Source organism: Pinus tabuliformis, chromosome Q, assembly GCF_031772625.1.
Source record: "Pinus tabuliformis cultivar Carrire ecotype Pingquan chromosome Q, CPIR1, whole genome shotgun sequence".
NCBI classification, from domain to species: domain Eukaryota; kingdom Viridiplantae; phylum Streptophyta; class Pinopsida; order Pinales; family Pinaceae; genus Pinus; species Pinus tabuliformis.
In genome coordinates, this window is record NC_142296.1 from 44,812,928 (window position 1) to 45,101,285 (window position 288,358).

At 38.0% G+C, this 288,358-nt stretch overlaps 2 protein-coding genes and 1 pseudogene across 3 annotated transcripts; all 3 read right to left on the bottom strand.

Moving 5' to 3' along the window:
* Positions 1-95,909: 95,909 nt before the first annotated feature.
* Positions 95,910-208,276, bottom strand: LOC149218216 (zinc finger CCCH domain-containing protein 17-like). 2 transcript variants are annotated; one of them, XM_089383850.1, is made up of 10 exons: positions 207,925-208,276; positions 206,780-207,362; positions 206,589-206,684; positions 206,372-206,458; positions 206,162-206,263; positions 205,869-206,015; positions 170,917-171,036; positions 170,770-170,829; positions 100,340-100,437; positions 95,910-96,650 (listed from the first exon to the last, which is right to left on the bottom strand). In XM_089383850.1, the coding sequence occupies exons 2-10, from the start codon at positions 207,215-207,217 to the stop codon at positions 96,518-96,520; spliced, it is 1,281 nt and encodes a 426-aa protein (XP_089239976.1). In that variant the 5' UTR covers positions 207,218-207,362; positions 207,925-208,276; the 3' UTR covers positions 95,910-96,517. The 2 variants fall into 2 exon arrangements, with proteins under 2 accessions (XP_089239976.1, XP_089239975.1); XM_089383849.1 differs by having other exon boundaries at positions 206,780-208,276.
* Positions 208,277-210,656: 2,380 nt separating this feature from the next.
* Positions 210,657-211,526, bottom strand: LOC149218217 (UDP-glycosyltransferase 72B1-like). The gene has a single exon (XM_089386511.1). It carries the CDS (start codon positions 211,524-211,526, stop codon positions 210,657-210,659), a length of 870 nt encoding a protein of 289 aa, XP_089242637.1.
* A 42,026-nt stretch (positions 211,527-253,552) lies between these two features.
* LOC149218218 (protein STABILIZED1 pseudogene) lies at positions 253,553-257,684 on the bottom strand (annotated as a pseudogene).
* Positions 257,685-288,358: the final 30,674 nt, after the last annotated feature.

Below are 288,358 nucleotides of genomic sequence, written 5' to 3' on the forward strand. Positions count from 1 at the left end.
GAACCTAGCATTTGCCTTTTGTTTTACTACCTTGCCCTGTGAGTTTCCCTTTAGTAATTGATCTGATCCAGTTAAGCCATCACTCAATTGACTCCATAGCCCAATGGCTTGAAGGCCTTGCTCTGCCCATTTGCTCCCAGAATTCCATCACCCGACCAAAAATCCCTTAAAAGCTTTCATAACTAGCATAATATCTTACAAAACAAAGCTAAATTATAAAGAGAGAGCCCTCTCTGAGTGTAGGATGGCTAGAACCTATACTTAAAAGATTGGTTTATGGTTACCTCGGAGTGTCCCTTATTTTGATAACTTCTAAGGGAAAATCTGAGTGATAACGTAGTGGCGACCATACTGGGGAATGAACAATTCCTCAATTGAAATAAACCTTTAAGAAACTGAAAAAGTTTGATTAAAAGCATCTTATAGGATTTTAGAAGTTATTTTGAAAAAGTTTATATAAGAAAATTCATAAAAATTTGAAATCTGGCTTCAGAAAGGACTCGTTACACTAGGGCTAATCCTGATCCTAATCCACCACCTATGTTTGAGAATCCCAATTTGATCCCCAGAATCCTCAGAAGGCAAGAAAGTTCTGCTAGCCCTCGACCCATATACAGATCTCGTTCATGTCCTATTGAGTGGCTTTTCCTAGAAGACCTTCCCTTTGACGAGTACTTTGAGACCTCTTTGTTTTAGACTTCATCCAACTCTGAATTAATAGACCTAGTCCAAGACCCAGAGTTCATTAGGGAAATCGAAACCCAAAGAGCTAATTTGTTAATTGATAGACACTTACAGAACTCACCTCAATCTGATCTTACCACTGAAGGAACCCCTAATCCTTCTATAGTTACTTCTTTTTCCGCTAGCTCATCTATCCATCATATCTCTCAAAGCCAAATCACTCCACATCTGACTGTAACCCCTAGTTCTCCATCCACACCTCAAACATCCACTATTACCCCAACTCCAGTCTTTGTTTCAACACCACCTACAGCAATGGCTAATAGATATACTCCTCTTGCGCTGCTAGCTAATCTAGGTGCAATGCCTCCTAACTATCAGAGTAAGATCACATCCTTTGATGGCACTGGAGCCTACACAGCCTAGCAACATACTAGGAAAATGACTGATTATTTCGAAATGTATGAAATAGACACTACTGATGTGCAAATGAGAATTTTCGTGCAAAGCCTTACTGGAGATGTTAGAACTTGGTTTAGAGAATTAGCCCCTCAAAGTATAGACATTCTAAGAACCCTTTACCAACAGTTCCTGAACAGATGGGATAAAAGAAAAGACCCCCTTCAGATTTTATCTGAATATGAAAACCTAAGGAGGGGACCACAAGAAACTGTCCAGGACTATTGCACTAGATTTAACAATGTGTATAGTGCCATTCCACTTGATCTTAGGCCTCCACCTGGTTTAGACTTAATCAAATTCCCTAATGGATTTGATTCTGATATGGCTTTCCAGCTGAGAGAATGAAACCCCCCTACTTTGGAAGATATGCCAAGCATAGCAGTAAGTGTCGAAGCTAACCTACTCTCCAAAAGATCCAAAGCTAGGAGTGAAGGAAGGATACCATTAAAAGAAGAAACTGCTCCATCTAATCTAAAAATTACTGAATTAATTAAATAAATGAGAGGATTGGGAAGCAAGTTAGAAGCTATTGAAAGGAAATCTCCTTGGGATAATCAACCAGCTAACACAGGGAGAAATCCTAATTTTAGGAAAAATCAAAACCAAAACACTAGAAAGAATGGCCCTGACCAAAATATTAGGCCCCCTTTCCAGGAGAACTATGCAGAAGCTTCACATTCTGAAGACCCTTAAGAGGATACTCAAATCAATCTAATGGGACTTGATGATGAAGAAGAGGTTTTCTTAAGCCAGGATGACTAGGAAGCCCACATACTTCAACAATTCCAAACTCAATCAGGGGAATCATTCGACTTTAGACAGGGATATGACTCAGCCATTTTTGAGGTACACAAGCAATACAATCTAAGAGGTAGGAAGATCCCTGATGCCCCTGAACCAAACAAGAAGACAGTCCCAAATCAGCCCAAAAAAGGTAAGGCAGTAACCAAACCCCTACAAATTCTTTCTAAACCAAACACTAATCCTCCTAGCCCCATAATTGAAGATATCTCTGACAATCAACCAAACAATGAACAACCTTCCACTTCCCTTCCTTCCAAGAAAACAGTGGAAGAACCTCCAAAGATTGATTTAGGAAAATCAACAAATCATGACCCTAATCCTGAAAGAGAAAAAGACATAGAAAATGCTGTTTCTCAAAACCCAAAAGCCCAAATAGAAAAGCCCTTTAATCTGGAAGCAGAAGTAGGCAAGTTGAAAATTTATGTTCCATTATCTGAATTAGCTAAACATGATGTGTACCGAACTCAAATCAATAGATCACTAAAAATTATTGGAACTGAGTCTAATCTTTTTGATGATCAACCTGAGTTAATCTTTGGCCTTGAAGTGAATGGGAAACCATTGGAAGGAGTAATTCCTCCCTTCTATGTTAGCCTAAATATACATGATAAGATTCTACATAATGCCATGTTTGACTCTAGTGCATCTCATAATCTTATGCCCAAATCTGTCATGGAAAAGCTAGACCTAGACATCACTAGACCATACAAAGATTTGTTTTCCTTCAATTCCAGCCAAGTGAGATGTTTAGGATTAATAAAAGATTTGTGTGTTTCATTGGTTCAATATCCTGCAAAAACAATATTAATGGACATAGTGGTAGCTGATATACCACCCAAATATGGCATGCTATTGTCAAGGTCCTAGGGTGCTAAGCTTCAGGGGTCTCTTCAACTAGATATGTCATATGCCACTATATCGGTTTTTGGACAACCCAAGAAATTATACAGAGAAACATTAATGAAATATGTAGTAAGTAGTTAGGAAAGACCCCAAAATTTCCCTATCTACTCAGTACACTCTGATATGGATTCTTTCATTCTTTACAATGCAGAAACCAGTCCATCAAATACTTTAAATGTTTTAGTAGAAGAACCAAAAGAAATTAGAAATTTAAAAAATTTAGTAGCAGCAGAACCAAAAGAAATTGGAAAAGAAAGATCAACTATACAAATTCAAGAAATATCAGATGACAAAGAAAAATCAAATGATAAAGAATATCCAAATACCTTAGCTAAGAAAGACTACACTACCCCAGATACAAATTATGAACATGAAATACTATGGCACTTAGAGTTTGATGGATCAGTTAACAAACTAGGGGCAGGAGCAGGAGTTTGGGTGTACAGCTTAGAAAATGATCATGTTGAAGGCCATGCCTATAGATTAAATTTTAGATGCACCAATAACATGGCAGAGTATGAAGCCCTCCAGCTAGCCCTCAAGTTAGTTAAAAGATTAGGAGCCATAAGAGTGTCAATAATGGGAGACTCAGAACTGATAGTGAAGCAGATCAAGGGTACTTACATAACCAGAGATCCTAGATTAGGATATTACAGAGGGACAGTCATAGAAATCCTTAACACTTTTTTAGAAACCTAGCTTGCAACTATTCCTAGAAAACATAATATCCAATCCCACAGCCTGGCCATGTTTTCCAGCACCTGCAAATTGCCTTTTCTACCTAATCATTAGTACACTGCTGAGATTAGGCATAGGCCAGCCATCCCTGATAATCTTAAGAACTAGCAGGTTTTTGATAGTGATAAGCAAATTAATAATTTTTAACTTTAGATAAGGAATTTTCTAACCTTAATATAGATGTTGATGCAATTACTAGTTCTAATTAGATGAATGAGTTAGATATTAACAATTTGGAAGAGAATTCAATAAATATGCTTCACCCTACCAAATTCTCACAAACAGAAATTCAAGACCTGAAACAAATGGACCTAGATGAGATAATTGAAGAAGAAACAGAGGTTATAAACCTAAAGGATAATCATTTACCCAAAGGGATTGACTCCTTTGGAGGATTTGTTTGACTCTAATGACATTCCGAAGAAACCTAAAATGGAGCCTTTAAAAGCAGACATTTGTAAGGACTCTGGACACCACATATCTCCACAATGGTATGATATTGTCCACTTTGGGCCTAATCCCTCATGGATTTTCTTTTGGACTTGCCCCCAAAAGGCCTCATACCAATGGAGATATTTGTCCATCCTTATATACCCATGATCCTCCCCACTTCTAGTCAATGTGGGACTTTGGTCGTATACCCAACAATCCTCCCCTCGAACAAAGGACCATCGAGCCTCCCCTCAAATGATTATCCATCTGTCCACTCTCTACCAACCAGGATTCTCTACTCCAATGCGTTGGAAGCACACGCCTTACATGAAGCACCACCTTCCTTGAGAGCTTGCTCTATCCCAGGTCAACTCCTCTTCACCGTGTTGGGACCAGGACACGTCCATGAAGAATCTGGAGCACACCGCCTGTGTAACCGAGCTCATCCATGGATCCCATCATGATATTACCAGGGCCCACCACCTTCGTTCGGCATTCCGAGGATTCATCCACTTGGCTAACTTCGGGGCATGGCTCTGATACCACTTGTTAGAAAATTATATATTACAGAGCAATGGAACACATAAAATATTGCAGAAATATAAACATAGAAAACGCATAAAACAAGAGAGACACAGATATATGTGGTTCACCCAGTTTGGGCTATGTCCACCCCAAACAGCCAGTCCTTCCTTTCTATTATCCAGCAAAATGAGAGACACAACCTACAGCAAATCCGCTGTAATATCCTCTGTTTTCTCTCACAGTCTCGCCTCTCTGTTTCTCGCTCAGAGAATACACATATATATCACAGCCTTAAATACAATACCCTCATACAAAGAGAGGGGTTGCCTTCTAGGGAAAAAAACCCTAAACTAAACATAGTTTCTACCGTCAGATCATCCGCCTAATGAACGGCCCAGATTGACTAGAAATTACTATACTTTTACAAGGCAATTTTACATCTATTTTTAGCTTCGGGGGCGTTGCCCCCAAGCCCCCGCCGAGGGACCGCTGGCCCCTGGACCCCCCAGCTGAGGGGGATCAGCCCCCCCACACCCCCCCGCGTGGAGGGGTGTACAAACTTCCTAGGGTGTACATCCAGCTGAAACAAAGACCTCTAAACAATCATGCTCCACACAAAACAATCTCCCACTTGGAGAATGATTGTAGCAACTCCACCGCTGCTTCATTTGCTGGACAATGACTCCTCTTTAGACCTGGATGTTTCTCATCTTCATCGTCATCCTTGAAGACCGATTAAAACTGAGCATGTTCTCAGTTTCTCCCTGGTTACAACTTTTGTTAGCATATCTGCAGGATTCTGGCTAGTGTGTATCTTTTCCAGCTTCAACTCTCCATCTTCCAACACTAATCGTATGAAATGGTACTTGCGTTGTATGTGTTTAGTCCTATAATGAAATGTTGAGTTTTTCGCAAGATGAATGGCACTTTGGCTATCACTGTATAACATGCCCATATCATGCTCCTTACCCAATTCACCCATAAACCTTTGTAACCAAATCATTTCTTTACTAGCCTCTATAGCAGCAATATACTCTGCTTCTGTTGTTGAAAGTGCAACAACACTTTGGATTTTTGAAACCCAACTGACAGCTATTCCACCAACAGCAAATACATATCCTGTAGTGCTCCTCCTGTTATCTCTGTCACCTGCCATATCTGCATCAACATATCCCTGTAGGGAAATGTTTGAACCACCAAAGCATAATGCTTGATTTGTGGTACCTTTCAAATATTTGAGAATCCATTTCACTGCCATCCAATGTTCCTTTCCTGGATTGTTCATGTACCTGCTTACAACACCCACTGCATGTGCAATATCAGGCCTTATGCAGACCATTGCATACATTAAGCTTCCAACTGTTGATGCATATGGAACTTTAGACATATAATCCATGTCTTCTTGGGTCTTTGGGCACATTTCCTTACTAAGTTTGAAATGGCTAGCAAAAGGTGTACTCACTGGTTTTCCATTGTGCATGTTACATCTTTTCAACACCTTTTGTATGTACTCATTCTGTGACAATGTTAATTTGCGATTTTTCCTGTCTCTAGTTATTCTCATACCAAGGATTTGTTTTGCAGCTCCCAAATCCTTCATTGCAAATGAATTTTCCAATTTTCTTTTGAGCACATTTATTTCCTGCATGTTAGATCCTGCAACAAGCATGTCATCTACATACAATAACAATATAATATAGCTTCCATCATTTTGCTTTTTCAGATAAACACAATGATCAGAGTGACATCTAGTATAACCTTGTTCATACATAAACTTGTCAAATTTTAGATACCACTGCCTTGGAGCCTGTTTTAAGCCATACAAGCTCTTCTTCAACCTACACACTAGTTTCTCCTTCCCTTTCACCTCATATCCTTGTGGCTGCTGCATATATATCTCTTCTTCCAAATCCCCATGGAGAAAGGTTGTCTTTACATCTAACTTCTCAAGATGCAAATCTTCAGCTGCTACTAGAATTAAAATAGTTCTGATTGAAGTCATTTTAACAACAGGAGAAAATATTTCATCAAAATCAATACCTTTCTTCTGTGCAAACCCCTTCACCACAAGTCTAGCTTTGTACCTCTGTTTTCCTCCATCTTCTTCCTTCAGCCTGTAAACCCATTTATTCTTTAATGTAGTTTTTACTGCAGGCAACCTGACTAAGTCCCAAGTCTGGTTATGCATTAAGGAGTCCATCTCTTCTTCCATGGCTACCTCCCACTTCTTCCAATGTGGGACTTTGGTCGTATACCCAACAACATTGAAGAGTATAACTTAGGAACATAGGATAACCCCAAATTAATAAAATTTTCAAAATCTTTACCTCCTGATCAAAAGCTAAAGTATGTTGAACTTATGAGGGAATTCTAGGATGTATTTGCCTGGAGGTACGAATATTTGAAATCCTATGACACCTCTATCATTCAGCACACTATCCCTTTGAAAGAAAATCAAAAGCCCTTTAAGCAAAAACTCAGAAGAATCAATCTTGTGTTATTACCATCAATTGAGAAAGAAATCAAACGCATGTATGAAGCATAAATTATTGCCCCTATTAGATTTTCAGAATGGGTGTCTAACCTAGTACCTACTAGGAAGAAAACGGGGGAAATAAGATTATGTGTTGACCTAAAAAATGTGAACAAAGTCACTCTTAAAGATAACTATCCTTTACCCAAAATGGACCATACACTGCAAAGGGTAGTGGGTTCTTCTAGAATTTCACTTTTAGATGGGTTTTCAGGTTATAACCAAATCTTAGTTCATCCTGATGACCAAGAGAAAACTGCATTCACAACACCATGGGGTACCTTCATGTACATTAAAATGCTCTTTGGACTAAAAATGCAGGAGAAACTTTTCAAAGAGTAATGGACATTGCCTTTGCAAAAGAGATTCATGATTTTCTTGTTATATATCTTGATGATCTCATTGTTTTTTATAAATCAGATCAACAACACTTGGAACACCTCAGGCAAGTTTTTCTGAAATGCAAAAAATATGGTATTTCCTTGAATCCAAAGAAATCTTTATTTGGTTTGGAGGAAGGAAAACTATTAAGTCACATCATTTCTAAAGATGGCATCCGAATTGACCCCTCCAGGATTGAAGCTATTTTACAAATTCCCTATCCCAGAAACATTAAAGAGTTGCAGGCATTTTTAGGAAAAATTAATTTTTTAAGGAGATTCATCTCTAATTTAGTTGAACTCATTAGATCATTAAATAACATGTTGAAGAAGGATTCGACCATTAATTGGACAATAGAGGCAAAACAATCATTTGAAGAAATTAAAATGGCATTAACAAGAACACCTGTCCTCACAAGCCCATAGTTTGACAGAGACTTCATCATTTTTTCTTTTGCATCAGAACACACCATAGCTACAGTTTTACTACAAAAATATGATCAAGGATGTGAAAAACCCATAGCCTTTTTTAGTAAAGCTCTTAGAGATGCATCATTAAAATACAAAATAATGGAGAAACAAGCTTTTGCATTGGTAAAAGCTATTAAAGATTTCAGGGTCTATATTTTGTATTCTCATGTAATAGCTTATGTTCCTAATGCAGTAGTCAAAGACATCCTAACTCAGGATGGAGTTGATGGCAAAAGAGGAAAATGGATAGCTACTATTTTAGAATATGATATAGAGATAAAACCTACCAAGCTAATTAAAGGTCAGGGATTGGCCAAACTCATGGCAGAAACTAATTGCCAAGCCCTAGACATAAATCTTATTGCAGAGCTGGATAACGAACAGGAGATGGCGACTCCACAGATCAACTAGTACTTTTCAGACTCACCTTGGTATGTTGATATTATATATGCGTTACAAAACCTGCAGGCTCCTCTAGGTTATCCAGAACCAAGAATAGGTTTTTGAAAATGAAAACTTCAAAATTTTGCATCTTAGATAATTCTTTGTTTTGGAAACATCATGAAGGAATTTTGTTAAGTTGTTTATTGAAAGAAGAAGCTGACAAGGCCCTCCAAGAATTTCATGTAGGGGACTGTGGTGGACATCTCTATTGGAATTCAACTGCTGATCAAATTCTAAGAGCTGGATTTTATTGGCCAACCTTGTTTGCAGATGTGAAGAAATTTGTAACTTCCTGCCATAAATGCCAAATCTTTGAAGGAAAAAGAAATTTGTTACCTTTACCATTGAAACCTATTTCCACAGAGAAACGTTTTCAACAATGGGGTCTTGACTTCACTGGGGAAATTCATCCACCCTCTTCTGATCAACATAAATGGATACTCACTGCAACTGACTACTTTACTAAATGGATAAAAGTCGTTCCTTCTAGACAAGCCACTGACTCTGTCATCATAGGATTTCTAGAGGCCAATATTCTGTCCAGGTTTGGTTGTCCCAATAAAATTATCACAGACAATGCTGCAGCCTTCAAGTCAAAGAAAATGATCAATTTCTTTCATAAGTATCATATCACATTAGGTCATTCCACAGCCTACTACCCTCAAGGGAATGGACTTGCAGAATCTTCCAACAAAAGCCTAATTAATATTATCAAAAAATTATTGGAAGAAAATAAGAAAACTTGGAAAAAAAAATGACCAATGCTTTGTGGGCAGACAGGCTTACAACTAAGAAATCAATTGGGACCGGTCTTTATGAACTAGTATATGGCATGGAGGCAGTTTTTCCCTCATCTTTAGGGGTTCCTGTCATGAAACTACTTCAAGAATCTAAAGTGGAACCAAATGATATACAAAGGAGAATAAACCAGACCATTCATTTACAGCGAACTAGGGAGGAGGTGTACCAAAGATCCCAAGTACTACAAGAAAAACTCAAGAAAATTTTTGACAGAAGGACCAAAGCAGAAGACTTCTATCTGGGAGACAAAGTATTAAAGTGGCATTCCAGAAGAGAGGACAAAGGAAATCATGGGAAGTTTGACTTCCTGTGGAAAGGACCATACATAATATATGCTTTCAGAGGCAATAATGCATATTTTCTTAAAAGTTGGATGGTACTAAAATTGAAGGAGGACCAGTCAATGGTCGGATGTTGAAGCATTACTTTGATCCTAGTTACTAAACTCACCACATTTCTAACTGTACATACTATATCCTTTATAATGTTCAGTGTTGATTGGATGGTAAACTTGTGAAGTTGAAGCCCGAAGAGAAGGCCCTAAGCTCCAGAAGAACTACTATCATACATACAAATAATGCATCAGGCAAGAGGAAGATTGTAGAGCATGATCAAAGTTTTTCAAAGGCCACTGATCTATTGTTCTTGACTTTCCACCAGGGAAAGCCATCCCGAAGTGGAGCCACTATTATGCCCCTATACCAATAGGTGTAATATATCATGATTGACTTGGTTTAGCTCTGAAATATGTTCATACCTTTGCTTGTTTCAAATGTCTTCCATATTTGTGAAAAATAAAAAATTAAAAGATGTAATGAGGGTATGCACTAAAAGAAAAATCAAAGGGCAAAAAGAATAATGAAAAGGTCAGAAAAAATGAAAGAAAATGAACCCCAAGAAAAATAAAAAGACCATGAAAGTGGGAAAGACCAAATTCCCTTACTATTTTACTTTTTGTACAATAACGATTGTGTGCAACTAGTCACTTATGCCACAATCCATGAATAGTCAAACAGTTCAAGCTTGACTAGTTCATATTTTCAATTTCATGTTTAGAGATAGAGAATAAAATCTGACCAAACAATGTAATCTTGGCAGATAAGTAGATAGGTAGAGTAAATAAAAGGAGCTCAATAGTTTAATCTAAGCCCTTGGATGTAATAAGGTTAGATTAGATAGATACCACTATGTAAAAGAAAATAAGGTTTGAAAAGGGTTTGTCAGTCTAAGTGCACCCTAATAAAGGAGTGAAAATGCTAGAATAAAATAGGTAGGGTAAGTAGATGATGGTTACAAAATAAATGTGTGGTGAATGGTTAAGTTTAATGCTTAAATATTTTGCTTTCATCACTTGGACAAAGCATAATTCACATGGAAGACACATCAAGAAACAAAGTCAAACTAATTAACTTCCTTATCCATTTTCCCCTAAAGTTTCACTAATTCCCCTTAAGTACTAAAGGCACTTACAAAGTTAGAGGGGCTCAAAGCATTTCTCCGACTTTTGGAGGGACCGGGCCCTCGGCCCAATAACTTGAAATACCTAAAGTACTTAAGTCTCCTACATTACCATTTACCCCTCCATAAAATCATTCATCCCCTTGATAAAGCTTTTCCTAAGTAAAATCTTATTTTACTTAGGGAAATATCAAAACCCTCATATAAGCCTAAGTTATGAATGTTATATGATGAACGCTTTCGGAAACATTTTAAACTTAGCACATATTTCATATTCTATAAATTCATATTAACCACTAATGCGTATTATTATTTAAAACCCGAAAATCACCCATTACCCATATTACTATTAAAATCCCAATAAATATATATCCTGCCTCTTGGTTGCGAAATAACCTTAAATAAATTGATTAATGGGACTAATTAGTCAACATGTGACTAATTAAGAACCCCGACCCCCGCCATGCTAAATAAAGGATTAATTAATCATCAGGATTAATTAATAACTTTCGACCAATCGCATCGCCCCCGATGTAATTAAAATTTTTAATTAACATTGAGCCCCCCTCCAATAACCACCAGTCACTTCCACACCCCCGACCACCGTCCAATCAGATCTCTCAGATCCGATGGCTATCGCGCATATCGCGTCGGCCCTTTGATCGGACATTAAACGCACAATATGAGCGGTTTTCCAAATAATGTCGATGCTACATGTCACTCGATAAGTGGAATCGCGCGACCCTCCCTCAATACTGCCAACCTCCCATAAGCGGTGTGATGAAACCCACTTACCGCCTCCCATAAACAACAAAGAACATTCCATCGTCAAGTTGACGCCACCTGTCCTTGTCGCGAAACCCGCCAAAACATTGACTTTGCATAAAAAATAATTGTAATCCATTTCTCGTCCTTTATCCTAAACAATTCATGCATGCACACAGTACGTCGAAAATCAACCAGCTCATCCTCAAACTGTCAACTACCTCAAAAGTTGTCATTTCAACACTACTCCAGTCCACTGTGTGCATCCTGCGAACGTGAACACCATAGTCGTTTCCCAATAACAGGTATTTACCATATTTACTCCCAGAAACCATGTTATATACTGAAAATTCCTCTGAAAATTGCTTTAAAACCCAAAGTTTCAGTATAATTGAGTTGCTAGCTCAGTCCAGAACTTCCCAGGCACCTCTATTTTGAACAATCTCAATGAAAACCCCAGTTTTTTCCTTGAATACACAAGAACCAGGGATGTAAACCCCTGTGGCCCTCAATGTAGCTCCAATAACTACTCCTCACAGGGACTTGGACTACCTTCCCTTAGCAGATAAATACTTCCAAATAAAGGACCTTCAACCAAATAATTATCCCCTGAAAGTATATTGCCGATGTCGAGACAATTACCTGAACAATTTTGATACCATAGGACTTTGGGAATCAAATCTCCCAAAGTACTTATTCCCTATTGTGCATATTTTCCCGGACATTGTCCATCAATGTCATGCCAATTATAATCCTAACCTCAGAGCCGTAATGTCCCCCGACTAGTCAGTCCTGTTTACAATTACCGCTGATTCAATTAATGAAATGTTGCAGCTTTAGCCCGGCCAAAACCTCACCCCCATTTCCGTTGCAGAATTACTGGAAAAGTCCACCAAAATGTCTAAATTTGAACTCAGTTGTATTTGTCATACTTTCCTTGATTAGGATCATATACCCAAAGATCCCCCTCCCTATCTAACATGTTTTTTCTCAGATATAGGCAAAGATATTGTTAATATGGTTGTTTGCATCATGGGTTTCAATACCAGTGAGTATGTAGATGAATTGACCCTAGCTTTTATGGCTATTTACACCCCTGGTCAGCCTCTTGTAGCCAAATATGATTTTTCCACCTTCATTGCAGACAAAATCCATGACCAATTCATGAGATTAGAGAATGAGAGAGTGTTCAAGTATTCTACAGTCCTGTACCACCTTTTCCTTTACTACCAAACCGAAAAATTCCCATTCTCTGTGCCGAAGCTTGATACCAAAGGTAACCCTAGCTCAGTATTTTTTTGGACCTCTATCTTTCACTACTCACCCTCTTCTCCCTATTCATATATATATTCCATTCATCAATTTGTTCATCCAATAACTACCATGCTGACAGGAAGCCCTCCTCCAAGGATCAGTGATGACATTAAGAGAATCCTTCAGTTGTCTAAGCAATATAAGATAGGTGACTGGTACTTGTACCAGAATCACATTGAGATCAGAATTTATGGATGTGAACTCCCTCCCTATAAGTTACCCAAGTATGTCCCCATGAGATTGTTTTCCCTGGAGTACTACAGGCAAATAATCAACTCTGACCAAATCCATTTTATGAAAGCAAAGAAGAAAGCACAGTTGAGGATCAAAGACCACTTAGGCCCATTTGTGCAACAACAGAAATGCAGGGCAGGAAGCAGAAGAAATCATAGAGACAAAGATGCATTTAAAGAAAAGTTTTGTTTGGGCTTATGACCTCATGGATTCATCTGTGATAGGAGAATAAAACATAAGTTGTCAACTTACATCCATCATAGAATCCATGAAATAGAACAATATGCCAATTTGAATGAATGGAGGGAAGGGACATTGGTAGAACAAGATAGTGATAAAGTTGAAGTTGAAAATGTGATGAAAGATTTGGAGAAGAGACTTGACCTGGACTCTTTTGTACAGGTGCCTGCAGAGTCTTCTCAAAGGCCAACACAGGAACCCAGTGCTCCTATAGCCGGACCATCTCATAGACAAACACAGGAAACAAGCGCCCCTACATCAGGGCAACCACAAGCATCAGAAGAGCCACAGAGATCAAAACAGCCTGAAATCTCTATAGAGCTAGCTCCACCACAGCCACATCCAGCTCAAACTAATATGGGAAATCCTCCAGTTTTGCAGACTCCTCTGAATGAGGAAAAGAACTTAAAAGGAGATAGGGAAGTAGCTACCCCCTCTAGCATACCCACAGATCAACCCTTTGCTAAGAGCAAAGGATGAATCCATATTCAGAAGAGGAATTCACTAGGGAGACTACAGAGAGCATGAGGAAGGAAGGGATAGACAGTTTAAAAACATTCCCAACAGGTGGGACACCCTCAAGTTCATAGAGGCAAGAGCTTTAAAGACAACCCAGTACAGAAGTTTCATCCTTCAGGTCTTCTCTGAGAATATTATAGATATAAAGGGGAAGTTTAAGGAGATCAAGATGAAGAATGAGCAGCTAAAGGCCTAAGCCTATGCTCAATACTTAAATATGGCCCCTACAAACCAGACCAGATTGATGTCAGCCTTTGACATCAAAGAAGGCAAAACGCAAATCAGCTTCTTAAAGCCCACAGTGCAGCAACCAAAATCCTTGGCATATTATCTCAAAACAGATTTTGAGGTCTTAGCTAAAGACATCCACCCTATCGACCAAATTGAACTACACAAACAAATGGGTGAGATGGTTTATTCAACATTGACCAGCAAAGCAATGATGGCTCAGAGATTGCAAAATTCATTGAGCAATACTACAGCCCAATTACAGCTGGAGAAAGCCTCCTCACAGGCAAAAGACAATAGGATAAAATCATTGGAAGACTTAGTAATTGAGTTGGGTCATGACCCAAAAGATGTTAAGGCAGCAAAAAGCTTAATCAAGAAAAAGAATGAAGACATAGCTGCACTTAGAAAACAGTTGAAGTTTCCACCACTCATTCACCTTTAGACTGCAGAAGTTATTGAGAAGAAAAATGAAGAAGAACTTATGGACTTGGTCCTTAAGTTGAATGAGCAATTGAAGGAAATAGAGCATGAATTGGAAAAAGCATAACAGTCAGGGCAGAGTGAGTCGACCACCCAGCCCCAGACTGTAGTGCCTGTAGTTTCAACAGCAGTCCCTTCCACAATGGTAGCATCTTTAGCACCAAGCATTCCTTCGACAACAGCCACCTCAGTGGAAGCAACAGGTACAGCACAGGCAGGAACATCAACTCAAAGTATAGAGGACTTAATTAAGTCCATGGAGGAGATGAAGCTCCAAGTCACAGAGCTGCAGAAAGTGAAAGAGAAATTCACTACTTTGGAGCAAAAATATGATATATCAAAAATCAATTATGCAGAAGAGATGAGGAAAAACAAAGGCTTGGCCCAACAAATTAAAGCATTGGAGAAGGACCTTACATTTGAAAAGCCTTTGACATACTTTAGAAAGATATTGTGGACCAATATCATTGATTTGCTCATCCATTCAAATTAGTAACAGATTGATTTAGTAAAGCTTGCTCTTGGAGAAATTGAGAAAACTAGAGAAGAGCTGGGTAGAAAACCTGAGGAAGCTATCAGATTAATCAACTTTCTAAACAGTAAAAGCAAGCAACAGTTGGAGCAATTAGATATTGAGGATAGGACTGCTACCATCCTCGAAATAAAGAAAGTATTGACCAAAAGGAATTTGATGCAAGGCTTGGAACGTAGATCTCAAAGTATGTAGGAAGATATAGATGAGTTCATGAAGAAATTTTACATCTTAAGAATTAAAGGACTCCCAAGTCCTTTAGTCATCAATGATAAGTTAATGGTTCAGATTGATTACATTAATAAATTACATCAGCAGGCTGACAGTTAGGCTAGTTCATCTTCATCCAAGGCATTACCAACAGGAAAAGTGTTGTACGATGGTTTAAAGAACCTCTTTTTCATTGAACATGAAGCAAAGCACTGGGACAACCCAATTTTGTGAAGTATAGAGAGGCAGATGAAATTTACAGGAAGCTGATAAGGACAAGAATACCAAAGGATGATTGGTGGACCAACATGACTGACATCCTATAAATTACCATGGTAAAAAGTGAGGTAAATAGAAATATTTACCACAACTAATTTTGGTAAAAAGGATGAATGCTGGTGAACAGGTAAAAAGTATCAGTTACAGGTGAAAGAGTATCAGTTAAAAAGTTCAAAACAGATGTCCAGCACAGAGTTACTAGAGCAACAGCAAGATGCACATTCGTAGAGCATGCCTCCAGCTCCTTCAACAAAAACAGGGACAACAACACTCAATTCACTATTTGTTTCTATATTCAAGACCATTTGTCTCTATATTTGTGTATAAAGATCTTCTATATTTCTAGAATAAATCTCATTTCGTTATGAGATATTTTGATGTAAATTTTGTATAAATACTTCTATATTCGAAGTATTTGAGGTGGATTCAAAGACATTTCTATAGACATTTTCTTCTAGAATTGAAGTGTTATTGTACCAAGACTTGTATGGCTTGTTGGATCAAGGAATAAAGTAAAGACTGTTCACGAGATACTTGTGTCAAACAGAAATCAAATAAGTATTGTATATCTCATGTGTATTATTGTTTTTCTTATGTTTATTAATAATCATATGTGTTTTCATGAAACCTAAATGATAAACGAGTAATGATTTTTCAGAAATTTCTTTACTGCACTCTGTTTTAAATTGTTTATCTTCTCAATATTTTCTGCTAGACTATCATAGTTAGGGAATTCTTAAATGCTCCCTTACTTCGTAGTTTATCCATATTGCCCAATTAGACAAAGAATTCTTAATTTCCCTTTGTTGATAGGCCTCTTTCGTTCCTCATTTTGACCCTGGTTAAAGGATTCTTCATTGCCCTTTCTCCCTGGTTAAGACCATTTCACCCATTTGAACCTAGCATTTGCCTTTTGTTTTACTACCTTGCCCTGTGAGTTTCCCTTTAGTAATTGATCTGATCCAGTTAAGCCATCACTCAATTGACTCCATAGCCCAATGGCTTGAAGGCCTTGCTCTGTCCATCTGTTCCCAGAATTCCACCACCCAACCAAAAATCCCTTAAAAGCTTTCATAACTAGCATAATATCTTACAAAACAAAGCTAAATTATAAAGAGAGAGCCCTCTCTGAGTGTAGGTTGGCTAGAACCTATACTTAAAATATTGGTTTGTGGTTACCACGGAGTGTCCCTTCTTTTGATAACTTCTAAGGGAAAATCTAAGTGATAACAGGCCCAAGATTTTATTTTTTTTTCAGCCAATTATATACTACCCAGTTAATGTTTAGTTTTAGATTCTTTAAGGTTGTTGGCCTTATCACTCCCCAGAGAGTCTTGTTGGCCAATGATCTTGTGCCACTTGGTTCTTTTCTCTTTGCATGCCACCTATCAGCCTCCTTTGGTCCATGACAACCACAAGTCCTCCAAGCAATAATCCCCCTTCGACCTTGGAATATATGTCCCATGACCTAGTTCTCTCTCTTTTTTGGTCAAATACTTACATTATTTAAAATCCATGAAGGAAATACGTAGGGGGGATTATCACATTTGTAGTGTGTTTTCTTTTATTAGCTAAAATCTAGGTCATGACTAGCATGTTCGGAAACGGTGGAACCAACCAACCCAATTGGGTTGGGGATCGAACTAGTCTGTTTCAAGGCCTGGAACCGGAAGTGGCCGGTTCTGTACCAAACTGAATGATTCTATACAATTTGACCAAAGACATTCCAAATGTAATTAAAAAAAAAAAAAAAATAAAAATAAAAAAACAAGAATTTTTTAGTGGGGCAGTATAATTTTCAAGCCGACGGCTCTTGAATCCTTATCCAATTTATGGTAATGTTCTCCTTTATTTTTTTTATTTTCATCCTTTTACTTAAATTTTTAACGTTAACATGAAATAATTGAGGATGTTTGAGAGTGGTTCCAACTTCATTGGATTTAACATGGAGAAAGCAAATTTTTAGAGCTCACTCAAAATCTAGTAGACTTTACAGTTTCTCAGGGTTCACGGTTGGGGGAATTGCAATGTTTCCATTGGATTTTGTCATGTACAAGGGTATGGAACTAGTAATTAATCAAGATCACCAAACCCTCTATGTACCCTGATGTTAGAGGCATTGATTGTCAAACTCCTCATGACCCTATAAAAAATGTACCCATCACTCAAACAAAACCTTGACTTGACATGCTACATTTTTTCTATCTTATTTTAATGCTTAGAGTGTGATATTGATGATGAAGATCCCAACAAAGGCAATGATTATGATGATATGTATGTATTTTTCGTAGCATGATTCTCTTTTTTTTAATGCTATAGACCGCCATCTAGAGCTTATTTGTTGATGTATTTATGTTTCAGAGATGAATTGCACTCGATGCTATTTTGGTTATGTGCACCCTTACATGCTATATAAATGAGAAGTTTTGCTTGTCTGTGTATAAATGCTTTGGATTCATATGAATGCACATGACTATATATGTTTTTCTTTAAAATTTGAATGCATGTATTTTTGGTCGACCAATTTTCTGGTCCGGTTTTTTAGTGGTCCTGGTCCGGTTTCAACTGGTTCTCGGTTCACCAATTTGGTTCCGATAACATTCGTTGTGACTTTATTACATTATATAGCCCGGCTGATTACATTGACTTACCCTATTACAGGATGGCATTATTTTTGCATGGAAATTTAATTCTCCAGCCAATGCCTTTGAACTTGCAGTTTCCCTCGTAGGGCATACCCTGCCTGTTGTCTCATTGGTCTTAGGGACAGACAGACTCTACTCTGCTTCCATGGACCACACAATAAGGGTATGTTTCTTTGCTTCTCGTCCACTACTTTTATTTGTATTTGTTTACATGGTAAGATAAAAAAAAATGTGGGCTCAATTGGTTAATATAAGCACAAATAAACATTGTTTTCCTTGCAAGCCGTGATGTTTTTCATTCACTTACGGTTTTAGAAAATGAATTATGTACCCAATTCCAGATGAGTTTATATGTGACAGTTGTAAACAAATTCACAGGTTTGGGATGTGGAAAGTTTTCAATGTATACAGACCTTGAGGGATCACAAGTCAGTTGTAACGTCTCTTCTCTGTTGGGATGACTATCTCTTGTCGTGCTCATTAGACAACACAGTGAAGGTAAGGAAGATTTCATCATGTCCATGTGTCATTCAGGAAATAAAATGGTGCACAAACTTCATTGGAATTTCTAACTCATCAAATGCAACGCAGGTATAGACCGCTACATCAAGTGGACCCTTGGAAGTGACTTACACTCACATTGAAAAAAATGTATGTTATCTAATCCTCTCTACCTATAACAATTGCGTACATTTTAAAATTAGATTTTTATCCATGCAACAACCTATTCACTTAGTTTCAGTGCAATGCTATTTTCTGTAAAATTTGTCTTCTTCCAAGTTGCATTGCAACGTGCTTCTATTTGGCATGGTGGTCCTAAGATCTGAAATCAGAGAGGGGTAACCAGTCCGTGGGGATGGCGTGACCTCTTTATTTTTTTAAAGCCAAAGTAACTTCTAGATTATTTATTAATTATTTTAATCAGACATGTTTTCTTCTGCTGCAATTCTTTAGTTAGTTTTATGGTTTATAAGTCTCAGTTGTTGAAGGACCCCAAGGCCTAAGGGCAAGACATTTGTGCATCAGAAATTATTTAGTGGGTTTTATGATTTAAAAGTCTTGGTAGTTGAAGGACCCTAAGGCCCAAAGGCAAGACATGTGTGTATCAGAAACTAGATACCACAGTAAAATCAAATACCACGAGAAAATCTATGATGTGTTCCTTTCATGGTTTCTTAACTTCTTTCAAATTTAAACATCCAGGTTGGGAGCTTTTAATGTATTTATTGGAAAATCAACTACACTTACTACACAAAACCTCTGATATTTTGCAAACTTGAACTTGTCTGTTTTATTATTATCATTGCTATTTTAATGCAGCAAGGCCTTGCATGTAAGTAAACTTTTTTTTTTGTATGGTGTAAGAATCGAGTCAAACAATCCTATTAAGTCACTAGATATTGCAAGGTTTATGTTTCTTTTGTCAGAATTGAGTTGAGTTAATTTATTTTGGTTTTGCTTCTCACAAGGTGTTCTTGCACTATGTGGAATGAATGACGAACAATCCAAGCCTGTCTTGCTTTGTTACTGCAACGATAACAGTGTGCGCCTCTACGACTTGCCATTGTAAGTATAGCTGCTCTCAAGTTCATTATACTAAAATATTGGAAAACGGAAAAGCATTTCTGATCATTCTGAGAATGAAAACAAGTTGGGCTTTGGAATGCCTTTGGGCTATTTCAGGGTCATTTTGTCCTTGTTTTAAAAATATTTAATGGACTAGGAAATTGTTCATGTGCTCATTTATGGAGTTACATGAATGTGCTCATATTGTTTGCTTTTTGGTAAAATAACATTTACGGGTTTTGTCTCAGGTTTAAAGAATGATGTAGACTGTTCTCAAGAAATGAGGTGCGAGTATTCCAGCTTGGATCTGGTGGATTATTTTTCACTGGTGATGGAGAGGGGGGACTTAAAGTATGGAAATGATATACCCGGACTCTATGAGAGGCTGAGACAACCTATAAAAGTTTTTTTGTAATTAACAGTCTCCAGTTGAAATGCTACTGTGGTCACTCCTTATAAAAGTGACCCTTGTTCATATCTCCCACATGTGAAGCTCCTCCTGTACTCTTTTCACTTGGCATACTCTAACTACATCCACGCCGCTATGATCCTATTGGTATGTGGAATAAACTCACATTGACAGAGGTATCTTTAGGTGGCCCTAGGCACAAATTCATTCCCTGGTTTTTGTCGCTAATCATATGCCTTTCACTGAAACACAAGTAAGTCTCCTGCTTTCTTTCTGTAATCACCTGTGTCATGTGTTTTGCTTTATTAAGTAAAATCTAGTTATATGTATGGCATCTTCTGTTTACTGTAGTTGTAAGTGTCCAAAAGTTATAGTTTTCTCCATTTTAATTTTTTCTATAACATTATTTGTTGACAGAGAAGTGGAGGACATTTTCCATCCCATCAGATGTGCATCACGTACAAACTAATTTTGTTTCCACCCACAATCATATACTGGCTTTTGGTAAGATTTGGGACCACATTTATCAATTTATGGTCTTATCAAAGTTTTGTATACTTTTAGTTTCATTTCAGATCCATTTATACTTTTTATGAAATGTGGTAATGCACTTTTAGAAGTTGATGGCATATTTCTCCGAGAGTAGACTTTCATAATTGTATTGTCATTTATCTGCATATTTTGAGAAACACATTTCTTTTGCAGGTGGGTTATGATATTTTTCCATCTCATCATATTTGCATTGTGCAAACTGATTTTCTTTCCTCCCACAGTCATTTACTAGCCTTCAGTAAGGTTTGGGACCATATTTATCAATTTTTGGTGCTATCAGATCTTCCAATACCTTCAATTTCATTTCAGATCCATTTATAATTTTTTATGAATTTTTGTAATGGATTTTTGGAATTAGATGATATATTCTCCTGAGACTAGACTCTCATTGTTGTGTTGTCATTTATCTGCATGTTTTGAGGGACATATTTATTTTGCAGGTGGGCTATGACACTTTCCGTCTCATAAAATGTGCGTGAGATGCAAACTGGATTTTTTTCCATCCACGATCTTTGGGACGATATTTATCAATTTATGGTCTTATCAAAGCTTTCTATGCCTGTTGTTTCTTTTCAGAATCGATCCATTTATACTTTTTACAAAATGTGGTAATGCATTTTTTGAGATTTGATGATATATTCTCATTAGAGTAGACTTTCATGATTGTATTGTCATTTATCTGCATATTTTGAAGGGCATTTATTTTGCAGGTGGTTATTGCTGGAGCTGCTCCGTTGTTGACCAAGTTCCACAAGTTGTGGGCTTTGTTAGTTTAGGATATCCTTTTGGTGCGGCTGCGTCAATAATCTTTGGTTGGCACCACAAATCTACTTTGCAGTCTCCAAAATCAAAGGCAGTATTGCAGCCATTCCCTTCTTGCAAAGCAAAGCCTAGTAGATGCAAAAATAATGGCACGTCCTATGTACTTTGGATGTTGTTCGAAAGGTTTAGATGTAACATACTTGGTTATAAGATACTTGTTGGTGAGGCTGATTAGACTGTGCCACAGTTATCCCATTTCTGAATCAAGAAATATTTGATTCTCTCATTGTTGGACTTGATTTGATTATTTTTTCCCCATTGGTATGGTGTTGATTAAGATACAGGACTGGTTGAATATACTATTACTGATTAGCATTGAGTATGAATATCTCATCTTCTTCTCAATTTCAAGAGTAAACTTATATTTCCTAAATGTTCCTAGTGGAAACTGTTTGAATAATTTGGGTATGCAAATATCTTGTCTTCTTCTCAGTTGCAACTGGAAACTTGTATTTTCAAAATGCACCCGGTGCAAAATGTTTCAATAACTTTGGTGATCTAATAAGTATACGTTGTGCAAACTTACATCTATTCTCACTCATTAGATGGTGCCTAGGCTGCATCGATTTTTGCTCACTATTACACAAACAAACATTCATCCTTGGCATGCGTACAAGCATTGTTCAGCAAGGGGTGGAGCCTATATGGCCTTGGTTTTAGGCTAAAATTGGGGATGCCGGTTAGATGAAAAATATGAGTTGTAGAAGTAAGCTAAGAGTTTATGGAATCAAGTGGCAGTGAGAACTGAATTATAATTGCAATTTGAGTTGTGTGTGTTTGTACTGAATCCGGTCTTCTTTCAAACAAGAAATTGTTGCTGATGCTTGGCTATTCAGTCTAATATATTTAACTATTAAAATTACCTTGCATATCCTCTCATGACAAACTAAAGGAGTGTACAAAGAATCTCTGAAATGTGTAGAAAAGTTATAAGCAAAAGAAAAATGTAGAAGAGGCACCACATATCAATGTGATTGGATAATGTTTCTAATCCTGTCATCCATCAAAGATGATGAAGTTGAGGATAAGGATTATATGTACTCCGTAATGCAGCCTGTTAGCTTTGATGAGGAGTCACCTGTAATACACTCCCTTACCATTCTAACCCAAGGGAGGTGGTTACTAGTTACCCTACTCTCATTTTACAGTTACAAGAATGGGGTAACATCTCCATACCTTTATTTTTTTTTCAGACTGCCAGTAAAATGCTTGAAATATATTTGATGAGACATGCTCTAGTTTGCAACCTATCATTTCTGTTAGCAATGTGATTATATGTCCTACTGACCTAGTACAAATCATAGAGTAAACATGTGATTATATGCCTTACTGACCTAGTACAAATCATAGAGTGAACATTCAATGGCATGGACCTCCAGTCCTATTTAAATTTAGTCAATCTTTAATAAAGCTAGACTCCGTTGGAACATTTTTCATAATCGGGCTAACAGCACTTCACATTAGATAAAAATGTTAAAGTAGACTAGAATGGACTGTACTTACAAATTCAAAGAGTAGGATGTCAGAGTATGCACAGCAAAAACAAAATAAATCATACACACAGCAGAAATCATGACACAACTAATTTAACGTGGTTCCCCCAACCAATCTGGGCTACATCCACCAAACAGAGGCATCGGCAATCTTATTATTCAATAGGAGATTACAACACATTAATTCCTCACACCCTCTCAGCTCAAACAACCTCTACGGGTTTACATTTTATAGCTAGGAGTAGAAAACTGAATCATAAATTCTCTCACAACAAATATAGGAAGCAATAACTCCTCCTCAGGCATAACTGGACCTAACTTAGCAACAAATCCTATTGTTGTCACATACATGAGATTTTTTCCAAAATTAATTAACGGAAAAATCTCAACAATCTCCACCTTGACAACAATTAGCCTGATACCCTGTTCCTTTATTATTTTATCTTTTCTGCAAGCTGAGAGAAGCCAAACACCAACGTAGCTTCTCTAACAAAACGGGTTTCATGAACATGTCTGCACAGTTTTCCTTTGTATGCACTCTTTCAAGAGAGACTCCCCTTTCAGTGATAACCTGTCTTACAAAATGGTACTTGATAAGTATATGCTTTGATTTACTATGATAGGCCGGATTCTTAGCCAAATGAATTGCACTTTGACTATCAAAAAATAACTTGATGTTGTCATGTAACCTACCAAACTCACCAAACAAACCTTTCAACCAAATTGCTTCTTTGCAAGCATGGGAAGCAGCTATGTATTTTGCTTCAGTAGTGGATAAATCAACAATGTTCTGTAGCTTTGACATCCAACTAATAGCTCCACCTGCAAGAGTAAAGACATACCCTGAAGTTGGCCTTCTCTTATCCAAATCACCTGCAAAATCTGAATCAACATATCCGCAAACAAATTCACTACTCCTGTTATAAGTGATACAATAATCACTTGTGCCTCTCAAATACCGAAGCACCCATTTCACTGTTGACCAGTGTTATTTTCCTGGATTTGCCATATACCTGCTAACAACCCCAACTGCATGTGAAATATCTGGTCGAGTACAAACCATCGCATACATCAAACAACTTACTACATTGGCATATGGAATTCGAGACATATATTCTTCTTCTTCATTTGTATTAGGACATAAACTAGAAGAAAGCTTAAAATGGGAAGCTAAAGGGACTGAACCAGGCTTCACATTGTTCATACCAAACCTCAAGAGTATTTTCTCAATATACTTCTGTTGTGATAGCCATATCTTACCATTGCTCCTGTCTCTGAAAATCTCCATGCCCAAAATCTGTCTTGCTGCTCCTAGATCTTTCATATCAAACTTCCTAGCCATCTGAGCCTTTAACCTGTTGATCTTTATTATGCTTTTGCTTGCTAAAAGCACTTCGTCAACATATAACACTAAGATAATGAACATGCCATTACTTAATTTCTTAAAGTAAACACAATGATCATATTCACTTCTTATATGATTTTGACTCATCATGAAAGAATCAAATTTCTTGTACCATTGTCGAGGCGACTGCTTCAGACCATACAATGATTTCTTGAGCCTGCAGACAAATTTCTTGTTGCGATTTTGAACAAACCCTTCCGGTTGTTCCATGTAAATCTCCTCATCTAAATCTCCATGTAAAAATGCAGTTTTAACATCTAGTTGTTGTAATTCTAAATCAAGTAAAGCAACTAATGCTAATACAATTCGAATTGAAACAATTTTTACAACTGGTGAAAATATCTCATGAAAATCAATGCCTGCTTTCTGAGAAAAACCTTTTGCGACTAGCCTTGCTTTGTACCTGTCCTCTGTATCATCAACACCCCTTTTCAATTTGTAAACCCATTTACATCCCACAGTTTTTCTGTCTTTAGGAAGTTCTACCAGATCCCATGTGCCATTCTTGACTAATGCCATCATCTCGTCCTTCATAGCTTCTTTCCACTTTTCACTTTTAGAACCTTCTACAGCTTCCTAATAGCACAAAGGTTCATCATCATTAGCGGTTAAAGCAACTGAAGTAACATAATCATCATACCTTTTAGGAGGACGTTTCATTCTTGTGGACCTCCTTAAAGATGTTTCTGGTACTTCCACAATTTGCTGATTATTATCTGTAGGAACTTCTTCATGATCTACATCTGAAACATGTTCATGATCTACATCTGAAACTTGTTCATGATCTGCATCTGAAACTTGTTCATCTTGACTATCATCAGTATTTGAACTAGTTTCAAACTGAATGTGTTGAAGCTTAGATACATTATCATGTTTCAATTTATCATCTACATCTGGATTTTCAAGTGAAGATTCATTAAATTTAACATCTCTGTTAATGATGATCTTGTGAGTAGTAGGATCCCACAATCTGTATCCCTTAGTCCCATCACCATATCCAACAAAGATATATCTTTTTGATTTAGGATCTAATTTAGAACGCTGATGTTTCGGAACTAGAGCATATGCATCACAACCAAAAACTTTTAGTTTAGAATAATCACAAGGATGACCTTTCCATACCTCTTGAGGAATTTTGCATCCTATTGCAGTTGATGGTGATCGATTTATCAAATAGCAAGCTGTAGAAACCGCTTCTGTCCACAATTCCTTCTGCAAATTGGCATTACTAAGCATACTTCTTGCTCTCTCTAAAAGAGTCATGTTCATGCGTTCAACAACTCCATTTATTGAGGAGTATATAAGGTGGTTTTATGTCTTTCAATCCTAGCGTCCTTGCAATAATTATCAAATTCCTTTGAAGTAAACTCACCACCATTGTCAGTTCTTAAACATTTAATGGTTCTTCCAATGATGTTTTCAACTAATGCTCTAAACTGTTTGAAAACTGTGAATACATCAGACTTCTTCTTTAACATGTAGACCCACACTTTTCTAGAAAAATCATCAATAAAATATACAAAATATGACGATCCTCCATATGAGGTTGTAGGAGATGGACACCAAACATTAGAATGGATATAATCAAGGATTCCCTTACTAGTATGTTTTCCAGTTTTAAACTTCTGCTTGCTTTGTTTCCCAAATAGACAATGTTTGCAGAAATCTAATTTAACAGACTTTAAATTAGGAAGTAACTTACAATCAGATAAAATCTTTAAACCTCTTTCGCTCATGTATGTGACAACAATAGGATTTGTTGCTAATTTAGCTCCAGTTATTCCTGAGGAGGAGTTATTGCTTCCTATATTTGTTGTGAGAGAATTTATGATTCAGTTTTCTACTCCCAGCTATAAAATGTAAGCCCGTAGAGGTTGTTTGAGCTGAGAGGGTGTGAGGAATTAATGTGTTGTAATCTCCTGTTGAATAATAAGATTGTCGATACCTCTGTTTGGTGGATGTAGCCCAGATTGGTTGGGTGAACCACGTTAAATTAGTTGTGTAATGATTTCTGATGTGTGTATGATTTATTTTGTTTATGTTGTGCATACTCTGGCAATTGGTATTAGAGCCTGAGAGGCCAAGTCTACTGAGCGACTACACAATACCGTGGCGTTTGTTGCCCGTTTGTTGCGGAAAGACCAGAGCGTTGAAATTGCGTATGACAGAGACCAGAGCGTTGGAGCTGCGTGTGACAGAGACCAGAGCTTTGGAGCTGCATGTGACAGAGACCAGAGCATTGAACAAGCGTTGAAACTGCCTGCGTGTGACAGAGACCAGAGCGTTGGAACTACGTGTGACAGAGACTAGAGCGTTGGAACTGCATGGCACGGCAATTGCTGGAGGTTGCAATTGCGCTCAGTACGGTGGACTGGAGATTCATAAAAGGAGACCAAACAGGCTTGCGCGAACGCCCATTTATGTATATAAATGTGTAAAGAATACGCTACGTTGATCTCGACCACTGAAAACAGCGTGTAAAGCCGAACAATTCTACATAGGTGTTGGGTTACTACTTTTCAATTTCAATATATTTTAGTGGAATAACATGCCGTGGAACTGTTGACATAAGTTGGAACCTTTTTTGTTTTGAAATTGGTCTTTAAAAAGGACAAAAAACGTTTGTCAAATTGTGGCCTTTTGTACATGAAATTAAAAGGTCGATTTGAAGTCTTTTATAAAGTTGTTATGAAATGTTTTTGTTTTTTACAAAACAAAAGAAACGATTTGGATGGGTTGTATTATATATGATGTTAGATTTATATCATATTTTGGTTTTTTGAAATTGTAATATGCCATGACATGGTATGGCAGAGACATTATAGTATAAGGCGAAGGCAATTTAGTAAATAAAAAATTTCATTTATTAAAAGTTTCAATTGGAGATTTTGTGTGACACAACATGGAAAAAACTCAAAGTGCTCGATTTGAGATCGAGAAGTTCAATGGAAAAAACAATTTCGAGATCTGGAAAGTGAAGATGTATGATCTACTCGTGCAACAAGGCGTGGCGAAGGCATTGTTGGGAAAAGCCAAACAGCCTTACACCATGACAGATGATGAATGGAGTGACTTGGATGAAAGAGCACTGAGCAGCATTCGACTGTGTTTGGCGGATGATGTTTTGTTTAACATCGTGTCAGAGAAAACTCCTGCTGGTTTGTGGACAAAGCTTGAAAAACTGTACATGACAAAATCCTTAACCAATAGGATTCTTCTGAAGCGACAGTTATACAGTTTGCGCATGAAGGAAGGTACATCTATTACTGATCATTTGAATACCTTTAATACTCTCCTGGTGCAGTTAGAAAGTATAGAAGTAAAATTTGAATCAGAAGATAAAGCTATAACTTTATTATGCTCGTTTCCTGAGTCATGGGATCATTTTGTTACTTCTATAAGTCTTAGTTCATCAGAAACCCTTGAATTTGATGATGTTGTTGGAGCTTTGTTGTCCGAAAAAATAAGGAAGAGGTCAAATTCAGAAACTTCTACATCCGAAGCAATGATGGTCAGAGGTCGTTCTAAAGAAAGACGCTTCAGTAAGCACAACAACTCAAGTTCAAAATCGAAAGGGAAGAAGAGTAAGGTAAAATGCTGGTTTTTTGGCAAATCGGGACATTTGAAGAAGGACTGTTGGAATAGACAGCAAACATCCAAAGAAGACTCTTCGACAGAGAAGATAGAAGCAAACACGACAGATATAAGTTCGGCATCCATTTCAGGTATGAGTGATGAAGTGTTATCAGTTAATTTGTCTAATCATGATCAACATTGGTTGTTAGATTCTGGTGCATCAAATCACATGTGCATTCGACTGTGTTTGGTGGATGATGTTTTGTTTAGTGAAATTTTATAGCTGGGAGTAGAAAACTGAATCATAAATTCTCTCACAACAAATATAGGAAGCAATAACTCCTCCTCGGGAATAATTGGAGCTAACTTAGCAACAAATCCTATTGTTGTCATATGGCCCAACCTTTGATGCCATAAATGAATAGAATTATTGTCGCTTTCAGATACTGTAGAAGCATGATTTGACTCTGTTCTTCCTTCTAACTGAAAAAGATTTCCAACTTTCTTTGCTTTCATTACTAGTAAAATTCCTTTATAAACTTTCATTACTCCACTTTGAATAAAAGTTTTATATCCATTAGTGTCTAGTACGCCTAGTGAAATGAGGTTTTTTCTTAGTTCAGGTACATGTCTTACATCAGTTAGAATTTTATTTGTCCCATCAAACATTTTAAGCTGGATGCTTCCAATTCCCACAATGTTACATGTGACATCATTTCCCATGTAAACTACTCCATCATTGATTGATTTATAAGTTTTAAACCATTCTTTATGAATGCACATGTGATTTGATGCACCAGAATCTAACAGCCAATGTTGATCATGATTAGACAAATTAACTGATAACACTTCATCACTCATACCTGAAATGGATGTCAAACCTGTATCTGTCGTGTTTGCTTCTTTCTTCTATGTCGAAGAGTCTTCTTTGGATGTTTGCTGTCTCTTCCAACAGTCCTTCTTCAAATGTCCCGATTTGCCACAAAACCAGCATTTTACCTTACTCTTCTTCCCTTTCGATTTTGAACGCGAGTTGTTGTGCTTACTGAAGCGTCTTTCTTTAGAACGACCTCTGACCATCATTGCTTCTGATGTAGAAGTTTCTGAATTTGACCTCTTCCTTGTTTCTTCGGACAACAAAGCTCCAACAACATCATCAAATTCAAGGGTTTCTGATGAACTAAGACTTATAGAAGTAACAAAATGATCCCATGACTCGGGCAACGAGCATAATAAAGTTATAGCTTTATCTTCTGATTCAAATTTTACTTCTATACTTTCTAACTGCACCAGGAGAGTATTAAAGGTATTCAAATGATCAATAATAGATGTACCTTCCTTCATGCGCAAACTCTACAACTGTCGCTTCAGAAGAATCCTATTGGTTAAGGATTTCGTCATGTACAACTTTTCAAGCTTTGTCCACAAACCAGCAGCAGTTTTCTCTGACACGATGTTAAACAAAACAGCATCCGCACAACACAGTCGAATGCCGCTCAGTGCTCTTTCATCCAAGTCACTCCATTCATCATCTGTCATGGTGTAACGCTGTTTGGCTTTTCCCAATAATGCCTTCGTCACGCCTTGTTGCACGAGTAGATCATACATCTTCACTTTCCAGATTTCGAAATTGTTTTTGCCATTGAACTTCTCGATCTCAAATCGAGCACTTTGAGTTTTTGCCATGTTGTGTCACACAAAATCTCCAATTGAAATTTGTAATAAATGAAATTTTTTATTTACAAAACTACCTTCGCCTTATACTATAATGTCTTTGCCGTACCATGTCATGGCATATTACAATTTTAAAAAACCAAAATATGATATAAAAATAATATCATATATAATACAACCCATCCAAATCGTTTCTTTTGTTTTGTAAAAAAACAAAAACATTTCATAACAACTTTATAAAAGACTTCAAATCCAAAAGGCCACAATTTGACAAACCTTTTTGTCTTTTTTAAAGACCAATTTCAAAACAAAAAAGGTTCCAACTTATGTCAACAGTTCCACGGCATGTTATTCCACTAAAATATATCGAAATTGAAAAGTAGTTACCCAACACCTATGTAGAATTGTTTCGCTTTACACGCTGTTTTCAGTGGTCGAGATCAGCGTAGCGTATTCTTTACACATTTATATGCATAAATGGGCGTTTGTGCAAGCCTGTTTGGTCTCCTTTTATGAATCTCCAGTCCACCGTACTGAGCGCAATTGCAACCTCATGCCACGTAGTTCCAACGCTCTGGTCTCTGTCACACGTTCGCAGTTTCAACGCCTGTTCAACGCTCTGGTCTCTGAGCTCCAACGCTCTGGTCTCTGTCATACGCAGTTTCAACGCTCTGGTCTTTGCGCAGCAGACGGGCAACAAACGCCACGGTATTGTGTAGTCTTTCAGCAGACTTGGCCTCTCAGGCTCTGATACCAATTGTCAGAGTATGCATAGCAGAAACAAAATAAATCATACACATAGCAGAAATCATGACACAATTAATTTAACGTGGTTCACCCAACCAATCTGAGCTACATCCACCAAAAAGAGGCATCGGCAATCTTATTATTCAACAGAAGATTACAACACATTAATCCCTCACACCCTCTCAGCTCAAACAACCTTTACGGGCTTACATTTTATAGCTGGGAGTAGAAAACTGAATCATAAATTCTCTCACAACAAATATAGGAAACAATAACTCCTCCTCAGGAATAACTGGAGCTAACTTAGCAACAAATCCTATTGTTGTCACATACATGAGATTTTTTCCAAAATTAATTAACAGAAAAATCTCAACATAAGATCTGTGACAAGAGCTTTTCATTGCTGTTTATTAAGATACCAAATGCCCTTGCATATTTTATGCACTCATCTCAACATACCTGTGTTCACACTTTATCTGATTGAGTTGTACCATCGAGACTGCTTGGGTGACTTTCATTTGTTTTTCAAAGGATCCTCCATGCAAAACTGCCTTGAGAAGAATCCTGATCCCTTTTGTACACACTTGTGAGAAGGCACAATACCATTTCAACAAGAGATGAACATGAGGACAAAACAAATCCTTGCTGGACCGTACAGTTGAGGACTTGCATTACTCTCTGGAAACAGTCTTCCATGGCTCAGTGCTCAGATAAGGCATCATTGAAAGAGCCACATGACCAAATATCGGACTGTTAAAGCTCTCTAACTGAGGGAGTTTACTTGCTCTCTAAAGTTTTATGGAATGATCTCCAAACACATATGTTCTTTTGTTGTACGTAAGTCATCATGTAACAGTGGTAGAATGATTTTAAAGCTCTCTAACTGAGGGAGTTTATGTAGGAATTTACAGGGTAAGTTCCTCAGAAAGAATACCAAAAGGACACCGCTCACAACCAGATCTCAAATCAATACACCAGTATTTTTGACGTGGTTAAAACCCTCAAAGTGCAAGGAGGGAAACAGTCCACGGCCTGTCCCAACGTGGGTACTACAGGCAATTTATTAATCAAAGAATGAAAATTTACATAAGCTTCTCTCATGCACGGATTACCCGAACAATGACCCTCCATGCGCTTTAAATAGAACTCATGGACCAATCGGGTGTCAAGCCACGGATCAAGTGTCGGTAATACCGAGGTGAGAGTGAACCGTCGGATCACTACATATCGTGACCGTCGGATTGTAAGTTACAAAATGTACAACGGTAAAGAAACACACTTTACCTAACTCTAACCTAACTCTATACTAGACCAAGTTGAACTTAACTATATCCTATGTGTCGGAATATCCTAACATCCCCCCTTAAGAACAACTTGGGATAGGATTGAAGGATTTACAAATATGACACAATAGGAGAAGGAAGGAGGCACTAGAGCCTATCCCCCCTTAGTGACAACTTCCTGAACTCCAAGCATATATCGAAGTTTAGTGAACTTCGCCTCTGTGAGAGCCTTTGTGAAGATGTCTGCAACCTGATCATCTGTTGGACAATATTGCACTTCAAGAACATGGTCATGAATGAGCTTTCTGATGAAGTGCATGTGTAGTTCAATGTGTTTGCTGCGCTGATGCTGAACTGGATCTTTGCATAGCTGAATGGCACTTTGATTATCACACCAAAGTGTGGTTGGATGCTGCTGCTCAAAGCCAAACTCTGATAGGATCTGACGAAGCCACAAGGCTTCCTTACTAGCTTCCACGGCACCACGATACTCTGCTTCTGCTGATGAAAGAGAAATGGCAGCCTGTTTCTTACAAGCCCATGTAATAGGTCCTGAACCAAGAGTGAAGACATAACCGGCAGTAGACTTCCGATCATCAGGGTCACCAGCCCAATCAGAATCAGTGAAACCAACTAACAGAGGAGCTGCTTTGGCACTGTAATGAATCCCAAACTGTACTGTACCTCGAACATAACGAAGTATTCTTTTAGCTGCTTTCCAATGACTTTCACGGGGGTTTTACATAAAACGAGCAACAAGGCCAACAGCAAAGGAAAGATCAGGACGAGTATGGGTTAAATACAAGAGTTTTCCGACAAGTTGACGGTATAAGGTAGCATCAACTTCAGGAGAAGTACAAGAGACTGAAAGTTTGACTCCAGACTGAAAGGGAGAAGGGGCTGGCTTACAGTCTTCCATGTGAAAATGACGAAGAATATCACAAGCATACTTGGACTGGGAAAGGAAAATACCCTCCTGGGATTGCAAGACTTGAAGACCGAGAAAATAGTGTAAGTGTCCTAAGTCTGTCATTTCAAATTTCTTTTTAAGGCTGGTCTTCACATGGTTTATGAGGTTGGGATCACTACCAGTAAGAATAAGATCATCAACATAAAGAACAAGGATGATAAGAGAGTTGCCCACTTTCTTGGTGTAGACAGTATTGTCAGAATGACACCTAGAAAAGCCAGATTCTAAAAGAAAGCTATCCATTTTGGCATACCAAGCCCCAGGAGCTTGCTTGAGGCCATAAAGGGATTTCTTAAGTCGACAAACAAGGCTGGAGTCTGTTTGTATGAAGCCAATGGGTTGTTCCATATAGATTTCTTCCTGCAATTCCCCATGCAAGAAGGCAGATTTAACATCCATCTGATGGACTTCCCATTTTAAAGAGGCAGCAAGGGAAAGAACAAGGCGGATAGAGTTCATTTTGGCAACAGGGGAGAAGGTTTCAGTGTAGTCAATGCCTTCAACCTGTGAAAAGCCCTTAGCAACGAGACGAGCTTTATGTTTATCAACTTTCCCATCTGGTCCATACTTGGTTCTGTAAACCCATTTACATCTAACAAGTTTGCGTCCCTTTGGTAGAGGAACAAGATCCCATGTATCATTTGTCATCAATGAATGATATTCTTCATTCATAGCTGCTTCCCAATGTGGATGGCCTGAAGCTTCTGCAAAAGTGTCAGGATCATGATTTACTGGAGCTTGAGCCAGTAAAGAAGAGGCTCTTTCAAACTGAGAACGTGTACGTCGCTGATCTGTAGGATCTCCGGCAAGATCACCTGCTGCATCCCGAGTAGCACGGACCCATCGTGGAAGTTGAGGATCCTGAGAAGGTGGGGGAGGATTATCATCCTCGCTTTCATCATCTGAAGAAGAAATGTTTTCAAAAGTAGAAGAGATAGGAAGAGGTGGCACATCCGCCGGACTAGGCTCGCAGGCCGATTTATTTTCATCAAACTTTACATCTCTTCTAATGATAACATTTTTGGACTTAAATGGAATAAGTCTATAACCTTTTACATCTTCAGAATATCCAACAAAAGTACATTTCTCACTCTTAGGTTCTAAAGCTTTATGCTTTTCATCTGGAATATGGGCCCATGCTTCACTTCCAAACACACGAAAGTGACTTACATCTGGTTTAATGGAACTCCAAGCTTCTTCTGGAGTGATATTCTCTAGAACCTTAGTAGGAGTGCGATTGATTATATAATTTGCACAATTAATTGCTTCGGCCCAAAAACTAAGACTGAGTCCTTTAGATTGCAGCATACAATTAGCCATTTCCTTTAAGGTGCGATTTTTCCTTTCAGCTACACCATTTTGTTGTGGAGTGTATGGAACAGTATGTTGCATTTGAATTCCATTTTCGGTGCAAAAGTTGATGAATGTGTTTTTAACATATTCTCCACCATTATCAGTTCTTAGCTTAAGAATTTGATGTCCAGATTGTTTTTCAACAAAGGCTTTGAAGGCCAAAAAAGTGTTAAATACTTCGCTCTTGAGTTTTAAGAAGTATACCCAAGTGCGTCTGGAGAAATCATCAATGAAAGTTAAGAAGTACTTGCAGCCAGAGAATGAAGCAACAGGAAGAGGACCACATAAATCACTGTGCACAAGCTGTAAAGGGGCTAAGGCGTGCCAAGAGGCACGTTTGTCAAAACTGTCCCGATGATGTTTTCCGAGTACACATCCAGAACAAACACCATCTCTGCAAGATACCATAGGAAGACCTGTCACCATATTTTCTTTACATAGATGTTGAAGGGAGCGATAGTTTAAGTGACCAAATCGCTCATGCCAAAGTTTGCTCACTTCATCATTATGAGCAACAAATACTGAGGGAAGATTTGATGACCCAAAGTTGTGAAACTTATACAACCTTTTGGAATCATCAGCAAGACCAGTAGCTAGAATCTGTTTAGGATCTTTTAGATCCTTGATTAAAACATCATGAGGTGAAAATTCAACAATTTTACCTTCACCTGAATGAGTTATCTGATAGACAGATAGAAGGTTGCAGGATAAGGTTGGAACACATAATACATCATTAAACTGACCATTGTCTAGATGAACAGTTCCAGTCCCTACAACATTAAGAGATCTATCATCACCAATGTATATATTTTTGGTGTTACAATCATTTAAAGAAGAAAACATGGCTTGGTTTTTGGCCATGTGACAAGAGGCTCCAGAATCAATGAGCCACTCATGAGAATGAGAAGAAGAAGAAGATACATTTAATGCATAACCAGACTGAGATGATTGATAATGACATGCAGAAAGTGCCATTCCGGAAGTTGAAGTTGAAGTAGGCTCCACATGGATGTTATGTTTCTTCATTGCAGCTTCCAAGGCTTCCATCTTCTTAAAGCATTTAGATTCTAAGTGGCCATCTCGATTACAAAAGTTACAATGTCTATCAGTCTTCTTCCATTTGTTTCTATTGGTCTTATCAGTTTGCTGAAATGATCTTTCATTTTGAGGCTGAGATGGTTTAGGACCATTCTTTTGAGGATATGACTTCTTAGGATTCTTTGAATTTGGTTGCTGCTGGGCGGCTAACGCTTTCGTGGAAGAGTTTCCAAGATTAAGAAGACCAAGGTGTAAGAGTTTTTCTTGTTCTCTTATTAAGGAATCACAAAAGGAGTCAAAGGAAGGGGCCTTGTAGTCTTGTCCTTGACAAATGAAAGCTTCTCTTGTAGAATGGAAAGTGGAAACAAATACAGAGTAGGCTGGTCCCAACTTAGTAAGGATGGAATAAATAAGGTTACCATCGTCTTTCTTAACTTTAACACCTTCCAGGAGATATCTAAGGTTCTTGAATTTGGACAAGAAATCTTCAATGCAAGAAAAATTATTAGGATCCAAAGTAAGCAGCTCATTTTCAAGTTGATGGGCTCTAATTTCATTTTTAATCCCAAAAATTTTAGCAAGTTTTTCTAATGCTTCATGAGGAGTCTCAAGTTCTGCAATGTGGAATCTAAGATCAGGAGAAATAGACATCCCTATCAAACCACGTGCTTGATCTTGTCTATTTTCCCATTTTGCCGCCTTGTCTTCATCTTTTGGTTTCTTCTCTTGGTCTGTGGCTATTCTGAAGAGACCTTTACTTCTAAGTAAATCTTCGATGTAGGCTACCCATTGGAAGTAGTTAGTGCTGTCAAGAATGACTTGGCATGGGCTTTCCATTTTTTAAAAAAACTGAAGCTGAAGATGCTGAAAGTAGGTGTTCCAATGGATAGATCTCGAAAAAATAGGCGGTTTAAAAAAAAACGGCTCTGAAAAAGGCTTCCGGATGAAGAAGTTATGGCTTTTTGAAAAATAATTGTTGAAGTTGCCGGCAAAGTGCGCGAATGTGCGGGAATGAAAAAAAAATCCGCCCCCACAAAATGGAGACTTGAACCCAAGACCTCTACTCTCTTAAAATAGCTTTGAACCAATTGATCTATACAAAAAATTTGAGAGAGAGAGAGAAAGAGAGAGAGAGGGGGGGGGGCCTTGGTTTGCGTGCTTGCCTTGAGAAACCTCTTTTTCCCTACAAAACACAAAACACAAAACCCAACACGAATATGCAAAGAAAAACGAACCTTGTGGCTCGAAGTTAGCTTTAGCCAAAAAACTAGAAATTTTATATAAAAAAATCTCAAAGTTAGCTTTAGCCGAAAAACTAAATATTTTTCTCAATGTTTCTGATTTTCCGAGATCACACTAAGGTGCAGGGAAAAGAGCATACGCATGAGAAAAATCCTTCCTTTCTGTTTCTGATTTGCCCAGATCGCACAGAGTCGCAGGGCAAAGAGCATACGCAGAAATGAAAGGTATAGATCCGGTTAAAAAAAAGGCTAAATAAACCGAAACCGAAATAAGCAGAGAGAAAATAACAGTAAACTGCAAAAAAAACACTGTATACCTCCCGATCTGAAAAATGACGCAGCTAGGGCTACCGGAAACCTTTTCGCGTGAAACGAAAGGGGTTCCTCACTGGACCAGATGCTCCGAACGCAACAGAGCAGTCCTCTCGGCCCGAAAGCAGTCAGAAACAGCAGATCTAGGAAACGACAGCCGCATGCAGTTCTACCGGCTTCAGATTTGGATCACCAACGGATGCGGCCCTCAAATAGCTCTGATACCATGTAGGAATTTACAGGGTAAGTTCCTCAGAAAGAATACCAAAAGGACACCGCTCACAACCAGATCTCAAATCAATACACCAGTATTTTTGACGTGGTTAAAACCCTCAAAGTGCAAGGAGGGAAACAGTCCACGGCCTGTCCCAACGTGGGTACTACAGGCAATTTATTAATCAAAGAATGAAAATTTACATAAGCTTCTCTCATGCACGGATTACCCGAACAATGACCCTCCATGCGCTTTAAATAGAACTCATGGACCAATCGGGTGTCAAGCCACGGATCAAGTGTCGGTAATACCGAGGTGAGAGTGAACTGTCGGATCACTACATATCGTGACCGTCGGATTGTAAGTTACAAAATGTACAACGGTAAAGAAACACACTTTACCTAACTCTAACCTAACTCTATACTAGACCAAGTTGAACTTAACTATATCCTATGTGTCGGAATATCCTAACAGTTTACTTGCTCTTTAAAATTCTCTGAAATGATATCCAAACACGACTGTTATTTTGCTTTACTTAAGTCATCATGTAACGGTGGTAGAACGAGTTTAGGAATCCCAGTGAACTTTGTAGCAACACCATCAATAGTAGGTTCTATATTAACTTCAACAATAAACAATAGGTTCTGTAGCATCTTGGAAATCATAATTTCAACAACATTGGGAGAAATATCCTTAAATTCAATATTCTCGTCATCAACACCACCTTCATGTGAAAGGTGGAGGTTCCACCTTACATCTTCCTCCATTCCACTTCTAAGTTGCTCTTCCATAGCCTTGTCTAAGTTCACTTTGGGCATAAGGTGTTATTCCTTTTCCCAAGTAGCAGCCAATTTTTGGTACAATCCCTTGGTCACCCTGTCCTAGCCCAAACTCTTGTTAAATAAAGAAAGCCCTAACCACAAGACATCCTAGATGCACAGCACACAAGCTATCCACTGTAGAGAACCCAAGGTGTTCTTTCTTTTCCCAAGTAGCAGCCAATTTTTGGTGCAATCCCTTGGTCACCCTGTCCTAGCCCAAACTCTTGTTAAATAAAGAAAGCCCTAACCACAAGACATCCTAAATGCACAGCACACAAGCTATCTGTTGGAGTGATGCACAGCTAAATTAAACAACAAATAACACAGCAGAATTAATCATGCACAGTAAACACAGCTTTTAACGTGGTTCACCCAACCAATCTGGGCTACGTCCACACAACATAGGCATCGGCAATTTTATTATTCAAACTGGAGATTACATAATGAAATCCTCACAAAACTCTCACCCTCTCAGCAAACCATCCGAATGGTTGCCTGTTATATAGCATAGAGAATCTAACAACCTCATTAACTCACTCACATCAAATATAGGAGGCATTAACTCCCTCCCAACAACCTGGAGCTAATCTAGGAACTGAATTTCTATTGTTGTCATCAGCTGAGATTTTTCCTATTTTGCTCCAAAACAGAAAATCTCAACAATCTCCACCTTGACAACAATTAGCCTGATGCCCTGTTATTATTATTTTATCTTTTCTGCAAGCCAAGAGAAGCCAAACACCAGCGTAGCTTCTCCAACAAAACTGTTTTCGTGAACATGTCTGCACAGTTCTCCTTTGTATGCACCTTTTCAAGAGAGACTCCCCTTTCAGTGATAACCTGTCTTACAAAATGGTACTTAATTGGAATATGCTTTGATTTACTATGATAGGCCGGATTCTTAGCCAAATGTATTGCACTTTGACTATCACAAAGTAACCTGATGTTGTCCTGTAACCTACCAAACTCACCAAGCAAACCTTTCAACCAAACCGCCTCTTTGCAAGCATGAGAAGCAGCAATGTATTCTGCTTCAGTAGTGGATAAAGCAACAATATTTTGTAGCTTTGACATCCAGCTTATAGCTCCACCTGCAAGAGTAAAGACGTACCCTGAAGTTGATCTTCTCTTATCCAAATCACCTGCAAAATCGGAATCAACATATCCGCAAACAAATTCACTACTCTTATTGTAAGAAATACAATAACTACTTGTGCCTCTCAAGTACCGAAGCACCCATTTCACTGCTGACCAGTGTTCTTTACCCGGATTTTCCATGTACCTGCTGACAACCCCAACTGCATGTGAAATATCTGGTCGAGTACAAACCATCGCATACATTAAACATCCTACTATATTGGCATATGGAATTCGAGACATATAATCCTTTTCTTCATCTGTATTAGGACATAAACTCGAAGAAAGCTTAAAATGGGAAGCTAAAGGGATTGATACAGGCTTCACATTGTTCATACCAAACCTCACAAGTATTTTCTCAACATACTTCTGTTGTGAAAGCCACAGCTTACCATTACTCCTGTCTCTGAAAATCTCCATGCCCAAAATCTGTCTTGCCGCTCCTAGATCTTTCATATCAAACGTCCTTGCCATCTGAGTCTTCAACCTGTTGATTTCTTCAATGCTTTTGCTTGCTAAAAGCATAGCATCAACATACAACACCAAGATAATGAACATGCCATTATTTAACTGCTTAAAGTAAACACAATGATCATATTCACTTCTTACATATTTCTGACTCAACATGAAAGAATCAAACTTCTTATACCACTGTCGAGGCGACTGCTTCAGGCCATATAATGACTTCTTGAGCCTGCAGACAAATTTCTCATTGCGATGGTGAACAAACCCTTCCGGTTGTTCCATATATATTTCCTCATCTAAATCACCATGTAGAAATGCAGTCTTAACATCTAACTGCTGCAACTCTAAATCAAGCAAAGCCACTAATGCTAACACAAGTCTAATTGAAACAATTTTAACCACTGGTGAAAAAATCTCATGAAAGTCAATACCGGCTTTCTAAGAAAACCTTTTTGCAACCAGCCGAGCTTTGTACCTGTCTTCCGTATCATTCACACCCCATTTCAGCTTGAAAACCCATTTACACCCCACAGTTTTCCTGCCTTTCGGAAGCTCAACCAGATCCCATGTACCATTCTTACTTAAGGCCATCATTTCGTCCTTCATGGCTGCTTTCCACTTGTCACTATTTGAACCTTTTACAGCTTCCTGATAACACAAAGGTTCATCATCATTAGCGATCAAAGCAACTGAAGTAACATGATCATCATACCTTCTCGGAGGGCGTTTGATCTTTGTAGACCTCCTTAAGAATGTTTCTGGTGCTTCCACAATTGGCTGTCTATCATCTGTAGGAACTTCTTCATGATCGCCATCTGAGACCTGTTCATGACCTCCATCTGAACCCTGTTCAAAATCTGATTCTGAAACCTGTTCATGACTAGAATCTGAACTATGGTCGTTATGACTATCATTAGAAATGCTGTCAAACTGAATATGCTGGAAATCAGATACATCATCCTGTTTCAATCTACTATTTACATCTAACTGTACAAGAGAGGATTCATCAAACTTTACATCTCTGTTGATGATGATTTTGCAGGTAGTAGGATCCCACAATCTAAATCCCTTTGTTCCATCACCATACCCAACAAAGACATACCTTTTTGATTTCGGATCTAATTTAGTTCGCTGATGTTTAGGCACTAGAGCATATGCATCACAACCAAACACTTTGAGTTTAGAATAGTCACAAGGGTGTCCTTTCCATACCTCTTGCGGAATCTTGCAGCCTATTGTCGTTGATGGAGATCGGTTTATCACATAACAAGCTGTTGCCACTGCTTCCGTCCACAACTCCTTTTGCAACCCGGCGTTACTCAGCATACACCTTGCTCTCTCTAGAAGAGTCCTGTTCATGCGTTCAGCAACTCCATTTTGCTGAGGAGTATAAACCGTGGTCTTATGCCTCTCGATCCCTGCATCCTTGCAATAGCTGTCAAACTCCTTGGAGGAAAACTCACCACCATTGTCAGTTCTTAAACATTTTATAGTTCTACCAGTGTTGTTTTCTACCAATGCTCTAAACTGCTTGAAAACTGTAAAAACATCAGACTTCTGTTTCAACTTGTAGACCCACACTTTTCTAGAAAAGTCATCAATAAATGATACAAAATATGACGAGCCACCATATGACACTGTAGGGGCTGGACCCCAAACATCTGAATGGATATAATCAAGTATGCCTTTACTAGTATGTTTGCCTGTTTTAAACTTTTGTTTACTTTGTTTACCAAACAGACAATGTTTACAGAAATCCAATTTTCCAGATCTTAGATTAGGAAGTAACTTTCGGTCAGCCAAAATTTTCAATCCTCTTTCACTCATATGACCCAATCTTTGATGCCATAGGCGAATGGAACTACTGTCCTGTTCAGACACAGACACATGATCTGACCCAGTTCTACCTTCTAATTGAAAAAGATTTCCTATCTTCTTAGCCTTCATCACTAGTAAGATACCTTTATAGATTTTCATAACTCCACCTTGAATTACAGTTTTATATCCATTTGAATCAAGTGCTCCTAATGAAATCAAATTTTTCCTTAAATCTGGTACATGCCTCACATCAGTTAATATTTTTGTTGTCCCATCAAACATTTGCAGTTGTATGCTCCCAATTCCCACAATATTACATGTTACATCATTACCCATGTACACAACACCATTATCAATTGATTTATATGTTTTAAACCAATCTTTATGAATACACATGTGGTTAGATGCCCCGGAATCTAACAACCAATGTTGATCATGTTTTGAAACATTAACAGACAATAACTCATCACTCATACCTGAACCAGATACTGAACCTGTATCTGTGGTGTTGGCTTCCTTCTTTTCTGTCGAAGAGCCTTCTTTAGCAGCTTGTTTTCGCTTCCAGCAATCCTTTTTCAGATGTCCAGCCTTGCTACAATGCCAGCACTTCACATTTGTCTTCTTTCCTTTGGACTTTGAACGAGAGTCGCTATGCTTTCCCCCGGAGTGTCTCTCTCTTGAGCGACCTCTGGCCATCATTACCTCTGATGTAGAGGTGTCTACATTTGACCTCTTCCTCGTCTCCTCAGCCAACAAGGCTCCAACAACATCGTCAAACTCAAGGATGTCTGATGTACTAAAGCTTATGGAAGTAACAAAGTGATCCCAGGATTCAGGCAATGAACATAATAGAGTTATTGCCTTATCCTCTGAATCAAATTTCACATCTAGACTGTCTAATTGCACCAGTAAGGTATTAAAAACATTCAGGTGATCAGCAATTGAGGTACCTTCTTTCATCCGCAAACCGTAAAGCTGTCGTTTCAGGAGAATCCGATTTGTCAAAGATTTCGTCATATAGAGCTTCTCAAGCTTCGACCACAAGCCTGCGGCGGTTTTCTCTGACACAATGTTGAACAGAACATCGTCCGCCAGACATAACCGAATTGCGCTCAGAGCTCTATCGTCCATCTCATCCCATTCATCCTCCGTCATGGAAGGAGGCCTTTTGTTTTTTCCCAACAGTGCTTTCGCCACACCTTGTTGAACCAGCAGATCGTGCATCTTTACCTTCGAGATCTCAAAATTATTCTTGCCATTAAATTTCTCAATTTCAAAACGGGCACTTTGAGTTTTCGCCATTTGATATCAGCAAAAAACACAGTAATCTCCAAAACTAACCAGCAAAAAAAAAAACTGCCTATGCCTTTCTGCCTTTGCCTTTAAAACAAAAAACTGCCCTTTGCACTTATATTAAAAAAAAACTTTCTGCCATATGCACTTCTCAAAAAAAAATGTGATATACGTCCTTTAAAAAAAAAAAAACTCAATATCCCAGCACATAAATATGCACACACCAGGTATATCACCCAAACGCACCAGCTGTATATTTCATCTGTTAAGTCTTTAATTTCCTGGCCTGTTTTGAGCGTTACTACTCCAAGGATACACAGCGCATAAATTTAAAAAACACAGCGCATATATTTGAGTTTTAAAATTTAACTATGCCAGTTTTTAAATTATATATCCACGTTGTTCCAAAAAATCATATCCACGCTGTTTTGTAAATACATAATTCATTGCTACGCAGGTTATAACAAATCCACGCTGTTTTAAAACACCATATCCACGCTGCTTTAAATATATATCAATGTCGTTTTAATATATATCAACGTATTAAACCCATGTTAAACTTTTTTCCAACGCGGATATCACCGATGATGCAGCAAATAATTTGTATGTCATACCAAATATAACAGCGATTTTATTTGCCGGATTCTGGTTACAATACCATTGAGTAGGAAAAGACAGAATAGTTACATCATACCCGCACTGTCTCCACGCAACAGCAACCAACTCCACGCTGTTAAACCACGCACGTCAACGCTCCACGCACCAGCACCACCAGATCGGTTTTAATGTAGCCAGCGCTCCACGTTATGCAGATCACTTACACGCACGCCTCAGTTCTCGGCCTCCAGCAACCAACAGCGCCTCCAACATGCTCTGATACCAATTGTTGGAGTGATGCACAGCTAAATTAAACAACAAATAACACAGCAGAATTAATCATGCACAGTAAACACAGCTTTTAACGTGGTTCACCCAACCAATCTGGGCTACGTCCACACAACATAGGTATCGGCAATTTTATTATTCAAACTGGAGATTACATAATGAAATCCTCACAAAACTCTCACCCTCTCAGCAGACCATTCGAATGGTTGCCTGTTATATAGCATAGAGAATCTAACAGCCTCATTAACTCACTCACATCAAATATAGGAGGCATTAACTCCCTCCCAACAACCTCCAGCTAATCTAGGAACTGAATTTCTATTGTTGTCATCAGCTGAGATTTTTCCTATTTTGCTCCAAAACAGAAAATCTCAACACTATCCATTGTAGAGAAATACCTTGGAATTCAGTGTCAAGGAGTGCCAATCATGTGAAAAGAATGAATTGTAAGCCTGTGACTTCGGATTTCATAAATTGTGTCCTGTGATACATTAAAGAAACCATCCCTGCATTATCGGGTCATATATTTTAACCTTTGCATTCGGAGTTAATTCTCATAAAAACACCAAGCAGAGGGCTGTTACTTTCCCAGGCATCAATGAGAACCTTAAAGTAATTAGCAAAATGCTGGGAAAATATATTCTTATGCTGAGGCAGTATTGAGCATGAGAACCATCATATATATATAGTGTGTGCGCGCGCGCGCAATGTGAATCCCCAGACTTGAGTGCTCGGAGAATTAAGTATCTCAAATGGTTGCAAGAAAACAAGTGTTTATCTAATCCCTGAAATCTGTTCAGAAATTTGTCTTCATGCTAATGAACCTTTTATACATTGAACTGCAAATTAAGCGATAGAATTATTGCCACCCGTCACAAGAAGGCCCAGCACGTCGTTAATGATGTGAACTTATCGATTTGGCATACATATGTCATTATATCTTGAAACTAGCCCAAAGAATTTGATATGAATGTGCAAGAGTGATTGTGCTTGAGTTTGAAACTAGCCCAAACAACTTGTTATGAAAGTGCAGGAGTGATTATGCTTGAGATCCAAGTGAAACCTTAAGTGACTATTGATTTTGTTTCCCTTTAAGTGAATCCATGAAAATATTTATGTGAGATGACTGCATGGTTATTCAGGTAATTTAAGTTTTTATGTTTGCTTTAGTAGATTAGATCTTGAAATAGGGAACCCTGAAATTAGGTTTGCAAATTCAAGCTTCAGATTAAACCCCTGAAATGTCTATAGCCTCATGAGAAACAATGCTTCGATTTGACCCCTGAAATGTCTGCAACATCATGAGAAACAATGCTTTGATTTGACGGAGTGTTGTATTATTAAGTTAGATCTGTCAACAAATTTGTAATGAGCTTTTCAGATACAACAAAATTTATTTGCAGGTCAGATTCATATCAGAGTGTTCATTAAGATATCAACCTCCAATAAAACCCAGGGTTACTGAGAAATAATGAGATTTGGCTCAATAAAACTTGGCAAGGAAGCCTAGATTTGAAAGTAGAGGTTTTTAAATATTAGGTTGCATGTATGACAAAAGGTAAATGAGACATCTAGGAAAGAAAGGAAAACCTAAAATCAGTTTTTTTTTTTTGTTATTTTATCCTTGTTTTCAGATTTAACATCTACTTTCTACTTTCTGACGATAGAGCTAAACTTCTTCAATAATTTTTTGGCACCTTTCTTTTTTGCTTTTCTTCCTTCTATTTTGAGGTTGACCTATGTTGCTATCCATTTTCTGCTTTTCTTCCTTCTATTTTGAGGTTGACCTATGTTGCTATCCATTTTCTTCTTTTCTTCCTTCTATTTTGAGGTTGACCTACGTTGCTATCCATTTCAGTAGAAAGGGATATGGAAATCTTAAATAAGATGATAATCTATAAAGCAATGATTATCAAAGACGAGCCCATGTAATGTGACATTGAAAAAATATGTAGTTTGTTTCTCTGGGTATGCAATGAAGAGAAATTGTTAGTCCTCGAGCTTTTAAAAGACTAAGAAAGGCAACTTACCTCTGCAATTTCAAGAGGCATTCGAAGAATATCTCCGTATAAGCCCAAATGGTAGCAATATCAATAAAACCCAATGGTAATAATATTCACCACTCATTTTCCTATATACACAAGTGATAGATCTCATTACTCATCTTATCTAGGTTCCAGGCCAACTTACTATTTATTTTTATAATTAACACAGTTAAATGGCACCTTAAATTAGAACGGGATGTGAAGGTTTTATTGCCCCGAGAGAAACAACCTAAGTGATGGTGGCCTGGGTGGTGGGAAAGCTCCGTTGTGTAATGCTGCATTCATTGAATCTTGACAGAGCACTAGGTGGATTGAACCGTGAATTGGGTGAGTTGAATGGTAGTGCAATGGCTTACACCCAACTAAACCCAGGTTTGATATGCACGTCAAAGGTGGTATAGGTCGACAATGTATATGTCTGCCTTTGTAAAATGTTCCATTAAGCAAGAAAACTCTCGTCATTGTAGAAGTCTCAATAGAAGACGCTACAAAAAAAATTCAAGAAATTTACTGTGTCTTGGTGCTTCGTGGGCTGTTGAGGAGATCTACTATGAAGCCGACTTATTGTCTTTTAAGGCAAACTCTATCTAGTTCTTGAAACTCGTCAAGAGAGAGAATACAAATATCATTCTTTACACTCATAAAACGTTTTCCAATGCTATATTGTTGTGGTTGTGACCCGTTTTATGTACAGAAACCTTCGTTTCTCGCTTTTTAATGATTTCAAGGATTGCATTGTGAATCAAACAACATTGTTGTGGTTGTGACCCGTTTTATGTACAGAAACCTTCGTTTCTTGCTTTTTAATGTATTCAAGGATTGCATTGTGAATCGAACAACATGGTTCAATTTCCCACTATGAATCAATCGACTTGGTTTTTCCAGAAAAAGTCACTTGAGAAGCCCTTTATTGTGTAGTACACATACTCGCAAGAGAGAATTCCATGTCATGAATGCCCATGAGCAAAGTGATTGGGGTGTTTGAAATGGCTGGAGCTAACCAGCCATATATTGGGTATTTAATGCCTTCAGAGCAGCACGCCACTTAGCCCGATAACACGGGAGCGGGTAAATATTATTTAATGCCGAATTTGCCCGCTCCCGTGTTATCGCGTTAAGTCTCGTGCTGCTCTGAGGGCATTAAATACCCAATATATGGCTGGTTAGCTCTTTCTGTTTGAAATTAGTGCCTGGAAGAAAGTCTAGTGTGGGTCCAAACCTTTTTCGCGCACACCAAGTAAAGGTAAATAAGTGATATCCAAAGGAGCTCTCCACCTTTGAGACACACTTGATGAACAAAACATTGCTCTTGATGTGAAATCGAGGCACTAATATAGCCCACATGGTAAATAAGTGATATCCAAAGGAGCTCTCCACCTTTGAGACACACTTGATGAACAAAACATTGCTCTTGATGTGAAATCGAGGCACTAATATAGCCCACATGACTCACCAACACGTATCTTGTAGAAAAAACCAAATATTTTCTATGCAGTTTCAACATTCAATTTGCTAATGTTGAAATTTGTTTTATTCAATTTCAACAATGAATATGCTAATGTTGAAGTTTGTTTTATCCAATTTCAACAGTCAATCAGTTAATGCTGAGCTCCCGCGACCCCTTGCAAATTTGTAATGCCAAGATAATAAATCTACATGTTGGAACTAGATGGAGACCATATATTCTCCTAAATACTTGAGACCTAAGTGCTGGTATTTTCAAAGCACTTACGTTGGCTATTCTCACAAAACAAAAATTTTCATGGAATTATCTTTGTTGTCGTTTTATTCCCTTTTCTATGTTTTTTTTGTGTAGTCTTTTATGAGGATCAAGGCTTTTATTTTTCCTTAATAAATCTCTAGAATCCAATGCATCTACTTATAACATCTCCTCGCTAACCTTACTAGAGTTCATTATCTTTAATGAGTCATGAAGATGCATGTGCTTTTAAAAACTTGTTGGTAGTTAGTTCGATTAAATTTAAAAGGATTGCTTTATTACCATGGCATCCTTCCAACCTTTAACATGAATTGATTTCTTCGACTCCATTTCTTTATCAAGTGTTTTTAGGGAGCTTTTTTAGAGTTATGGCCTTTAATTATTGGACACTTGTAAATTTAATTTAAAATTTTACAATACATAGCTACTTTCCCTTTGGCATAATTGTTCATTTTATCCTCATAGTTACTGTCCAATTGGCATAGTGTTGTTCAATTTAAGCTCATCGCATTCAGTGGACATGGACATTTGACCTACATGTTCTCTAAAGCCCAAGATTTCGCCATTTTTATGTATTATCTCATCTCTTCTTGTAGATTTTTTAACGAGCCTTCAATATTTTTAACATATATTGTATTGAAAGTATGAATTCTACACAAAAGGTAAGCATGCCAATAGGAGATATCATTAGTAATTTTTCCCACCAAAGTCTAAAGCTTCTTCGATATAATTGAAAAAGCTACAAAAATACAAAGAACGCAAAGAACACAAAGAGGAGATATCACTAGCAATTTGTTCATCACTAGGGAATTTTTTATGTGTTTCATGTGGACGATGCCGCTAGGGCCTAGGGCACCCATGTGCCTCCCATGATCTAGGGACTTGTGGCGGTTAGGGAAGCATTTCTCCATGTCCCCATTTTTTAAGAAACATGGGGTGTTGACACCTAATCAGAGGGATTGGGTGTACAACTATAATTAATGTAAATAAATAATAGAGAAGATAGAGAGAGTCATCGGGAGATGAACCAAACAGTCACTCCCTCTTGTATATAATAATGAACAACCTGAATGAATAAGATAAGTTTTGATTTTAGGAGTTACCTCCTGGTCTGACATGATATTAGAGCAACACCATTTTTTGGCTTCCTCTTTTAATTTGTAACTCCTATTCTGTTTTGCCTTTGTTATGCATCTTTTGCAGGCCAACATCTCTGTCAAAACCCTGAGAAATCTCATTCATTGTTGTTGCGTCGAATGGCGCATTGAAGCTGAAGGTGTTGTAGTAACTTGGATTTCCTCCCTTGGGCTGGATCTTAAATGTCATGAACCCGCATATATAAATATCGTTGGGTTTGTGTTTAATCGCATATTGTTACTCTCTTTGCCCCAATCAATACCGTTGCATGTTTGCGATGCAATCATACCCTTCATTAACCCTTTCGTATTTGAAGCTCCGCATACATTTTCTTATTCACCGCATATCCTTTTTCGTATAAACTACCAATGGTGATGACGTAACCCGCTCGGACACAATTCCCGAGGTTTCACTTTATTGAGCTCGTTCTCCACCATTGATCTCAATCTCAAGATCCAACGGCTGACATTGATTCCGGGTGACCACTTGCACGGCAGTTACCCACTCGAAAAGTGCCTTTTAATCTCCACTATTGATCATCACCTCCCAATCTGATTGTTTATAGTGATTTCGAGTGCATTAGTTGCACGAGAGTTACCCGCCCGATACGAGCGGTTTTTCTCTCTCCCCTAGTCGCTACTTGTCCATCGCTTAGTGGAATCGGGCGCTCCCCTCTCAATACCACTTACCGTTTTTATCCGCCTGAAATCTCGCTTGTAACCCGAAATCCGCCTTTAGTCGTGGTTATCGCCCTGAATTGTTTTGCTTGTGATAACTGTTGATCACTTACCATCGACGGCCCTCCTTCGTTCATCTCCTTCACTCATCTCCGTCGTTCATCTCTGCCATACAATGCAAAAAAATAACTACAACTACAGTCAGACTCTGATATTCGGGTGAACATTGAATGTTGTTAAGTTGAACGTTGTTGGTATAACGTTGTTGATATAACAATATGCATTCAATTATATCTATTGTGGGAGTAGTTCTCAATGGAAAGGAGAATTATCCTGAATGGTCGTGGAAATCCAACACACTCTCATTTTTAATGAGCTATGGAAAGGAGTGTGTGTTGGAGAAGGAGACGAAGTCCCAGTCCAGCCTATCTCAGACAAGGAGCTCGCCAATTGGGAAAATAAGAACAACAAAGCCTATGCATTGCTTGAAGCATCAGTGAGTGAAGAGGTGAGTCGACACATTTCACCATTTTCAAATGCATTCGAAGCCTTACAAAAGCTAAAAGAACTCTATGACTCACACTCTGCACTTGAAGTTGTTCAACTTATGATTAAACTCTTCACCCTTGAATTACAAAATAATGATCCTCTTGCTCTTGCATTCGAAGTAAAATCTATAATGCATGATATCAAAGTCACTAAGGTTGAACTGGATATTCCTCTTATCACTTTTCTCAAGGCACTTTATCCTACTTACTCCAATTATCTTGATTCATTGCAAGCAAATGGAAATCTCAAAGATATTACCTTTGACTCCCTTGTGAAAAAATTTGCTGAAAGAGAGAAAGCTTTTGGAAAGAAGACAACCCCTGAATCTTCTGAAGAGGTTGTGTGCCTTGCTCATAAATAAAAGAATCTTGCCCAAGATTCTTCCAGAGGAAGAGGTGGTCGAAGAGGAAGAGGAATATATTTCAGAGGCAGGGGGGGCAGACACTCTCAAGGAGAAAAGTCAGATTTGCACTACATACGCTGCAAAAGAAATGGATCACATGATGCCTCCACATGCAAGTTACCTTGGGACAAAATTGAGCAGCAAAGAAACCAACCCAAAGGTAAAACTAATGACACAGACAAAGGTAAAGCACCTGAATCCACTCATTATGTTGTGGCACAATGTAATATTGGAGTAAATGAAGACTTATTTAATGCTTCACTTGCTTCTTGGAAAAATGATTGGTTGCTTGATTCAGGAGCAACTTGCCACATGACTCATAGAAAAGATTTTTTTGAAGAATTTACTGACAATGTTGATGGAGCAATATAATTTGCAGACCAATCAAAACTCAAGCCATCAGGGCTTGGCACAATCAGGCTTAAATTGCCTAGTCTTCCAGACTTTCCTCTACATCATGTTCTATATCTCCCACAATTGAGGAGAAACTTGTTGTCCTTGGTCCACATCCACCAGCAAGGTCACTCCATCATATGTTTGATGGCAAGCTTGAGGTGAGAAAAGTATCTGACCACTCACTTGTCATGACAGGGATAGAAGAAGAAAGGCTTCTTAAGCTGCAGGGTACCTCTGCTCGTGCACAACATTTCTCATACAACTCTCATTATGAAGAAGGTACATTTCCATCAAGTTTATTATGGCATGCTAGATTTGGACACTTGAACTATGACAACCTCTGCTTGTTGAAGAAAAATGGTGTTATTGGTTTGCCTACAATTCCTAGAAAGCTTAAGCAATGTGATGCTTGCATTCTAGGAAAGAAAAGCAAACAGTGCTTTCATGATTCACACTACAGAGCACATAGAAAACTTGAACTCATTCATTGAGATTTATGTGGTCCAATTCCTATTCCTTCTGCAAATGGAAATAAATATATGATGACATTTATTGATGACTACACCAGAATGTGTTGGGTTTATTTATTCAAGAACAAATCTGATGCTTTTCAAACATTCAAGAACTTTCATACATGGATTGAAAATGATGCACAATATCATATTGGCTCTATTCGCACTGATAATGGACAAGAATACACTTCAAATGAATTTGAAAATTATCTTCGCCAACAGGGGATCAAACATCAAATAATTGTGCCTTATAATCCCAACAGAACGGTGTAGCTGAAAGAATGAATAGGACAATCTTAAATATGGTACGCTCCATGATGTTCTTCAAAAATGTAAAAATAATGTTTTGGGCTGATGCAGTTCTATGTGTTGTATATATAAATAATAGATGTCCATCTAATGCTAATAGAAACAAGACTCCTTATAAAATGTGGTATGGGCACATTCCTTCGGTAAAGCATCTCAGGGTCTTTGGTTCTACCTGTTATGCCTTGATACCAAAGGTACATAGAAACAAACTTGGTGCAAGAAGTTGTAAGTGTATCTTCCTGGGGTATTCAAACACCTCCAAAGCATATCATCTCTATGATGAAGTCAACAAAAAGTTTGTTGTATCTAGAGATGTAATCTTTCTTCAATCATCCAAAACTGACAATGTTGTTGAAAGGAAACTTGATTGCTTAGATAGATTCACAAATGCAAAATCATTTCAAGAATTTGATAATCAGATTCCACATCTTGAAGGGGGGATTCCTATACTAGATCAACATGTGGAATCTTCTTCTGAAGCACTCTCTCCCCTGCATGAAACTCCAACAACGGATGATACTTTGAGTGATGTGATTGATAGAATTGGAGACTCAAACTTGATTCAGTGCCAACCCAATCAACGGAGCAGCGTGGACCATCTGAGAAAGGTCCCCCAAAGTGGCTAACAAAGACACTTGAAAGCGTTCATCCTGATGAGGTTGGAAAGACAGGAACTAGAAATTCAAACCAGAAAAATGGAGGTAATGTAGATGACTCTGATTCACCTGTTGATATGGATGTTTCTTATGATTGTGAATTCAATTTGTCTACAGATTTTGAACCAACTTCCTTCAAAGAAGCTGCTTCTCATGATGAATGGAGAGAAGCAATGCAAAAGGAGTATGATGCTCTGATAAAGAATGGCACTTGGAAGCTGGTTGATCCTCCATTGGGAACCAAACCAATTGGCTGCAAGTGGGTCTACAAGAACAAGTATAAACTTGATGGCTCACTTGACAAGCACAAATTCAGGTTTGTGGCAAAAGGTTTTGCACAGAAGGAAGGGGTCGATTATGAGGAGACTTTTGCCCCCACAACAAAATGGGCTACCATCCGAACACTCTTTGCCATAGCAGCTCAGAACGGTTGGAAATTCCATCAAATGGATGTAAAAATTGCTTTCTTGAATGGAGATCTAAAAGAAAATGTTTTTATGTCCCAGCCTGAAGGATTTGTTGTGAAAGTACATGAACATAAAGTATGAAAACTTATGAAATCCTTGTATGGCCTCAAACAAGCACCACGAGCCTGGTATGAAAAACTAACTGAGCATCTTCTGAAACTCAATTTCAAACATTATGATCTTGATGATGAAGCTTTGTTTGTCAAGAAAGTTGGCAAAACAGTTGTATATCTTGTGGTATATGTAGATGATCTTTTGATGGCAGGGAACAATGAAAGCTACATTGCATCCATAAAGAAGGAATTAAAAAAAGGTTTTGAAATGACTAATTTGGGCTATGTTCATTACTATCTTGGTATTGAAGTAACTCAACATCTGAATTCCATATTCCTTTCTCAAAAGAAGTACATTGGAGATCTGTTGAACAGGTTTGGCATGACTGAATGCAATCATCTGATTACTCCAATGGAACAAAACTTAAAGTTCACGTCCATTGAAGGAAAAGAATTTGAGGATGCAACAAAGTATAGACAGCTTGTAGGAAGTCTCAACTACCTAACTACTACCAGACCAGACATTTCATTTGTTGTTGGAATCCTCTCCAGATTTATGCAAAAGCCTTGTGAGGGACATTGGTCTGTTGCAAAAAGAGTTCTAAAGTACTTGAAGGGAACTCAAGACTTTGGAATCAAGTATACACAAGTGGGTGACTTCAGCTTGATTGGATACTCTGATTCAGACTTCGATGGAGACAAAGAAATTGGGGTATCTACTTCAGGTTATGTTATGAGTCTTGGATCAGGAGCTGTCCCCTGGAGATCACCAAACAATCAGTTCCAGAAGATTCCACAACAGAGAAAGAATATGTGGCAGAAGCTGAGGCAACAAAAGAAATTGTGTGGCTCAGGAAAATTCTTGAAGATTTGCAGGTAAAACAGGTACCATCAACTCCACTCATTATTGACAATACCTCTGCAATAAAGTTGGCTAAGAACCCAAAGTTCCATGAACGAACAAAGCACATCAATACTAAATATCATCTGATTCGACATCATGTTGAGGCCAAAACAATCCATCTCCGCCATTGTTCCACTAATGAGCAAATTGCAGACATCTTCACCAAAACACTTGGAAGAGAAAAGCTTGAAAGATTCAGAATGATGCTTGGACTCACCAATATCCCTTCAGATTAAGGGGGGGAATGTTGACACCTAATCAAAGGGATTGGGTGTACAACTGTAATTAATGTAAATAAATAATAGATAAGATAGAGAGTCATCGGGAGATGAACGGAACAGTCACTCCCTCTTGTATAAAATAATGAACAACCTGAATGAATAAGATAAGTTTTGATTTGAGGAGTTACCTCCTGGTCTAACATGGAGAAACACGCAAGGAAACATTTTTCCGATGTGTGGAGTGCATTTCCCAAAAAGGGTCTCTTATAGGATTTCCCTGCCCCCCCCGGCGCCATGATTTTTTTCCCATAGCCCTTAAAACAAAGAAGGCACAAAGCCTTCTAAAGACTAAAATCTATCTTTAACTCATGTTTCACATGCAAAGTTCAAGCTAAACGTAGTACATGGATGTAGAGGAGTAGCTAATGGCCTCCTCAATGCTCATTTTGTTTCATTGTCCGTTGTGAATTTTCAGTTTTAGCTTTTGAGTCTTAACTCTAGAGAATGATGGCACTAGATCAAGTCTTGACATTTGAGTAATTCCAATTTACTGTTTCATACTTAAATATCTACTATTTTGCTTAGTACTATTTATATTTTCAAATGAGGAAGGTTAGGTTTACATCAATGAATTTCATTTATGAATTACAAAATTTCTAAATCCAAATTTGAATTGTGTGTATATCATTTGCAAACTTGAATTTAGTATTAACTAAATTCAATTTGAATTGTGTTTAATTTAGTACTAATGAAATTCAAGTTTGCAAATGATATAAACACAATTCAAATTTGGATTCAGAATTATAGTAATTCTTTTTGCTCCATTTTGGATCTGGTTTCCTGTCTCTAGCTCTTAGCGTTTTTGGTTTGATGGGGTTGTCTATTTTTGTTGCTCTTTGTCTTGTGTTTCCAATTGGTTATGTTTGCTTTGTTCCTTCATGAGCGGATTTCAGACGTGGAGTTGGTTAAGTTTTGACACAATTGCCCTAATGTTTAGGATCTATTATTTGTCTCTGTTTTCTTTTCTGCTACAGCAGATGTTCTCGGATTTTTTTAAGTTAATACCAGCACTGAAACAAAAGCATGTGACCAAAATTACCTTTCAAAAACAATTAAACTATTATTAATGGAATGCAAAAATTATCATTGCAAAAATCGTTGCACAAAATATTTATAGAACACCTAAATTCACATTTAAAATAAACCCCAAAAAGACCATAAATATTATCTTTACAAAAAGTTTAATAATAATAATAATAAATAAACTTTGTTTACTGGTTTAACTTTCTTTGTAAATTGGGTTATTTCAATGTGAGCCAGTCCATTCACTTTTTTATAATTCAAGATTTTTTTATTGATTTAAGGTGGATCGTATTATAATTATTTTTATAAAAGTAGTGATGTTGCATTGGTACTAAGGTCGATCATTATATAAATATAGATGTCAACTCCATAAGCCTATTCATTTCATTGTCTTAGGTTGATCATGTTTTAGACTATTTGTGTGGTATGTCATTATGTTATATGGATGTCCTCAATATGTCTCAGATTCGACAATTATTGGGAAATGCCAATTTATATATAGGAGAGCGAATTCAAGAGAAATTATACATATTTCAAATGACTGGTTTCGGCATACAAGACGAAGGGATGTACATAACCATATATATTTTCCCTTACATCTCTAAAAGGGTGACTATTTAATTGAAATTCATTATCACAAAGAGAAACATAGATGAGTTGCATCCAAAAATTCTTGAGAAATATACAATATTATCACGGACAACTAAAGTTAGGTGTATATATATATATATATATAAAGATGGAAAAGATGTTTTTAGTTCAATTTAATACTCTATTTTAATACAAAATATATTTATTAATAAAATAGGCCTTAATATAATTTATATATTGTTTAGTTTATGGTTATATTATTTCTAGGTTATATACCGATAATAGTCGGCTTTAATTAATTATGATTAATATGTTTTGTGTTGATAATGGTTGGCTTTAATTAATTATGATTAATATGTTTAAATTATCGTTTATGGTTAAATTGTTTTTAGTTTGTATATGTTCATAATGGGTGACTTTAATTACTTATGATTAATATCTTTAAATTATGATTCACAAAGTTTTCTAATGGTCGACCATACATATATAACTACAACCAATTTAATATAACCTTAATTTTAACAAATTAATATTTTTTTCAAAGAAAAAAAAACTTATATATTCATGTATATAATAATATATAAATTTAAGTCCATTAAATTTGTTTGTTATCCTCGGAGGACTTGGCAAGAAGATTCATCCTTCCACCTACATTCCTATTTTCAAAAAATCTCCTTTACCTTTACATCCTATTTTTTTATATCCCATATCTTCTTTACATCCTCTAAAATCTTTGTCAAAGATGGGGACATGTACAAAAAAGCCAGACAACAAAATGCAAATAAGGAAGGGAACTTGAGTGAAGGGGTTGCAAATGGAAGCCCTTAGCATTGATTTCTTTCCCAATGTTGTATTCATACATCCCAAATGTACCTGGAGGAAGCTCCAGTGCTTCTTTGGAGAGGGCATATGCCTCCATGTTTAGTTCTCACAAAATATGGTTGACAGTAATCCACTCAAAAGTGGATGCTAAATGTTGAATATCCTGTTGAATGTGATTAAATCCTATATTTTAATAGTGGCCCTTCCATTGGCCTAGTTGATGACCAACTTGGAGTCATCGAGAACTTGAAACCTAGAGATGCTTTTCATGGTTTCTATTTCAAGAAGAAGATAAAGCCCAATAGATGCAACATAATTGTTGGAGTCTCTACCTGACAAGTATGTGTTGTATAGAAAATGTGTTTGATTAAAATAAATGACAACACCAATGCCGCAGTGCGGAGGATATCCTTGACTTGTGCCATCAAAATATCCCCAAGGGATATCATAGTCAAGATGTTGAATTTGTGGAGCGCGTTGAGAAGAAGTTTTCTTATCAGAATTGAATTCCTTTGCAAATGAAATGATTCTAGTGGCACATATATCAAAATAAATCTCTTTGTTTTTGAATAGTGTGGAATTACGAGCACACCAAATACTATCTAATAGAAAGCAAAACAAACTAGTCAAAGAGCGAATTGATTTGTCTAGGAGCCCTTTTCTAATGTTGCCTTCAAGAGAAGGGGAATTCCAATGAGCTTGAGGAGGGAATTATGTATGGATCAAAGTATATACCTGAGAAACAAAGGAACGTTTGACGAAAAGGTGAAGTGCATACTCTATTTGAGATTTGCATATCATAACTTGGACCTTGCCATCCATGAGAGGTGAGTACTTCCCAAGTGACTAGTTTTTTGTTGATTGCTAACTTGGTTGATATTTGGAGCATTGAGTTTCAATATGGCTTTTCACCACCATTGTTTAGGACCCTCAAAAACATCTTCAATCCCTGCCTTGTATCCTAGCTTAGTTGTAAAATTTGTAGACGTAGGATTTCTGGAACAAAGTGAATCTAGGATATTTAGCTTTAGAGAGATGAAATTATGGTAGAGCAATTGTATATATCGATCCCATTCCACTACAAGATCACCTTCCTATCTGAAGTGTCGGGTTGATTTCCATCTTGCTATGCCACAAACTTGAGGATACTGCATTGCGGCATCAAATATGTGGAAAATGTTTGTTGCTTCCAGCCTTTAAAATTAGGGGGGAGATAGAAAATAGTCATTGGCTCCATACCACATGTCCTTGCCGATTCAGATTTTTGTTCCATTGCCAATTTTCCAAGCTAGCCATTTCCCAATCAATGGAAATGAAGCTACCAATGCTTTCCAAACATTTAATCCTTTTGAAGATTTGTTTCGAAGGCAAACCCATTCTATTACAGAAATATCGTTGAAATATTTACTTACAGTTACTTGTGCCCATATTGATTTACCTGTTAAAATCTTGCACAATATCCTACTAGCCAGGGGCTTGGCAAAGAGAAAGGGATTCTTGAGACCCCACCCAATTATCTTTTTTGGTGCAGTAAGTTTGGACAACTTAACAAGAGCCATGCTAGTCTTTGGTCTAGCTCTTCTCCATAGGAAGATGTAACTAATTCACTGAATACAATTAAGGATACCTTTAAGAACATAAGATATAGATAGTTGGTAGACAAGAATGTTTTCTAAAACATACTTTCAGAGAATCGTGCCGCCACTGCGAGAAAGGAGACAATGAGTCCAAAATCAAATTCGAGCTCCAACTTTCTTAATGAGCCATTCCCAGTCAACCTTTCTGTATTTATTGGGTTTTAGGTAGAACCAAAGATCTTTGAGGCCCTGCTCTAGCGATTTAATGGGGAATTGGAATATAAGAATAAATAAGAGCCATGACATGCCCGAGATTTCGTGGCAGATTAGCGCGGATTTCTTAGCAGTAATTAACATGCCACTAGATTGATGGGTATCAAGAATAATTTTCAATGCCTAAATGTTCCTTCGAGTGCCTTGTAGGCATATGAGCACATCATCAACAAAAAGGAGATGTGAAACTTGAACAACTTTAAATAAGATTATACCTTTAATGTCACCTCAAGAATTATGTGCCTCCATTAGTTTGTTGAGAACTTTAGTGACAAGCAGAAAGAGTAGTGGAGAGAGGGCATCCCTGACAGAACCCTCTAGTTTCTCAGAAGAATCTAGGAGCATCGTTCATCAAGAATGCAAAGGAGACAAACTGGATATAGCTCGTAATCCAATTAACAACGATGAGTGACATGCCCATTTGAATGAGGAGCCTAATGGATGTCTAGTCCACCCTGTCAAAGGATTTTGATAGGTCTAGCTTAAGAAAGATAACAATGGATTTGGAAAGTTTTGTAAAATGTATCACCTCCCGTGCAATAATGACAACATCTAGAATATTCCGATTTTGTAAAAAAAAAGGATTGTTCTTGCGAAATAAGAAATCTCATGATATGCTTAAGCATTCTTGCAATGATCTTTGATAAAAGTTTGCATGGTGCATTACATTAAGCTATTGGGTGCTAATCTTTTAATGAAGAACCTTCACATGTCTTAGGTATAAGACATATGAATGTTGCATTTATTGAGCCCAATAACTTGCCTTGTTCATTAGATTCCTTAACAACCTTGAGTAGATCATCCTTTAATAAATCATGGAATCCCAAATAGAATTCTACCAGAAACCCATCCTATCTAAGACTTTTTATTTTTTATTTTTACATAGAATGCAGAGTAGTAGGAACTTTTGATTCTGTTACTTCCTAAGTCAAAGAAGCATCCATTTCCTCATTAATGGGTGAGGGGGAAACAGAAATCACCTATAGAATGTCTGGAATTGGGCATATTGGAGATGTTTGAGAGAGTGAATGGAAGTATTGAGCACCTGCCTATACTTTGTCATTGAAGGAGTGCACCGAGGAACCATCCTCCGATTTTATCTCACATTTGGTATTCCTTTTCTTATTATAGTTTTTGAACTGATGAAAGAACTTGGTATTGTTGTCACCAGATTCAAGCCAAACTGCATGACTTTGAAGATTCCAACACCATTCTTCCAATGAAATTAGAGTAAGTCTTCTCTCTTCAATAGAGTGAATCTCCTATGGAGACATCGAAGAGATTGGACCAAAATCAAGAGTATAATGAATATTTGAGAGCTCCACTTCGACCTCCTCTAGTTGTTTGACCAATTTGTCTTGATGAGCATTGGCCCAAGAACAAGAAACCATTTTAAGAGCATGGAGGCTTTCCATGAATTGTGCCATATATGATGAATCCTCCTGAGGAGTCAATTGTGTCCACATACAATGAATAAGTGTGTGATAGTCCTCTTGTCATATCCATGTGGGATTGTAACAAAGAGGATAGGAATTGTTATTACCCCTAGGATTGATATGAACTATTATGGGCTCATGGTCAAATGTTTCCCCATATTCAACAAAATATTTAAGGGCATAGCCGAAGTTCCATAACTTCTTAGAGATGAGGAATCGATCGACATGCTTTGCTACTTCAGCACCATCGGATCATCCATTCATATATGTTTGCATCAACTTGATAGACTTGATTTCAATTAAGCTGTAACAAGAAATAAAATCCCAAAATAAAGCACTATGGGGATCCTGGCATGGGTTTGGACCCCAAACTTCCCGAGAAGAAGTATTGAAGTTTAGTCACCACCCAAAATTGTGTCAAGATCTGAGAAGGCACTTTCCATGACCATATCATCCCTCAAGGTGCAATCATCGTAGGGCCCATATACATTTTCAATTGAAATATAATAATTGAGATCTTTAAATTTCAATTTCATAAGAATTGCAAAACGTAAAAGAGAGGAAGAAACAGTAGAGTAATTAGGACTCCTTCTTGATATGAGACTTCTAGAATGACTGTCATCATCCAAATGAATAAAAGACCAGTCCTTCAAGAACATATCTAGGTATATCATTTCTTTGTCCCCGAAGCACATTGTTTCCTCAATGAGAATGACGTCGGGCTTGGGAGAAGCGACCAATCTTTTGAGGGCTAAAAATTTATGGGCACTCACTAACCCTCAAGCATTGAAATATAGTATATCCATTTGGACTGAGAGGCAAGGGTTGTCCCTACTCTAAGGGCCCTGGATATGGGAACATGTTTTCCCTTGTTTATTTCAATTAACGCCATTTCTTGAGATTTATGTAGGTTGGACTTGCGACCAACCGGATTTGTGACTATAAGGTTTGAGGAAAGGCCTCTACTAGAAGGAATTTGCTCTAGATACTTGGATTGAGTGCGAAGGGAATATGGTTTTTTATACTTAATGGAGCCAAGGGAGGGTTGGCGAGGGTAGAAGGAGGGGAGGAGTTGGAGGGTAAGGGGATGAGGGAGTCAGGGACCAAGGGATGTTGGTGGGGGGGGTGGCTTTTGGAGGGGGAATGAGTGAGGTTAGGAAAGGGAAGGGATGATTTTAGAGGGGGAATAGGATAGAGGAGGGGACTGAGAGAGAGGAATTTCCATCAAGGGGAAAAGTGGAACTGAAGGGGAGGAAAGATAGTGATGTACCTAAATAATTTGCTCACGCATAACGTTCTATAGCTGAACCACCATCAAAAGGAGGGATAGTGACAACGAGAGCACCTGGATTGGAGGTAGAAGGGTCTAGGAGGGAGGAGACCTTATTTTCTCATTGTTTCCTCCTCTCAAAAGCAACATAATGCAGAGGAGGAAGCTAACAATCCTATCAAAGGTGGACAACCTCATGGAAACTTTCGATAGTCTATTTTCTTAAGACAAACTGACTATTATTACAAATAGTTTAATATTTTTAAATTATGATTGACTAGGGCTTATTATGGTCAACATATTGTTTGACCATGCCTATAAAACTGCTTTAAAACCATGCACAATCAACCGTAGTAAACTATAGGCAACCATGGTCGTCCTTAGTCAACCATGGACACTCATGGTCATAGTCAAGCATGTTCAACCATGGTCAACTATGGTGACTACGATTGAAAATGTTTCACCGTAGCAAACTATTGTTTCCTATAGTTAACTATGGTTTCCCATGATTGATTGTATTTGACCATGCTTATCCCTAGTTAATCATGGTCAACCATAGTCGACGATCACCATGGTTGGCCATAGTTTAACATAGATTATCCATAGTCAACCATTGTTAACCATAGTGAACCATGGTCACCCTTAGTCAACGATAGTCAATCATGGTCAACCTAACTCAAACATGATCAACCACGGTTATCTTTAGTCAACCATAGCTATCATGGTCACCCATGGAAAACCATAGCCCTCATGATCAACCCATGCTCAACCATGCTCAAGATGGTAGAACATGGTCAATGTGGTCAGCCATAGTCAACCATGGTCAATCATAGTCAACCATGGGTAGCCTTAGTCAACCATGGTTTACCACTGTGCGCCAGAATCAACAAAAATAAACCTTAATCGACCATGGTCGTTATTAGTAACCATAGTCACCATAGTCAACCATAAATTTCCATGATCAACCACATGCTCGACCATGTTAAGCATGGGCAACAATGGTCAAAGTGGTTAAACATGGTCAACCATGCCCATCAATTGTTACCATGTTCAATCATAGTTTATCATAAAGAACTATGGTCAACCATGGTCAAAATGGGTTGACCATGGTCCCACATTGTCAAGATGAACAACCATAGGATATTATAGTCAATCACAATCGATTGTAGTCAATTATAATTGAATGTGGACAACAATGTTCACCCATAGTTGCTTATATGTTGACAATAATAAGCCGGTCTCAACCATAACTTGACCACATTAGTTAACCTTACTCAACCATGTTCTACAAATCCTGCCCACACACGTCAATCGTCAACTAACACAATCTAATGGCAGAAGTGTCCTCAGACACGTAATTTTATTAATCAGAAAAAAGATAATTACATAATTGATTTTGCAAGAGTTTACACTCGAACATCCAAACACTCTTGCAATGAGCTATTTATAAGCTCCATGTCCTAACTACCTCTAATTATGGATCACTTATTAAATAACAAGTGTCCATTTACATTAAATGCTATTCAAACCAACTAGCTAACAAATCTCCTAAAATAGAGCCTAAGATACGACACATTTGGAGACTCGGTCATATCTAGTTAGAACAATATACCAATTCTAAATGATTAAACATTCTAGAATAATAATTATTAATTTAATATCTTAAATTAATAATTATTTTATCTTAATTTTATAACCTATGATAAACTGTATTTTTGGATCACCTAACACAATCACATTATTAAATGTGGTTGATTTACACTTATATACACTATAGTTTTTAAAAGTTTCTAAAATGACATCGCTCGACATTTATGGCATTTACTAATGTGGTTGTGCTAGTAAATTTTTAATAGGTTTCACTTTCAACTGGCGAGTTGAAAAACTCGAGACACAAGCACAAATGTCCTAATTTCATCTCGAATATTTCAATACATATCCATTTCTTAAAGCTTGTCATCTTCTTGTCTTTTTGTGGCATTCTTGTTTTTACATAATAATTTTCACATTTGGCCAATTTCCTAAGTAAAAAATGACTTTAGATTCAATGGATGCTTAATTTTTTTCTTTTTAACTTCCTTTTAATCGAATGAGACATATTTGATATCTCTTGGCACTGAATGGATCTTTCTCATGAAAAGAAATATTACCAATGTGTTCAACTCAAAATTAGTTAACACTACTCCTCACACTGTCAAATCATGTAATACCTACTGTTAGGTATATAGTTGGTCTTGCAGACCACTGGAGATTGGTGAATTCAATGTTTTCCTTAAATATGTAAGTACACATGTATTGCACACCCTTGACACCTTGTAGATGCAACCATAGAAAGAGAAACCAAACATACTTCATTTGGCATTAAAATGGATATATTAGTATTATATATTATCTACAAGCGTCAACCAATGAACAAGAAAACAAAATAGAGAAGCATAACACTCAAATTTCTTTTGTAATTATTTCATAACATTTTCATATGCTCTTTAAACTTATCATCTTCTAGTTTGAATGTGATTAGTGTACATCTTGGTATTTTCCTAGATAAAACAAGCAAACATGCATTTGGCATAAGACAATTAATATTTCCATGGGTATCATGTGTTGGATATGAGAGGAGAAGGCTAAAGCTAATATTAAAGAATCACTTTGTAGTAGAGTCGCATATCTAGGATGTTATTCATAGTGGATTGTTTTGACTATCGACTTCTCATGGGTCTAGAGCTTAAGAAATAAAACTTGCATTATGCATTTCACATTTTCAATTCCTTCATCATTTGCTCACATGTTCCCTTGGTTCAATTTATATTTACTGCAACATTAAGGAACTTGTTCATTACTTCTCTTGGACCAATAAGGCAGAGATAGTGTTGATATGCAGGGGCTTTTATATTTATGTTGTTTTTGAGATTTCCTTATACTTGTTGTGTCCATGTAGACATTCTTTTGTGCTCCATCCAATCTTTGATTGCAAGAAAATCAATGTCATGATTGGGGAATACATTTTGTAGTGTAAAGCATCAAATAGTTTCTCTTGGTATAAGAGTAAATTTGAGAGTCTTGGAATTCAATTCCCATGTATTAAGGGTGTCATCTACTTTAGCATGGAGTGTTCCCACTTGCATTCCTTATTGTGTAAGAAGGATGTTACAAAATGTCCCAATGGATGCTCCCACATTTGAGGAGAACGGGGTAAGGATTGAAAAATTAAAAAGAGGAAATTAAAAGGCCAATGCTTGTTTGAATGGGTAGGGAATGTTAAGCCCCTAGGTCTTGGGATGTTAGATTGCTATTATTTTTTGGAAGTGCACCCATGCAATATCCTATAAATATACATCAAGGAAACTCATTTGAATAAGCATCTTATCTTGCGGATATAGTATAATGTAAAAAGAGGTTGCCCCCTCAAAGAGGCTTCTAATCGACCCATTATTTCACTTGATTTAAGCATGGATCACTAATTTGGGCATTTTTCATTCTTATTTGGATATTTGGTCCATAACATTTGTTATAAAAAAAAACTTGTTTTGTTTCATAGATAAAGCTACTCTAAATTCCACTACACAGGTTTGCAACGATTTTATACTGAGAAAACCATTAGTTCTATCCATCAATCACAATTAGAGATCCAAAAGGTATTCTTGTTCAACTTACTTAAGAAGTGTATTGGTTAATTTCCTTACACACAAAAATCTGCAATATAAATGTTCTTTGTACTAATACCTTTAAAGTATAATTATCATGTTTGTTTATAATTCTTCTCATACCATATGGATCTTGCGCCTACTTGTAGAAAGAGTGTGTTAATGTCCCTATATGTATCCCTTCAAAATAGACAACTCATTAATAATTCATAGTGTGTGTCAACATAACATAGCTCCAAATTACATCTTCTAGTGCTGATGAAAGTATCCTTTAATCCTTGTGTCCATATGTGGAGGATTTCCATATGAACCTCTTTTCCTACCATTTTCTCCTTGTATTTGGGTACATTGTAGTTACATGACTACTCACAACACTGCCTTTTGTGATGTTACTCTATAATTTGAAATAGTTGCATAGTTGCACATTTTCCACATTCCCATGACTTGCATTATTTTGTTTGTGATTGTTGGAAGTTATTTTGGAATAACTCGTGCACCATTTCACTATGAAAAATTGGAAACTTGTAGGGCTTAATCAATTATGAATTTGCATGAGTGAAACTCGATTTCAGATGTTGGAACATTCCAAAAATCTCATGGACATGAGCAAAGTCAACAAATGGAATTTGGTCATGTCCATCAAATCTCTATAATATTTTAGAATTTGCAATCGACATAAGGATGACTTATGAATTTGCTATAATATATGGTGATTATGCATGGTCTATTTATCATAATACCTTCAGATAATTTGAAATATGCATACTAAAAAAAAGTGAACAAGTCTTTAATTTTACAAACATTGCTTTGAATTTAATGGGATTTCCAATTTTCTCAAAATGCCCATTTTAATTAGTTGGATTAGCAGGGGATGTTAGTTCCTATGGCACATTAATGAAAATTTTAGGGGAAAATTTAGGGGGTTCCAAATTTTGGCTGGGTGATTTTTTTGGAAACAATAAAGAAGGAAAACAAGAAAACCATATTACATGGCTTCATCGCATGTAAAACCTTTAGTTTCAAAGCATCGAGGACAAAAGTTTTAGAAGAACGGTACCACGATATGACCCCAAGGGGAGCATATATGGGGTAATATGAATATTATATGATATAAGGGTTAAATATACATGGGATGTGTACATTTTTTTGTAATAGTGGTCAACATGATAAAGGGGCCACATGTGCAATGAGTGAATAGGTATATAAAGAGAGCATCGAGTCATATTTTTTTCCTTATTGGTAAGCTATTATATTTTATTAGTGTAATATAAACAATATAGTACAATGGGAAAAATCATAATGCGCATTGGGTGATTGTACAACAAGATACCCAAACTTCCATATCAATGTAGGGCAAAGATCCTATACATTATGATTGAACATAGCTACCATCTAGAAACAAAAAACCAAAAAAGTATTCCTTGATCAAAACCAAGTTGCACTAAATAAACAGTTGAAGAGCCACAATGTTAAGCTTATAGAAACAACATAGAGGTTTTTCCATGAAGGAAACAAAACCCTTTATGGATTGGAGATCCATGGTGCATGCAAAATTGGAAAACCCCAAAACCTATGAAGAGAAGTTGGAGTTAGATAGTTTGGGTATTAAACTCTCATTGCTAGTTTGTTTTGACGAAGGGCTGGTGTTGAATTCAAGTATATGTCAAAAGAGTGTGCGAGCTCTCGACTAAGAATCTAATTTCATCATATATTAACACATCCTTGCCAAAACCCATGACACGTCTTCATGGGATTAACCTTATGTTAATGGAAAAGCAAGGAGAGGCATCAACAAACAATCCATCAATTGTTCTAATGAAAAAGTGGCCAAACCCCAAGGATTTCATAGATACAAGGATGAATGACCACTCAAGTTGGTCACAGGCCTTCTCAAAACCTATCTTATAAAAATATAATAGAGTCCAATAACACAAGCCCATTCCACGACTTCACACATAACAATAAGATTATCTAGGAGGTATCTACCTTTCAGAAGAATTTATGCTCTAACATGATTATATTAGGTCATGTATGCTTTATAATGTAAACTTTATGCGCGGGCCCAATTTTTTCATAATGTACTAAGCGAAGTGATTGTTGTATGGCATGGTATCAATTTAGGTTTCCCCACCTCGAGGATTATTTTTATGATACCCTAATTGAAGCCATCCCCAAGTGATTAAGTTCTTTCTAGTCATTGATAGACCCACAAGTATGGGCCGACTAAGTTCCATGTTGCTTTGTAGAACTTACAGTAGAATTCGTAAATCCCTTAGGCTTTATTATCAATAATCATTGATTCCATGCATAGAAACCAGCGACCAATATAAAGAAAAATACATGGTCATGATCACACCTTTTCTCCTCTATAACCTTCTTCCAGACCTCATCTTAAAATGTTGCATCATTGCTTCTCACTCGATATAAGCAATTGAGATTGAAGAAACAATTTGTAATGATCAATAAATTCTTTCTTAATCACCCCTCTTTAATTCACCCTCTCATTCTTTCTCCTATAGGATACATATTCTCTCTCATGATTTTGATTCTTTCTTAATCACTCTCCCACTCTTTCTATTAGGGACATACATCTTGTCTCTAGTGATTTTGATTGCCAAGGCCTTAAAATAGACCATAGTAGTCCTATCCCCTATCTTGAATAGATGTTTTCAAGCATGAAGTTACAATTCCCGATCATGCTCAAATTCATTGACCCTCATAAGGTGGAACAACTTGGACCAAGCCTATTTTTCTTCATCAAAAGAGATTAGGTGAAGGTCCTTAAATATAGTTTCAAATTCTTCTTAAATGCCCCAGTGATGTAAACAGAAAAACTCACGGGGATGCCCTACCTAAAAATTCATACCATGCATATCCACCAAAATCATAACCATGTTGAATGATGGAAGCAATTACTAATTTACCAGGGAGATGCTACCATAAATTTTGTTTACACTAGCAATGAAATGTTAAATCCAAGGCAAATAACAAAGCACTAATTAGGCACAAGTCAATTACAACAAATAAAATTTTATTTTCCTTTGACACATTCCTATTCTATAGTTGAAATGTATGAAATGAACTCCACTCACACAATATAATGGATGGATGATAGAATGATTTTTCCATTGATTTGTGTATATTATTAAAAATATTCTGTGGAGGTTGAATCCCCATCACCTATCTAATAATTATTAATAGTTTAATTAAAATTCTGAAAATTTGATTCCAAAATGAACATGCATAATTTATTAACTACATATAACAAAAAAAATGATAATAATAACAATAAAACTAAGAAAAATGCATGAATTAAATTGCAAGATTCCAAAAATAAAATGGGATGAAAAGATACAAAAATAGAAAGAAATGCATGCGACCAAACCTAAACGTAAACGTAAGAAATCCCAATCCCAATAATATTTTTAGTCATGAGATAAGATAAGATAATAATATTTATGTCCAACTAGTGACCGCAAAGTAGGTCAAAGGGACTGTTGAGTACAATGATGTCGATACAAAGTGGGAGAATCAAACAGTCTCCTATAAAAGATACAATGCATTAAATAAATTAACATCTGGCCCTAACAGAGAATATCCAGGAGCTAATAGGTCTGAGGATCAGACCCATCTCTCCTAACATCCAAGGTTGAATGAATAACACTGAAGAAACTCAACAAAGTCTGTTGGCCTGATGAAGAGTTGGTAGCAAGTGTGGACTGTCCACTAAATCATTTCCTAGCGGCTTTGCGCACTTCTGAATGCTGGAGGACCTAGTCCGTCTCCCAGGAATGGATCTGAGATGGATCTGCTGCTGAGATCTCGTGTGGCAGGGTGAGGTCCCACGGATTTTCACTAATCTAGAGTCTGGATACATACTAGTATCAATCGATCCCTTGGTGCCCTGTTTATAGGAGTACCCCGAAAAATTTCATGATCCTCTTTGTGGGGCCTGGTCTGATGAGAGGCTAAAGAATATGCGCTTAGAACCTGAGAGCCTCCTGCATATATAGGGCCAAACATATCTCATCGGGATATCTGAAAAAGTCGGCGAGGGTCTGAGAATATCTTAACGAGCAATGAAACCTTCCTCTAAACTCGTAGTAGACAGGGCATCCAAGAAAGAAGCGCACCTTTGTCTCCACTTCCTGTAAATGATATACCTGGCAAAGCTTGTATGGTCTATCCACCTGTTGGTCTGTCTCTACCCAAAGTCTATGAGAACCTGCTCTGAACTGACCTAGAGGAATGCGAAGAGCATGCATCCAGTGGTGAAATGTATACTGGGTTTGAATAATGAGCCTGTCTCTCAACTCCAAGAAGTGCTCAATGTAGAAGGCCATCTTTGGGCACAACCCTCTCGGAGGATTGACCCAGGTGACCTAGACGAACTACCTATAGATGTCCTCCCTGATGATCTTTTTTAGCTCCTATCTAGTAGGTAAAAGGTGACTAGTAGCATCTAAGGAATATCATAAAGGAGGGAGACGGTCCAACTGAATTTCCACGGACTCTAAGAGATTTGAAACTCCTATAAACCAACATCTGGCTTGACATGAGGGAGTAGAACGAACAACAGTCTCATAAGAGCAATATGCCAAGTAAGGATATCGGTCCCTACTCTTTATTGAGTATGCAAAGCCTCGGACACAATGCAAGATGAAACGAATCTGAAGACCATCTCAAGCCGAAAGGGATGAGCTCTAAACTCTACAAGGATGATGTGTTATGGTACTCTTAGTTTTCACCCAATGATGTGGCAGAGAAGAAGAATCTTGACTGTCTCAGCTGAAGCCCAATCTGAATCAAGTAAAGACAGTCCCTAAATCTCTAAGCCATATAGAACAGTGGGACAGATCAAGGTGTCCATGAGACTCATCTTGGATGAGATGTCCTAGAAGTGATGTTGAAAGCACTGTCTCTTAAGAAGGGCTAAGGATCCATATCCTTTGTTGATCCGAGGCTGAAGCGTTGGTCGCAAACTGAAGCAGGGACCTAAAAATTGCACCCCCAAGTAAGTATACGTGTTGGTGATGTCAATCTCCTCCCCTTTGAATAGAAAGTGAAAGTATGAGGTTTTCTTCATCCCATTGAAGATCATAACCTTGGTTTTACCTAGGTTGACCGTCAACTATCGATGATCACAAAATAGAGCTGAGGCATCCAACTACCTCTATAATCCTTCTGGGGATGAGGAGAGGAGGACCACATCATCAACAAAGAGTAGAATAGATATCAAAACCTGGTGAAGAAGGCAACCATCAGTGTCCTGGATATGCTCGTGTAGAAATGATTCCAACTCATCAATATAGATCCCAAACATGGAAGGGGACAATGGACAACCTTGTTTAACCCTGCTTCAGATGAAACTAGACATCCCATGGACCGCGTGAAGACGACCAAGAACAGATTCATATAGGCACATAATAGCGGTCAATTGGGTTGTAGAGATGTCAATATCTCTTATTCTCTGGAGCAAGGCTTCCCTTAGAACAGAGTCAAAAGCTTTCCGAAAATCTATGAAACAACAATAGACTTTCGAAGAGCGGTGTCGTGCCTCCTCAATCATGGCGCTAAGGGTGAAGATGTGGTCAATGGTCTGATGAGCTGGTCGAAACCCTGCTTGTCCCCTAGCTCTGAGTTGTCTCTGCTCAAGGTCACTAGAGAGATTCCTATGTAGAATAGTAGCATATAACTTCAAGAACGTGTGGCCCACCATGGTCGTTTTGTAATTATTGGGATTTCAGCTGGACCCTGATTTGTGGATCGGATGGATGATGTGGTGTGACCATGTCGGTGGAAAACCTTCATGTGTTACATGGTTGAAGAGATCATCCAAGTAGCTAACCAAAGCACGGAAACCATGCTTAAAGAAATCTGCTTGGCAGCCTTCCTCATTGGTTGCTTTGTTGCTATTCATCACCCAAATGGCCTCTCTAATATCTCTGTTTGAGAATAGGTAATAGAGGGTGGTGAGGTAACATGAATTTGGACTTGCCTGGGAATATCATAAAGGTTGGAAGTGTGAGAGAACATGGATGTACGGTTGAGGTCAGGTGGAAGAGGGGAGCGTCAGGGAAGGATGGTACGCCAAAATTGTTTAGGGGAGCGAGCAAGGAGAGTAGAAAGTTCCTGTCTTCTATGAGAGACAAAGAGTCGTTTCTTGTGACGAAGGAGACGACGATAAGAAGCTTTGAGGTAAGAGTAGAAGGGTTGAGAGTGGGTGAAAGCATATCAAAGTTCTCGATGTAGAGTCTTGCATTCGTCATCATACCATCTGTTCATGGGGAAAAATTCAACTTTAGGGGAGATGGAAGTGGAACGAGTGGAGCAGGGGAATGATTTGAGTGCCGCCTCCCAAATGGCTGATGAAAGACAGGTGTATTTAGTGGAAGAAAAATCAAGCAAGGAGAACTGGGTCTTCGATGGGAGCATCTTGCGTAGGGTAGAGGAGAAGACGTCATGGTCTCCAGAGGGGAGGGATGGAGTCGAAGGGGAGGGTCAAACTAGAGAGAGAAGGAAAGAAGTGCATGATTAGCCAAGGGGATGGGGGAGACTGACAACTGGTGAATAAAAGGGAGTAAGTTATGACTAGCGAGTACATAATCAACTATACTCGCACCCCCGCCATATGGCCGATTTGTGAAAAAACGAGAGTCTAGGAAACAGGGGAGACCATTTAGAATAAAAAAATTCTTGGGATTCCCCCAACTGTAATAGATGCTTACCATAAACTGTAGTGGGCCCCAAAAAATCATCTGACATTTGTTGAAGCCCTACTGAATCTGTATCTATCCCCTGGGTACAAAACACATCCTCTGATCGGTCGTGAAGAGGGATCTGGAGATCTATAGTGCGAGCATTGAAGTCACCTAGGAGGATAACTTCCCCAACAACAGAGTACTAGGTGATGTCGATGTACAAGTCTATAAAGGGGTCCCCATTTGAGCCATTATGGACGAAAAATGGTGAAGAGGATGGGGGGAAGTAACAAACTACAATGTAGATGTCCCTCGGAGGAGAGACTCCATAGCTAATCCGAATCCACATAAACCTAGCAAACTCATCTTCGACTACCAAAGATATCCTATTCTGGAGTGAGGTACTAGCCAAACAAGCAACTCCACCTGATCCTCTGACCCTTTCTGAGCTCCTCGTCTCTTGCCTGCAAACTGAGATCCAATGGTAACTTGCAATATCTGGGAGGGGTCGAATAGGGCTCGCATGAGTCTTGGTCACGAAGAAGATGTATGTCGATTCGAGAGCGTCATACAAGAGTCCCAACGATGACCAAAAAGATCCATTGCCATTCCAACAATGGATAGAAACGTCTGTACCTTGTTGCCTCCCCAAGCGGGCCCATCATTTGGAACCTCCAGTCTGGAATCAAGTGCCAGTGAGAACTGAATTGTAATTGCAATTTGATTGGATAATGTGATTGGATAATGTTTCTAACCCTCTCATCCATCAATGGTGATGAAGTTGAGGATCAGGATTACATGTAATCTGTAATGCAGCCTGGTTTCTATGATGAGGAGTTACCTGTAACACACTCCCTTACAATTCTAACCCAAGGGAGGTGGTTACTAGGTTACCTGACTCTCATTTTACAGTTATAAGAATGGGGTAACATCTCCATACCTTTATTTTCTTTTCAGACTGCCAGTAAAATGCTTGAAATATATTGATGAGACACACTCTAGTTTGCAACCTATCATTTCCATTAGCAATGTGATTATATGTCCTACTGACCTAGTACAAATCAGAGTGAACATTCAATGGCATGGACCTCCAGTCCTATTTAAATTTAGTCAATATTTAACAAAGCTATACTCCGTTGGAACTTTTTTCATCATCGGGCTAACAGCACTTCACATTAGATAAAAAAATTAAAGTAGACTAGAATGGACTTTACTTACAAATTCAAAGAGTAGGATCTGTGACAGAAGCTTTTCATTGCTGTTTCTTAAGATACCAAAAGCCCTTGCATATTTTATGCACTCATCTCAACATACCTGTGTTCACACTTTATCTGATTGAGTTGTAGCATCGAGACTGCTTGGGTGACTTTCATTTGTTTTTCAAATGATCCTCCATGTGAAACTGCCTTGAGAAGAATCCTGATCCCTTTTGTACACACCGGTGAGAAGGCACAATCCCATGAACATGAGAACAAAATAAATCCTTGCTGGACCGTACAGTCCCGGACTTGCATTACTCTCTGGAAATAGTCTTCCATGGTGTCAGTGCTCAGATAAGGCATCATTGAAAGAGCCACACGACCAAAAGTCGGACTGTTAAAGCTCTCTAACTGAGGGAGTTTACTTGCTCTCTAAAATTCTCCGATATGATCTCCAAACACAACTGTTTTTTTGCTTTACTTAAGTCATCATGTAACGGTGGCAGAACGAGTTTAAAGCTCTCTAACTGAGGGAGTTTACTTGCTCTTTAAAATTCTCTGAAATGATCTCCAAACACGACTGTTCTTTTGCTTTACATAAGTCATCATGTAACGTGGTAACGAGTTTAGGAATCCCAGTGAACTTTGTAGCAACACCATCAATAGTAGGTTCTATGACAATTAACTTCAACAATAGGTTCTGTAGCATCTTGTAAATCATAGTTTCAACAATATTAGTAGCAATATCCTTAAATTTAATATTTTCGTCATCAACACCACCTTCATGTGAAAGGTGGAGGTTCCACCTTACATCTTCCTCCATTCCACTTCTAAGTTGCTCTTCCATAGCCTGAATCAAGGTGTCTAAGTTCACTTTGGGCATAAGGTGTTCTTTCTTTTCCCAAGTAGCAGCCATTTTTTGGTGCAATCCCTTGGTCACCCTGTCCTAGCCCAAACTCTTGTTAAATAAAGAAAGCCCTAACCACAAGACATCCTAGATGCACAGCACACAAGCTATCCACTGTAGAGAAATACCCTGGAATTCAGTGTTAAGGAGTGCCAATCGTGTGAAAAGAATGAACTGTAAGCCTGATAAATTGTGTTCTCTGATACATTAAAGAAACCATCCATGCATTATCGAGTCAGGAGTTACATCCCAGAAAAACACCAAGCAGATTGCTGTTACTTTCCCAGGCATCAATGAGAATCTTAAAGTAATTAAGAAAAGGCATCAGTTAGAACCTTAAAGTAATTAACAAAATGCTGGGAAAATATATTCTTATGCTGAGGCAGTATTGAGCATGAGAACCACCATATATATATAGTGTGTGTGTGCAATGTGAATCTCAGACTTGAGTGCTCGGAGAATTAAGGTATCTCAAATGGTTGCAAGAAAACAAATGTTCGTTTAATCCCTGAAATCCGTTCAGAAATTTGTCTTCATGCTAATGAAGCTTTTATACAGTGAACTCCAAATCAACGATAGAATTATTGACATCTGTCACAAGAAGGTCCAACACGTTGTTAATGATGTGAACTTATAGATTTGGCATACATATGTCATTATATTTTGAAACTGGCCCAAATAATTTGATATGAATGTGCAAGAGTGATTGTGCTTGAGTTTGAAACTAGCCCAAACAATTTGTCATGAAGGTGCAGGAGTGATTATGCTTGAGATCCAAGTGAACCCTTAAGAGACTATTGATTTGTTTCCTTTTAAGTGAATCCATGAAAATATTTATGTGAGATGACTGCATCGTTATTCAGGTAATTTTTAGTTTATATACTTGCTTTAGTCGCTTAGATCTTGAAATAGGGAACCCTTGAAATTAGGTTTGCAAATTCAAGCTTCAGATTAAACCCCTGAAACGTCTACATCATCATGAGAAACAATGCTTCGATTTGACCCCTGAAACGTCTACAACATCATGAGAAACAAATTACAATGCTTCAATTTGACAGAGTGCTGTATTATTAAGTTAGATCTGTCAACAAATTTGTAATGAACTTTTCAGATACAACAAAATTTATTTGCAGGTCAGATTCATATCAGAGTCTTCATTAAGATATCAACCTCCAATAAAACCCAGGTTTACTGAAAAATAATGAGATTTGGCTGAATAAAACTTGGTGAGGAAGCCTAGATTTGAAAATAGAGGTTATTAAATATTAGGCTGCACGTATGAAAAAAGGTAAATGAGACATTTAGGAAAAGGTTTTTGTTTTTGTTTTTGGTTTTGTTGTTTTTTTTTTCTTCAGATTTAACATTTATTTTCTGACCATAGAGACAGGATTTTGCCGGGGCCATTCTTCTGTTTTTTTGGGTTATTTTCTTCTCGTTTTCAGATTTAACATCTACCTTTTGACGATAGAGCTAAACTTCTTCAAAAAATTTCTGTGGCCTTTTTTCTTTTTCTTTTCTTCCTTTTATTTTTGAGTTTGACCTATGTTGCTATCCATTTCAGTAGAAGGGGATATGGAAATCTTAAATAAGATGATAATCTATAAAGCAATCAAAGACTAGTCTATGTAATGTGACATTAAATAAATAAGTAGTTTGTGGTATACAGTGAAGAGAAATTGTTTGTCCTCGGGCTTTTAAAAGACGAAGAAATGCAACTTACCTCTGCCATTTCAAGGGCCATTCCAAGAATATCTCCGTATAAGCCAAAATGGTAGCAATATCAATAAAAACCAAATGATAATAATATTTTAAGTTCCTGGCATTCAGTGGACATGGACATTTGACCTACATGTTCTTTAAAGCCCAAGATTCCACCATTTTTTTGTATTATCTCATCTCTTCTTGTAGATTTTTTAACGAACCTTCGATATTTTTATCCTATTGCATTGAAAGTATGAATTCTACACAAAGGGTAAGCATGGCAATAGGAGATATCAATAGTAATTTTTTCATCACCAAAGTCTGAAGCTTCTTTGACATAATTCAAAATGCTACAAAAACGCAAAGAACGCAAAGAGGAGATATCACTAGCAATTTGTTCATCACCCCCTATGTGGTGATTAGGGGAGCATTTCTCCATGTCCCCGTTTTTTAGGAAATATGGGAAAACATGCAAGGAAACATTTTTCCAATGTGTGGAGTGCATTTCCCAAAAACGGGCTCTTATAGGCTTTCCCTACCCCCACCCCCCCCCCCCCCCCAACCATGATTTTTGTCTATAGCCCTTAAAACAAATAAGGCACAAAGTCTTCTAAAGACTAAAATCTATCTTTAACTCATGTTTCACATGCAAAGTTCAAGTTAAACATAGTACATGGAAGTAGAGGAGTAGCTACTGGCCTCCTCCTCGATGCTCATTTTGTTTCATTGTCCATTGTGAATCTTCAGTGTTAGCTTTTGAGTCTTAACTCTAGAAATTGATGGCACTAGATTGAGCCTTGACATTTGAGCAATTCCAATTTATTGTTTCATACTAAAAAATATCTACTATTTTGTTTAGTACTATTTATATTTTAGAATGAGGAACGTTGGATTTACATCAATGAATTTCATTTATGAATTACTATATTTCTGAATCCAAATTTGAATTGTGCTTATATCATTTGCGAACTTGAATTTAATATTAGCTAAATTCAATTTGAATTGTGTTTAATTTAGTATTAACTATATTCAAGTTTGCAAATGATAGTAATTCTTTTTCCTCCATTTTCTATTTGGGTTTCCTGTCTCTAGCTCTTAGCATTTTTGGTTTGATGGGGTTGTCGCTTTTTGTTGCTCTATGTCTCATGTTTCTAGCTGGCTATGTTTGTTTTGTTCCTTCATGAGCAGATTTCTGACGTGGATTTGGTTATGTTTTGACACAATTGCCCTACGGTGGAGGATCTATTATTTGTCTTTGTTTTCTTTTCTGCTATAGCAGACGTTCTGGGATTTTTTAGGTTAGCTACTTCTGGGAGACTTTTAGCCTCAGGGTATTTCTCATGTAATCCCTTGTCCATATCGATCCCAATGAATAAATGATAACCTTTTTATTGTGTAAATTTGCAATTGGTATCCCAATGAATAAATGATAACATGAATTATAAGATAATACCAGTACTAAAACAAAAGCGTATGACCAAAATTACCTTTCAAAAACAATTAAACTACTATTAACGGAATGTAAAAATTATCATTGCAAAATGATTCCACAAAATATGTATAAAACATTATAAGTTCACATTTAAAATAATCCCCAAAAAGACCATAAATATTATCTTTACAAAAAATGTAATAATAATAATAAATAAATAAATAAAAGAATTTGTTTACTTGTTTAACTTTCTTTGTAAATAGGGTTATTTCAATATGAGTCATTCCATTCATTTTTTATAAAAAAAAAAATTATGATTTAAGGTGGATCGTATTATAATTATTTTTATAAAAGTAGGAATGTTGCATTGGCACTCGGGTCGATCATTATATAAATATATATGTCAACTCCATAATCCTATTCATTTCATTGCCTTGGGTTGATCATGTTTTAGACTATTTGTAGTGTGTCATTATTCTATATGGATGTCCTCAGTGTGTTTCAGATTCGAAAACTATTGAGAAATGCCAATTTATATACAGGAGAGCGAATTCAAGAGCAATTATACATATTTCAAACGGTTGGTTTCGACATACAACACAATGGAATGTACATAACCATATATAATTTCCCTTACATTTGTCAAAGGGTGACTATTTATTTGAAATTCATTATCACAAAGAGAAACATAGATGAGTTGCATCAAAAAAACTTGAGAATATACATTATTATCATGGACAACTAAAGTGAGGTGTATATATATATATATATATATATAAAGATGGCAAAGATATCTTTAGTACAATTTAATACTCTATTTTAGTACAGAATATATTTATTAATAAAATAGACCTTAATATAATTTATATATTGTTTAGTTTATGATTATATATTGATAACAGTTGGCTTTAATTAATTATGATTAATATGTTTAAATTATGTTTTGTTTATGTATGTTGATAATGGTTGGCTTTAATTACTAAAGTGAGGTGTATATATATATAGCAAAGATATTTTTAGTACAATTTAATACTCTATTTTAATACGAAATATATTTATTAATAACATAGACTTTAATATAGTTTATATATATTTTTAGTTTATGGTTATATTATTTCTATCTTATATATTGATAATAGTTGGCTTTAATTACTTATGATTAATATGTTTAAATTATGTTTTGTTTATATATGTTGATAATGGTTGGCTTTAATTAATCATGATTAATATCTTTAAATTATGGTTTATAGTTAAATTGCTTTTAGTTTGTATATGTTGATAATGGGTGACTTCAATTAATTATGATTAATATCTTTAAATTATGATTCACAAAGATTTCTAATGGTCGACCATACATATATAACTACAACCAATTTAATATAATGTTAATTTTAACAAATTAATATTTTTTTCAATGAAAAAAACTTATATATTCATGTATATAATAATATATACATTTCGGTCCATTAAATTTGTTATCCTCGGAGGACTTGGCAAGAAGATTCATCCTTCCACCTACATTCCTACTTTAAAAAAATCTACTTTTCCTTACATCCTATTTTGTTCTATCTCATATCTTCTTTACATCCTTTAAAATCTTTGTCAAAGATGGGGGCATGTACAAAAAGATCATACAACAAAATGCAAGAAAGGAAGGGAACTTGAGTGGAGGGGTTACAAATGGAACCCCCTAGCATTGATTTCTTTCACAATGTTGTATTCATACATCCCAAATGTACCCGGAGGAAGCTCCAATGCTTCTTTGGAGAGGGCATATGCTTTCATGTTTAGTTCCCACAAAATATGGTTGAAAGTAATCCACTCAAAAGTGGATGCTAAATGTTGAATATCCTATTGTATGTGATCAAATCTTGTATTTTGAATAGTGGCCCTTCCATTGGCCCAGTTGATGACCAACCTGGAGTCATCAAGAACTTGAAGACTAGAGATGTTTTTCATGTTTTCTATTTCAAGAAAAAGATAAAGCCCAATAGATGCAATGTTACTGTTGGAGCCTCTCCCTGGCAAGTATGTGTTGTACAGAAAATGTGTTTGATTAAAATAAATGACAACACCAACGCCGCAGTGAGGAGGATCTCCTTGACTCGTGCCATAAAAATATCCCCAAGGGATATCATAGTCAAGATATTGAATTTGTGGAGTGCTCTGAGACGTAGTTTTCTGATCAAACTTGAATTCCTTTGCAAATGAAATGATTCTAGTGGCACATATATCAAAATAAATCTCTTTGTTTTCGCATAATGTACAATTACGAGCACATCAAATACTATCTAATAGAAAGCAACGCAAACTAGTCAAAGAGCACATAGATTTGTCTAGGAGCCCTTTTTTAATGTTGCCTTCAAGAGAAGGGGAATTCCAATGAGCTTTAGGAGGGAACTATGTATGGATCAAAGTATATATATGAGAAACGAAGGAACATTTGAGGAAAAGGTGAAGTGCAGACTCTATCTGAGATTTGCATAGTGTACATTAGCTTGGACCCTGCTAACTTTGTTGATATTTTAAATTTTAAAGGAGCATTGAGTTTCAATATGGCTTTCCACCACCACTGTTTAGGACCCTCAAAAACATCTCCAATCCATGCCTTGTATCCTAGTTTAGTTGTGAAATCGCCAAACGTAGGATTTCTGGAACAACAAAGTGAATCCAGGATATTTAGCTTGAGAGAGATGAAATTATGGTAGAGAAATTGTATATATCAATCCCATTCCATTGTAAGACCACCTTCCAATCTTAAGTGTTGGGATGATTTCCATCTTGCTATGCCACAAACTTGAGGAGAATGTATTGCGACATCAAATATGTGGAAAATATTTGTTGCCTCTAGCCTTTATAATAAGGGGGGATAGAAAATAGTCATTGTTGGCTCCATACCACAGGTCCTTGCCGATTCATATTTGTGTTCCATTACCAATTTTCCAAGCCAGCCATTTCCTAATCAATGGAAATGAAGCTACCAATGCTTTCCATACATTTAATCCTTTTGAAGATTTGTTTTAAAGGCAGATCCATTCTATTATAGAAAGATCGTTGAAATATTTACTTACAATTACTTGTGTCCATATTGATTTACCTGTTAAAATCCTGCACAATATCCGACTAGCCAGGGCCTAGGGAAAGAGAAAGGGATTCTTGAGACCCCACCCATTTATCTCTTTTGGTGCAGTAAGTTTGGACGACTTAACAAGAGCCATGCTAGGCTTTGGTCTAGCTCTTGTCCATAGGAAGATGTAACTAATTCAATGAATACAATTAAGGATGCCCTTAAGAAAATAGAATATAGATAGTCGGTAGACAGGAATGTTTTCTAAAACATACATTAAGAGAATTGTGCCACCACCACGAGAAAGGAGATGATGAGTCCAAACTAAAATTCGAGCTCCGCCTTTCTTAATGAGCCATTACTAGTCAACCTTTCTATATTTATTGGGTTTTAGGTAGAACCAAAGATCTTTGAGGACCTCCTCTAGTGATTTAATGGGGAATTGGAATGTATGCGTAAAAAAGAGCCATGATGAGCCCGAGATTTCGCGGCAAATCAGAGCAAATTTCTTAGCATTAATTAACATATCAATGGATTTATGGGTGTCAAGAATAATTTTCAATGCATAAATGTTCCTTCGAGTGCCTTGTAGGCATATGAGCACATCATCAGCAAAAAGATGTGAAACTTGAACAACTTTATAGAAGATTATACCTTTAATGTCACCTCGAGAATTATATGCCTTCATTAGTTTGTTGAGAACTCCAGTCACAAACAGAAAGAGTAGTGGAGAGAGAGGGCATCCCTAACAGAGCCATCTAGTTGTTGAGAAGAATCTAGGAGCACCGTTCATCAAGGATGTAAAGGATACAAACTGGATGCAACTTGTGATCCAATTAACAATGGTGAGTGACATGCCCATTTGAATGAGGAGCCTAATGAATGTCTAGTCCACCTCATCAAAGGCTTTTGATAGGTCTAGCTTAAGAAAGATAACACTAGATTTGGAAAATTTTGTAAAATGTATCACCTCCCGTGCAATAGCGACAACATCTAGAATATTCCAATTTTGTAAAAAAGAAATTGTTCTTGCGAAATAAACAAGCTTAGGATATGCTTAAGCCTTCCTGCAATGATCTTTGATATAAGTTTGCATGGTACATTACATTAAGAAATTGGGTGATAATCTTTTAATGAAGAACCTTCGCGTGTCTTAGGGATAAGACGTATGAATGTTTCATTTATTGAGCCCAATACATTGCCTTGTTCATTAGATTCCTTAACGACCTTGAGTAGATCATCTTTTAATAAATCATGGAATCCCAAATAGAATTCTACCAAAAACCCATCCTATCTAAGAATTTTATTTTTATTTTTGCATAGAATGCAGAGTAGCAGGAATCTCTGATTCAATTACTTCCCAAGTCAGAGAGGCATCCATTTCCTCATTAACGGGTGAGGGGGAAAGAGAAATCACCTATAGAATGTCTGGAATCGGGCATAATGGAGATGTTTGAAAGAGTGAATGGAAGTATTGAGCACTTGCCTATACTTTGTCCTTGAAGGAGTGCACCATGGAACCATCCTCCGATTTTATCTCCCGTTTGGTATTCCTTTTCTTGTTATAGTTTCTGAATTGATGACTGAACTTGGTATTGTTGTCACCATATTCAAGCATTAGGGGAATTTTGAGGTTTAAAATGGGCCTCCTAAGGAAATTATAAAATAATAGGGAAATTAATAAAATAAGAATAGATTACATCATCAAATTTTAGAGGGAAAAAAGAAAAACTATTTTTTCAACTTATTTCCCTATGGGTTTACTCAAATTTCAAGTAGGAACACTCGTTGGATGCATAATTTGATTCTTCATCCAAGGAGTACCCATGTTTCATACTTTCAACTGACCCTCATTTTTTGTGTAGCAGGGTCCATGGAAAGTATGCAACATGGGTACTCCTTGGATGTGGAATTAAATTTGCATCCAATGAGTACTCTTGCTCAAAAATTGAGTAAAACCTTAGAGTGACAAGTTGAAAATACAAGTTGAAAAAATAGTTTTATTATTTTATTATTTTTTAATCTTTTTACTCTTTTACCCCAAAAAGGGTGAATCATCCCGCATGGTTGACATCATCATCTTGAATCCTATTGGTTCTTATAAAGTTTATTTTGGTTGTACATTTTTCTTAGGAGGCCCATTTTAGACCTCAAAAGTTTTCTAATGCCAGACTGCACGATTTTGAATATGCCAACACCATTCTTCCAACGGAATTAGGGCATGCCTTCTTTCTTCAATAGAGTGAATCTCCAATGGAGACATCGAAGAGATTGGGCCAAAATCAAGAGTATAGTGAATATTTGAGATCTCCCCTTCGACCTCCTCTAGTTGTTTGACCAATTTGGCTTGATGAGCGTTGGCCCAAGCACAAGAAACCATTTTAAGAGCACGGAGGCTTTCCATGAATTGTGTCATATATGATGAATCCTCCTCAAGAGTCAAGTGTGTCCACATACAATGAATAAGTGTGTGATAGTCCTCCTCTCCTATCCATGTGGGATTGTAACAAAGAGGATAGGAATTGTTATTACCCCTAGGACTGATATGAACTAATATGGGCTTGTGGTCAAATGTTTCCCCATATTCAACAAAATATTTAAGTGCATAGCCGAAGTTCCATAGCTCCTTAGAGATGAGGAATTGATCGACATGCTTTGCTACTTCACCACCATCGGATCATCCATTCCTCTATGTTTGCATCAACTTGATAGACTTGATTTCAATTAAGCTGTAACAAGAAAGAAAATCCTAAAAGAAATCACTATGGGGATCCTGGCATGGTTTTGGACCCCAAACTTCTTGAGAAGAAGTAGTGAAGTTTAGTCACCACCCAAAATTGTGTCAAGATCTGAGAAGGCACTTTCCATGACCATATCATCCCTCAAGGTGCAACCAGTGTAGGGCCATACACATTTAAAACTGAAATATAATAATAGAGATCTTTAAATTTCAATTTCATAAGAATTACGAAAGGTAAAAGAGAGGAAGAAATTGCAAAGTAATTAGGACCCCTTCTTGATACGAGACCTCTTGAATGACGAGTATCATCCAAATGACTTAAAGACCAATCCTTTAAGAACATCTATAGGGATATCCTTTATATGTCTCTGAAGCACATTGTTTCTTGAATGAGAATGATGTCAGGCTTGGGAGAAGTGACCAATATTTTGACGGCTAACAATTTATGGGCACTCCGTAACCCTCAAGCACCGAAATATATTATATCCATTTGGACCGAGAGGCAAGGGCTTTTCCTGCTCTAAGGGCCCTGGATATGGGAACATGTTTTCCCTTGTTTATTTCAATTAACACCATTTATTTGGATTTATGGAGGTTGGGCTTACGACCAACCGGATTTGTGACTAGAGGGTTTGAGGCAAGGCATCTACTAGAAGGAATTTTCTCCAGAGACTTGGATTGAATGCGAATGGAATATGGTTTTTTATCCTTAATGGAGCCTGTTAGCGCTCAAATCTGCCTCAGGCTGAGGAAGGCAAAACTCAAGGCCACATCAAACCAAGCTCAGCCTCGTAGCTAGTCCTACGAGGACAGGAGAGGGCTCTCTCCGGGTCTATCTCGGCAAAAGGTATTCAAAGGGGCTGAGATGACTTAAAATTAATACTGATTTTAGGCCAGTAAAGAGATAGGAAAGTTTGATTTAGATTTTTGAGTTTTTTGTTGGAGAAACGTGAAAACTAATTTTAGGTCTGGGGATTAAGGTCAGATCTTTGCAGAATTCGAGTTGGGGCGAGGTAGGCAGTAGTCTTAATGCTTTTAATCAGGTGTATGGATGGATCAGAATGGCAAGGAGCTGAAGAGGGAAAAGGAGAACATGGATCCTCTCCAAAATGGCGAAAAACATGTAAAACTAAACAAATTTAAAGGAAGAGCACTGTAAACAATGAATTCAACCTCATTTACTCATTCATTTAGTTTCAGAAACATAATAAGGGAATGGCATACATTTAAACATGAATAAACTTACAATAACTGAGAGATAACACCATCAAGAAATGAAAGCCACAAGAATCCCAACAGGTGCTGCAAAACCTCTGATCTTTCCTTAGCCAAAATATGACAAATATGTACAATAGTGTGCCAAAATCTTCCCAAGAGTCCAACCCCTGCTACTGACTGAAAAATTACATCATATAGACCAAGCCAACCCATTCCCTAACCTCTAGGGGTCGAGCTCCTCCTTCTAGGAGCAGTTTCAACCAATTCTAAACAAGGAACTGAAATCTAGGTAGTCAAACAACTAACTCCTATATGCTAGGAAACTGATTCATTACATTAAATTTTTGCTATTTTGTGGATGAATCAACTAGAATAGGTAAATAAGTACCAAATTTACATCATGTACATTAAATTACATCAAGCTGGGTGAAAAATCACATCAAGAAGTGAAACTGGTGAAAACTGGCCGAATTCTTGAGCTGGAGGATGAAAATTTGACCAAAAACCTCTATGCGTAGCGCCCCGATCTCTATGTGTAGCGCACCTTTCAGCCTATTTTTGGGGAACTTCTTGACATCAAAATCAAGCTCACAATAGCTGGTTGGAATGAACTGGATGTCTTCTATCCATCTCAAGTGTAATTTTTCAATTTGGAGTTCATTTGCCTTGTCAAAAATCAAATCTCCCAAGACTGGTCAAAATGTGCCAAATGAGGCTGCCTCAAGGCAGAGTGCTGTTGCAGTCAACTTTTGAATGCCTTCTTCAACTCCAAATTGAGCTCATGATAGCTCATTGGAAAGATATTTTTGTCTAGTTATCCTTTGACTCATCAAGAAAGTTATTTGGCCAATCAAGATAGGAGAAAATTTGATTTTCCCAAGGTCACTTCAGAGGTGCATCAATTCTCCCGAGGCGATTGTATTTTTGACATTTCTCCAAAACCATTATACCTATGTAAAAAGTGAAGGAGGTTTTTCTTCCTTGGCATGTTGTGAACAAAAACCTCTCTCAATTTTCCAAAATTCATCTTTTATTGCTCTAAAACATCATTTGAGTGAAACCTATCCCGATGTGTGAAACAAGGGATTTTGTCAAAATGAAGCGAAATGAAGGGGATAAGGGGCTTCTAAATTCTTGGGGAAATTTTTGGAAGTAGGGAGGGATGTTAGGAAGCAGGGGAAAGTGGAATCTCAGAGATCGAGTGAGGGGAAGGGGTCCAAAATGGCAAAACACAGGCCTAGCCTAGAAAATTGCCAAGTTGTGGCAAGAAACTAGGGTTTGTGGAAAAATGAGGAATTTGGGGAATCTCAGTGATGGGAAGTGTTTAATAAGGTACATTAATGATAGGGGAAGGTGTATGAACATCAGGATACAAATTTTGCCGATGATTTGACCATCCAAGAGAAATTACCTCCAAAACCCTAGGAGAGGGAAATGGACCTTATCAAGGCACAACTGAAGCATGAATAAGCTGTAAAATGACCCAATGGAACTTGACATGATGATACACTCAGTTGAATGGTGACATAGACTGACATTTGGGCAACTTTGAAAAGAGTGAAAGCAAACCCTAGACCTAATGCCTAGTGACCAAATTTTGCTTGAAGACTCTTTGAAATGGCAAAATTGACCTTGACACCTTAAAATCACTTTTTAAGAGCATATTTGATCACTGGAGGAAGGCTACAAAGGCTGACACTAACAGAGCTGAGGGAGGGAGGGGGAAGGAGGAGGATAGGAGATGGAGGGTGAGGGGATGAGGGAGTTAGGAACCAAGGGATGTTGGGGGGGGGGGGAGGGGGAAGGAGTGAGGTTAAGAAAGTGAAGGGATGATTTTAGAGGGGGACTAGGACAAGAGAGGGGACCGAGAGAGAGGAATTGCCATCAAGGGGAAAAGTGGAACTGAAAGGGAGGGAAGATAGTGACATACCTAAATAATTAGCTAACGTGTAACCCTCTATAGCTGAACCACCGTCAAAAGGAGGGATAGTGACAATGAGAGCACCTGGATTGGAGGTAGAAGGGTCTAGCAAGGACGAGACCTTATTTGCTCATTGTTTCCTCCTCTCAAAAGCAACATAATACAAAGGAGGAAGCTAACAATCCTCCCGAAGGTGGCCAACCTCATGGAAACTTTCGATAGTCTATTTTCTTAAGACAAACTGACTATTATTGAAAAAAGTTAAATATTTTTAAATTATGACTAACTAGGGCTTATTATGGTCAACATATTGTTTGACCATGCTTATAAAACCACTTTAAAACCATGCACAATCAACCGTGATAAACTATAGGCAACCATGGTCATCCTTAGTCAACCATGGTCATCAATGGTCACCCATGGTCATAGTCAAGCATGTTCAACCATGGTCAACTATGGTGACTGCAATTGACAATGTTTCATCGTAGAAAACTATTGTTTCCTATAGTTAACTATGATTTCCCATGATTGATTGTATTTGACCATGGTTATCCATAGTTTATCATGGTCAACCATAGTCGACGATCACCATGGTTGGCCATAGTTAAACATAGGTTAGCCATAGTCAACCACTGTTAACCATAGTGAACCATGGTCACCCTTAGTCAACAATAGTCAATCATGGTCAACCTAACTCAAACATGATCAACCACGGTTATCTTTAGTCAACCATAGCCATCATGGTCACCCATAGAAAACCATAGTCCTCATGGTCAACCCATGCTTAAACATGCTCAATATGGTAGAACATGGTCACTGTGGTCAGCCATAGTAAACCATGGTCAATCATCGTCAACCATGGGCAACCTTAGTCAACCATGGTTTACCACTGAGCGTCATAATCAACAAAAGTAAACCTTAATCGACCATGGTAGTTATTAGTAACTGTAGTCACCATAGTCAACCATAAATTGCCATGATCAACCACATGCTCGACCATGTTACGCATGGGCAACAATGGTCAAAGTTGTTAAACATGGTCAACCATTGTCTCCATGGTCAACCATGTCCACCAATTGTTAACATGGTCAACCATAGTCTATCATAGAGAACTATGGTCAACCATGGTCGAAATGGGTTGACCATGGTCCCACATTGTCAAGATGGACAACCACATGATATCATAGTCAATCACAATCGATTGTAGTCAATTATAATTGAATGTGGACAACAATGGTCACCCATAGTCGATTATATATTGACCATAATAAACAGGCCTCAACCATACCTCGACCACATTAGTCAACCTTACTCAACCATGTTCTACAAATCCTCCCCACACACGTCAATTGTCAACTAGCACAACCACGTTACTAAATGTGGTTGATATACACTGATCTATGCTATTAGTTTTTAAAAGTTTCTAAAATGGCATCGATCGGCGTTTATGGCATTTACTAATGTGGTTGTGCTAGTATATTTTTAATAGGTTTCACTTTCAACCGACGAGTTGAAAAACCCAAGACACAAGCACAAATGTCCTAATTTAATCTTGAATATTTCAATACATATCCGTTTCTTAAAACTTGTCATCTTCTTGTCTTTTTGTGGCATTCTTGTTTTTACATAATAATTTTCACATTTTGCCAATTTCCTAGGTAAAAAATGACTTTAGATCCAATGGATGCATAACTTTTTCCTTTTTAATTTCCTTTTAATCAAATGAGACAAATTTGATATTTCTTGGCACTCAATGGATCTTTCTCGTCAAAAGAAATATTACTAGTGTGTTCAACTCAAAAGTAGTTAACAATACTCCTCGCACTTTCAAATCATGTAATACCCACTGTTAGGTATATAGTTGGTCTTGCGGGCCACTGAAGATTGGTGAATTCAATGTTTTCCTTAAATATGTAAGTACACATGTATGTCGCACCCTTGACTCCTTGTAGATGCAACCATAGAAAGAGATGTTGAAAATAACAAGAAGAAATTTTAAAAATAACATCTAGAAATTCTATCTCATAGCAACTTGTAATAGTTGAACTAAGTTAAGTTGACTTAGTTAACTTAGGAATTTCGAGTTGGAAGTCTATTTAGAGTCATGTAAGTGTGATCCCTAAGTTTTTGGGGGTCCAAATTGATTTTATTGGAGTTGTAATTAGATAACCTAGTTCAACTGAGTTATAGTCAGTTAAACTAGTTCTAACTGTTGGAGGAACTAGTAGAAGTCTAGTAGTGAGTCGGTGCACCAGTGCATCCATAGTGCCACACCAGCTAACTGAAAATTCAGTCAAGAATAACTCATGCATGTCAGTTCAGAAGAAGACCCAGTTGAGACTAGAGTGCAGGGACAATGTATTATCAATTGTATAATTTTCCGAGTTGTACAAATGGTGCATGCAATTAGTTGAGGACCTAAGTTTGGATTGCGCAGTTATAGAAGTAGGATTTCCTCATTAAATAGAGGTTAATTCCTCTAGGAATTTCACAAGTAGGGGCTTGGAAGGCAACAAAATAGGCTAAGTGTTGGCTTCAGTTAGCTTGTGAGCAAAGAGTTATATTATACTTGTGCATGAATTGTTCAGGAGGAACAAGCATTGTATTTTCTTCTCAGATATTTTTGTTAATACAATATAGATAGTCGAGATTTTGAGCAGTGGCTTTCCCCAAAGAAATGTTGTGTTATGTGTGATTGATATTCTTCCTCTTGTTGATTATTGTTTTCATCGATCATTATTGGTTTCCACTGTTGAGAGTAGAGTAGATTCCTGTCTTTTGTTTTAGAAAATTGCATGAGTTGTTGAATCTACAAAAAAATCTACATGGTATCAGAGCTGAAAACTGTAGAAATTCCCACTTTAGATCAACAGATTATGCAATATACTGAAACAAAATACAAGATCTACTTCTACAACAAACTTTTTGAAAGCTTAATCGAATTGAACAAGATCAATGAGAACACATACAACTGAGAATGAGAAATCAATCACACATAACACAGAAGAAGTAACCTGGGAAAAGCCTCAGCCTAAAACCCTAATCTTTGTATTATCATACAAGTGGAAATATGTTCGAGTTACAAAAAGAATCAGCTCACAAGATATCATGCTCTCTCTGCAATCAAACAATACAGCTCACAGACTGAGTAGACACAAGATATGCGTACCTCATCCCTCCAAGTCTCCTATTTCCTTCACAGTTTTTCTTGGGGTCCAGTGATGTCACATGTGTGAATTGGCCTCAACACACTCACTAAACTCAAGAAGTAACTGCGCAATCTCCAAGGAATGAATTCCTTCTGCATGCAAGAGATATTCACAATGTAATATTCCTACAACTGATAGTACATTGTCCCTCCATCTGATCTCAACTGGGTCTCTGTCTGAACTGACGTGCATGAGTTATTTATGAGAGAATATCCAGTTATCTGAAGTGCAGCAGTTACATGCATGCATGCATTAACTAACTGAACTCACAATTAATTCAACAAACTATTTGAATTAATCTAACTGGACTTGACTCAGTTAATTGAGCCAATTAATTACAACTCATTCTTATCTCTTTAACTGATGGATAAATTCCTCATTCAATGGAGAAATTGTTGCATGTCCCCACATAGACTTCATGTTTGATTTTCTACAACTAATTAACTCAAGATGAATTAATTAATTATTTTACAAATAGCTTCTAAGATCAAATTCGAATTTTACTTCTCTATTTTAGTTCAGGGACTAACTAAAATAGGAAGGTATCCCGAAACGCTATTTATAGCAGTACTAAATTTAGCACTTCTATATTTAGACTTTCTTGTTGCTATTTTCAACAAAGACAATATAAAAGATGAGATTTTTGAGTTTTTGTGCAGGTGAAAACCGCATTTGTAGTTCATACTTTAGATCAACAATATGTCTTTCTACGGGTTGCAACTTGAGTATGTCCTGGAAGGCAACTCGAATTACATAGCATGGAAGGACAAGATGGAGGTAGTGTTGGAGACAATGGCCTCAAGGAATTCATTGATCAAGACATTCCCAAGCCTCCAACATCAAATGCTAATGATCTGGATGAATGGAGAAAGTGTGTGGCAAAGGCGAGGCAGATTATTCTTGAGGGAGTTCGAGATCACATTGTCTCGAGTCTCCATGGCAAGGAAACTCCGTATGCTATGTGGAAGGCATTGATGGACCTGTTTCAGAATATCAATGACCATATGAAGTGGCACTGAAGGACAAACTCAAAAAGATTAAGATGGAGAAGAGCGACTCAATTCCGAAATACTTGTCCAAGTTCACTCATTGTTGAAATGAGCTTGGAAGTGTTGGGATTACTGTTGCCGATGGTGAGCCTAGCGCTTCTAGGACTTCCCAAGAGTTGGCACATTTATAAGGACTCTGTCAATGGGAGGGAGAAGCTGCCAGATTGGGAGCGAGTGTGGTCGGATTTGGTATAGGAAGAGTTTTAACAGAACACCAAAGATGGGACCTCTTCCAAAGAAGTGGAAAAGGACTTTGCCTTAGTGAGTAAGGTAAAGAAAGCCAAGGGAAAGAAGTCCCAAGGCGAGGTGGGCGGCAAGAAGATGGACTTGTCGAAAGTCAAGTGTTTTCACTCTCACTCTCACGGGCACTGTGCCACTAATTGCCCACATAAGAAAGCAAGCAAGAAGGAGCCTACAGTCGATGCAGCAGGTGAAGCTCTAGCTTCACAATTCAAACTTGATTTCACTCTCATTACATGCATGGACATCATTGTAATGGGAGGCATGTGGTATCTTGACAGCGGTGCCTCGTTCCATATGATGGGGAACATAGATCTCTTTAGTGATTTTGAGGAGAAAGACCTCAAGCAAAACATAGAGTTTGGAGATGACAAGAGGTATAGCGCTACCGGGATCGATACAGTTAGCTTTCAGAGGGAGTTTGGGTTCCCTCTCAGAATCACAAAGTGATGTATGTTCCAGGACAAAAGAAGAATCTTGTTTCCATTACGGTATTGGAAGATCGTTGCTATGATGTGATTTTTAGTAAGGGAAAGGTTTTCCTTAGACACATCGCCACGGGACAAGGGAAACAAATCAGTGTACGAGTCAAGAACATGTATGCTCTTGAGGTACAAGATGCATGCAAAGCCTTGAGGAGCAAGGAAAATGTTAGAGACTTGGTGGTTGAAAGGGAGAATGAATTATCTCTCAGCATGCAACCCCAGAAGAATCCTCAAAAGCAGTCTCATAAAATTGTGGAGCAACCACAATTAGAGAAGTAGAGAGGAGACCAAGTGGAGAGATCCACTAAAGCAGAGAAGAAGTAGCCTCAAAAGTAGTATCAAAAAGTTGTGGAGCAACCACAATTGGAGAAGCAAAGAGGAGACCGAGTGGAGGCATACACTCATGTAGAGACCTCTAGTAGGGGGAAATTTCAAGCCAAGTGGGCAGAGGGAGCACATGCAGCGATACCTCTAGGTGAGAGATGGGGCAATGTGAAGTGATAATCCCAAGAGGGCAGAAATTAGGTAGGGTTCATTGAAGGGTTTTATCTCTTGGACCATACCTTGTTACAAGAGCCCAAAGTACATAGCAGTAGGACAGATCAGTGGCGGTTGATGCAATTAGATATCATAGTGACAGAGGCAGAGGCTAGTAGCAGTCAGATACTGGAGAGTGCATAGAAGAGTTGACAACAGTGCAGAAAGGCAGAGTCAACAGAAGTGCAAAGTTTTCAGTCGATCGCAGTAGAGCTAGTAGTAATCAGAGACTTTGATGACAGATTCATCATACTGATTCAGGTTGAATGCTTTTTCAATTTCAGGATTTGTTGTAACAACAACACTAGAGAGAAGTGTTGCATGCAAAACATTCCAAAGGTTCAGGATCGGGATAGAGTTGAATTCCTTTCTTGTTGAGAGGGATTATTGAAAATAACAACAAGAAATGTTAAAAATAACATCTAGAAATTCTAATTTAATTTGTCCTTGAATTAAATTGAGAATTAAATTGTAATTATTTTCTCATAGCAACTTGTAATAGTTGAACGAAGTTAAGTTGACTTAATTAACTTAGAAATTTCAAGTTGGAAGTCTATCTAGAGTCATGTAAGTTTGATCCCTAAGTTTTAGGGGTCCAGATTGAGTTTATTGGAGTTGTAATTATATAACTCAGTGCAACTGAGTTATAGTCAGTTAAACTAGTTCTAACTGTTGAAGGAACTAAGAGAGGTCTAGTAGTGAGTTGGTGCACTAGTGCATCCTCAGTGCCACACCAACTAGCTAAAAATTCACTCAAGAATAACTCATGCATGTCAATTCAAAGCAAGACCCAGTTGAGACTAGAGTGCAAGGACAATGTACTATCAGTTGTATAAATTTCCGAGTTGTACAGATGGTGCATGCAATCAGTTGAGGACCTAAGTTTGGATTGTGCAGTTATGGAAGAAGGATTTCTTCATTAAATAAAGGCTATTTCCTCTAGAAATTGTGCAAAAAAGTAGGGGCTTGGAAGGAAACAAAATAGGCTAAGTGTTGGCTTGAGCTAGCTTGTGAGCAAAGAGTTCAATTATACTTGTGCAAGAATTGTTCAGGAGGAACAAGCATTGTATTTTCTTCTCAGATCTTTTGGTTAATGCAATTTAGATAGTGAGGATTTTGAGTAGTGGCTTTCCACAAAGAAATATTGTATTATGTGCAATGGATATTCTTCCTCTTGCTGATGATTATTTTCATCGATCATTATTGGTTTTTGTTGTTGATAGTATAGTAGATTCTTGTCTTGTGTTTTAGAAAATTACTTGAGTTGTTGAATCTACAAAAAAATTTATAAGAGAAACCAAACAAGAAAATCTTACTAGGGTTTATTGATTCCATCCTTCAAAATTAGTATGATGCCCCCTATTATTTATTAAGTTTTTGTTATCTTATGGTGCATCACAAATGTGTCTTATTTTAATATTGCATTGTTCCAAAAAAAAATTTATTACATTGATGTTTACCCAATAACACTTTATTTTTAACATTTTTTTATATATTAAGAATTTTTCTAATTATATATGTAAGATTATATTTATATATTTTCCAAATAAAATTTTATGATAAAATTCATGGGATAGTTCTTTTTATTCCTAAATTGTATCTCTAATAATTTAATTAATAATTAATTTAAAAAGCTTAAATTAGACACTTGCTAATACAAAATCAACTAACTATTTCACAATATTGATAATAATTAATTTCATTTATAATTATCTTTAAACCCATAGGGTGTAGCTCGATGGGCAAATCCCAGTGATTATAAGGTGATAACTCTTTTAAAAAAGTTATTTTCAAAACTCATACACCTTATTAAAAAATAAAAATAAACAAATCCTTTCAAATTTTATTATAGATATAATTTTATTTTATTTTTAATAATTAATTAGTTATTTAATTAACTTAATTTAAAATTAACTTTGCATGAGAAAACAATATACTAAATTTTATTTTCAATAATGATTACTCAATTAACTTATTCTAAAATTAATTTTGAATTAAAAAACAATATGCTAAATTTTAAATTCTATAGTATACTTATATTTTATCATCTTAAATAGATGGTACTAATATATGTTCGAAAATAAAACCAAAAACCCTTCTTTCGCATTTGCTTCCTATTTTTTTATTTTTATTTATTTTAACTTTATAATATTAATATATTATTCAACACAGGTAGATTGGATTTATTAACTGTGAATTGCACAAACGATTAACTGCTCTTTATATATATATATTAACTGTGAAGACATGATCCCCATCATTGCTCGCTATTGTAGAAGTATGCAGCACTGCAGTGGTAGTACATTGTGACTTTTGCGGGGTAAAAACTCACCATGCAAAGGACTGTCATGCATTGTCCGCGCTCGCAGAGAAATTTGAGAAGAATATATTCTAGGAAAAGGGTGAAAAATCATATCATTATGGCGTTCTAGTCATTACGTCCAGCTATTGCTATTATCCTACCGAAATAATATAACTGTGTCGTTCTAGCCCCAGAATATTAACCGTGAATTGCACAAACGGTTAACTGCTCTTTATTTATTTATTTATTTATATATATATATATATATATATATAACTCGCAAGGATTATAGATAATAATTTTCAAACACTTAAATTGTAAGTGCCATAGCAATTTAGGGTTTTCATTAACTTTCCATGACAAAACAATATACTAAATTTTATTTTTAATAATGATTGCTCAATTAACTTATTCTAAAATTAATTTTGAATGAAAAAACAATATGCTAAATTTTATAGCATACTAGTATTTTATCATTTTAAATAGATGATACTATTTCCGAAAATAAAACCAAAATCCCTTCTTTCCCATTTGCTCCCTAATTTTTTATTTTTATTTATTTTTAACTTTATAATATTAATATATTATTCAACAAATGTAAATTGGATTTATTAACTGTGAATTGCACAAACGGTTAAATGCTCTTTATATATATATATATAACTTGCAAGGATTATAGATAATAATTTTCATACACTTAAATTGTAAGTGCCATAGCAATTTAAGGTTTTCATTATGCAGCTAAAAATATACCTTGTTCCTGTTACTTAGCAATCTATTTTAGTGAAGCCACCCAAATTAATCCTTAAAGAAGCAAATCACGTTAATCTTGTTACAATCAATATTCAATTATTAAAAAAAATTGAAATGAAAATATTCGAAATAAATCATCTACACCTCCCAAAACTAAGGGATTCCATCATTCTTTTCCTTATTGAAGTCTTTCGTGCACAGCCTTCTCACCCTCGCAGGTTAAGATCTGAAAATAAAGAAAACAGAATACAAGTCTTTCGTGCAGAGACTTCTCACTCTAGCAAGTTAAGATCTGAAAATAAAGAAAACAAAAGGTTTTTAGAGTATGCATCTAAGAACATAAATATACAATTTATCTTTAGATCGATGACGATGGCTTTTTTCATTCGATAGAAACATAGCCCTGTTTTCTCACCACATTTGTATCTATGATCAATCTATATCTCATTACATTCTTGTAGAACAAGAGCAAGAACTTGCTAATAAGATACAGAATCAAGAGCAAGAACTTGCTAATAAGATACATAATCAGAGAGTTAAGGGACCCAATTCTTGCATATTTGGCTTGAGAGCCTCCACAACGATGTCCATTATATTCTCGAGGATATTAATCCTTGTTCTTGTGGAATCCTCTTCGTGAAAAGCCACGTGACAGGCTATATTGCTCACACCTACCCTCTGCATTCTGATGATAGCAAATCCATTATCCCTAGACTTGTGCTTTGTTTCTGCTCATCGAAGAGTTTGAGACAAAAGCACATCCATGGACCTGCACTTTGCTTCTATCCGTGTTTGGTAAATTCTATCTCGAATGGAACCATATCTTTACCAAATTTAAATTTCAAAACCTGCCTCTTTATCTCATTCAAATTTCAAATTTCAAATCGTATGGATTCATAGACCCCATAGATACATAGCGTTACAAATGGATGGATGGCATCAAATTAGTACATCGATAAGAAACAGGGGATAAACGGAGGGAGTGGAGGCCAACAAACAGTGAGAAACGACTATGGTGGACGCCAATGTAAACAGTACGGGTCCAACAGCAAAGAAGAGGTGGCAGAGGTGGCCGGAGACCGACGAGTGTGAACATCGAGGAGGTAAAACGTTCCAATTTGAAATACAAACACCAGGTCAGCATCACTGACTATGCTCACCACAAATCTTCAAATATTCAAATACTGTGCTTGTTTGGGGTCGTGAAACAAATTTGGAGATTATTATAATTTGTACTCCGTATTTCTCGTCTCATATCTGGTCTTCGCCTTCATGACATCCTGCAAAAGAAACATTGATTCACATCCTCATTAACGTATATATCAATGTCTTGCCTTTATATACAGATATCCGACAGAAAGACAAGGTCCTATATACCGGAAACCCGTCATTGACCAATTGTATTTCAGGCATATCACATCTGTTTTTTATCGTATTCCCCTCATATTTCAAACATGGTACATCATATTTTAGATGTACTATGTTTGGTCCTTATTTGCGTAGATCACACGATGCTAGATGTACTATGTTTGGTCCTTATTTGCGTAGATCACATGATGCCCGTGCACATATATAGGGAGTTGTCTATAATGCGACTTTTTGGAGATTCGGTGACGGAATCCGTCGGAAGAAATTGAGGTTAAATCTTGATTTGTTGCAGTTAAAATGGTTTTTTAACTCCATATTTGGATTCAGCAACCTGAAAAACACTTGGGACGCTTTCATTGTGCAGAAACTAGCTATCAAACTTGCGATTCCAATAAATTCCTGCCGGATTTCGACCAGAAAAACCGCCGGAAAGTCTTTCAAAAAGTCGCGTTATAGACAACTGCCATATATAGTAACAATATGTCATCAGAAAAATTAAATTCTGAAAATTATTATGCGGTAATAAAAAATGAACATCACTATCATGCCTTCCACTGGTCATCAAGTACCATGAATACCTTTGCTACCTGGTTTTAGTAGCATTGAAAAAAATCTCAATAATCCCTTATATTATATAACTACAAAGATACTGTACTGGAGCTTTGTGATTATAAAAGAAGAGAACCAATTATTAATCGTGCAAACATTTCCAATATATTTTCCCTTAGTTAAAATTTTTGGGCATTGGGTAGCGTCCTGTCCAGGTAAACAGAGGCATGTTTCATCAGACTGGTCAAACTGTAAGTGGCATCGTCCCTAATTGGGACCCCAACTAACTCATAGACCCCTGCACAAGATTAGAACCCTAGACGGGAGGACTGAAGTCCCTGGTAAACACCAGTCAACAAAAGCACATCATGCTACATACGGACGCTACTGGTAGAGCTGCAGGAACAAGACATGGGGACATGGACGCCGTCGGAAAACATTGTGGAGACATGGAGTTCATAGATATGTCAAAGCATCCTTGTTTAAATGAGGCAATTTTTTCCCTGTAACTGTGATTCTATCTCGGAAATTTATCATGTAAAGACTTTCCAAATGACTAAACAATGAACATTGATGTGGATTCCGATATATCTTACAGGCATCAGAAAAATGGAACGAAGATGGTACATTCGGAAAACAGTTAAATATATTAATAACAACGAACTGAACAATTTACAAATTTCTCAAGAAAATGTTTGCTTCGGGCAAATTTGATTATTTGCTCTTGCAGTAAATACCAGTGAGAATCCAGTATAGTGGGAATACACAAACCCAAGTGCAAATTTTCACAAACATCAATCTCTCTTTGTTCTCCAATTCGGAGAGCATATCTAAATGAAAAGCATGTATCAAACAAAACTCAACATAGAAGTGTGCTCATCCTGGAGCACTAGGATGAGTAGCGCTGGAAATAGTGCTGATGTTTGGCGTTATATGCAGCAGGGAGAATTAAATAGAAATATTGATAGTCGTTTACTCTATAAAAGTTTAAAATTCTGATTTCCTTGACGGAAATCAAGCCTGCATCACTCGCAGCTATTCAGTGTTAATATTACCCACTTATATAGCTTTGATATACTTTAGCTCTTCATACTAGAGTTGCTTGAGTGAGTATACAGGACGTGAAATTTCAACTTCTCCAGACTCTGCACCTTTCTGCCATGTGAAGGAGTTCCCAGAGAGATTTGCATTTCAAGCAGAGTGCCCTGATTGCAACAGAAATTTTTGTAAGTTGCATCAGGATGTCTGGGTTGCCCAGTTCCAAACTTTAAGTTCACCTGTTGCATCACCGGTGAAAAATAATCCACCAGGTGCAATCTGGAATGTTCGAACCTCGTTTCTTGAGAATATTCTACCTCGTTCGCTGAACCTGAGACAAAACCCATAAATGTTAACATGCCAACAAAAGCCATTACGAGAACATTCAAGCACAGCATGATTGATAATCTCTACATACCAAATGCAAAGCTAACATTGTGATAAAAAATCAGTGCCTGAAATATATTTTAAACGGAATCGGAACATTCCAGAATTTAATCTTCTGGCATTCTTCCAAAAACAGAATGGCTTTTCCCAGCCATTATCCAGTATTTTAGTGTGTGATTTTCCACATTTATCAGATGTTGACGAGGCCAATAACGTGTAAAACATTGAAATTTTGCACAAACCTTAACCATAAATAAAGAGAATTAAAAGGAAAACATATTCAAGGATATTCAAGGATTAAGATTCGTTCCTATTCTTCATCCATTTGTTTCTTTCTTCACAGTAGGGTCGGTTATCTAAACAAGTTTATTACCATTACGAATTCAAGATTGCATAAAAAGATGTCTTTTACTTTTTTCGCATTTAAATTATTTCATATATATTGAAGGCCACCATCTTCACAAGGGGTTTTTCGCTTGTTTGTTTTGAATATGAAAGTAGCTAAGTTTGCCTTCACAAGTTTGGGAGCTTTTCATGTGCGGCAAATGTCAGTGGCCTGCTAGACAGTTACTAATAAAAGGGAGGTTATGTGTCTGCTGTATCATATTCTCTTTGATGGTGCAAGCTTCCTCCATCAGATCATTTGACAAGATTTATGGAAGACAATGACAGGATGAAAATACCACAAGACTGTCATTGATCAAAGTCCATAGGTGATGCAGCGTGTATGTCAAGATTTGGAAGACTACGTCAAGATTTGGAAGACTACGGGAGGACAAAAATACCATGAATAAGGCTGCTATTGAATCAAAGTAAACAGATTATCATTCACTACAGTGAATGGCAACCTGCTTAATGTGGTGGCATAGTTAATGCATATCACTATTTTTATTCTGCTTAGATATTCTATGGAAAGAAATGAAAACAAAAAATTATCCATGCAATACTTAACCAAATGAAGTACTAATTTGACTTAGGGCAGAGAAGAAAGATTATATAAGTCATTGAGGAAGATGATAGATAATAGTTAGCTACATGTCCCCATTACATTTTTGCACAAAGCATTTAATTCAACGGTAGCAACCAGCCTAGTTTCCATGGTATAGTGGCATCCTCTAAACCATATCATACTACAAAGGCCTTGTATTTTAAAATGAAATAAAAGCCAACCTTCACCAGACATTGTGAACAAGGCAATCTGGTGCAATTGTAGAAGGTCCAACATCCTTTTGATGTGCAATATTTAATGCCCCTCTTGTATTAGCACAAATCCTTGTTCTTGGTTGTGTTAAAATCCAAATATCTATAGTGACTTCAAAGACTTTGTTGAAATATGTAACTAGGTTCGATCTTCATAATGACATATGTAATCATGATTTTATGTATTTAATTAAAAGAGAAAATAAATTTATTATTGTTGTTCTTGAGGCATGGGTTTCATGCTCAAGGAAAATTTATTTTAGGTCAAGCACCCATTGAGCGCTTTTAGGTTTGACATAAAGTCAATTGAGTCATTGTCATGTATGGAAAACCATTTGGGCATGTTACATATTGTAAAGAAAATTTATTTAAGTAAAAGTAGAGTCAAAAGACCCTCCAAGACCTCGTCATGGCGCAAAGATCAAGCCAGCCTAAAAATAGCAATTTGTACCCCTCAAAAGCCTATATATAAGAACTCGACCTCATTTGGACACTCTCAAGCAAGTTCGATCTCCTCAAGATAGAAGTTGGAAAAAGACGAAAAAGAACAAGAACAAGATTGAATTTTTGGGCCTCTCTCTCTTGTGTTAGGGTTTCTACAGTCACAGGGCAAGACAAAATTCTGAAGTTGCATCTAGGTCAAAGCTGTGAAGATGCAGCTAGGTCGAAGTTGTGAAAGGTTGACGCTGTGAATCTACTAGGTTGAAGTTGCAGAAATTGTTGTTGGGGGTCAAAGTTTGTTTCTGGAAGCTGTGTAAGGAAAGTTCATCAAGAATGAAGGTTGACTTGGTCTTGGAAGGGTCTTGATCAAGGGTTATTAGTCTTGGAATTCGTCAATTGAAATTCTATAAGAAGAGGAGTTCTTGGGAGTTTTCCTCTCAAGAGGAGAGGTTTTTGCCTTGTCTGATAGCCTATATCTTGTGTCCTCTTGTCTCATTGTTCTTTATTGTTTGGTAGTTGTTTGATGATAATAACACAATAATAATCAAGTTGAAGAAGCTAATCAAGATAAGTAATAAGACATCACAAGCAGTGATCAATTTAAGAGAAATCACCTAATCTAGCTGCCCCTAGATTTCTCAAGAGACTTCACATGATATTGAATTCCTATTGGTATGAAATGCCCTCCAATGAAGCATGTTGAGTTTCCAATATATCAGAGAATGAAGTTACCACGAGTGAAGATTAAAAGAAAATATAAAGAAATCCATACACAAATGTGAAGGCCTATCCATTTCATACTAGTTGGAAATCCATACCTATAGACATTGCAATTCCATTTAGATTAATTTGAGAGAGAAAGAATAACGAAAACAGCGAGTAAAAAGTTTCCTGCAAGCACTTAAAAGAACACCAGTTCTCATAATTTTGATTGGTACAAAGAGACAAGATACAGGTCATTTGAGTAAAATGATCAATACGCACTTAAAAGAACACCAGTTCTTATCATTTTGATTGGTACAAAGAGACAAGATATAGGTAATTTGAGTAAAATGATCAATACCAATGCATAATATAGTAGAAGAGATACAAGCATACACACACAGAAAGGAATGTATAATATAGTAGAAGAGATGGAAGTAGTGATGTAACTCACGAAAACCCAATCTTTATAAAGTGACGTGAAGATGAGTTGATTATTGTAGCCAGTGACTGCTCAAATGTCAAATCCAAATTTCCAAATGATATATTTAATAATTTAAGGTTTCAACAAAGTTTTCATACAAAGGCGATGAGCTTAAAACGTAATTAATACCATATCTTCTTCATCAATCTTTCTTTCAATGTTCTACCGAGTATTTATAATCAGAGAAAATGTGAAGAAGAAACATGTCTGAGGAATGTGTGGAGACACCCCCCAAATTTTAAAAAATGTCAAGGGAAATGTTCAAGTCCTTGAAATGTATGAAATCCTAAAAAAATTAAAAATATTAGAAACAATTACAAGTCACAAACAAAAACAATGAAAGCCTAAAATAAATATTAATGACTTGGTATTTTTCTTTTGTGTTAAAACAAAATTGACATTTTCTAAGGCCGCTGGGAAAAATCATGGGGGGTGCACAGGCAACCCTCCTCTTTTGAAAGGGGATGTCCAAAAGTCCTCCCCAAAAGAGAAATGTCCCCCGATGAGTTTCCTTCTCCCAAAAACATAGTAAGTGTGTCAAACACAACACCCACCCACAAAAGCATGTCCCCATGTAACACTACTTTCAAGTTTTAACTGATCTTTAATGTCTACTTTTAACTTGTTTCCAATTTCCTCATTTCATCATTTTTGGATTACCCATTTAGGAAAAACGCAGATTTTCACTGTTGCAGACATGTAGGAATTTGCATCTATGAATGATTAAAACTACAGAAGAAAACTGCAGAACTATTCGGAAAATGCTCAAAACGAATACCATGAACTTGAGTGCATATTATACTTACGATGGCAGGTCATAAAGACGCACAGTGTTATCATTGCAAGAACAAAGCAAAACAGGCTTGGCTTGTTCATCGTTCATTCCACAAAGCGCAAGAACACCCTGTGAGAAGCAAAACAAAAATAGTAACAATTTTACTCAATTCCGAAAGCCAAAACATAATCCTAGGATTATACAATATCTAGATAAGATTATTTCAGTCAATTCACACACCATTAACAGCAAAATAACATAGATATGACCTAGAAACATTGCCAAAAAAAAACATTAAGACAGAAAAGTTCATTTTACAAAATATTAGACAATCTATGTAGATGAAACAACAAGACCGAACTCTTAACCCTATAAGTTTTGAGAGGGAGTCAGGTAGCTCTCTCCATCTCAGAGATGTCCTCTGTGTTCCAGGCCTAAAGAAGAATCATGTTTCAGTGGCTATTCTGGAGGACAAGGGTTATGATGTCATCTTTAGTAGAGGTAAGGCTTACCTCAAGCAGTTAGCTTCTGTATGTGTGAACCAAATAGGTGCGAAGACGAAGAATATGTACAGGATGCAGGTTGAGATAGGCACACCCTTAAGTAGCAAGGCAAGGAGTACGCAGAGTAGAAACATGAGAATTGAGGAGAGCAGAGCTTTGAGGGAGTAGAGTGAGAGCAAGTTGGAGTACCTGAGGAGGAGCTACTCGCTCCCAAGTAGTAGCCTCAGTGAGTTTCACAGATTGAGTCTTAGTCAGGTGACAAGAGGGCCGCTCAGGAGGAGAGACCAAGACGAGTGGAGGCAACCATTTAGTGACTCCCAGCCAGTGTTGATAATATCGGTATCGGGAAAATATCGGCGAGGGTCCAGAAAATATCTTATCGGCAAGCATAAAAAATGCATAATATATTCATTTTTTTCAGATTTTTAAACATATAAAGCAATAACAACATGAAATAAACACATTGGCACATAAATATGAAGAAAACACTGATATATATGATGTCAAATAGAAATGATACATCAAAGGCGATACCAAATCCTGCTGATCCTTGATAATTGTCCATTCAAGGACTCAAATGTGGAGAACCAATACAAAATAACATCACATATATAAAAGTATCTCATCATCATGAGTTATATGTAGCACAACAAGTAAAACTAGCAACTATCTATCTGAAATCACTGCCCTCTCCCCCTTTTACGGGAAAACATGATGGGCTGTTTGCCAGGCCTGCCCCTAGTAGTAGGAGGCCCTGACCCTGCCTCTGCACCTAATGTCAAATAATGAGTGCTAGGTATGGGGCTATGCTCTCCTATATCTATAGCAGATGGTGTTGATGCTGATGCTCCCGCAGTGTCCGCCTCCTCCTCCTGCTACTCCTCTGAGTATTGCTGCTCCTCTGACTCCAAGTCCTCCTCTTGCTGCCCCTACTCTAATAGATCATCTGCCACTGGCTCTAACCATGAAGGTGACTCCTCCAAGAGGGGCTCCTCAGACTCCACCCTCCACGGAGACAATACATCAATATTGTCTAAGCTAAGTCACATGACAAAAGGACACGAGACACGGAGGACACATAAATACGAGTATTCAATACGAAACACAATGACCTGGAAACAAGACACGGGGGACACGTTTTATATATATATATATATATATATATATATATATACCAAAATATAGTTTTTTATCCATATTAAATTGCAGGTTGCAGCTTATCTAATCAAATTAAAATATAATTACTTCTCAAAGTTCATAGTTCACTTTAAAAAAATAAATAGAATCAAAATTTACTATTTAGAAATTAGAATGTGATATGCTTGGTCTTGATTCTTGAATATTCAATGTTCATTGTTCATGTACAACTTACAAGCACATAAGAAAATAACTAAAGTCTAATCCTATTGATTTCCTCTGCCCCTCTTGCGAGAAAATGCCACAGCTTTCCCTTTCCCTCTAGATGTAGATGCTGGTGCTGGTGGAGTTGGCAGTGGAGTTTGCTATTCTCTAGAAGCTGAAGAACTAGAAGTAGGAGCTATAGGAGGTAGACCACGTCCTCTACTGGTGGCAGGGGTAGCCCGGGCAGGTGGTGTCACCTGGAAACATTACAATCTCCCAATCCTGAAATCCTAAAAAACTGATAAGTCTACTGCATTTTGAATGAAATCTAAAATTCTAATTTCTCCATATGAAATCCAATGAGGTCGGAACCACTCTCAAACATCCCGAGTCATTTCATGGTAATGTTAAAAAATTTAAGTAAAAGGATGAAAATGAAGATTAAGGAGAATGTCACTTTTATTTTAAGAATTTAACATTACCATGGATAGCATATCAATACTAGGGCCTAGAACGCTCAAACCCTCCTTGGCAGCGACCACATAGCTCTCCCCTTCCTTCTCCAGCAATCAGAAATGAAAATGATATGAAAAAAAACCAAAATCGGATTTTTAGAGGCCGTGCAGAAATTTTTTAGTCACCGGGCGATATTTTCGATTGTCGAGCGATATTTTCCGAAATATCGGCGATATTTCGGAAATCGCGCGATATTTTCAAAAGCCGAAAATATCGCGATATTTTGTCAGCGATATATCGGCTCGCGAAAATATCGCGATATTTCCGAATATCGCCGATATCTCGATGATATTATCAACACTGCTCCCAGCCAATGTGGAAAAAGTCGAAGTCAAGATTAATTCGGCAAAGTTCCAAAAGTTGAAAATCTCTTTAAAGTCGGGAGTTTTTTGAAAAAGTCAGCAAAATTAAAAAACACAATTATTCATTTATTTTTTATTTTTTTAACATCTAGAGTATCCACAACATCAAATAACTGCATTTCCACATAAACATGTAAAGAAAACTAATATATAATATGTTTATGAAGTCTAGTGCTCCATCACATATCAAAACAGTGAATCAACTCCTAAATCTTGAGTCATGTCTGAGTCTCAACTCTCAAGAGTCAAAATATCAACAAAAAATATAATAAATGTACATCATGAGTCATCTAAAAGTCATAAAGCAATCAGTCACTGAGATCCTCTTCCCCTTTTATGGGAATAGGGAATGGCTTTGCCTTTTCCTCTAGAGGAAGAAGGCCCTGCCATTGGGGATACAAATGGACTTAATCGTCCTCTAGAAGCCAATGGAAGAGGTGGCCTTTGTCCTATGTTGCTGCTGCCCATCCTAGATGGTGTCACCTCCTCTAAATGTTTTGAGCACAAGATAAACTCCACGGTGGCGGTTTTGAGGCCACTGACACGCATCCTAGTGGGAAGAATTGAGGTCATCTGTCATCCACTCTTCAAGTATGAAGATCTAGTGGGAAGACATGAACAGGCATTTAGAATTTGCCATCCAACACCTCAAATTTACACTTGGCAGCATGCCAGCAGAATTATGAAGGAACAACAGACTAAAGAAGAGATGAGGAACCCTTCTGATTCTCACCAGACAACCCAAAAAATATTCCAGGAAATCAAAATGTCTTCAAGGTGCCTATAGATTCCCAATGGATGGTAAAGTATGTCCTCATGGGATTCTTGACGTAACAAACAACAACCTAAAGACTTTGCATCAAGATTGCCATCAATGAATGCTTCCATTCTCTGAAGGATACCTGCCAACTTTGGAAACACATGTGCGCTTCCTAGAGAAAAAGTTGATAGCAGAAGCATGCTCTGGAGACAAATAATTACCTGAACTACCTGCTCCAAGTGATAAGGACCAACTGATTTGGAAGATGGAATCAGGGCTTTGCAACAGTTCAAAGCAACCAATCAAGCAACACATTCCCTATGTTTGTTGGACGAAAATGTTGCCAACTTAGTTAAGCATTCTGATATTTCTTTTAGCTGTTTAATTTGGGATAGCCTTAAACTTTTCTTACGAAAACATATATATAGGATTCAATTTGATGATTAGTTTGCTAGTTTAAAGATTATAGTGGGCTCTATGGGTATGCCCAGTAGTCCTTTCAGAGTTTTGAAATTTTTTTTATTTTATTCTACTCTGTAATCAGTAAATATCAAATCCTAAAATTGAATCTATGATATGATCAAGCATGGTAAGGCAGAGTCTAGCTAGTATGGACAAGGATTGGGACTGATGTTGTCAAGCAAAGCTTTTTTTGGCTTTATCATCAAACAAAGAAACTTTAATTTTGAGGCAATGAAGCCAGACTGTGACAATGCACACTGTTGTATGTTAATATAAAAAGTATTTAATTTACGAAAACAAGGACAGAATATCTGGAAATCCTCCAACCTATCAGGGATGCCCCTGACAAAGTCACAAAATTTCTTTCATGCCTCAACATTCCCCTACCACACTGGTGGATCATACTAACATCCAAACACCTTAAAATTGTAGAAAAAACACTATGTCAGCAAAAAAACACTTTTGCCGACTTTTTGAGGTGGCCTCTGTCCTATCTGCGGCCTGGGGGGGAGGCCAACTTTTTGGGTCGACTCTCGATTAAATCGGGATTATAACGATTAAATCGCGATTTTTTCCTTTCTGAAAAAGTCGCCAAAAAGTTGGGGGATTAAATCGTTTAGTTGAAAAAATCGCATTTTTAGGATTAAATCGCGATTTTTTGCAGACTTTTTCCACACTGCTCCCAGCACAGGGAGATTTTGAGCCAAGTGGGAAAACGAGTTGTTTGAGGAGGATTAGGGGAGAGTTGGACCTCCCAGTACCACATTCCGACAAAGTAAACAACCATAGAGATATACGGGGTACATGGCATTTAAGACTGAGGTGATAGAATTAGAGCCTTCCTGTTACAAGGAGGCAACTTCTCAATAGGTTTGGTGTGTGCTATGGTGGAAGAGTACTCTCCTGTCATGCGGAATGATGTTTGGGAGATAGTGCCAAGACCAGATGGCAAATCGGTTGTTGGATCGTGTTGGGTATACAATATCAAGCATGCAACAGATGGACATGTGGAGTGTTGTTTTTCCATGATCCTGGTGTCCAGGATAGAATCTTAGATCATTGATGGTACCAAACCAAGAATCACAACGAAGCTACTTTGCACAGTGGAACAATATAATGCAGTAAATCAATCATGTGCATAATAAGAACAATATATGTAACCCAGCGTCATTATATTATCAACATATAATACAACTATCTAGGGCTCACGTACTAGGGATAATAGCCCTCATACATCACTAGTACAAGATACAAGATAAAGATACAATGACAATCTCGTTGATCTAGTGCACAATCACAGCCTTTATGTCGTATCTCGTCCTGCCAGTCCTTTGCTCCCAATCTGCAACAATCACAACTCTACCTCTACCAATAAACCAAGTCCATCTGGCCATTGAACACGAATCCACCTACACTCATGTTGTTCATAAGTCCATCTACACATCTAGACTTCGTTTGAGTGATTTGTGAACAACTCCCTCTACCCATTACTGCTCCTCAGCTACTCAGGGTCTTCTTCCCACTATAGCTTTCCATTGCTACTATATGAAGCCTAACATAGGGCAGGAGGGCTGCCACCTATCACCATCACATGTCGCTTCTCCAATGATAAACACGGGTTGTCAAATCTGCTCCTCTAGTTGGCCAATCCTTGAGCTCTAAACTACCTCCTCTAGTAGCCTCTATTGTCCATCAAGGAGCTACTCATAGGTTCAATCACTTCACCCACCTTTAGCTGTTAGACTCCTTTATGACTGCTGATCAAGGGTTACTCTTGGGTCACCTACACGTTGCCCTCCAACAATCCCAAGGTACCCGATACTTATGTCCACACTAGGAACTACATCCACCTAGCATCCAAACAACACAAATATACCACATTACATACCTTTGCATGCTCTAAGGGTTGGAGTCTTCTTCTCTGCAATTTTGGTCACTGGTTAGGACACAAGCACAATCTGCAACAACACCCTATTCACACCCATCAAACCCTCTATTGACTATGACCTCCCTTCAAAGAGTCCCTCCAACAATTTGTTGTCTTCTAGCCTTCTTTTAGGCTTCAAAAGTGAACCATACAACCTCTTGTTCAAGAATAATACACTGCGGCCTCCCAGCTGTAGCTTCTCGGCCTCCTGAACAGGATACTCAAGGCACGGGGTCTGGTTGTAAGTGTCCCAATCAAGTACAACTTGCTTCTAGGAGAGATTTACTAGAAGGATCATGCCCAACACAATATTAAATCAGCCCTCATGCAAAGCGACAACCTTCTGTTCTAGGCTCGAACCTATAAGGGAGATAAATAACCACAAAACAATCCCAAACTCTTGTCCTCTCACTCCTATAGCTTCGTTGTCTCATATAGGTATGTTTTCTATGCTTGAATGCACATGGGATGAGTGAGGAATGACCTCCAATGTCACTCCTTTATATATTAACTCATGTGGTGTCAAAACATAACTTGTGGCACTCTAAAACAACAAGCCAACCTCAATTAGGTGCCACATTAACCCACAAAAACATTAAAAAATTCATATCTCATCATAGACAACTCGAATTTGAGTGATTTTCGATGCTCCTAAGATGCTCTATCACCTCAAATCATCACATGTCTAGTAGCCCTCAGTGATTCACACCACACGCTTGGGTGCAAAGCCCACACCTTGGGTTCCAAGCCCACAATGCCCTATTGTGGTGCTCCAACCTCCAAACCCTAAACCCTAGGGCTTGGAGTACCTCCCAAGCTATCAAAAATCAACACTCCTTAGCGAGGGAGGTACTTCCAAGACTAGGAAGTAGCTCATCATCATCATCACTACTCGCAACACTCACCCAACTCTTGCCGCTCACAACTGTTGGAACATTGTAATAATTCCAACCACCTTTCACCAACTACTAAATGTGAGTCCCACGGCTTCTAGATGTTTCCTCTAGCTTCTTGAAGAAGCTATCACCACCGACAATGCATACAGTCCAAAAGCTTCCTCATCATGTATAAAAATCCTTCTTTGGCAATGGAAAGTTCAAGTTCTTCAGTGTTCAGTTCACTTACTCTGATTTGGTATCAAAGCCTTGACGTTGACCGATTTAGAGTGTGAGTTATTTTCCCGTGTGCAGCTAGTGTGACAAATAACTGAGGGTGTGGCGCAAACTCACTGAAGGTGCATTGAGAAGTTTGTTTGACACGTGTAAAGGCTCTGATTAAGGGCATATTGGTCGAAGGTTGACACTGTTGCATTGATGTGTATGAAGAGTTTTGTTGTTGCGTAGACTCTAGAGACTACTGAGTGTGATTGAGGTGTTCAAGCCACGAGAGGAGGAGAGAGTTCTTGTAGATCTTGACTACAGTCACTTTGAGACAAAGTCATTGCGTTTTGTCCGAACCACTGTCTGTCTCAGTTTGAAGCTCAAAGGAACATTGTTGTGCGAATAAAGGGCACGTACTATTTTATTTTACAGGTAAAACATACTCTGATTTGGTACTAATACCATACTTTTGCAAAACATACACTGTGAATGACTTTATAAATCAGCAGTGCTAATACCATACTTTGTGACAAATTTAGTATTTGAAAAAAAAAACAAAAGTAAGTTTTTTTTTAAAGTGGGATTTACATATTGGGGTTATTTACCATAAAAATAAGTTTATGTATTTTGACATCTTTATTAAAGCATAGCCCTAAGTTTGAGCTAAAAATAAGTTTGTGGTTGTTGTTTTGAGATTGGGCTCTTAAGTTCATGGAAGTTTCCAACTAAGTGAAAAGTGGTTTATGATGTTGATTAGTGATTGGCTTCCTCATTTTTTTTTTAAATTGGCCTTTTCATTTTAGAAGACTCTTCAAAGATTGATGGGCCTTATGGTGAAATCATGCTTTGTTTGTGATTTTGGAATAATTTTTTTTATAAATTATAAAAGGGAGGAGAGAGTGATCTAGGAGGATCCTCATAATGCTCAAAGTTCAAAAGTCTCAAATGCTCATGAAACTAGCGCCCAATCGAAGAGCTCGTCACGCTGATTCCAGTAGTATATTCGGTTTCTAAAATGGCCTCTGTGTGAGGGAGAAAATGTGTTCTAAAGTGCGTGCTATCTTGGACATCTTTGGTTGAGATAATTTCTCCTTTGGTTGAGATAATTTCTCACCAGACACACCAATATAGGAGTTACCTAAACTAACTCCTATCTTAGAGGAACAACCCAAGAGTTAGGCACAAATTGCTAACTTGGAATATTTAATTAATTAATGGATTTATTATTGTTTTATGAGAGAGTCTAACACTGAAGTTATTCTCCAACAGGGGAAAAAATGGGCCTTTGCAGGCCAAGTGGCAATCTCTCAGCAGGACACGTGACAGTGAACGCACAAGTCAAAGTTAACTAGGTAGAAAGGTCAAACTGCAAGGGTCGGGGTTGAACCTATGACCTCCGAACTCTAATCACAAAATCTTACCAATGCATCACAACATTGCATTTGATATATCAAGCCGCAAATTTATATTTAATGTTAAGTTGTTGGCAATGTGGGGGTAAGGGTTGGCGGAGCTCGCCACATCTGGCGGCCCCACCAAACCCATGGATATTATTATCGACGCTCTAAAGTTATAACAGTGCCTCCAAACATGTGGCGGAGTTGTTACAACGAAAACTATATACCATTGTTAATATGTGCCATGTGGATCATCGCCAGCAGAAGGTTATAAACTATAGTTTATATATGCCACGTGGAGTTGATACGTATGGCACGGGGTTGTTATACTATGTTAAAACTATTGTTTAATAACCATATGTTAATAATAACGCGTGGAGTCAACAAACATATCCGCCCGAATAATGTTAATACTTTGGTTATAACCAAATGCCACAGGGTTGATTATTATATCACATCAGGCCTTTGAACTATATAAAAACATTTGTTATAACAGTTGCGCGAAGTTTTAATATGTGAAACCATATGTATTATTGTAATTGCACCGAATGCAAAGCCAATCCCAGGAGGCCCGTGAGTTTGACCTCGGGACCTCCTATGGGCCTATAAAAAGATTTGCCACTGTGCCCTTGGAGGGAGTTATATAGTGGGTTTGTGTAATTATTGATATTTATGCCTATCATAGGTCTTTTTGAGCATATCTTGGCCAATATTGGGCCTTTTTGTAATCTGAATGGCGAAGTTGATGTAAAGATAGTTTTTGAGCATCATAAAAAGTATAAGAAGGCCCTCCAAGACCAAGACAAAGTCACCCCTTTCAAGTTGGCTTCAAAAGAATAATATAATCTCTCAAATAGACATGTCGGCTCACAATCATCTCGTGTCTGCTTATATACATGGGCAAACGACTATAAATAAGGTAGTTCGGATTCCATTTCGAAGTAGAATTTCAGAGAAGTAATTCGATCAAGATATGACGCTAAGAAGAATTGCGAAGGTCATCAAGGGAGCTTAATAACCAACAAGGAAGAAGGAAAGGAACGACGAGGTCTCTAGTGTTGTTTTGGGATTGTTTTTGGGCCAATTTACCTCCACGCATGCGAGATTGCAGACCTGTGTATTGTAGAAAGAAGGTTGAGGTATTACAGTAACATTGAGAAAGGATTTAGAGTGAAAGACAAAGTCTAAGTGTCAAGAAGTCTCCTTCTAGAGCGAAGAAGATATAAGGTCAAAGTTGGTCAAGCTCATGTGCTAAGGGTTTCTAAACTAGAACCAAGAAGTACAGTAATGAACCAACAGACTGAAATTCTCAAGAGTAGCCGTGAAGACGAAAGAAGCATAGTTTTGATCATTGCAGGAAGAATCTCATCAAGGAGGATTTGTTTCTTGGTCTTGGAGTGGAAAATAGGTCAAGGGTCTTGGTCTTGGTATTCGTCAATTGAAGTCTCTATAAGAAGAAGAATTTGTGCAGGTTTTCCTCTCAAGTGGGAGAGGTTTTGGCTTTGGCAAATAGCCTACATTATGTGTCTTTTGTCTCTTTATTGTTTATGCATTGGTAACTGTTTGATGAAAGAAAAACACAATAATAATCTAAAGAGAAGAATCTAATCTAAAAGATAAAAAGCATTCACAAGCAATTATCTCTCAGAGAAAACACCAAATACTTGATGCCTAGATTTTTCTCAACATGGTATTAGAGCTAAGGTGACTAAGTCGAGGAAAGGCATATTATCAAGGGACACTCAAGGATCAAATTTCGAGGAAGGCATCAAAGCAAATATCATTTTAAAGTTAAAGTATCTTGAAGACTATTCATTCAAAGGAAGCTAGATAAAAAGGCGTTGTCATCAAGACTCTAAGGCGATACTCTCTCTCATTGAAACAATATTCCTACCATTGAATACATCATCAAGAAGTCATCATTGATCTTCATCAACAAGACTTCACCATCAAAATGGATCTCCCTCTCTGTGAGATCAAGGATCATTATTGAAGGAAACTATCTTCATCAAGGAGAAGTTTTCTATTCTTATATCATCAGCAATATCAAGGAAATAGCAAGAAGGAGCATCCTATCAAGTATGTATATTTATGTCCACATTTGAATCTGTCAAAATGTATTTTTGCAAGGAAAACAAGAAATTGGTTGGGTCTTCAAACTATCTTGCATGAAAGAAAAGGACATATTTGAATCTCATTGAAAATGAGGTTATGGAACATGTCAAAGGATCTATCACTAAACCAAGAAAGAAAAGATGCTCAAGCTCTTGCAAAGTATATGAAAGGGGGAGTTAGGGTTCAAAGGATTCACATAGAATCTATCTAGGATCCCTTCATCCCATATGTATCCAAACTCGAAACTTCAAAAGAAATCTATCACAAACTAGTAGAGTTGTATTCCGTAAGCACTAGTAGAGTCGTATTCAAGGGAAGATGGAATAGCCTCATACTTTATGAGGATATTTGAAATCCGAGGTCAACTACAAGATCTAGGAGAAATCATGTCTGATAGAGAAATGACTACAGTTGTATTAAATGCACTATCGGATGAGTAGGGTAACTTTACTTCAAGTATTTATGGGAAGAAAGAAGCTACTCCATTCTAGGATCTATGGTCACTAGACAAAATTGAAGAATTTAGACTAAAAGCCAAATCTGATGTGGGAGCAGATGAGAAAAATCAAGCATATGTTGCTATGACAAAAAGAAAGGGAAATTTTGGAAATTTTGGTCCTCAAGAAAAGAAAAAGAATATGGCTAAAACACCATGCTATGGGTGTCGAGAATATGGGCATTATAGGAGAGATTGTCCTAAGCTCAAGAGGGACAATAACAAAAGAGGAAGAGAAGAAGTACACATCACCAAGGGAGTGGAGGAAGTTGAAAAGAAGTCCAACAAGGAGAAGTAATGGATCTCCACTATCGAGAGAGTCTTCCTCACATAAGTTCTTTTCAAGTTCCTAAGTCTTTTGTTGTAAGATATGGCTATCATGATTCACGAAGTAAAATAATGGGATGCAACAAGGCATCATGGAAGCATTGAAAGCAAGAGCTTGGGACATCATAGAGAAGCATGAAAGATTGTTAGAATCTATGGAAGTCAAGGATATAGCTCTTAGGAATCTCATTGAAAACATAAGTGGCAATGTCATCTAGTATGAGGTTCATCATACATCTGTCAAAAGGAAACATCTGCTAACGGGGATACTTTAGATCCTCGAGATTCTCTAATGGAATCTTCATTGAAAGGTTCACCGATCATGAGGGGTAGCAAGTGTTTCATCAAAAATTCCAAACTTGTGAAATTCATGGAATGATGGTATGATGACATAAAAGGAGAAGCAAATCAAGGGATTAAAGCTCTTTCAATCAAGGAATTTGTTGCAAGAAGTCCAGATGACCCAAAGGAAAATGAGGTATTTATGCTTACAGTCTATATTGAAGAGTCATGTCATATGGTTGCACGTAACATGGATCAATGCTCTATCTTGAGAGCATAATCAAAGGAAGGATCTCCTCCTTCGAAGGAATGCAGAAATGCATGAGTCACACATTCACTAAAATCAACATAATATGTCCTCATATGTAATATGAGATGGTTGACTATAATTGAGGAATTCTAATTGGAAATTCCTGGGAATGAAATGTGTGAAGAAAGGAAAAGATCGTGGAATATGGAACCATGGAAAAAGACAATCAACCTTCGAAAGACCAAGAAAATTTAACTAAGATATCTCCATGGAAGATATGAAGGCTCTAATGGACTCTGAAAAAGAAAGAGACCCTTGACAATATATATCTTTGGGAGATGTGTCGATATCTATGCAGAATGTTGATGCAAACTAAAAGATGTCACGATGAAAGATCATCACAAAGGTAATGTTGATTTTAATGTTCATTCCTTTATTTTTGAACAAATATCTGGATTGGTTTATGCAAGGTTGTTGAGGGAAGATCTATGGATGTCTTCCCCCATCGATGCACATGTAGTAGGATGAAAGATCCTTAACGAAACATGGCATGAAGGAAGGCCATATATGAACTGATGGATCACTTTTCGATGATGACATGGCCGACTCATGGACGAAAGTGATGGATGGTCAATGCCTTATGAAGAAGTCCCAAACATAAAGACTCTCGAATAACAAAAAGAAGTTCATGACATCGTGAGGGAGAAGTTCTACAAGCAGTTGGTTGTCCCATGATCTCCACCTAGATAGTTGCTGGAAGCAAGTCCTTGGTCAAGAGGGAGCTTGGGTACATTCCTTTTATAGGAATGGGTATATTCCTTCAGCGGAATGGGTATGTCCTCCCCAATTAAGAGGGAGAGATAGAAGCATCATTGTTGTCTTCACTTGGTAAGACAAAATGGACGATTGAGTAAACATCTGACATCCTATGCTCTTTGAGGATGAGTTAGGGCATTCAAGATAAGAGTAGTTGTAGAGGACCAATATTCTTTGAGGACTGCGAATCCAAGATAAGAATAGTCCTGGTGGAACACACCCTGAGAACCCAAGTGGGGTATGTTCCGAGAGAGACAATGATGAGGGTGTCTATACATGTAATTGATGAAAAGAAGAAAAATTAAATTATTATTGTAATGCTTGTCTCATGGGTTTCATGAGCAAGGAATTTTTTTTAGTAATGGCTCCCATTGTGAACCTTTAGGATTTGTCATCTAGTCATAAAAGTCAATTTGAGTCGATGTCATGTATGAAGGACCCTTCTTGGGCACGTTACATTTTTGTACGTATCATAAAAAGTATAAGAAGGCCCTCAAAGACCAAGACAAAGTCACCTCCTTCAAGTCGGATTCAAAAGAATAATATACTCTCAAATAGACATGTCAGCTTACAATCATCTCATGTCGGCTTATATACATGGGCCAAGGTTGCAGGGAGCGGCACCCCCCCCCTCTCGCTTCCACTCCCAATTTGCGTTCCAAGCACGAGTGGCTTCGGAGCTGCTCGAGAGCACGCTCCCTGCCTTTTCAAGAGCATTTAGCCTTTTTTGCAATTTCTTTTTTGCAGTAATGTTCCAAATGCAATTTTTTTTCAAAGAAACAATAACGTTTTGAGTGGGGCAGCTTAACGATCAAGCCTATGGCCCTAGTATTGATATGTGATTCATGGTAATGTTAAATTCTTAATGTAAAAGTGACATTCTCCTTAATCTTCATTTTCATCCTTTTACTTAAATTTTTAACATTACCATGAAATGACTCAGGATTGGGGGATTGCAATGTTTCCATTCAATTTTGTCATGTATTAGGGTACGGAACTCGTATTTAATCAAGAGCACCAATCCCTCTATGTACCTTGATGTTAGTGGCATTGGTTGTCGAACTCCTCTATCATGACCTTCCTAAAAATGTACGCATCACTCAAACAAAATCTTGACTTGACATGCTATGCTTTTTCTATCTTATGTTAATGCTTAGAGGGTGATATTCATGACAAAGATCCTTATACAGATACAGAGGTAATGACAAAGATACCTCTAGATATTAATGTTTAGAGGGTGATATTAATGAAAAATCTTGATTTTCCAACAAGACTAAAAAATTAGACATTTCTCGTGGTGGCAAGAGGCCCAAGCATAAGCAATAGATAATAGATTTACTTGTTTTTTCTAGTTTCTAGTAGTTTTTATAACTATTGACTGTTTCATCTTTATTATGGTATTTTTTTAAACAATATATGACAGTTTAAGTTTGAAGTTGGCAATTATAACTCATTAGTAATGAATTATGAATATGATGCTTCATGAAAGTTGAAAGCTGTTTCATTTCATTTCATTTCATGTTAGATATTATTTGTTGTAATGGTTACACTTAGCTTACAAGTACAACTTTGGTGATCAATGATGATAAATGTTATATACTGAATTTTGAAAGCTTGAAACTTTAAGATTGATGAATCATGAGACTCAATATGTTGTATGTTACTATGTTACTAACTTGTGGACGTGGTTGATGAGGATCATAACTTCTAGATGATTGTTGTTATATGGTTCAATCTATGTTTTTTTATATCTAATTCATCATTCTACATGTTTTTGTTGACATATATGTATCAAAATATAAATATATATATATATATATATATATATATATATATATATTATATAAAAAACACTCCGCAATTCGCTCCCAAACCGGGAGTTTCTGAAAATGTCGCTCCTGTACCCATTTTCGCTCCCGCTCCCAAGTAACACTGGCATGGGCAAACAACTATAAATAAGGTAGTTCGGATTCCATTTCAGAGTAGAAATTCAGAGAAGTAATTCAGTCAAGATCTGAAGCTAGGAAGAAGTGTGAAGGTCATCAAGGGAGCCTAATAACCAGCGAGGCAGAAGGAAAGGAGCAATGGAGTCTCTAGTAATGTTTTGGGATTGTTTTTGGGCCAACTTACCTCCACACGTGTGAGATCATAGACCTGTGTATTGCAGAAAGAAGGTCGAGGTATTATGGTAACAGTGAGAGAGGATTTATGGTAAAAGACAAAGTCGAAGTGTTAAGAAGAAGTCTCCTTCCAGAGCGAAGAAGATACAAGGTCAAAGTTGGTCAAGCTCATGCGCTAAGGGTTTTTGAACTAGAACCAAGAAGTACAATATTGAACCAAGGGACCGAAATTCTGAAGAGTAGCTGTGAAGAAGGAAGAAGCGGAGATTTGATCACTGCAGGAAGAATCTCATCAAGGAGGATTTGTGCCTTGGTCTTGGAGTGGCAAATAGGTCAAGGGTCTTGGTATTCGTCAATTGAAGTTTTTATAAGAAGCAGAATTTTTGCAGGTTTTCCTCTCAAGTGGGAGAGGTTTTGGCCTTAGCGAATAGCCTACATTCTATCTTTTGTCTCTTTATTGTTTATGCATTGGTAATTGTTTGATGAAAGAAAAACATAATAATAATCTAAAGAGAAGAATCTAATCTAAATGATAAAAAGCATTCAAAAGCAGTTATCTCTCAGAGAAATCACCTAATACTTGATACCCTAGATTTCTCAACACATTTTGCTAAGAATTGCATGAAAAGAAGGTCTAATCAATTTAAACAAATAAGGCATATAGGAAATTATGTTGATAGAGATAACGAAATCAATCATGATTTTAGAAATCTTAAATTATTTGTGTCCAATTTTGCTTTATCAACAGAAACTGATGATGATAATGCTTGGTTTATAGATTCTAGTGCATCAATCCACATGTCATGAAAAAGAGATTGGTTTGATACTTATCATGAAGTTAATAATGGTGCACACATCTATTTAGGAGATAATAGATCACATGAAATTAAAGGATATGGTGATATAAGTGTTACGATGCCTAATGGACAAAACAAACAAATTCAAAATGTGGTGTATGTTTCAAGATTAAAGAAGAACTTAATTTTTGTCTCTACAATTATAGATCAACATTTAAAAGTTGAATTTGTGAAATCACATTGTTTGGTAAAGGATATGCAGGACAACTACAAGGTTGCAAAAGGAATAAGAGTTGGAGGATTATACATGTTGGAAATAATGAAGAACGGGCATCATAATGACCTAATGCTACTACAAAAGAAATAGATGGTAGAAGGCCTTCCAAATATTAAGAGTGAACACTTTGAATGTGACGGTTGTGCACTAGGAAAACAACCTAGGGAAGAATTTCCTACACATGACGTTAGAAGTAAATGTGAAATACTTGAACTAGTGCACACTGATGTATGTGGTCCTATGCAAACTAGGTCACTTGGTGGAGCATACTATCTTATATTTATTGATGATAGCACTAGATATACCTGGGTGTACTTTATAAGAAATAAAAGTGTGTGTTTGAATACTTTAAAGAATTCAAGAATATGGTTGACAAGAAAACAAGAAAGAGCATTAAAATTCTTCGATCAAATAAAGGTGGTTAGTACACTTCAGGAGCTTTTATCAAATACTGCAAGCAAAATGGAATTGTGCAACAATTTACAGTACCACATACACCTCAACAAAATGGGGTATCCAGGAAAAAGAATAGAACATTAGTTGAATGTGCTCGTAGTATGTTAAAAACTAAAGGACTTTCAAATAGTTTTTGGGCAGAAGCCATTAATACAGTTGTATATTTCAAAATTAGAATTCCTACAAAATATCTTGAGCACAAAACACCATTTGAAGCATTTTATGGTTTTAAAACTAAAATTAGTCATTTAGAGATATTTGGATGTAAGGCCTTTGCTCATATCCCTAAAGAGGATAGGAGAAAATTAGATGCCAAAGCCATCAAATGCATTTTTATTGGATATTGCACTAATCAAAAAGCATATAAAAAGTATGATCCAAGCACTCACAAGGTCTTTGCAAGTAGAGATGTTATATTCCATGAAAATGCAGATAAACAAATAGAAGATGAACATAATGTATGGCATCCTCCTTATGACAACATTAAAAGAAGAAGAAGTTGTGGAATCATCTCAAGCTCAAGAAAGCATGGGCATTCCAGAAGACATTTCAAGAAGTCAAAGTCCACAAAGAAGTGATGAAGGCACTCCACAGAGAAGAAGAAGAGGATAAGGTATTCCACAGTGTAATGAACCTCTAAAAAAGTCAACACGACAAATTCAAACCCCTATTAGGTATAAAGATTATGCTTTAATGTCTCAAGTAATGACTATTTTTTAGCCTTTATATTACAAGTTAAAAATCATAAAGAATGGATGGAAGCTATTAAAGAAGAATATGACTCCATAATGAAAAATGAAACTTGGGAATTTATAGGATCAAAATGGTTGTACAAGACAAAATTTAATGCAGATGGTAACATAGACAAGTATAAGACAAGATTGGTTGCAAAAGGTTATTCACAAAAGGAAGGTATAGATTATGAAGATACCTTTGTTGTGGTTGCAAAAATGAACACAATGAGAATAATGATAGCATTGGCCACTAAATATGATTGGAAGCTACATCAATTAGATGTGAAGTCAGCGTTTCTAAATGGGGACTTAAAAGAGGAGATTTATCTTGTTCAACCACAAAGGATTTGTAAATAAGGGACATGAACATCTTGTATGCAAGTTAAAAAAGGCCTTATATGGACTAAAACAGGGACCCAGATCTTGCTATGAGAAAATCGATAAATTCTTCTTTCAACAAGGATTTAACAAAAGTAGAAGTGATCCTAATTTGTATATCAAGAAAGATAGAAATGGAGATATAGTATTAATCTCTACATATGTTGATCTAATAATAACAAGTAGTGTTGTTAAATTGATTAAAGATATAAACAAGAAGTTATCACAGGAATTTGAGATGAAGGATCTTGGACAGATGCACTATTGTCTAGGTCTTGAAGTATGGAGAGATAATGGAAGGACTTTAATCACACAGCAAATATACAAACGAGGTACTAAAGAGATTTTATATGAATGGATGTAAAGCAATGAGTAGTCCATTGGAACAAAATATCAAATTGAGAAATGATGGTGGAACAAATGAGGTGAATGGAACATTGTATCGACAATTAGTGGGAAGCCTAAATTATCTCACTACAACTAGACCAGACATTGCTTATGCAGTAAGCATACTTAGTCAATTCATGGCTAAGCCTCATGAAAGCCATTGGACAACTGCAAAAATGGTCCTTCGATATTTAAAGGGAACCATCAATTTTGGTATTGAACATACTAATGATTGTAATGTTGAATTGACAGGGAAATTTGATTTTGACTAGATCGGAAATCCAGATGACAGGAAATCCACCACTGGATACGTGTTCAATATAGGATCAGGAGCCATATCATGGAGCAGTAGGAAATAACCAATTGTTTCCTTATCAACAATTGAAGCATAGTATAAACATTATGTAGTGCTACTTGCGAAGCAATATGGCTCAGAAGGATACTTGAAGATGTTGGAGAAGCACGACAAAAACCTACAGTGATCAAATGTGATAATCAAAGCACCACCAAATTGGCGAACAATCATGTATGTCATGCAAGGTCAAAGCATATAGACACACAACATCATTTTGTAAGGGAAAAATTCCAATCAAAGGAAATTGACTCAATCTATTGTAATACAAATGAGAATGTGGCTAACATATTCACTAAGCCTCTCGGGAAGGCTAAATTTGAGATTTGTAGAAGTAAGTTATATGTTGTAGAAAATCCAAATTATGTTGTAAACCTAGCTAAGACTTAGACCAATAGGCATGTCAATTAAGAGTATGTTTGTGTCTTATGTATTGTGCTATGGAGTATTTTGTGTGTTTTTCATAAGGTTGGAATTAAGGGGGAGTATTGGAACACTGTAATAATTCCAACCACCTTTCACCAACTACATTAAATGTGAGTCCCGCAGCTTATGGATATTTCCTCTAACTTCTTGAAGAAGTGTTAGAATTGACATCTAGAGCCAAACTTCATGTGGGTCACCTCATTTATGGCAGCTAATATTTTTCCTAGATTCCTCTTGTCGAGAGGTGTAGGATTGATCTAAAGATCATCCGATATTGACAAGTATTTATGGAGATATGAATTTATTTGTATTTACTTGACAAATTGTCAAGGTCGGCCAACAGTTAAATGTGTGGCACACATGCCCAGTGAATCATATAAATGCAAGAGAGGTTGATTCACTTTCTCATCATCTATCTCACTCATCTTCTCTCTCTCTCCTTAGCTTTGGGTTATACAAGGAGCGGCTCACACGTGGGAAGGACACATTAGGGCAAGGACGACACTGAAAGGAGGACGCAGAAGCTATTGAATGTCTCTTTGACCTCGTTGACCAAGTGTTGACTCATCAAGGGTGCGGTTTTGGTGCCGTTACCTCTCCTAGGCAGGCCGCAGATTTTGGCACAAAAATCGAGGCAATCCGTACACAGGTTTGACCAGCGTTGATTGCCCTAGTTTTGGGCAGCAAGTTGACATTAGTCAACAGCAGTTTGACAATGTTTTTGGGGCTGTTCAAGCGCTGTTTCTTTAGGCTGTTCGAGGGCTAGTTGACCAGAAATTGGCCAAGCATATTGGAGGTCAATTTCAACTCGTTTGACCAAGTTTGACTTTGCTGATCTAGGGTTTGCTGTTTCCGATATAAAATTACAGAATTCTAATTTTGTATTATTTCTCTTTGCTAAACTATTGAAGATAAAATAAGATTTGATCAAAGGGTTTCCCCACATTGGGGTTTGTCCTTGGCTAGCCGCTACATCTTGTGTCTCTTGTCTTGGCTTCTTTTCTGTTGATCGTTTAATGTTCAATATGCACTTTACTTAATGTATATGTGGTTGCTAATCTGTGGTTAATAAGAAAAAAAAAAGTAAACTACTCTAAGCATAGAACATACCATAATTTAACATGGTATCAGAGGTGAGGTGAAGACAAAGCCCAAGCAAGAGCAAGAGCAATCACCGAAGAGAAGGTTGGCAAGGTTATCCTAAAAACTGCATAGGGTCCTAAACACTCTTCCCTGCCTAAGACAAACTCCGTGAGAAGTCTGACTATCACGGAGGGAAGATGTCTCTTGATCTAACATTGGAAGAGCAAGAAGTGTTGGACCATGTGAGAGGCAATATTGTTGCGCCTCCATCAAGTGTATCCGCTGCTAGTAGAAGCACGTGGACCAAGGGAGAAATCAAAGCAAGGAAGATCATCCAGGACTCTATCAACAATCGCCTGGTCGCCTATGTTTTCGAGCTAACCACCTCCAGGGAAATCTACGATAGACTAGTGAGTTTATTTAAACTTAATGATGCAAATCAAGTTTTGTTCCTTAGAAATAAGCTGAAGAAAATTAAGAAGGGCAAAGATGAGAGTATGCAAGCATGTTTCTTAAGGATCACCGAGATCAAGAATCATCTCCTATCTATTGGGGAAGTAGTTCATGACAGGGAAATGACACTCACAACTCTTGGAGGACTGCCACCTGAATGGTATATATTCAGGACTACTCTTCTCAACAATAATGTAATTCCTGGATTTGAGGAAATGATGGCAAGATGCATTCAAGAAGAAACAAGGATGAAAGAGCAAGAAATGCCCGCACTTAAAGGCCATCTCTCTTCTTTTTCTTCTCGTGCTAAAAGAAGAAACAATTCTGGGGCTAAATCAAAAGGAAAGGCTGGACCGAAGGATGGAAGAAAAGGTCAATGTTACAATTGCAACAAAACGGGCCACTCTGCGAGGGAGTGCCCTGATAAAAGGGACTCACACCATGACGATGATCACTCTCAAGGCAATCAAAGGAATGGCAGGTCCAATGGCAGAGGTAAAAGAAATTTCGGAAATTAAGGAAGAGGACAACCCTTCAAGAAGGCAAGAAACTCCAGGTATGAATCTAACGTTGTTAACAATAAGCAATATGAATATTGTCTACCAGCGACCCTCTTTACTACTGCTCCCCCGGACACGCTGGGAAATTGGCTTATTGATAGTGGTGCCTCAAGGCACTTCACTAGTTTCAAAGAAGCTCTCTCTAATCTGATAAAGAAGGAGACCAACCTGGAAATTGTTCTTGGGGACAACACAAAATATCCCGTGAAAGGCGTAAGGAATGTCACTCTTCAATTGAATCAAGGTAATACAATCCATTTGCAAAAAGTCCTATATGTACTTGATCTCAAAAAGAACTTTGTGTCCATTTCGGCAATGGAAGACAAAGGCTACAAGGTAACCTTCATCGTGGGCAAAGTACGTGTATGGAAAAAGAATTTTAAAGAAGCTTTCACTCTTGGGTTTCGAGTCGATTCATTATATCAGGTCGGAGGAAGTCCACTGGGTGTCATGTCTTGTGACACATCACTTCAGTCTGAACTATGGCATCGGAGGTTTGCTCACCTTCATTATAAAGATCTACCCAATGCAAGACAAATGATGACAACGATGCCCGAGTTCCGAATAGAGCAAGAAGGTGTATGTCTGGGATGTGCCGAAGGGAAGCTCAAAGGGGGACCATTCCCCTCGAGCCTAAACAAGACCTCCGATATATTGCAGTTGGTTCACTCAGACATATCTGGTATGATGCCTGTGAACTCCTTGGGAGGATATTTATATTACCTCACTTTTATAGATGACTATTCTCGCAAGACTTGGATATACTTCTTGAAAAAGAAGGATGAAGTATTCACTTGGTTTCATCACTTCAAAGCCTTGATCGAGAATCAAACCGAAAATAAAATCAAGATCTTAAGGATTGATAATGGGACTGAGTATGAATCCAATGAGTTCCATGACTTTTGCAAAGAAGCTGGCATTAAGAGGGAGACTACAACACCATATACTCCTGAGCAGAATGGTGTGGCGGAAAGGAAGAATCGTACGATTGTGGAAGTTGTCTGTGCTATGCTTCACGATCAAAGACTTTCGAAGTTTCTATGGGCCGAAGCTGCGAATACCGCCGTATATGTGAAAAACTGATGCCCTCATCAGGCATTGGGTTACAAAACTCCCAAAGAGATGTTCACAAGTAAGAAACCTGACGTATCTCATTTTCGAATTTTTGGAAGTCTGGTATACTTTCATGTGCCGAAGGAGAAGAGGAATAATTGGGTGCATTTGGAAAGAAAGGAATCTTCGTGGGCTATAGCAAAAACAATAAAGGCTATAGAATATATGTGGCTGGTCAAAGGGAAATCGAGATTAGCCATGATGTCACCTTTGACGAAGATATGGCTCTTAGCAAAGTTGACAATCTTCCTACTCAAAGGGGATCTAAAGAAGCTGATACCAGGGAACCAAAGGAAAAGGAAAATGAGACGATGCCCGATGTGGAAGAACTTATGGATCCTATTGATTCCCCTCTGCAAGAGCCTTCCTCTTTTAGGAAGAGGCCTTCATGGTTTAGTGGGACACTTGATGATGCTGAAGGGCACGTTGCACCCAGGGGAACCTTCCGAGAAAGTAAGAAGCCGACCAGGTATCAGGGACACTTGACCATCATGAGCACGATCATCCAAAATGAACCTTCGTCATTCGTAGAAGCTGTCAAGCATCAAGTATGGAAGGATGCTATGACTGAGGAATATGAGTCCATCATGAAAAACGATGTCTGGGATGTGGTCCCCAAACCTCGGTACAAAGCAGTTGTCACCTCAAAATGGCTTTACAAGATAAAGCATGCAGTTGATGGAAGTGCGGAAAAGTATAAGGCTCGTTTTGTCGCTCGTGGCTTCTCTCATAAGGAAGGTATAGACTATGACGAGATGTTTGCACATGTTGCCCGATATACCACCATCCGCTCGATCATAGCCCTTGCTGATTCGCAAGGATGGAACCTACATCAGATGGATGTCAAGACTGCGTTCTTGCATGGAGGTCTATGTGGAGAAACCCGAAGGATTTGAGATTCATGATCGAGAATCTCATGTGTGCAGGTTGAAGAAGGCCCTCTATGGGCTGAAGCAAGCACCCCGAGTGTGGTATGAGAGGATCGATAGCTACTTGATGAAGCTAGGATTCACTAGGAGTGAAGCCGACCCTAACCTTTACTTTAAGGTTGAAGATGACAATCCTCTCATACTGGTGTTGTACGTTGACGACCTCTTTCTAACAGGGGCAAACCCTCTCATTCACAAATGTAAGAGGGAGTTGGCTTCTGAGTTTGAGATGAAGGACCTAAGACTAATGCACTATTTCCTAGGACTAGAAGTCTGGTAGAAGCCAGGGGAGATTTTCCTATCTCAAGGAAAATATGTGGTGAAGATATTGGAGAGATTCGGTATGGTGGACTGCAAGCCCGTAACTACCCCGATGGAGCTTGACTTCAAGAAGTTAAGCGATAGTGCTGCCAGACCTGTTTTACGAAATGCTACTGAGTATTGTCAACTCGTCGGAGCATTGATGTTCTTGGTGAACTCTCGTTCGGATATATGCTTTGCAGTCAACATGTTGAGTCAACATATGGTTGAGCATCACCACACACATTGGATTGGTGCCAAGAATCTGTTGAGATATCTTCGTGGCACAATCACTCATGAGTTGAGATACACTGTCGAAGATGTGAGACTACTTGGATCTACCGATGCTAATTGGGCAAGCAGTGTGGTGGACCGAAAGAGCACTTTCGGGTGTTGTTTCTCTTTGGGATCTACCTCGATAACCTGGATGAGCAGGAAGCAGAATTCGGTGGCTTTGAGCACCACTGAGGCAGAGTACATTGTTGCTAGTATGGCCTCCTGTGAGGCGGTCGGGTTGCGAAAGCTCTTCAGTGAGTTGTTTGGATTTACATTGGATACAACCGTGATCCTATGTGACAACCAGAGCGGGATTCGTTTATCAGAGAACCTCGTATTTCATGAGCGGGATTCGTTTATCAGAGTACCACTATATCGGGATATGGTGCAGCGGGGAGCAATAAGGCTCCAACATATCGGTATAGATGAACAAGTCGCCGACATTTTGATGAAGCCCTTGGGAAAGGTCAAATTCTTGACTTTCCGAGAACGACTTGGTGTCGTTTAGAGACCCTCTTATGAGGGTCAAGTATGATGCATTGAGCTCTGAGAGCTCCAGGGGGGGCGCAGGGTACTTCTTGGAGCGACATGCGACCACAGGGCGACTCACCATCCCCTCGTGGTGCACTATGTACAGGGTGAAAGGTTCAATCTTCCCCTATGACACCCCGTAGCAACTGTAGGCCAGGATGATTAGTTCTCTTGTGGGCCAGGATGATTAGTTCTCTATGGTGACTGTGGAACAGGATGATTAGTTCTCCTGTGGGCCAGGATGATTAATTCTTCGTGGTGACTATGGAACATGATGATTAGTTCTCCTGTGGCGACTGTTGGACAGCATGATTCGTTCTCCAGTGACAGGATGATTAGTTCTCCTGTCGAGGCATCCTACCCATGCAGTCTGGGACTCATGGGAAGTACCTCTCATCTGATCAATGAGTAGGGAAATGGGGTTAGGGACCATTAGCAGTACTATCGATGGACGCATCGTTGTATCTACCGTACTCCCTATGCTAGGATGACCTCCATTGATTTGGGAACAGTGAGAGTGGTATGACACACTCTGAGACTGACTTCGAGTTAATGGAGGATGGTATCATACATCCTCGATCATTTCTTCTTCTTCATAGTTCGAGCAGAGCAGAGCAAAGCAAGGCCAAGCAGTGCAGGGCAGTGCATTTGATGGTTGGGATAGTAGCGACAGTCAGACGGATTGCAGATGGAGTTCTCCCTAGTTGAGAGGGAGTGTTAAAATTGGCAACTAGGGCCAAACTCCATGTGGGTCACCTCATTTATGGCAGCTGATATTTTTCCTAGATTCCTCTTGTCGAGAGGTGTAGGATTGATCTAAAGATCATCCGATTCCGACAAGTATTTATGGAGATATGAATTTATTTGTATTTACTTGACAAATTATCAAGGTCGGCCAACAGTTAAATGTGTGGCACACATACCCAATGAATCATATAAATACAAGAGAGGTTGATTCAGTTTCTCATCATCTCATCTCACTCATTCTTCTCTCTCTCCTTAGCTTTGGGTTATACAAGGAGCAGCTCACACGTGGGAAGAAGGAGGACACATTAGGGCAAGGAGGACGTAGAAGCTGCTAAAGGTCTCTTTGACCTATGTTGACCAAGCGTTGATTCATCAAGGGTGCGGTTTTGGTGTGGATGCCTCTCCTAGGCAGGCCACAGATTTTGGCACAAAAATCAAGGCAATCTGTCCACAGGCTTGACCAGCGTTGATTGCCCTAGTTTTGGGCAGCAAGTTGACTTTAGTCAGCAACAGTTTGACTGTGTTTTTGGGGTTGTTCAAGCGTTGTTTCTTCAGGCTATTCGAGGTCTAGTTGACCAGAAATTGACCAAGCATATTGGAAGTCAATTTCACCTCGTTTGACAGTTGACCACGTTTGACTTTGTTGATCTAGAGTTTGCTACTGCTGATATAAAATTACAGAATTCTGATTTTGTATTATTTTTCTCTGCTAACTATTGAAGATAAAAGAAGATTTGATCAAAGGGTTTTCTCGCATTGGGGTTTGTCCCTAGCTAGCTGCCACATCTTGTGTCTCTTGTCTTGGCTTGTTTTCTGTTGATCGTTTAATGTTCTATCTACACTTTACTTAATGTATATGTGATTGCTAATCTGTGGCTAATAAAAAGAAAAGAAGTAAACTGCTTTAAGCATAGAACATACCATAATTTAACAAGAAGCTATCGTCATCGACAATGCATACAGTCCAAAAGCTTCTTCATCATGTATTTGTTGATTTGAGGTAGCATCGGATGTGCTCTAGGTCTCAAATTTTGCAGGGATGATTGGGCACATGCATTCCAAAGAACCCAGAAACCGTTTTGGGAATTCCACCCAGAGACGATTTTATAAAAATAATTAATATTTTTAATGGAGTTCCTAGGCTTAAAGTTAGGAAAATTAAAATATTAATGGGTATTAATCTAATTGTGGGTGTAACTTCTAGAAAAAGACAGAGATCAAGTCAAAACGATCTAAGCCTTTGATTAGGAGTTCATCTAGGCCGTTGGTTGTCCAATTGGAAGATATAAGAAGGGGCTTGAGGGTCATTTCGAAAATACACTCAGAGATCAAGAGATCGAATTTCTGAAGTGAGAAGTTCTCAAGAGGAAATTTTGATCAAGGAGATTTCTTGCAGAGAGTGGCAGTGAGTATCCAAAAGAAGGAAGTTTTCCTGGACCGAAGAGTACAAGGCAGAGAAAGGGCAGAACGACGTCCAAAAAGAGGCAGACGTTGGCCCACACAGAGCTGACGCAGTGGCAGCGCAGGCCTTAGAGAGAAATTGAATTCCTGTTGAGGAAATCGAGTTCCAGTAGCCTGGAGCCGAGGTGTGAGACCGGGAGGCAAAAATTCAAGTTTTCCAACCAACAGAGGGTCCAAAGAAGGAGCAGCGTGATACCCAGCAGGGGTGACGCAGGAACTGCATGGGAGTTACACAGTGTTGCGCAAAGAATACGTAGAGGCTTCAGCTCAGCGTGATCAGTCTCAGATTTTCCCAGTGACAGGGTGAGATCATTTCACCATTCATTGTCCAGTATTCTCTGTGTATCGGATTGCTAGTTCAACATCCAAGAATTGTACCCAGATTTTCTCCTGCTTAATAATAAAACCCTCATATTTACTACACCAGTTTTCCTGCATTGGGTTTTTCCAGGGACATTTGTCCAAAAATAATGGTGTCTATTGTGTTGTATTTTCTTTCTTGCGCATCCTCTTGTTTACACATATAATTTAATTAAGTGAAGGCTGCAGTAGTATTTACTTCGATATTTACCGTAGCACACAGTAATAACTTGCTGAGCGGAAGAGGGAGTTCCAAAAACCTGCAGGAGGCAGCAGTTCAAAACCCTAGAGGGTTGACGCAATTCCAAGCCGAGAGGTCAGATTTTTGAGGTAGTCTCTCTCTGAGTGAGTTGGCAGAGAGGAAGGACTCCCAATTCAAAAGTTTGTCGGGGCAAAGGGAGCAGCGCTAAAGCCTCAACGTGAGAGAGCTAGTGGGACGCAGATTTTCAGCAGGCACATTGTTGGGCTAAAAAATGTCAGAAGAAAAAAGAGAAGTACTTTGAGGAAACTTTTCCTCATCAGACTTACCGCTGAGAAGTTTGTTTCCTCATTGGTTGAGCAGCAGCAGTGAGAAACAAAGAGGAGATTTTTGACATTTTTGGCAGATATGGCAACCACTGGCTTGAGGGATCAGGAGAGGTTGGACAGAGCATCCAACTATGTCAACTGGAAGGCAAGGATGTCATTCCTTCTAGATGAGTATGCCCTCAAGACATATGACGACAACGTGGTGTTTGTCCCTGCAAATGCAGATCCACTGAAGAAATATCAAGCTGAGATGGCAAAGGCCAAAATGATGATCCTGGATGGAGTCAAGGCTCACGTGGTCTATCACGTTGCTAGCAGAGGGGCTGCTAAGGAGATGTCGGATGCCTTGGCCACGTTATATCAAGGATCTTCCAAGCAACGGAAGATGTACTTGGAGCAGAAGATGAGATCTGTTATATGCAAAAGGGAGAGTGTGTGGAATTTGGATCCATTCCTCATGACGCTGAAGGAAACCGGAGATGAGTTGTCTATTGTGTGGCATACACCTCAGGATTCAAAGTCAGTTAGATTGGTCCTCAATTCTGTCTCAGATGAGTGGCAAGTATTTGTCCATAGTATCTTGGGCATAGCCGCATTAACAAATCGGGATGAGATGTGGGCAGCTCTAAAACAAGAGGAGTTGAGGAGAGACTTAGTCAAGTTCAAACTTGATGGAAGCAGCAGCAGCAGTGGATCGAAGCCCAAGGAGGAGGAGGATAATGCAGCTCTTGCATTGAAGGGACAACAAGAGTAACAAAGACATAAAAAGGACGTCTCGAAGGTGAAGTGTTTCAGGTGTGGCGAGATGGGCCATTATGCATCCTAGTTTCCTTTGAAGAAAAAGACCACAACTAAGAAGCACGATCCTAAGGTTGCAGCCGCAAAGATCGAACAAGAGTTCGCCATGAAAAACGAGATACTTTGAGGAGGGAGGTGGGTTGATTTCAAGCTGTAGTTCACAAGAGCTACAAATGGGCAGGATCCTTGAGCAGTCCACCTCTTGGATCAATACCTTGTTATGGGAGCCCAGATCCAAAGTAACAGGATAGACTAGTGTCAGATGGTGTCGAGGAGTATCGGGGAGACAGTTGTAGTAGCTAGGAGCAGTAGAGTCTGAACAACATAGAGCAGAGCTGGCAACAGTGCAAATGGCACAGAGCACAAGCTAGTAGCAACGTAGTAGATTCAGAGGGTCAAAGACTAGCAGCAGTCAGTTCCAGCATTCACGTGGTATCATACTGAACACAGTTAGTTCAGTAATTTTGGATGTCTTTTTAGTTGCTTCTCTCAGCAACTGAGTTGCAGTACGAGTGCAATGTTAGCAGTGGCAGCGCTAGCAGCATAGCAGATGCAGAATTTGAGAGCGAGTTGTAGTACAAATGTAGCATTGGAAGTGGTAGTGTCAAAGGCATCAGTACAGTTGCAGCAGCAGCGCAGTAGTTGGTGGACAGCATGTCAGACATCAGCAGTGCAAAGGACGATGCTACAGAGTCAGAGCAGTATGCAGCAACAGTATATTGCTAGAGCACATTCCTCACTAAGAGGGAGTGTTGATATGGGGTAATATCAGATGTGCTCTAGGCCTCAAATTTTGCAAAGAGGCTTCGGCACATGCATTCCAAAGAACCCAGAAACCATTTTGGGAAATTCCACCCAAAGACGATTTTATTAAAATAACTAATATTTTTAATGGAGTTCCTAAGTCTAAACTTAGGAAAATTAAAATATTAATGGGTATTAATCTAATTGTGGGTGTAACCTCTAGAAAAAACAGAGATCCAAGTCAAAACGATCTGAGCCTTTGGTTAGGATTTAATCTAGGTCGTTGGTTGTCCAACAGGAAGATATAAGAAGGGGCTTGAGGGTCATTTGGAAAATACACCGAGAGATCAAGAGATCGAATTTTTGAAGTGAAAAGTTCTCAGGAGGAAATTCTAATCGAGTAGATTTTTTGCAGTGAGTATCCGGTGGAAGGAAGTTTTCTTGGGTCGGAGAGTACAAGGTAGAGAGAGGGCAGAACGACGTCCAGAAAGAGGCAGACATTGGCCCACGCAGTGGCAGTGCAGGCCTTAAAGGGAAATCGAATTCCTGCTGAGAAAATCGAGTTTCAGTAGCCGAGAGCCGAGGTGTGAGACCGGGAGGCAAAAATTCGAGTTTTCCAGCTAGCAGAGGGTACAGAGAAGGAGCAACGTGACACCCAGCAAGAGTGACGCAGGAACTGCGTGGGAGTGACGCAATTATGCGCAAAGACTATGCAAAGGCTCCAGCTCAACGTGATTAGTCTCAGATTTTCCCAGTGACAGGGTGAGATCATTTCACCATTCATTTTGTCCAGTATTCTCTCTGTATCGGATTGCTAGTTGAGCATCCAAAAATTGTACTCGGATTTTCTCCTGCATAATAATAAAACCCTCTGATTTGTTGCACCGATTTTCCCGCATTGGGTTTTTCTGGGGACATTTGTCCAAAAATAATGGTGTCTATTGTGTTGTGTTTTATTTGTTGCTCAGTTTCTTGTTTACGTATATAATTTAATTAAGTGAAGGTTGCAGTAGTATTTACTTCGATGTTTGCAATAGCACACAGTAAATAACTTGTCTGGATTAACAAGTAGGAGAAGTAACATCAGTTTGTTGTAATAGGAATTCTAGTTGAAGAATTTTCACAATATTAAAATCCTACTTTGACAATGGAAAGTTCAAGTTGTTTAGTGTTCAGTTCACTTACACTGATTACAACTGCACCAATCCCTATAGCATGAACTACGCCTCTCAAAAGTGTCATTATCACTGGAAGCATCATGCTTCTTCTTCTTATCCTGAAATGTCTTCCACTTTCTCCATGATTCTTTCTTGGCGGTTATAGGAGCACCCTTGCTCCCCTCTGAATACGCGAGCTCTTCTTGGGCTGCAAAGTCTCCCTCTAAAGTACAAGGCCTTAGTTGTGGATGAAGGAACAATCTCAGTCGCTGAGAGGGAGCAGGTGGCAAGTAAGAGTGATTCTTCAAGTACTACCAGGAGCCTCACTTGATATATCAATAAATAAGATAGCTATAAGCTTAGCCAATCCTGGAAGCCTATAATCCATCTCCTTTCTTCTTAATCCAGCCCCCTCAATTTTCCACACAACACATATATATAAATAAGATGGCTATAAGCTTAGCCACTCCTGGGAGACTATAATCCATCTCCTTTCTTCTTAATCTAGCCTCCTCAATTTTCCACATATATATATTTATATATATAATTTTTCATATAATCCAGCCTCCTCAATTTTCCACATATATATATATATATAAATTTTCATATATTATACCATAAGATTAGACCCTAATAAAATATTTTTTTATTCCTAAAAATTCGCCTTCCCTATCGTAGAACCTTTTTAAATAATTTGATTCTAATACTTATATATATAATCAACTAAATTTAATATTATAATATTTTATCAATTAAACATAATATAATAACTTACCAATTAAATATATTATTAATAATAATAATAATAAACTTTTAATCATTTAATAATAATAACACAAATTGTATTTACGTAATAAATAAATAAAACTCTAAATTGTTAACAATTATATAATATTAATGTTAACTCTATAACCAATTGATATTAATATTATTTATTTAGTTATTATTATTATTATTATTATTAGCATTAATTCTATACTAATTCTAACCAATTAAATATAACTTAACAATTTAATATATTATTTTTAAGCTTTGACTAAAAAAAAGATAATATTAATATTAATTCTAAAAATTAAAAATTTAATATTTTATTCTATTTTTGGACTTCTTCCTTTTTTGCATCAAATCTTACTTTGACTTTTTATTTTAACCATTTGCTTTTAATTATAATTTCCCTCACCTCTTGACCCTTCATGCTCTTATTTTAATATTTTGTCCTTGTCACTGTTTTTTCCAACCTTTGTCCTCTTATTACTAATAGCTCTTATTTTCTCTCATGCTTACCATTTGTTTGCTTTCTGGTACTTGATGATGGGTGGAGTATCCACCCGAAACGTCAAACAAGGAAACCTTCTACACAATTCACATCCAAAAGTTCCAGACAAAATGATATGACATTGTTAGATGCTCAAGATCAAGATCCTAGGAGCATGGTTGGAAGGAACAGGGCTTCAGATCAGATTATGTAGCAGGAAGCAGGGAAGCCTTCTAGTTCAGAGGGAGCAACAACAATAGCAGATAATGTGGTAATGTTGGAGACAAATCTAGATGCAAGAGGTTCTTATAGAAGTACCTTCCTCGATAAGAGGAAGTGTTGAAAATGTAGCGAGTGAAGGTCTTAGCCATTGAAGACCTCAATTTGTCTTTCTCTCGCATGAGTGCGAGCTCATGAGTTAGATTTCAATTAGGATGAGTTTATTTCTAGTTTACTAAAATGATCATCAAGATAGCATGCGTACATTTGGAGCTTCAGTTACGCAGAATTTTTTTTAGCTCGAGTACAGAACGAGATCGCAGTTACAATTTCAATTAGAGCGAGTTAGGCTTCAGTGTTGATTGAAGAAAGAACAAATGAAGACTCTAAGTGTCGATTGGAGAATGGAAGAGTATCACTCTCAGTTAACTCTCCATCAGAAATCATGTTATGAACCAGCTCACAAAAAGATAAAAAAGATAGATCAACGACTTCAAAATCAGCGTCTTCGAGGAGGCAACCTCCTTTACATTACACAAATAAACAATTCTTCGATGATACAAATGATTAAACCTCCTTTCTATGGGGCACACTAATAACAATATTGGGACAATAGGGGCACAATAATAACAATAAAGGCTACAATGGCAAGTCACAATAGTAATGGGGGAATCACTAGTAATATAGGGACCTAACATGCCCCTCTCCTTCAAAAAAGTGTTGTCCTGAATGCTTGAGTAGTTATGGATGCTTCTGTATAAAATTATCATCCTCCCATGTGGAATCTTCAACAAGTAAGTTCTTCCACTTGATGAGATACTCTGAAATTGATCGATTTCGTAGTTGTCGAGTTCTTGTTTCTGCAACTACTTCAGGTTCCAATATGATTTTTCCTTCCTCATCAAGATTTGGCAATATTGTTTGAACTGGGAGCTTGTCACCTATAATCTTTTTTAAAGTTTAAACATGAAACGTGGAAAACTAGGTGCACTTGGGAAGCTCCAATTTGTATGCCATAGTACCAATCTTTCGCAACACCTTGTATGGACCATAATACTTGGGTGATAATTTATTATCCTTCTTAGCTTGCTTGAGGGACATTTGTTTATATGGTTGTAACTGTAGGAATACCCAGCCACCTACATCAGAACTTCTTTCGTTGCAAAGTTGATCTGCCTATTGTTTCATTCTATTCTGCGCCAAAGTGAGGTTATCCTTTAAGAGTTGGAGAACTTGTTGTTGATGCTCGATGTGATCTTCCACTCTTGGACCTTAGAATTTTCTCTTAAATATGATATAGATGGTGGATGATATCAATAAAGTGCCATAAATGGGGTCATTTTCGCTGCAGTATGGAAGGAAGTGTTATACCACCATTCAGCCAAAGGCAACCATTTGACCCGTTGTGTCTCTTTATCAAAGGCAATGCAACGAAGATATCCCTCCAAACATTTGTTTACTATCTCAGTTTGCCCATCAGATTGAGGATGATAAGATGAGCTATGAGCTAACTGAGTACCGAGACAATAAAATAATTTGACTCAAAAAATTTAAGCGAAAATGGGATCTTTGTCACTTTAAATAATCTTTGGGTTTCCATGTATCTTTTGAATTGTTTCCACAAATGCAGTATAAATTGTACTGGCTTTAAATGGATGATGCACAAAAGTGTGCATACTTAGTAAATATGTCAACTACCACCATGATGATACTCTTTCCTTCGGACTTGGGTAAACCTGTGATAAAATCCATTGAAACCTCCTCCCAAACATTGGCTTGGAATGCATAAAGGTTCTAATAGACCTAGTGTCTTAATTATTTCAACTTTATTTTGTTAGCAAACCAAACATTCCGCCAAAAACTTCTGAATATCCAATTTAACGCCATCCCAAAAAAATTCCTTCTTAACCCTGTGGTAAGTTTTTAAAAATCCTTAGTGCCCTCCTAAGGGAGAAGTGTGCAATTCCATAAGAATCTTTTGTTTGAGTTGGGAATTCTTACATAGGTATAAGCGATCTTTGTACCATAACAAATCATTTTTCCAGCTAAATGTATTAGATATACTAGGATCTTGTTGTAACGTTTGAATGAGTGCCCACACTTCTTCGCCATTCTTCCATTCATCCCTTGCTTCGTTTATCCAATCTGGTTGGATAATAGAAATGGCACAAAGCAATGCTTCCACATCCTCATCCTTTCTTGAAAGTGCATCTGCCACAACATTTTGCTTCCCTTTTTTGTAGATGATTTCAAAGTCATAACCCAACATCTTTGTGACCCATTTTTGTTGCTCTTTTGAAGATAATCTTTGTTCTAAAAAGTATTTAAGACTATAATGATCCATTTTTACCTTGAAGTTAGGTAGGGTCACCATTTCTTAAGTGCATCTAGTATTGCCAACATTTCCTTCTCATAAATAGCTTTGTGTAAATACTTTCCTTTGATTGGACGACTTTCGAAAGCAATGGATCTTTCTTCTTGCATTAAAACGACACCAACTCCTTTTCCTGAGGCATCACATTCCACAATAAAGATTTTTGTGAAGCCTGACGTAGCTAAAGACTAGTGCTTGGCACATTGCCTCTTTAAGATGTTCAAAGGCCTTTGTTGCTTCTGGAGTCCCTGAAAATGCATCTTTCTTCAATAATCTTGTTAGAGGTGCTGCTATTCTCCCATAATTCTTAACAAACTTGCGATAATACCCTGTCAGCCTGAGAAATCCTCGTTGATGATTTATGGATGTGGGGATTTTCCATTCCTTAATGGCTTTAATTTTGCTAAGGTCTACCTTAACACCTTCATTAGATACAATATGACCCAGATATTCCACCACCTATACTCCAAATAAACATTTGGAGCTTTTTGCATATAATTGTTTCTCCTCCAATAGTTTGAGCACCTTGTCAACACGTTGAACATGATCCTTCCAAGACTTCTTGTAGATTAGTATATCATCAAAAAATACTAACACAAATTTTCTAAGGGTGGGTTTGAAAATGAAATTCATCAAACCTTGAAATGTAGAAGGTGGTGCATTGGTAAGGCCAAAATGCATGACCAAAAATTCATAATGATCCTCATGAGTTCTAAATGTTGTTTTCGAAATGTCTTCAGTCTTCATTTTGATTTGATGATATCCTAAACGAAGATCCAACTTGGTGAAGTAAATTGATCCATGCAATTCATCAATGACAAGAATGGAAAATTTATCTTTAATAGTGAGCTTATATCTAGACACATGCGCCATGATCCATCCTTCTTGTGCACCAACACTACTGGAGCAAATAAAGAACTTTGACTAGGTTGAATTAGACCAACCTCTAGCATTTCTGCAACCATACGTTCAATTTCACTCTTTTGGGCATAGGGATATCTATAAGGCCTAATGTTTGGAGGAACACTTCCTAGAATCAAATGAATAGCATTATCATGATCACGAACAACATGATCACGAATAGTGGGAGGCCTTTGGGAGTCTCAAATACCTTGGAATGATTGTCCAAGACTTTTTGAAGATCTGGAGAAATAGATGATTTCGATGTGGGAACCTCTAACGAACGTAAGTGTGCAATTACGCCTCGTTATTCTCTCTTTAGAAGTTTTGTCATTCCATTAGAGTGGATTATCTTTCCCAACCCTGCAATACCTCTTAATTCAACTTCCTTTCCTTCCGAACAAAATTTCTTGAAACGTTCTTGAAAATTAAAAGTTATTGTACCCAAGGATTGCAGCCATTGGACTCCTAGTACAACATCAACGCCACCCATTGGAATGGAAAGCATTGGACTATTCAATACATATTATCCCATGGATAGCTTGATATTATGGCATTTTCCGAAGCAATTTATGGTTCCTCCACTTGCAACCATCACTTGACACTCTAGTGCTGGAAATAGGAAGCAATTCAATTCCTTGGCTATCTTACAATGAATAAAATTATGGGTACTATCTGAATCAATCAACACTATTACATTTTTCTTCTTGATATGTCCTTCTATCTTGATAATTTGAGGAGTGGTAATTCCAGCCAATGCATTACAAGATATGGTCGGATTCATTTTTTCTTTCTCTAGGGTTTGTTCCTAGTGTATATCCTATTTTTTTTACGTTTCTTGTTTTTTTTCTTCCTCCTCTTCACAATCTATGTAAAATAATTTCATCTCAGCAAACTTATGATCTTTAGTGTATTTGTTATCACAACACACTTATGACCTTTAGTGTATTTGTTATCACAACCGTAACAAAGCCCTTTTGCTCTTTTTTCTTCCAATTGTTGTGGTGTCAACCTTGTAGGTTGTGGAACGCTAAGGGCAACAACACTTCCATCTTTATAGTTGTATGTGGTAGGCTTCCTGGTTGCCATTATTTTGCTTTGCATTTTTCTTGCCAACCTGAATGCCTTATCCAATGAATCATGTTCCTAAAGGTGAACTTCATGTTGGATATTATCCTTTAAACTCCCTATGAACACATCAATCCTATGCTCCTCTAGAATATCTTTTACCCTTATATTCAATTTTTGGAAGTCCTCAATGTGCTCCATTATTGAAACCTTTTGTTTGAGATTTATCAATTGGCTAAAAAATGTGTTGCTTTTTGTATCCTCATAATGTGCTATCATTTCTTCTGTAAAAATTGCCCAAGTAACAATTTGTTTACGAGAGCAAAGCCATCGATACAATACAAAAAGATTTGGTTCCAAATAGAGTTGAAATGCGTACATTTTTTGTGTTTTGCACATTATGGATGTCGAAATATTGTTCCATTTGTAGTATCCATGTTACGAGATCCTTGCCATCAAACTTCCTCATATCAATTTTTGGAACATGGTGGATATTCAATCCAACGTTAGAGTCTATGAAATCATGATTAACATTCCTTTTGTTCTCATCATGAGTTTCCTTTACTACTCTTTCACCATTAGTAAACATTTCTTGTAGCAACTTTGTCAAATATGTCTTCAAATCTTCCATTTTGCCTTCCATCTTAGTTTTCACGTCATTCATCTTAAGCTTCCAAACCATCCATCTTAGTTTCCACGTCATTCATCTTAGCTTCCATGCCTTTCTTTAAACCGTCCATCTTATCTTACACACCAACCATCTTAGCTTCCACACCTTTCTTTAAACCATCCATCTTAGCTTCTATTACTTTTTGTGAGAGTGAATTTTGTTGCACTTGGTCTCGTAATTTTGATATATCTTATTGCATTTCTTCCTCTTCTTCATGAGTCATGCTTGAGCTTTCAAGTTGCTTACTAGGTGTTTCCATTTTCTTTTTTCAGAGCATCAATTAATGATAATTATGTTTCAATATGCCCTTTGAATTCCTTGAAACTAATTTTTCAAACCAAACTTATGCAAAATTAAAAAAAAAAAAAAACTACACGCCTTTTCTCACTTTGTCGGAACTCGATATTGAATCTGATGTATCTCTGAAATTTCGGATCTCCAAGGTCTGAAATTGCGAATTGTGGTAGCCCTCTGAGTCCTCTTTCCAATGCCACAAGTTTGATCAAAATTGGATTCTCCAAGAAAGAATTATGCCCAATCTCCCAAGATGACTTGATTATACACTTTTTCAGTAGAGCGAACTTGTACGAAGTGCCACGTGTCACTGTTTCAACCTTTGGACTTGAAATTGATACTCTGAAAACGACAGTCTGTCCTCTTTATGTAACTTCTTACGAAATATCAATCTGATACTCAGAGAGAAAGCTATGACGATTTTCCCAAGGTCACATGTTTGGGATATAATTCGGGAGCCTGCAAAACCCTAACTTCCTTATAGATCATACCTTTGAAAATATAGCGAGACAAGATCTGAAATTTGGACTCGAGGATCATCGAGATTTCGGCACAAATGGGTTTTTTAGCTTCTGAAACGTCGCAATATATATTAAAACAAACAAACAAAAAAATATTAGCGAAAATGCCGCGATGACCTGTTAAGGAGCTAGTATGCTTATAAGGAGCCAGCTTGGACCAGTGGAATCACCAAGTGAAAGATTTTGACCTATAACCTTATCCTTTATTCACCTTAAAGGGAAAGGGAAAAAAGTTGCTCCAGGGAAAATTTAACTTTCAGTTCTTCACTCCATGGTAACGACGCTAGTCTGATGTTGTCCTTTGAGATAACCTAAGGTCAATTGGTTATGCCAAAGCATCTAAAATGTTTTGTTGATTTTAATGGTTGGATGACCAGTGAACTGTTTATCAACAGGTACTTTAAACTTAGAAGGATCCTAAATAAAACAAAAGGTTGTTCTTTACATACATATGGTTATTTCGATTTAAGTGGGATGGAAAAGTAGAATATAGAGAAGTATAAGTGATTTAATATTCAGACTGAGTATTTAATCATTTATAAGCAGAAATCAAGAAAACAAAGTTTCCTTGATCAACAGAATATAATAAAACTATTACAAAAATCTATTGCAACTTAAGTTCAAAGAGGAATTTACAATAACACATAGTTCTGCAAATTAATCTCTTATTTAAAACAACTTCACAGCAATTTCAAAATAAAACTAAGATTCAATTAAATTTTCAATCGAATGACTATAAAAGAATTAAATTATATGAAGAATACATAATGAAAACCATGATGAAAACAACTCAAGGGTCTTCTTGAATGAATCCATATCTCCTGGTAAGATGCTCCAGGAATATCTGCCAGAGGCTTCGGCGAATATCTTCTTGCAGAGGCGGTCCCACTAAGTCGTTTAGTTGAGCGGTCTCACGCTTTTCAATCAGAGCATATAGATCCGTGAATGGATTTGTATGCCACCTAGCGGACAAAACAGCGATGTACCAACCAAAATGGACCTTCCTCCGGCTTATCATCGGCAGTCTGTTCAGGGTTCCAAACTAAACGCTGGCAACTAAACACGAGGGTTGCGCTCGTTGCGGGACTTAACCCAACACCTTACGGCACGAGCTGACGACAGCCATGCACCACCTGTGTCCGCGTTCCCGAAGGCACTCCTCTCTTTCGGGAGGATTCACGGCATGTCAAGCCTCTAAGAGACTAGCCATATGAAGTAAATCCATAATCTTTTATTATATCAAAAATGTTGCAGCGTAGTACAAACCGGTGTGATAACTGGTTCAAGGGTGCAACCCTCAATACTTCGACAGACTGGAGTATTTAAACAAAATTAGAAAATATTACAATAAATGCCTGAGTCACACGACATTCTATTATTACTTAAAACTAACAGAAACATAAGTAATTCGATCAAAAGGAATGAATGTAAACCTATGGCCCAGTTTTGAAGGAAAGTTGTTGCTTAGTGGCCACTATTCGGGTACTGCGCTGGTGAAGTTGATGTGTCCTTTAATCCTGAAACTCACACAACTTCTCCCACCTTTCTTCATCCGGAACAACTATCTTTGTTAACTTGTTGTAGATTTCATCTACCTCAGTATACCGGGCAAAAGTGGGTTTTACAGCGAAAATATGTTTTATCTCATGTTGAACAAAACTGACGTTGTTGATGGCTTTGTAAAACGCTCTGCCTGTCATAGAACCTTTAATGTTCGAGGACTTAGCTGTGTCCCTGGCAATGTCCTGAAGCTTCTTCATATAGTCTTCCCTAGTCATTAATTTATCATTAATTACAAACAGTGAAGGCAAACCCTTCTTGTTCAATGCATCAATCCTTGTGAAAAACCGGTTGACTGCTACCTCTAGAGTGTGACACTTCTCTGTCGATTGTACGACTATGTTCTTGGTCAGAACTTTCTTCACCTCCAGGATGGTTTTTGTTCATTCACTCCTAGATCATCCAGCTCATATCTATTTTTGGAATTGAGGAATTTTATAATGTTGTTGGTTGTAGCAGGCATCTCTCCCAATTGAGCATTTATATTGGCAATGGTCTGCTTTGCCTTTTCCATCAACTCCTTTTGCTCAAAAATAATCTGGATAGATGACCAAATTTCATCTATCTCCTCAATGATGTTGTTCCATATGATTTCCTTGACATGACCGAGAGTGTGGCAAATGGAAGATTCAGCGGCTAACTTCTTCCATACTTCTATCTGATTATGAGCTCTCTGAACCTCTGTTGCATGAAAAATCTCAGATTTCTAACGATGATCCTCTAGAAGTTTCACTTGATCCTACAACTTCTTGATTTCTCCAGTCTGGAGAGACATGTTTTGCACTACATTGGCCAACTAGTCTGTAGCGTCTCCTGTACTTGTTGTAGGAGATATGGCTATAGGAATGACTGTGATAGGAGTGCTTCCAAGGGGGTAGCCTTTTTAGCAGCTTTCTCCTTCTCTTTAACTAGCTTCTCCATCTTTGTCTCCATTTGCTTGAGTTGTGCAGTCTGCTCAATGATGAGCTTCATCATATTTGCATTTTGAGCCTCTGTCTCTTTAATATCCTTGGCTAGAGGATCTTCAGTGGCTGGCAGTTTTAACTGCTTTCTCAATGCCGCTATGTCCAAATTCGTCTTCTTCACAAGTTCTTCTGCAACATTGATGTTTGATGGATCATAACCCAGTTTGATTACCAAGTCCTCCATGGTTTTAATCCTAGTGTCTTTGGCAAGCGCAGATACCTTCTCCATCTTTAGCTATGATTGGACATTTGCCAAGGTAACCTACAGTTTTGATAAAGTCATGGCAGTGTTAGTGACAGTTGAAAATATCATTTCCCCAATCTGCTTATGCATCTCCATCTGATCAATGGGATGTATATCCTTTACATCAAACTCAAAAGTTGTATTTTTGTAGTCTGATGCAGTCTTGGGTTGGGGAACTTGTGCTTGTAGGAATGCCATTTGCATTTTCCCCTTTTCTGAGTCAAAGGCTGACAGCAGCCTGCTTTGGGCACCAGAAGTCTGTTTCCAGAATTGGTTGTAGGTGTTAATCTTCAAGGCTTCATTTCTGACTTTTATCTCCTTGAAGATGTCCATTATGCTCTTCTCTAACTCCCCTGAAGTAGATGTACCTGTCTGCATTATTTGTTGTTGCTCTTGTGAAGTTGTGGAGGTAGTAGGAGACTGTGTGGATTGATCACCCACTAATGAGGAAACAAGTGGCTCATTAGTGGTGATAATGGTCTGCTGCTCTGAATATTTGCTAAGGCTTAGTCTGGAACTAAGCTTGGCCTTCTTTCTGTACATTATCTTGAATCCCTCACTAAAAATGTCAATCCCTAAAGGGGACTCTTCCTCTCTACTTCTCTTGGATGTCTTCTCCTGCATGGTAGGAGTATGCATTGTGGATGATGATACTTGTTGTTCTTCTGCCTCCTAAAGGGTATTTTCAGCCCATTCTAATTGATTCTTGTACTTCTCTATCTCTGGCCTAGATGTGTGAAAGTAAGGAGTAGACTTGGTTTCTACCCTTAATTTAGAAATGATCCCTAATGGATCATATGTCCAAGTAAAGCTTAGATTGAACTGCATTTCCTTCAAGAGCTTATCTGCTTCTTCCCCTACTACCCTGTTGTTGCAAATGAAAGGGCCAACCTGTGTTTTGATTTTAAACTGACTTTTTCTTGGCAGCAACAAAGTGGATTTCATCCATGTTGATCATCTGCCTTATGTATTCCAAAGCAAAAATCCTCATTGGGAGGAATTTTGGCAGCTTGTAAGGTGGGAGTTCACATCCAAATATTCTTATTTCTGTATAATTCTCATAAAGGTACTAGTCTCATGTCTGAACTTGATCTGACAGCTGCAACACCCTTCTGATTTCCTCACTGATCCTTGGTTCTATCCTACCGCTTAGGACACCTATTGCTGGATGAGAACATCTCTGTAAACTGTTTATAAGTTTCCTCCTTATGTTCCTTCATGACTAGAGTAGTCCAAAAGATGATTGACTGCTGGTTGCCAACACGAAGGCATATTTGAATACCTCAGTGGGGAATTTGATAAGTTGCTGATGAATTGACTCTGCAAGAAATTGGTTGATATTAAACACAATGGAGGGTTTAGAATCAGCAGAGAAGATGGCCAAAAATCCTACAATGGCCTCATCTACCGATTGATCAGAGTAGTAGCCAAGGAGGTAGGAAACAACTGTAATAATCTGCTTGGCTCTCTCAGGGAAAATGGAGGAGGGATAAGGAGGATTTTTCTTTGGAAATGAAGCATCTTGTGTCAAGAACAGCTCAAGAGTTTGGGCTCTCTTGGCAAAGTCTAGTTTTTGGTGTAGTTCAACCAATGCTTCATAGGAAAATGGGGTAGCATTCTCTACTGAAGGGTCTTGCATCATCTGATCAATGGCATGAGGAGTTAAAACGGAATTTCTCTAATGGGGGTGACTATGGCTCTTTGGCTTCGCAAGTATGATGCATGACATTTTCTAATAAAATTTGGAGTGTTGTGGGTACAAGGGAAAATGTAATGAGGTAAGTTGGATTCCCCCAGCTGGATATCATCTAAACTTATCTATATACTTCTCTTCAAACATCTCGAAGAGGTCAAGTTCACAAAATGTCTCATGGATCTTGTAGTCTTTGTCAACCATAGGGACATGATGAAGATCTATGGGAGGATAGATCAGAGGATTGACAATTTCCTCTGGTCCTTTAGAGGCATGTTGGCTATGGCTAAGAACAGGAATGAAAATTGACTAGAGGTTTGAATGTATAGAGAGGGATCAAGTTTTGGAGGCAAAAGAAGAGGTAACAGGGTGGAAATGATCGAGCAGAGAGTGTTGCTGGCAATTGAAGATGATGGGATTGAGTCCAGCAACCTGTAACAAATCAATTAACAGTGATAATGCAAGAGTTTAGTCACCTTTTCTCAAATGGGACGGAGGTTTATATAACAAATTTTGTTTTCCGTTGAAGGTGGAGCGGGTCCGTTGAATTAACAGCTAAGCCAATTGAATGCTTAACGGGTTAATTGTGGAGGGAATGAATATGATTTGATGGATTTAACGGATAGATGAGGTGGTGGAAGGTGAATGGCGAGAGTGTAAGGGTAGGACAGCGGCATCAGGAGCGAGGAAATCAGCGTTTCGAAAGGGGGGGGACTGGTTAGTGGTTTCACTCGAGGGGGGTCTAAAACGCTAAGGAGCTGACACGTAGGGGCGGGCGCAGTTTGGGATACCTCCCATTTCAGACCTCCCCCCCCCCCCCCCGACAGTAAAGCTAGGATGGTGAGGGGGGGCCGAAATATGATGTGGGTCGTCGGATGTGTAAAGATAGGCAACGATGGAGTGTGATATGGTAGGGAGTTAAATCATGACATGACGGGACTATTTGGTGGGGTCAGGAATTGATTTAATGCAATGTTGGGGAATGTGCGATATAAGAGGGGTGTTAAAACTTAGGGATATGAAGGTGGAGAGAAATGTGAGCAGAGGGGCATAATGATTTGGGATTTTATACTTAGGGATAGGATTAATATCAAATAATTGATATATAAACCTTAGAGTAAAGCTTTTACTCCTATGCCTTTTGTTTTGCACATAAAAACACATTTGATGTTTGTTTTTGGTGCATTTAGACTAGCAGCCTGTGCATTTATAAAAACATGAAACGAAGTCTTTCTTTTCTTTTTGCTTCTTTATCATTTTATTTTCCTTTTGCCTTCTTTATTTAGGGCAGCTAACACCTAACATTTTATTGATATGGATGCCTATAAAACATTGAATTTTCCTAACTTATCAAAACCAAATAATGTTACAACAGGATGCTCAGGAGGAGAGACTAGGACGAGGGGACGCAGCCACTTAGTTAGTGACTCCTAGTGCAAAGAGATTTCGAGCCAAGTGGGAAAACAAGCTGTTTGGGGAGGATCATGAGAGAGTTGGACCTCCTAGTACCACATTCCGATGGAGTAAACAACCACAAAGATATATGGGGTACATGGCACTTATGACTGAGGTGATAGACTCGAAACCTTCTTGTTACAAGGAGGCAACTTCTCAACGGGTTTAACATGATGCTATGGTATAGTGCCAAGACCAAATGGCAAATAAGTTGTTGGATCATGTTGTGTATACAAGATCAAGCATGCAACAGATGGACATGTGAAGAAGTACAAGGCCAGTGTCTTAGATGCAGGAACAGTGCCAGTTGCTGAGAGGGAACAGGTGGCAATGAAGAGTGATTCTTCAAGCACAGTCAGGAGCCTAGTTGGTATGATATGACATTGTTAGATGCTCGGGATCAAGATCCTAGGAGCATGGTTGGAAGGAATAAGTCTTAAGATCAAATTCCACGGCAGGAAGCGGAAAAGCCTTCCAGTTCATAGGGAGCAATTACAGCAGCAGATAACATGGTGGTGTTAGAGACAGATCCAGGTGCAGGAGGTTCTTCCATAATTACCTTCCTCGCTAAGAGAGAATGTTGAAAATGCAACAAATAGAAGTCTTCTGAATTGTGCCTTAGCCCGTGAAGACCTTGATATGTCTTTCTCTAGCATGAGTGCGAGCTCATGAGTTAGACTTCAGTTAAGATGATTTTATTTCCACTTTACTGGAATGATCATCAAGATAGCATGCGTAGAGTTAGAGCTTCAGTTACGTGGAGTCTTTCTCAGTTTGACTAAAGAACGAGGTGGCAGTTACAAGGTCAGTTAGAGCAAGTTAGGCTTCAGCCTTGATTGAATGAAAAACGAGTTAAGACTCCAAGTGTTGATTGGATGGAGAAAGAGTATCACTCTTAGTTAACTCACTATTAGAACTCAACTTCTAAAATTGAATTGGGCCTTCCTTACATGCTTGAATTGGATCTATAAAGAGAAGGACAAAGGCTACACAAGTTTGTAAGATCATCTTTGATTGTGGAAAGCGCAGAATTGAGAGCTTGTGCCCTAAGAAATAGGAGATCACAAGTGCGCAAGGATTTAGGAGATTGTGCACAGGTTTAAGAGATTGTGTCCTAAGAAATAGAAGACCACAAGTGTTCAAGGATTTAGGAGGATTTGTGATGCAAAATAGGAGTTGATTTGCGCAAGAAAATAGGGATCTAGTGCACTAAGAAATAGGCCCAAGTGGGAAAGGAATAGGAGCTTCCAGTGCAGAAAGATCAAGGAGTTGGGATCAAGCAAGAGCCAGGGAAAGTCAAGGCTTCAACAGGGGAACAGTTACGTGCTAGAGGGTCGAGATCAAGTGATCAAGGTAGGCTGAGATCAACTGTATCAGTAGAGATTAGTGAGAAGAATCAAAACGCTTTCTCAAAGATAGATTGCTTTGTAATAGATCCAATTACTCGAAGAACAATCAATAAAATACCACAACAATGAAAGCAGGTTTTCTCTTTTAGGTTTCCTAGGTAAACAAGCGTGTCAATTTGTGTCAATTTGTGTGAATGTGTTTTTATAACTCAATTATTTTCCACTGCTTATAAATTGTTAAGAAACTTTGTATCTTGGTGAAAGTAAATTTGGTTTCAATTTTAGTTGTCTTGTTTTCAATTATTCATCTAAGTAGTTGCAGAGTTTCAAGGAAAATTAACATGGTATCAAAGCATAGATTAGCATAAAGACCAGCACCAAATTTATCAGTTAGTGAAGAGCGCAAATTAGGCAGAAGGCTTGTGCTAGAGTTTTGAAGAGTAGTATCTTTGGATAGCAATATGGCGTTTCAAGGACTAAGGGCAGATCATAATTTAGAGGGAGCCTCGAACTTCCTCTCGGGTGCTAGAATTCATGAAGAATCAAATAGTGCCACCTCAAGATGCCCGACAGTTGATCCAACATAACAAGAATGACACCAAGGCCAGGAGGTTCATTCTTGAGGGGATCAGAAACCATATTATCCCTCATCTCCATGGGAAGAAGATGTCATATGAGATGTGGAAAGCCATCTTAGATTTGTATCAAGGGTTCCAATGATTTCGAGAAGCTTGCCTTAAAGGAGAAGCTAAGAAGCATCTGAATGAGCAAAGGGGAGCCCATCATTACATATCTTTCCAAGTTCACCCAGGTTCAGGATGAGCTCACTGGAATGGGTGATACTATAGCAGGCAATGACCTTGTGAGTCTAGCGCTTCTGGGGCTTCATAAGTCTTGGGAGAATTTCCATGATGCTGTCGGTGGTAGAGAAAATATTCCTAGTTGGGATAGGTTGTGGTCAGACTACATTCAAGAGTAGGCAATGGTAGCAAAGCCAAGGCCAAGAAGGGCCAAGAAGAGGATGATTTCAGTCAAAAGGGCGAGAATAAGAATGATCTAAGCAAGATCAAGTGCTTCCATTGCCATGAGTTCAGGCACTATGCCACTAAGTGTCACAATCGAAAGGAGTCCAGTAAGGATCACGTGGCTCCATCAACTGAGGTAGATGTGTTTTCTTCTCAGCTCGGGCAAGTTTTCTCATTAATAGCTTGCATGGAAAGCTCAGCAGGCAGCAATGTATGGTATATTGGTTTTGGAGCATCCTTCCTTATGACCAAGAACAAGTAATACTTCAACCACCTAAAGGAGAAGGACATGTAGTTTCACATTGAGCTAGGAGATGATGGCAAATACACAACCAGGAAAGCTCGTACTGTAAGTTTTGAGAGGGAGTCAAGTAGCTCTCCATCTCAGAGATGTCCTATACGTTCCAAGCTTGATGAAGAATCATGTTTCAGTGGCTACCCTAGAGGATAGGGGTTATGATGTCATCTTCAGCAGAGGTAAGACTTACCTCAAGCACTTAGCTTCTAGATCTATGAAGCAGATAGGTGTGAGGATGAATGATATGTACAGGATGCAGGTTGAGAAAGGCACGCCCTTGAGTAGCAAGGCGAGAAGTACGCAAAGTAGAAACGTGAGGGTTGAGAAGAGCAGAGCTCTAAGGGAGTCCTTAGAGTGACAACAGTTTAGAGTACCTGAGGAGGAGCTACTCGCTCTCAAGCAAGAGCCTCAGCCAGTTTCACAAATTGAGTCTCAGCAAGGTGACAAGAGGATTCATCGGGAGAAGAGACCAGGACAAGTGGAGGCAGCCACTTAGTCAGTGACTCCCAGTATAGGGAGATTTCGAGCCAAGTGGGAAAACGAGTTGTTTGGGGAGGATCAGGAGAGTGTTGGACCTCTCAGTACCACATTCAGACAGAATAAATAGCAACAGAGATATACGGAGCACGTGGCACTTATGATTGAGGTGATAGACTCAGAGCCTTCTTGTTACAAGGAGGCAGCTTCTCAACAAGTTTGGTGTCATGTTATGGTGGAAGAGTACTCTTCTATCATGCATAACAATGCTTGCGAGATAGTGCTAAGACTATATGGCAAATCAATTGTTGGATCGTGCTGGGTATACAAGATCATATTTCGTAGCTGGAAGCATGGAAGACTTCTAGTTTAGAGGGAGCAACTACAGCGACAGATAATGTGGTGGTAGTGGAAACAAATCCAAGTGCAGGAGGTTCTTCTAGAAGTACCTTCCTCGCTAGGAGGAAGTGTTGAAAATGTAGCCAATAAAGGTCTTCTGACTTGTGCTTTGGCTAGTGAAGACCTCGATTTGTTTCTCTAGCATGAGGGTGAGCTTATGACTCAGACTTTAGTTAGGATGAGTTTATTTCTAGTTTACTGGAATGATCATCAAGATAGCATGTGTAGAGATGAAGCTTCAATTATGTGGAGTCTTCTTTAGTTTGACTACAAAATGAGGTGGCGGTTGCAAGTTCAGTTGGAGCAAGTTAGCCTTCAGTCTTGATTGAAGGAAGAACGAGTTAAGACTCCAAGTGTTGATTGGAGAGGAGAAAGAGTATCACTATCAGAACTCAACTTCTAAAATTGAATTGGGCCTTCCTTGCATGTTTGATTAGGTCTATAAAGAGAAGGACAAAGGCACATAATTTACACAAGTTTGTGAGATCATCTTTGATTGTGGAGAGCGCAGAATTGAGAGCTCATGTCCTAAGAAATAGGAGATCAAAAGTGCGCAAGGTTTTAGGAGATTGTCTGCAGATTTAACAGCTTGTGTCCTAAGAAAAAGGAGAGCACAAGTGTGCAAGAATTTAGGAGGATTTGTGCTACAAAATAGGAGTTGATTTGCGCAAGGAAATAGGGATCTAGTGCACTAGGAAACAGGAACCTAGTGCACTAGGAAATAGTCCCAAGTGCCCAAAAGAATAAGGCCTTCTAGTGTGCAAAGATCAAGGAGTTCGGATCAAGCAAGAGGTAGGGCAAGTCAAGGCTTCAGCAAGAAAACAGTTGCTAGCTAGAGGATCCATATCAAGCAATGATTAGGGCAAGCCAAGATCAATCGTATCAGCGAATATTAGTGAGAAGAAGAATGCTTTCTTAGAGACAGATGGCTTTGTAATAGATCCAATTGCTCAAAGAACAATCAATAAAATACCACAACAAAGAAAGCAGGTTTTCCCCTTTGGGTAAACAAGCATTTCAAATTGTGTGAATGTGTTTTTATTTCTTGATTATTTTCCTTTGCTTATAAATTGGTGAAAGTAAATTTGGTTTCAGTTTTAGTTGCCTTGTTTTCAATAATTCATCTAAGCAGTTGCAAAGTTTCAAATTAAATTAACAAGGCTCAACCAAATGCTTATTAAATCCATGCAAAGTGATCAGATTTAGGGGATTTCAATGGGACAAAACAATAATCTTATACATTTATTATTCATGGATAATGTGCTTTAATTTTAATGTAACGTAGTTGAAGGTGAAAAGAATAGGTCGATTATTATGACCTTTTGTAATGCCACAGGAATGTTGGTGGATATGGAAATAGACCATTTATTTCCCAAAAAAGGTGGAGGGTACTAGACAATAGTTTTCAGATCTTTTTGGAGACCAACCTCATGATTTTAATAAGGGTTACAAATATCTTCAACATAAAGCCAATAGTCAATGATATTGTTGATTGGCAATGGTTGCACTCTAAAGCGGAAGGCTGGATACACTTTGTTATGAAACCAGCTCACAAAAAGATAGATAAAAGCCTTCAAAATAAGCCTCTTAGAGGGGGCAACCTCCTTTACATTACACAAATGAACAATTCTTTGATGATACAAATGACAAAACCTCCTTTCTATATATAGGAGTCTAAAGGTCACAATATAACCAAAGTCGACCTAACAATAATAATATAAGGGCACAAAGATAACAATGGTGGGCTATTATGGGGCACAATAATAACAATATGGGGACAATAGGGGCACAACAATAACAATAAGGGATACAATGACAATAGTAATGGGGGAATCACTAGTATTATAGGGATCTAACATGCCTCTCTCCTTCAAAAAAGTGTTGTTCTCAACGCTTGAGTAGTTCTGGATGCTTCTGTATAAAATTCTCACCCTCCCATGTGGAACCTTCAACAGGTAAGTTCTTCCACTTGATGAGATACTTTGAAATTGATCGATTCCGTAGCTGTCGAGTTCTTGTTTCTTTGACTGCTTCAGGTTCCAATATGATTTTTCCTTCCTCATCAAATTTTGACAATACTGTTTGAACTGGGAGCTTGTCATCTATAACCTTCTTTAAGCATGACACATGGAAAACTGGGTGCACTCGGGGCACTGCAGGAAGCTCCAATTTGTTGCCATAGTACTTATCTTTTGCAGCACCTTGTACGGACCACAATACTTCGGTGATAATTTATTATCCTTCTTAGCTTGCTTAAGGGACATTTGTTTATGCGGTTGTCACCGTAGATCACCTACATCAAAAGTTCTTTCGCTGCGATGTTGATCTGCCTGCTGTTTCATTCTATTCTGCGCCAAGGTGAGGTTATCCTTTAAGAGTTGGAGAACTTGTTGTTGATGCTCGATGTGATCTTCCACTACTTGAACCTTAGAATTTTCTCTTAAATATGATGTGATGGAAGGTGGATGATATCCATAAAGTGTCATAAATGGGATCATTTTTGTTGCAATATGGAAGGAAGTGTTATACCACCATTTAGCCAAAGGCAACCATTTGAACCATTGTGTTTGTTTATTAGATACAAAGCAATGAAGATATCCTTCCAAACATTTGTTTACTATCTCGGTTTGCCCATCAGATTGAGGATGATAAGATCAGCTATGAGCTAACTAAATACCAAGACAAAAAAATAATTTTGTCCAAAAAATTCCAGTGAAAATGGGATCTCTGTCGCTTACAATAATCTTTGGATTTCCATGTAGCTTTTGAATTCTTTCCATAAATGCAATACAAACTGTACTCGCTTTAAATGGATGAGATAATGCACAAAAGTGTGCATATGTCATAAGTTTGTCAACTATCACCATGATAACACTCTTTCCTTCGGACTTGGGTAAACCTGTGATAAAATCCATTCAAACCTCCTCCCAACGTTGGCTTGGAATGGATAAAGGTTGTAATACACCTGGGGTCTTAATTGTTTCAACTTTGTTTTATTGGCAAACCAAACATTCCACCACAAACTTTTGAATATCTAATTTAAGGCCATTCCAAAAAAATTCCTTCTTAAACCTGTGGTAAGTTTTTAGAAATACAGAATGCCCTCCTAAGGGAGAGTTGTGCAATTCCCTAAGAATCTTTTGTTTGAGTTGGGAATTCTTACATAGGTATAACCGATCTTTGTACCATAACGAATCATTTTTCCAGCTAAATGTATCATATGTACTGGGATCTTGTTGTAACTTTTGAATGAGTGCCCACACTTCTTCATCATTCTTCCATTCATCCTTTGCTTCGTTTATCCAATCTAGTTGGATAATAGAAATGGCGCAAAGAAATGCTTCCACATCCTCATCCTTTCTTGAGAATGCATCTGCCACAACATTTTGCTTCCCTTTTTTGTAGATGATTTCAAAGTCTTAACCCAACATCTTTGTGACCCATTTTTGCTGCTCTTCTGAAGATAATCTTTGTTCTAAAAAGTATTTAAGATTATCATGATCTGTTTTTATCTTGAAGTGTCTTCCCATTAGGTAGGGTCGCCATTTATTAAGTGCATGTAGTATTGCCAACGTTTCCTTCTCATAAATAGCTTTGTGTAAATACTTTCCTTTGATTGGACGACTTTCGAAAGCAATGGGTCTTTCTTCTTTTATTAAAACAGCACCAATTCCATTTCATGAGGCATCACATTCCACAATAAAGGTTTTTGTGAAGTCTAGTGTAGCTAAGACTGGTGTTTGGCACATTGCCTATTTAAGATGTTCAAAGGCCTTTGTTGCTTATGGAGTCCATGAAAATGCATCTTTCTTCAATAATGTTGTTAGAGGTGCTGCTATTCTCCAATAATTCTTAACAAACTTGCAATAATACCCTGTCAACCCGAGAAATCCTCGTAGATGCTTTATGAATGTGGGTATTTTCCATTCCCTAATGATTTTAATTTTGCTAGGGTCTACCTTAACACCTTCATGAGATACAATATGACCCAGATATTCCACCTCTTATACTCCAAAAAAACATTTGGAGCTTTTTACATGTAACTGTTTCTCCTCCAATAGTTTGAGCACCCTGTCAACATGTTGAACATGATCCTTTCAAGACTTGTTGTAGATTAGTATATCATCAAAAAATACTAACACAAATTTTCTAAGGAAAGGTTTGAAAATGGAATTCGTGAAACCTTGAAATGTAGAAGGTTCATTGGTAAGGCGAAAAGGCATGACCAAAAATTCATAATGACCCTCATGAGTTGTAAATGTTGTTTTTGGAATGTCTTCAGTCTTCATTCTGATTTGATGATACCCTGAACAAAGATCCAACTTGGTGAAGTAAACTAATCCATGCAATTCATCCAATAATTCATCAATGACAGGAATTGGAAATTTATCTTTAATAGTGAGTTTGTTGAGCTCCCTATAATCTGGACACATGCGCCATGATCTATCTTTCTTATGAACCAATACTACTGAAGCAGACAAAGAACTTTGACTAGGTTGAATTATACCAGCCTCTAGCATTTCTGCAACCATACGTTCAATTTCACTCTTTTGGGCATAGGGATATCTGTAAGGCCTGATGTTTGCAGAAACACTTCCTGGAATCAAATGAATAGCATGATCATGATCACGAATACGTGGGAGGCCTTTGGGAGTCTCAAATACCTTGGAATGATTGTCCAAGACTTTTTGGAGATCTGGAGAAATAGATGATTTCGATGTGGGAACCTCTAACGAACATAAGTGTGCAATTACGCCTCGTTGTTCTTTCTTTAGAAGTTTTGTCATTCCGTTAGAGCTGATTATCTTTTCCAGTTTCCCTGCGATACCCCTTAATTCAACTTCTTTTTCCTTCCGAACAAAATTTCATGAAACGTTCTTGAAAATTAAAAGCTATTGTACCCAAGGATTGTAGCCATTGGACTCCTAATACAACATCAGCCCCACCCATTGGAATGGAAAGCATTGGGCTATTCAATACATATTATTCCATGGATAGCTTGATATTATGGCACTTTCCGAAGCAATTTATGGTTCCTCCACTTGCAACCATCACTTGACACTCTGGTGCTAGATATAGGAAGCAATTCAATTCCTTGGTTATCTTACAATGAATAAACTTATGGTACTGCCCGAATCAATCAACACTATTACCTTTTTCTTCTTGATATGTCCTTTATCTTGATAGTTTGAGTGGTAATTCCAACCAACGCATTACAAGATATGGTCGGATTCATTTCTTCTTTCTCTAGGGTTTGTTCCTAGTGTATATCCTATTCTTTTGACGTTTCTTATTCTTTTTCTTCCTCCTCTTCACAATCTACGTAAAATAATTTCTTCTCAGCACACTTATGACCATTAGCGTATTTGCTATCACAACTATAACAGAGCCCTTTTGCTCTTTTTTCTTCCAATTATTGTGGTGTCAACCTTGTAGGTTGTGGATAGCTATGGGCAACAACACTTCCATCTTTATGATTGTGAGTGGTAGGCTTCCTTGTTGCCATAATTTTGCTTTCCATTTTTCTTGCCAACCTGAACACCTTCTCCAATGAATCAAGTTCACAAAGGCGAACCTCATGATGAATGTTATTCTTTAAAGTCCCTATGAACACATCAATCCTATGCTCCTCTAGAATATCTTTTACCCTTAAATTCAATTTTTGAAAGTCCTCAATGTGCTCCATCATTGAACCCTTTTGTTTGAGATTTATCAATTGGCTAAAAAAAGTGTTGTTTTTTGTATCCTCATAATGTGTTATCATTTCATCCGTAAAAATAGCCCAAGTGACAATTTGTTTACGAGAACAAAGCCATCGATACCATACAAACTGATTTGGTTCCAAATATAAAGTTGCAATACGTAGTGTGTTTTGGACATTATGGAGATCGAAAAATTGCTCCATCTGTGGTATCCATGTTGTGGGATCCTTGCTATCAAACTTTCTCCTATCGATCTTTGGAACATGGTGGTTCTTCAATCCAACGTTAGAGTCTATGAAATCATGATTAACATTTATTTTGTTCTTGTCATGAGTTTCCGTTACTACTCTTTTGCCATTAGTAAGCATTTCTTGTAAAAAATTTGTCAAATCTTCTATCTTAGCTTCCATGCCTTTCTTTAAATCATCCATCTTAAGCTTCCACGCCATCCATCTTAGCTTCCACGTCATTCGTCTTAGCTTCTACGTCTTTTTTTAAACCATCCATCTTAGCTTCCATACCATACATCTTAGCTTCTACGTCTTTCCTTAAACCATCCATTTTAGCTTCTGTCACTTTTTGTTCGAGTGAAATTTGTTGCACTTGGTCTCGTAATTTTGATATATCATGTTGCATTTCTTCTTCTTCTTCATGAATCATGCTAGAGCTTTCAGGTTGCTTACTAGGTGTTTCCATTTTCTTTTTTCGAGGTATCAATTACTGATAATAATGTTTCACTATGCCCTTTGAATTCCTTCAAACTAATTTTTCAAACCAAACTGATGCAAAAATTAAAAAAAAAACTAGACAATTTTTTTCACATTGTAAGAGCTCGATAAAGAACGACTATAACTCTATAATTTCAGATCTCCAAGGTCTGAAATTGTGACCTACAGTATCCCTCTATGCCCTCTTTCTAATGCCACCAGTCTGATCGAAATTGGATTCTCCAAGAAAGAGTTATGCCCCACCTCCCAAGATGACCTGCTTATATACTTGTTCAGTAGAGCGAACTTGTACGAAGTTCCATGTGTTATTGTTTCAACCTTCGGACCTAAAAACAATACACAGAAAAGTACAGTCCGTCCTCTTCCTGTAGCTTCTTACGAAATTTCAATCTGATGCTTAGAGAGAAAGTTATGACGATTTTCCCAAGGTCACCTGTTTAGAATGTAATTCGAGAGTCTTGAAAAACCCTAACTTCCTCAAATTACATCTCCGAAAATATAGCGAGACAAGATCTGAAATTCGGACCCGAGCTTCACCAAGATTTCTACTGAAATGGGTTTTAATTTCAAAGTCTGAAACTGCGTAGAAACAAAATTATAGCGAAACTTCCACAATGACTTGTTTGAGATGAAATTCTGGAGCTTGCAACAACCCTAACTTCCTCGGATCATAGTTTCAAAAATATAACGAGAAAAGACCTGAAATTTGGACCCGAGGCCCAAACCGATTTCTTCTCAAATGGGTTTTTTTTAGCTTCTGAAACTTCGTCGAGAAAGTTATAGCAAAAATGCCACAATGGCATGTTTGTAGCAGCAAAACCCTAGAATCCAAAGCTCTGATACCAAATGTTATGAACTCAGCTTACAAAAAGATAGAAATGATAAATAAACGCCTTCAAAATAAGCCTCTTCGAAAGGGCAACGTCCTTTACATTATACAAATAAACAATTCTTTGATAATACAAAATTACGAATGACAAACCCTCATTTCTATATATAGGAATCTAAGGGGTCACAATATAACCAAAGCCGACCTAACAATAATAATATAAGGGCACAAAAATAACAATAATGGGCTTCTATGAGGCACAATAATAACAATAAGGGGACAACAATAACAATAAGAAATACAATGAAAATAGTAATGGGGGAATCACTAACTTCCTAGGGTCATAGTTCCGCAAATATAGCGAGAAAAGATCTGAAATTCGGACTCGAGGTTCAGACCGATTTTTTCTCAAATGGGTTTTTTTTAGCTTCTGAAACTTCGTAGAGAAAAAGTTATAGCAAAAATGCCACGATACCCTGTTTGTAGCAGCAAAACCCTAGAATTCAAAGCTCTGATACCAAATGTTATGAAACCAGCTCACAAAAAGATAGGAAAGATAAATAAACGCCTTCAAAATAAGCCTCTTCGAGGGGGCAACGTCCCTCACATTATACAAATGAACAATTCTTTGATAATACAAAATTACAAATGACAAAACATCCTTTCTATATATAGGAATCTAAGGGGTCACAATATAACCAAAGCCAACCTAACAATAATAATATAAGAGCACAAAAATAACAATTCTGGGCTTCTATGGGGCACAATAATAACAATATGGGTCAATAGGGGCACAACAATAACAATAAGGGATATAATGACAACAGTTATGGGAGAATCACTAGTATTATAGGGACCTAACACACTTTTGGTGTAATCATTGGTTATCTCGTAGGGGTCATTTTGTACTTATCAAATCGATGTTGGAGGTGATTTCAATATACTAGCATCTTTTAGCACTCATTCCTAAAAGCATATTAAACCATATATGGAAGATTGCTTTCAAATATTTATGGAAGAGCTCAATCAAATATTTAGGGTCTTGTCTATTGGTCAAGTATTGTCCTCCCTAAGGAATTAGGATATGGGGTTTAAAGAAACTAGTGGAATTCGAGAATGCCTTGGCTAGAAAATCCTTGTGGAGTTTTCACAACCAGGATAGTTTATGGAGGCAAATTCTCATTGCTAAATATATTTTGCCTGGATTTATGTGGGACTACATCTGATCTCCAAACGAGTTAAATTCCAATTCTCCCAATCAATGGGGAGCACTCACTCTTGCTTTTTCAATAGTTGGCCATCATTTGGCTTGGTGGGGAGGAGATGGTTCAATGGCTCGCATTGGGAATGATGCAATTGCAAGATGCAACACAGATGTTTTTCTTCTTGAAGATTTAGTTGGTCACTTTCAAGAGTGAGGGTTATGTACTCTCACTAAAACAGTGCGAAGGGACCCCATGACAATCCACCATCAAGGATGGGCCTTGGCAGCAGATTTAGCCCTTAAACACTTTATGGGTCAACCCCTAGAATCGATTTATTGCACAGCTTAAACATGCTCATATTCAGATCAGGGACAGTGAAGACAAGTTGGTGAGGTATTACAATTCTGTTGGAAGTCAATATATTTCTAGGCTAGGCTATATTTCACTTATGGAGATTGACCAAAATGATATTGCATGGTGGGAAAAGAAACTTTCAAAGATCACAGCTCAACTTAAAAGTATCCTCTTATTCTGGCTAATAATTAAAAAATGGATATTAACTTGGAAAGAATGCAAAAAGGGGGCTTCTCTAGTCCTAGTATTTGTCTTACGTGTCATGTTGCAAATGAAGATAGTTGCCATTTATTTGTTCAATGCAAATTTGCTCAATCGGTGTGGCAACAGGTCGAGATTCAAGCCAACTATTTGGGGTCTGTGGGACAAGCCAAATGTTGAAGATTGTTTCCATTCATTCTATGATAAGCCAGCTTTAGAAAAAATTGGGCCCTTCCCCTGGTAGTCACTTGGGGTATTTGGATCGCTCATAACGAACAAATCTTTGAACATAAGGTACGCTCCCTTCCCCCTCCCCCATCTGGTGAGAATTTGGGCTTTGTCACATATTTCGCCTCACAAATGGTCAACTAATTCAAGGCTCCAATGTATTCCAGCTGCCCTTGTAATCAATCAACTTAGCCCTTGGAGCTTCTTTGACAGAGCCAGTCAAGGGGATGTGTAGATTTGTGGATTCGGTTTTTCATTATTTTGATCAGAGTCATTATTTCCATGAAAACGCTAGAGCATTGGGGCTGGCTCCAATAACTTGGGCAGTTATCTGCTATGCTTGCTCTTATGAAGTTGACCATTGGAAGGAATGTACATAGCCTCCATGTTTTCAGTGATTCTCAACTGGTTATTCATTGGATGCAGGATAAGGTGCACATCTACAATTTCGGTCTCATTCACATTGCACAGAAATTGAAGGAGATTACCAGTCCTTTTTGGGAAATTTCTTTCACTCATTTTTCATGAACACAACACACAGGCACAGTCACTCTCAAAAGATGGTCTTCTACTTCAGCCACACTCTGATATCATTCAGAAATATAGGGATAATGCCCTTATTTCTCATCATAATATTATCCTTAACTGATGTGAATGCAACAACGAGCTCTTCTTCATGTATTTCAGTATTTTTTCCTAAGCCATGTATGGCAGTTCTATTTTAAGCAGTGATGTATTTAGAACCTTTCAAATTTTCTTTGAGGCTCTCGTTGAAAGACAAGCAGTCAGTGAAGACGTCCACTTTTGGATTTTGATGCAGTCAGTGAAGAAGTCCACTTCTAGAAGTACTTCCAATTTTGTACTGAAATAAAGAGTGCTTTTTTTTGAGGAATATATATATATATATATATTTCAAACTCTAGGTGATTAATGTCATTATGATCTCCATCAAACAATCTATTGTTGAATTTAATTAATGTTGAAATTAAATTTCAGACCATAGCATCAATCACACCATATCTAGAAATTAAATAACAGAAGCATAAAAATTAATTTCACACATACACCGGCAATTACTCCTCCAAATCAGCAATTATTTTCAGTTCTGGAGATTGACCAGATCAAACAATCTATTGTTGAATTTAATTAATGTTGAAATTAAATTTTAGACCATAGCATCAATCACACCATATCTAGAAATTAAATAACAGAAGCATAAAAATTAATTTCACACATACACGGGCAATTACTCCTCCAAATCAGCAATTATTTTCAGTTCTGGAGATTGACCAAAATGATACTGCATGGTGGGAAAAGAAACTTTCGAAGATCTTGGCTCCACTTATAAGTATCCTCTTATTCTGGTTAATACTTTAAAAATAAGATATTAACTTGGGATAGAATACAAAAACGGGACTTCTCTAGTCCTAGTACTTGTCTTATGTGTCATGGTGCAGATGAAGATAGTGACCATTTATTTGTTCAATGCAAATTTGCTCAATCGGTGTGGAAACAGGTGGAGATTCTAGCCAACTGTTTGAGGTCTGTGGGACTAGCCAAATGTTGAAGATTGTTTCCGTTCATTAGATGATAAGCCAGATTTAGAAAAAATTTGGGCCACTCCTCTGGTAGTTCCTTGGGGCATTTGGATGGGTCATAACAAAAATATCTTAGAACATAAGGTACTCTCCTTCGCCATTCCATCCCCCACCCACCCCACATCTGGTGAGCATTTGGGCTTTGTCACATATTTCCACTCACAAATGGTCAACTAATTCAAGGCTCCAATGTATTCCAGCAGCCCCTGTCATCAATCAACTTAGCCCTTGGAGCTTCTTTGAGAGAGCCAGTCAAGAGGACGGGTAGATTTGTGGATTAGGTGTTTCATTATTTTGATCAGATAGACATTATATCCATGAAAAGGCTAACATTGGGGCTGGCTCCAGTAACTTGGGCAATTATCTGCTTTGCTTGCACTTGTGAAGTTGACCATTGCAAGGAATGTACGTAGCCTTCAAGTTTGCAATGATTCTCAACTGGTTATTCATTGGATGCAGGATAAGGTGCACATCTGCAATTTGGGTCTCGTTACATTGCACAGAAATTGAAGGAGATTACTAGTCTTTTTTGGGAAATTTCTTTCACTCATTTTTCGTGAACACAACACACAGGCACACTCACTCTCAAAGGATGGCCTTCTACTTCAGCCACACTTTGATATCAGTCAGGAATATAGGGATAATGCCTTCATTTCTTGTCATAATATTATCCTTAACTGACGCGAATGCAACAACAAACTCTTAGTCATGTATTTCAGTTTTTTTTCCTATCATATATGGCAGTTCCATTTTAAGAAGTAATGTATTTAGAACATAGTTTTCAAAACCAGCTGGTCTGAACCGGAAACTGGTTGAAGAACCCAGTTTTCTGAGCGGCACACCGGTTTTTTGATCTGACCGGCCTGTTTATGAAGGGACCGGCCGGTTTATTGTCAGGGCAGCTACAGACCCCACAGAATGCAGTTTTGTGAGTTTTGATGCCATTTTGAGGGAAATTTGGGGTTGTTTCCCTCCAAAAACAACCCCTCTAAGAAAAGCATGCCTCCCTTCTCATTTGCCTTGCATATATCAACCCTCGCAACACTAGAAATCAATGGTAATGTTAAATTCTTAAAGTAAAAGGAAATGTCAATTTTATTTGAATTTTTAACATTACCATGAAATGACTCGGGATGTTTGAGAGTGGTTTCGACCTCATTGGATTTCATATGGAGAAACCAGAATTTTAGAGTTCACTCAAAATTCAGCGAACTTAATGGTTTTCAGGACTTCATGGTTTGGGGGTTTGCAATGTTTCTTTTTGATCCTATCATGCATGAGGGTATGAAATTGCCGTTTGATGAAGAGCATGAAGCCCTTTAAGAACCTTGATGTTGGTGGCATTGATTTTTGAACTTTGTTGATGTTGGTTAGGGATGCTAACCTTTTTCTACCACATTATAAAGCTGAGGAGATGAACCCTTCACTCAAACCAAAATCACTATTTAGGCATGTTAAACTTTTTCAATTTCTATCATATTATAAGGTTGAGCAATCCAAGTCTGAAGACTTTAATCGAGATGATGATGATCCCGTTTTTAGTTGCGTTGAATCAATGATGAATTTCATGAGTGATCATGTTGATCTGTGACTTGAATTTTTGATGTTTATTTCTGTTGCTACTACTACCCACTACTGCTAAGGTTGCAGAGGAGTTTTAGCAGTCCTCAAACACTCAGCCAGATTATTTATGTAGCTCATGTTGATGATCCCTTGTCTGGTAGTGGTGATGAGTTTGATCACGATGAGGAGTGATCATGCTGATCACTGATATGTAGACTTGTAGTAGGTCAGTGACCCCATAGCTTATAACATTGTTTTTGGATTCTAGAGTCCATTTAGAGCCTCATTGATTACGTATTTTGTTGCTGATATGTATTACACTCGGTGCCAAATTGCCAATTTGATATATTCACCTTTACCTAGTATATAAATGAGAAAACTTTGCATATTTTATCTCTATTGGTTTGGAATCATGGTTTTAAATCTTAAAAATAGTTTTTTTCATTAAAAATAATTATTTCATGTATTTTTTTAAAGACCAATTCATTGAGATCTGACCAGTCCTGGTTTGATTGGTTCCGGCTTGAAACCTGGTTTGATAGGTGGACAGGTCCACTCATCGGTTCCGGTTTTTAATACTATGATTTAGAATCTTTTAAGTTTTCTTTGAGACTCTCTTTGAAAGACAAGCAGTCATCGAAAAAGTCCACTTCTGGATTTTGATGCACTCAATCTAACTTTGGATGTACTTCCAATCTTGTACTGAAATAGAGAGTGATTTTTTCTAAGGAATATATATATATATAGAGTGAAAATTTCAAACTCTAGGTGACTAATGTCATTACAATCTCAATGAAACAATCAATTGTTTGAAATGTTCCCAAAAAGTTAATTGCTTAAGGGACAAAGTAGCCTATAAATCCCCATAGGCTATAGTCCTCCACAAAGGGGAAAAAACCCCAAAATTCCCACTATGAGGCGAGTTTTGGGCTAAGTTGCCGGAAACGGCTACCCTAACCCCCAAAACGGCATTTTCCCGTTTCAGATCCGGATCCTAAAACGAAATGCCGGAAAAACGCCAGAAAAACGTTTTGGTGCCGTTTTTTGTTTTTGGATACGGGACGTTTTTTTCAAACAGTGTTTTTGTAGGAAAAACGTGCCGTTTTAGAAATTTGAAAACGTTTTCTAAAATTTTGAAACTTATTTGGAAAAATTTGAAACGTTTTACAGCAAAAAAAGGGTTTTGAAGTCTGCCCGCCGGAAACAGCAAACTTAAAATTGAAAATTGGCTGCACGACTAACTTATATAATATACGCATTACGACAACCCCCGTACTCATGAATTTTTTAAAGCTCTCCTGGCATATATTGTGAAAGCAATTGCAATACCAACAGCCACACAAAAGGAAATTGCATTGTAGATAAATTATAATCTCTACAGGGGTTAGATGGAGATTTCTGTATTTTACATCTACCAATGTTTTTATTAGACGGCCACTGCACAACACAAAAACACAAACTGATGAGTCTTGTATGGAAAAATGCTTCTATTTTTTTCAGTAAAAAAAAAACTTGCTTCTATTCCTATCAACTCAGCCAAAAAATACCAAGATGTTAAAACAAACTCCATCAGAGTCAATTTCAAGGAAGCTTATACACCACATGTCAGTATATACTTTAAATGTTTAGTGAATGGTTATTTAATATTTTATGTACTTAGATTATGTTAATGATAGTGCATTAAGTTATTAATTAAGTACTTCAGTAATAATTAAGAATAAATAAAAAATAAGTTATACAACCTCTCTCATCTCTCACGTGTAAAAGAAGTTTTTGAATTATCTTCTCTCTCTTCTAAGTTTTTCCTGTCCATTTCCTGTGTGTGTAAATCTGATGTGAGAATGCAGGCCTGTTGCCCTCTAAGTTCTAACTTGGACCATAAATCAGATCTGAAATTTCTTGCAGATCATTGTGCTATTGCTGAGAAATTAGCTTTTATGAATAGGACAGCCAATTGGAATTGCACTGATATGGACTAATTGCCACTGGAATTAGTCCATATCAGTGCTGTTTTGAAGAATCAGGAAGGCAAGATAAGACCATCTTGGTTTTAGCCAAGATATTTGATGATGCTCACTTGGATGAGATTCCTTAGCCAAGGCTTGATAACAAAATTTCAAATTTTCATCATTTCAAATTTTCAAAACATGAACAAAGAAATGAAATCTGCTCATTGCTATGATATTTGGACAGTGTTTCGTTGGCTCTTCTAAAGCATGAAACAAATATTTTTCAAGATATTCACCACTGGGATGTGTCATGCAACTGAATTTGTCCTATCCTCTGTCATTTAGCTATTTCAGAAGACAGAAACTAAGAATCACGGAGCACTACAAAATAAATTAACTTGTTAACTGGCATTCGACTGCTGAAAAAGAATCAAGCATAGGCCACCTAGTTAGAGAAGTATAACAAATAACATTGGACTTGAAGTTTTATGGCATATGTTGAATTGATGATGATGAATCATGATAGATCATAGATGATAATCTAGATTTTCAAATATGAATGGTAATATGAAATTTTTTTTTTTTTTTAAATATATATATATATATATGCCGTTTCCTGCCGTATCGTATCCAGAATTTTTGAAAATTTGCCGTATCCATTGCAAACCCCGTACCCGTATCCGTTTTCTGGTAACTTAGGTTTTGGGGCAGATGGGCGAAGAAACCCAAAGTTGGGGCTTGGAGTAAAGTTTACTTAATCAATTAAAGAATTAAGGAAGGATATCCGCTCAAAGAAATCTATAAATTCAAGAGGATTGGATTCATTTGATCATCATTGTGGATCAATTTATCTCTGGTTTTCTTGAGCCTAAGGCCTTGAGGGTTTTAAGACCCCTTTACCCCTTGTCAATTTTGGTGGTGAAAGATTCCACCCTACTTGACATTTTCTGGTTATTCCACTTTGTTATGGACAAAGGAATTTATTTGAGGCAACGAAATTTTTGAGATTAAACTTTCTTTGGTTTAGTATTTTGACTTTCTTGGATTGATTGGATTTTTAGTTAAGGCAGCGAGGGCCTTCTTGCCTCTATTTCGTCTCGTTTAAGTCTGGCTAGATCAGCAAAGGTTTTGAAGCAGTAGTGAGGGTTCCACAAGAACTGGAAATAGAAACATGTTGATTTTTAATGTACCTTAGACAAGTGGTTTCCCATGGGTTAGTCTCTACCTAGGGAAAAGTGTCCAAAATAATTCTTTTCCTAAGTGTGATTTTATAAAGTGAAAGTGACTTTATAAGTGGTAAATTCAATGTTAAATTATAAAGTGAAAAGTGACTTTAGACATAAAGTACAATGTGGGTACTTTATTTAATGGGTGAGTTAAAAAATAAAAAGTGAGAATTAAATGCACATTTATTTTCATCCCTTGATCTAAATGAATCTGAGCCATTAGATCTTAGGGTTGCCCAAAAGTCATTTAGGGAAACAAAAGGGGGAAAAGAAAAGAGAGATTGCATTTATTCTTCATGAGAAGATTGGAGAAAGGAGGCTGAGAGCTGGAGAAAATTTTTGAAGGATAAATTTGTCGCAGCAAGCTAAAGGAGTGATTTCTGGGCAAAGCTAGGCATGGAAATCAAGGTATAGAAGACAGCAGAAGGTACAGTACCAACAACATTTAATGTTGTGAGTTGCACGCCGTTCGAGAGAAATTTTTTGAAAAAAATTGAAAAAATCCGTACAGTACATATTTTCAGCATCAAGTGAGCATGGAAATCGAGGCAAAGTGGGCACGGTTTTCAAGGATTTTTGCGCTGAAGAGATAAGTTGTATTTTGTTGTTTTGTTTTGTCTGCAAATGTATTTTTCCTGAACTTGAAAGATAAATAAATTTGAGGAGCTCTCTAACAAGTTTTTCCCGGAGAAGATTGAAGGCGTTTTGCCTGAGTCTAAGTTGACCAAAAATCTGTGTGTATTTTTATATGTATTGTTGGTCTGTTTATGTCCATATTTATTTTCAACATGTGTTAACAGTCCCATGTGCTTTAATGGGAGTGATAAGGTGAAATTAAAACCGGCTTGGGATTTCAAGAAACTTTTTAGTCATCAAATTTCAACACAACACCATTTGGAGGAACCATCGAGGGGCGTTAGAACCTACAATAGGAGGTGCATGACACAACAAGGAGCCAAACAAGTGTATCGGTCTCATAGGACAGCGAAAAAATTTAATATCTAAGTTTTGAACCAAAACCCTAATCTGCAAGGGAGAACAATGAAAAGTACAACAATTCATCTTTCCAACAGACAAGAGGACTCAAAAGCTTAAAAGAAAGGATATGAATTCAGATAACTGAAGGACTTGGACTGAGAAAATATAGTGTTGATCTACGGCAGGAAAAGGGTTTCCATATCGCGTCAGAAACAAGGGTATCCTGTGACGGCATGAAAGGTCGTGTAGCTAGACGATCTGAGACTGCTCACGTGTTGTAAATTGCTCGCATAGCTTTGAAACATTGCGTCAGAGAAAGAAAAAAAAAAAAAAGATAATTCGAGGCAGATCGAGACCTTTGGGAAGCGTATGTGGAATTTCGAGCAATTGTGGAAGATAGAACTATCACCCGTCGTCCATGATCGAAACATAAAAAGTTTTATAGATTCAAACCCTGGAGTCAAGCGTGAGTGCCGTAACGAAGATTTGAGGGAAAAAACAACTTCAAATTGCAATAAATCGAGGCTGCGAACGTGGGCGTAGGCAGATAGTGGACGCATGGGCCAGAGTATGTTTGATTTTTTGTGTCATCAATTTACATGTAAATCAGAATTTTCTATGGTATTGTTGAGTCGATTAGGGTTTGTTCAATAATATGTCTGTTACATGAGTTGCATGCAAATTGAATCTAGTTGTGTTGGAACTACGTCCATTATATTGGTTAATATATTGTTGAATTCATTAAAAACCAGTGCTATGTATTGAAGATTATAATTTTGGAATTGAACTGAATGATTTGTACAGAAAGGATTTTCTAAAACCCTTAAAACTATATATATATATAGGTAAAATTTTCTTAAATTATTACAGTGGTATCAGAGTTAGCTCGTCTGCCAGCATGGAGGTTATTTAAAGATGGAACCTCAGGAAACAATAATCGGTGAGGAGAGGAGTATGCAGAACAATGGCAGCAATTGGAAAGGCAGCACATAGAAACCATGAAAAAATTGCAATATTGAAACAGAAGGGCTTTTGAGGAATTGAAGAAATTGGAGGCAAAGAATAAAAGAGATCAATCTTCCGTCGGAGCTCGCCCATTAGAAGTACTCAACCATTTGGAATAATTCAACCTTCAACACCAAATTCTAGCCAAATGACTCCTATTTTTGGCAACAACTTATTCCCGTACAGCACATCAACTCCAGTTTTTTAGCAGGGAACGTTTGGGCAACCCACTCAGCAGAATAGAATCGCTGCCACAATAGAATAGTTGCCCAAAAGCTTGGTGTTCTCAACACCTTAGCAACTAGAGCTTTAAGAGTTTCTGATGAGAACCATCTCAATGAAGAGAAAGCACATCTCCTAAGTGTTTTCTTTAATAATGGGTATAGTAGACACCAATGTACTAAGGCTTTCCTCAGAGCTAAAAAAGGTCCTCGTACTAAGAAAGATACCAAGGATCGATTTTTGGTGTTCATCTTCCTTTTATCCAAGGGACCACTGACAAGATTGTGAGGATCCTAAGGAAGCATAAGGTGGCTTCAACCTTTAGGCCTTTAAATACCATCCGGAGCTCCCTTATATCTGTAAAAGACCCAGTGGACCCCAAGAATATGAAGGGTGTTTATGTTATCCTATGCTCTTGTGGGACTCCCTACATTGGTGAGACTGGTCGCACAATTAATCAAAGGATTCGTGAGCATGTTGCTGACATCAAGCATGGCAGGACCCGCTCCTCTGCTTTGGCGGAGCATGCAGATAAATCTAAGCATCACATCTGCATTGAGGAAGCCCAAGTCGTTGTTAGGGTTAGTCATTTCCATCATCGTAAATTGAGGGAGGCCCAAGAAATTGAAAAAAGACCCAATAATTTGAATAAAGATGATGGTTGGAATATTAGCAAAAGTTGGGTCCCTGTCCTGTGCTCCTAGTTTTTTAGTCTCTTTTTGCGATTTATTTGTTTGTTTGTTTATCTGTGTAGGCATTAGTGTCCTTTTTATAGTATTTGTTGTTGATTTATTCTTCATTAGCGTTTATTTTCTTGATCCTTCGTGTTTTTTATGTATTTTATCATCCTATTTGTTCTTAACTCCTTTTAGTACTTTTGTTATTTGTTTAATGGACCTGAGCCCCATATTTTATTGTCGACCTTGTTTTATTTATTGATTACTTTTCTTTGGATATATATGTGTGTGTGTGTGTGTGTGTGTGTGTGTCTATTTTTATTTTTATTTTTATTTTTATTTATTTCTTTTGACTTGTGTATATTAATTTTTCCATTAATTATTTTTAATTTAGTTTATTTTATTTCCATTAACTATTTATCAAATGAACTTGTCTCGATTAGGGTCTTGACTCGTTTTTATAATTTTTGACTCCCCTCTTTAAAGTTTGACCCTTTTTTAATTAATTTAAATATTATTTCTCAAAAACTAGTTGTTTAAGATAGTGGTTACTTATTAATATTTGTTTTTAATAAAGTAATAAACTAATATCACAATTTAAATATTATTTTTCAAAAACTAATAATATTTGGTTTTAATAAATTAATTTAAATATTATTTTTCAAAAACTAGCCGTTACATATTAATATTTTTAATAAATTAATAAACTAATATCATTATTTAAATATTATTTTTCGAAAACTAGTAATATTTGGTTTTAATAAATTAATTTAAATATTATTTTTCAAAAACTAGTCATTTAATATAGTCATTATCTATTAATATTTTTAATAAATTAATGAAATAATATCAGTATTTAAATATTTTTTTCAAAAACTAGCCGTTTAATATAGTTGTTACTAAACAATATTTGTTTTTAATATAATAATAAATTAATATCATAATTTTAAATATTATTGTTCAAATATAGCCGTTATTTGAAATTGTGTCTCTACATTGCTCTCTATTTATGCCTTTGCCATGGTCTGCCTCTTCATCTGGTCGTGATGATGAACCACAGTTGTTGGTTCGAAACGCGTTGGCCAAAAATTTCTCTTATGTGATTTCTACCGAAAGACTTTGCTTAATTCATTATGGATCACAGAAGCTTGAATACTGAAAAAATGTGATTGTTATTGGAAACTAAATTGGAAATTGCCATTGGGCTGCTAAAAGGGCATTGAAGTAATTGTGCTAAGAATATAACATACCATTGTTAACTAAAATTAACAAGATAGAACTATCACCTGTCGTCCATGATCGAAACATAAAATATTTTACAGATTCAAAACCTAGATTCAAGTGCAAGTCTCGTAACAAAGATCCGAGGGAAAAAACAAGTTCAAACTACAATAAATCGACATTGCAAACGTGGGCGTAGGCAGATAGTGGACGCATGGGTCGAATTATATTTGTTTTTTTTGTGTCATCAGTTTACATGTAAATCAGAATTTTTTGTGGTGTTGTTGAGTCGATTATGGTTTGTTCGAGACTACTTTTGTTGCATGAGTTGCATGCAAACCGAATCTAGCTGTGTTGGAACTATGTCCATTATATTGGTTAATATATTGTTGAGTTCATTAAAAGCCAATGCTATGTATTGAAGATTATAATTTTGGAATTGAACTGAATGGTTTGTACAAAAGAATTTTTTGAAACCCTAAAAAAGACTAGGGTAGAAATTTCTTAAATTATTACATTGTTGAATTTAATTAATGTTGAAATTAAATTTCAGACCATAGCATCAATCACACCATATCTAGAAATTAAATAACAAAAGCATAAAAATTAATTTCACACATACACTGGTAATTACCCCTCCAAATCACAGGTTTTCTTCAAAAAACTTACAAGGAAACCTCCACAAGCCGCCCAAAAACAACATTGCACAAACACCAAAAAAACCCCAAAATTAAGCAGAGCGACTGGTGATTAGCATGGTTTGATGTACAGAGTCCAGTGTGGAAAAAGTCGGGAAAAAATTGGGATTAAATCCCCAAAATGCAATTTTTTTGGCTGGTCGATTAAATCGGCCGATTTTTTCCCAATTGAAAAAGTCGAGATTAAATCGGGACTTTTTCCAAAAAATCGTGAATGAGGAAGTTTCTTTAATGATTTTTTTTTTTTTTTTAAATCGGGATTTTATTGAAAAAGTCGGGATTTTTTAAAAAATGAATATTTTTGTATTTTTTTTAATTTTGCTGACTTTTTCAAAAAACTCCCGACTTTAACAACTTTTTCAACTTCTAGACCCTTGCCGATTTAATCCCGACTTCGACTTTTTCCACATTGGTACAAACCGTACAGCCACCTATATGGTCTATTCATACAATTATATGGATTTAGATGGTGTCACATCCCAAACTGGCCTCTGAAGTTGACATTGTCCTTTATCTTTCATCTCCAATCTCTTTACTTAAATTTTTAACATTAACATTAATAGTTCCAAAATCTTTGACAATGCGTTTAACTTCCAACCTCATCATACTTTATATGAACTTTGAAGTAGAATTTCATATTCCATTCAGAATTCAACACACCTTAGAATTTCCAAGATTTCAATGTTTCAAGGGTGGCAAGATTGCAACATTTCAAAACTGAAATATATCATTGTATGAAAATATAGGATTGGCATTTAATCTTAGGCACCCAGCCCTTTGTGTACTCCAATCTTGGTGGTGTTGACTAATAAGCTCATCTATCACGACCTTCACAAAAATTTACCCTTCCACAAACCAAAGCCACTGGCTAGGCATGTTAAGTTTTCTCCTCATTTTAACACCTGAAAAAGTGAATTCCATCAAAATTGAAGGTTGTTTATTTGAGCAACAATAGGATAGATGGACATGGACCCACAAGTAGCACCAAACAAGTTGCAATAGTATTGGTGCCCCTAGAGGATTGGGGCAAAGATGAAAGGATGCAGAGGGTGCTATTGACAATGAAAACACCAATATCGGCAATGATTTTTATCATATGTAGTTATTTATTATAGCCCAAAAGGTTCGCCAACCAGATGTCACCAATGTTTCTAGGCATTTCGCTAGCTCCATGTCGACAAGTGCCTAGTTTGAATCCCCCTACATGAGATGCACTAGACTATGCCAAAGGGTTTATTAAGCATGCCATCAACAAACGTAGGGAAACCTCTGTTGGTTTTCCCAACAAAGTTTTCCACGCAATAAAAAAAAAAAAATTAAAAAAAAAAAAAAAAAAAAACAACAACAACAACATAGTTATTTGTTGTAACATGATGTATTTTGGAATCTAAAGGTTGTTTAGATCTTCAATGTTCATGTGTTTTGTTTCAAATATGCAACTGCGCTCATTACCATTTTGTACTTTTCAAACATTTCATATTTGGTGTATAATGGTTTGGTTTGACTTGACATATATATATATATATATAGATATATATATATATCTTGCATATTTATGTAATTTTTTGTAACAAAGGCTTCAACACAGTTTTCCAGCTGGTTCTAGTCCAATCCCAGTCTGACGCTTGGTCAGTCATGGTTCTGTTGAAAATTGTAACTAGATTCAGTCTTCATAATGACCTAATTATAATCATGTCATTGCATATTCTTCATAAAAAAGGAGGTAAGAGAAATTATATTTTTATTTTGGAGTATAAGTTCCATACTCAAGTTTGAGTCAAAAGCATGTTCTTCGTGCTTTTAGGTTTTCTAAGCCTTTCTAGGTCTTTGTAAGATAAAGAATACCATTGGTCATGTGTCATAGTCCCATTTGGACTCACTGTAATAAAGAAAAATATTTATATTTTCAAGGAAAAGCCACTTATAAGCCCAAGACCAAGTCATCCCAAGGAGCAAATCAAGTCAGCCTTAAAGGAGGGAATTCGACCCTCAAGAAAGGCTATATAAAGGAGAGGAGCACGACTCATTTGGACACACATCAAGCACAAGTTCGATCCGCAATAGCGAAGTAGAAAGAGAATTGTTGGAGTGACGAAGAAGAGGAACAGAAGTCGAAATTTGTTTGTGGTCATTCTCTTGTTTTGCTCTAAGGTTTGTGAAGCTGCAAGTTGCAAGGGGCCGAAGTTTTGTTGCAAAGGACCGGAATTTTGTGAAGCAGTTGCAAGAGGCCGAAGTTGCAACATCATAGTAGCAGTATCGAAATTTTGGAAGCTGCCTTGAAGAAGATCTTGCTCTGGGCTGACTTGGTGCTTCGTAGGGTTGTTGGCTTTTGGGTCTTGGAAGTCTCTTTGTAAGCAGATTCTAAAGAAGAAGAGAAGCATTTTCTGGGTTTTCCTCTTGGAGGGATTTTGCCCTGGCTTGGAGCCTATATCTTGTGTACTTTGTCTTGTTGTGATCTTCAATGTTTTTGGTAATTGCTTGATGAACAAAGATCTAATAAAGTAATAAAAGGCCAACACAAATAACAAGTAATTATCAAGTGACAGAAAATCATCTAAACACATAAGTGTCCTGATTTTCCAACAGGGTCTAGGATAACTACAATTCATAAACAAGCCAAGAAGATGGTCAACAATCTAGGCTCTTTGGAGATTGATCTGTTTACTGGCAGCAGACTTCCTCCTAATGAATAACAGATTTAAATGATAGAACAAAACCCTCTCAGCATGCCTCTGAGGATAATGGTCAGGGAAAATCTCAATCCACAAGCCCAACTTCCACCATGGGGCAAGCCGTCAGACAAGAATCCCATTATAAAACATGTTATAACTGTATTTAGAGACCTCGAAAGAAAAAATGTTGGCAACAAAAGGGATGCCTCACCAGACAAGCCACCAATAAAGGATGTCTAATGTGGCCTTGAAAGCCATGGTCAGGATCCACATTCAGCCACTAGTGAGGCAAATACCATGCCACGATCCTTTATAGTGTTGCAACCAGTCTTTCTTTTATTTGACTTCAGATACTTGCACTGAGCATGTTGGATATTATATGATGTATTTTGTAGCTATTCTTTGTAAGACATGGTATGTGGAGACTACAAACTTTATTAGCACAATTTTGGTTTTTGTGGTTTTTGTTTGTGGCTATTTATAGCACAACTTTTGCAGTTAATTGCAAAAGGGCATATGGCTAGATATTAAAAGCATAGGCTGCCTTGATGTGAGGCTACTAGTGAGTGTAAATAGCATTGTACTTACGCATATCTTTCAGAGAATAGAACAAAAAACTACTTTTTAGTTTTAAGGGGAACAATGGGTCATTTCAAAAAAAAGAAAAAGAGAATTATAGCATAAAATGTAATATTCATAACCAAAATATCTGATGCATTACAGGAAAGCCACTTTGGGTTTAACAACAAAAGAAAGAAGAAAACGAAACAAGAAAAAGTAAAACCATCCATATTGACTCATTACCCATCTCTGATTTCAGATCCTATGTCCACCTTGGAAGCATACTGCATTGCAGCTTTACAGATAAAACAGAGGACTTAACTGGAAAAATTAAGAAACAATTCAAAAAAAAAAAAAAAAATTGCACTACAGCTCAGTAAACAGTTCCTTCCACAATTGAAAAGGTGATTACAAAAATGTTTGCATTCACAACACAAATAGGATATTGATAACATACATGTTCTTCATTATGAGTATATGTCACTTCAAGGGCTCCACTTGGTGTAGCAACCCAGACCTGCATTTGATGAGGCAAATACCACCAATGAGGTTTTCTCAATTCTTTATTTCAAAAGAGTACATATGTAACAAAAACAATCCTCACCTTCACTGTACTGTCTAAAGAGCATGACAACAGAAACTGATCCCAGCATAAAAGAGACATTACAACTGATGTGTGATCCCTCAGGGTCTGTAGACATTGAAAAGTTCCCAAATCCCAAACCTGTGAATTCATTCACAAAATGTCAAATATAGAATCATCCAATGTTCGAGACATACTTCTGTAGACACTGAAAAGTTCCCAAATCCCAAACCTCTGAATTCATTCACAAAATGTCAAAAATAGAATCATCCAATGTTGGAGACATGCTTCATTTTCTACAATTGCAGTGCATGAAAAACATGAAGGCTTGCAAGATAGTATGCATTCACAATAATGCTACTCCTATACTAAACCAGATACAGGAAAAAAATATCAGGCTGCTGCCTTTTTGAGATTGCTGCAAACTCCACTGTGCCATTTAATGTTTACAATAGCCATTAAAGGATTAGAATAAACATAGCACCTTAAGTCACTTTGTAAATTCTTATAAAATAGATGTAGCAGTAAAATAGAACATATATGATCAAAGCATTGGATACTTGATCCTGAAGTGAAATATTTGCTTTGCAATGAACAGCAAAGAGGAGAAATTTGCTCTGAAGTTTTACATTAGATGTTGATCATTCTAATGTTTCAGAACATTAACTGTGTCAGTAGAGAATTGCCCATGACACAAACATGTCATCCTCATAAAGAGATTAAAAAGCATGAAAGATTATTTAAGATCTGATTTCTGTTATGCAAAGGTTTAGACCAGTTTTCACAAAGTAGATAAGAATAAAGCGTATAAAGCTTAAACGAGGGGAAAAAACTACTTAAACCAAGAGATTGCAAATAATATTTTCAATAACCCAGTGAAAAGAAAACACTACATGTCTACTTCCCTTGTTGTTTAGCATGTCATATCTGTAAACACGTGAATGGGAAACAAACGTAGTAGATCATGCAAAGAAAACCAAACAGGCAGTCTCAACAGAGTGGGGGATATAAAACCTGTTCAAATGAGATTCACTGATAGGAGATAAAAACCAAAAGTAAGCATCAAATCTTGGAGAAAACAAACAGCAACTAAAGACAATATATATGCATGTCATATTTAGCAACCAATCTGCTCATCCAGTGCCCAATCAGTCTCCTTTTGATGCAAAAGGTCAAAATTCTTTCTTCATTTGCTCTTCTATAAGCACTTGGCGGCATGATGTTAATTCCCTTATTGACCATAGTTGTATAGCTTTGCACTTTACCTATTTTCTCCTTTCACCTGTTCCAAAGATGGTATCCATGAGCAAAATAAGCACATATTTCCGTGCTTCCTTATCCAACATATACACCTCATATAACTTGGTCCTTGTTCAATATTGTGTGGAATCTGGATATAATAATATGAAGATAACTCAATTACAAGTTCAGCAACAGTAATATAGTTCTGTATAGTTAATAGCTATTGAAAACATTAAGTTCCTTACAAATATTTGTTTGTTCATTTTCCAATTTTAAGATACAGATTTGTTGATATTTTGCCCTGCCCATCCTGATTTTCCTTGCTTTCCATTTTGACCAAGAGGCCTTGTTTTTTTCAAACTGGGTCCTCTGAGCGAAACATTGAATTTGACTACATGTGAAAACCAAATAACTTGACGATTGACTTGCAATGTGGAATGACCCCTTGGTTAGCATTTTATCTACATTGCTGCAATCCATTGGGCATACAGGAGCCTTGTCTCAAACTTTTGCATTCCACATACAATGCAAAAATGCAGGAGTCTTATTTTATTTCCTTCAGTTCACAGCTCCACATTCCACATGCAATGCAGAATGCAGGAGTCCTATTTCTTTTCCTTCAGTTTCATAGCTCCGCATTGCACACAGAATGCAGAATGTGAAAGTATTTTTTCTCTGCTCTCTCGCACACCTGCAGATCCCTCATCACCTTTCCAATACACAATGCTGAAGCTTTCATATTCCCTGAATTCAATCCCTTGGATTCCCACAGCCTCCACCTTCATTCTTCCAAACTTGCCATCATTTCTCACCTTCCCATGCATTTAAGGTTTGCTCGTGTTGCATTACATTTCATTGACATGCATTGCCATGTATTCAATATGATATCATCTGGAAAGGATGTAGCTCCTGCTGATGATCCCATGCCTAGTAGTGGTAATCAGTTTGATGGGTGATCACAATGATCAATGATTTGTACTCGTAGTAGGCCAATAGCTTGTAGCATTGTTTGGACACTAGGAGGCCATTTAGAACCTCATTGATTATGTACTTTGTTGATGATATGTATTGCACTTAATTCCATTTTTATATGTGCAACTTTAATGGTATATAGATGAGCCAACTTTGCATATCTTGTCCCTAATGGTTTGAAATCTTAAAAATATTTTTTTTCATTTAAAAATATTAAATATATCATTTTATGTGTTTTCTAATTTTAATTCATTGAATCCAATTTGTTCAGGTTCCGTTTTGAACCATGATTTGATAGTGTTAATTGTTGGCAGCTCAGTGACAAATTCCAATCATAGAACTGGATTCCTCTTTTTGAGAGGACCAATTTTGACTATTGAAGCACTCAATTTGGACAAGGGAAAGTGTATTTTTTTAATTAAAGTCCACATGTACACAAAAGGTCAGGTCGGCCCAAAAGAGAAATTGGACACCCATGGATGGTTATAAATACAAGTCAAGTGACCCTCATTTGGACATCATTATGATCATTCTTTCTTTGGGTTTGGCTCGCACAAGTTTAAGTCTAGGTCGTGGAGATTGGTTCGTATAGGTCCGAGATTTTAAGATTCGAAGCTCACACTTGTTTAGGGTTTTGGTTTCCAGCGGCATGCATGCTTCAGGAAAATTTCGGTCGCGACCGCATGCACACAAGCTCATGCATGCGATTGGAGGGTTTCAGCGGCACGCACATCACTCTCTGCATGTGGTTGGAACCTAGGGTTTGAGTTTCGTCAGTTGACCGCAATTTTCGTTAGTTGACTGCAAATTTCTGAATCAGGGTTTTGATTATTAGCATTGTTGGGTTCATCTCTTGGATGTTGATTAGTTGATTTTGCTGGATAATTTTATGGTTGAAGAGATGGATCATTGTACTCTCTCTTTGTTGAATCATTCAATGACAATCTAATAAGAAGAAGAATTTGAAAGGCTTTTCCCCATAATGGGTTTTGCCCCGGTCTCTGACCAATCTTGGTGTCTCTACATTTGAATGTTTTTCTTCTATTGTTCCTTTGTGTTTCGTTGCATTGATGATGATATTGTTCTTTCTATATAGTTGCATATGCTGTTGAATAATGTATAGATGTTGTAGGGTGAATTTAATGTGTAAATGAATAAATGCAATTATCTAAAGAAAGGAACAATATAGCCCTAATAAAAATTAACATGGAACCAGAGCTAGATTGAAGAAAAGTCATTGAAGATCACCCCTAAGAAGACACCTTAAATGGAAGCAAGAGAATATGGAGGAGACCTAAAAGAATACTAGAGTTTGAAGAAAAACCTAGGCAATTTGGTTATTGGAGTTTGAAGGATATCATGAGGTTAGGGTTTGGAAGAAACCCTAGGATAAGATACATGATCAATGTGAAGATGTTCTAGCTTTGTGTCAATGTTGATGGCCTTGAAGTTTGGTTCAAAGAGGAGATGATCACCTCTCATTAAAGAAAAGCACTTTTTCGATCTATGTTACTTCTTTATGACTTTACTCTTGTTTTGATTTATTGATTATACTTCGTGTGTTGGCATTATGATGCATGTGTTGTACTTGATGGCAACCCTCTCATAGAAGATCATCTCACTTGTATACATTCAGATGAATCCACAAAAGAGATATCAGATATGACAGAATACATGGATGTAGGACAGTTCAAAGGGATCAGATGACAGTTCACAAGTAAGCTTTGCCATCAAGTCCAAAGGGGGAGATTGTTGGCATTATGGCTAAAGTGTTGTCCTTGATGGCAACTCATACAGGTGACAGATCATAGAACATCAAGCCAGTAGCAAAGATTGATGAGTAGCCTCTCAGATTGTAAGAAAATAAGAGGTACGCAGGTACGCCGTACAAAAGGTGCGGACCCGCAGGCATGTCATACATAAAGTGCGTACATACACGCAGGTATCCCGTGTAAGAGGTGCGTACCCCCAGTTCACTTACTTCAAGGCAGAGAAGCGCGCTCACGTGGGGTTTCTTATGTTTAGCCCGTCGTTCTTGATTCTATGGTTTTGGCCCGTGGTATTGTTTTATATTATTATTATTATTATTGAGCCCCATGTTTTGGTTATCTATGGTATTGATCCATGATTTTAGGAAGAGCTTGCCTATATAAAGCAAAGGAGATCATTTGGCTAGACACTTGTGAAATTAGAAGATCTTAAGAGAAGCTAGATCTGAAATTCTTGTAATCGGTTTGTGAGAGAGAGTTGAATCAATATCAAGGAGAAACATGAGAATTACAAGTCGGATCTACTAATGGGTTGATATCTCCTCGGCGCATGTTTAGATCTGTAGATCTGACAGTCTGGGTTATTCTTGAAGTCTTGAAATCATCTATACCCGCAGGTACGCAAGTACAGTGAAAGAAAAGTGCGGAGATACGCAAGCGCAGAAGTGCTGCAGGTGCGCAGATACGCAGGCCCAGAAGCTCTGCAGATGCGGAGGAGCGCAGGCAGTTCATTGGACACAGAGCGCAGGTACGCAGGAAGTCTGTGAGGCACAGTGCGCGGGTACGCAGGAACGCAGTTGAAACAGTGCATACTTCTATGCAGGTGTTATATGGGTGAAGCTGCGTACTTCTCATGAAATCTATTTAGCTGCCCCTGTTTATTGTTGTGATCTGGGTTTTGAAGTGATGTCTGGTTTCTGGTTTTAAGTTCTGATAACAGCAGTGATTGATTAAATGTTTATACATTGATGGATGAATGGATCAGGTTCTTATTGACTCATTTTATGTGATCTAATGGACTAGATCTGATTGATGACTCACTTGTATATGTATTGATCTAGTGCTTGGGTAATTCAAAAGGTTGTTTGATTATGAGCTTCAATGTTGTTGGGCCCAGTATGAAAATTGGATGAAATGTGGCCTTTCAGATTATGTGTTGTGCTTCAGTGTATCCAGTCTGAAAATTGATGAAACGTGGTACCTGGAGGAGAGAAGATTGTAAGTCAACACCTACGTACTAGTATCTAAGCTAGTACAAGAGCTAAAGGAAATCTTTGGAGCATTGTAGCAGGTAGTAGCCTGCGTACTAGTAAATGGATCGGCTAGTACAAGAGCAAAGGGGGTTGTAGCTCCCGTACTGGTATAAGACTGCACCAGTACAAAATATTGTAAAAGGATTTTCTTATTAAGAAGAAGATTGAGATGACTTGCAGCAGGTGGTTTTCTCCCGCATTGGGTTTCCACCTTATATCATTGTGTTCATGTGTGTGCCTTATGTGTGATGATCTACTCTATGTTACTGCATCTGTTAACTGATAATATGGTTGATAATGTTCTAATGCACTCATTGAAGATCAATTAACTTAATCATAAGAAGTTGTGGAAGTAGCATATATGAATCTGATTATGGAAATGAAAAAGTTTTATTAATGTGATAATACTGATTCACCCCCCCCCTCTCAGTATTATTTCCAACATCGTGCATGTATATTTTAGTATTTGGATACTTCTAACCTCTAGATGAGATGTGAAAAGAAGATCCTTCTTGAGGATCACCTTAGGTGCAGGAAAAGAAAGCTAGTCCAGGGAGAGGAGCTAGTGGAAAATTGACAAAATGCTACAACTTCCCATGACAAATAAGTGATACAAAGTGCAAAGGTATCTGAATGTTATAAGGTAAATTGCAAGGTAAGCCCTACGGTATGATAGTAATATCACCTTCATGCATACATATGAAAGTAAGTTTGATTTATGGTAAATGTATATTGGTGCTCTTGATATTTGGCAAGCATCTTTCATTTTATACATGATGGATTTCCATATCTCATAAAGAAGGCTAGCACATTGTTTTTGATATATGGTAGCTTGATATTGTTGTTAATGCTTGAGATAAGCATGACAAAAGTGTGAATAAGATTGATTATCTTGTTGATCTTGGTAAGGTTTAGTAAATTTGACATACGATAGAATTGGATGCCCTGAATTGATGTTGTGATTATGATCCTTGAAATATCAAGATACTCTTATATGACACTAACCCTTGAAGAATGTTTGATGATATGATGATGACTTGTTATGATATATGTCTGAGGGCCTAGTATAATTTGTGATCTAACAGTTTTTGTTGTAGCAAGACAATATTATGATAGACAAGTTGATTGTGATAATTGAAAAGGCTTCACATTCAGAGGGAGAAACACTTCGTGATATTTTAACACCTATCATTATTTGAATAGATGACACTTGAATGTTGAAGGATTCTGGTCATAAATAACCATCTGATGTTCTTGAAAAAAGTTTGGCAAGTTCTAATCTGAGCATAAAAGGGTTCTCCTACTTTAAGCCCCGACAGATGGGAGAAAGGCTTAAGGGTGCGGTTATAGGCCTCACAACCGCACAAAAGAAGGCCTATGGGTGCAGTTGTGCCTGTAGGTTAAAAAACCTGGAGCCTTATGCAAGAGATCAGGAGTGCACTAAGAGTATGACAGACCTACAAACATGGAGCAAATGATGGAGGAGTTTTATGGGCAAGGAAGTTTCCAAGGTCTTCATAATGTTTGACTTATTATAGAGAATGTGAATGTCTTGGCTTATCTTGCATTTGCATGGGTCTGTAATATGCAGCGATTTTTATTCTGAATGAATGAACGACAAAAACTTATATGACTTATCCATGGTGTATGCATCTACATTTAGTAACAGAAATAAGTTTGATAAATGACAATTGTTGACATGACGATAAGGTTTGGTCAATTTGATTTGTTTGAGGCCAAGTATATCGTTTGTTTAGTGTTGTGATTGCCGAAAGCATTGCATGGTTTGAAACAAGCTCCCCGAGCTTGGCATGTTTGCATTGATAGTTACTTGGTGAAGCCTAGAAGCAGTTCCAATCCAAACCTCAAAAATTGGTCCAAGGTATGCCTTTGATTTTGGTTTTATATGTTGACGATCTATTCTTAATAGGTAGCGAGCCTCTAATGATCAAACGTAAGAGGGAATTGGCCACCGAGTTTGAGATGAAAGATCTTCCGAAGATATGAATCTGCATGGATACATTGATAATTGGAAGAGCACATTGAGTACATTGTCGCTACAATGACTAGCTATAGCGCAGTTTGGTTAAGGAAGCTCCGTGGAGAGCTTTTCGAGCAAGTTTTGTATATGACAGTGATATATTGTGATAACAAGAGTAGGATTCGATTGACAAAGAATCCCGTATGTAGTTGGGACAAAGATATCTTCATAGATTGAGACGGTGCTACGCTATGAGACAAGCTTAGGCTTGTGATTGTTGCCTTTGTGAGAAGGAGGATGAATAAGGAATCTTTTTTGTCAAATGTTTTTGCTCTAACATAATGTTTGATTTTGATGTCTTGCATGAACAGGGAAATAGAGGATTGTTGCTCTTGGTGATGTTTGAGGCAACTCTTCAATGAGTTGGTTAAGCTGGTATCAGATGTGAGCACATTGATATATTTTTGATCTAAAGAAAGCAGCATGGATTGATGGATGTGACCGTCCTGAAGTAAGGCTTTGGGTTGATTGAGGAGATTGAGCTGGTTCTTCCCCCCTATTTGAGCTCCCAGGGTGAGGAATTGAGATGTAGGGCTCATGGGGTTGAGGGATCTTTGACAATAAGGTATTGCCCCTATCCATTACCCACAGGGTGGAAGATGTTGCTCCCCTATCTTGGTCTATGCAGAGTATACCCTAGTTGGCATACATCTTTCCCACCCATCTGGCCAATGGGTGATGGCTGCTTGAGTTAGGCATGATCGTTGGGTCTAGGAACCAACATCCCAAACATCATTCTTTATAATCGACTCATACTCTTCGTTCATTGCATCCTTCCAAATTTGGTGTTTGGCAACTTCTTCGAATGTGCAAGGCTCAAATTGAACAACGGTGCTCATTGCAATTAGTACTCTTGGTACCTGTTCGGCTTCTTGCTTTCACGAAATGTCCCCCTAGGTGCAACATGTCTCTCAGCATCTTCGAGAGTCTCCCTAAGCCATGACAGTCTCCCTTTTGAGGAGGAGGGCTCATGGGGGGTGGATCAATGGGATCCATTAGTCCTTCAACATCAAGCATCGGCTCATCCTGCGGTTCTCCCTACTTTCCTTAATCAACTTCTTTGTCATTCCTTAGAAGAGGAAGGTTACTAATCTTCCCAAGGGCAGCATCCTCATCGAAGGTGACATCATGACTTATCTCCACTTCTCTTTTACTAGGCACATAGATTCTATATGCCTTAGAAGTTTCACTATAGCCCACAAATGTTCCTTTATTCCCAAAAGCCTCCAATTTGCTTTTCTTTAGGCACATGAAAATATACGAGACTACCAAAAATTCTAAAGTGAGAAACATAAAGTTTCTTACAGGTGAAAACTTCTTCAGGAATTTTGGAGTCCAACGCTTGATCAAGGCATCTATTTTGAACATACACGACAGTGCTTGCAGCTTCAGCCGATAAGAACTTCAGAAGGCTTTGATCATGAAGCATGGCACGAGTAGCTTCTATAATAGAACGGTTCTTCCTTTCAGCAACACCATTTTGCTCAGGAGTATATGCGGTAGTAGTCTCCCTCTTAATGCCAGCTTCTCTACAATAATTTTTTAACTCATTTGATTCATATTTGGTTCCATTATCAGTCCTCAATATTTTGATCTTCTTCCCGATTTGATTTTCGACCAAGGCTTTGAAAGAACAAAACCATGATAATACTTTGTCTTTCTTCTTCAAGAAATATATCCAAGTCTTGCGAGAGAAATCATCCAAAAAGATAGCATAATATAAATATCCTCCTAATGAGTTCACAGGCATCACACCAGATAGATCAGAATGAATCAATTGCAATATGTCAGTAGTCTTGCTATCACTTGAGGGGAATGGTCCCCTTGTATGCTTTCCTTCGGCACACCCCTGACAAACACCTTCATGTTCTACTTTAAATTCGGGCATACCTGTCACCATCTTCCTTACATCAAGTAGAGCCTTATAATGTAGATGAGCAAACCTCCGGTGCCATAATTCGGATTGAAGTGATGTGTCGCAAGACATAGCTCCCAATGGGCTTCCTCCAACTTGATATATGCTATCAACCCTGGAGCCAAGTGTAAATGCATCTTTGAAATTTATCCTTTGTCCTCCATCGCCGAAATAGATACCAGGTTCTTCTTTAGATCGGGTACATATAGTAGTACTTCTTGTAGATGAATGGTGTTACCTTGATACAATTGAAGAGTAACATTCCCAACTCCCTTCACGGGATAAGTGTCATTGTCTCCAAGGATAATTTCCAAATTTGTATCCCTTTCAATCAAATTTGAAAGAGATTCCTTGTACCCAGAGAAGTTCCTTGAAGCACCACTATCAATCAACCAATTTCCCAAAGTGTCCAGAGGAGATGCAGTAGAGAGGGCAAATATAAGATAAAATTCTTTTTGCTTGTTATCAACAACATTAGATTCATCATACCTAGTGTTTCTTGATCTCTTGGGAGGGCGACCATTTCCTTGAAGAGGAGAGGGAGCATTCATTTTCCCTTGGTTGTTGAATCTTCCATTCCTTTGAATATTGTTGCCCCTGAAATTGTTGTTGTTGTGGTTGTCATCATCATGAGGTGTATCCCTTCTATTAGGACACTCCCTAGCATAGTGACCAAACTTGCTGCAAATGAAGCATCTTCCCTTCCTTCCATTTTTGAAACTCGACCTTCCTTAACATTGCTTCTTTGAACCTGCATTGTCCTTCTTTTTAACATGAGTGGAGAATGCAGTAGGATCATTCCTATTTGAAGGCATATCTAGTTCCATCATCCTTGTTTCCTCTTGAGAACATCTAGTCAGCAATTCTTCAAAACCTGGAATCTTGTCGTTGTTAAGAATAGTAGTGTTGAACACGTGCCATTCATGAGGGAGTCCTTCAAGGGCAATGAGAGTAAGCTCCCTATCAGCAATAGCTTTTCCAACTGAAAGAAGATCATTTTTATCTCAGTAATCCGCATGAAGTAGGATTGAATATCTTCGTTTCTTCCCTTCTTTATATCCTTCAGCTTGTTCTTGAGGAAAAGAATTTGGATTGCATTGCTAGATTTGAACATGCCAACCAACATATCATATATCTCCTTTGATGTGTTCAAATCAGAGATGTAAGCAACTAAATGCTTATAAATAGAATCCCTGATGATCTTCTTGGCTTTGACTTCACCCTTCTTGTACTTTGTCTTAGCAACAACCGGTGCATTTGAAGGAGGTTTTGAAATCTTTCCCTACACATAATCCATAACATCTTTCTCTTCTAAAGTCAAATCAAGAGACATCTTCCATGCATGATAATCAAAGTTATCATGAAGCTTGTCATCAAGCTTGAAGTAGGATGTGGAGGCCATTAAATCTTGTCCTTGATCAGTGATTGCTCTTCTCACTCTTGCTTGGGCTTTGTCTTCACCTCAACTTTGATACCATGTTAATTTTAGATAACAATAGTATGTTCTATGCTTAGAGCAATTTTACTTCAATTTCTTTATTAGCCCAATATCAATATCCAGTTTAGCAATCACATAATCATGATAGTAAAATGCAGATAGAACATAAACAATAACAGTAGAAGATGGGCCAAGACGAGAGGACACAAGAAATGGCACCAGTCAGTGACAAACCCCAATGTGGGCAAACCCTTGATCAATTCTTCTTATAATTCTTCAAAAGTTCAACAGAGAGAGAGTACAATATGCAATATTCACTTGCCCAATCACAGTGAAATCTGATCAATGAAACAACAAAAACAGAGAGCCCTAACCAGAAAGTCAATGTTGGTCAACATGGCAGATTTTGACCTCCAAAACAGCTCAATCAAACTCAGTCAACTTGGCCTCCAACAACAAGTCAAATCAACCAAAAACAGTCTGAAAATGTCCAGTCAAATATGGTCAACAAAAGCCAACACTGCAGCGAACCCTAGCACAGTCAACACTGGTCAAATAGAGGTCAAACAGCGTCAGATTTCGTGCCCAGAACTTCGGCTTGCCCAAACAAAAATACCCCACACAAAATCGCAGTCAGAGATGGTCAACGCTGGTCAAAACAACCTTCTGCAATTTTCAGTCAACACAGGGACAACAAAAGAACAATCCCTTCTTCGCATGTGTGGAGAGAGAGAAAAGCCTCATAAATCTGTACCCATTCAAGAAGAGAGAGATGTGTGAGTGAATGAAGTGTCCAAATGAGGAGGAGGCACCTTGTATTTATATGCAAACGTTGAGGATGAATAGACGTGATTGTTGGGCTTCTGAGCCTACATTAGCTTCTTGGCCGACCTTGACAATTTGTCCATAATCAAAACAAATTCATAATTCCATTTGTACATGTCAGAATGGGATGATCTTTAGATCAATCCTACACCTCTCGGAGAGAGGAATCCAATAAAAATATTAGATGCCTCATATGAGTTGTCCAATGTGAAGTTTAGCCCGAGTTGCCAAAATTAACAATCTTACATTCTGTTAAGTCATGGTAAAGCTACTTAGAAACATTGATTTTTGATATATTGGTATACTTGATATTTGGCATGCATATTTCATTATAGACATGATGGATTTCATAAAGAAGGCTAGCACATTGTTTTTGATATATGGTATCTTAATGCAATTGTTAATAAGCATGATGAAAGTGTGACAAAAGGATTGATACTCTTGTTGAGTTTGGTAAGGTTTTGTTGGATGCCTTGACTTGATGATTGAATAATGATAAAGAAGTTATATAGTGATTTGAAGTATGATACACCTGTCAGTTGCCCTAATCATATGACTCTATCCCTTGATGAAAGTTTGATGTGGTGATAAAGTAGCTAATGCTAACATGTTATGGCCATGATGGATATATGTTTTAGAATCCGATATAGCTTGATTTTATGATCTAACAGTTTTGATACATATAGACAGGTTGATGACTTGAATAATAACGGTTGAGAGGTTGCTCATTCAGAGAGAGAATCTCTCCATAAGATCCCTACACTTATCATCATTTGCATTATATGTATAGAAGATTATTTAATGTTGAAGTAAGACTAAATATCTTATGTTGATAGTCTGCAACTAGATTTGGTCTGAGAAGAGAGGGTTCCCCTTAGTTTAAACCTCAACCACATGGAAGAAGGCATGTGGGTACGGTTATGCCTCTAGGTCACAAATCTAATATAGCTTGATTTTATGATCTAACAATGTTGATACATATAGACAGGTTGATGACTTGAATAATAATGGTTGAAGGGGTTGCTCATTCAGAGGAAGAATCTCTCCATAAGATCCCTACACTTATTATCAGTGTTGCGGGGGCGCCCCCCCCCCCCCTTCGAACCCGCTCCCGAAGCGCGCTCCGGGCGGGAGCGGCTCGGGAGCGGGTCGGGAGCGCGCTCCCAAAATCGCTCCCAGACGGGAGCGATTTTGGGGAGCGCGCTCCCGTAAAAAAATTTACGCTCCCTGGTCTGTTAGGGAGCGTTTCAGGGAGCGATCGCTCCCGCGCTCCCGGAGCGTTTTTTCGCTCCCCGATCGCTCCCGGGCATTAAAAAACGCTCCGGGAGCGATTTTAGTCGGGCCGAGAGCGGTTCGGCGGAAAAAAAAAAAAAAAAAAAAAAAAAAAAAAAAAAAAAAAAAAAAAAAATAAAAAAAATAAAAAAAATAAAAAAAAAAAAAAAAAATCCGCCGGACCCGAAAATTCCCAAAATTTTAGAAAAAAATTTATATTTTATAAGCCCAATGGGCCAAAAACATTTCATTTCAACTTGATTGAGCAAGAGATTGAGAGCTTGAGCAAGAGATTGAGAGCTGGAGCAAGAGCTGAGGAGTAAGGAGCCAGAGCTGAGGAGCGAGGAGCAAGTGCCAAGGAGCGAGGAGCAAGCCTGCAGAGGTAAGTAACTTAATCATTTAGTTAGTTTAGCTAGTTAGGTAGTTAATTTGGTTAGTTTAATTTAGCTCTTTGAGTTTAAAGATCATGTATTTAAATTAAATTAATAAATTAAATGAAGTAATCCCAATAAACTAAATTATCCTGCAGATTCAAGACTCAAACCCTACAAACATCAAACACCATGGACCTGGGGATATTTATTGGCATTTTCCTCTTCCTGATCCCTTTTATGGTTATTATGGTGGTGGAGAGTAGGAAACGGAGGGGGCCTGAAACTGAAGAGGTGGATGAAGAAGCCGGAGGAAGTCAAATGGGTGAAAACCCCAGTGAGGAGGAGGTGGAGGAGGGTGAACATGACCCTCAAAAAACTAAACAAGACCAAACTCCACTGTGGAAATATGTTCAAAGGGCTGAAACAGGGAGAGGGGGTGGAACCACTAAATTTCGTTGCCCCCATTGCAACACTGATTACACAGGTTCATACACCCGTGCTAGAAGACACCTCTGCGGGAAAAGGCCATGGGATGGAGAGAAACAAATAGGAATCAAAACTTGTGCAGCGGTGTCAACAGCAGATAGAGCCAAATACATAAAGGAAGAGGAGGAAGCCCAATACAGAACAAAAAGATCAAGGGGTTTCTTTGAACCAAGCTCACAAAGAACTCCTTCAGCATCCTCAGGCCAAGGCAGTGGATATGGACATGGAGGCACAAGGTCATCATCTTTGAGGCGTAGAACCATATCAGATTTCCTTGATGAGGGGTGTAGGAATGATGTGGATTCAAAAGTTTACAGGTTCCTCTATGCATGTGGGATACCATTCAATGTTCTACGCTCACCTTATTGGCACGAAATGGTTTCTGCGATAAATGATGCCCCTAAAGGATACAAGAGCCCTGGGTATGACAAGGCAAGAACTGTTGGCCTTGATCATGAAAAAGCAAAAATATCACATTCTTTGAATAAAATGACAAGTTCTTGGACTAACAATGGGGTGTCCATTGTATCTGATGGATGGACAAATGTAAAAGGCAAGCCATTGATAAGTGTTCTTGCTGTGTCCCGAAGTGGTCCCATCTTTCTAGCTGCACATGATTACTCAGACAAGTTCAAGACCGCTATCAACATTGCAGAAGCATTGCTTGAAACAATTGAGCGTATTGGCCCATACAATGTCATCCAAGTCATCACTGATAATGCTCCTAATTGTAAGGCAGCGGGAGCAATTATTGAGGATAAATACCCGAACATATTTTGGTCTGGATGTTTGGTTCACACATTGAACCTTCTATTGCATGATATTGTCAAAAACAAAAATGAACAATACCAATGGATTGGTGATTTGTACAAGAAAGGAAAAAAAATGATAAAATTTATTACAAATCATAGCAATACCCATGGCCTTTTCCGCAGTCACTCGAGATTGGAGTTGCTGAAGATTGCGAGGACTAGATTTGGTAGCTATTACCTCACCTTCAGGCGCCTTTTGAAGGTAAGAGAGGCATTAGCTAGCATGGTATCAAGTCCACATTGGCAGGTGTTAAAGGAAAGGGCTACAAATGTAGCTGACATGGCAGGTTTTGAAACAGTGGAGGAGGCCGCTCTTGATGGGCAGTTTTGGACAACTGTGAGACAGGTATTGGATTTCACCAAGCCAATTTATAACATGATTCGGTTTGCAGATACAGACAAACCAGTGATTGGCGAGGTGTATGAGCAAATGGATACCATGTTGGGGGAAATCAGTGTTGCGGGGGAGCGCCCCCCCCCCCCTTCGAACCCGCTCCCGAAGCGCGCTCCGGGCGGGAGCGGGTCGGGAGCGCGCTCCCAAAATCGCTCCCGGACGGGAGCGATTTTCGGGAGCGCGCTCCCTTAAAAAAATTTACGCTCCCTGCTCTGATAGGGAGCGTTTCAGGGAGCGATCGCTCCCGAGCTCCCGGAGCGTTTTTTAATGCCCGGGAGCGATCGCTCCCCGATCGCTCCCTAATCGCTCCCGGGCATTAAAAAACGCTCCGGGAGCGATTTTTAACCGGCCGGGAGCGGTTCGGCGGAAAAAAATTCCGCCGGACCCGAAAAATTAAAAAAATTTAGCTAATTTTTTTTGTTTTATAAGCCCAATGGGCCAAAAACTTGTCATTACAACTTTGTTGAGCAAGTGATTGAGAGCTTGAGCAAGAGATTGAGAGCTGGAGCAAGAGCTGAGGAGCAAGGAGCCAGAGCTGAGGAGCGAGGAGCAAGTGCCAAGGAGCGAGGAGCAAGCTTGCAGAGGTATGTAACTTAATCATTTAGTTAGTTTAGCTGGTTAGGTAGTTAATTTGGTTAGTTTCATTTACCTGTTTGAGTTTAAAGATCATTAATTTAAATTAAATTAATAAATTAAATGAATTAATCCCAATAAACTAAATTAATTTGCACATTCAAGACTCAAACCCTACAAACATCAAACACGATGGACCTGAGCATTTTTATTGGCATTTTCCTCTTCCTGGTCCCCTTTCTGGTTATTATGGTGGTGGAGAGCAGGAAACGGAGGGGGCCTGACCCTGAAGAGGTGGATGAAGAAGCCGGAGGAAGTCAAATAGGTGAAAACCCCAGTGAGGAGGATGTGGAGGGTGAACATGAGGGTGAAAAAACTAAACAAGACCAAACTCCATTGTGGAAATATGTTCAGAGGCCTGAAACAGGGAGAGGGGGTGGAACCACTAAATTTCATTGCCCCCATTGCAACACTGATTTCACAGGCTCATACACCCGTTTGAGAAGACACCTTTGCGGGAAAAGGGCATGGGATGGAGAGAAACAAATAGGAATCAGAACTTGCAACGGGGTGTCAACAGTTGATAGAGCCAAATACATAAAGGAAGAGGAGGACGCCCAATACAAAGCAAAAAGATCAAGGGGTTTCTTTGAACCAAGCTCACAAAGAACTCCTTCAGCATCCTCCCAAGGCAGTGGATATGGACATGGAGGCTCAGGGTCATCATCTTTACGCCGTAGAAGCATATCAGATTTCCTTGATGAGGGGTGTAGGAATGATGTGGATTCAAAAATTTACAGGTTCCTCTATGCAAATGGGATACCATTCAATGTTCTACGCTCACCTTATTGGCACGAAATGGTTTCTGCCATAAATGATGCCCCTAAAGGATACAAGAGCCCTGGGTATGACAAGGCAAGAACAGTTGGCCTTGATCATGAAAAAGCAAAAATATCACATTCTTTGAATAAAATGACAAGTTCTTGGACTGACAATGGGGTGTCCATTGTATCTGATGGATGGACAAATGTAAAAGGCAAGCCATTGATAAGTGTTCTTGCTGTGTCCCGAAGTGGTCCCATTTTTCTAGCTGCACATGATTACTCAGACAAGTTCAAGACCGCTATCAACATTGCAGAAGCATTGCTTGAAACAATTGAGCGTATTGGCCCATACAATGTCATCCAAGTCATCACTGATAATGCTCCTAATTGTAAGGCAGCGGGAGCAATTATTGAGGATAGATACCCGAACATATTTTGGTCTGGATGTTTGGTTCACACATTGAACCTTCTATTGCATGATATTGTCAAAAACAAAAATGAACAATACCAATGGATTGGGGATTTGTACAAGAGAGGAAAAAAAATGATAAAATTTATTACAAATCATAGCAATACCCATGGCCTTTTCCGCAGTCACTCGAGATTGGAGTTGCTGAAGATTGCGAGGACTAGATTTGGTAGCTATTACCTCACCTTCAGGCGCCTTTTGAAGGTAAGAGAGGGTTTAGCTAGCATGGTATCAAGTCCAAATTGGCAGGTGTTAAAGGAAAGGGCTACAAATGTAGCTGACATTGCAGGTTTTGATACGGTGGAGGAGGCCGCTCTTGATGGGCAGTTTTGGACAGCTGTGAGACAGGTATTGGATTTCACCAAGCCAATTTATAACATGATTCGGTTTGCAGATACAGACAAACCGGTGATTGGCGAGGTGTATGAGCAAATGGATACCATGTTGGGGGAAATAAAAGACATTGTTAATAACAGAGATCCCGACTTGTACAATCTGATTCACGATTGTGTGTGTGAACGGTGGAAAAAGCTTAACCTTCCACTACATTGCTTGGCGTATATCCTTACGCCAAAATACTACTCAGATTCTTGGTTGGGCAAACCTGCAGCAGGGGGTGGTGTTAGGACCAAACCCCATTTAGATCGAGAGGTAACTAAAGGATATCTGGATGCATTAGAAAAGTTGGTGCCTGACAGGGAGGAATGTGCAGCTGTGCGCCTTGAAATAGGCAGATACTTCACTGGCAGTGGTTTGTATGGTAACTTCCATGCAATGGACGACAAAGATAAATTTGATTCTCTCACATGGTGGGAAACATATGGCGGCGACGGACTTTTGCGAAAATTGGCATTGAAAGTTCTTGCACAGGTTGTAAATTCTTCTTCTGCAGAGAGGTGTTGGAGCACCTACAGTTATATACATAATGTGAAAAGAAACAGGCTCAACGAAAACCGAGCAGAAAGCTTGGTTTATGTGCACTACAATTTGAGGTTGTTGAGCCATTACTGTGATCGGGCCAATGAAGATCCCACATATAAAATTTGGGACAGTCACCCTGAGGACGACAATTTAGAGGATGGCATTGTACATATGGAAGAACTAGAAGATGAGCTTGTACGGGATGAAGCTGAAGCAGCTGCAGCAGCCATGCCACCTCCACCTCCACCATCCAGTAGCAGTTCTCGGGGCCCGAGTCTTGTTCCATTGCTGTCGCCACCTCCATCGACACCCTCGCGTGGAGGCTCTAGTTCTGGTCGTCGGTCTGGGAGGGAGACTCCTAGAAGACCGCCAAGACCTACTTATACTCCTGGAGACTCTCGTGGCAAGGGCCACTTGTAGATTTACAGTTTACTTGTCTTTTTTAGTTTCTATTAGACTTGTCACTTTAGTTTTCATAACTGTTCAGTGTTGAGTTTTGAGTCCTTGACTCTTGACTCTTGACTCTTTCATATCATTATGACATTATGATATTTTTTGTAAACATTATATCACTGTGACAATGAAAATTTGAAGTTTGAAGTTGGGCCTTGGCAATTATAACTCATTGGTAATGATTGTGAATTATGAATATGATGCTTTGTGAAAGACTAAAGTTGTTTCATTTCATCTCATTATTCATGTTTCATTTTATAAATTTTTAACATTTCATATCATGTTAACAGTTAGAAGTTAGGACTTAGAAATATCTTCGATATTACTTCTTGTAATGGTTAAACTTGGCTTACAAGTACAACTTGTTACTTTGGTGATCAATGATGATAAATGTTATTGAATTGAATGTTATTTTAATTTATTATTTTACTAAGGTTGATGACGATTATAATTTCTAGATGATTGATGTGATATGGTTCAATGATCAATTTATGTTTTTTTATGTTTTTTATGTCTATTTCATCATTCTACATGTTTTTGTTGACATATATGTATCAAAAATTAAAAAATATAAAAAATATATATATTTTTAAAAAATCGCTCCGGGATTCACTCCCAAACCGGGAGCTTCTGAAAATGGTCGCTCCCGCTCCCGCTTCCGCTCCCGCTCCCCGCTCCCGCTCCCGCTCCCAAGTAACACTGGGGGAAATAAAAGACATTGTTCATAATAAAGATCCCAACTTGTACAAACTGATTCATGATTGTGTGTGTGAACGGTGGAATAGGCTTAACCTTCCACTACATTGCTTGGCGTATATCCTTACGCCAAAATACTACTCAGAATCTTGGTTGGGCAAACCTGCAGCAGGGGGTGGTGTTAGGACCAAACCCCATTTAGATCGAAAGGTAACTAGAGGATATCTGGAAGCATTAGAAAAGTTGGTGCCTGACAGGGAGGAATGTGCAGTTGTGCGCCTTGAAATAGGCAGATACTTCACTGGCAGTGGTTTGCATGGTAACTTCCATGGAATGGACGACAAAGATAAATTTGATTCTCTCACATGGTGGGAAACATATGGCGGCCACGGAATTTTGCCAAAATTGGCAAAAAAAGTTCTTTCACAAGTTGTAAATTCTTCTTCTGCAGAGAGGTGTTGGAGCACCTACAGTTATATACATAATGTGAAAAGAAACAGACTCAACGAAAACCGAGCAGAAAGCTTGGTTTATGTGCACTACAACTTGAGGTTGTTGAGCCATTACTGTGATCGGGCTAATGAAGATCCCACATATAAAATTTGGGACAATCACCCTGAGGACGACAATTTGGAGGATGGCATTGTACATATTGAAGAACTAGAAGAGGAGCTTGTACGGGATGAAAATGAAGCAGCTGCAGCAGCCATGCCACCTCCACCTCCACCATCCAGTAGCAGTGCTCGGGGCCCGAGTCTTGTTCCATTGCTGTCGCCACCTCCATCGACACCCTCGCGTGGAGGCTCTAGTTCTGGTCGTCGGTCTGTGCGGGAGACTCCTAGAAGACCACCACGACCTGCTTATACTCCTGGAGACTCTCGTGGCAAGGGCCACTTGTAGATTTACAGTTTACTTGTCTTTTTTAGTTTCTATTAGACTTTAGTTTTCATAACTGTTGAGTTTTGAGTCCTTGACTCTTGACTCTTGACTCTTTCATATCATTATGACATTATGATATTTTTTGTAAACATTATATCACTGTGACAATGAAAATTTGAAGTTTGAAGTTGGGCCTTGGCAATTATAACTCATTGGTAATGATTGTGAATTATGAATATGATGCTTTGTGAAAGACTAAAGTTGTTTCATTTCATCTCATTATTCATGTTTCATTTTATAAATTTTTAACATTTCATATCATGTTAACAGTTAGAAGTTAGGACTTAGAAATATCTTCGATATTACTTCTTGTAATGGTTAAACTTGGCTTACAAGTACAACTGGTTACTTTGGTGATCAATGATGATAAATGTTATTGAATTTTCAATTCTGAAAGCTTGAAGTTGAAACTTTAATATTGAATTTGATGAATCATGATTTATAAGACTCAATATGTTGCAGTTGTAATATGTATTTTACTAACTTGTGGACATGATTGATGACGATTATAATTTCTAGATGATTGATGTGATATGGTTCAATGATCAATTTATGTTTTTTTATGTTTTTTATGCCTATTTCATCATTCTACATGTTTTTGTTGACATATATGTATCAAAAATTAAAAAATATATATATTTTTAAAAAATCGCTCCCCGATTCGCTCCCAAACCGGGAGCTTCTGAAAATGGTCGCTCCCGCTCCCGCTTCCACTCCCGCTCCCGCTCCCAAGTAACATTGCTTATTATCATTTGCATTATATGTATAGAAGATTATTTATTGTTGAAGTAAGAATAAATATCTGATGTTGGTAGTCTGCAACTAGATTTGGTCTGAGAAGAGAGGGTTCCCCTTAGTTTAAACCTCAACCACATGGAAGAAGGCTGGTGGGTACGATTATGCTTCTAGGTCACAAAACTAAAATGCACCTGGAATATGATAGTCCTACAGACATGGAGTAAACAATAGAATGTCCTATGAGCAAGAAAGTTTGAATATTTTACTTACTATAGAGAATGTAAATGTGTTGACTAAACTTGTGTTTGCAGGGGACCGAAGTATGCATAATCGTATGCCACCTTAATTTGATCATCAAAGCTAGTATATGACAATGTTTGATAACAATTGCAATGGTTTGACAAGATTTGTCTTATTGGTTTAATATGGATGAGCAACATTGGAGTTTTGGCATGGTGCATGATAATTCATAAATATGTTTTAGTTTATAGATTGTTTGAATTCACAATGATAACAAGTTAGAGTTTTGATCTGATTTGGTACTTGATGACAGTGCTATGTGGGCATAGTGACTTCCTGTGATTGATGTTGGGATTGATTTTGTATTTGCATCATTGGATTTGGCACATTGGTTGAAGTACAAACAGCTGTGATTCAGTATGCAGTGATCTCACAATGAATGGATGAAACTTGTATGACTAATTCTTGGTATATGCATGAAACTCATATGACTTGTCCCTAATTTATCCATTCATATTTAGTAGCAGAAACGATTCATGCTATGATCATAAGGATGGCTTGATAAAGTTAGATTGGATAATGCTTTTTTAACTTGGTATTTGGATGTGAGCTCCACCTGGCATTTGGTCTGAAAAGTTTGTCACGGGGATATTGGCAGAAATTTTTATGACTATGACATTAGTTTTGATCTGGCATCTAAGGCTTGATAAGTTGACTTAGTTGATTTGATTGCACAATATTGATTTGTGGAAGGCTGAGCATATTGGTTTGGTCAAGTGTTATGTTTGCAACTATCATTTTATGATTTGAGGCAAGCTTCCCAAGCGTGGTATGTCCACATTGACAGTTACCTCGTGAAGCCAGGAAGATGTGCCAATCTGAACCTCTACTCCAAAAGTGGTCCAAATTATGACTTTGATTTTGGTTTTATATGTTGATGGTCTATTCTTGACAGGTAATGAGCCTTTGATGATCAAAGTAAGAGGGAGTTGGCCTTGAAGTTCGAAATGCAGAATCATGGCATGATGGATTACTTTCTGAAGATTGTAAAATAAAATCTATTAAAGAAAGTTGAAATGCGAATCATTGGACACTCTGATTGAATTTCAAGAAGTTATGAAGAGATATTGTTGAACCTGTCTTGGCAACCAATAGTTAATTGAAGCATTGATGTTTTCTAAGTCAATGCATGATTGAGTTGCTTCATACACACTGAGTTACCACCAAGCACCCTTCAAGGTATTTGCATGGGATGATCAATTTTTGGTCTGCGATATTCTTCCTATGATATGAGACTGGATGGATGTAATGACGTTGATTGGGATCGTTATTGATGATATAAGCACATTTGTGTGTTGTTGTAGTATGAGATATGCCATGATATTTTTGAATGAAAAGTTTGTAGGTTTAAGCTCAATCAAGGTTGAATACAATGTTGCTGGCATGGCTAGTTGTGAGGCAGGTTGAAGCAGCTCTATGGAGAGTTGTTTGAGCAGATTCTGGATATGACAAAGATACATTGTGATAATATTGAGTGCGATGCGATTGGCAGAAAATCCCGTATATTGTTGGGACTGAGATAACTTCCTACATTGAGACAGCGCTACCATACAAGACAAGCTTAGGCTTGTGGTTGCCACCTCCATGAGAGGGAGGATGAATATGGTATCCTTTTGTGATATATATTTTTTGTTCTAATATGATATTTGATTTGATGACCTGCATGAACAGGAAACTACCGCTATTGCGGCATGATGATTAAGTCGATACCAGATGTGACCATGATGATATGTTTGTGATATACAAAGAGCATCGTTGATCGAGGACACTAAGCCAGCTCTTCCCCCTTGTTTGAGTTCCCAGGGTGTGGAATTAACATGGATGGCTCCTGGAGTTGAGGTATCTCTGGACAATATGGTATCACCCCTATCTGCTACCCATAGGGTTGGAGTTGTTGTTCCCCTATCTTGGTCTTTGCAAGGTATAGCCCAATTGGCATCATACCCACAAGTCGGGCTTGTTGGGATTGTCCCTCCCCGTCTGGCCAACGAGTTGAGGAGTCTTGGGGGTGTGCGATCATTACCTTTTTGGTAAGTCGGGTATCTCGCCCAAGCTCGGATTATGACGCAGGTGTTCTACCACATGACCCTTGAAGGTCATTGATGGGAAAATTAGTAGGCAATTGGATGGGTTGAGATGTGCTCCCCTATATCACCTATTGCTTGATATGGGGTTGTATATGTTTAGCACCCCCATGAGATTTTGGTTTGAGATGTGCTCCCCGATGTGTTTCAGGTTGAGATATGCTCCCTGATATTGTTTTCGGATTGAGATGTGCTCTCCGATATTATAGAGGGTGGAAGCTAATCCTCCCTGATTCTTCTTCTTTAGATTCGAAAGTGTTTCAGAAGATAGAGTTGAGCAGAAGATGGAACATGATATGACAACAAGATATGATTTGATGACAAGATACTTGCGGTGATTACATGATGCAGTTAGAATTTCTCCCTAGCTGAGAGGGAGTGTTAATTTCTCATTGCAATAAAAAATTCCAAGGGGCAAGATTCCTCTTTTCGAGAGACTATTGAAGCACTCAATTTACAAGGCAAAGTGTATTTTTGAATTAAAAGCCCACATGTGCATATTTGATTAGGTAGGCCCTAAAGCAAATTAGACACCCTTGGAAGGCTATAAATACAACTGACCTCAAGCTCATTTGGTCATCATCACTTCTCTCTCTCTTGTCTAGGTGTAAAACTAAAAGTACCAAACTAGGTGCAGAACCGTAAGTATTGAACTGGGTGCAAAACCATAAGTACCGAACTGGGTGCATAATCGTAAGTACCGAACTGGGTGCAAAACCGTAAGTACCGAACTGGGTGCATAATCGTAAGTACCGAACTGGGTGCAAAACCGTAAGTACCGAACGAGGTGCACAACCGAAAGTACCGAACTGGGTGCACAACTGAAGGTACCGAACTGGGTGCACAATTGAAAGTACTGAACTGGGCGCAAAACCGTATGTACCGAACTGGGTGCATAACTGTAAGTACCAAACTAGGTGCAAAACCAAAAGTACCGAACTGGGTGCAAAACCGTAAGTATTGAACTGGGTGAAGAACTGAAAGTACCGAACTATTGAACTGGGCGCAAAAAACAGAAGTACCGAACTGGGCGCAAAAAACGAAAGTACTGAACTAGGTGCAAAACTGTAAGTACCGAACTGGGTGCGCAAAAAACGAAAGTACCGAACTGGGTGCAAAACTGTAAGTACCGAACTAGGTGCAAAACTGTAAGTACCAAACTAGGTATAGAACCGAAAGTACCGAACTGGGTGCAGAACCGAAAGTACCGAACTGGGTGCAAAATCGAAAGTACCGAACTGGGTGCAAAATCGAAAGTACCGAACTGGGTGCAAAATCGAAAGTATCAAACTGGGTGCAACACTGTAAGTACCGAACTGGGTGCAGAACTGTAAGTATCGAACCAGGTGCAGAACTGTAAGTATCGAACTAGGTGCAGAACTGTAAGTACCGAACTAGGTGCAAAACTGTAAGTACCAAACTAGGTATAGAACCGAAAGTACCGAACTGGGTGCAGAACCGAAAGTACCGAACTGGGTGCAAAATCGAAAGTATCAAACTGGGTGCAACACTGTAAGTACCGAACTGGGTGCAGAACTGTAAGTATCGAACCAGGTGCAGAACTGTAAGTATCGAACTAGGTGCAGAACTGTAAGTACTGAACTGGGTGCAAAACCATAAGTATCGAACTAGGTGCAGAACTGTAAGTACCGAACTAGGTGCAAAACTGTAAGTACCAAACTAGGTATAGAACCGAAAGTACCGAACTGGGTGCAAAATCGAAAGTACCGAACTGGGTGCAAAATCGAAAGTATCAAACTGGGTGCAACACTGTAAGTACCGAACTGGGTGCAGAACTGTAAGTATCGAACCAGGTGCAGAACTGTAAGTATCGAACTAGGTGCAGAACTGTAAGTACTGAACTGGGTGCAAAACCATAAGTAATGAACTGGGTGCAAAACCGTAAGTAACGAACTGGGTGCAAAATCGTAAGTATCGAATTAAGTCCAGAACCATAAGTACCGGACTGGGTACTAAATTAACAGAAGGTGCAGAATTATTGATATTTTGACTTTGACCAGATTTGACAATTAGTTGATATTTTGGATTTCGATTGGTCGTTCTCTTGGATAAGTCAAACTTTGACTTGAATTATTATTTACCGATTTGGGCTTATTGTACTCTCTGTTGTGTTCTCAATCACTGCTAAATGTGTTTTCAGCTGTGTAAAGGGTCAGAAAGAGCAGTGAAGTTTGAAGTCATTTCCCAAGCCACAGAAACTCTCAAAGCTTAGTTTGACCCACTCCATCGCATAGTGCTCGGAACGAGCTTTCCAACGGTATATAGAAGTCCGAAAATGGACTTCTGGATCAAAAGTTAGAGCAGACTGACGGGACCCTTCGAAAGCCAGAAACAAAGAGAAAAAAGACCAAGGGTAAGGCTCATTACAAATCGATATCGGAGCTTCCAGCAGCACTAAAGGAGGTTAGTGAGATCAGCAATCGCATATATTGCAGATCGCATATTGGAGGTCACAGCAGTCAAGAAGTATCGGCAGGGGTAAATCGGCGATCGCACTCCAGGGGCACATCGCAAATCGCAATCGACGGTCAAAGGCCCATGGCGCATAGCATATCGGCAGTTCACGAAGCATAACTCCAATATCGCATATCAACGATTGCAAGAGTCAAAGGGTGCAAACAAATACCAACGTCATGAAGCCATCGACACTGATAACACTAAAATCGCCGAGATTCGGGCCCTCAGTGCTTAAGCGCAAGGAGGATCCGACTTCATTTAACAAAGAAACTCAAAGAAAAACCAAGGGCGAATGGGCCCTTTTCTCTCTCCTCCAGGGGGTCAACGAAGCAGAATACCATTGGTCCTTATAAATGATGTGGCAGTGCGAAGGACACATGGCACGCAGATTCGACATTTTCAGGTGTCCTATGGGGGCATTTACGGGTGACATGTGTCACCACTCAAAGGGTGACACGTGGCAGTGATGACGTCACCCATCGCAAATCGGCGATCGCATGAGTCAAGGCCCCCCTCCACCGAAGTCCCTTCCAACTTGCGATTGCGATATGCGAAGACCCCCCCTTATACGATACTTTATGTGATGCATTCTATAGACCATTGCATCCGGACAATCGGCTGGCTCCAGGGAATATGATAGGAAGGCCCTCTTCTATGTTGTGATTGCGATACCTTGGGTGGGTCCAATCTCGCAGATCAGCGATCGTAAGGTTCAAAGGGAGATAGTTAAAGCGAGCATCAAAAATCACCAAAGTGCAGGATTCTATGTAACAAAGGAAAAAGACCCCAGAGGGAAGTCTAAAGGCCCTAACACCCGTGGACTAAGCACCTGGTCATAGCCCTCGATCCTTTGATGCAGAAACACAAAAAGAGGCTAAACCAAAGGGGGTTGAGGGGCATCATGGCTCACAGTTTCAAAAGTAAAGGCCCTGAGAGCACAGTACAAGACATTGAAGGCGTATGGGTCGGTAGCTGAGGAAATGAATAAAGGCACGGGGCAGTGGGAAATCAAGATGGGTCAGTCTTGTAGAAGCCTCTGCAACAAGAAACCAAGGACTACACGAGCCACTGAAATAAATTCATTTACTCCGCCACCCACCTTCAGACAATAAATGGAGGCACGGGGCTCCACTTCGATACACAACAAAGGACTGTCGGGAGATCCTCTGCTTCCACTCCGCGACAAGCATTCACAGTTGACCCACTCCCAACTCCGGAGAACGAGCTACTCAGGCAGTTAAGGCAAAAGCGACAACGACCAGCTGAGCAACTAGAGGAATGCACGATGACTGAGACGTAGCTTGACCAGAGGTTTTCACAGGAACAGCAGAAGGACCTCTTCCTACGTCATCCTCCAATTTTAGTTTTCTTATTATTTCTGTAATTTCCTTATTTCCAAGAAGGGATCAAATCCCTATTGTAATCATTCTAGGCAGCAGAGTCATCGCAAGCCAAGGCAGCTAGTCTGTCGGACAGCTGGCCCTTGGCTGAGATATTTTTGTAACTGCTGATCCAAAGCCCCCTTTTCTGTATAAATGAGGGGAAGAAACTCTTAGAACAAGTTCTGGAATCTTGCTCCAGCGAGGGTCTGAATTCTAAGATTGCATTCTTGGTTCTAAATGGCCTATTCATAAGGGATTAGAGTGACACATGTTGAATGTAATGGACTGGTATTTGGACCCTTCAAGTATTAATGAAACTCCCTGGTGATTCCAAGTAGATCAATGCGCAGTATGTTTTCCCTTCTGTAATCTCATTTCATATATGTTTTTCCTTCTCTAAAATAGTGTGATGAATTTGTCGGTTTCCCTCTGATTCATGGATTTATCTAGGCTACTAAATAAGCGAACAATACCTGTGCATAAGACAGATTTACTTGTGTTAGCCTATAACCTACAGTACCTATGTACAAGACAGATTTACTTGTGTTATTTGATTAACCTGCAGTACCTGTGTGAGCCCAGATTTACTTTTGCTGTTTAGCGCTAATGGTACCCATGTTATATCTGGTATGGAACCTCAGTAAGTACTCCACTCTTTCATCTCCCCCCTCTTCCATATTTCTATTGGAAAATCGTTGCTTAGGATTCTGTGTTGTTTACAGCCCTGCGCATCGAATTCCATCCTTCTGCCAGAACATTGCTGCTTAGGATTCTGTCCAGTTTACAGCCCTATGCATCGATTTCCCTCCTTCCTTTCCTCCTCTTCACTTCACTACAACTTTAATATAAAGCTACCTGTTGTTGTGTGTCGGCCACCAGAACAAGACATTTCTCTTTAAGGTTGGCCCGGTTTACCCCCTGAGCATTTGGATCTATGTATCTGCTTGAGTTTACCTGGATCACAGGCTATTGAACCAAGCCCCCTTTATTCCTTTTTAATTACATGACAATTGGAGTGTTGCACAAACCCCTCTCATATAATCTTCCATGCACTCCTCTATTTAAGATGTCCTGGGCACTGGTCTACAATCAACTCAGAGGCTGTCTTTAGGAGGCTTTTTTATGTCCCCTGAAGCACTCGTGCTACAGGTGCTAGAAAAAGCCACAACTTCTTTCTAGCGTCGTTGCTAGGGAACAGATTAGAATATTTTTCCCTGGGTACGACAAAGTTTTACATTTCCTCTGTTAGGTGAGAAAGGGAAGTGTGGGTTGAAGATCTCTCACCTTGGCGACTCCATTGTTTTAATTTTATGGTAAGCACCCTGGCGACTCCACTATCCACATCTCTATTTGATCATCCTACCTTTCAATCTGCCTCATACTCGCCCTGATGCTAGAGAAGCAGAAAACTTTCCCTACCTTTGAACCTGCAATCACTCATATAGGGAGGTTTTCGAAATAGCCATTCCCGCATTCCTGGCCAACTAATTTGCCCCACTTGATTTTTCTTCTATTGCTGGTTCTCCCAATCATGTCCCTTCGTTTCATGAGTGGTATACCTATTTTCCTAGATTCAGTGGGAACATAAAGAGAAGGCCTGACCAGCACCTCAAAGATTTTCATGAATGCATGGAGCAACAAGGAATTTTTCTTGAAGATGTACAAATGAAGTTGTTCAAGTGTTCTTTAGATAAGGATGCTAGAGCTTGGTATAAAAGTTAAAACGATACCTCGTGGTAGCATATCTTCCTTGAAATGTTTTCATATAGCATTCCATTAATATTACAAAAAATTATATCCTCTGAATGCTCTATTTGAAGATTGTTGCGCACATTTTAATGATGAAGACATTCCCGAGGTCGATGACCTCGCTGAAGATGTTTGTGGAGCTCTGCGCCAAGAAAACATCTACTTGCATCAAGAAGCATCACTAAATGAGCAAGAAAGAAAGAAAGGAAACATCATCGAGCTGCAAATAAACCCTCAGAGATCTTATTCGGCCAAATTTGATGTTTCTCCTTCCTATGATGTATATGACTCTGATGGAGAGTCAAGTGATGCAGAGCCACAACAATCCTAGTCATGGGAAGCTGCACAAGAAGAGGAGGCCCATCAGGAGGTCAGCAGGGAGGCTCCAGTTTACAATGCACATCCTACACCTGGAGAACAAGATCAAGAACCTCCTCTAATTTATGATTCGTATCATTCAAAGGAGGATGAGATGGTCGAGGATTGTCAAATGGATCTGTTTACCAGCAAGTGGGGAGAAAGCTTCCAGCAACAAGTTTTGCTTGAAAAATCTAAGGCTGAGGAGCTAAACAGTATTTGTAGCTGCCCTGACCGAGAAGATATTGGTCAGCGAACTGCCTATGAAAAAGAGGCAACTGCAAATTTTTCTTGTCAGTTATATGACCCTGTAGCTAACTACCTGGCGACATTCTTAAGTCAGCAACAGAGGTTGTGTCTAGAGCATGCATCAAGCTTTTCATTTACAGATTTTTCATGGCGAATGCTTGTTTTAATTTTTATTTTTCAGCGGCATGGGGGCATTAGGTCCAACAGCCAAATGTTGGCCTAGCTCCATTCGAGGGTTGAACTCGCTTAGGTAAATTAAGCCATGTGCGTAAGTAGGAATGTATATAAATACGCTCACTAGCTGAGCATTTACTTTCCAGTTGTTAGAAATTTTATTTCTGCATTTTAGTTTGATGAGGAAAATACCCCCTGCACACAAAGTTTCATGGAGATTTTATGGTTATACAAGTTCATTATATTTTTAACTCCACGCCCAATGGTGAAGGATATTGGTCTACAGGTTCTCAGCACCTTGCCAGCAAGACACTATCCCCAATTGGAGCTAATGTTGTCACTCATTACTAAATGTGTTTTCAATTGTGTAAAGGGTCAAAAAGAGCAGTGAAGTTTGAAGTCATTTCCCAAGCCACAGAAGCTCTCAAAACTTAGTCGGACACTCTCCATTGCATAGTGCTCGGAACGAGCTTTCCAACAGTAAATAGAACTCTGAAAATGGACTTCTGGATCAGAAGTTAGAGCAAACTGAAGGGACCCTTCGAAATCCAAAAACAAAGAGAAAAAAGACCAAGGGTAAGGCTCATCGCAAATCGCAATCGAAGCTTCCAGCAGCAGCAAAGGAGGGTAGTGAGATCAGTGATCGCTGGTATTGCAGATTGCATATCGATGGTTCACGAACCATAACTTCGATATCGCATATCGACAATCACAAGAGTCAAAGGGTGCAAACAAATACCAATGTCATGAAGCTGCCGACACTGATAACACTAAAATCACCGAGATTCGGGCCCTCACTGTTAAAGCGTCAGGAGGGGCCGATTTCATTTAATAAAGAAATTCAAAGAAAAACCAAGGGCGGATGGGCCCTTTTCTCTCTCCTCCAGGGGGTCACGAGACGGAATACCATTGGTCCTTATAAATGACGTGGCAGTACGGAGATGACGTGGCAATACGGAGGACACGTGGCACGCAGATTCGGCGTTTCCAGAGGTCCTACAAGGGCATTTCTGGGTGACATGTGTCACCACTCACAAGGTGACACGTGGCAATGATGACGTCACCCATCGCAAATTGGCAATCGCGCAAGTCCAGGCCCCCCTCCATCAAAGTCCCTTCCGACTTGTGATTGCGATATACGAAGACCCCCCCCCCCGAATGCGATACTTTATGCAGTGCATTTTATAGACTGTCGCGTCCAGACAATCGACTAGCTCCAGGGAATATGATAGGAAGACCCTCTTCTATGTTGCGATTGCAATACCTCGGGTGGGCCCAATCCCACAAATTGGTGATCACAAGGTTCAAGGGGAGATAGTTAAAGCGAGCATTAGAAATCGCCAAAGTGGGGGATTCTATGTAACAAAGGAAAAAGACCCTAGAGGGAAGTCCAAAGGCCCTAGCGCCCGAGGACTAAGCATTTGGTCATAGCCCTCGGTCCTATGATGCAAAGAGGGGTTAAACCAAAGGGGGTTGAGGGCATCATAGCTCGCAGTTTCGAAATGCTTCAAAAGTAAAGACCCCGATACAGCGAGGCCGCAAGAGCACGGTACAGGGCATTGAAGGCGTATGGATCGGCAGCTGAGGAAATGAATAAAGGCACGGGGCAGTGGGAAATCGAGATGGGTCGGTCTTGTAGAAGCCTCTACAACAAGAAACTAAGGACTACACGAGCCACTGAAATAAATTCATTTACTCCGCCACCCGACTTCAGACAATAAATGGAGGCACGGGGCTCCACTTCGATACACAACAAAGGACTTGTCGAGAGATCCTCTGCTTCCACTCCACGACAAGCATTCACAATTGACCCACTCCCAACTCCGAAGAACGAGCTACTCAGGCAGACAAGGCGAAAGCGACAGGGACCAGCTAAGCAGCTAGAGGAATGCACAATGACTGAGACGTAGCCTGACCAGAGGTTTTCATAGGAATGGCACGATGACTAAGACGTAGCCTGACCAGAGGTTTTCAGAGGAACAACACGATGACTGAGACGTAGCCTGACCTCTTCCTCCATCATCCTCCAGTTTTCCTTTTCTTATTATTTCTATAATTTCCTTATTTCCAAGAAGGGATCAAATCCCGATTGTAATCATTTTGGGCAGCAGAGCCGCAGGCCGAGGCAGCTAGTCCGTCGGACAACAGGCCCTTGGCTGAGATATTTTTGTAATTGTTGATCCAAAGCCCCCTTCTCTGTATAAATGAGGGGAAGAAACTCTTAGAACAAGTTCTAGAATCTCGCTCCAATGAGGGTGTGAATCCTGAGATGCCAATCTTGGTTCTAAATGGCTTGTTCATAAGGGATCAGAACAACATGTGCTAAATGTAATGGACTGGTATTTGGGGCCCTTCAAGTATTAATGAAACTCCCTGGTGATTCCAAGCAGATCAATGCGCAGTATGTTTTCCCTTCTGTAATCTCATTTCATATATGTTTCTAAGATAGTGTGATGAATTTGTTGATTTCCCTCTGATTCATGGATTTATCTAGGCTACTAAATAAGCGAATAGTACCTGTGCATAAGACAGATTTACTTGCGTTAACCTATAACCTACAGTAGCTGTGGACAAGACAGATTTACTTGTTTTATTTGAATAACCTGCAGTACCTGTGTGAGCCCAGATTTACTTTTGCCACTTAGCGCTAACAGTACCCATGTTATATCTGGTATGGAACCTCAGTAAGTATGCCACTCTTTCATCTGCCCCCTCTTCCATATTTCTATTGGAAAATCGTGGCTTAGGATTCTGTGTTGTTTATAGCCCTGCATATCAAATTCCATCCTTCTGCCGGAACATTGTTGCTTAGGATTATGTCTAATTTACAGCGCTATACATCGATTTCCCCCCTTCCTTTCCTCCTCTTCACTTCACTACAACTTTAATATAAAGTTGCATGTTGTTGTGTGTCAGCCACCAGAACAAGACATTTCTCTTTGAGGTTGGCCCAATTTACCCCCTGCTTGAGTTTACCTAGATCACAAGCTATTGAACCAAGCCCCCTTTATTCCTTTTTAATTACGTGACAATTTGAGTGCTACACAAACTCCTCTCACATAATCTTCCATGCACTCCTCTATTTAAGGTGTCCTAGGCACTGGTCTACAATCAACCCAAAGGTTGTCTCTAGTAGGCTTTTTATGTCCCTGAAGCACTCGTGCTACAAGTGCTAGAAAAACCCACGACTTATGATAATCTAATTAAAGAAGAATTTGAAAGAGTTTTCCCCGTAGTGGGTTTTGCCCTGGTCTCTAATCAATCTTGGTGTCTCTATGTGTGAATGTTTTTCTTATATTGTTCCTTTATGTTCCGCTGCATTGATGATGATATTGTTCTTTCTATATAATTGCATATGTTACTGAATAACGTTGTGATGTTGTGGGGTGAATTCAATATGAAAATGATGAAATGCAATTATCTAAAGAAAAGATCAATTAAGTCCTCAGAAAACTTAACAGACGAGACCAGCCAATCCAACCATTTTCGAGGGAAAACCAGTCCAAACCAATGTCACAAACCGAAAAAGGCTAGTTCAGTACCAAACCGGTCAATTCTTATATGAAACCAATTGGTTCAATACCAAACTGATCATTGTTGTATGATGCTACCAGGGATCATTTAAACGCAATTTCTTTTTTTAAAAAGCAATATTTTACGAGTGGGGAAGCCTAGCATTTGACCATATTGCGCTAATAATGTTATGCAATTAATGGTAATGTTAAATTCTTAAAGTAAAATGATGAAATCGAAAAATAAAGGACATTAACATTAACATTAATTGACTCGAGATGTTTTTTAGAGTGGTTCTGACATCATTGGATTTCCTATGGAGAAAGTAGAATTTTAGATCCCACTCAAAATCCAACAAACTTAACAATTTTTAGGATTTTGGAATTGGGGGGATTACAATGTTTCCATTGGATTTTGTGAGGTACGAGGGTATGGAACTAACTATTAATCAAGAACACTAAGCCCTCTATGTACCTTGATGTTAGTGGCATTGATTGTTGAACTCCTATATCATAAACCTACTAAAATGTACCCATCACTCAAAGAAGCCTTGACTTGGCATGCTAAGCTTTTTCTATCTTATTTTAATGGTTAGATGGTGATATTGATGACGAAGATCCCAATATAAAATCTTTTGACGATATGTAGGTGTTTGTTGTAGCATGACTTTTTTTGGATGTTACAAGCCATCTAGAGCCGGTTTGTTGATGCATTTTCAGTTCAGAGATGGATTGCACTTGGTGCTATTTTGGTTATGTGCGCCCTTACATGCTATATAAATGAGAACTTTTTCTTATTTGTGTATATATGGTTTGGATTCATATGGATGCACATGAATACATATGTTTTTCGTTAAAATTTGATTTTTTTTACATGTTCTAGTCTAGTTCCAACTAGTTCTTGATTCAAAGTGTCCACCGATTCGATCAATGGATCGTTTTGATATCAATGGAGTATAGTTTTTAAGAAGCCTAGGATCTCCAATGCAAGAGAGATGTAACCTTAGTTCATAGAGGAATAGGGTCACCAAAGAGGGTAATCGATTATAAGATCATCCACACACAATATGGACATTCTCAAGCCATCAACACTTTCATCATGCAAGTCTCGAGGTCCTTATTCCTACCCCAGGCAAAAGCATAAGAAGGAAAGTTTCTAATGAATGAATCCTTGATGCAAAGTTTCCAATGAATGAATCCTTGACGTAAAGTTTCTAATGAACAAATCCTTGATGCAGTACTCAATCTAGAAAATTATTGGAAGGGAAGGAGGATGTGTTTTATCAAGAAAAAAGTGATCGACTCCCTATACCAATTAATGGTGGAAATAAGGGGCTTCGACACGCAATAACTCATAGCAAGTGCACCATGATTTCAAAAGATGAGTTGTTCGCAACCTAAGGAATTGGTGGAGAACTTGTTGACTTGACAACCACCAATATACATGAAGAATCTGCTATCCACGTGGCAAACTGGCACATGACTATTATCACTCCCTCTTAATCCATTTTTTGGTTCGGAGTAGATATGAATGTAAGATCCTCCCTATTGGATTTGGAAGCCGAAAATATATGGTGAAATTGTGCTCTCCGCACCAGGGGACCAGATGTTGCCACCACTTTGATATACATGGATCTCACCTCAAAGAAAGTTTGCATATAGATTTAAATTATTTTTTCAACCAAACATCCTTGCAAACACTATTGACATCAATGTGTGTGGTCAAAATTGCAATGTAAGTGATAAATAATAATAAAAGACCATTTCAAAACCCTAAGGACAGCATTTGGACAATCAATAGATCCTTCAAAACCACTTTACTTAAAAATCATAAGCAAAATTCTATTTAATAAAAAAACAAAGTAGGCAGTGATCACAGAGGTAAACATTTTATAGTACCATTTGACTGATTTTGCATAAAATATTCATAGATTGAAAATGTAGTAATAGTATTACCATCAGCTGATTTTCTCCTAAAGATTCATGGATTAAAAATGTATGGTTGCTCAATTTCTATAGGTTATAATTGACTTTGTTGAAAGCTATATCATCTTTTTACATCATATATAAATATAATAATAAGTTGAAGATTTTATAAAAGCTTCACCAAATCTTTATTATTGACTTTCTTGTGCAGTGTCAAAATCTGCCAAAGGCTTCTAAACTTACAAGAATGTCAATTCCTTAAAAATTCCCATGAATCATAATCAACTGAAAATAGACAGCAAGAATAGAAACTCAACCATAATCAACTAAAATAGGCAGTAAGCAAAGAAACTTACTCTTATTGTCTTGTCCATGGAACCAGAGTAAAGTCTGTCTGCTCCTGAGACTAATGAAACAACAGCTTGGGTATGCCCTACAAGGGAAGCTGCAGGCTCAAAGGTATTGGAAGCAGGACTAAACTTCCAACCCAATATACTGCCATCCTGTGAAATTAAAAGAAAAATATATAATTATTTTGCAAACTCTTTTTATCACAAAACAGATCAGGCAGATGATTATAAAGGCAAAATACATCAGAAAGTTGATTATAGAATCAGCTAAAGCACTCTAATTCCACTGAGACCCTTACATGTGTTCCAGCAAAAAGCATTCCATTACCAACAGCCAGGGCATGTACTTGTCCCCTGGGACCAACTAAACTTAGTTCTGTTGAGGTCAAAATATTCCAAGCCTGAAAAAATATTCTTCCACTATGTTAGATTGAGTAATGCAAGAAAATAACTATGTTCCCAAATAAATCAGATTGAATCAATTCCAAACCTAAAGCCTATTAAATCACCTTGACTGCATTTGGGAGGCCAACAAAAATCCATGGGCCTTCACTCATGAGGCATCCAACCTCGTCATTTAATGGGATGTCTCTACCCTTTTACATGTATTAAACAAAGACAGTGAAATATGTTAACAAGTACACACTGAAATAGGCTGCTGCGAAAATATTAAAGTAAAATGAACTTAAAGAAGAGAAAGGAAAGTCAAGTCAAAGCTCAAAGTACCTGTCCTGTTTGGCAGTCCCACACTATAACCTTCTTGTCTTGGCCTCCAGAATAGAGTTTACCAGAATCAGAAGGAAAAGCAATCCCTCGAATAGCCTGCCGGGTGCAACCACACGCCACTATTATCGTGTTCAAGGACCTTAGATAATGGCCAAAACAACCTATAATACCTCACAAAACAAAGCACAAACCTTAACGTGGCCGGACAGCTGCGTCAAGAACTTCACGTCCGAACCCATAACAAAGGAGTGTAAATATTTGCATTCCTCTCCACGCTGGCAATTGCCTGCAAGCCAGTAATTGCATACTTTATTGCGAATCTTCTGCCTCTCGTCGGATATGAATATACCACCTCGTCCTCTTCCCCATCTAGCAGAAATATTCCTTCTCGATCCTCCGGGAGGTCCTGCTGCCTGCATGTCCCTCTCATCCGATCCGTTATATGATCTCTTTGGAGCAAACCCATTAGTTGCTCCCCCCCTTTTGACTGATCCAGGTTCGTCGACATGCAGAAAATTGCATGATTCTCTAGTGCATCTGCCTTCCTGCCAAAACACGCATACTTGCCTTGGCAGACGTGTGTAGGTTCTTTTGTTTCCTGTAGGTTTTCCTGAGGTTTCGACGTCCATGGCTTTACCTGATACCAGTAAACCCTAATTGCAGGAAACCCTGATGCCAGAAACCTGTAATTTGACAGCAATAATTGTCTGTTTAAACTCTTCAAATTCTCAATTCCCGGAAGCTATCTGGGTCGATACGAAATAAAGCCTGATCCTGTCCACCAAACAAACTGTTACTGTCGCCCAATCCTTTCGAACTAACTGCTTGTCTGCCTTTAAACATCAAACCCTTCATGAAAAAAAACTGCTCCGCTGCCTTTAAATGTAAACTAACTATCAAATAGCCGAAACTTTTCTCGGCTTCCCATCTAACAAACATTTCAGTGTTGCTGTGATATAGTCCAGAAGAGAAGAAACCTGATATTGTAATCTTCACCTAGAGAATAATACAGAATTTCTATTTTTTAAAAAGAAACTGGATCAAACCAGGTACACTTTCGATTTAAGGCTCGAAATCGTGGGCAGATTTCCTGTCGAAAACCAGTTTTCTAACCCTGGAAATCTTAAAAACCGCCCTATGAGAACTGCCCGAAAGCAGCCCAGAAACACAACTGCTTCGTTCATCGACATTAAACCATCGAGCAGAAAAGGGAAAACAAATTACCGCCAAGTTACGGGACTGAGAATTAAGCCGTATTAAGGGTATTTTGATTTGGTTCGTGTCTGCTACTGAAATAAAAAATAAAAGATGTTAAAGGGAAATGCTGAGACCGAACCTTTCGGAGTATTAAGAAAATTTTGATAACAAATTCACCAAGTCATCCGCCGGACATGTCCTCGGACTCTTCGTCTTAGACGAATAAACAATCGAAGAAATGAATATGCCCTCCGAACTCTTCTCTGTTTGCTCTGCCTCGTGAACTTTCTTCCAACGCCAAGCTGAGAGGCCCACCTTGTCTCCGCAGACCGCAAAGTCGTACCAATTCTTATAAAACGGTGATGGGAAATGGGGAACGCGAATTTTCACAGTGGCAGAAGATGCATTTCACGATTTAATGCTTATTGCATGTTTTTTGTGTTTTTCAGTATAGAACGTGTGGAACATTTTGCGTATGAAGGGAACTCTAAAAAAAGCAAGCATTTCGACGCTTTTATAGTAAGGTAGGGCTGTTTATCATTTGATAAAAGATAAGATAATGATTTAATGAGTTTGATAAGTTACAGGTTTTTTTTTTTTTTAATATGGTTGAAAAGATATTTATGAAAGGAAGGCTGAACAAACAAGTGCAACATTAGCCACATAAACCAGGACCAATAGTTGGGGTGGTTTAGTTTAAATAAAATATTTTGATATTATGATAGGTTGTAAAAAGTGTTTTTAAAAGTAATAAAATTATAAAATTTATTTTTTTTAACTGTAATTAAATATTTATGATTGAAAAGAGTTATATATAGAATTGATTATCATTTTTTTATATTTATTTATTTAAAAAATAAAAATTTTATTAAAATTATTAATGTATCAATTTAAAAATTCAAAAATATATTTTGAAAATTTTTTTGGTTTTTCTAGATTGAAATTTAAATGAGGAATTGTTCATAATTTAATTTTTTTTAATTTGTAATTTAATTTTTTATTAAATTTGTTAAATTTTAATGAAAATGGATATTATGATTTCAAATAATGTATACATTCATTTAATTATGGATTCCTTAAGGATGAATAATGTTGCTCAATACTCGCACCCTATTGTATTGTGAGTATGGCATCAATATGATTTATTATATGTAAAATCTATATGGCATCACTATGATTGCTTACAAATACATAAATGCATCATTTTCAAACACACATTGCAATAGTTTAAATATAGCTCAATCAAAGTAAAAATTATAAAGACATAATGGGACAAAGCAGTTTGCTATTGTGTGTAAAATTGGAGCATTGTACCATTAAGTATGAGTGAATGGGGTAGATTGATTATTAAATTATTTAAATTGTGATATCAATATTGACACAAGGTCAATTTAGTCAGATTTTTTACTTAAATTATACAATTTTAAAATAATAACAATTTTAGAAATTGAAAGTTCATCCATTCAAAATTGTTCTTTAAACATGATTTGATTATTTAGAATCAGTTCAGGTGATCATAATTATTTTTCACCAAATTTTAAACAAAGTAAAAAAGAACAAAATAATTTAGTTTATATATAAAAAGTTTTATAAATCATGAATAGGTTCACGTGATAGAATTATTTTTCACCAAATTTTAAACAAAATAATTTGATTTATATATAAATCGAGTTGTCTTTAGTGAGATTTTTTGGAAGTTTTTCCAATGAGTTTTCCTGGTCTAATTTCTCTAAAATCTAGCAAGAATTTAATGAAATCACAAACTTAACTTGTTGGGTAACACCTCCACAATCGAAGTGCCCAACGAATTTAAATAACACAAATCAAGATTTCACTTCGAAAAATTTCGCCAAATTCCGATACGAAAAGTCCAAAAAATAACACCAAAAACAAATCTTATATAAATATTAAAAAAAAAACTTTTATAAATCATTATTTATTATTTTAATCTAATAATCATATAAAAAAATTCAAAGTCCACATCAAAAATGCAGATGCAAAATTTAAGTCATTATTGTTTTGTAGTAAAAATTATGATTTAATAACCATATAAAAATACTAAATCTGCTTTGAAAATACACAATTATATTTACGCTGTAAGGCGTTTCCCTCTGAAATGAACTCCCCAAACTATTGTCGTGTCAAAATATGTGCCATTCGATTTTGTTGTTAGACGATTGGGTAATCACTAGCCGTTGATTTGAATTGAGCAATGCCGGGCGCGACAGTCCATACGAACCGTCAACCGTCTTAACATCCAGATGTGACGTATCAAGCAAGACCTTTCAAGTTTCAAGTAGCAGGTGGTGTTTTAGTGGCATGCATTTCCTTCCAAACAGAAGCTGCGTTGGCCAGCGCGTTGTATGAACTCCCTCCCTCCGCCATTGCAAACCGGGCCTTCCCCATCAATTCTGCCATCCCCTTCTTCATTTCCATTCCCCCCTCTCCTTCCATTAATTCCCTCGCCGCTCTTTCCACTTCCTCTCTCTTCACCAATCCATCTGCTCCCTTCTGCGCTTCAATGCCCACCTTCATCTCCTTCACGAGAAGGAAGGCATTCATTCTCTGTTCAGCAAAGAGAGGCCAAGCGATCATCGGCACTCCATGTAAGATGCTTTCGATCATTGAATTCCAACCGCAATGAGAAAGGAAATCGCCTGTGGATGGATGAGAGAGGACAGCAATCTAAAGCGCCCATGAATCCACCACAAATCCACAGTCCTGGGTTCGAGTCTCGAAACCCTCAGGTAGAACCTCCCTCATGTCTGCTTCGGCAGTCATCGTGGATTCAGTTAGAGGAGGAGGCTCCTTACGCAACACCGAAAGGAACCGCTACCCGCTTGCTTCTAGCCCCAAAGCTAGTTCCCGAATCTAATTCTTCGACAGGGTGCCACGGCTCCCAAAAGAAACGAACAGAACTGACGAGGCGGGCTCGCGGTCCAGCCATTTGAGGCAGCCCTCCTTCTCAAACTTCTCTTCAGATTCTGACAGAGGCGAAGCTATTAGCGGCCCAACGGGATAAATGGAAGGGGTCATTTCAACAGCGCTCAGAACCTTTCCTTCCTTGAGAGCTTTTATTTGTTTTGGTTCCATTTCTTGGCATGTATTTATCATAATTCCATGAGCTTCTTGAAGCCGAAGGGAATGTTGAATGAACCAGTTGAATGAAATATCAAATCTGTCTAGAAGAGGGTCTGGCAAATCTATTCTGGGAATCGACGGAAGGCCTGGCACTTCGATCAGGAAATCCACATCTTTTAAGGAAATGTTAATGTTGTGGACAAGTGTTGGAAGGTAGAGCATGATGCAGAGGAGAGAAGCCCTAGAAGTGGAGAATATGTAGCAAGGTATTTCCAGTTTGGAGGCGACATCCAACATGGTTGTACCGAAAAAATTGATTATGAAAGCGCAGACAGGAAACGAAAAGGATGTGAGAGCATCTTGCACTAATATTTTAGCTTTCTCCAATAGTAAAGGCATGCGTACAAAAATGTTCATCTCGGCATGATCCCCTTCGATCTGAACATCAGGGAGCTCTATGAAGCGGATCATGTCCCCTGACGAAGACGGCAGGGTGTGGTGAGGAGAGCCGTCCATCCATTTGGCGATGAAGAAGGTGACAGAAAAGCCATGGTACACAGTCAGCCGCTTTGCAAGCTCGAGCAGTGGGATGTGATGGCCCGACCCAAACCCAAGGAATATTACGACATGAGGCTTTTGGCTCTGCTCTAGCGACTCCATGAAAGTCTCTATATTCCAACAAGCAAATGCCAACATTTGAAGGGTGGGTTCTGTAATGATGAAGCAAAGAATTTATAGTTATAAAACAAATGTATGAGTGCGCTTGCGTCGTAATGAATAATTTGGGGAGGCAGCCAAAACTAAAGTTTAAACAAATATATGACCCACCACGTTTTTGTTGTTCCGAGGACTTGGTAAAAGACTACAGACAATTTAGGGTGGATTTTTCATTCATTTGTTGACTTTGCAGTAGCATGTTGGCAATTTAGGAGAGACGTATGGAAAATGGCAGGACCCATGGGCTATATTAAACAATTTAATTTTGCTTGCAACGTCAGTGCAGACATATGGACGATGCCACCACTATTTTAAACAGTTTAGTTTTGCTTTCCACATCACTGCAGACATATGGGCAATTTAGGAGAGACGTATGGAAAATGGCAGGACCCGGGGCTATATTAAACAGTTTAATTTTGCTTGCAACGTCAGTGCAGACATATGGACGATGCCACCACTATATTAAACAGTTTAGTTGTGCTTGCAACAGATTCGTAAGTGATTAATATATATAACGTGGGTGGGGGGATGATTTTTAAAAATATATGTTGTGTTTTTTATTTATTGGGTAATACTGTCATGACATTAATCTTTAGAGCTTTTGACTAAGCTGTTAGATTGGCATCACAGAAGTATTATCAATTTTCTACAAACATGAATTATAACTTAACAACATAAAAATTCAAATGAAATAAGGCCTAATCCTTTAATCTAAGTCTATAATAGCTTCACTTGTAGGAAATCAAGTTGCAATATTTCATTACCTATATGGGTAAATGGCTTATGTAACAATACCTTGTTCACTATGTAGTTATTGATTAAAAGAAGATTAACAAACATTCATCCAATAATTACTATTTAGCTAAGAAATATGGAAGACGTGCAATCAAGCTTCAATACTCTAAGTAGTATCCACTATGGTTCCACTAGTATAAAGGAAATTTATAGCAGTTTATCACAACTCAGTGATTAGATAGCATTGGTAATAGTACTTTGATGACCACTCTGAATTGTGACTAAAAGGCAGATTCAAGCTTCAGTTAAAGCAAATATACAACTAATCAAACATATGAGACCTCAAAGAAAACATAAACAATTGATAAATAATAGAAAGTTGAGAAGAATTTAAAGTATTTCCCAAGAATAAATCTATATGGTGGAAATAGTGAAATGTATACACAGTAACTCACATAAATATAATAGCGCACATGTCCAAACCATGGGGTCCCTCTAGAATGTTCATATCCACATCATGACTACTATCTTCTAAAACTTAGAGTAATATATGAACACAGAAACATGAAAATGCACATATCTAAATTAAAAGTTCGTTGTATATAATGTTCCCTTTCTTCTACTCTTTATTTTTATTTACAAAAACTAAAATATAATAAACAAAGTTATGTTCCATCTCATGGAGTAATGACATATTGATATAACTTCTAAACTTAGGCAATTCAATCCACCAAAAGTGTGATATCGACCTCAATTGTGCTTTTTAGATAAATATGGAAGTCAAACCTGATATTTTTGCATTATTTGGATTGATGGCACTTGTGTTGACTAGAACATTAACTAGGGGTGTTTGTTTTGTATTCTACACATCCAAGGGGAACCACATTGTGCCATGAAGGTGACGATCAAAACCCGTATTCCCTATTTCTAATTAGGAAATTATGACCTATTGAACAAATCAAGGAACCAAAATGAAGTTATTGTTTGATGTATAATAAAATCAAACAAAAACCTTGCCTAGAAACTTCAACATTTAATATATCCATTCCTAAAAAGTCTTCCTCGAAAAATTTAAAAATCAATATCCTTTCCAAAAAAGTCTTTCCCAAAATCTTTATAAATTAATATCCTTTTCCAATTAATATATTTTTGGCCATATAAACTAAACTTTGGAAATGATGTCCTTGCCACACAATTTGAAGAGGGCAACGACCAATATTAATTTTTATATGTGAAAAAAATGGTAACTACACCTTTGTCAATAATAGTACATCTAACAACCTTGCAAATTTAGAGAAATCGCAATGGATCTAACAAATTAAAGCAAGCAATTTGAAAGCATTCTAAATCCTCATTTGATGCTGCCACCCTCTGTTGGCTCTACTAGCCAATCATGAAGCAAGCAAACATTCTAGTGTATATTTGTATTGTGCAAGATGGTCACTATATATAATTATGGCTAGCATAACAAATACATCATGGATGATAAATTTTTTCAAACCACCAACATGAATATATGCTCAAATCTTTCCATAAATCTCTCGATAAATCTTCATCCCTATTTTCACTCATTTCTCCCAATATCTCAATCTTCCATAGATTCTATGTTTGGTCTACATCATTACATTTTCATTTCACAATTTAGATATTAAATTTACTTCACAAGTAGGAGTTATTCCATTATAACCCCCCTTAACAAATTATTGTGATTTGAATATCTTCAATTGTCCTTTGAATTGGTCCCATCTTCATCTTCAATCCTCTACACTTTTCTTCTTTGGCCTTATTATTTCATCTTCATTTATCTTCAATTTTCATATTATACCTAAACAAACATAAATAATGTGTTTGTTTAAGTCCATATAAAAAAGTTATCATCCACCTAAATGCATGGGTTTTCTACCACTGTATCCACTATTTCTATAGGAAACCTTTTCTCTTACGTAGTTTATCAATAGATATTTATACCCTTAACTCCCATATATCAATATAATCATCAACTTGGGTTTTTAGGCTTATCCTTAACCACACAAACCTTAGGTGGTTTCAAATTACCACAAACATACATTACGTCAAGTGGTTTTGGATGACCACAAACCTTTCTCTCTCACAACAATCATAACAAGTAGTTATTTAGCATAACTTATTACTTCATGGAAAGTGGGTTTTTAGGGTCACTGCCTCTTCAATGGGGGTAGACTTTACTCATCAAGCATTACGTTGACTCAAGTAAATTAAATTTCCTTCTACATATGCTTTTTAATCTGAATCTTCCACTACACCTCCATAAATTGTTTCTAGTAGGTGAATGTCTCCATCCAACAAGAAAACTGAAATTACTTACAAAAAATATGTGTCTTCGATGGAGTGATATCAAGATAAAAAATAATAATAATAATAATAAAAATAAATAAATAAAAAATAAAAAATAAAAATACGAGTTTGACTTGAAAAATTTAATTGACACACCATGGACATGACCCAAACATTGATTTGACTTTTAACTTTGACATGGCCTTATTTTTATTTTAACTCCACATTTTCAACTATACTTCAATTCTCATGTAATGAATTTACATATTTTGTTAGGGTGTTAGGTACCATAGAACATGCACCCTTTTACACATCAATATGTGAGTCACTTAACTTGGTTTTGAATTTATTTTACTTGATATCAATTCTTACATCAATATACTCTCATTCAAATCTTGACTTAACATGACTCCTTTTATAAATCTCCTTTTATTGATCAATTGGACCCCTTTCTTTAAATCAAAGCTTCCCATCACTCATCACTCTTCCACGGTAAGTGAGACCTTGAAAAAAATTTCCATTACATATCAAAACCATCCCAAACTTCATTTTATATTTCAATGATATATATGTTAAAATTAGTTTTACCCTTTATGTTTTATCTTGGTAAGTGACTATGTCAAAAATCAATAAAATAGGGAAACATCGTGCTTCTTTTTATCTAAATAAAATAGGATACCTCTTTAGACACTTGCAATATTTCACTACCTCTGGGATGGATATTTGGACCTACTACACCTCCCATAGCCATGTTTATGTGAACCAACATATTTTTGAGCGTGTTGAGCCCCAACAGGTTTTGTGGATTAAACCTAGTGAAGCTAGCTCCCATGGGACTACTTGATGTGTTCACTGGCATGCGTATGAATGATGTTAGGAAGTGTTGAGAATTAACTTTAGTGGGATCATGATAAGGAAATTTGTTTGTAAAAACATAAGACTTGGTGTTTGCAATGCAAAAATCCTCCAACCGCTCTAGATCTTTAATGATTCCCTTCATTACCATGAGAAGAGCTAAGAGGAAGAGGATACCAATAGTGACTCTGCAACCAGAGGAGATGAATTCACACAAGTCTATTACAAATAGCAATCTAAAGTGAATTTGAAATGGAGTCACATATTATTTGCACAATGCTCACAAATCTAGGTCGCCTATTAACATTATTCAGTGATTGTGAAGTTGGGTTTTGAACCATGAACATGGAGAAATTCTAATGTATTATTTTCCAAAAAATAAGAGTCTATGCTCATTAGCATCATGGATATGAAAAACTCTCACCTTCCAAATTTCTTTAGTGTGACTGTTTCCAGTGCAAACTCGAGTATGTATCATGGACAATGGGATTAAGTCCACTAAGTATCTCCAAATCTCATAGTTGTAAAGCTTTACAAAAATGTTAGTCTCATATGCATCTTAACATATGAAAATTCAGACAACCTTAATGCATATCGTTGTTATGATACCATTTGTTGGCTCTAATAGCCAATCATGAAACAAGGGGACCATCGAATTAGATTAAACAAATCTTCAAAGGGAAGTTATATTAAATAAATTGTATTGTACAAAATGGTCACTATATATAATTATGGTGGCCATAAAAAAATATTATATTTGAGAAGTTTGTTCAAACCACCACCATAACTATCTATGAATCTTTGAATGAATATTCATCCTTATTTTTAGTAATTTCTCCCAATATCTCAATCTTCCATGTTTAGTATAAATCATTACTTTTTCATTTCATAATTTAGATATTAAATATAATTCACAAGTAAGAGTTATTCCATCACCCTCCATGCCTCCAAAGAGAAAGACCCATTGTTGAACTGTATGATGAAGCCACTTTCGTGGCTCAATGATTGTATTATTTTGAATGGAAAAAGAAATTATCATGCAATTCTAGTTAAAACATAAGGGAAAGAGAAATGAAAGAATTAATATTCTAACACCCATTTCTAATTCAAGCAGCAATGGTACCGGTATAATGAGTAGTGCCACACAATAGATGGATTCCTAGTGTGCGGATGAAATGTTGAAGGGAATGGCATTGGTACCAACAAATTATGTTGAGAATGAATATGGTAATGAAGGAGTGCTTCTATGACCTAGGAAATAAAGGCACAAAATAAGACACCACCTTGGGGTATATTCCAATGTGGAAGAGATTTCATAGCTAAAAAAACCAAAACTTTTAATTAAAACAACGTTTTAATGCACAATCTGGGAAAAATAATATAGAATTTATCAACTATATCAAGTGTGGGAGCCAAACCTAGCATAGGGTCATGAATTATGGTATAAAATTATGATCCAATCATAATATACAAGATGACACCTTTTTCACCAAAGAGAATATGACCCTATCTTCGATCTAATTTGATCTTGTAGATCTAATTTAAATCACACTACCTCTCATAAAAAGACAAGGACAGTGAAAACTCTGATACCATGAAATTTTTTAAAACAATATCCCATGAACTAAAAACAACCTTAAAATACAAAAAAAAAAAAAAAAAAAACCTTCTACAAAAGAGAATGCAAAATAATCTATTAAATCTATTATATAGAAAATGCCAATGTGTGTTTCTATATATAGTAATGAAAAAAGCCTAACATATAGCAAATGGATAGGTAGCACACTCAGGCAACTAGTGGCGCCTATATCAACTTGCAATTAACACAAGTTGTATGCATTAATAAAAGACTCTTTAAAAAATGTCAACGCTTTAGAAATATAATACTAACAAGTTTGATCTATTCTCTCTTTAGCAATATCAATTACTTCTATTTGCATATGTACACATCATTTAAATGGTAAGTTTTATTAAAATAAAATGCACACCAATTATATTAATAAAAAGAAAATTCATATAAATAATTATATCATAAAAATATTATTATTCATAAATAATCTTAGTATTATAATATACATAAATTGATTAATTGATGATAAACACATTTGAAAAATCATCTAATATAATGATATTTTGATTAATATATTTACAAACAATTTCATCCATTGATAATAACAAGTAATCTAATATAATGATATTTTGATTCATATATTCACAATTCCATCATTAATTTTTTTTGTCTAGGATAAAAATTTAATAAAATTTAAAATATTAAAAAATTTACTTATTATCTTATTTTTATATTTTAAATATTTAAAAAATATATATTTGAATAATTCAAAGTTAAAAGTGCTAGTATTAATTTATTTTTATATTCTAAATATTTAAAAATACATATTTAAATCATTCAAAGTTAAAAGAGATATTGAAATGATCATAAAAATCTCCAATTTCAATATTAATCAAAGTTAAAAGAGATTGAAATTATCATAAAATCTCCAATTTCAATATTGATTTGGAAATTTGATCTCTAGATTTTTTTATAAATATTATTTATAATTAAAAAAAAAACATGAAAAATATTATAATATTTGTTTTATAATTCAATGTATTTATTTATTAATTATATTTACGCCGTAAGGCGTTTCCCTCTGAAATCAACTCCCCTCTCTGCCCACCTATCATTCTTGTAAACCATAGGATTATATGTTAGATGATTGCAAAAGTTTCAGCCTTTCGATCAGAATAGTTACAAAATGGTTACAAATTAGTTAATTAGTTGCGGAAAGGATTTGCTTGCACACCAGTCGGCATAACTGATTAGCGTGTTGTGGCAATGGAAAATCAGGCGTGGTGAGCCTCCTTCTTTACTTACGATAAGGGAAGATTGTTTTACGACAGGGAAAAAGCAGTCGAGAATGTTTTTATACAGGTTATGTAGATAAATCATGGATGTGGCGATGGCCAGGGAGAGCTTGACACTGAAATTGTTTGCGCAACAAAGACCGCCTTTATGGTACGTTTCTCAGAGAAATATAAGCCCGTTAAGCAACTTAACCATCACAAATTTGGTTCTAATTCTTTTGTTTTGGGGCTCCTAATGCACAATGTTCCGAACTAATAGACGCAGGCCAGGGTATGTCTTTCTCACAATAATATTGCACATTAGTTTTTCATGATATAAACGCTGACCATGTTTTCCTGTGATCCACCTGCGGGATTGGAATACTTGCACATGGGTTCCACTCCAAAGATAATTCACAGGGATGTCAAGACTGCCAACATTCTTTTTAGACCGCAATTTGAACGGAATATTGGGCGATTTCGGTTTGTCAAAGATGACAATTGATGGGGAGGCTTCTCACATTACCACTGTGGTAAAAGGAACGGCAGGATGCCTCTAGGACACTTATGTGAATCAGTGCAAAGAATAAATAACCTAATGCGTGAGAAACGAACTAAGCCGTAGATTGGTGAACCCAGAAAATGAAGCAAACTTCGGCCAAACTTGTAGTATTTCTAGTGAAATTAAGTAGCAGCCTAGTCTCCAAAAGAGAACCCTGAAGAAACTTCCGGGCTTAAGCAAGAGTGGCGCTTACGGAGGGAAACTCTAACAAGGACTTAATCCAATAAAATTCGCTAGATAAAGCCGAGCGGTATTAAGCGGGTAATAAAAGAGCAGAAGCTCTGTTCATAAGCAATAAACCCTACCCACTTCTTTAACTTATAAACCCAATATCAGTAAAAGCAAAATAACCTTCAAAGAATGAACTCATCATCATAAGCGAAACAATTCAATTGCTTAACGGAATGCAAAAATTTTACAGCAGAAGGAAATCAAGATAATCTACATTGAATAAGTCAAGAATAGTAGCGTACACACAGAATCAAGAGAAGTCTGTGCATGTAAAATTAATTAGCAGAGAATGCAATCTGTGCGTAAATTCTGAAATATACCTTTCATAGAAGAAAACGAGATAAGAGGTATGACATCAAGAACCCATATATAAATTGACAACATTTTTGCGAATATAGCCTTAAATGACCACGACTCCCATACAAAAATTCATTAGAAAACCAGATAACTTATATAAAATGTCAATAAGGGCCTCAACTCAAGGGAGGCTTCAAAAACAAGGTACAGTATAATCCGGGAGCTTATAAGGGCCGTAGCCGCTTAACATGTTTTCTTCCGAAAAGGAGATTAAAATACACAATAATCTGCCGACAAAAAATTACAAGGCTCTTGGCCAAAATAACATAATTACAACACTACAGTCCAGAGAGCAACCTGAATAACAGGTCTACGAGGAAGCCTCGAGAGGGTATCCTGAGGCATTAGAGGTGCCATCCCTTCGAGTAGCCATAAACAAACCGAATAATAGCACCCTTAGCATCCACCGAAGCGGGGCTCAAGGAACTCTATGGATGCAAAAACCTTACATATGCCAAAATATGAAACACCTCGGTCCATTTCTTACCCGGAAGACTTGCGCATCGGTGACTGCCAGAATAAGCCGAAAACCACAAGGGTTGATAGCAGAGGAATTCTCGTACTCAAACCCACCAAACCCTAAGAACAGAAGATAAGTAAGCAATTAGTATCACAAAATCCGAAGTTGAAGAGAAAAAAAAGAAAAGGAAAACAATAGATTAAAGAGAATCGTGGCACAGAGTCTGATTTGGGGAGAAATTTGACAGCTTACCATTAAGAAGATCGCCCCAGTTTTCATTGCTCACCCTTTGAGACAGGGTTCCTGTTACACACGAAGAATCAGATAGAGGTAGGAGGAGCAGAGCTCGAACATGCGCCAAGAGCTTGGGAATCGAATGAGCCAATTTCCAGTAACTTAGAATGAGTAAATCCACCGAAGAGATCATAGCCCCTGGATCAAAGAGCTGAGCGCACCACCGTCGATGGGAGTAGGAATCCCGAGGCGTCCAGCTAAGGAGGGACGGCCTGCTCGTGCCACAAAGCCATGGCAAAGCCAGTGTGAATGTTAAGATCACAAATCGAATGGTCTAGAGATAAATAAGCTTTGGTTATAATTAAATTCATCACGTAAGTAATTAGTATCATGAAATCTGGAGTTGAAGAGAAAAAAAAAAGAAGGAAAACAAAAGATTAAAGAGAATTGTAGCAGAGAGTCTAATTTGGGGAGAAATTCAACAGCTTACCATTAAGAAGATAACCCCAGTTTTCATGGCTGACCCTCTAAGACAAGGTTCCTACTACACACGAAGAATCAGACAAAGGTAGGAGGAGCAGAGCTCGAACAGGCGCCAAGAGCTTGGGAATCGAATGAGCCAATTTCCAGCAACTTAGAATGAGTAAATCCGCTGAAGAGATCATAGCCCTTGGATCAAAGAGCTGAGCGCACCATCGTCGATGGGAGTAGGAATCCCGAGGCATCCAGCTAAGGAGGGATGACCTGCTTGTGCCACGAAGCCATGGCAGAGCTGGTGTGAATGTTAAGATCACAAATCAAACGATCTAAAGATAAATAAGCTTTGGTTATAATTAAATTCATCACATAGGGCAGTGTTTGGTATTTAATATAGGTACAGTGCATAGGGATATGCATTCCATAAAGCACGGGTTATATTTACAACGGTTGTAACAAAAAAATATCAGGGTATAGAATGAACAGTATGATTGTGATCTCTGTCCTTATTCCAAGTAATAATATTGTCGAGGAAGTAATTTAAATTACCAAGCTCAAAGTTCCGTTGGTTTCATTTTTTCTTTATACTTATATAGATATATTTAATCTAGTTAAATGATTAATGTAATAAGGGGGAGACATGACAAAGGTACTATTAAAATAAAAATAAAATAAAATAAAAAATAAAGAGTATTCATGATGGCTTTCCACACCATTACCTTAAGTCTTGTTTGCATCGCTACTATAGTCGTTGAACTTGGTATCGAGGCTTAGTTGTTATGCATGGTAGCACATGGACCACTCTCTTATAAGTCCACTTATACAATTCTCTTTCCATCCTTCTCTGCCATCTTGGTAAAGTGCACTATGCTTGTTGAATTTTCTCATCCATTGTGAATGCTCGTTTCTTAATTCCCATCCATCTAAATAAATTATTATGAAACTTCTCCCATAAATAAGTTATTGTGAAACTTCCCCCTTGTCTATGTTTGTTTTAATAAATAGTTCTTAGTCGCTTAATAAATTTCTTAATAAATATTTCACTCATTTCATTAACAAATGCATTCTCCAAATGACTTCACAAGGTGGTATTAGATTAAAAAATAGCTTAGAAGTGCAGATTAACACTTTGAAGTTAATTCTAGTGTAAAATGTGCCTTTCACAAACTCTGAAGAAGAGCTTATTGTTAACTTTGCATGGAATAGTACTTGAAGAATTTAATTTGTGAAAAAGTTGAAGAATTTAATTTGGGAAAAGGTTGATGTTATGAAACCAGCTCAAGAAAAGATAGAAAAGATAGATCAACGCCTTAGAATTCAGCCTCTTCGAGGGGGCAACCTCCTTTACATTACATAAATGAACAATTCTTGGATGATACAAATGAAAAGACCTCCTTTCTATATATAGGAGTCTAAGAGGTCATAACATAATCAGAGCCGACATAACAATAATAATGTAAGGGCACAATAATAACAATAGTGGGCTTCTATGGGTTACATTAGTAACAATATGGGCACTACATGGGTACATCAATATAATAAGTGGATTGTACTGATAACAATAAGGGGGTTACACTAGTAGTATAGGGGCCTAACATGCCCCTCTCCTTCAAAAAGCGTTGTCCTCAACGCTTGAGTAGTTCTTGATGCTTCTGTATAAAATTCTTGTCCTCCCATGTGGAATCTTCAGCGGGTAAGTTCTTCCACTTGATGAGATACTCTGAAATTGATCGATTTCGTAGCTGTCGGGTTCTTATTTCTGTGACTGCTCCAGGTTCCAATATGATTTTTCCTTCCTTTTCCATATCTGACAATATTGTTTGAATTGGGATCTTTTGCAACTTTTGAATAAGTGGCCATACTTCTTTGTCCTTCTTCCATTCCTCCCTTGCTTTGTTTATCCAATCTGGTTGGATAATAGAAATAGCACAAAACAATGCTTCCACATCCTCATCCTTGAAGAGTCTTCCCATTCGATAAGGTCGCCATTTTTTGAGTGCATGTAGTATTGCCAACATTTCCTTGTCATAAAGAGCTTGCTTTAGATGTAGCAGTAAAAATACCCAATCGCCTACATCAAAACATTTTTCACTATGATGTTGATCTACCAGTTGTTTCATTTTATTTTGCACCGAAGTGGCGTTATCCTTCAAAAGTTGGAGAACTTGTTGTTGATGCTCGATGTGATCTTTCACTGCTTGAACCTTTTTCTTCTTGATATGTCCTTCTATCTTTAGAGTTTGAGGAGTGGTAATTTCTTCCAATCCTTTACAAGATATGGTCGGATTCATTTCTTGACGCTTGATGTGATCTTTCACTTCTTGAACATTTTTCTTCTTGATATGTCCTTCTATCTTGATAGTTTGAGGAGTGGTAATTCTGACCAGTGAATTACAAGATATGGTTGGATTCATTTATTCTTTCTTGATGTGATCTTTCACTTCTTGCACCTTTTTCTTCTTGATATGTCCTTCTATCTTGAGAGTTTTAGGAGTGGTCATTCTTGCCAATAGTTTACAAGATATGTTCTGATTCATTTCTTCTTTCTCTGGGGTCGGGTCCTGGCATATATCCTCTTCTTTTGATGTTTCTTGATCCTTTTCTTCCCCCTCTTCATACTCTATGTAAAATAATTTCTTCTCAGCACACTTATGACCTTTAGTGCATTTGCTATCACAATTGTAACAAAGCCCTTTTTCTATTTTTTCTTCCAATTGTTGTGGTGTAACCCTTGTAGGTTGTGGAAGGCTAGGAGAAACAACACGTCCATCTTTAAAGTTGTGAGGGGTAGATTCCCTTGTTGCCATAATTTTACTTTCAAATATGTCACAAAGCCCTTTTACTCTTTCCAATTGTTGTGGTGTTGCTCTAAATAAGGTGTTGCTCTTTGTATCCTCATAATGTGCTATCATTTCCTCCGTGAGAATTGACCACGTAACAAGTTGTTTACGAGAACAAAGCCCTTTATACCATAAAAATTGATCCGGTTCTAAATATGAAGATGTAATACATACTTTTTGTAACAGTGGTACACCATGTAGATCAAAATATTGCTCCATTTGAAGTATCCAATTTACCAGATCCTTGCCATCAAACTTCCTCATCTTGCTTTTTCTTGATTTTAGGACCTCGATCTTGAAACGACTGTAACTCTGTACTTGTGGGTATTTAAGTTCTGAAATTTCTACCTATAGTAGCCCTCTGTGTCCTCTTTCCAATGCCACTAGTCTGATCCAAATCGGATTCTCCAAAAAAGAGTTATGCACAATCTCCCAAGATGACCTTATTATAGACCTTTCCAAAAGAGCGAACTTGTATGAAGTGCCACGTGTCAATTTTTCGACCTTTGGCTCTGAAAAAGATATACAAGAAACTACAGTCCGTCCTCTTTCTGTACCTTCTTATGAAATTTCAATTCGATCCCCAGAGAGAAAGTTATGATGATTTTCTCCAGGACACCTGTTTTGAATGTAATTCAGGAGTCTGCAAAAAGATCAACTTCCTCAGATCATATCTCCGCAAATATCACGTGAAAGGCTCTGCAATTCGGACCCAAGGTTCAGCGCGATTTCTTCTCAAATGGGTTTTTTTCGCGACTTCTGAAACGTCACAGAAAAACGTTATAGCGAAAATTCCTCGATGACCTGTTTGGAGCAGCGAAACCCTAGAATCCAAAGCTCTGATACCAAATTTTATGAAACCAGCTCAAGAAAAGATAGAAAAGATAGATCAACGCCTTAGAATTCAGCCGCTTCAAGGGGGCAACCTCCTTTACATTACATAAATGAACAATTCTTGGATGATACAAATGAAAAGACCTCCTTTCTATATATAGGAGTCTAAGGGGTCATAACATAATCAGAGCCGACATAACAATAATAATGTAAGGGCACAATAATAACAATAGTGGGCTTCTATGGGTTACATTAGTAACAATATGGGCACTACATGGGTACATCAATATAATAAGTGGATTGTACTGATAACAATAAGGGGTTACACTAGTAGTATAGGGGCCTAACAGTTGAAGTGTACATTTCATTTATTAGTACCGACATGTATGTATGGAATATAAAAAGTATAAAAGGATAAAATGACAAAGGTTGTCAAATTGTGAAAGAATAACTATCCATTTGCATTGGTGTGTATATTTTGTATCTGACCTCTTTGTTTCCATCATCGCATTCTACTATTGATTACTTTAATGGTTGCCCTGAATCCCTAGCAGGATGTAATAGAGTTCTTGTAATTGCTCCTCACATTGCAAAACCATAGTGTCGTTTTCTACTAGATTAGCTCATCATGAGCCACCAATCTAGGGTCATGCAGGAGATCCACATGGATATAATCTCCAGTTGCACCATAGTTTATATTTATGCAAAATCACTCAATCACAGTTAATGTCCACCAAACATTAAAATTAAAGGAAAATACTCACGAATAGTTTTTTTTTTTTTTTTTACAGAATCGGGTACTTATATATTATAAAAGCCAACAGAACACTGTTCTAGTACATAAGGATATAAGGTGTGAGAGCTGAGGTCCAAAGGCGGGTGCGCAGACCCTGTTTCCTCGTTGCTTCTCTTAGTTAAACAGAAAGAAAAATAAAAACGACTGAATTGCCTTACAAAGGATCCACCTAACCAGCAAAATTTGCAATACATGATAATTAAGGGAGATTTTGAGTGGCGGAATCTTCAGGAAGCGGGCCTCTCCTGATGCTGGCTTTTGTTGAAGCCTCGGCGTGGGGACTCTGAGTAAGGGAACGAATGTGTTCTATTGCCTCCTCCAAGTGACTGCATCTTTCTCTCAGCGTTTCGATCTCGGCCTTTCTTTTCTCCAGCTGTTTTCGCTTTGAGTTCCTATCTGCCTGGTAATCCTCCTTCAGCTCATTGAGACTCTTGGTCAGGCGGTTGATCATGAAAGTGTGAGTTTTACACATAGTGCAGTCCTTATTGTTGAAAATCTGATCGAGGGGATTGCTGGCCTGAGCCTTGGCGGAAGTCTGACCCTGTTGATCGGCCATCCTTGCTGGTTGACGATGATAAGGCGGGCCAAGAGAGGGAGGAGCAGACGTGGGGAGAAGATGAGATAAGGAAGCTGAGAACGGAATTGCGCAGAGTGGGCCGAGGAGTGCCAGAAGGGCCTGGTGATCTCTGCTGCACCTGTTGAACCAGCTGTTAGCGAAACTAAGCACACGAAATAAGCAAATAACAGTTACCGCTGTCGAGGAGCACTTGTTGCCTTTCTGGAGGGGGCGATCCGCTGCAAAAGAGAGTCGCCACCTGAGGATTTCGCGCAGCCCAGTAACGATGAAGTGGGAATGGTAGCTTTGAGCCGAGCTGCTATTTATAATTTGAAGAGGAGTCCCTCCTTTCGTGTGCTGAGTCTGAGAAGGCCTGCTCATGAAATGATTGGGATCTTCAGGAGTGATCTTGCTGCACACAGGATGCAAGTCGAGGCAGAGGGGCAGAAGAACGAAGCAGAGGATATCTGCTGAGAGGATCTGAGGCTCGTGAGGGGAGAAGACTGATGATGCGAGGAGCGGAGTTAAGGGCCTTCTCTTAGAGGAGAAGAACCGATTTGGACTTTCGAGGGGATAAGACATGAGGGGAGAGGGGACAGGAGGAAATCGATCTCGGGCAAGGCGGGATCTGAGAGCAAAGATCAAATCTTGTTTCAGGATCGAGATGCGAACTCCAGGATGGCGGCGGCGGGGATTGACTGATGAGTCAGAGGGAAAATCACGAGAGGGGTGAGGAAGCAATGATCTGGGAGCAGAGGGAAGGACGAAGCCTATGGGATGATTGTTGATGCGATAGATTCCAGAGACACTGATCTTGCAAGCTGTATGACAGCTAGGAATCTTATGGAATCGCCCTGTCATAAGTTTCTTCATTCTCGCGGACCTGGCCTTGTTGCCTAGTAACCGCCTTGCTGGCTAAGGAGTCGGCCTCCGAATTGTTCTCTCTCAAGACGTGCCGGAAGGTTACAGCACCCAGATTTCTGATATTTTCCATGATTCTCCTTCTTATGTTGTTGAGGCCTGCCTTGCTGAATTCCTTACTTGTGACCATGGCTGAGATGAGAATGGCTGAATCCCTGATAATGATGGCGTTCTTTAGGCCCAATCTGGAGAGAATTTCGAAGCCTAGAAATAGACTGTAGGCTTCCGCTGTGTTGTTCGAGGCCTTACCAAGTCCCCATTCATAACTGCAGATGGGAATCCCCTTTTGGTCTTTAATTGTGCCTCCTGCGCCTGCTTCACCGGGATTATTTTTTGATGCGCCATCAAAGAAGAGAAGGGGCCTGTTTTGGTTAGAAATCCACTGTCTTACCTCTTCTTTAGTTCCCCTGAGTTTCCAGGTGGAGGTCTTCTGTTGAGTTTTGTTCTGAGGAGGAGGGCTCTGCGAATGATTAATGTTGAAATTACTGTACCAATCTCTTTCCTCTTGTGTCCAATCCGTCTGGTCTGGGGAAGCTATGAAATTGGCGCTGACTGCTTCAGCAATGTTTGCAAATGTCTTTGCTATGACATTGTCTAATTTGGGCATTTTGTTTTTGAAAACGTACTTGTTCCTAGCCAGCCAGAGGTTCCAGCATAATGTGGGAGGGATGCACTTCCAGACCCTAATTAAGTTATTCTTACCCTTTCTTGAGTAGGGGAAATCTTTCTTCCAGTTCTTCTACAAGTTTTGTATCTGATCGGGGAATCCCCTGATATCCAAAGGCCTTGTTATCTGATTCCAACATCTTTTGGCGAAGGGGCAGAGAAGGAATGAGTGCTGGATAGACTCTTCCTCTGAACGGCAGAAACAGCAGATCGACGGGCCTTGTATACCTCTCTTCCTCAGATTCTCGGCTGTGAGGATTTTCCCTTTTAGGAGGGTCCAGTTGAAGTGTTTTACTTTTGGGAGGCATTCGTTCTTCCATGCAGCTGTGTGGAGATTCCATTTTGGTATGGGGATTGAGTTTTGCAGAGATTTGTATCCTTCTTTTACTGAGAAGGGCCCTCCACCAGTGTCCCAGATGTACCTGTCTTCATTCTCCTTGTTGATTGTGCTCCTCTGTGATTTTACTCTCTATTACACTTAAGAATGCATCGCTGCTATGTTGTTGGGGATCTACCGAGAGAAGAGCCTTGAAGTGATGATGTGCTGCGTTTTTTATGTCTTCTTGCTCCTTCAGCTCCCTCCCTTCGACTTCTATTTTATCTATCTGATTGCTTGCCCTTCTAATTTTAACATTATTGTGGAAGAATGAGGTGTTTTTGTCCCCTGCTTTCAGCCATAAGCAGCGAGACTTCATCCTTTGTTCCTCCTCTTCTATACGATTTTGCCTGTAAAGCTCTTGATACATGTTCTTCTCCTTCTCTAGATCTTCTGTTGTATGTTGCATCTGCTCTTTTTCTTTATGCCATCTATCCATTTCTGCTATCAGTTCTGTTTTCTTTTTTCTGTCCTGGGTTGCTTTCTCCCGTGCCCATTGCTTTATTGCAGTCCTGAGATGTTTTACCTTTGTTTCCCATACAAAATGGGGTGAGCCTATAACTTCGATTGCCCACTGTGTTCTTACCAGGGTGCGGAATTCCTCATTGGAGTCCCAAGCTTTGTTGTATTTGAACGGGAGAGGGCCGAAGTTGATTCCTTTATCCAAGGTGAGAACCACTGCCTTGTGGTCCGATGCTGTGCCATGAATAATGTAGCTCCTGATTGCTTGGAAATGTTCAGCTACCCCTTCCTGGATTAGGATCCTGTCTAGCCTTTCTTTTATGTTATGCGATCATGTTCTCTTATTAGTCCATGTATATTTACCGTTTGACAGAGGGGTGTCGATCAAGTTGAAGAGCTGAATGATGGCTTCTAGCTTGTCTCTCGATGGGTCTGCATGGAAGTTCCCGCCATATTTTTCCTCCACCTGCCTAATAAGATTCAGATCTCCCCCCAAAATTAAATTGCTGCTGTGGATGGAGGAGAGATCTGCTTCTATCAAGTTCCAACAGCTGACTTTATCTCTGTAGTGGTTAGGGGCGTATATATTGTAGATGTGGTAAGCTTCTTGATTACTTTTGTTCCTTAGATCTGTTCTGATCCACCAGTTGCATAGCAAGGAGTTGGTGATTTCCCACTTATTTTTGTTCCATAGTGTTCCTATTCCTCCTGAAGCCCCGTCTGAACCTTTTGAGATACCTGAGAAATTTTTGAATCTTTGGGTTTGAAGTAGAAATTCCTGCTCGGTAGTTTTGGTCTCCTGGATTAGGAGAATGTCTGGCTGTTCCTGAGTTATTAGATCTTTGATTGCTTTCATCTTTAAAGAAGAGCCGATCCCCCTACAGTTCCAAGAGACCAATTTCATTATTTACCGGTTGTGGGGTGGGATCCTGATTTCTCCTTGGCCTTTTCGCCACTTCCTTTTGGCTTGCCTAGGAATGAATCCAAGGGTTGTTGGGTGCCAGTTGCCATCTCTTTGGCTGCTGTTTCATCCCTTAGCTCTTTATTCGATTTTCGTCCAGGTTTTCTCAGAGGTTCTGAGGGCTGGTTGGCTTCTTTGGCTTTGTTTCTAGTGAGAATTCTTTCGATGGTAGAAGGGGGGGAGGGAGGAGGGTTAGAGCACAGAGGGGTTGGGCGGGGGATTGAGGAGGGGAAGGTGGGACTTCTTCAGCTAGAGATTCGAAGGGGTTGGAGGAGGAGGGAAACGCTGAAGAGAGAGGGGGAGGAGGGGTTGGGAGATTTGATACCGAAGGGGCTACGGAGCTAGTACCCGGATTAGAGGATGACTTTTTCCTTTTTACTGCTTCCCATGGTGCTTCTGCAATTTCCTCGTTTTGTTCTGCTTCATTAACTTTTAACTTGCTACATCTATTGGCAAAATGACCATACTCATGACATACCTTGCATTTGAAGGGTAGCTGTTCGTAGTCCAGCTGCTGGATGTGCATCCATTGGTCCACCTTTATCTTGATGGCTTCTGGCAGTCCTTTCCCAAGATCAACTTCGACGCAGATCCTTGCGCATGCATGCATGTTCTCCCTCGGTTCTGATCTGTCTATGTATTTTCCAACTGCATTGCCGATTGCTTTTACTGATTCATCCCCCCAGCAATGCAGAGGCAGGTGAGGGAGGCGCACCCAAACCGGGACCGCGTTGGGGATGTCCATTTCCGGATCAAAATCCGGTGTCCATTTGTTCAGGTAAAGGCCTCTTGTGTCCATGAAGTAGGGTCCATTACGGAAGATGAGATGCTTGTCTTCTTTGGTCTCGAACAGAAAGGTAAAGTACCCTCGCCCGCAGAATCTGATGGCGATCTTTCCCTGGATCATAGAGCTCCAGTTGCGCTCCACCCATTTTTGGACAGTTCGAGGAGAAGGCCAGAGGCCCGTGAACTGACCAACAAGACCTCTTTCCGATAGAGCTATTGCCGATTTCCGAGGGAGAGAAGGAGGTAGAATCACCTCAGGGATTTCATCCAACTTTTTAATGAACTTTGAGAAGGAGGGGCGAGGTCTGGCGTCTGAGATCTCTGACAGGAGGGAGGCGAAGACAGACTCGGGGTCAGAGGCAGGGAGGGGGGAGGCGGAACCTGCCATTGCAGGCCCGCAGAGCGCAGCAGAAGGCCAAGGCCAACGGGTGGACAGAACCCCGCAGGAGGGATCCACGCAGGGCGGAGGGGGCAGGCAGCGGCCCAGCCAGGCTCAGCCTGGGGGCGGAGGCAGAAACGCAGGGGGGCGATCAGAGATCGCGGGCAGCCATTCCCGCGCGCAGCATCGAAGGAGTTCCTTCTTAAAACAAAATACTCACGAATAGTTAATGGTCATCAAGCATTCAAATTAAACACCAGAGAATTTTTTTGTTTTTGTTTTGGCCTATAAACCTATATACAAACCCTGTGAGTTGCAAAGGGTCGTGGCTGTAGTATTGTTGTCTGGATGCGCATCGATACAACGTTCAAGAAATCTGATATGATACGGTCATTAAACATTCTCCAGGAATATGGCATGTATTATGTGGCGAACAACAAAAATTATCAGGGTGATCCGGACTTAAACAGGAATGCAACAAATTACAGAGATAACCATAAACACAGATATGTAGCGGAAATAATACTTCATTTCATTAATGTGAAATACTGAAATATGCTTACAAAGAGTAATGGAAATAAACTAGCTAGGGCGATGGTAGCTTATCTCTGAGAAGAGATGTGGTGGCTACATGCCTCTGAACTATGTTACAATGAGGCTCGAAGGCCTATTTATTGTTGAGAAGCAATGGAAAACCCTTAAAATTCCAAAACCTAACCCTAGAAGATGAAACGCCAAACTGTGGGCCCCGTTTGGGTAAATTGGTACACCAACTTCCCGGGGTCGTAACTTTGGCATACGATCTCCGTTTGACGCGTACAATAGCTCGTTAGAAAGATCTATCCGAGCACTACCACTTTGGGAAGCAACATGGGTCCATGGACCCATGTGGCCCCAGATTCCCCAAAAAACGTCATTTAGGGCCTCAAAACGGCTCCGAAAGTTCAGGACCCAAAAAACTGCTAAAAATAGTAAGTTATGCTACAATTAAGGAAACTGAAAATGCTGAGAGAAACAATGGTGGGGCTCCAGGTGGACTTGGCAGGTGGCCACCAATATCCACCTGGATCATTCCTCCCTCCTTAGGAAGCAATGGTCCCCATTGCGTTGAGTTCCTCCAAGAGATGAGGAAACTTTTGTTGAACTTGTTCCCTGGTGAGCCACTTGCCCTGGTGAAGGAGTTGGCCTGCTTAGACAACTCGATATAGTTGGATATTCTGTTGGCGAGTGTTCTTGATCTGTGTGTCCATGATCCGATCAATTGCAGCTTGTTCCATGCAATCTGGATTTAATTCTGTGGGTGTGAGCTGTTCTGCAATGTCGGATGTGTCTAGCAATGGTGGAAAGTATGGCTGAAGGCGGTCCACATTGAACATTGGGTGCAGGCCAAGGAATGGGGGAATGTTGAGCTCAAATGCATTGTCTCCCATAGCCTTAGTAATGGTGTAAGGACCATATCGGAGTGGTCTTAGTTTCCGATAGGCTCCAGTAAGGCGTTCCTTTTGCAAATGCAACCAGACTTTGTCGCCCACCTGAAACTTGTGTGGCACCCGATGTCGATCATGTTGCTGCTTGTACTTGGCATTTGATTTCTCCAGAATTTCATGGACTTTCTGGCGAATATGTTGGATGCGCTCAATGAAGTTGGTGGCCTTATCTGTTTCGGACTGGACATGAGCTGAATTTATGTGAGTAGCTGCAAGTGGCATGGCCACATCAATGGGGCATAGTGGTTGGAATCCCAAACCCACCTGAAAAGGGCTATGGCTAGTGGAGCTGTGAAGAGCTCGGTTGTAGCTGTGCTGAACATAGGGGAGGCTCTCGTCCCATGTGCGTGGATGCTTTGAGTTATACATGCGCAGAATGTGCACAATCATCCTATTGACAACCTCTGTCTGGCCATTAGTTTGAGGATGGAAGGCTGTGGACTTCGTGAGTTTGGTGTCCAGCATTGACCAGAGACTGGACCAAAATGTGCTGAGGAACCGACTATCCCGATCTGAGATGATAGACTGTGGGATCCCAAAGTGCACCCACACTCGTTCAAAGAAGAGTTTAGCAGTGGCTTCTGCTGTGATATTCTTCTTGCAGGCCGCCATAATGGCCATCTTCGAGAACTTGTCGACGACCACAAAAACACAGTCATTTCCATGCTTAGTGGAAGGAAGGCCTGACATGTAATCCATGGAGATGGATTCCCAAGGTCGACTAGTGGTCGGCAACGGGGTATAGAGGCCGTGCTTCTTGATGGTCGGTTTGGCAATGGCACAGGCAGTACATGATCTGATGTACTTCCCAACATCCTGTCGAAGATTCGGCCAATAGAAATAATTTTGCAGTACTGCCACTGTTTTCTCGACCCCGAAATGCCCAACAACCTGGCTGTAGTGTGCTTCCCAAATCATCTTGGCAGGCTCACTTGAAGGAACACAAAGGTGACCCAGGTGGCATAACAGGGCATCCTGGAGGTGAAGATCTGGAACATGCCGACCCTCCAAGAGTGTCTGGTATGTGTGGCCGAATTCTGGGTCGCTTTTGTAGAGAAGTGGCCAATCAGAAGTCTCATGCCCACAAGATTTGAGCACGGTGGTTAACGCCATGATCGGTGGTCGACTGAGGCAATCTGCAACATTATTGGTGCTACCCTTCTTATACTTGATATTTAAGTGGAACTGTTGCAGGTATGTAGACCACTTCTCATGGAGATCATTCTGTAATTTCCCTTGGGTCTGTATGAACTGCAGGGGTCGGTGGTCTGTGTGGATGACCGTTTCCTTCCCCAAAATGTAATGCTTCCATTGTCGGCAGGCCTGCACAATGGAATACATCTCTTTATCATAAGTGGGGTACTTCTGGACTGTGTCTGAAAGTGTTTCACTGTGATATGCCACTGTATGTCCATGTTGAGTAAGGACTGCCCCAATAGCATAGTCAAAGGCATCTGTCTCGACCTCAAATGGTTGTTGTAAATCTGGTAACGCGAGCACTGGTGTCGTGCAGAGGCGATCCTTCAACTCTATGAATGCCTTTTGTTGATATTCAGACCAAAAGAATTTTTCTTTCACCCCTCCCTTGGTGACTTGACTCAAGGGCCAAGTAATATGAGAAAACCCCAACACGAACCTGCGGTAGAAGTTGGCAAGACCTAGAAAGCTGCGGAGCTCTGTTAGAGTGGTTGGAGATGGCCAATCTCGAATGACTTGGATCTTGGCCGGATCCACATGCACCCCCGTTTCATCAATGATGTATCCCAGATACTGAACCTGGGTCATGCCAAAAGTGCATTTCTCCAAATTGGCACATAGTTTGTGTTGTCGAAGTGTTTGGAGAACCTGTCGGATGTGGTGGAGGTGCTCTTCCCAACTCTGGCTGAAGATCAGAATGTCATCCAAGTATACTACTACAAATGAGTTGGTGAATGGCCGCAAGATGTCATCCATTAGCCTCATGAAGGTTGCAGGGGCATTCGTCAACCCGAAAGGCATCACCAACCATTCAAAAAGGCCCTCCTTGGATTTGAAGGCAGTCTTCCACACATCAGAGGGTTCGATTAGTACCTGGTGATATCCTGACTTCAGATCAATCTTGTTGAAATATTTCGCCCCCTTTAGTTGGTCCAGGAGGTCATAAATCCGCGGGATCGGGTACCTATTACGGGCAGTGATCTTGTTCAACGCCCGATAGTCAATACAGAGTCTCCACGTCCCATCCTTCTTCTGTACCAACACGATTGGGCTCCCATAAGGCGATGAACTAGGACGGATGTGACCCTTTTGCAGGAGCTCCTGAATCTGCCTCTTGATTTCATCGTTCTCTAGAACGGAGCGCCGATGAATTGGTCCATTGGGTAGCGGCGCACTTGGGGTCAGATCAATGGAGTGCTTGACCTGACAGTGCAGAGGAACCCCTGCAGGGGAGGTGAAGATGTCCTCGTACTCCTCCACGACCTTGTCCATCTGTAGCTGTCATGCAGAGGGGCCCTGTCTGGAGGCCGCAGCCACTATCTTCTTCTTTCCTTGAGGGCGTATCATCAGGAAAACAAATTTCTTGGTTTTTGAAATGAGCTTATTGCATTGTTTTGCAGTAATCAAAGAGATGGTAGTAGGTGGTGCTACCTCTGGTATCCTGTACAACTGATTTCCCAATGTAATAATAACAGCACGGGGCCTTGATTCATACACAGCATGTCGCTTCCACAAGTATGGTTGTCCTAATAATACATCACAAACTTCAAGGGGAGCAATGTCACACAATACCTCATTCGTGAAGGGCTTGATGTTGTATGGAAGGCGACATTGCTGGCTCACGCGAAGATCTCGTCCTTGGTGAAGCCACCCAATGGTGTACGGTTGTGGATGTGCTGTGGTCGGTAAGCCCAATCGCTTCACGACCTCTGCCGAAATGAGGTTCTTTTGGCTCCTGCTATCAACAATGAACTGTATCGGAGAGCCCTTTACCCACATCTGGGAGTGGAAGAGACGCTCCTCCTCCTCTAGATCTTCGGGTTCATTTTTATGGATCTTGGCGGTAGCAACAGTGGCGTTGGGATCTGCATCAATGATCTGCTTCCCTTTGTCATTCCCATTATCGGGTTCTGACTCAGAGTCGGAACATGCATCTGATTCTGAAACCTTTAGCTCAGCCACCAGTGACTGCTTGGCCCGACACTCACTTGTGTTGTGAGTGGAGCACTTATGGAACTCACACCATTTTCCAGTGTCCTTTTTCGGCTTCGCGGCTGTTCTTTGCTTGCAGCTTCGGCGGGTTGTCTTGGGCTGCCCCACCTTGGCTTTGTCCTTTTTTCTGTGGTTTAGGGGCACCTTTCCCCTGCTTTGGATTCGCAGATCCAAAGTCTCGCTTCTTTTGTTTAAACTTTTGCTCGACCTTGACGGCATATTTGTATGTTGCCCCGAGCGAGGAGATGTTCAGAAATTGTATTTCTTCCTGGATGTACTTGTGTAGGCAGCCACGGTATTTGAGTATCAAATGCTGCTCTGAATCCTTGATACTCAACTTTGTGCGAAGGGTATGGAAAAGATTGGTGAACTCCGGCACGTCTTGGTCCCTTCCCTGCCGCAGCGTGGTCCACTTTATGTATTCATCCTCATAGCTTCCGACAAGGTAGTACTGCTCCTTGATGGCATCCTGGAATGAATTCCAGGTGGGTGCGGCTGAAAATAGTGAGCCAGTGCTTTCATCCTTCTGCTCGCAGTAGGTTTCCCACTAGTCCTTGACGTGGGGGGCTGCTTTGAGAAGAGCGAAAACAATCTTTTCCCGACTCGAAAATTCATGAACCGAAAAATAACCCTCTAGCAGATTTAACCATTTACCTATGGAATCTGCGTCTATCTGACCCTCGAATATGGGGATTTCAAAATTAACTTGTACCTTAAAGGGCGTGGCGTTTCCAGAGTAGCTGCTGGAAGCCGATGCATCGCTTCTGGGTAGCCGCTGAAGGATCTGGGCAAAGCTGTCCATCATCGCGTTCTGTTGTCGCTCGAGGGCTTCTTCGAGCAAGATTTTGATAGGATCTCCTGCCCCCTCGTCTTTCTTCTCATCCGCCATGGGAGGTCGTCGGGATTTGCGAAGCTGGTCTTGCAAAGGTTCGACCAGTTCAAGCCCTAACTTCTTATATCCCGACCTTGTTGGGGACATGCAAAGAAAAACAGAGAAAAAACAGACTACTCTGATACCACTGATCCGGACTTAAACAGGAACGCAACAAATTACAGAGATAACCATAAACACATATATGCAGCGGAAATAATACTTCATTTCATTAATGTAAAATACTGAAATATGCTTACAAAGAGTAATGGAAATAAACTAGCTAGGGCAATGGTAGCTTATCTCTGAGAAGAGATGTGGTGGCTACATGCCTCTGAACTATGTTACAATGAGGCTCGAAGGCCTATTTATTGTTGAGAAGCAATGGAAAACCCTTAACATTCCAAAACCTAACCCTAGAAGATGGAAACGCCAAACTGTGGGCCCCGTTTGGGTAAATTGGTACACCAACTTCCCGGGGTCGTAACTTTGGCATACGATCTCTGTTTGACGCGTACAATAGCTCGTTAGAAAGATCTATCCGAGCACTACCACTTTGGGAGACCCATGTGGCCCCAGATTCCCCAAAAAACGTCATTTAGGGCCTCAAAACGGCTCCGAAAGTTCAGGACCTGAAAAACTGCTAAAAATAGTAAGTTGTGCTACAATTAAGGAAACTGAAAATGCTGAGAGAAACAATGGTGGGGGTCCAGGTGGACTTGGCAGGTGGCCACCAATATCCACCTGGATCACATGCAACTATCAGAAGGAAATACGCTTTTCTTATGGGTCAGTTGAGCTATTGCATGATGGACTTCAATTAGAACTCAAGTGATTGAGTTTGGTGGAGTTGATTGAGGAGTTGATGGAGTTGTGTTCAGTTTGACTTGGTTGAACTAGTTGTATTTAGTTTAACTGCAAATAAACTAGTGATGAGTGATGTGAATTAATTGTTAATTAATTCACTAATTATTAACTCATAAAGCAACTAAAGAATACATCAGTTAACTCAGTGCATGGACAGTTCAATGGAGACAGGTGTTAGAGGTTAAGACTGCTATCAGTTGTGACTATAGTTGTGCATGAGATTTGCACATGCATTGATGGAGATTGCCAACGAGGATTGCGCAGTACAAGCCAAGGAAAACGAGCTTGGATCATTCACTACTCTTGCTTTGGATTGCGCAGTAGAGGCAGGCAGACAACGGAGGAGATTTGAACCTGTGATTTGATTCAGATCTGAGCTAGTTTGTGTGTAGCAGGTGGAGATAGTACTGAGTACTTGTGAGGAGTATTGTACTATGTATTGTTACATGTTCTCTATCATTATAATATACAAATAGTGTGGGGTTTTCAGCTGTATGCTTTCCCTGGATTACATATTGTGTTAATGTGCACATGCGATTGATGTTTCATTGTTTTTAATTCCGCAAAATTGATGATCAACGTAGAGGAGGTTATGTATTATGCATGCATTCCGCAATAGTGTATAATCAGGATAATCTCTGTGAATAAGTGTCATATTATTCAAAATTTCTACATGGTATCAAAGGAGAGTTGATCATCAGATCTATTATTCAGAAAGTGTTTACATTTTATTTCTTCAGGCAGAGTCTGTAATCGGGCCAGGTAGCCTCTGGATTCATCCTTCTTTTGGAAGGTGAGATATCCGGTAAAAGCCCATACAATTAATCTCTGTACGAGAAATACTTTGTTCTCGTGAATTGTAGATCAGAAGCGGTTGAGTTTTGAGCTGGTGGAATTTGAATTTGCAGCAGTGTTTTCTTGGTGTCAAAGTTGAAATGTCTTTCAACGGATTGTGATTGGAGTATGCTCTTGAGGGAAGCTCGAATTATATTGCATGGCAAGACAGGATGGAGACGGTGTTAGACGACAATGGGCTGAAGGAGTTCATAGAAGCTGAGGTCCCAAAGCCTACTGATGCTGCTCACGTTGAGGTTTGGCAAAAGAAGACAACAAAGTGTCGAAGGATTCTGTTGGAGGGCGTGAACGATCACATTGTGTCCAACCTGCATGGAAAGGCTTCTCCATACTTGATGTGGAAAGCATTAACAGATCTATTCCAAAGTAAGAATGATCAGAGGAAGTTGGCGCTCAAGGATAAACTCAAAAACATTAAGTGTGAGAAAGGAGACAGCATGCCCAAGTATCTCACGAAGTTCACTTAATGCCGGGATGAGCTGGGAAGTATGGGGGTGACTGTCGATGATGAGGACTTGGTGAGCTTGGCTCTCCTTGGTCTTCCGAAGAGTTGGCATTCCTATCAGGACTCTGTCAATGGTCGGGAGAAATTGCCAAGATGGGAGAGACTTTGGTCAGATCTTGTACAGGAGGAGATCAAGCGGAATACGAGGGACGGATCTTCATCAAAGGCACCTGATGAAGAAAATTGCGCTTTGGCTGCCAAAGCAAAGAAGGGGAAGAACAAGAAAGCTTCTCATTTCGGTGCGAAAGGCAAGAAGCAGGACATGTCTAAGGTGAAGTGCTTTCATTGTCACCAGCACGGACATTATGCCACAAATTATCCGCAGAAGAAGAAAAATAAGCAAGTTGCTGGATCTGCAGCGGGAGAGGCCTTAGCCTCGCAGTTTGAGCTGGATTTTTCGTTGATCGCATGCTTGGTATCAAGTGTGATGGGATCGGTATGGTTCTTGGACAGTGGTGCATATTTTCACATGACAAGAGATCGAGATTTGTTTTCTGATCTGGAGGAGAAAGATCTTGGAGTGCACATCGAGATGGGCGATGATGGTAGATACAGTGCGACCGGTATCGGTACCATTTCCTTTGAGAGGGAGTTTGGTAAACCCTTCGTATTGAAGGAAGTGATGCATGTTCCAGGATTGAAGAAGAATCTTATCTCTGTGGCGATGTTAGAAGACAAGGGATATGATGTTGTTTTCAGCGAGGGAAAGGCTTTCCTGCGCAGTAAGACAAATGGAGAAACCTGGAAGATAGGGGTTCGAGTCAGGAACCTTTATCAGTTGCATGTAGATGGCTACACAACAATGGTATGCAAGGCAGAAGGATTGGTGAGCCGGGATGATGGCGAGCTGTGGCACAGGAGATTGGGCCACCTTCACCATGGAGCCTTGAAGATACTGTAGCAGATTACTATTGGGCTTCCTAAAGGCACTCTTGCGCAGTCAGATCAGTGCAAGGGGTGTACTTTGGGAAAATTTGTGAAAGCCACCTTTCACGAGAAGGATAGTCGCGCCACGACGATCCTTGAGAGAATTCACACAGACGTGTGTGGACCTTTCTCAGTAGCTTCAACAACAAAGCACAGGTACTATGTGATCTTTGTTGATGATTTCTCTCGAAAGTGTTGGATCTTCTTCATGCAGAAGAAGAGCGAGACATACTCAAAGTTCTGTGAGTTCAAAGCACTGATCGAGAAGGAATCGGGGAAGAAGGTGAAGGCTCTTAGGAGCGACAATGGTGGTGAATTCATCTCTGGCGAGTTCAAGGACTTTTGCATCGCAAAAGGGATTCGAAGAGAGCTCATAGCTCCCCATAACCCACAACAGAACGGGGTTGCTGAGCGGAAGAACAGAACGATCGTGGGTGCTGCACGGGTGATGTTGCATGATCAGGGCCCACCCCTTCACTTGTGGGCGAAAGCATGCAATACTGCAGTATATGTGCAAAACCATTGTCCTCACAGGATACTTGGCATGAGTACACCCGAGGAGGCTTATTCTGGTAAGAGGCCTGATATTTCTCATTTGAGGATTTTTGGTTCTAACGTTGACATGCATGTGACGAAGGATGCTAGGAAGAAGCTGGAGCCGACCGCAGAGGTTGGGATATTTGTGGGGTACATTGATACGCCCCACAACTATTGTGTGTATTTTCCAGACAGTCGCAAGACTGTTGTGTGACGGGATATCAAATTTCAGGAGGAGAAAGCCATGAAGTGTTCGCTTGAGAGGGAGCCACACTTGCATGCAGATGAGGAGCTATTAGTTCCTAAGGATGAGCTTCAGGACGTGGATCAGCCACGAGATGAAGTTCATGGAGTGGAAGAGACCACTCATGTAGCGCCAACCATCAGAGGGCGAAAGCGCACTAAAGAAGCTGAGCGACTGGCTCAAGATGCAGAGAAGGTTGTAGGACCACCTATAGGCCAACGCAGACAGAGACAGTCACCTGATCAGTACACTGGATACATGGCCCTTGTGAGCAAATGTGTTGTGACTGAGCCATCCTCTTTCGAGGAAGCTGTGGAGGATCCCGCATGGGTAGATGCCATGGTGGAAGAGTATGATTCAATTGCCAGAAATAGTGCATGGGAGATTGTCCCAAGACTGGAAGGGAAATCAGTGGTGGGTTCGAGATGGATCTACAAAGTGAAGCAGGCATCTGATGGGAGTGTGGAGAAGTACAAAGAAAGATTTGTTGCCCGAGGCTTTTCACAGATAGAGGGGATCGATTATGAGGAGACCTTTGCACCTGTCGCAAGGTATTCTTCCATACGGACGATTCTTGCTCTCTTAGCACAGATGGGGTGGCACATTCATCAGATGGATGTGAAGACTGCGTTCCTCAACAAAGTCATTGAGGAGGAGGTGTACATAGAGCAGCCCGAAGGTTTTGAGATCTTCAGCAGCGAGTCGCATGTGTGCAGGCTCAAGAGAGCGTTGTATGGGTTGAAACAAGCACCACGTGCTTGGCACACATGGATAGACAGTTATTTCACCAGACTTGGATTCTCCAAGAGTGAGGCGGATCCTAACCTATACCAGATTGTGGTGGAGGGTAAGTTGCTTATCATTGTACTTTATGTAGATGATTTGATTCTGATAGGTGATGAGCTGTTGATACTTTCATGCAAGGATGATCTTGCTAGGGAGTTTGAGATGAAGGACTTGGGCCTCCTTCATTATTTCCTGGGATTGGAAATTTGGCAGTGCAGTGATGGACTATTTGTTTCTCAGGGTAAGTATGCTCAGGAGATACTGGAGAAGTTCAACATGCATGGCTGCAAGCCTGTTGATACTCCTCTTCCTAGAGGTTGGAGGAAGGAGGATGCTACTTCAGCGGAGGTAGCGGATGCCATTGTTATCGACAGTTGGTGGGGTCGCTTATGTATTTGGTCAATACACGACCTGATATATGCTATGCTGTTAACCAGCTTTCACAAGCTATGGTTAAGCCAACCAAGCTCTTTTGGAAGGCATGCAAGCATGTATTGTGTTATCTCAGAGGCACATCGGGATATGGATTATGGTACAGACAGGAGGATGAGGTGAAGCTATGTGGCTTCATCGGATGCAAATTGGGTAGGGAGCCCAACGGACAGAAAGATCACATCTGGAGGGATTTTCAGTATTGGGTCGACAACAGTTTCTTGGTACAGCAGGAAGCAGAGATCTGTGGCACTCAGTTCAGCAGAGGCTGAGTATATGGCAGCAAGTTTGGCTGCATGCGAGGCTGATCCTGGTCGGGTTGTTCGGGTCATACTTGGAGCCTACTGTGATTTATTTTGATTTATTGTGTTATGGATGAGGAAGATCCTGGTTGGGTTGTTCGGGTCATACTTGGAGCCTACTGTGATTTATTGTGATAACCAAAGTTGCATTAAACTCTCGGCTAATCCAGTATTTCATGATAGATCTAAGCACATTAACATCAGGTACCATCATATCAGAGATTGTGTGCAACGTAGAATCATGTTACTTTCATACATTCCAACGGAGGATTAGGATGCTGATATCTTGACGAAGGCGCTCACCAGGAGAAAATTCGAATACCACTGAGGCAGGATAGGGGTTGCAGATAATCCATATCTTGTTGAGAGGGAGTGTTGAGAATGCAACAAGATGATGAAGCTTAGTGGAAAGGAGTCACCTTCACTAAGTGGGCCCGCTGGCTATTTTTGGTGCAAAGTCTATTTTTAGACATATGGATCATGGTCTATGAGTTGCAGGATGCTATTTGTGGATGATTGGTCATGTTGGTAAAAATAGATGGACTTCTATTTTTAGACATATGGGCGGAGTCTATTTTTAGACTGCCAGTCTAAATATAGAACAATCGGATATTATTAGCTCATAATAATATTTGGACTATAAACATTATCTTATCCTCTTGGAGCACTTCAGTTCGAGCTACGGATGTGGCACATGAAGCTGTCAGAAGGAAATACGCTTTTCTTATCGGTCAGTTGAGCTATTGCATGATGGACTTCAGTTAGAACTCAAGTGATTGAGTTTGGTGGAGTTGATTGAGGAGTTGATGGAGTTGTGTTCAGTTTGACTTGGTTGAACTAGTTGTATTTAGTTTAACTGCAAATACACTAGTGATGAGTGATGTGAATTATTTGTTAATTAATTCACTAATTATTAACTCATAAAGCAACTAAAGAATACATTAGTTAACTCAGTGCATGGACAGTTCAATGGAGACAGGTGTTAGAGGTTGAGACTGCTATCAGTTGTGACTATAGTTGTGCATGAGATTTGCACATGCATTGATGGAGATTGCCAATGAGGATTGTGCAGTACAAGCCAAGGAAAACAAGCTTGGATCATTCACTATTCTTTCTTTGGATTGCGCAGTAGAGGCAGGCAGATAGCGGAGGAGATTTGAACCTGTGACCTGATTCAGATCTGAGCTAGTTTGTGTGTAGCAGGTGGAGATAGTACTGAGTACTTGTGAGGAGTATTGTACTATGTATTGTTACATGTTCTCTATCATTATAATATACAGATAGTGTGGGGTTTTCAGCTGTATGCTTTCCCCGGATTACATACTGTGTTAATGTGCACATGCAATTGATGTTTCATTGTTTTTAATTCCGCAAAATTGATGATCAACGTAGAGGAGGTTATGTATTATGCATGCATTCCACAATAGTGTATAATCAGGATAATCTCTGTGCATAAGTGTCATATTATTCAAAATTTCTAGAGGAAGCTCTTTTCCTACACGAAGAGGAAATCAGAGTTTTTAATATTAAAATGATAGGTATTTATATATAAATTTATTTTAGTTTATATATTTATTTATTTTAAATAAAAATCAATAAAATAAATAAAATTCAATTACATGAATATTTTAATTTTTTTACAATGTTTTTAATATTAAAATTATAGTTATTTAGGTATAAATTTATTTTAATTTAAAACACTGCAAGTTTTTGATGAAGTGAGACAATTCAATATTGAAAAATAACCTTTCTCCACTTTTTCGGAATAGAGTTAAAAATCCTTTTGTGTTTATTTATAGGCCTCTACCTGGTCAAATACATAACCAAGTCTCGCATAATATCATGCTAAATAAAGGAAAGCTCGTGGTTCTACCATAGGGGTTCACCATGGTACCTCTCAATAGCGAATTAAAGTTTCTATGTCAACTAAGATAATTATTTAATCAATGCTCAACAAAAGATCCACTTCTCTAAGATTCATTTATTTGAAAGGATTGGACCTAGGCATTCAACCTACTCAATATCATGATATACTAAATAATCAAGACTCCTTAATTAATGGTCAACAAAATATCCACTTCTCCAATATCATATGTCATGATTCTTCTCATTTTATGCCTTACGGCGTTTCCTTTGCAACATTTGGTGCAAACACTAGTATATTATGACGTTAATACATTATATTAAAAATGTAGACTTGTCATTAAGGCATTATCAATTAAATGCCTTATAGACTACCGTGACATGTTTTCTAATCAACATTTTATGTGTGGTAACGGCCTTATGGTTGTCATTGTTCTTATTTTTTAAATGTTATATAAAATATTTTGATATCATAATGTGTGGTAAAAAGTTCCCGCAACAATGATATAATTGTAAAATAAACTATATGAATATTTGTATAACTCTTTTTTTATTAATTTTTTAATATAATTAAGTATTAAATGAATATTTGTATAACTTTTTTTATTGATTATTTTTTAATGTAATTAGGTATTTTATGGTAGATAAGTGCTATCTATATATAAAAAGAATTGACCATTGAAAAAATGATAAGAAACCATTTTTCTATATTTACTTAATTTAAATTTAAATTTTTTATTAAAAATTTATTAATGTATCAATGTAAAAGTACTTTGAAAATTTGTTTGGTTTCTACAATAAATCATATTATTAAATTGAAATCTAAATGAACAATTCTTCATAATTTAATTTTTATTAAATTATTTTTATATCATGATGTGTAGTAAGAAGTGCGTACAACAATGATAAAATTGTAAAATGAACTATAAGAATATTTATATAACTTTTTTTCTTTATTGATTTTTTTTTTAATGTAACTAAGCATCATAAAATATTTTCCTCATGGGGGTGTACATCCAGATCACCATTTGGCAAGTGGGCTGAGTACGGAACCTATTCGATCTTCACGCACTCCATTAATCTTCCATGAAGAGTCGAGCATGCTCTAATTGCCTGCAGGCAAACATCGTGCTCACATGCGTTGTTAGTAAATACCTAGGGTTGTGAGGGAAATTCTCCAGTTGTATGTTCGAGCGATGAATTGGGAGGGTGCAGAGGGTAGTGGTACTCAGTATTTGAACGTCCTATCGAGGTCAAGGCAGTGGGTGCACAGAGTGACAATTGTATGGGATAGCTCGAGATGGCGCGGCACTCAGCCCAAGGACTGTCCGTGGGATCCTGACATGAGCGATAATGTTGAGTCTCTTTATCTTCACAGCTGGAACCTCTGCTTGAGGGATGAAGAGTTAGTGTCGGTGACGGAGGAGGCGCTTAGTCCTGGAGGTAAGTTGGTTTTTAACCCTGCAATTTGTGTTTCAAGTGTGCTCTATTATGCAATTGGGATCGTCTCGGGGTACGATTTTGTTGGGGTGCTACTCCTTTCATCACTCAAAGAAAAGGGGCGGTCCATAGTCGTACTGCGCCTCTCGGCAATCACAAAGGCGAGTCTAAGAGCATGGTATCAGACTGGTGGTGGGAATTCTTTGTGTCTAGGGGTCGGGGTGTTTTTATCGACCAATTTTGGGTGTGGAGGAAAGCCCTGCGCTTAGGCGCGCCATGGACTCCAATCTCATGTCATCCACCAGGATTTTGTGTTTTGTTGTATTGCATGGTGTTATATATCTCGACAATGGTTTTTCTGCAGGTTTGATTATTGGGTCATACACGGTTTTTATGGTTCCTGTTTTCTAGCCTCTCCCTTCCTCTAGCAGCCTCAGCTCGACATCAGGTCGCGTCAAAGGGGACACCCCCATCGGGGGGGAGGAAATCACTGCCATGTTGAGCAGCCGAACTCAGGTAATCAGTCACCCACAAACACATCTACTAACTGGGAAACAGAGGAGGCAATTGTTATCTCTCTAGCCCTTTCCCGAGGCCATGTGATTGCTCCAGCCACACTCGATACCATTTCGGCCCAGCTACGGAACATCTAAGTGAACATGGACATTTTGATGGAGCATAGATATCAGGATCATAACGAGTTGGTAGCCTACATCAACGACATCTGGTATAGTCAAAACGAAATCCTAGAACTGTTGGACAGTTTTGGACGCCAACATTGGCGTACCAACAACCACCTCCGTAACCTGGAAGCGAGGGTGAAGCATATTGATTTTCACATTCATGAACACGTGGGCTACTTTGTTGCTCCTCCTGTCATTCCTCCCAACACAACTCCTTAATATGTTGCCTCCTATTCATGGTTCTCTTTTGTTTTGTCTATGTATGTCAAGGTTAATAGGCCTATCAGAAATAAAGAATATCATTGTTTGTCTATGTTTTCCTCCAGTATCCAATCTCAACAAGTCTGGTCAGAATGAGGGAAAAGAGCCTATAAAGATGAATTTTGTATTCAACATCTTTTTGATAATCTAATAAAGCATCTTCATTGAAAAAAAAGAAACATTGTATAAATATTTGTATAACCCCTTTTCTTTTATGATAGGTGAGGGTATATATATATATATATATATATATAAGAATTGAGCATTGAGAAAATGATAACAAGCAAATTTTCTATATTTATTTATTTATATTTTAATTTTTTTATTAAAAATTGTTAATGTATCAAAAATTCAAAAATATGCTTTGATAATTCTTTGGTTTCTACCATAAATCATAATGTTAAATTGAAATCTAAATGAACAATTATTCATAATTCAATTTTTATTAGATTATAATTCAATTTTTTTTATTAGATCTATCAATTTCTAATGAAGATAAATAGGGCGAAAGAAAAGAAGCTTGAAAGGAGAAGAAGAATTCGAGAAGCAAGCATTGGTACAACTCTATAAATATTTCCTTAATGTTTAATAAAATTAACATTTATGTGTTTTTATTTCTTGTCCAGATATATTGATGTTGAATAAAGCAATTTTGTGAGAGTGAGAACATACCTCAATTACTGAGAGAATAATTGCCCAAAGAACGACAACAACATTTGAGGATAAATAGTTATGTGTTAGGAGTACCTGAGGCTCTGTAATTGAATTTTCCTATCTTCATATGTATTGAATTGATTGACCCACAAAATATGTAGTTCTCCACTGAGATACAAGAATATATATCAAATGTATGAATAAGAATGATGATCAATGTTACAAATGAGGCCCGCTTATATACCTAAGCAGGTGCCTATTCACGGAAGGTCACGTCCCATTAGACATGCCTCTTAGTACTAACTACTAACTAACTATCATTATTTATGATTATTATCATTTACATTATTTTTTATATATTTTATTCATAACACTTTCTGAAATGTTTGTTGAAGTTTTAATTTTGACTTTCACCTCTTCATAAAGCCTATGGACAACAACTCTATAATGTAAAGGAATTTTAAGTTCTTTCATTCTACTCCACAACTTATCTTTAGGGATTGTATCAAATACCTTTTTGAAGTCGACAAAGCAACAAAATACTTCTTCTTTGTCCCCTCAAACCTTTTCAATAATGTGTCTCAACGTGATACCAGATCTACTGTAGAATGTCTCGGCCTAAAACCTGCTTTCCCTTTTGGCCTCTTGTCTTTTACTTTTGCCCACTTACTAATTCTATTTTCTACCATGTTGTTGAAAACCTTTGCAAAGAAAGGATTGATCATAATGGTTCTATAGTTGGAAGGGTTATTAATGTCTCAATTTTTAAATAGGGGTATTGCTAGACTAGTTGTCTAATCTTTTGGGAATCCTTGTCGAATGACGTTGTTGAATATTCCCATGATGTGTGGTGCAAGAATGTTCATTCCACACTTTAGATCTTCTTCTTAAAGTTCAACCAAGTACTTTGTCTTTCATGTTTTCAACTTCTTAATTATTGTCTCCACTTCCTATAATGTGAAAAGCTTTGTAGTTGTGTTGATCCTGGGAGGAGGCTCAACCTATGATTCTTTCTCTTAAAGTTGCCTTGCATAGTCAAACCATTGATTGGTTGTAATATTATTTCCAGTTTACTTCTTCCTTGGTTTAAGTTCTTGCCAAAAAAGTTTTGGGTTATTCTTGCCTAGATATATTAACTCTTCTCGCCTTATTTGCATGAACTCATCTTTTTTCCTTTTTAAAATATGCTTATATAACTTTACATTCATCTTCTCCTCGCTTGCCTTTTTCAAGGTTCTCCTTGCCATTTTGCATTCCTCATCAAACCAAGCATTTACAGGAAAACAATTTGATTTTGGTTTCCTATTTTTTGCTCTTTTGCACTTCTCAAGTGCACCCTGAAATATATTTGTTAACTCATGACTATTGATGCTTTGGAAACCAATTTTCTCCTTATGAATTGATCTCTCTAGCGTTATTTATATATTTAGTAGTCTCTTATTTAAATTTAAGCATTTACGAGAAATATTTACAAATGTATCATATGTAATTATCTTAGAGGATGGTAACTTATTATAAACCTGATTTTTCATATTTTTGTTTTTTGAATGCAACGTTATGTCTCCGACATAAATTTTGAGTTTTTTTTTTTTTTTTTTTTTTTTTTTTAAAGAATTTTAAGATTTCTTTTCATCATTTATATATTTGTAAAATTAAAACTGAATACATTTATAACAAAAGTCTTTAAAGTGGTTTTCATACTCTCTCCGTAACTTTTTAGGTTTTCTTTAGCTAAAAGCATCAAATAACAAGGTGAATAGTTGTGATGCAACATAGCCTTTGCCTCTACCACTAATTAATTGATAAAGGGAGTGTTTGTTATGCATTTCTTTCATTTTTTTGATAGCTTTCTCCGCACAACTAGTCTTTTTTTCTCGCATATACGTTATTAAATCCTTATAGCTAGTCGTTTTCATGTGTATATGTTATTAAATCCTTATTCAAGAGTGTTTTTCGCACTTGCATTTTCTCGTTATTATTGTTTCTGCGCAATGTTTTTAGCACAATTTGTAATCGTTTTGTCTTTTTGTTCATAATTATTATTTGTTTTAGCTCAAATAAATTAAAGTGAAAATATTTATTGCTAAAGGATAACAGTGCGAGCATATACACTTGTTCGCACAATAAGCCTTACAAAACAAGTTCACCAGCTAAGAAACTGGCAAATGTGAACTAGAAATCAGCAAAGGTGAATCATTAATTCGAGATTCACATTTCTTTTTTATTATTCCACGTTTTCTATATGTCGAGCCTTACAAAAAAGTTCATCAGCTAAGAAATTGGCAAATGCGAACCAGAAATCTACAAAGGTGAACCATTAATGTGAGATTTACATTTCATTTTTATGATTTCGCATATATTATATGTCGTTATTACCATTTCCGCAGACGCATAACGAAAATAGCCTTGCAACGTCTTATTTTGGGTCCACAAAGCTTTGTTCGTACAACTAGTCATTTTGTCGTTTAAGCTCTCAAGCTTCCATTGTATGCACTTCCGCATTCAACCAACTGAATTAAAACCAATATCAAAAGGCATTACAATTAAAAGGCTCCTCTGCATTTTCCTCATTCCGCACAAATTCTACACATGCATTTGTTCTCCACACAATCTCTGCACACGAATAACCATCTTCACACAACTCCTTCCCTAGATAATAATTAAAAAGTCCATTATGCGGAAGAAGCTTTCAAGCTTTAATTGTACAGTTGTCATTGCCTCCACCGCTATTCAATTGATTCTCTTTGCATAAAGCTTTTTAGTCTATGTTCGCATTAAATACTTTTATTGATAATAGTTCATTATTTAAAATGAATATTGTATGCTTATATTATTGATAATATTTCAATTGTAAATAAGTAGGCATATGTGTGGAAGTGCAGATAAGTTGTATTACATAGAGGAAGCTTTTAATGTATTCTTGGGTAGCTTTTTTTACACAACTAGTCGTTTTCTTGTATATATATTGTTAAATCCTTATTTGAGAGTGTTTTTCGCACTTGTATTTTCTCATTATTGCCGCCTCCGCACAACTTCTTTCACACAATTAGTAATTTTTTTTTTGTCTTTTGTTCATAATTATTATATCTTTTAGTTAAAATAAATTAAAATGAAACTATTTATTCGTAAAGGATAACAGTGTAGAGCATGTGCATTTGTCTGCACAATGTGCCTTACAAAATAAGTTCATCAGCTAAGAAGTTGGCAAATGCGAATTGGAAATCGACAAAGGTGAATCGTTAATCTGTGATTCACATTTCATTTTTATTATTCCACATTTGATATATGTCGTTATTACCATTTCCGCAAACACATAACGAAAATGTCCTCACATCATCTTATTTTATGTCCGTAAATCTTTGTCCGCATAGCTATTCGTTTTGTTGTTTAAGCTCTCAATATTCCACTGTATGCATGTTCGCATTCAACCAGTTGAATTAAAACCAATATCAAAATGCATTACAATTAAAAGGTTGCTCTGCATTTTCTTCATCTTGTACAAAATTTCACACGTGCATTTGTTCTTTGCATAACCTCTACACACGAATAACCATCCTCGCATAGCTCCTTCCCTAAATAAATCCCATTGTGCGAAGCAACTTTCAAGCTTTCATTGTAAAGTTGTCTTTGTATCTATTGCTATTTAATTGATTTTGTTTGCATAAAGCTTTTCAGCCTACGTTCACATTAAAGACTTTTATCGCCAATAGTTTATTATTAAAAATGAATACTTTATGCTTATATTATTGATAATATTTTAATTGTAGATAATTAGACATATGTGCAAAAGTGTGGATGAGATATCTTGTGCGGAAAAAGCTTTCAATGTGTGGATCACCTCACTTAGCACAAAAGGCTTTTTCTTGTTAATATTTTATTTAGTATCAAGTAAGGTATATTTTCTCAATAACATTGTCTATGCTTAGATTATTATTTAATTGATTATATCTGATAAGGCAGATCAAGGTTGCATGGCCTAAGAAAATCAAAACATTGGAACAATACCCTATGCACCACCCCGCACAATGGAAACTAACAATATTAATCATTTTGCAAAGATGGATAACTATAGAATCAAAAGCCCTACACAATCGCTCTTTCGCACAAACTTTGTAATCCACACAAGAAAAGCTCTCCACAAGGAAGCATGATAATATTCCTTGTTTTCCCGCACATACCCTGTCCTCCATAAACATTCATATGATACACGATCTGGAAATTTGTAAAAGTATCTTTGCACAATGACTTGTGTAGCTTGTTGCCACCCCACGCCCTTATCTTATTAATAATATTTTAATTTGTGCAAAAGTGTGAAGAAAGTTCACTGTGCAGAGAAAGCTTTCAGTGTACAATAAATAATGTGTATCTATTTGTCTCTATAGCTAATTAAGTGGGGTCCGCATTTCGCCCACATTTTTGTCTCAACGCATGGGTAGACTATACCAGAGCAAGTAGCTATTTTAGTAAATCGTTGACGTATACGAAGTTATTGCTAATATTTTAATTGTAAATATTTCGAATATTTTGAATATCTATTTCTTCAAGCTCTTGTGCAAGTGGATATATGCACTTTGTACTAACTACTAATATTATTACTCATATTTTAGTTATGATTGTTGTTATTTAAGTGATTATGCACAAAACCACATTAATATTAAATGTGGGTGTGGTTGTGAGTGCATATTTCACCCACATTTATGTGTCAGACTATGCTTGTTCCACTCTACTTGCTCCACATAACGATGTCTGCAAAGCTTCGTCCGCACATGCTATATCTTTATGCTTATGTTTGTATCTTTGAATATGTTTCAAATAAGGCATTTGTGTAGAAGTGTGTAGGAAGTCTGTTGTGCAGAGGAGACTTTCAATGTGCGAATCGAAACACTTCGCACTAAAGGTTTTTATTGCTAATATTTTAGTATTAAACAATGTATATTTGTTGTTCACAATAAGACTGAGGCAACTCTTGGACTTATATGATATTGTTGCTAATATTTTAGCAATAAATAGTGCATATCCCCTGCCTCTGCAACTAATTAAGTGGGGTCCACATTTCATCTACATTTCTATCTTAGCCCATACTTTTTCTGCACTGGTTGCTCTGCCCAATGACGTCTACATAGCTTCCTCTGAACACAATATATCTGGAGATGTATGCGAAGTTATTTCTAATAATTTTTAGTGTAAATAATGCTTATTTTCGAATATTTGTTTGTTTAGGCTCTTGTGGAAGTGCTCTTTGTGCATATTTTTTCATTTTTCTCTAACTGCTTGTTGACACTTAATCCGAAAGGATTGTAAATAGTTTCAGTTATGCATTAGATAAAACCAAGATACCTTGGAATTGGAATCCCAAGAGTCTCTCCACTCATGTATATATTCATGAATTGAGTAATGCAATAAACAAGCTAATTCGTGGAGTTACCCTCCTGACCTGACATGGTATCATAGCACATGTGCCATTTTAGATTTGTAACTCATGTTTTCAACTATTTTTCTTGTTATTCTTTGGCATATTCTTTGTCTTCTATTTGAACGCTGTTAGTTGTTCTATGTGTTGATGGCTGTTGATTGTCAAGGCGTTGGTTAAATGTCCCTACATTGGCATATCCCTTGTGTTGACTTGAAGACTGTTGTCTGTGAAATTTATTGTTGCATTGAAGCACGTTATTGTTGTCTGTGATCTAAGTGTTAATGGTGCATCTATCGAGAGTGGCGCAGTGGAAGCATGGTGAGATTGAAGCCGTAGAATAGTTTGCATGGTGTTTGAAGCATTGAATAGTCATTGAAGCAATTTGAGAAATGCATTGAAGCAACGTTGAAAAGCCTTAGAAGAGGGTGTATTTTGGCTTGCGCGTGTAGTATATGCAATGGGAGCATCACTGTGTTTGATTAAATGTTGTTGTGAGTTCTTTTTATAGCCAAACTCTGGAAAATTCTTTGGAAGTCGTTGAACTAGTAGTTCTTTTGTGTTGCACTGGTAGTCTGAGACGGGTGTATGCATTGAAGTTTTTTTTATGGCATATAAAAATCGTTGAATGGCATGTGTTAAATAACGTTTTTTAAAAGGGTTGTGTGTCAAAGCCATGAAAAACGTTTGTTTGGTATTTTTTATAAAGTGACACGTAAAGCATACCCATATAAAGTGTGTTGAATAGTTTTTAAAAGGTTCAGCTTTTTATGAAGGTATTAATGTGTGAGGTTAAGATTTTATGGAGGTTATGGCATATATTATATGAAGTGATACATGAGTATGTATGGAGTATATACTAGAAATTGCACCGAGAGGTGCAAAGGAATGACGAAGGAATAAAAGATTCAAATATATATATATATATATCTATATATATAGATATATTTTAATTTTTTTTGCTGATGGGGCAATGGTAATTGTAAAATGAAATGCAATTCCCACGTCTCGTTTGTATTGACTACGCTAGTTAATTGCTCCTAATATTTTATGTATAGCTTTGCTAATTAATCAATGCTAATATTTATGTATGGCTTCATTAATTAATATTTCCCTTGGAGCCACGAGAAGCTACACAAGTAACACGTTCCCACAACTAGGAGAGTATTGAAATATGTATGTCTTCACTAGTAAATCACTTATCCTGCGGGTTCAGTGTGTGTCACGTGCTCGCTAGTAGAACAATAAAAAGTGGTCACATGACAGGCGAAACATTGTTTTTTAATTAGTTTGATCAAAGTGCGGTATATTGTTGCGTTGTTTTGTTTTCGAATTTGGAGGGACTTTAGGATTATATAATATTTTTTCGGTGTGTTACAGTGTTTTCTTTTGGAAAGAGCATGTGTTAATATTTTACAATGTTTCTTCTGTCTGCCAGGTTTGAATTTCTATTCTTTATTAGCGTGTAATGAATTCAGAATTCAACGCTGAATCTATATAATATCAACATGTAATAAAGTTAGAATTCGAAGGTGAATTTATATAAATAAACGAAGAAGCCCAAACCATTCGCATTTCGTTGAGAGTGGTAGAAGATGGAGATCTATAACATTCCATCACATTTATGGACGTTACTTTTACTCGTTTCTTTTTCCATTCTCTGTCTCAATCCCTCCCCATTTTCTTCCGCCCTTTAATTATCACTCTATTGACATCCTCATCTTGTAAATGCTTATGATCAAGAGGCTCTCCTCGGACTCCTATCTGCAATCACCTATGATCCATCTCAATTGTTAACCACTTCATTGAAAACCAACGTTTCGTTCTACGAGTTGAGAGGTGTTATATGCAGTGGGCGCATACAGAGAGTAGTTTCACTCAATGTTTCATCTAAGGAATTGCAAGGTACAGTCTCTCCTCTTCTCAACAATCTCTCATTTCATACAATGGTTGACCCTGCCAATAACAGTTTTCATGGTCACATTCCTCTCAATTTAGAAATTTGTTTTCCTTAGAGATGCTTTAATTGTATATGAATCAACTCCATAGTTCTATTTTTCCCATTCTTGGTCGTTGTTGTAGTTTCCAAGTCATCTCTATGCACTCTAATGAGTTCATAGGAAACATGTAGTGGACAACACTTCGCTGCCTTGTGAAGCAAAATCTGAGCATCCTCTTCATTTTCCAACTCCACCATAGCCTTCCAAAGCCTCACCGAGTCAAGATTATGCTCCATCCCCTTCCTCATCACTCGACTCTTGTTCGCACTATCTTGTTCAATCTTTGAAGCTTACGTCCACAACGTCACCAAATTGGGGATCACCTTTACACCACGCACAATGACAACTTTGGTTTCATCTGGACTCACCAATTTGCAAACCTCCAACCATACATATTCATTCTTTGGGCATTATTCACAACCTTTTTAATCAAATGTCGTGCATCCTGTACTTTCCCTAAAACCTCCTTTATCCTCGTCGCAACAATCCAACCAGGAGGATACTTTGAGTTAGTATGAGTAACTGACTTGAGCAACAATCTGGCCTTTTTAACTTCCAAAACCTTTGCATCGCTAGTAATCTTCATACTTTGAGATCAATCAAATACCCATTAAGATATACGACTATCAATCCTGAAACTAAATTAGAGGGCCTATTGAGCTTCAAAGACAACACGATTTGTCTCCCCTCTTCAACAGTCATGAGATGAGTCACCAACGTTTGCGCCCACAGTGTCTCTGTGCCACCTGCATCCCTGTTTTTGGGATCAAATGCACTGACATGCTCCTTCTCTTGCCTGGCATTCTTCAACAATGTATCCAGAATGATCCCAAACAAATAATCCCCAATCTCTGGTATGATGCCCCACTCCTCAGTGGAGAGCGTATACAATTTCCTCTTAAGATCTTCAAACTGCTCTGTAATTTTCAAGTTTGAGGATTTGTACTTCTCAATCTCCTATGGTTCAGCCTTGCCTCTGCCCAGTCCTTTCTGTGAGAGTCCATTCTTTAATCAATGCTCTCCCAGACGATGTCGACTTCCTTGTCATCCTCATCATATTCAGAAAAGGCAAACAAATCCACATCATTGCTCTCAAATTCATTGAACTTCTAGTTCTCATCATATCCCTTCTCGTCGTCTACTTATTCCTCCTCTTCGACACCCATGACACTAGAACCAGCCTTTCCCCACCCTTTTCCTACTCTTGCACCACCTATGGTGGTGGTAGATCAGTGTAGGGCGGGTCTCGTAGGCTTGATATCAGACCGCGTGGTGAACACCGTGGCCCCTTGGCCCAGCTCCGCCACATAGTCCAGTGGGGGTTTTGTGTTGAGAAACTCCAGTGGGGGCCAGTGAACAATCGACGCCTACATCATCCATGCAACGAGGAGTAGCAATGGCAACAGTTACAAGTAGTTACACCAAACTATGTCAAGTTGCAGACCCTCTCAGCGATGTCAACACGTTCATCGACTAACGATTGAACTTGTACGTACGACGATCCCTGCAATGGATTGAACTGAAGTTTATCACCTCGGTCATGAATTTTCCATGTGTAAGATTTTAACTGGCCGGAGGACGACAAAAATGAAGCAAAGGGATTGGCTAGGGTGAACAGTGTTTTCTCACCCCAAACTATGTTGCAAGCTACTCTTCTGTCACCTAATTTGTTAGTATCCAAAATAGTCATCAATGTGACTTGATAATAATTGGACAAAACTTCACTCGAAATTATATATGATTTTGCAATCCCGCATATGTGAGTTGCCTATATAAATACTAGTAATCTTTTTAGTAAAAATTGACAAGTCTAATTATAGGGAAATGAAATGGAACGATTGGCACCAATAGTCCTACACTAAATTTTGTGTGTGTTTCTATCCATTGTCATGTTCAGATAAATTTCAAAACTAGGGATTGATCTCCCATTGCACCATGAATTAAATTCAATTCAACAAAGTGCCTATGGTGCCATTGAAATACCAAATTCTATAATGGTTTGGAGATTTCTGTGGTGTGGTATTTGAGGTTCTGAATTCGGATATTCCACAATCTTCATTTTTACGTTGTCGACGTTTCGAGTCTAGAACAAGACTCATCATCAGGACTGATTTACAAAGAAGAGGAACCAAGAGCTATAAATATAAATATGATCAGGTGAGTTGTGAAGCCGACCAGTTCAAGCTTGGTTTTTATTTTTATTTTTAATAATTTGTTATTATATTGTTATTAATAAATTATTTAATTTTATAAATTTTCCTATAATTCTTACTTTGTATCATGTTTTAATGGAATTATTGTTAACCTATTATTGTTATTATTATTATTATATCGATGCTTTATAATATACTTACCAAATTCTCTTATAACTTTCAAATGAAGACACTGTGTATGATTTTGGGAGGTGACATTGAGGTGTATATGTGGCTTGAAAAACAAAAACAACCTTCCAAGTGAGAGGCATGCATATCCAAGAAGATGAGTTAAACATGAGCCTTGCATAACAAAGAAAATAAGTTAAACAATGCCCTTCGGCACCTAGACGAGCCAACACATGCATGGGAGAAAGATGGATCACCAAACATCCCAGAGGATATTTAGTGCTTGGTATTCTGCTACTCAAATTCATCCTGGCATAATAATCATACCATTTTTAAAATTCTCGTTAAGAAAACACCAATACAATAAAGGTGTTGTTACTGGAAGTAGTCTTGATACAACATACGCAATGTTATTGAAAATTATTGTTACCCTAATTTCTGCCATGAATTCACTTACCTGCTGATCAATATCAGAAACATAAACCGTTCTTCTAATTTCATCCTCATGTTGAGCTCTGATGTTCCTACCATTGAACCTCCTTTTACCCTGATTGAAGTTGTTTTTCTTCTAATGCACCACCAAGTAAAATAGAACTTCAACAATGCAGTAGAAGATTCAAACTAAAGTGACAGTAGGAGACGAATGCAAATAATGTATCAGATAGAGGATAATCATAATGCCACAGTACAAAATCCTCGAAAGGGTATGCCACTTTGAATTCTACTAAGCTTTCAAATTTAGGAGATAATTGTATTAATTTGTAATGAAATCCTTAGCAAGTGTAAGGATATGCCATTTTGATTTTACTAAAAACTTGTGAATTTAGGAGATAACCATATTGGTTTGGAATGAAATACTTTGATTTTTACAAAATACTTGTGAATTTAGGAGATAATCATATTAGCTACATATGAAATCCTTAACAACGGTTGTGCCATTTTGATATTTACGAGTTTGAAAATGCAGGAGTTCGGTATATTGGCGAGTAGTGAATCAAATCCTCAATGAGGAATATGCCATTTTGATTTTCGACAATGTTGTAATGTAAGCTTGCAAATTTATGAGACACTCATATTAAGACGGAATGAAATCCTCAACAAGTGATATGCCATTTTAATTTTCAGTAAAATTATAGACTAAGTAGACATCACATAGACAACAAGGGAACACATGAAACATGCATGCACGTTTAAGTTATATTAGTCCCAAAATGACGAACTATACCTCCTTGTAGCCAACTTTGAGAAAGTTGAAGCTTTTGATACATGTAGCACTTTATAAGCCATTATTGTTTCACAATTATTGTGAATGTGAATTTATTTACTGAAAAACTTACTTCTCGAAAATTACAGCTACCCTTGACTTGTAAGGCATATAAATACCATCAAAATCACCTAGAAAATACAATGAGAAGCGTTGTGAATGTGAAATTAAAACACCCTTTTTTAAATTTTCAGTATCTAGTATTTATTACCCTTACACTTGTTTTTCACATTGAACATCACCAATGAAGCAGAAATTGCAATGTGATATTCCCCAGAAAAATGTAAAATTCCATGCAAATCAAAGAGGAAACTGATATACAAATGTTACCCTCCTATCGTTATTAGAAAAGTTTCCATAGACATTAAAAATGAAAGAAGGCAACCTGTGAGGCCAAGGAATGAACTCCTCGGCTAAAGGTTTTAGTTTAGAGAGAAAATCTACAAGCTCTCGCATGTTTCCACTGAATCCACCCTTCTTTTCAGCCTGGTGGAGATCAGGGGTTTCATTTCCATAACTTCCCCCTTCGACGCTCACATTGTTCTCCACCAAAGCCATCGCGGTGTCTCAGATCCCTCAAAATTCTTTGGTCTGCAACTTTTGAAGATATGCCAGGGATGTTGTGCAAATAAAGGGCCAAATACACAAACTACCTTGTATAAAGGGCGATCGGGTCCATCCACAGAGGGGAATACACCGAACTATGTCAAGTTGCAGACCCTCTCAACGACGTCAACACCTTCTTTGACTGACGATTGAACTTGTATGTACGTCGATCCTTGCAGTGGATTGAACCGAAGTTTATTGCCTCACTCGCAAATTTTCCATGTGTAAGATTTTAACTAGCTGGAGGACGACGAAAACGAAGCAAGGGGATTGGCTGGGGTGAACATTGTTTTCTCACCCACGGCTCGCTGTGAAAAATGCCTTCATCGTAATTACATGAGTGATGAGTGGTGACATTTTAAGAGTGGGGATATTTTATATGCATAGAATATATGCCTACATTTAAAGCTTCGTCTTTTGTATATTAAATCAATTTCTTACCTAATAAACAAGGCATAAAATAAGATTGTTATTTATTTTGGGAATCAAAAGCACATAGCTCTTTTCGATGATGCATTCACTAATCTCTATTGTGGGGAGTAGTTCTCTCTAGCAAAGAGAACTATCATGAGTGGTCCTAGAAGATAAAACACACCTTGATTTTCAATGAGTTGTGGAAAGGGATTTGTGAAGGAGAAGGAGACAATGCACCGTAAAAGCCCACTTTAGACAAGGAGCTTGCCATTTGGGAAAACAATAACAACAAGGCCTATGCCTTGATTGCATCGTTAGTAAATGGAAAGGTGAGTCATCATATTTCTCCATTTTCAAATGCTTTTGAAGCCTTAAAGAAGTTGAAGGAATTGTATGACTCACACTTTGAACTTGAAGTTGTTTAATCTTGAGTTGAAAAATGATGACCTTATTTCCTTAGCATTAGAAGTAAGATCCATTATGCATGACATAAAATCCACTGGTGTTGAAATAGATCATAACTTATGTCAAGGCATTGTATCCCACCTATTCACATTATCTTGAGTCATTACAAGAAAGTGGCAACCTTAAGGAGATTACCTTTAACTCTCTCGAGAAGAAGTTTGCTAAAAGAGAGAAAGCTTTTAGGAAGAAGACACTCCTTAGTCTACTAAAGAAGTTGTGTGCCTTGCACAAAAAGAAAAGAATCAGGGATAAGATTCTCTTAGAGGGATAGGTGGTCAAAGAGGAATAGGAAGGAAGAATTTTAAAGGTAAGGGGGCAGACATTTCCAAGGAGAAAGGTTTGATATTCATTGCATATGATGCAATAGAGATGGCCATGATGCTTCCACATGTTGGCTTCCTTGGGATAGAATCGTGAAAGAAATAAATGAACGAAACAACTGACAAAGGGAAAGGAAAAGTACCTGAGTCCGCTCATTATGTTTTGGCACATTGCAACATTCGAGTAATTGAAGATTTATTCAATGCTTCACTTGCTTCATGGAAAGATGCTTGGTTTCTTGATTCAAGAGCAACTTCCCACATGACTTTTAGGAGATATTTCTTTGAAGAATTCACAGATAATGTTGATGGGGCAATATACTTTGCAGACAAGTCAAAACTCAAGCCATTAGGGCTTGGCACCATCAGACTCAAATTGCTTGGTCTTCCAAACTTTCTTCTACATGATGTTCTATACCTCTCGGAACTGAGGAGAAACTTATTTTCTTTGGTCCACATCCACCAGCAAGGACACTCTATTCACATATTTGATGGCAAGGTTGAGGTCATAAAATCATCAGATCACTCACTTGTCATGATTGGGATAGAAGAATAAGTACTTCTGCAGTAATAAGGAACTTCTGCTCATGCACATAACTTTTCATACAGTTCTCACTATGATGAAGGTACATTTCCATCAAGTCTTTTGTGGCATGTTAGATTTGGACACTTGAACTATGACAACCTTCATTTGTTGAAGAAAAATCATGTTATTGGTTTGCCTACAATTCCTAGGAAACTTAAGCAATGTGATTCTTGTATCTTAGGAAAGCCCAACAAATAGTGTTTTCATGATTCTCATTCCAAAGCACATAGAAAACTTGAACTCATTCATTCTGATTTGTGTGGCCCAATGCATGTTCCTTCTACATATGGTAATAAATATATGATGGGATTTATTGATGACTACACCAAAATGTGTTGGTTTTATTTATTAAAGAACAAATCTGAAGCTTTTGAAACATTCAAGAACTTTCATGCATGGATTGAAAATGATGCGCAATCTCATATTGGCTCTATTCATATTGATAATGGAAAAGAATACACTTCAAATGAATTTGAAAACTATCTTCAACAACATGGGATCAAACATCAAATAATTGTGCCCTATAATCCCCAACATAATAGAGTAGCTGAAAGAATGAATAGGACAATCTTAAATATGGTACATTCCATGATGTTTTTCTAGAATGTTGAACTAATTTTTAGGTTGATGCAGTTCTATGTGTTGTATATATAAAGAATAGGTGTCCATCTAATGCTATAAAAAACAAGGCTCCCTATGAAATGTGGTATGGCCACATTCCTTCGGTAAGGCATCTTAGGTTTTTTGGTTCCATCTGTTATGCTTTGATACCTAAGGAACAAAGAAACAAAATCGGTGCAAGGAGTTGCAAATATATCTTCTTGGGGTATTCAAACACCTCCAAAGCATATCATCTCGATGATGAAGTGAATAAGAAGTTTATAATATCTAGAGATGTGATCTTTCTTGAATCTTCCAAGACTGACAATGTTGTTGAGTGGAAACTTGATCGCTTGGAGAGATTCATACATGCAAATTATTTTCAAGAGTTTGACAATGAGATTCCACATCTTGAAGGGGGGATTCCTATACTAGATCAATCTGTGGAATCCTCTTCTGAAGCACTCTTTCCCCCGCAAGAAGCTCTAGCCATTGATGATACTTTGAGTGATGTGATTGACAGAATTGGGAAACTAAATCTTGATTCAACCCCACAATTGAGCAACCTAGGCCATTTCAAAAAGGTACCCCAACATGGCTAACAAAGACACTTGAAAGTGTTCGTCCTGATGAGGTTGGAAAGATAAGAACAAGAAGCTCAACTATTCATAATGGAGGTGATGTAGATGATTCTCATTCACCTATTGATATGGATGTTTCTTATGATTGTGAACTAAATTTGTCTATAGATTTTGAACCAAATTCCTTCAAAGAAACTGCTTATCATGATGAATGGAAAGAAGCGATGCAGAAAAAATACAATGCTTTGATAAAAAATGGCACCTAGAAGTTGGTTGATCCTCCATTGGGAACCAAATCAATAGGCTGCAAGTGTGTCTTCAAGAATAAGTATAAAGCAGATGGCTCACTTGACAAGCACAAAGCTAGGTTTGTGGAAAAAGGTATTGCACAAAAAGAAGGGGTCGACTATGAGGATGTTTTTTCCCCCATAGCAGAATGGGCTACCATCCTGACACTTTTTTCCTTGGCAGCTCAGAACGGTTGGAAATTCCATCAGATGGATGTAAAAACTGCCTTCTTGAATGGAGATATGAAAGAGAATATTTTTATGTCCCAACTGCATGCTTGTAAAATCCTTGTATGTCCTCAAGCAAGCATCGTGAGCCTGGTACGAGAAGTTAACTAAACATCTCCTCTGAAACTCAATTTCAAACATTATGATCTTGATGATGCAACTTTGTTTGTCAATAAAGTTGGCAAAACATTTGTACATCTTGTGGTGTATGTAGATGATATTTTGATGACAAGGAATAATGATAGCTACATTGCATCCATAAAGAAAGAGTTGAGGAAAGGTTTTGAAATGACAAATTTGGGCTATGTTCACTACTACCTTGGTATTGAAGTAACCCAACATCCAAAGTTTATATTCCTCTCTCAGAAGAAGTACATTGGAGATTTGTTGAACAGGTCTGGCGTGGCTGAGTGAAATCCTTTGACCAATCCAATGGAACAAAACTTAAAGCTAATATCCATTGAAGGAAAAGAATTTGAGGACACAACGAAGTATAGACAGTTTGTAGGAAGTCTCAACTGCCTGACTACTACGAAACCAAACATTTCATTTGTTGTTGGAATCCTCTCCAGGTTTATTTAAAAGCCTTGTGAGGGTCATTTATCTGCTGCAAAAATAGTTCTAAAGTACTTGAAGGGAACTCAAGACTTTGGAATCAAGTTTACATATGTCGGTGACTTCAACTTGATTGGATACTCTGATTCAAATTTTGATGGAGATAAAGAAACTGGAGTATCTACTTCAAGTTATGTTATGAGTCTTGGATTAGGAGTTGCCTCCTGGAGGTCACATAAACAATCAATTGCAACAAACTCCACAACTGAGACAAAATATGTGGTAGCAACTGAAGAAAAAAAGGATATTGTGTGGCTCATCAAAATTTCGGAAGATTTGCAGGAGAAACAAGTACATTCAACTCCTCTTTTGATTGACAACACTTATGCAATAAAGTTGGAAAAGAACCCAAAGTTCCATGATCAAACGAAGCATATCAATACAAAATACCATCTGATTCGTTGTCGTTTTGAGGCCAAGACAATCCACCTATGACATTGTTCCACAAATGAACAGATTGCAGACATCTTCACCAAGGCTCTTGGAAGGGAAAAGTTTGAAAGATTTAGAATGATGCTTGGACTCACCAACATCCCTTCAAATTAAGTGGGGAATGTTGACACCTAATCCGAAAGGATTGGAATATTGTAAATATTATAAATAGTTTCAGTTATGCATTAGAGAAAACAAAGATACCTTGGAATTGGAATCCCAAGAGTCTCTCCATTCATGTATATATTCATGAATTGAGTAATGCAATAAACAAGTTAATTCGTCAAGTTATCGTCATGTCCTAACATTGCTAATATTATAGTTGAAATTTTAGTTTAAAATAATGCATATCAACACTCAATTTAGTAAAACATAGGTCATCCGGTAATTTCAAAATAAAAAAGACACCTTCATATAGCTTTGACCACACAAACTATGCACTAAACGCTTTTATTGCTAGTATTATTACTACTACTTTAGTTATAGATAATGCATTTTAGTAGTCAATTGAGTAAAATTTACGTGGAATTCACAAAGAGTTATGTACAAAACTGCATTTCATTGAACAAAAGTTTTGTTTGTATGGAGGAAGTTTAATGTACATAGAAAGTTTTTTTTGTGCAGAACTCTGCACTTCGCACTAAAAGATTTTATTGGTAATATTTTAAATTGGCAAGTTTGATTTTCGCATCATTGGACAGAGTCACAATTAGCGCTTAAATGAATTAATCAAATGTTAACTCATATGAATTGCAATTAGAAATAATATTAATTTTTATTTTAATCAATAACGTAATATGAGATATAAAACAAAGTTTCAAAGCATATGGTCGAATACAAATAAAAAAATGTTATCATAAAATCGATATAGTCAATTAGTTTTGAATGCAAAATAGTTCCTGTAGTTCAATTTGTAAATAACAACTAGTTCACAACGTGTTTAGATTCAAGACATAGGCATTAAAAACAAATTTGCTCAACAAGATCAGAACTAATTTAATTTAATTTATATCTATGATTTTTGGATTTATAGTTTTTTTAAGTACAATATTCCTTGTGTAAATCTTTGACTGTGGGAAGCAAGTTGTTGTGCTCAGTGAAACTTTTCGTTGTAGTATTCTATTATTAAGAGATATATGTCTAGAATTCCAAACTATTTCCAAATGTTCAATTTCGTTTAAAGCAACAACACAACACTAAATGTAACAGAAAAGTTGAAAGCATATTTTTGGAAATTTATAGAAAACACTATGTCAGAATAAAATGTCAATGAGCATGGCTATAACTCAGGTTTATACGAGAGCATACTTATTACATGGTCTTCAAAGACAAAATTGTAACAACCCCAAGTTAAAAGTTCACGTAATAAAGTTAATAAAGGCAAAATAAGACCAAGGTAATGGGACATGTATTCCAAGCTAAATGTTGGGAAAAACATCCTAGCGGGTGTTCAATTGGTTTATTATAGCTAAGGGGAAATTGGCAAAGGCAATGGAAAAGGCTTTGGAAAGGTAAGAAGTATTAACTAGCATTTTATTTACGAAAATAAAGGAAATGTTGAATTGAAGGTGAAAGGTCACAGGTTGTGTGTGAGGAGGAAAATGAAGGAGAATAATGGAAATTGAAGAAAATAGAGGCCTCATTAATAAAAGGGCTTCTGAGGATCAATTCACAACCTTTTGTCAGTTCAGTTTTGGAGCTCTCTCTATTCTCTCTCTCATACTCTTTCACACTTAGAGCATTATTGGAACACTCTAGCATTGGAAAAAGGAAGGATAAGGAAGGACAAGAAAGCAAAGGGAAGCAAAGATCAAGCAAGGAAGAGTTGGAATCAAGTGGCTACAACAAGATTACTTGCAGGTATCAAGTTGCATGTATGCGTTCCTTGATATTTTTAGCATGAATGGTACATGCATGTGTGTATTTGTTTTTCTTGTTGTCATTGGCATGGGTTTTTCCAGGTGTGACAGTGGTTTCAACCTTGCCTTGCCATTTCAGGATAACCATGGTGTGATGGGGTTCTTTTACTTGGTTGAGCTGGATCGCTAGATGGTTTTGAAACTGAGTGGGGTGGTCTCAAGAAAATTCCCAAAGGCCTGGGAATCCCTTGACTGGTAAATGGCAGGATACACGGCAAACCTTGAGGGTGGAGACGGGAAAATTCTTCACAATTTAGATGGAGAGATCTGAAGGCATCCATGCTAGTTTAGGGCCTACTGATCCCTTGACCAGTATATGGCAGGATTGCAATAAAGCCTATAGTGTGTGTTCTTTGTTTGGGCCTAAGAATCCCTTGACCGACATATGGTGGGATACACAGTAAATCCTGGTTGCATATATGAGGGTTTCGGGCCTAGAAATCTCTTAACCAGTAATGGCAAGATATGCGGTAAATCCTAAGGAAGCCCTAGTTGGTTTTGTTGTGAGTCCCACATTCTTGCTTGGAATAAGACACATGGGCATTTGGTTGAAAGAAAGATCTGGTTCAGCCCAATATATGGTTGGGTGGTAAGTGGAAGTCCTTGACTTGATTGGCTTTTACATATGTTAATAAGAACTCTTTTTCCTCTTGTATTTCATGAGTAAATGTACGTGCTATTATTTGGATTTGATGGTTGTTCTATCATCTTTATTATTTTGGTTATAATCAGATTAATGACAGACTTGAGTTATGGCTCTAATCATGTTTTGTTTAGTAAATGAAATGTTAATGAATGTATGACCTAATATATGATAATGCAATTATTGCGAGAGAGCATCAAACTTCATTGACAAATATCAAATAAGTATGAGTCCCCTATGTTCAGATGTGTATTTATGATCCGTACAATACATGTTCATGGGGTGTTTGACGAAATGCTTGTCATGGTTAGGATGGGTCAGGCTAGTGATCCAGATTTAACCAGGAACGCAACAAATTACAGAGATAACCATAAATACAGAGATGCAGTAAAATTACTACTTCATTTCATTAATGTAAAATACTGAAATATGCTTACAAACATAAATGGAAATAAACTAGCTCAGGCGATGGTAGCTTATCTCTGAGGAGAGATGTGGCAGCTACATGCCTCTAAACTGCCTTACAATGAGGCTCGAAGGCCTATTTATTGCTGAGAAACAATGGAAAACCCTAAACATCTAAAAACCTAACCCTAGGAGATGAAGCGCCAAACTATGGGCCCCGTTTGGGTAAATTGGTACATCAACTTCCCGGGGTCATGACTTTGGCATACGATCTTTGTTTGACGCGCATAATACCTCGTTAAAAAGATCTATCTAAGGACTACAACTTTGGTCCTAGCTCCTTTTCCCAAAAAATGTCATTTAGGGCCTCAAAACAGCTCCAGAAGTTCAGGACCCAAAAAACTGCAAAAAATAATAAACTATGCTACAATTAAGGAAACTGAAAAAAATGAAAGAAACAATGGTGGGGGTCTAAGTGGAATTGGTGGGTGGCCACCAATATCTACCAGGATCATTCCTCCCCCATTGCATTGATTTCCTCCATGAGATGAGGAAACTTCTGTTGAACTTGGTCCCTGGTGAGCCACTTGCCCTGGTTGTTGGGTTGTGTTATATTCTTTCCACGACTAGCCCACATAGTTAATGGGGGGGTTGGGGGGGGGGGGGGGGGGGGGGGGGTGGCGGAGCCCCCCCTTCGTTACATCGATTGCGTAGCAAGGGGGTCGCAAGGGGTTTGAGGGGTGCAAGTAATTTTGGTTTTGGAACCTATGTTAGGTTGGGCCGACCCACCTATGGTTTTGTGCATGTTTTACACACATGTTTTTGGATGCGATGGTTTTCGGTCCATGGTATTGGACGTTTTGGCATGTATAAATATGTATTATAACATTGAAAGGAATATAATGAAAAGTCAAGCTGGTAGTCCCGGTTTTGAGATCTAGGGGAAAATATCTATGTATATGTGTTTTATGTGTTATGCTCTCGCATTGGTTATTTTCTGTGTTTTAGAATTCGTATGCAGGTAATTTCTGTATGGGGTTAAAACCTACATTTGGTATCAGAGCTATTTTGGCTTCATGGGGACGCCTTTGTTGCTGAGGGGTTTCGCTCGTGCCTATGGTAGACCATGTTCAGTAGGAGATCTGTGAGATTGATTTTGGTGGTGAAAGAAGATGGCAAGCAGTGGAAAGATAGAGATCGAGAAATTTAATGGTCAGAGTTTTGAGTTGTGGAAACTCAAGATGGAGGATCTATTGGTGGATAAAGATTAGTGGATCGTGGTAGATCTGGGTACTAAACCAACGAGAGTGTTCAATGAAGAATGGAAGAATTTGGATCGGAAGGCAAAGAGCACAATACGATTGTGTGTCTCAGATTTAGTATTTCTGAATGTATCAGGGGAAGCTACGACAAAGGCTTTGTGGGACAAGTTAGGGACTTTGTACCAATCTAAGTCTTTGGTGAATAAACTGTTCATGTGGAAAAATCTGTATAACCTGAGGATGAAAGATGGAGACTCAGTGACACAGCATCTGAACGCATTTAATACTGTGGTAAGTCAGTTAGCATCTGTTGATATTAAAATTTTAGATGAAGATAAGTGCATCAGTTTGTTGTGTTCTCTACCAGATTCATGGGATAGTATGGTTATTGCAATAGGTAGCAATGCAACTGCCTTGCAGTTTGATGAAATAGTATCATCCTTGCTGACGGAGGAGATGAAACAGAAAAATATGGAGAGCCAGAATGGTGATGCCTTGTCTGTACGAGGACGGTCCCAAAACAGAAACAAAAATAAGTCATCGAGTAGGAGATCTAAATCTCCAGGAAAACATGTAAAAGTGGTGTGCTGGAAATGTGGAAAGTAAGAGCACTACAAAAGGGACTGTAAATCTAAAGCTCATGATAAAGGAAAGGGATCTGATGATGCTCCTTCTGCAGAGCCAAAAACCACCTCAGATGAAGGTGGGGATGTGTACTTGGCCTCTTCAATTACACATGTAAATCATGAGGCATAGTTGATTGACTCAGGTGCATCCTTTCACTTCACTCCCCATAGAGAGTGGTTCTTTGAGTATGAGAAATACGATGGTGGTGATGTCTTCTTAGGGGATGATAGGAAGGCTAGAAATCGTTGGTCACGGAAAAGTAAAGTTGAAGTTGCAAGGTGGAAGGGTTAGAACACTTTCGGGTGCTCTGCATATTCATGCATTGGCCAGAAATCTGATTTCTGTAAGCAAGTTGGATGATGCAGGTGTAAAAACAGTGTTCGAGAAGGATACCTACAAGACGGTTCGGGGAGCACTGGTATTGATGTAGGGAGTTCGAATTAGAACTTTGTACAAGCTGCAAGGTAGCACGGTTGTTGATGGGTGCAACAGTTCTGTGGTTGCTGAAAGTGGAGCAGAAAATCTAGTGGTCTTTGGAGAGAAGACCATGCTATGGCATCAAAGGCTTGGACATATTGGAGAGAAGGGCCTTCAAATACTTCATGGTAAAGGTATGAGTAATAGCTCTCTGGATTTTGATTTATGTGAAAATTGTGTATATGGGAAACAGAATCGGGTGAGTTTCCCCTTTGGTGGTAAGAGGGCAAAACATATATTAGAGCTTGTGCATAGTGATGTGTTTGGACCTGTGAAGGTTCCATAACTGGGTAAGCCTGTGTACTATGTATCATTTATAGATGACTTCTCAAGGAATAAATGGATATATTTCCTTAAGAAGAAATCTGAAGTCTTTGACAGGTTTAAAGAATTCAAGGCTCTAGTGGAAAAATAGACAGAGTGGAAGATAAAGGTGATGAGGACAGATAATGGTGGAGAGTTTTGCAGTAAGGAATTTGAAGAACTCTGTAAGAAGTGTAGTATAGCACGCAGAAGACTAATCCATATACACCTCAGCAAAATGGAGTTGCAAAAAGAATGATCAAGACGTTGATGGAAAGGGCAAGAAGCATGCTCAGTAGTGTCGAGTTAGGACAAGAATTCTGGGCAGAGGCGGTGGAGACAGCATGTTACCTGGTCAACAGATCACCTTCATCAGCATTGGAGGATAAAACTTCACAAGAGGTATGGACTGGTAAGAAACCCTCTCTTTCACATTTGAGGGTATTTGGATGTGATGCATATGTACATGTTCCAAAGGAGAAACGAACCAAGTTGGACAGTAAATCTGAAAAGTGCATCTTTATTGGGTATAAGGATGGTTTAAAGGGTTATAAGCTTTGGAACTCAGTAACAAGGAAGGTTATGTACAGCTGAGATGTGGTGTTCAGAGAGGCGAAAGATGTTATTAAACATGAAGTCCAACCAAAGGAACCTGAGAAGATAGAGTTTGAGCTAAAGGAGGAAGAATCAGACTCTACAGTAGAGGAGGAATCAAAAGATGAAGAGCCACAAACTCCGGGTGTGAGAAGATCAGTTCAAGAAAGAAGGCAGCCAAAAAGGTATAGTCCATCTGCTTTCTGTTCAAATTTTGATTTATCTATTACTAATGATGATCCCAGAACTGTGAAGGAAGCAGTAGATTCAGAGGACAGAAAACTCTGGAAAGAGGCCACGGTTGATGAAATGACATCTTCGCACAAAAATGAGGCTTGCGATTTGGTGGAGTTGCCGGCTGGAAGGAAACCCATTGGCAGCAAATGGGTGTTCAAGAAGAAGACAAATGCAAAAGGAATGGTGGAGAAATACAAAGCTCGATTAGTAGCAAAAGGTTATTCCCAAGTGCTGGGAATTGATTTTGGTGATATTTTTTCTGCTGTTGCCAAGGTAACTTCTATTAGATTACTTTTATCTGTTGTTGATTTTGAGGTAGAACAGATGGATGTGAAGACAACATTTCTTCATGGGGATCTGGAAGAGGAAATCTACATGAAGCAACCTGAAGGCTTTGTGGTGAAGGGTAAGAAAGAACTGGTATGCAAGTTAAAGAAGTCTCTGTATGGGTTAAAACAGTCACCAAGGATGTGGTATTAGAAATTTGATACATTTATACGGGGACTTGGCTTCACCAGAAGCAAAGCAGATCACTATGTGTATTTTAAATTAATTGGTGACAGTGTTTTTTATTTGGTCTTGTATGTGGATGGTATGTTGCTGGTTGGAAATGACAAAGAAATTATCCAGGATTTGAAGACCCAATTGTCCTCCAAATTTGACATGAAAGATCTTGGTGCTGCAAACTATATTTTGGGCATGGAAATTAAAAGAGATCGGGCAATGAGGAAGCTCTGGCTAAACCAGAGGACGTATGTTGAGACAATATTGTAGAGATTTAATATGCAGGATAGTAAATCAGTGAAGGTTACTATTCCTATTTCTCCTTCCTCCTCCGATTCTTCTGATTCTTGATCCTCCTCCTCGACTACATCGGGGGTTCCTTTTGAGCTTTCTGCGGCTCCCGTGTCTTTAATGCTGGGAGGTTGGGAACCTTTGTCTGGGGACGCTGGCTTTTGAACTACCACTTCATGAGTGTCCTCTGGTTGGGAGCTGAGAGGGTCGAACCTGTTCTCTGGGGTGAACTTGGGCTGGGACTGCTGGATCTGCTGAGCTGGATCCTGCTGGGGGCCTTTGCCGGTAGTTCCTCCCGGCTTCTGGATCTTGGAAGACATTTTGGATCGTTTTACTTGATTCCAGCCGACCTCCTTCCCTTGAGCTGCTTCATTGACCGTTGGGCAGTTTCTGGCGAAGTGCCCATAGACCTGGCATTTCTGGCATTTGAAGGGCAACTGTTCATAGTCTAGCTTCTGCACATGCGTCCAACTTCCTACTTTGAGTTTGATGGCCTCCGGAAGCCCCTCCTCCAGATCCACCTCAACGCATATCCTTGCACAGTCGTATTGATCCTTACTGTTCGCTCGGTCTATGAATTTCCCCAGGGCATTTCCAATATGCATCAAAGAATCCCAGTTCCAGCAATGAACTGGGAGGTTGGGAAGCCTAACCCATACCGGGACAGCTTTGGGTACGTCTACTGCTGGTTGAAGTCAGGAGTCCATTTGTTCAGATACAGACCCTGGGGGCCCATAAAGTAAGGACCATTTCGAAAGATCAGCTCTTTATCGTCTTTGGAGGTGAATTCAAAGAGGAAGAATCCTCGTCCCAGAAAATATGAGGTCACACTTTCTTTGATCAACGGCGACCAGTTTATTTTGACCCAACTCTCTGTCGACTTGGGAGATGGCCATAGACCGGTAAACTGGCCTATGAGAGCCCGCTCGGGGGAAGAGAGATCTCAGGGATATCGTTGAGCTTCTTGACAAATTTCGCTACTTCTACATTTTTCTTCTTGGGTAGCCCTTTCAAAATTCGACTAAACGTCTTAACTGAGGAATTCGTCGACGGTGGAGGAGAGGGAGGGGCCTGGGAGATGCCCAGCACCTCCATGGGCGCTAGATCTGACTTGACAGGCAAAGATCAAGCCTCCATGTCCAGTGGGCCTCGCTTGGGCAGAGCCTTGATTGATCAGTCTCACCCGTAGACAGGAACATGCAAGGGTCTGAAATCTGGGACGAGGAGCAGCGATCTGATCTGATCTCAACAGATCCGCGACTTGATCGGCTCATGCGCTGGGATCTGGAAAGGCCGAAGGGGCCGAGCTGAGGCGGGAGCAACGCTCAGAGCTGATCGCAGAGATTTAATAACCCTAGGTATTTTCTTAAAAGCAAATGGATTAGAAATAGAGGGCCCAATAGTCAAGCCCTAGACCTACGAAACCATACGAAAAGTTAGTATCATAACAATTAATTTTAAATATGACCTTAACATGGTCATTTTAAAATTAAATTACAAATATTGAAAAGCGCATATTATGAAATGATATAAGAAATTGAAATAATGCATTTCGATAAGACATAATCAAGGTGCATTAAAATAAAAATGATACAATGGAGTGTAAGGTTATACAATGAAATGCCAAGACAAATGATGCAATGATATGCACATAATGCAACATTATGAAATCGTATTATGATATGTTTTGGTGGCATAATACGTTGGGAATGGATATGAAATGGAGGTATGATGAAGTTCAATGGGCACGAGGCCATGCAATGCAACCATAATGAATTTCAATGGGCACGACAACCAAACCATAATGCATTGTGAATAGATACGAGATGGAGTGATAATATGTTCCGGTGGACATACAAAGGTATGGCAGTATGAGTATACGGTGACATAAGTCGACAACAGTCAAGGGTTATGGTAATGAGTAAAACTGAAACATGGAGGTATACACTGTGGGTAAGTACGTAGGACTAAGCCATGAAGGCATCACAGTCAGAGGTTGAAGCATGCGGGAACGGTCAAACAAATTTGAAAATGCAGTAATACAACATTTCAACCAAAACAAACACTGTGAGCCTCCACATTCAACCAAACTCATACTGTGCACCTCCGCCATTTTTAAACATAGACCTTTGTAAAACCGCCTTTTCTCCACCATCATAGCCATTTGCAGGCTCAGGGAGGACGTTGAATGTCGTGTAAGCTATTGGAACACATTCAAATGTCTAGTGAAGAATGATTTGACAGAGGAAACACAGGAATGAAGGAAATCAAACCAAGAGAAGGGAAGCAAGAAATATAGCAATGGAGGATCAAAGAGATAAGAAGAGTAAGTGGAGTTGACTGAGGGTTAAGCCAAGAGATTTGGAAGTCATGTAAGAGCAAGCAGAATTGACTGAGAGAGATCTTGTGAAGCAAGAAGGTAAGAGAAAAACCCAATTTGTTTTCATAAATGCAATGAATATTTTGATGAGTAAATCCCAGGATGTTTAATGAAAACACAAGTTTAACTCCAAGCTATAAGTTAGTGCTTCTACCAATAAATACATAAGGTTTTTGAGTGGAGTTTAACAATAGAAAACATTATGAAACATAGGGAGATAAGGCCACGACTTAGAGGGAATCACGACATTTCACCACAAGCAGGTAAATCGATTTAGATCTTCTATGTTTAATCATGAAATCGCCGAGTTTGGTTGATGAAATAGAGTGTCACATAAACAGTGAACTAGTTGTTGTTTAATTGCACAAACAGTGAGCTTGAAAATTACTTTAGTTTGTCATATAAATGAATTTGTTAACCATAGGGAAAGAGTCATAACTGAAAATCGAAAGGCAGGAGGAGCTATGACATGATTTTTAAATATAAAAAATAAAAAATTTCAATATCAAAACAAAGTTTCGATTTTCGATTTCTTTTCCTATAAACAATGAATATAATGAATGATGTATATGAGAAGATCATTTCATTTACATGTACAGAGCAAGGATTTTGATGAAATCGAACAAACAGAGAATGATTTTCATCTATAAAGAGTAATGTTTTGAAAAGAACAGTGACTTATTGTTGCAGCAAAACATAGATTAAACAAGTTTGAATTCATTGTTTTTGAAGAGTATCAGGAAGGAGGTAAGTTCTACTACTACAATGTATAACTGAATTAAGATCTGTATGCATGAATGATATTTATTTTCATTTTTAAAATGAGATTCATGAAAATAGAGAGATATATCAATTGGTTTTCAGAAAACATGGCTACAAGAATAGAACCAAAATTCCAGATTGAGCAGTGGAAGAAAGAAACAGTAGAGAAATTATATCAAGCTGGATTTATAGGTTTTCTTCAGAGGTTTAATAGGCACAGTGAAAGTATAACTAGGTAGTTTGTAAACAACTATGGCCAAGACCAAAATATGGTAGGAAACACAATCTTTCCATTGACTCCAGAATACATCCCTTAGGCATTAGATCTACCATTAACAGGAGAAAATTATCATAAGGTTCTACACTTCAAAGAGAAAGCATGAAATTTCTTCTTAGAAAAGAACATGAAGGAAACCTTTGATAGAACCAAAGGCATACCTAGGGAATGGTTCAATGAGCCTTGGGGAGAATTAGTTTTGATCATTCAAAAGTTTTTCACATGTGATAGAGGCCATAGTGTGGCACATCTTTACCATGTCAGACTGCTCCAACACATCAAAGGAGAAGTAAAAATTAACTTGCCATATTTCTTCTCTAGGAATCTGATCAAGATGATAGAGTTAGTGAAAAATGAAACTAAACCAAAAGAAGCTCAAATTTATCATCAAGGACTTATAAAAATTCTTGTAGAACATCAAGTGAGAACTCAGGGTATAATCTGGAAAGAATTTTTAGTCCAAAATCAGCATGAAGAACAGGCCATAGAAGAGTAGTACAAAACATATTAGGAAACCATAAGTATAATGAATTCACCACTCTATCCAAGAAATAGATCTAATAAGTAACACAATACTGTCATGATTGAGAAGGAGGCATCCTTCATATCCACTCCTAGGAGGCATAGGAGAAAGAGCCCAACAGAAACAAGTAGCAAAGACCTTGAAGTACAGATTGTAGAGACACTTTCTACAGAGAAACAAGTAGAAGACATAATTGAAAGATTGGAGAAAGAAGCATTAGAAAAAGACTCATACTTTGATAATGTAGAGGCCACATCATTTTCCAAGGATACACAGGAATTAGAAAAAGAGTTGCAACTGAGCAAGATAAAAGAACTGACAGATCAGTTAGAAATAAACAGGATCTTAGAGAAGCACTTGAAGAAAGGGAATAAACCTTATAAGAAAAATAATGAAAAGTTGTTTAGGGAGAATGAAAAACTAAATGAGGAGGTAGAAAAACTGAAAAGAAAGAATGATCTACTTTGCAAATAGGCTTTCAAGTGGCTCAAAGATAAAAACATGTGGAAAAACAAGTATGAGAAATAGAAGGTCAAAGCTACCATTTACAAGGAAGAACAGTACAAGGGGATAGATTGTCTACTAGAAGCAGCACAATAGGAAGCATCAGGGTTAGGCACAGGGTTTACAACAGAGGTCAGAAGATCCAAGAGGAAAAAACAAGCATGAGGACATGCTTGTAAATTAGCAAGAGGGAGATGTTGACCCTCGTTTTTGGTCCAATTTTGCTTAAGAAAACTCTTAATTTCTATATTTTCCATCCGTTTGTCATCACATACACCCCATTTTGATGTATTTATGCATATTTAGGTATATAAATTTAATTTTGCAAGTTTTAGATGTTTTTATGAAAATTGAATTTCAAGTGCATTTTTGGACAGAATCAGAAATTCCCGTAATGGCTACCTGGATGTCATATTTTCAGGACACTTGGGCACAAGCTGAACACATTTATGGAAATCTTAGGAACTAGGATTGAACTAACTCCTATTGGTTCGGTCAAACCAAGCTTAAATAGGCCCGGTCAAAGCTGGTCAAACAGGACCAGTCATTCAGGAAATCCCTAGGAAATAGGGCAATTTAATGATTTCATGGGATTTTCCATATTTTTAGTGATAGGATGGATGAGTTTGACTTGGGCAGGTGGGATATGTATAGATATAGTTAATAGAGTTTAGGCTTCTGCGATCCATATCAAGTTAGAGAAAGATTTCGGTGAAAATCACATGGAATCTCATTTGTCGACGCGTTTCGAACCAACCAGTGTGGTTCATCGTCAGGACAAGTTGAAGAAACAGATCCAGCTTAGCATGTTAAATAGACCGAGCAGAGCCTCCAACGGCTAGTTTGACCAACCGTTAATATTGACTAATGGACCGGGATCAAAATAATAATTTATTAATAAATATTTAAAAATAAAAAATTAAAGGTCAATTATTTTAAAAGGAAATTAGTTGCAACGGACCGCTTCTATGAATAAATTAAATGTGAATAAGAGTTAAATGCGAATAAAGATAACTAAATGAATAAAAACAAATTAAATAAATTAAATAAATAAATAAATACAAAAAACACAAAATAAAAATAATAAAAATAAATAAACAAATAAATAAAAATAAAAATAAAAATAAATAAAAATAATAAATAAATAAATAAAATAATAAAATAATAAATAGATAAAAATAAATAACTAAATGTGAATAAGAGTTAAATGTGAATAACTAAATAAAAATAAAAATAATAATAAAAAATAACAATAAAATAAATAAATAAATGAATAAAATAAATAAATAAATAAAAATAATAAAAATAAGAATAAAAATAAATAAATAAATAAATAAAAATAAAAATAAAATAAAATAATAATAAATAAATAAATAAAATAATAATAATAATAATAACCATTGGAAGTCCTACCTATCTTCTTGCGAAGTTCCTGGCTTTAAAGCTTAAGCCCCTCGTTGGTCGGACGGAGTCCTTCGTAAAAGACTTTGCTTCCTTTATCGACGAGCTCAAGGACATTAAGCTTGATCCTGGGGACATTCTTGTCAGTTTTGATGTTGTCTCCCTGTTTACTTGCATCCCTATTGATGAGGCCATGATTGTGATCAACCGCCTAACGGATCCTGACACGGCTAGGTTGGTTGAGATCTGTCTCACTTCCACCTTTTTCAGTTTTGAAGGGGAGTTCTTCGAGCAAACATGTGGGGTTGCAATGGGATCCCCCCTTTCTCCTGTTGTTGCTAATCTATTTATGGAAGATTTTGAGTCCAAAGCTCTGAACTCTTCCCGGCTCCTTCCTAAACTATGGAAGAGGTATATGGATGACACCAATGTCATATGGTCTCATGGCCAGGATGAGCTTGATCTCTTCTTTGATCATCTTAACAGGCAGTCCTCAGCCATTAAGTTCACTAAGGAGCAGGAAGTTGAGGGATGCCTTCCTTTCCTTGATATTCTTATTTCTAGGAATGATGATGGTTCCCTCGCCCATCAAGTTTTTCGAAAGAAAACTCATACGGAGCAGTATCTTCATGCCAGTTCCCACCATTTCCCAGCTCAAATGATGGGTGTTCTTAGTACCCTTGCTACTCGGGCCCTGAGGATCTCGGACAAGAAGAGCTTTGAGAAAGAAAAATCCCATCTGTTGGATGTCTTTGTGGAGAATGGTTACAGTAGATGCATGGGTCATAGGGCTTTCCTTAAAGCTTCCAAGAATTCCGTGGTGAAAAGAGAGCCAAAAGATCGTGTTCCTGGTGTCCATCTTCCTTATGTTCAAGGGACCACCGATAGAATTGGTAGGATTCTCAGGAGACATAGTATCCCGGTGTCCTTCAGGCCCCTGAACACCATTCGTTCGTCTCTCAGATCGGTGAAGGATCCCATCGACCCTAAAGATATGAAGGGTGTTTATATGATCCCTTGTTCTTGTGGGACCCCCTATATTGGGGAGACTGGTCGTTCCATTAATCAGAGGATTAGTGAGCACGTAGCGAATCTGAAGCATAGGAGATTTAAGTCTTCCGCTTTGGCTGAACATGCTGAGAAAACCAATCATCATGTTTGTATCGAAGAAGCCAGTGTTATTGCTAAGGTTCCGCATTTCCATCATCGTAAATTCAGGGAAGCGCTTGAGATCGAAAAGAGACCAAGCAATCTCAATAGAGAGGATGGTTGAAAAGTCAGTAGGTGTTGGGTCCCAGCCCTCTCTTCCTAGTCGTTTTTTCGTCCTCTTTGGTTTTTGGTGTCTTTTATCGTGATTTTCACTTATTTATTTATTTTATTATTGGTATTATTATTTTATTTATTTATTTATATTTTTCTAATCGTGTTTATAGCAACCTATTTCTCCTGATGCCTTTCCTATTATTTTTATTGATTATTTTATTTAAGGGCCTCCGTGTAACTAATTTCCTTTCTTTACTGCTTATATTTCTAATCTATCATCCTTTGTTTTTCTTTATTACCTTTATTATTAAACACACAATTTTTATAATATTTTTAAAATAAAATTAATTTTATATATTACTCTATACATCTAATTTTTCCTTTTTATTTTTATTTTTTTAGTTATTAATTTTTAATTTTATTCATTTATTATTATTATTATTTTATTTATTTATTTATTATTATTTGATTTTTATTTTTATTTTTATTCATTTATTTATTTATTTTATTGTTATTTTTTATTATTATTTTTATTTTTATTGAGTTATTCACATTTAGTTATTTATTTTTATTTATTTATTATTTTAATTAATTAATTATTATTATTTATTTATTTTTATTTTTATTTATATTTATTTATTTATTTATTTTTATTATTTTTATTTTGTGTTTTTTGTATTTATTTATTTATTTATTTTATTTAATTTGTTTTTATTCATTTAGTTATCTTTATTCACATTTAACTCTTATTCACATTTAATTTATTCATAGAAGCGGTCCGTTGCAACTAATTTCCTTTTAAAATAATTGACCTTTAATTTTTAATTTTTAAATATTTATTAATAAATTATTATTTTGATCCCGGTCCATTAGTCAATATTAACGGTTGGTCAAACTAGCCGTTGGAGGCTCTGCTCGGTCTATTTAACATGCTAAGCTGGATCTGTTTCTTCAACTTGCCCTGACGATGAACCACACTCATTGGTTCGAAACGCGTCGACAAATATAGATATAGTTGTTAGAGATATTTTAGATAAGTTTATTTCATATTATTCTATTTAAGCCAAAACATTGAAGGCTTATGGTATGTAGAATTTGTATAATTTTATATTGAGACTTCTGAATACTTTGAGTTAATTTGAAGAACTTCTTCTACCTTCATTTTTTTGTTCAATGGTATGGATGATTGACTGAGTTTGCAGTAGCTGATAATCTCTTCAAGTGTGCAAGGGAAGGGTGGAGGCCCCCCACTCTAAGTTAAGTACACTTGATGGTTAATCTCGCTTGATTTTCATAAACTATTTTTGCTTCAGATTTGTTTATTTGATTTGATGTATGATGATTTACGTTTGCTGATTAATCTTGGTTTATTTATCATCTTTATGTTCCTTTCTTTCAAGTAATTTTCTGATTTTTTAGTTTTCTAACAATGGCATTATGATGAATGAATTTGTGATGAAGAACAACAAGGACCTCCTTAGTTAGGAGCCTCTTTCATTATTTATTTATGTATCTTAAGCTATTGTCAATTAGTGGTTTCAATTCCTATTCATGAATTAATATTTTGGAAGAATGACACAATTGGTTCTCCTAATTTAGGAACCACTTTATCTCACATATTACCTAAGTGAATTAGAAATTACTTAATTAGATTTATATTTATAACATGTATTTCCTCAACTCTTTATATTTCATCTTCTAACCTTGACTACATCTGATATCCATACATTTTGGACACGCTTCTAAGTTCTACAAACTTGGATTGATAATGAAATACTTGTGTTAATTTATTCAATAAATTAGCCCAACAGTTACAATCTTTGGAGACGATAGCTTTTAATTTTCAACAACTTTCCTTGATTTTTTTTGGAAGGAAAAGAAGTTGAATTAAGGGGTATCACAGGGAAACCAGTAAAGATAATTATCCTTAATGGCATTACAAAACTTTTGAAGAAATAAAAATAGGGTGTCGTTGAACAATTATGTTCACTAGAGGTTCAAACATCGAAATCATATATTCTCCAAATATCCAAAAAGTCTTAGACAATCATTCCAAGGTATTTGAGACTCCCAGAGGCCTCTCACATATCCGTGATCATGATCATGCTATTCATTTGATTATGAGAAGTGTTCCTCCAAACATTAGACCTTACAGATATCCATATGCCCAAAAGAGTGAAATTGAACATATGGTTGTAGAAATGCTAGAGGCTGGTGTAATTCAACCTAGTCAAAGTTCTTTCTCTGCTCCAGTAGTATTGGTGCACAAGAAGGATGGATCATGGCATATGTTTCCGGATTATAGGGAGCACAACAAGTTCACTATTAAAGAAAAAATTCCCATTCATGTAATTGATGAATTGTTGGATGAATTAAATGGAGCAATTTACTTCACCAAGATGGATCTTCATTCAGGAAATCATCAAATTAGAATGAAGACTGAAGACATTCTGAAAACAACATTCAAAACTAATGAGGGTCATTATGAATTTTCTGTCATGATTTTTGGCCTTACTAATGCATCTTACACATTTCAAGGTTTGATGGATTCCATTTTCAAACCTTCCTTAGAAAAATTGTGTTAGTATTTTTTGATGATATACTAATCTATAGCAAGTCTTGGAAGGATCATGTTCAACATGTTGACAAGGTGCTCAAACTATTGGAGGAGAAACAATTATATGCAAATACCTCTAAATGTTTCTTTGGAGTACAAGAGATGGAATATTTGGGTCATATTGTATCTCAGGAGGGTGTTAAGGTAGACCATAACAAAATTAAAGCCATTAAGGAATGGAAAATACCCACAACAATAAAGCATCTTCGAGGATTTCTCAGGTTGACAGGGTATTATTGCAAGTTTGTTAAGAATTATGGGAGAATAGCAACACCTATAACAACATTACTGAAGAAAGATGCATTTTCTTGGACTCTAGAAGCAACTAAGGCCTTTGAACATCTTAAAGAGGCAATATTCCAAGCACCGGTCTTAGCTACGCCAGACTTCACAAAAACCTTTATTGTGGAATGTGATGCTTCAAGAAATGGAATTGGTGTTGTTTTAATGCAAAAAGGAAGACCCATTGCATTTGAAAGTCGTCCAATCAAAGGAAAGTATTTACACAAACCTATTTATGAGAAAGAAATGTTGGAAATACTACATGCACTAAAGCAATGGAGACCTTACCTAATGGGAAGACATTTCAAGGTAAAAATAGACCATGATAGCCTTAAATAAATTTTGGAACAAAGATTATCTTCAAAAGAGCAACAAAAATGGGTCACAAAGATGTTGGGTTACGACTTTGAAATCATCTACAAAAAAGGGAAGAAAAATGTTGTTGAAAATGCACTCTCAAGAAATGATAAGGATGTGGAAGCATTGCTTTGTGCCATTTCTATTATCCAACCTAATTGGATAACTGAAGTAAGGGTTGAATGGAAGAATGACGAAGAGGTGTGGACACTCATTCAAAAGTTGCAACAAGATCCCAGTACATCTGATACATTTAGCTGGAAAAATGATTCATTATGGTACAAAGATCACTGATATCTTTGTAAGAATTCCCAACTCAAAAAAATATTATTTTAGAATTGCACACCCCCCCTTAGGAGGGCACTCAGGATTTTTAAAAACTTACCACAAGGTCAAGAAGGTTTTTTTTTGGGATGGCCTTAAATATGATATTCAGAAGTTTGTGGCAGAATGTTTGGTTTGCCAACAAAATAAAGTTGAGACAATTAAGACCTCGGGTATGTTACAACCTTTAGCCATTCCAAGTCAGTGTTGGGAGGAGGTACCAATGGATTTGATCACAGGTTTACCCAAGTCTGAAGGAAAGGGTGTCATCATGGTGGTAGTTGATAGAATTACCAAGTATGCACACTTTTGTGCATTATCTCATCCTTTTAAAGCTAGTATAGTTGCTACTGCATTTATGGAAACAATTCAAAAGCTACATGGAAACCCAAAGATTATTGTAAGTGACAGAGACCCCATTTTCACTGAAAATTTTTGGACAAAATTATTTTCTTGTCTTGGATCTCAATTAGCTCATAGCTCATCTTATCATCCTCAATCGGACGGGCAAACTGAGATAGTGAACAAATGTTTGGAAGGATATCTTCATTGCTTTGTATATGATAAACAAACACAATGGGTCAAATGGTTAGCTCTAGTTGAATGGTGGTATAACAATTCCTTCCATACTTCAGCAAAAATGACCCCATTTAGGTCACTTTATGGATATCATCCCCCATCCATCACATCATCTTTAAGAGAAAATTCTAAGCTTCAGGTAGTGGAAGATCACATTGAGCATCAAAAACAAGTTCTACAACTCTCAAAGGATAACCTCACTCTGGCACAAAATCAAATGAAACAACAGACAAATCAACATTGTAGTGAAAGAAGTTTTGATGTAGGAGACTAGGTATTTTTACGGCTACAACCATACAAACAAATGTCCGTCAAGCAAGCTAAGAAGGATAATAAATTATCACCCAAGTACTATGGTCCTTATAAGGTGTTGCAAAATATTGTACTATGGCATACAAATTGCAGTTGTTTGCATCTTCTCGAGTACACCTAGTTTTCCATGTTTCAGGCTTAAATAAGGTTATCGGTGACAAGCTCCTAGTTCAAACAGTGTTTCCAGAACTTGACGAAGAAGGAAAAATCACATTTGAGCCTGACGCAGCCACGGAAACAAGAACTCAACAACTACAAAATCGATTAATTTTAGAGTATCTCATTAAGTGGAAGAACTTACCTGCTGAAGATTCCACATGGGAGGATGAGAATTTTATACAAAAGCATCCAAAACTACTCAAGAGTTGAGGACACCACTTTTTCGAAAGAAAGGGGCATGTTAGGTTCCTATGATACTAGCATATTCCCCTTATTACTATTGTTAGCGTAGTCCCCTATTGTTAATGTTGTGCCCATGTACCCCCCATATTTTTATTGCTGTGCCTCGTAGAAGCCCACTATTGTTATTGTTGTGCCCTTACATTATTATTATGTAGGCTTTGATTATGCTGTGACCACTTAGACCCCTATATATACCAAGGAGGTCTTATCATTTGTATCATCCAAGAATTGTTCATTTATGTAATGTAATTGAGGTTTCCCCCTTGAATAGGATAATTTTTATGTCACTGATCTATCTTTTCTTCTATTTTGTGAGCTAGTTGCATAACCCACATCCTTGGAGAAAAAAGGATGGATGCACCTGCAACTTTGGAGGAATGAATAAAACATGGTTTCTCCTACTCCCATAATAATAACAGTGAAGCTACTCACCATAGAAGCATTTAATGTGCATTACAATTCCACCTTGCTAAAGAAGAACAATATCCTTATAGATATTGTGTACATTTGTCATAATTCACACAACAAAACTAATAATAATTTTTATTTTTATTTTGATCTCCTTGGATCAACCTTTGTTAATAGATACATCCACTACAATGTTCATGCTTTTGAACAATAATTTCATGTAGATGTGAGGATTGACTTTAGCTAGAACCAAAATCCAGGAAGGAAGAATCCATATGGCACACCATATACACGCCAATAACCATGTGTCGCCTCCATACTATAATCATTGCATAATAAAACCACATAACAATGCCTTTCATGGTTGCATATGTATTGTAATATTAATGATATGAGCGCACTATCACACGAAACATAATAATATGCAAGAACACTATATTAAGATTGTTATATTATGCAACACATTGTATGCCCTCATTTCCTATTATATAAATAATAATATGAATGCAATGCTTTAACTTGAGCCCTCATTTCCTGTAATATGAATAATAATATGAGTTTTTTGGTTCCCTATGGTTGAAAAATTAACCATCTTGAAACCTTGGTCAACAACTCTCGCAACGTCCACTATTTCAATTTCCCAAGGACTAACTTAGTTATCGAACAATATCAATTTGAATGCATATATTGACTTCTTATGCCTGAACCATATTTCCCTTCATTCATAACCGTCACTCTTTTATATAGATCTTAGATATTCTTCTATGTTGTTGTCGGAATGTACTAAAAAATTGAGAGGAGACCATAAAATTATGTAGATTGAGAGAGTGTACTGAAAATTTCAAATCTCATATGTTCAATAAATATGATAGAGAATGCTATGAATGGGAGTGTAGGATCACCAAATGTTATGGATGGGAGTGCAAGTGTGATAGAGCAACACAAGGTTCACAATAATATATATATGTGTGTGTGTGTGTTGTGGGGGGGCAGGGGGAAGGTGTGGCATTTGTGACATCTTCCATTCTAGGTGTCATTATAATTTTTTGCTTCTAAGCCTCCCTCTTGAATATATCATGGGAATCCGACAGGCTCGAGGTCTATTAACCTATTGTTGCTTTGGTATTAGCGATTACTACAACACTATTTTCTGTAGCATTTAGAATGCTTTGAACTATAACAACTGTAGGAAAATGCTCCACATCTAGTTTTTGATAGAGTATTTTTGTCTTTCATTTAATTTTCAAAGTAGAGTCCCTTTCCTTCTCCACGCTATCCATTGAAAATCTTAAGTCGGTGATCTACATGTCGAGCAACTGAATTTAGGTTGGAGCAACAGGTGGAACACTGTCGACTGGGATTGAGCGAGTAGTCGGAGCTGTTGTGGCAGAACTCTGTACAAAACCAATTTGGACCGTTGCCTCTAAACTCTAATGTCTAGACCATTAATGCCCATTCCTAAAATTCACTACCCAAATAGTCAAACTTGTTTTCCCAATAAAGAAGTAAAAAAATCCTTTCAATTATGACTTTAATTTCCTCACTTCCAATATATATACCAAAGTAGTTCTCCATCAATATTGACACAACATTCAACCAACCTCTACCATGAACCAGAATAACATTTTCCATGTCATTTTTTAATCCACCAGTACATATAACATGCTCTTAAAATACTTTATGCATTGGACAAAGTAATGACATATTTTCCGAGGACAATATCAATTTCATCCACCATATTTGTTTTTGCCATCACTTAGTAAATATTGATTCGCACCAACATATATATTGTTGTGTAACATTATAAATCTATTGTTTCCTTCGAATATTGTTGGATATATATGTGAACGATAATATAATACCCAACACGTTTACGCTCCCATAGAACAATATATTGTATAAGAAATTAAGACCGGGAGGTAATGATAATAACATCAATGATAATGTGTTACTCAACGCTCAATCAATTTGTAACGCTTTCCAATTGTAACGCTGCCACCACTTATCAATGTCATAATGATGTTGTTCGATGCCCTCAAAGCTGCAAATTAATTCAAAGGTTTGTCATCCTCAATATATTATTGCACGTGATTATTATCATATATATTCCACACTATATTACGCAAGTGTTCAACAATGGAGGCTGCCTTTCACTCCTGTGGTTTCTAATAACAAAGGAACACCAAAGCCATGTTGCCCCTGGCATAATAGGCCAACCAATCAAAATGTATAGGCAGTGATCAAAAGTTTTGTACTTATGGTGCGTGTCCAATGGAGATCTATTCATGTTTACGTCATCTAGTGAACTTTCATACAAGAATAATTATATCAGTAATAATTCATTATGGGGATCTTGATGATTATTTGTGAAAGCACCTCCTTTTTTTTGCTTGTTCATGTTGGGTCTCCTTTCACTGTGTCAATTCATCTTGTTCACTCAGCCAGAAATCATGTTAAGTTTTTTGTGATATTAGAATAACACTTTATATTCTCACCATATCTTGGTTTATATCCCTTCTTAAATATTCCATATGTGTCTCCATAGATTTGACCATTGTAACCCAACTACCTACTACCTTTCTTTTCTTTTCTTTTTTTTGTTTGTTGGTATGGCCATTTTTATTTAATATTGATATAAGTGTTGAGGTAACAATGGTTTCTTGCTTCATCTCTTTTATGTTCCTCAAACTAGAAGATAATCTCTTTTCATGATTCTGTTGACCACATGTAAAGCACCATGTCTCTGCCACACCTCATGTGCAAGTTTGGTCTCATCATATTTGTTATCTTTTCCAAGATATTCTTGTGGCTGCTCTCCCACTGAGATGTTACTGCTCTAATATGGACATTAACAAGGCTTTTCATTGCTTTCTTAAACAACTCCCCCTAAGAACATGATGACTTCATTTTGTCATTGAAGTTACAACTTGTTCCTTTTCCTTCCTCAGCCACACTTTAGTGTAATTATTTATGTTGTCTTCATTTCCTTTTGGCTCATTGTTTAGTTTTCTCTGAATGACTTCTTCCTTTTGTCTAGACTTAATTAGGGTACAAGGAAACTTATAGTCTTTGGCTATGTGGCCAAAATTGGTACACTTATAACACCTTGTGTGGCCAAGAATTGAAAGAAAATGCTTGTGTTTTTTTATTTTTCTTTTCATAATGTTTGCAATCAGTAGCTTTATGTCCAAATGCATAACACAATAAACAATAGACATAGACGAAATTTGAGTACTTGATAACTAATGGTCTTCTAGTAGGCAAAGCTCTCCTTTGATTACTTACTTGAGACAACTTCTTTGTTTGTTGCATGTTTTGTTGATAATATTTGGTTTGATTTCTCCTACAGTTTGTTGATGCATGACCAAGTTTATTGAAATGGAAGTACATGACATTATTTCTCCTTTGAAGTCTTGCAGGATTCTTAACCTCATATTTAGGGCCAAATTGCATTTTCTTCAATCTATTCTTTCCATTTGGATTCAGCTTCTTGCCTTTGTTGGTTTCCTTATTAATCACTTTGGTTGTCCTTTCTTCTACATGTGTTTTCAAGGATGTTGTTTCCTCTTTAATGGCTGATTTTTCTGAGTTATTCACGGAGACATTCTCTTTTTCTAGTTGTTTAACCAATCTATACTCACTTTTAGCCGAAGTAGTCTCAACCTCTAACCTCTCACATTATTCTTCTTTCTCCTTCAGTCATTTTCTTATTACCTTTTCTATTCTTATTACATTTGCACTAATTTCTTCAAATCTTTGTTTTCATTCCTCAATCTTTTTATTTCAGTCGGGTTTGAATCAAACTTGATTTGTTATTCAACTAACCTCTTCCCAGGTTCATTCACACATACAAAGGTCTCATTTGACTGAACACTTTCCTTTTAAAGGGTTTTTTTCTTCTTCCTCTTTCTATTTTTTTTTGTACTACTAACACTAGTATCTCCTTCATGCATGAGTTGCAACCTATCCCAGGTTTCTTTTGCAGAAGTTAAATCTATTACTGTATCAAGATCCTTATTATGAAGATTATTAAACATAACACACTTTTCCTTAGCATTCCAATGTTGTTCTTGCATAGAGGGAGAGTCTTTACAATGACCATCACTTACTATCTTCCATACACTAGGTCCATATGCTATCAGTTCAGATTTTAACTTATCTCTCCATTCATTAAAGTTTGTTGCACTTAGCACGAAAACACTTTGATATTCCATGACTTAATCAGGTTTACCTTCAAGCTATTAGGCTTACACCCAAGAACAGACTTTGATACCAATTGATGAAAAATTGACTAAACTAAGAGTGGAGGGGTGAATCAATTTAGTACATTAATGGGCATTAAAATTCTTTTCTTTTAACCGATTAAGTGAGACACTAAATGAACACAGTGACACATAAAGACTAGCAGATTAATATTCAAACACCAAGTAATAAGTAAACCAAAAACATCACATCAACACATAATAGCAACACATATGGACACCAGACATAAGTGGAAACCCATAAAGGGAGAAAACCACAACTTTGTTGTTGTTATGATGTGAAGACAAGCTCCTACTCCCTTATTACATCGGATTTTCTCTAGGCTCCAACCTACATGAGGCTACTACCTCAATTTTTTGGCAAGCTACAACATGCAAGGAAGCTCCAACTCCCATAAGTTTTATGTAGGCTACAACCCACAAGAGGCTCCTACCTCAACAAGCTCCAACATGTTATTTATCAAGTTGCAACTTGAAATGAGACTACAATCCCTTGATACATACAAGGAACAACATGCTAGTTTAACTGGTCATCAATCCTGCATACCTTCATCTTTATCTCTGCCTCTTCTCCCCTTCAAATCCGTTTCACATTAGTTTCATGTGTGCTAGATAACTCATGAACAATTAGTCCTCACATGCTCTCTAAGTCTCTAATCAATCTACCCTCCAAAATCACATCTTTTTTAAAGATAGTTTGTTGGTTGTTTGTATTCCACATAAGAATATGAAGTGAGAAAGCTTGGTTCTTTTCCTTCCACTCGTTCGTTTCCAAGCTCTTCATATTTTGAATATTAGCACATAAATAAGTGATCCACAAAATATTATTTCAACCATATATAATGATTAAGTACACCAATATCAACATAATGCCATAAGAAACACATTATAACGTCAAAACACATGCACACAATGCAAGAACTCTCCAATGCAAACAATATGCACACAACATATGAAAGCAATGCAAGCCATATGCATGCAACATTCACTCTCCAAATCCATATGTATGATCAAAGCGATATTTTCTTCATGCTATTGCCTCGACAACCTTGAGTCTTCTCTTGTTTTTGTTATCATGGAACTTTTCCTCTGTTGTCACGGAGTCTTGCCTTTGCCTTGCATCACAACAATTCAACTCAATAAAAATTCAACATCACAACAAATTCTTCAACATAGCAATCTTTGCAACATTATCCAAGCATTTTAACATATGTATCAATGCTAATCTAGGTTGTCATTAATATCAATAGTTGATTTCAATCGTTGATATGGCAATGATCGAGATGGCAAATATTCTTGAAGATGCCAGAGGATGACTACAACTCTTGTTTAAGTTGTCAAGACACAAATGAAGTGTCAATCATGTATCTTGATCATAATGAAAGACTACCATATCACTGTACTTGATGAAGGCCTAGAAGAAATACACATGATGACATGTCCTACCTCCGATGATTTGGTGACAAACCTCCAATGATGTGAAGCTTGATGTCCTTACTTCCAGTGATCCTAATAACGAAGACTACAAAATGATGGTGACCATATGTTGAAGAAGACAAGGTGATGAAGAAGGAAATCAAGGACATGATGATGGTGACTTTGTGAAGAAGAAGGAAAGTACATGATTATGAAGATAATCAATGAAGAAGTCAAACCATGAAGAAGCCCAACACTCAAAGGCATTCTGCCCTGCCTCCATTTCTGCACTAATAAATAATCAGTCACATTAAAAAATATTTTTTGCTACCTTAGAGGCAAAATTAGTTTATGACACCTACACCATCTTGAAGATCATATTTTTGCCTTTCCAACGAGCTATTACTAAGCCTGAAACTCCAAGCGGTTTAAAAGTTATTGATTTTACAAGTTAACAATCTAATTCTGACAATGAGCCGACCTGTGTTAAGCCAATTTATGTTGGCCAAATTACAATGACGTGTCTCTTCGTTTGATCTCACTAAAATCACTATTTATAAGGGCTTCAGACTTCATTTCGCAAACAATATTTCGGTCAATATTACATAAGAAGTACAGTAGCTCAGATTGTAGAAGGTCAAGCGAGAAAAACTTGAAGATTATCATTCAACTCGTGAGTTAAAACAAAGAGACCATCAAACCTGCAATTTTTGGGACCATCGAAGTTTTTTGAATAAGCAGACCTGTATTATATCTTTTGGACAATG

What these genes read in the sequence shown, in the direction of transcription:
- LOC149218216 (XM_089383850.1), bottom strand. Translation starts at nt 207,217, where the DNA reads ATGGACGTCGAAACCTCAGGAAAACCTACAGGAAACAAAAGAACCTAC. An exon ending in GGGACTGCCAAACAGGACAG is followed by an intron (nt 206,459 to 206,588) that starts GTACTTTGAGCT and finishes TACATGTAAAAG; the next exon opens with GGTAGAGACATCCCATTAAA. An exon ending in CTTTAGACAGTACAGTGAAG is followed by an intron (nt 170,830 to 170,916) that starts GTGAGGATTGTT and finishes CATCAAATGCAG; the next exon opens with GTCTGGGTTGCTACACCAAG.
- LOC149218217 (XM_089386511.1), bottom strand. Translation starts at nt 211,526, where the DNA reads ATGGAGTCGCTAGAGCAGAGCCAAAAGCCTCATGTCGTAATATTCCTT.